The 271,577-nt window shown below is 41.4% G+C and overlaps 2 protein-coding genes across 4 annotated transcripts; one reads left to right on the forward strand and one right to left on the reverse strand.

Annotated features, from left to right (window-relative positions):
• The first annotated feature begins 30,944 nt into the window (after positions 1–30,944).
• On the forward strand, positions 30,945–115,782 carry B3gat2 (beta-1,3-glucuronyltransferase 2). The gene is made up of 4 exons (XM_021163020.2): positions 30,945–31,538; positions 83,438–83,582; positions 115,193–115,341; positions 115,421–115,782. The coding sequence occupies exons 1-4, from the start codon at positions 30,945–30,947 to the stop codon at positions 115,505–115,507; spliced, it is 975 nt and encodes a 324-aa protein (XP_021018679.1). The 3' UTR covers positions 115,508–115,782.
• Positions 115,783–115,931: 149 nt separating this feature from the next.
• Positions 115,932–192,238, reverse strand: Smap1 (small ArfGAP 1). 3 transcript variants are annotated; one of them, XM_021163031.3, is made up of 11 exons: positions 191,887–192,238; positions 157,353–157,486; positions 146,484–146,569; positions 145,092–145,167; positions 140,341–140,421; positions 134,492–134,572; positions 127,739–127,829; positions 124,246–124,373; positions 119,605–119,770; positions 118,543–118,850; positions 115,932–116,868 (listed from the first exon to the last, which is right to left on the reverse strand). In XM_021163031.3, exons 1-11 carry the CDS (start codon positions 192,002–192,004, stop codon positions 116,734–116,736), a joined length of 1,404 nt encoding a protein of 467 aa, XP_021018690.1. In that variant the 5' UTR covers positions 192,005–192,238; the 3' UTR covers positions 115,932–116,733. The 3 variants fall into 3 exon arrangements, with proteins under 3 accessions (XP_021018690.1, XP_085692196.1, XP_029331010.1); XM_085836070.1 differs by lacking the exon at positions 191,887–192,238 and adding an exon at positions 179,170–179,242; XM_029475150.2 differs by lacking the exon at positions 140,341–140,421.
• Positions 192,239–271,577: the final 79,339 nt, after the last annotated feature.

A 271,577-nucleotide genomic window follows, 5' to 3' on the forward strand; every position in this document is an offset into this window, starting at 1 on the left:
AATGACATCATGAAATTTGCAGGAAAAACCCATCTCAAAAATATTACCACAAAAATGTTCCTGTCTAAAGGAAACAATTAGCAACAAAGAATGGAGCAGAAACTGAAGGAAAGACCATCCATAGACTGCCCCACCTAGGGACCCATCCCTAAGTATGCAGACACCAAACCCAGACTACTGCTGATGCCAAGAAGTGCTTGCTGACAGGAGCCTGGTATGGCTGTCCTCTGAGAGGCTTTGCCAGAGCCTGACCAATAGAGATGTGGATGCTCCCAGCCAACCATTATACTGAGCACAGGGACCCCAATGGAGTAGTTAGGGAAAGGACTGAAGCTGAAGGGGTTTGCAACCCCATAGGAAGAACAACAATATCAACCACAGAGCTCCCAGACACTAAACCACCAACCAAAGAGTGCACATGGAGGGACCCATGGTTCCAGCTGCATCTGTAGCAGAGGATGGCCTTATCTGGCATCAATGGGAGGGGAGACCCTTGGTCCTGTGGAGACTTGGTGTCCTAGCATAAAAGAATGCTAGGGCAGTGAGGTGGGAGTAGGTAGGTAGGTAGGTAGGGAAACATCCTCATAGAAACAGAGGGGAGGAGGGTGGAATAGAAGGTTTGTGGAGGGGAAACCAGGAATGGGGATAACGTTTAACATTTGAAATGTAAACAAACAAAATACCAAGAAAAGAAAAGAAAAGAAAGGAAGGAAGAGAAAAGAAAAGAAGAGAAGAGAAAAGAATAGAAAAGAAAAGAAAAGAAAAGAAAAGAAAAGAAAAGAAAAGAAAAGAAAAGAAAAGAAAAGAAAAGAAAAGATTATCCTGAGTGAAGTAACACAGACCTAGAAAAACAAACATGGTTGCACCAGCTCCGGGCCACCTTGGGTGCAAACTCGGCAGACCCATGCATGTCACAGGCGCCCTAGCACGCCCAGGATCTTAGGGTCACTGGTGAGTGGAACACAACATCTGTTCCAAGCAAATCGTGACTGGCCTGTGACAGCAGGAGCAAGGACACAGGAGCCCTGCCTGACCAGTGGCTCATGTTCCTTCTGATCAATGCTGGTTTACCTTGGTTTTGAGCACACCAGACAGCCCCACGGTCCCCAGAGGAGACACCACTTCCAGGTGCTGTAACACACCCAGGATCTTAGGATTCCAGGATACCAGGATACCAGGAGCTTGGTCACACTCAGGGTCTCAGAGGAAGCTTGACTGCCAATAACTCTGACACACCCAGTATCTCAGGTTCACAGGATCATGGCATGGAATCAAAGGATCACAGAGAAAGCTGGACTATGTGGAGTCCTGAATCAACCGGGATTATAGAAAGGACAGGCTCCAGTCAGATATATTGAGGGCAGCAAGCACTGGAGATAATCACATGGCAGGAGGCAAACATAAGAACAGAAGCAACAGAAACCAAGGTTACTTGGCAGCATCAGAACCAAACTCTTCCACCATAGCAAGTCCTGGATACACCAAAACACCAGAAAAGGAAGATATGGATCTAAAGTCACTTCTCACGATGATGATGGAGGACTTTAACAAGGAAATAAATAACTTCCTTAAAGAAATACAGGAGAATACAGGCAAACAGCTAGAAGCCCTTAAGAGGAATCACAAAAATCCCTTAAAGAGTTACAGAAAAACACTACCAAACAGGTGAAAGAATTGAACAAAACCATCCAAGACCTACAAATGAAAGTAAGCAATAAAGAAATCACAAAGGGAGACAATTCTGGAGATAGAAATCCTAGGAAAGAAATCAGGAACCATAGATGTGAGCATCAGCAACAGAATACAAGAGATGGAACAGAGAATCTCAGGTGCAGAAGATTCCATAGAGAACATGAACACAACAATCAAAGAAAATGCAAAATGCAAAAAGATCCTAACTCAAAACAGCCAGGAAATCCAGAACACAATGAGAAGACCAAATCTAAGATTTTCAACTTAAAAGGCTAGTAAGAATCTTCAACAAAACTATAGAAGAAACCTTCCCAAACCTAAAGAAAGAGATGCCCATGAACATACAAGAAGCCTACAGCACTCCAAATAGACTGGACCAGAAAAGAAATTCCTCCTGACACATAATAATCAGAACAACAAATGCACTAAATAAAAATAGAATATTAAAAGCAGTAAGGGAAAAAGGACAAGTAACATATAAAGGCAGACCTATTAGAATTACACTAGACTTCTCACCAGAGACAATGAAAGCCAGAAGATCCTGGACAGATGTTATACAGACCCTAAGAGAACACAAATGTCAGCCCAGGCTACTATACCCAGCAAAACTCTCAATTACTATAGATGGGGAAACCAAAGTATTCCATGACAAAACCAAAGTCACACAATAACTACCCACGAGTCCAGCCCTTCAAAGGATAATAAAGGGAAAACTCCAGCACAAGGATGGAAATTATGCCCTAGAAAAAGCAAGAAAGTAATCCTTCAACAACCCTAAAAGAAGATAGCCACAAGAACAGAATCTCAACTCTAACAACAAAAATAACAGAAAGCAACAATTACTTTTCCTTAATACCTCTTAATATCAATGGACTCAATTCCCCAATAAAAAGACTTAGACTAACAGACTGGCTACTTAAACAGGACCCAAACTTTTGCTGCTTACAGGAAACCCACCTCAGTGACAAAGACAGACACTACCTCAGAGTAAAAGGCTGGAAAACAATTTTCCAAACAAATGGTCCGAAGAAACAAGCTGGAGTAGCCATTCTAATATCGAATAAAATCAACTTCCAACCCAAAGTTATCAAAAAAGACAAGGAGGGGCACTTGATACTCAACAAAGGTACAATCTTCTAAGATGAACTCCCAATTCTGAATATGCTCCAAATGCAAGGGCAGGCACATTCATTAAAGAAACTTTAGTAAAGCTCAAAGCACACATTGTACCTCTCACAATAATAGTGGGAGACTTCACACCCCACTCTCATCAATGGACAAATCCTGGAAACAGAAACTAAACAGAGAAACATGGAAACTAACAGATGTTAAGAAACAAGTGGATTTAACAGATATCTACAGAACATTTTATCCTAAAACAAAAGAATATACCTTCTTCTCAGCACCTCATGGCACTTTCTCCATATAAACCTGACCATATAATCAGTCACAAAACAGGCCTCAACACATTAAAAAATATTGAAATTATCCCATGCATCCTATCAGATCACTATGGACTGAGGCTGATCTTCAATAACGGCATAAAAAAAAGAAAACCAACATTCATATGGAAACTGAACAACACTCTACTCAATGATACCTTGGTCAAGGAAGAAATAAAGAAATAAATTAAAGACTTTTAGAGTTTAATGAAAATGAAGCCACAACATACCCAAACTTATGGGACACAATGAAAGCAGTCCTAAGAGGAAAACTCACAGCTCTGAGTGCCTCCAATAAGAACCTAGAGAAAGCACACACTAGCAGCACTACTAAAAGCTCTAGAACAAAAGGAAGCAAATTCACCCAAGAGAAGTAGACAGCAGGAAATAATCAAACTCAGGACTGAAATCAACCAAGTAGAAACAAAAAGAACTATACAAGGAATCAACCAATCCAGGAGCTGGGTTTTTGAGAAAATCAACAAGGTAGATAAACCCTTAGCCAGACAAATTAGAGGGCACAGGGACAGTATCCTCATTAAAAACATCAGAAATGAAAAGGGAGACATAACAACAGAACCTGAGGAAATCCAAAACATCAGCAGATCCTCCTACAAAAGTCTATACCCTACAAAACTGGAAAACCTGGACGAAATGAACAATTTTCTAGACAAATAGGTGCCAAAGTTAAATCAGGATCAGATTAACGATCTAAACAGCCCCATATTCCCTAAAAAAATAGAAGCAGTTATTTAAGGTCACCCAACCAAAGAAAGCCCAGGACCAGATGGGTTTAGTGCAGAGTTCTAGCAGACCTTCAAAGACGACCTAATTCCAATTCTCCTCAAACTATTTCCAAAATAGAAATTCATTCTTTGAAGGCACAATTATTCTGATACCCAAGCCACAGAAAGACTCAACAAAGACAGAGAACGTCAGACCAAATTCCCTTATGAATATCGATCCAAAAAATACTCAATAAAATTCTCGCTAACCGAATCCAAGAACACATCAAAATGATCATCCATCATGATCAAGTAGGCTTCATCCCAGGGATGCAGGGATGGTTTAATATACAGAAATCCATCAATGTAATCGACTATGTAAACAAACTCAAAGACAAAAACCACATGATCATCTCGTTAGATGCTGAGAAAGCATTTGACAAAATCCAACACCCATTCATGATAAAAGTCTTGGAAAGATCAAGAATTCAAGGCCCATACCTAAACATAATAAAAGCAATCTACAGCAAACCAGTAGCCAACTTCAAAGTAAATGGAGAGAACCTGGAAGCAATCCCACTAAAATCAGGGACTAGACAAGGCTACCCACTCTCTCCCTACCTATTCAACATAGTACTTGAAGTCCTAGCCAGAGCAATTCGACAACAAAAGGAGATCAAGGGGATACAAACTGGAAAGGAAGAAGTCAAAATAAAACTATTTGCAGATGATATGATAGTATATATAAGTTACCCTAAATATTCTACCAGAGAACTCCTAAACACGATAAACAGCTTCAGTGCAATAGCTAGATATAAAATTAACTCAAACAAATCAGTGGCCTTTCTCTACACAAAGGATAAACAGGCTGAGAAAGAAATTAGGGAAACAACACCCTTCACAGTAGTCACAAATAATATAAAATACCTTGGCATGACTCTAACTAAGGAAGTGAAAGATCTGTATGATAAGAACTTCAAGTCTCTGAAGAAAGAAATCAAAGAAGATCTCAGAAGATGGAAAGATCTCCCATGCTCATGGATTGGCAGGATTAATACAGTAAAAATGGCTATCTTGCCAAAAGCAATCTACAGATTCAATGCAATGCCCATCAAAATTCTGACTCAATTCTTCACCAAGTTAAAAAGGGCAGTTGTCAAATTCATCTGGAATAACAAATAACCTGGGATAACAAAAACTCTTCTCAACAATAAAAGAACCTCTGGCAGGATCACCATGCCTGACCTCAAGCTGTACTACAGAGTAATTGTGATAAAAACTGCATGGTACTGGTACAGCGACAGACAACTAGACCAATGGAATAGAATTGAAGACCCAGAAATGAACCCACACACCAATGGTCACTTGATCTTTGACAAGGAAGCTAAAACCATCCAGTGGAAAAAAGACAGCATTTTCAACAAATGGTGCTGGCACAACTGGTGGTTATCATATAGAAGAATTCTAATTGATCCATTCCTATCTCCTTGTACAAAACTCAAGTCTAAGTGGATCAAAGAACACCACATAAAACCAGAGACACTGAAACTTATAGAAGAAAAAGTAGGGGAAAACCTCAAAGATATGGGCACAGAGGAAAAATTCCTGAACAGAACAACAATGGCTTGTGCTGTAAGATCGAGAATCGACAAATGGGACCTCATAAAATTGCAAAGCTTCTGTAAGGTCAATAAAACAAAAAGGCCACCAACAGATTGGGAAAGGATCTTTACCAATCCTGAATCAATGGGGGACTAATATCCAATATATACAAAGAACTCAAGAAGCTGGACTCTAGAAATTCAAATAACCCTATTAAAAATGGGGTACAGCTAAACAAAGAATTCTCAACTGAGGAATACCGAATGGCTGAGAAGCACCTGAAAAGATGTTCAACATCCTTAATCATCAGGGAAGTACAAATCAAAACAACCCTGAGATTCCACCTCACACCAGTCAGAATGGCTAAGATAAAAAATCCAGGTGACAGCAGATGCTGGCGAGGATGTGGAGAAAGAGAAACACTCCTCCATTGCTGGTGGGATTGCAAGCTGGTACAACCACTCTGGAAATCAATCTGGCGGTTCCTCAGAAAATTGGACATAGTACTGGAAGATCCAGAAATACCTCTCCTGGGCATATACCAGAAGATGTTCCAACTTGTAATAAGGACACATGCTCCACTATGCTCATAACAGCCTTATTTATAATACCCATCTGGGAAAGAACCCAGATGTCCCTCAACAGAGGAATGGATGCAGAAAATGTGGTATTGAAAGAAAGATGAAATTTCAAGACCTGTAAGTCATATAAAGTACTCATAAATTGCTGGTTGTTTGTGAGCCTAGAGGCTGCCTGGGACTGAGAACAAAGTAAAACAAACCCGGGCATGCCCCGTAGTTAAAACAGGGCTATCTGAACTGAGTCAACAACTCACAGAACCCTGACACCCTAATCTGCACTTATTCTTTTGCTGATGTTTGAATAAGCCAATAGTGTGTCACTATGCTGAATTCCCCAACCCTAAGCCCTTTACCCCATAAAAACCCCTAGCTTTCAAGCCTTGGGGTCAAATCCACTGTCTCCTGCATGAGATATGTTTCAACCCTGAGCTCCGCCATTAAACTGCCTCATGTGTTTGCAGCAAGAAGGATTCTCGTGTTTCTTTGGGTGTGCTCTCTGTCTCCCAAGACTAGAGTGGGGGGTCCCTGAAAGGGGGTCTTACAGTATATTTACACAATGGAGTACTACTCAGCAATTAAAAACAATGAATTTATGAAATTCTTGGGCAAATGGATGGATCTGGAAGATATCATCCTGAGTGAGGTAACCCAATCACAAAAGAACACACATGATATGCACTCATTGATAAGTGGATATTAGCTCAGAAACTTAGAATACCCAAGATATAATTTGCAAAACACATGAAACTCAAGAAGAAGGAAGACCAAAGTGGGGATACTTCGTTCCTTCTTAGAATGGGGAACAAAATGCCCATGGAAGGAGTTACAGAGACAATGTTTGGAGCTGAGACAGAAGGAAGGACCATCCAGAGACTGCCCCACCTGGGGATCCATCCCATAAACAATCACCAAACCCAGACACTATTGCATATGCCAGAAAGATTTTGCTGACAGGACCCTGTTATAGCTGTCTCTTGTGAGGCTATGCCAGTGCCTGGGAAATACAGAAGTGGATGCTCACAGTCATCTATTGGATGGAACACAGGGTCCCTAATGAAGGAGTTAGAGAAGGTACCCAAGGAGCTAAAGGGGTCTGCAACCCTATAGGAGGAACAACAATATGAACTAACCAGTACCCCCTAGAACTTGTGTCTCTAGGTGCATATGTAGCAGAGGATGGCCTAGTCGGCCATCAATGGGAGGATAGGCCCTTGGTCTTGCAAAGATTATATGCCCCAGTAATGGGGAATGCCAGGGCCAAAAAGCAGGAGGGGAAGGGTATAGGAGACTTTTGGGATAGCATTTGAAATGTAAATGAAGAAAATATCTAATAAAAAATAAAATAAAACATAAGAATAAGGAAAAAAAGAAAAACAAACATGGTATTACAGACTTTTCAGCAGATATCAGTCATAAAGTACAGGATAACCATGGTACAACTACGGGTCCAAAGAAACTAAGTACCAAGTGAGAATGGTTGAATTTCACTGAGAAGAGAAAGTAGAACAGACATTGTGAGTAGGTAGAAGAAAGGCCTGGTTGGGTAGGGATGGGATCAGGAAGGATGAGGTGGGGAGGGGGGAGATAGAGGGAGATTGTTCTATGCATGACAACTGGAATGAAAAGGGGATGGACATCTTTGGGACAAGGTAGAAACTCCCAGTAGTCTATGAGGGTAACCCTAGCAATGAGGGATAGGGAGCCTGAGCCTGAAAAGGCCATCTCCTGTAACCAGCCAGGCAAGACTTCCAATGGAGGGATTAGACACCAACTCAGCCACAAAACATTTGACCTACAATTTTTCCTGTCTTCAAGATGTGCTGGGGTAAAGATGGAGAAGAAATTGGGGGAGAGGCCAGCCAATGACTGGTCCAGCTTGAGACCCATGCCATGAGAAAGAGCCCAACCCTTATACTATTATTGATATTGGGCTATACTTGAAGACAGGGGCCTAGCATAACTGTCGTCAGGGGACTTTACCCAGCAACTGATGGAAACAGTTGCAGAGACCCACAGCCAAACATTAGGTGGAGCTCGCAGAATCATGGGAAAGAGGGGAGGAAGAATTACAGGAGTCAGAGGAAACAAAGACCACAAGAAAATCTACATAATCACCTTATCTGGGCTCATAAAGGCTCACAGAGACTGAACTGCCAACCAGGGAGTATGCATGGGTCTACACCTTTTGCATATATGTAACAGTTGTGCAGCTAGGTCTTCAGGTAGGACTCCTAACAGCAGAAGCAGGGCCTGTCTCTGTCTACACTGCCTGCCTTTGGATCCCTTTCTCTTAACTGGTCTTCCTTGTCTCAATAGGAAAAGATACACCTAGTCTTACTACAACTTGATATGCCAAGTCTGGTTGATATTCATGGGAGGCCTCCACTTCTTTGAAGAGAAAAGGAGGAGGAGGAGTGGATATGGAAGGAGGATGGAGGGGAGCACTGAGAGGAGAGGAGCGAAGGGAAACCAGTTAGGATGTAAATTAATTATTTTTTTAAAGGAGAAAAAATGCCTTAGGGCCAACGAGAACTTCATTAGATCCCCAGACAGCACATAAAAATGCCTAGCACCATGGTGCACACTTGTAACGTGGCAGTGAGGAGACATGAGGATCATTGTGGCTCCACAGCAAGCCACCCTAGCCTTGGCAAGCACCAGACCAATAAGGGGGCCTTTCTCAAAGGAAGAAGACGGTGTTCTTGAGTAATGGCACCCAGACTCCACACATGTCTGTGCATGCGAGTGCATGTGCATGCCCAGAAATGCACACAAGTAAACATGGGCTCACAATTGAACACACACACATTTTTTAAAGCTTTGAAAAGGAGATTGATTATAGGAGTTGAGTTCTATTTTTAAGCTGTGTCACTGATGAGCTGGGTGCCTTGAACGCTAAAGCTCTCTGGCCTCAGTTTCCCTCTTTGGAAACCTGGGAGCTAAAGGATTAACATCTGCCATCCCACACATTGTATGGATGTAGTTTAGACTTGAGGATTTTTGTGTTGGGAATGGCCATGAAATGGTTTCTATTATCAGTTTCCTTTTAGGCTCTATGGTAATCTGTTTAGAAAATTGTAGAAGAATATGAACTGTTTGAGATGGGAGAATCCTAGAAGGATTTATCCTCTCTGGATGGAATTGTACCTATCTGTCAAACATATCTGGTTACTCTGAGTCAATTTTCATTCTTATACATATTTTGAGAGAGGGGAGAAGAATTTTTGTCTCGATGCAGGATCATGATAACAGCTAAGATTTCAGGTCAGTATGATAAGAAAAATAAGAATATATGTAATCTGTTCAAAACCAAAACCACACACACCAGGCAGAGTAGACTCACACCATCTCAGCTCTATCATTGTATCATAGGCTGTGATTATGTATTTTACATATACCTCATTAGCATGCAGATTTGGGGTTATAATTAGACTCACTTAATATGTTGGGGGATCTCCTAGTGCACAGCCTTACAAGACATGAATTCTTAAGATACAGAACTTCTGAGAGACACCAAGCTTTAGTTGGGTTCCCCCAGCTTTGCCCAGGCCTCTCTGTGTCTTTTCTTATAAAATACAGTTTTAGCAAAGAACCTACTAAGCGAGCATAGCAAACACTTCCCTGTGTCATTATGATCACCCTCAATTCTGATCCTCCACCATCCTCAGGGGATTTCTAGGTGCAGCCCTGTCTTGAGGCAGGATCTTATATATTGGATGAGGTAGAATCTACCCTGGCCCTGATGTTTCCTGCCCTAGGCTGCTCTTTGTTGCTGTTATAAACAACACAACCAAAAGCAACTTGGTGAGGAAATGGCTCATTTCATCTTATAGGTTACAGTCTGTCATCAAGAGAAGCCAGGGCAGGAACTCAAGGTAGGAGATAGAAGCAAAAAATGCTGCTCCTCTCCCTCCCCATCTCCCTCCCCCTCTCCCCATCTCCTTCTCCCTCCCAGTCTCCCCGTCTCCTCCTTCCCCCTTCGCCTCTCCCTCTCTCTCCCCTCCTTCTCTTCCTCTACTTCTCCCTGGTGTGTGTGTGTGTGTGTGTGTGTGTGTGTGTGTGTGTGTGTGTGTGTGTGTGTGGTATGTGTGTTGTTTGGTTTGGTTTTTAGACAACGACTTAATGTGAAGTCTTGGCTGACCAGGAACTTGCTTTGTTACCCAGCCATGGAGATCCACCTACCTCTGCCTTCTGACTGCCAGGATTACAAGGAACACACTACCATGCCTGGCTTCAGCTAGCTTCTTCCAAACATCTACCTATTGCCTCACTCCCTCTAGCTTGCCCAGCTAGCTTTTTTCATAGTGCCCCCAGTGGACTGGCTCCTCCTACATTAATTAACAATCAATAAAATCTCATGAGATGGCCCACAGGCCAATCTCATGGAGGCAATTCCTCAATTGAGATTCCCTCTTCCCAAGGGTGAGCTGACAACCTAAAGCACCTATCACATTTTCTCTTACCAGTTATCCAGCCACTGACCCAGCCTCCTCTGTGCCTATAAGTTCCTACTTGCCTGCCTATATTCAGAGTTTTCAATATCTCTCCCCCAACACCTCAAGAACCTTACTATAGTATTCATGAGACTAAATTTCATCACTATTTTTTTCTAGTTTGTTTTGTGCTCCAGTGCCAGGGATTGAACCCAGGACCTCATGCACATTAGACAAATAAATGGTTGATCACCAGGCTACATTCCCAGACTTGAGTAATGATCTGTAACAAGCAGACTGGGTAATTTTTAAGATATTCTTCCTGTCAGAACCCATACAACAGCAAAGGGTTTGGAAGGAAGTTGGAGGAAAATGGCAAATATATACAAAATGCTATAGTGAGGAGATGCTAAGGTTCTTAAACACGGCAAGCAAAAGCAAAGTTGAATAAAGAGTCTACTGGGGAGGAATGAGAAATCCAGCAATCTTTTATTCAGATCTGGGCTCTGGGATTTAGATCGGACTCTTGACAAAATGGTCCAGAGGGGTGGACAGAGCATTTCAAGACAGACGGACAGAGATTTGAGTCCTAGTCTATGTAGACTGAGTGGAGAAACAATTTCTTCGTGTGCAGTATCAGAGTCAGGAAGCCCAAGGTCACAGCACTGCTAGGTTTGCTATGTCTTTGTTTCTAAGACAACACCTTCTTTTTGCACCCTCAAGTTGCAGATCAGGAGGTGAGGGGGGGGGGAGTTATCCAGAGCTGAGCCTATGGGCAGAAGTGGAAGTAGGGCTAGGTAGCTTTTTAAATTGCTTTTATACGGTATTGATCCCATCGCAAGGGCAGATTCCTGGTGACTTAATTACCTCCCCAAATGCTTCATCCCTTATTGCTGCCACAGAGGAGACTGTAACAAAGGGAATTGAGGAGAGACACAGAAACTCCCACCTTAACAGAAAAGTGCACCAAGAGAACAGAGACCCAATATAACATGTTATTTATATACCCACACAATATAACATGTTACTTATACACCCACACAATATAACATGTTACTTATTCACCCACACAATTATAGTTATTGGAGAGTCACATGACTGCTATTTTAATGAACTCTTTTAAATAACATAATCATTTGCCTTAAAACTTGATAAAGGATTGATCCAAGCTTCAGTAATCATTCTAATCTTTATAGTAAGAACACAGGCTCAATTATGTAGTCATGGTTTCTAAGAACATCCAACTGTTGCAGCAGCTAAAACTTTCCAGTTCTCTCTTGAATGTCCATGAGAAATAGTCACAAGCCATTAAATTAATCCCTTTCCTGAATCATCACATTTCCACTTGGCAATTGCAAGCTGTACTGTGGTAATTTCTATGTTTAATACATATAGTGGCTACCTTCTCATAAAATAATCGATTCATACACAGAGGAATAAATTGGTTTTGCAGCCCAGAAGTAGAGCGCTAAACAAATGAAGTGAAATGAAATTTGATTATAATAAATCTAATATGGTAAATGGCACATTTAATAAAACCCATTCCTCTCCACAGATAAGGAATCCCTGATATAGATGTGTCAAGTAAAATGTTAATTACACCATGGGAAAATTACATAATAGCTCATCTTCAGTGGAAAAGATAGGAAGACTACATAATTACTTCATTGAAAAATTAAATAGTATTGTGGGTTTTTTAAATAAAGCCTAGAATCTTAATAAATTTTTAGCCTAGCTTTAAAAAAAAAGCATGTTATTTTTAAGTGCCATAATATGAAGTACTTTAAGTAGATGAAACAGGTCTAGCAGAACTACTTGAAATCGTATTTCCAAACTGCAATTCCAAAGTAAAATTTACTTATTCAAGAGACGTTCCAAGATGATCAAAACCATGTTGTTGCAGGTATCAGAAAGCTTATTGGAAAGATGAATTATTCTTCTACATTTTCATTGCAAAGCATTGTAAATTAAGATTAGAATTTGCATGTCAGAGTATTTGTGGAGATTTGATTCCTAAACTGCTCATTCTTAATCATTTGAGATGAATTTGGTACACAGGCATAATTGTTTTCCTGGAACTTTATTTTAGTTATTTATATCCTAGTCTTCTCCCACAATTATTTATAATAATTTAGAATGCTGTGTACAATATTGTAAGATGAAGTAAAAATTGATGAAGAAGTTCAGTTTCGTGGGTAAAGTGCTTGCCTGGGGACCTGAGTTCTGATCCCCAGAACCTAAATAAAAGCTGGATGCTATAGTACAAGCGTTTGTAATCCCAGTGTGAGGGCTGGAGAGATGGCTCAGTGGTTCAGAGCACTGACTGCTCTTCTAGAGGTCCTGAGTTCAGTTCCCAGCAACCATATGGTGGCTCACAACCATCTGTAATGATAGCTGATGCCCTCTTCTGCTGTGTCTGCAGACAGCTACAGTGTAATCCCAGTGTGCCTACGGAAATAGGAGGCAGAGATAGGATTTCTCCAGAACCTCAGGAGCCAGATAAGCTGACTTAGAACATCTCAAAGAGACCATGTTTCCAGCAGGAAGAAAGGCAAGGATTGACACTTGATGTTGTCCTCTGATCTCTGCACCCCAACCATGTATGTAAGTATACACACATATACGTACATACACACCCATGCACACATATGCACACACATACACACTCACACACACAAACACACTCACACACACAAACACACATACACATACATACTTGTGTACACACATATGCACACATACACACACACACATGCACACACAAATACACACATACTCAAACACATATATACAAACACACATACATACACACTCATCCACACATATGCATACAAACACTCACACACATATTCACACACAAATACACACATACTCATACACACATATACACACAATCATTCATACACACATATTACTCACATGTACATACACATACACATTAATGAGGTAAATGAAGTAAGTAGAAAGGGGAGAGGAAGTTATGTGAAGCCTGAGTAAGTCTGTACACACATGTAGCATGAGGTCCTCCATTCTTCACACTCTTACAGTGACTAGGCTCAATTTTGTTTCTGGGATTTCTTTTGTTTTTTTTTTAATATTTTTTATTACATCTTTTCCTCAATTACATTTCCAATGCTATCCCAAAAGTCCCCCATACCCTCCCCACCCCCCCCCCCCGCACTTCCCTACACACCCATTCCCATTTTTTGGCCCTGGCGTTCCCCTGTACTGGGGCATATAAAGTTTGCAAGTCCAATGGGCCTCTCTTTGCAGTGATGGCCAACTAGGCCATCTTTCCATACATATGCAGCTAGAGACAAGAGCTCCGGGGTACTGGTTAGTTCATAATGTTGTTCCACCCATAGGGTTGCGGATCCCTTCAGCTCCTTGGGTACTTCTCCAGCTCCTCCATTGGGGGCCCTGTGATCCATCCACTAGCTGACTGTGAGCATCCACTTCTGTGTTTGCCAGGCCCCGGCATAGTCTCACAAGAGACAGCTATATCTGGGTCCTTTCAGCAAAATCTTGCTAGTGTATGCAATGGTGTCAGTGTTTGGAAGCTGATTATGGGGTGGATCCCTGGATAGGGCAGTCTCTAGATGGTCCATCCTTTCGTCACAGCTCCAAACTTTGTCTCTGTAACTCCTTCCATGGGTGTTTTGTTCCCAATTCTAAGGAGGGGCATAGTGTCCACACTTCAGTCTTCATTCTTCTTGAATTTCATGTGTTTAGCAAACTGTATCTTATATCTTGAGTATCCTAAGTTTTGGGCTAATATCCACTTATCAGTGAGTACATATTGTGTGAGTTCCTTTGTGATTGTGTTACCTCACTCAGGATGATGCCCACCAGGTCCATCCATTTGCCTAGGAATTTCATAAATTCATTCTTTTAATAGCTGAGTAGTACTCCATTGTGTAAATGTACCACATTTTCTGTATCCATTCCTCTGTTGAGGGGCATCTGGGTTCTTTCCAGCTTCTGGCTATTATAAATAAGGCTGCTATGAACATAGTGGAGAATGTGTCCTTCTTACCGGTTGGGATATCTTCTGGATATATGCCCAGGAGAGGTATTGCTGGATCCTCTGGTAGTACTGTGTCCAATTTTCTAAGGAACCACCAGACTGATTTCCAGAGTGGTTGTACAAGCTTGCAATCCCACCAACAATGGAGGAGTGTTCCTCTTTCTCCACATCCTCGCCAGCATCTGCTGTCACCTGAATTTTTGATCTTAGCCATTCTGACTGGTGTGAGGTGGAATCTCAGGGTTGTTTTGATTTCCATTTCCCTGATGATTAAGGATGTTGAACATTTTTTCAGGTACTTCTCAGCCATTCAGTATTCCTCAGGTGAGAATTTTTTGTTCAGTTCTGAGCCCCATTTTTTAATGGGGTTATTTGATTTTCTGGAGTCCACCCTCTTGAGTTCTTTATATATATTGGATATTAGTCCCCTATCTGATTTAGGATAGGTAAAGATCCTTTCCCAATCTGTTGGTGGTCTTTTTGTCTTATTGACAGTGTCTTTTGCCTTACAGAAGCTTTGCAGTTTCATGAGGTCCCATTTGTTAATTCTGGATCTTACAGCACAAGCCATTGCTGTTCTATTCAGGAATCTTTCCCCTGTGCCCATATCTTCAAGGCTTTTCCCCACTTTCTCCTCTATAAGTTTCAGTGTCTCTGGTTTTATGTGAAGTTCCTTGATCCACTTAGATTTGACCTTAGTACAAGGAGATAGGAATGGATCGATTCCCATTCTTCTACATGATAACAACCAGTTGTGCCAGCGCCATTTGTTGAAAATCCTGTCTTTCTTCCACTGGATGGTTTTAGCTCCCTTGTCAAAGATCAAGTGACCATCGGTGTGTGGGTTCATTTCTGGGTCTTCAATTCTATTCCATTGGTCTACTTGTCTGTCACTATACCAGTACCATGCAGTTTTTTATCACAATTGCTCTGTAGTAAAGCTTTAGGTCAGGCATGGTGATTCCACCAGAGGTTCTTTTATCCTTGAGAAGAGTTTTTGCTACCCTAGGTTTTTTGTTATTCCAAATGAATTTGCAGATTTCTCTTTCTAATTCGTTGAAGAATTGAGTTGGAATTTTGTTGGGGATTGCATTGAATCTGTAGATTGCTTTTGGCAAGATAGCCATTTTTACAATGTTGATCCTGCCAATCCATGAGCATGAGAGATCTTTCCATCTTCTGAGATCTTCTTTAATTTCTTTCTTCAGAGACTTGAAGTTTTTATTATACAGATCTTTCACTTCCTTAGTTAGAGTCACGCCAAGATATTTTATATTATTTGTGACTATTGAGAAGGGTGTTGTTTCCCTAATTTCTTTCTCAGCCTGTTTATTCTTTGTGTGTTTCTGGGATTTCTAAGGAATTATTATGTAGAGTATGCTGTGCATCAAAGGGCTTAAGGGAGATCCTAACTTAGGAACCCCTAAGGGAGAACTGGATACAGCAGGATTTCTAGCCCCTCATGCTCTTCAGGCAGGAGATAGACTCTTCTTGAACTTGGAGAATGATTTGGGGGATGCTTCAACAGGTAGGGAGAAATGATGGTATGAGCTTTTCATAGCTGGGTCACAGAATATGATCCAGCTTCTATTTACCATTCTCTTACCCTCTCCTGGCCCTCTCTCCCTCTCCTTCTCTCTTTGCTCAGATTTGGAGCACAACCACTGTGTATAACACATCATATACACCACACACAGAAGCCATAGCTTGGAGCCTTTGCGTCTTCCAGATGAGCCTGCTAACACCACGGAACAGAGACAAGGTGCACACTGTTTCTCCTTGGAAATCCTGGAGCAGAGAATCCATGACCAAAATAAATGATCATTTCCCACAGAAAGTTTTAAGGTCATTTATCAGCACATGGAACAAACCTTGAGATAAAACAAACTGGCAGACAATCATCCCCGTGTTTGAGAGACTGGAGAAAATTTTCTCTCCTGGGCTCTAATAGAGAGTGACATGAAGAGTGTTCCTCACAATATCTGTACCGCAGCAGCACAGGACAGTTCTGGGGTCTCACCCTAGTGACATTTTGGAGAGACAGTTTGTAGTGGAGCAAAGGCAGAGAGGTGAAAGTAAACACAGGAAGGAGCAGGACTGCAGCTTATTATAACTCTCCTTGGACGGCCTGACACTGTGTAGGTTGTAGAAGCCAGAGGCCACTCTTAGGGCTAACTCAAGTGCTCTGACAGTGCGGGACGGGGAATGGGTAAAAGGCAACGTCTACTTGTTTTCAATTGCACTTCAAACGTGTACTTGTAAAATGTTTATTTTTTTTAAAAAAATTAATAGTGAAGGAGGTGGGGTTGGTAGCTCAGCAGTATAGAATGTCCTGTCATGCAGAGACCCCAGATTGGATCCCCAGTGCTAGGGAGAAAAACAAAACAAAACTGAGCTGAACTAAACTAAACTAAACTAAAATTAAAGTTAGTGAATGTTAATGATGGGGAATCTCTTTAATCCCAGCACCCAGGAGGCAGAGACAGGTAGATCTGTGTGAGTCTGAGGTCAACCTGCCTGACACGGCAAGTCTAACCCAGCCAGGGTTACACACTGAGACCTTGTCTCAAGAAAAACTATTGCAGTTTCCTCATACATGGGGAATTTATATTGTAGCCTTACAAATCTGAGTTGCATTTTGAGATTTTCCCTTTTACTGCCTTTAGTTTGAGTGGTGCTCCGTGCAGACATGGCTTTGGAGATGAATGTGACCTTTTTTTTTTCTTTCTGGTTCATAACTACCCCAAGCTCATCTTGGTAAGTGCTCCTCATTGCTCATGTAGCACAAACTTAATCACCATCATCCTCTATCCAAGTCTGAGAGCTGGGGTGGTGTGTGTGTGTGCATGTGCGTGTGTGTATTGTCTGAATGTGTGCATACATGTGTCTGCATGTGTGAGTGTGCACGTGGTGACTAGGGAGTGAGCATAGCAGGTGCCATTCTGATTGGTTGAAACCCCTGGTGCTTGTTCTATTTGAAGTAGCTAACAGTATCCAGTTTGTATAATTCTAGAGATTTATTGCATCACATATGATTTATAACATATACATCTGCGTGACCAAGACAGGAGTGTGTGGCTGCCTCCAGGGGTGGCCTAGCTTTCCTGGTGTTATGTATGAACTCTGTCTCTTTTGCTATCCTGCAGAGGCATCACTTCTTCCAGAATGTTTGATGTTCTTTCCTCTGACAAGTTTACTTTGTACAGCCAGATTAAGTTCAAGGTCTAGACTGGGAATCTGATTCAACCCGTTTTCTCCAACCGTGACTGGGGTAGGTGTCACATCTACTTAGAAAAACTGAAGTGGGTTCTGTAAGTTCTTCTACCAAAGAAGTGAACCCAAGGATGATATTGGATCTTCACATTTGTAACTGGTGTCTGATTCAACACATTTTCCCTAACCATAAACCTTCTAAAGTAGCAAGAATAAGGACGTCTGTAGTACTTACTTTATTTTATTTTGTTTTGTAGTATCGGATACTGAACCCATGGAGATATATATATATATATATATATATATATATATATATATATATATCCCATGTGTATATGATTTGAGGGCCAGCCACTTGGTATTGGATAACCAACTGATGTTCTTGTCCCTGCAGAGGACTGCTTCTCCTGCTCTCTGTATTCCCCTAATGCCCATGGTGCTTTGTCTGCAGTTGTGGGCTCACAAGGTTTCCCCCCCCTCTATGTCAGCATCTCCTCCGGTATCCTAAGTGCTCAGGTCTTGTTTAGGCCACCACTTGTCAACACACAAGTCATAATCAATGGCACTCGAGTGAGCTAGGAAAATAATATTGATTATGAGGATTATAGGAAAAATAAGACAGAAGTAGGAGAGTGGTCCAGGAGCAAATTCCTCAGACAGAATTCATGGGCATTCTGAGGCTGGGTGGGAGGGCTATACAACTAGGTCAAACAAGATGACCAGATGGAGCCCATCATACAAGATTAGGTGAATCATCTTCTCTCACTGAGGCCAGACTAGGCAGTCCTCTGCTGTTCCACAGGCCAGTTATCTCTAGAAACATCCTAACAAGCATGCCTAGAAACGTGTTTTAATAATCTCTCAGGCAACCCCTTCCCCAGTAAAGTTGCTGATCCAGATTTGCTGTCACATCTGTGAAAATTCTGGCACATAAATACGTGAATGCATGATTTCTACGCAGTTAATTCATACACTGTGGAAGCCATTCCTTGGGAAACACTGCCCTACTCCTCCTGATTCTTACCGTTATAAAAGGCAAAGTGGGAGGGGCCAGAGTGGGACCTTAATCTTCTGTCCGAAAATCCAGGCCTCTTCACCACTAATTTGCGCTTTTGCATTACAATGTCTACTTGATTATTTAAAAATGCAAGCAATCAGTCCTATTCGAATTGTCACCAATGCACTGCCTGTGGATGGACCAGAAGTGTACCTTTCAGGGTGATGATAACAATAATAGCAGTCAATTCTTACTGAATACTTTCTGTTATTGTTGTAAGGGTTGTCTATGTCTCCACTCATTTAATCACGAGTTCAAAAGCTGAAGAACTTACATTTACAGAGCAATTATCCATTCAACCAAAGGTAGTTGTGAAAATGGTAAAAGAAATGTTGGCTTTGGAATAAAAAGGAAAGAAGCATTATTTTTAACTTTGTAGGGTTGTGTTAAAGCATGTTTAGTGCATCAAACAGAAGCCATTCCGTGATAAATTTATAAAGCATCTCTTGGTTTAGGGGACAACAAGAGAAAATACTGTCTTTGTGTTCTAGGTTTTAGATAGGTGTCTAAGGAGTGGTTAGGTGTCCCGGGTGGGATCCTGATGCTGAGGTAGCACTGTTCCCTGGGCACCATGTTGCAACTTAAGAGTTTCCCTTGAGTCTCAAGCAATCTCTAAACACTACAGATGTGTCCTGGCCAGGCATTGTTCACACAGTTAGTTTGTGTGTTTCATTCTGACTAACTTCAAGTGAATCGAGTGCCCAGATCCTGCACATCAAGAGGACCTCACCCACAAGAGCCCTGAGACCCAGCCACTGGAGAGTAGACTAGAACATGCGCTTTGTTTGGGATGAGAGAGCTTTCACTTTGTGCTAGCTGAAGTATCGACTCAACAATGAGGCTGTGGTCTGTGAGTGATGACTTCACTGGCTTGCTTGTTTGCTATTTGAATAGATTTCTGAGGCGTTTCTCTTGAAAAGCAACTAGACTCAATTTCACACCCTGTAAATTATTTCTACTTTAAAATCACACTCTCTCACTAGGCTCCTTTGCCAACTAGGTCTCTATGGCTAAAAGATCTTCAGGAGGACTGACTATAAACCAGTGGGGCAGAGGAATAAGGAGGCCAACCCTCTCTTCAGAGAGATTCATCTTTCGCTTAGACACCAAACACATGCCCAGACCACATCACATTTAATTTGACTCTGGAGAACCAGAAACTGATCAATGCTGGCATTTCAATTGTCTAACTGAAGGTTAGGAGATGAATAGTGTGAAAACAATAAAAATAAACTAATTCAAGCCAGCAAATTAGCATATGAAGAAATCGAACTTTAAACACAGACCCTAGTTCTAGTTCTGATATTTTGGAGGCAAATTGCTGATATAATATGTATTTATGCTTATAAGACAATGAATTGAAAGTAATACACACACACACACACACACACACACACCACACTGGTCATAAGTATCAAGAAGAGCAAAGGATATTGAAAGTGTAATACCTGAACAAAGATGACACCAACAGACATGATAATGTAGACAGGGGGGGGGGGGCGGGGATTTATCACAGGAAAAGAACTAGAAGCAACTAAGGAATCCTGAGAGCAAGAGAAATAGTCTTCCCCAGGGAAGAGCATACAAATTGGTTATTCAATATCAAATGCTCTGCCCTGAAAACAAACATACATGCAAGTAACATTAGACAGATTTAGCAAGTTTTATTTTGTATGTATTTATGTATATACAAACATATTATATATGTGTCTGTATATATGTGCGTGTGTGTATATGTGCGTGTGTGTATATATATATATATATATATATATATATATATATATATACATATATATATATGCACACCATGAATTTGAAAAAGGAGATATACATAGAATGCCTTGGAGTGAGGAAAGGGAGGGGTAAATTATACGATTATATTATAAAATTTTAAAAATTATAATTAGAAAATGTTGAATACAGCCAGGAGTTGTGATACATACCTAGGCAGGGGCCAGCATGTCCTTCTGAGTTCTGGGAAAGCAAGCTCTACTAGCAAGTCCCCGGCCAGCCAGGGATATTCAGAGAGACCCTGTCTCAAAAAGAAAAGCATTTATGCAAACCCATCAGCCTGGAAAAATTCAAAGTGAATTTTCTATAGGAATTTGCAAGGGATTATCTGCACCTGTTCTTTTTATATATGAGAAAATGAGGTGCCAAAATATGAAACTCATTCAAAAGCAGGCCAGTGACTAGAACTTTCTCATCTCCACTTGATGCCCATTGGCTCCAAACAAAATTTTTGTTCTCAACACTGAAAAACCTACAAAAAGAGTCCATCCCAACAACCCTTGAAGACAAGCATCTTTATCTGGATAAACATAAACTGAAGAAGTAGGCTCTGGGTTTTTATGAAGTTTTCTTTTTCTTTTTCTTTTTCTTTTTCTTTTTCTTTTTTTTTTTTTTGGAAAGTAGAATAGTTTCTTTATAATTTAAAAAAAATCTTTTTTTATTAGACATTTTCTTTATATACATTTCAAATGCTATCCTGAAAGTCCCCTATAACCTCCCTCCGCCCAGCTCCCCTACCCACCCACTCCTGCTTCTTGGCCCTGGCCTTCCCCTGTACTGGGGATATAAAGTTTGCAATACCAACGGGCCTCTCTTCCCACTGATGGCCGACTAGGACATCTTCTGCTACATATGCACCTAGAGACATGAGCTCTGGAGGGACTGGTTAGTTCATCATGTTGTTCCACCTATAGGGTTGCAGATCCCTTTAGCTCCTTGGGTACTTTCTCTAGCTCTTCCATTGGGGACCCTGTGATCCATCCAATAGATGACTGTGAGCATCCACTTCTGTATTTGCCAGGCACTGGCATAGCCTCACAAAGACAGCTATACCAGGGTCCCTTCAGCAAAATCTTTCTGGCATATGCAATAGTGTCTGGGTTTGGTGGCTGATTATGGGATGGATCCCCGGGTGGGGCAGTCTCTCATACTTTGCTCCTTAAAACTTACCTTCAAGAGGAAAGAGTCTGAATTAAGAAGCTGTGCTTTTTGTTTTCAGCATGATAAGAAATGAATAAAACTCGCACGTGGCTCCTGCTGGCTTTCTTATGTAGATGCTGGGAAGCTGAATGCAGATCTGACGTTTGTGTAGAAAGTATTCTTACCCACTGAGCCATCTTCCCAGCAGCTCTGATCTGGCTGCAAAGATGTCTGAGCCATGTCTACCAATATGGCAGACTGTTGTCATTGATAGCACTTTCTATTGAAGTTTGCAATCTAAGCCTCGGGTGGAGCCATGTTGTGGGAGAAGCATATATAGCTAGATGATCCAACAAATATTTAGAAAGGGCTTACGGGGGAGGGAGGGACACAGAAATTATCTCAGTCACAAAAGACAATGTTCACCAATTGGGTTTTCTCTCATCAGCCCCCCCATCTAACCCCTTGCCTGTCTAGGCTCTCAGGCATCTCTTACAGATCAACACTACTAGTGCCTACGTCTTAAATTCTATCTCTCATTAGCATGATGATTCTGAGTTTCCTGATGCTCAAAGGTTAATGGTCACTCAGAGGCCAGAGGCGGGAGTCGATGGGAGGAGTCAAACTTCTTTAAAGACTAGCCTTGCAGAATGTGGGACCCCTCAAGGCTCCTTACTTGGAGGTCTCAGGGACAAATGGAGGTCTTAGAGACCTTCCTAATGGTGTGACCCTTTAATACAGTTCCTCATGTTGTGGTGAACCCCAACCAAAAATTTATGTTTACTGCCACTTCATAACTGTAATATTGCTACTGCTATGAATCATAATGTAAATATCTGGGCTTCCCGTTGGTCTTAGACGACCCCTGTGAAAAGGTCATTTGACAACATCTCCCCAAGATGTCACAACCCACAAGCTGAAAACCTGTTTTAGCGGGTTTTTGTCATTGCAACCAACTTCCCGACAATCAATTACTTGAGGGAGGAAGAATTATTTATTTTGATTCATTGTGAGGAAGGCTGGATTGCAAGACTATTTTATTCACTGGCTGATCACATTGTGTCTACAGTTGGGAACCAGAGAGAGATGGATGCCTGTGTTCAGCCCCCTTTCTTCTTTTGATTATTGTGGGGACTGTAGCACATGGAAGGTGTGCTATGGCATTCCTAGTAGCTCTTCCCTTCCCATCCTCAGCTCAGGAAAGTACTGTACTCCTCTGACAGTGTGACCTAGGTTACTCTAAATCCAGTCAGGTTGATAATGAAGATTAACCTTCACCAGAGAGAGAACCAGAGCAGGGCAGGAAGGCTGCAATGCCTCCTAGCGTCTTTGTAGTCAAGGAAATATGTCGCCTCTTTTGAATATTTTAATGGACCTTGACCTCTTGGGCTAGCTCTAGTTCTTTAGTTCTTGTTAGACTTTCATTCACAGCAGTAAAGACTAGGAAGAAAGTCATAAGGGTCATCTAATGTTCTGGTGTCTGCAGACCGAAAGAAAGACTTAGTGGTACATATCTTAGCTAGTTAGTTGAGGCTTCTCTTTAGAATTTAGAATATTGGGGAGGGGGGGGGCTGGAGAGATGGCTTGGTGATTAAGAGCAATGACTGCTCTTCCAGAGGTCCTGAGTTCAAATCCCAGCAACCACATGGTGGCTCACAACCATCTGTAATGAGATCTGATGCCCTCTTCTGGGGTGTCTGAAGTCAGCTACAGTGTACTTACATATAGTAAATAAATAAATCTTTTTTTTAAAAAAAAAGATTTATTTAAAAAAAAAGAATTTAGAAATCCAAAAGGTGGGGATATAAAAAGGTTAGAGAGCAGAAACCACCTTGTGGAAGGGCAAAGGACACTTGGTCTTAGGCAAAAGGCCAAGAAGCAGCAATTAGGAAGGGCAAGGTAGCTCTTTACGGAGGATTCCAAAGATGCAGCTTCACTTTGGGCCCTGGAATAAATAACTGAGTTTGCTACTCTGTTCTCCTTTATTTCTACATAACAGTCTATTTGTTTCTCTGCATTCTTGCCCACAGGTTACAGTGTAATCTCATATCATGTCTGAACTGTATTCATTTGCTAAGGCCAAGTTGACAGTTGAGGATAGCTGGAGAGAGAGAGTAATTTTGGGGGAATGTAGAGTGTCGACCCCTTGTTGGTTGTCCATGCTCCAGTAGATGACCCCATACCCAAGTACATAAAGTATTAATGAGACATAGTAAGAATTTAAAAAAAAAAAATAGAGGACGTGGAGCTGGAAGGGGAATGTGCAGGGGAATTTTTGGATTTAAAGGTTGTAGGGAATGTTATTATCATAAAACATTGTATATATGTCTGAAACTCTCAAATAAGATAATTTTAAAAACAAGGGCAGTGGGTCATTAGTATAACCTCAGTAAATGAGTTGTAGCATAAATAATCTATTTTTTATGCTTTGTAACTTTTTATTAGAAAACTTTGAAACATGCAAAAATAAGCCCCAACAAAAATAAGGAACCTGCGAAGTCTCATTTTCTAGTCTTAATAATCACCAACTCATGCTCAGTCTTCATTCATTCAACACTTGTGTTTTATGCGTTTGTGTTTATTTTATGCAAATAGATATCCGACATTAAAAATACTTCCACCTACATTGTTTCCTTTGATCCTTCTAACAGCTATAAAAAGTAGGTTATGCGATTTTTTTTACATAAGAATCTCTAATAAATTTCTGTTTAATGTACATGCCCATTTTAAAGACAGTAATGGGGGAGTGGAAGTTTAAATGACAGTATGTGGTTTTATCAGCATTTTATTGGGTTTTCATACATTTTATTAGTAAATGGAAAATGACAAATACTATCATGATGTATAGCTTTCTCTCTTCGTTCAAATAAAACTATTATTTTGTTTTTTAAGATAATTATTACTGTCAGGGCTGGAGAGGTGGAGCAGTAGTAAATCGTGCATTCTGCCTTCCCAGAGGACCATAGTTCAGTTCCCAGCACCCACATCAGCTCACAACCACTCGCAACTCCAGCTCCAAGGAATCCAACATTCTCTAGTTTCTGTGGGCATTTGCATTCATATGCACATACACACAACTTAAAGTGGTGAAAATAAATCTTTACAAGAAATATTGATTAATGTCAGTTCCAAGTTTTCTAGAGAATTAGGTAGCAATAACCTCTATCAGGGTTATTCTACACAAATGGGATTCTGGTAGGACTAAAGAGATGGCTTAGTATGTAACACTGATTGATATTCTATCAGAAAACCCAGGTTTGGTTCCCAGCACCCACACAATAAATCACAACCATTCCTACCTCTGGTCCCAGGATCTGATACCCTCTTCTGACCTTCAGGGGCACCAGGCATGTGGTATATAGGCATGCATATATGCAAGTTTCTCACTCACATGCATGCAAAAAAAAAAAATCTCAAAAAAAAAAAAGAGGCATTTTACTGAACAAACTACATTTTGTTCATAGCTGCAAATACCTGAAGTTGTAAGAAAGCATTCTAATCTCAAACAATTCTGGGATAAAATGATAAATTGTAAAGTATAATTTAAAAAAAAAAGAAAATTGTAAAATGATAAAGAATTCAGATTTATGAAAATAGACAAACGAGCCATTTAAAATACATTCTGAATGTCATGTTTCTGCCAGTTATCAAATAAAACTGGTGGCATCTCTGAAATTCGGGGCTAGAGTCACTTGACATAATTCTTTCACGTAGCTGTGTCTGATATTTGGAAAGAAAGCGTTCATATTCACGTGCTTGGTTAACGTGGTATCAACCCCTTCATATTAAACCATTGCTTACACATGAAGTAGCTCGGAGTTTATCAGTTGAGTGCACAACCACAGTATCATCATTTAGATATTTATAAACACGTAACTGTATAAGGGGTTTTTTTCCCCTTGATCTCTTTCTTGTTTGACTAAGAATACCAAGACTGTCTGTCCCCAGTGCCCACTTGAAGGTTGATTTAGTCACACTTGCAAAACCCCAGGCTTGAATGTCAAGAAGGATCAATTCACCACGGTGGGCTAATCACCCTGCAATCTTCGTGCTACAGAGCTGGCTACAGATCCCTCATCACAGCAAAGGCAAATGTTTAGTCGGGATGCATGCTTTTTGCCAACTCCCCAGATGAGATTATTTTTCACCTCTGTGTATTTGAGAACAAGCAAAGGCAGAGAGGCCAGCAATCCGAAGCTTCATTAGTACAGGAGAAGCAACACTCACTTTGCTACACAAATAATTAGAGAGATTAAATGAGAATAAACACTGAGAGGAACTGCCGAGGCTCTGAAGTTGGGTAATTATTTTAATTACTCTAGTGACTTCCACCAGCCTTCATTATCAGCCACAGATCAAATTGCAATTGTTTTATGTATGAATATCATGAGCATGAGCTATGTGGAAAGACACAATAGCTACCCAGGAATGGTAGCTACCCAGCACGACATTTTCTTAAAGCTATCTATAACGGTTTCGCTTCCAGGACCTGATAAGCCCTACATATTTTTTTTAAAGGTTTATTTTTCACGCACAGTGTTCTGCCTACATATATGCCTGTACCCCAGAAGAGGGCGCCAAGATCACATTACAAATGGTTGTGAGCCACCATGTTGGTTGCTGGGAATTGAACTCAAGACCTCTGGAAGAGCAATCAGTGCTCTTAACCACTGAGCCTATTGTCCAGCCCAAACCCTACATATTTTAAATACAAGTTTTATACTAGAAAGTGTTCAGGTCTGGGGTTGTCATAGTTAGGGTTTTCACTGCTGTGAACAGACACCATGATCAGAGCATCTCTTATAAAGGACACCATCTAATTGAGGCTGGAGTTCAGAGGTTCAGTCTGTTATCATCAAGGTGGGAAGCATGGCAGCATCCAGGCAGGCAAGGCACTGGAGAAGGAACTGAGATGGACACTCTTGATAACTTTGTCTCTTCGCTTAGATTTGATCATGAATGATTTGGGGGCCACGTTTTGAGTCACTGAATGTGAAACAGTATGGCACACCTAGCCATTTGAAATAAATGTCACTTGGAATCATGCTATCTTATTGCATATGTTTTATTTGGGATAAACCCATTTCTCCTTTCCACATCTCCCTATACCAACTTAGGAAGAGACCAGACCACACCACCTGGGATCTCATGGGGGGTCAACGATAGCCAGTCTTGCTCAGAAAATAAAGTTTCTTTTATACTTGTGACAATGATGATTGACAGAGATTTCCCCAGTTATGCCAATTCTTCTGGAAAATTATCTTGTGCCCAGTTTTATCTCCTCCCTTAGGGATTGTCTAACTTACCCTATTTAATCTTTTCAAAATCCCATGGAGTATATTATGTATTACTACCCCCATTTTCCAGATAAGGAAACTGAGTAGAGAGGACAAGGAGTGGGGGAGGGGTGCAGAGAGGGAAAGGAGTCAACTGGATAACAATGTATAATAATGTGTATAAAGAAAAATCCCACTACTTTGTATTACTGGCTTCTGTTGCTATGAGAAAGCATCCTGACCAAAGAAATTTATAGAGGAGACTATTGGAACTTATTATATTTCCAGAGGTTGTGGGTGGGGAGCAGCAGGGGGTATTCCTGAGCAGGAAGCTCTCACATCTCAACAGGCTACCAACCAGAGAAAGCAAACTATATGTTTCCTCTCAAAGCCCAACCCCAGGACACAGATGCTCCAGCCAGGCCACACCTCCTACATTTAAACAGGTACACCTAGAAGAGGCTTTCTCATTCAAAACACCATAGAATTCTAACTCAATAAATCAAAATATTTTTTAAAAAATTAAACAGACTTTCCGTGGCTCCCTGACTCGATTTATAAAAGTAGAAAGTGGCCTGACTAGCAACCAAATCCAGGAACCAGGGCAATCCCAAAGGGAGGAGATAAACGCAAGAGCTGGACTGTACTGAATAGTCTTGCTCCAACTTGACAAGCTAAAGTTATTTGGGACAAGGGAATCTCAAGAAAATGCCTTTATGAGATGGGACTGCAGGCAAACCTGTAGGGCATTTTCTTATTTAGTCATTGGTGGGAGGAGGGTAACAGCCCATTGTGGGTGGTACCAACTGTGGGGTCTGTAAGAAAGCAGGCTGAACAAGCTAGTAAGCACCCTTCCTTGGGCTCTGCATCACCTCCTGCATCCAGGTTCCTGCCCCTACTGGGTTTCTGTTCCAGTTCCCTTCAGTGATGGACTATAATATCAAAGTATACGCCCAATGAACCCTTTACTCCCCAGTCTGCTTTTTGATCTCAGTGTTTCATCACAGTGATAGTAGTCCTATCTAAGCCAAGAACATGGGGAAGGGAGTGTGGCAACAGTCCTTGAATGTCTTAGCCGTTTGAGATCAGTGATTCTGTATGCTAGCTAACATCCCAAGTTAGATTCCATGTTTGATGGTCAAAGTCTCTGACTAGCCCCATTCCTGGGGGAAACATAATTCAGACGGGGTTTTATAGGTGCAGACTACCAAAGACAACCATCCCACTGAGTTTCACCCCCAATATCTCTAGGCATCTCTCTTCAACTGAATTTGAGATGTCCAACAAAGTTGGGAAGGATTCATAACAACTTTGGGAAAGAGAAGGGGATTGGACACATTTGTGTGTTACTGTCTGGAGTTTAAGAAAAGTTTGTAGAGATTCCCCTCACTTCTCTTCCGCTTGGGATGCTGGCACGGCCATCACGATCTGAGGTAGAATACAGCAGGGAGTCTAATGGGATCACTGTTTTAGGATCTTGGCCTCACCACTTTGCACAACATTGGGCTCTGGGTGACACAGGAAAGGTGGGACTGAAGGCTAGGACTTAGTTGGTTTGTGGAGAAAGGGAGAATGTTTGAGAACTCACTCTTAGATTTCGGTATCTAAGTGTAACAAGGCCCCTAGTAGGCACCTAGACCTTAACACAACTGCCTCGGTGGAAGCACCGTTCAGGGTCTAAAGCTCAGCATGTAGACCGTACCACCTGCCAAAACTGAAACAAAGGCCCAATCCATCAAAGTCCATATAGTCACAGGAAGTCTCAAAATGCACTAACCTTGCTTTTTACCTTTTGTAGTTCCGATTCTGACGCACTGTTCTTGTTAACTGAAGTATGTCAACCCAGAACGTGGCTTTTGTTGTTTTGGTTTGGTTTTTTTGTTTTGTTTTGTTTTTTTGTTTGTTTGTTTTTTGTTTTGTTTTGTTTTTGGTGGTGTTGTTTGCTTAAACGCTCACCCTGAGAAAGCCTCAGCGCTACACTGGGATTCAAACACCCAATGTAGTCACCGGCTGGCTAATAAATGCTTTATATTTGCTTAAACCCAAGTCGGAGCAGTCTTCTCTAGTGACTACCCTACAACATAAAAGTGTAGTTGTGAAAATTCACAGGCGCGCAGTGCCAGAAACCGGACCCAAGATGCAGGACACAGCCACGTGAAGGTGGAGGATCTGCCCCAGCGTGCTGCTTGTTCCTCAGGAACATAGTCAAAGGGATTTTCATGAGACAGAGAATTTCAGGTTGCGGAGGAAAACAGAATCAGAAATGATTCATTGCGGATGGGGGGTGCTTTCCTCCGACTCCCTGGAATGTGCCCCACTTGGAATGTGAACAGCCTGAGGTTCGTCCGGCTAATAGATTCTCTATATATGAGAGTGTCTTCCAGGTATTTCCGCTTGTCATCCTCTGACCCACTTGATCTGATGGCATCACCTAGGAAGACCAGTCACTCACAGACAGGCTGTGCTGATGATGTGCAGTGAAGAGGCAGTGGGCTCTATCCAGGACGCCCACGTTCTATTTCCACTAACTCAGTTACCACTGACCTCAGGAAATTCCCTTACGTCTCCATCTTCTGCTCCTTCATCCAGAAAATGAAGGTGATTCCACCTCCAGAGCCTCCTTGAAAGGATTACAGGGATGGTCATGAGGGATAATTCCTGTGCCTGCAAACTGGGAAGGCTCCAACATGAACAAAAGCAAGTTACACGTACTCAGCCGGAGTTGTCAAAATGTCTCCCCCACAGATCCAACTGTGGCCGAGCAGTTGCGATTGATTCATTGGAATGGGCTGGCACACATGCCAGACACCTATGTGTGGCACCCCCTCCATCTCTGTGGGATTCTATTGATTTCTGCCTTTCAAGAGAAAGTGGTTCTCTTTGCTGAGGTTCTGTACACCAACCCTCAAGCTGGGCGCCAGGGAAGGACCGCTTTGTCCCCTCCCTCTTTCTCCTTCTGCCCTCTTTAGGTCTCGGGACTTGTCCGCACGTGAATGGGTTTCCTTGGCTGATCTCCAAAGACCCTGCAGCAGTTCAGAGAGCTGAACCCTGGGGCGTTCTGAAAACAGCACCCACCACCTCCACACACACACACACCCCAGGCAGAAGTCGCGCAACCCAGCAGAGATCATCCTCCCTCCCTCTGCCTCTGCCCGCAGGCAGCGCCTGGTGCCACCCGGCTCAGACCCCGCAGAGAGCCTTGGCCCTTCCCGCCTCCGCCCCGCAGCCCCTCTCCGCCAGTAGCAGCGCTGCTATCTTCCCACCGGAGCCCTAGGAGGACGCCGGAGTCTGCAGCGCCCCCGCCCCCTCGCTTTTTCTTTCTTTCCCTGCTTTGGGATCTTGCTGTCTGGAGCCGGGAGAGGTTCCGAGAAGGAGAGAGCGGCACAGGTTTCTGCCGCGGCGCTCGAACGGGAGCGTAGGGGCGCAGCATCCTCGGTGTCCACCCGGGATCGCAGCTGCACCGGCCGACATGTGACGAAGGAAAGCCCTCAGCATTACCAGCAACCGCCTTCAAAGGGGTCCCGGAACGCTCGCCCAGGCCAGCAGCTGGATCCTCTTAGCCCTCAGCGACACGGGACGGGAGCCGCAAGGTACAACGGCTGGTACGTTCCAGGCTCGCACTCGGGAAAAGAGCGCAGCGGGGACCGCCGCCTGGCTTGCACTCGGCACAACTCCGGGACCTGCGGAGTGCGGCTGGACCGTGTCCAGATTCCCGCCGACTTCATCCAGAGTGACCCAAGACCCTAGCCGGTCCTCCTGCACCCCCTGGAGTTCTAGCTTGCCCTGCATCTGCGCCGACCCCACAACGCCCAGGTCCCCGCAACGCCCCGGTCCGGAAGGAGAGCGCGCTTGCCGCTTCTCCCTGATTGCAGACGCCGCCGCTGTTCTAACTGCACACAGAGGTCCCCTACCCGGAGCCTAGTCCTTGCAGGGGGTGGTGTCCGAGACGCTGGGGAGCGCGCACTATGAAGTCCGCGCTGTGCAGCCGCTTCTTCATCCTCCTGCCCTGGATCCTGATTGTCATCATCATGTTGGACGTGGACCCCCGCAGGCCCGCGCCCCAACTCACTTCCCGTCCCTACTTCTCTCCCCATGCAGTGGGCTGCGGGGGCTCCCGAGTCCCGCTCCGACGGAGCATCCCCGGGCGTGACGCTGCCGAGAAGCGGAACGAGTCTCGGCCTCAGCTGCAGCCGGAGCCGCGCTTGCCCACCATCTATGCCATCACACCCACCTACAGTCGCCCGGTGCAGAAAGCCGAGCTCACCCGCCTGGCCAACACCTTCCGCCAGGTGGCGCAGTTGCACTGGATCCTGGTGGAGGACCGGGCGACGCGCAGCGAGCTGGTGAGCAGCTTCCTAGCTCGGGCCGGCCTGCCCAACACGCACCTGCATGTGCCCACGCCGCGGCGCTACAAGCGACCGTGGCTGCCGCGCGCCACCGAACAGCGCAACGCGGGCCTCGCCTGGCTGCGCCAGAGGCATCAGCATCAGAGCGCGCAACCCGGCGTGCTCTTCTTCGCCGACGATGACAACACGTACAGTCTGGAGCTCTTCCAGGAGGTAGTGGTCCAGCCCTGATGGGGGGTGTAGGGTGTGGGGGGACAAGGGGCGGTTGGGCTCCGAAGGTCCGCATGCCCTTTGTGCTTCCTGTACACTTTTGAGTTCTCAGTCCCTCCGAGCACGCATCCCGCACTCGGCGTGGAGCAGCTGAGGATGGGCAGTCCACAGCCTCTTCGGCTGGCTGCCGTGGGTGGAGAAGGGGTGTTGGTGGGTGGAGAAGTCTGCCCTTAGGTGTCTTGCCCTGTCCCAGATTGTGTTCAGTAAATAATAGTACAGATGATTTGCCCAACTGGATGACGCCCAAAGCTGGAGCTGGGCTTGATTTTCTTGAAGACTGGATCAGTGCCTACAGGTGATTCTGAGTGGAGACGAATGTGGGATAAAGGCGATACTAACAACTCAGCTTAGGGACCTGTATCTCTTCTAGTACAGCCAGCCCCCTGGTGTGAGATTGATCCTTGGTGCATGCACCTACGTGTATGAGGGAGGGTCTTCCTTCGGTCTTTACCTATCGCTTTGGCAAATGAATTAGAATTATTCTGCCCAGTCCTTAAGGCCCCGCCCCCACCCCTGCCCCAGGCATCACCCGAATGGCCTGCTGGGCCTTTCTCTGAGTGGAATTTATCAAGCCACTCTTGCTTGGCCTGAGTTCCTTGAGCGCTGCCCCACCCCCTGCTGCTGAAGTGGCCTGTGTTCCCTGGGAGGCCACCTGCATGCAGCCACAGGGATAGAGCCGGTGGCCTTTCTTGAGACTGTTTTGTGGTAATGTTGTAGGTCTGTAAGGGTTGGTGATTCTCTCTCTCTCTCTCTCTCTCTCTCTCTCTCTCTCTCTCTCTCTCTCTCTCTCTCTCTCCCTCTCCCTCCCTCCCTCTCTGCCTCCCTCCCTCCCTCTTTCCCTTCCTCCCCGCTTTCTCTCCCTCTCTCTTTTCCTCTTCCTCTCTCTCCCGCACTCCTCAACACTTAGTTACAGCTGAATAAAATCTTAATTTCTTTGCCCCGTGGGACTGTAGATCTCCACCTAAAATTCCTGGACATCCAGCCTCCCAAAGACTCCCTGGCCTCCCAGCTCCTCCATTACCCCCAGAAAACTGGACGTTTGGGAGATACTGTGTGAGCAGGATACTGAATTCATAAAACAACTGTGTGTCCAGCAATCAAATGCCCTAAGTGCTCCCCACCTAATGTCACCTAATGTCAGGTTGCGTTCCTAGCCTCAGGACAATGACTATACCCTTCCCATTTAAAAATTATTTGCCACCCTCCATTTCTACTCTCTCCTTGTATTAAAAAAAAAGCAATAATTGTTCTCTAGACTCTCATTCCACGGGACTTGCTGTTCACGTTTCCCCAGAGAAATAAGCTTGGTTTAGTGTATAGCATGGATTTTATTATACCCATGATTAGGGTTATCAAATGATTGCTTTAAAGCTGGACTTTTATTTTAAAGTTAAGTTGTTTCTTTGCTCTTTCCTCTAAAAGGAGGACTTGTGTTTTGAAACAGACCTTTAACTCTAAATGCTTGTTTATTTTTAAGCCAAGTCTTCTTTCTTGCCCAACTCTGAAATCGCTTTACCTATGACGTGTCATCTTGTTTAAGAAAAATAGTGCACATTGCTGCTAATTGACATTTGAGGGGGGCTAAGCTGGAAAAGAGGAAGGATTTCTTCTGTGCCAGCATTCAGCCTGTTGGCACGAGGCGTTAAAGGAGTAGAAAAGTTGGCACATGCAGGCAGGGAGACAATTCAGATACAGTCTCCTTTGAGACTCCCCCTGATGAAAGGAGGGCTTGTGTGAAGGGTATTAAAGAGCAGAAGGAAATTGGGGATTTTTTTTTTCCATTGACCTGTGGAGGGGGCTTGGGAAGGAGAGGAAAGAGTAGGGAGGGAAAAATATTGTATTGGCAATGAGAAAATAATTTTTTCAAAGAAAAAAAAAAGCAAGTGAAACTTTTAAGGCACAAACATTTCATACAATTGGAAATCGTGTACTACTAATAATAAATTTTTCAGACCCTGTGTAACTTTTTGTGAAGATACACAAAACACACAGCTGTGTATTGTCCTTTGTCACCGTAAGATGCAGGACACTCAGTCTTCAGAACCTCTCTCTCAGAAGCAGCTTAAGGCAAGGACCCTTCCTCATCGTGCCAGTTCCCGCCTCCCAGCTATAGAGACTCACAAATGTTCCCCCCTCCCAGCTATAGAGACTCACAAATTGGGCTTTCGTTGTTGTTAATGGGGTTGCATATCTCATTCTCCTTATTACAATCTCAACATGGCGCCCAATGTGCTTGATTAGTGGGCTTTATGCCTCCTCCTGTATGTTTTCTACAATTTCATGTTTATTTGCCTTTAAGTGCTTGATTTTATTGATGGGGTAACTCACTCTGCACCCCTTCTGGAATTAATGATTGGGGGTGGACTTCAGTCTAGACACTGTTCCCCTGGAGAGAAGAGAGAAACCCATAAACTACTCAGTGCTTCAGCTCCTGGGGTAGGGGGGAGAGACAAAGAGAGGCTACAGAGGCCTGTATCTCTGCCCTTTCTATTGACCACATGTACAAATTTGTTTTTAAGTAATTCATAGTATGTAAGGAAAGAATGTCTCAAAGCTGGCTCCATCTTTTGTTCATAGAGCTTCTAATCTCCAGAGCTGATGGTTAAAAAAAAAAATGCAAGATAAAAGGAAGAAAATGAAGCAGGTACAAATTAGCTCACTGAATATTGGCTTCAAATGAAGGAGAGTAAAAAAATGAAAGGCCTCCAAATTAAATTAAAGACGCAACAGGCAATCTGCATTCAATTATTCCTCTCTGGTAACTGGGATAGCATCTTTTTTTTTTTTTTCTCTTGTACAGCTAACTAATTTTCAGCTTTCCTTTTCAACTGCACCATGCTGCCAGGGAAAGCATGTTTGCACTGAACGAGAACCGAATCAATCTGCAAATGGAGCTGAGTGTGAGCTGAAGTCTGGGAAGCTGTCTACCCGAGAAGGAGGTAGCGGGGCCTTTGCAGGCTTCCGGCACCTCAGCTACTCCAGTCCTCTCAGTGGGCAGCAGTGGAGTTTTGCCCCTGATGGACCACTGGTAATCCTGCTTGCCTGTCTACATTGATTGAGCTTTCTGGGAAAGCTTATTTGCAAAGCATTTGGACAGCTTTAATAAAAGCCACAAGTACAGATAAATGGGACTTTATAGCTGGTCATATTTTCAATAGCGCTATTGACCAGATGTCTGTTCTTCAAGGCTTTCCCAAGCTTAAAGTGATTTTTTTTTTCAGCTGAAAGTGGTTTCACCTTTGCAAATCAATTGAATTGAAAGGATTTTTTGTTTTGGTTTGGTTTTGGTTTTTTTTTTTTTTTTTGGGGGGGGGGGGTTGTTGTTGTTTTTTGAAGAAGAAGAAGAAGAAGAAGAAGAAGAAGAAGAAGAAGAAGAAGAAGAAGAAGAAGAAGAAGAAGAAGAAGAAGAAGAAGAAGAAGAAGCACTTGCCAAGCAAAACCCCAAAACTTTAACCTTAACAAGATAAGACAGAAGGCATAAAAAAGAGAGTCAAGTGACACCCGAGTCAGAGTCAGCCAATGAGACAGTGTGGAAGGCTTTTGCAGAAAGCAGGGGATGAAAGGCCCCCTATTGGGATTTCATTCTGGATGCTGTTACCTATCTGTGTGCTGGGCAGGCAGGCAGAGCAGTGGCATTCTGTGGTCCTGCCGCTTTTCTAAAGCATTACCATCTCCCTTCTGCAAGCTGCTTAGAGGAGCCATAACTCAGTCAGACACTTGGGATTACAGTGCTCAGCAGCCCTTCCCAATAGGCGCCAATGCACCCTGAAAGCAGGCCTGACTTTCTCTCTTTCTTTCCCCTGACCTAGTGGCCTAGCTTAAGGGAACTCTCTGTAAAGAAGCCTAAGAGCTTCTCATAGGTGTAGCCTGGCAAGGCTGCCCCGAGCATATTCCGTGTATATTACGTCTTTCTCTCTAAGCCCATGGTAATAGGCCATAGGACTGATGAAACACGACTTTATTGTTTTACTTCTTAGTGACTGTAAAACTGCAGCCAGCTTTCTAGATGTTAGATCTATAGGTTTATCCTCATGCCCTCTGAATGAATATTATTACTTGAGTTATGGTTCTGCTTTGATAGTTTTCCTGAGACCCGTGGCTTCAATGTTTTAATGGGCCAGAAACAACAATTTGGGTTTAAAAGACATGACCGACCTGCCTCTTCCCATTGGGTTTTCCTATCCCTCTCCTCCTCTCTGCCTACTTTTCACTGACGAGTCTCTCATGAACAGGCATGAAGACATGCCCAGACTATCATTTGGTGTGACAGATGTGTATCTTCAAAACATTTAGGTTGTTGTTTGCTGCCTCCTGGATACTAGAGTAGGTGGCTCTGTTTTCTTCTGTCTGTTCCACTTGCTTCTAAATTACGAGCTGGTAAATTTTCTCTTGTGTGAACAGTAATAGAATAGTAATTGCTTTTAAGACATGCTGAAAAAGCAAATAGAACAAAAGCCGGACGGCCTCATTTAGCCACTGCGGGTGGTGTTCAAGGTGTGTGCTCGCGAGTGTCACGGGATTCAGCCCTGCTGAGCTATAGAGATTGAAGCAATTCTCATGCTAGGATATTCTGCAGGCTGGTAAGGAAACACATTATTGTATGTTTGATTCACAGGGCTAGTGGAGCATGAAATTTGGGTTTTGTGTGGTTCTCAGATCCTCTTCTAAAACATAAGTGAAAATGTTACAGCCGTCCATAGAATGCTTTTCCAATTTGCAGAAGCAAAACCATAATGGTTTTTTCAGTTGCACTTGAGATATATATATATATATATATATATATATATATATATATAGAGAGAGAGAGAGAGAGAGAGAGAGAGAGAGAGAGAGAGACAGAGACAGAGAGAGAGAGAGACAGAGAGAGAGACAGAGAGAGAGACAGAGAGAGAGACAGAGAGAGAGAGACAGAGAGAGAGAGCGCACAGTTTTAAATAAATGTCAAAAATATTTTCTAGACCAGTGGTTCTTAACCTTCCTAATGCTGTGACCCTCTAATACAGTTCTTCATGTTGTGGTGACCCTCAACCATAAAATTACTTCTGTTGCTACTTCATAAGTGTAATTTTGCTGCTATTATGACTTGAAATATAAATATCTATGTTTTCTAATGGTCTTAGATGATCCCTGTGAGAGGACCGTTTGACCACAAAGGGGCCTCAACCCACAGTTTGAGAACCACTGCTCTAAATAATTATGGAAGACTATGGCAAGCAAAATAAAAAATGGTGGAGCTCAGTCTCAACCACTATAATGCATCTCAAGGCTGATGGTGCCTGCTGAGCTAAATACCAGCACCCCCTACCTCTGTATTTGGATAGGAAAGCAGTCTTTTGATGAGGAAATTTAATGTCAATAAAAATTTGATGATGGTTCAGTGTTTTGCACCAGTTGTTATATACAGTATCCTCACTTTAAATAGAAGTACCCAAAGTATCTTGAAAAAGTCATATAGCTAGTAGATGCAGGGACAAGAACTTGAATCCAAGTGCCCAAGTCTAGCTCGAACAACTGGCTTCCCAGAAGTCCCCATTTAGCAAACACAGTTGTGTAAAACATGGAGCAGAAATCTCCTGAAGTGCTGGCTGGCCCCACTATTTTTGGTCTTCCTTCTTGACTGCAGCAACTCTTTTAATTTTGTGTTTTAAACTCTATGGATGTGGAGTATTGGGAACTAAATTCTGGCATTTTACCCCTGAGCTATAACTCCAACCCCACTGTTTATTTAAAATTGATAAGAATTGTAGACACATGTACAATAGGATGCCATTTTTTTATTTCATTTATATGAGTACACTGTAGCTGTCTTCAGACATACCAGAAGAGGACATCTGATCCCATTACAGATGGTTGTGAACCACCATGTAGTTGCTGGGAATTGAACTCAAGACCTCTGGAAGAGCAAGCAGCCAGTGCTCTTAACCACTGAGCCATCTCTCCAGCCCACAACATGATGTCTTAATATAGCATATACTTTATTAAAAGACCATAGGTGGTTAACTAGCAGTCACCTCATATATTCTTCATGGTGACTGCTTAAAATAATCTTTAATTTTAAAAACACATACGATTATTATCTGTATTTGCTATGTCGTCCTATGTATGCTCTGTATTTTATCAACTAACAGATTTTGCATACCTTAGCCAACAAATCCCTAGCCCTGCCTACCCTTGCCGTTTGATCTTGGAATGATTTCATACACTCCCTCACTGTCTCTGACTTGTAGACCATTTGATTTCGGAGATTGTTTTTTCGTGTCAGTTAAAAATTGCTACATTGGCATGTAAACTGTACTCATAATTTTTTAAAATTATGTGTTCCTGTGAGTATTGATTAAGAATCTCCAGAGCTGGGGAGGTGGTTCAGTCCATAAACCACTTGTCTTAGAAGCACAAGGGGCCTGAGTTTGGTCCCCACAATCCATGTTTTTAAAAAACAATACTAGGTGTGGGTATGGTATGCTTGTAGTCCCAGATCTAGGGGCTCACTGGCCAGCCAGCCTAGCCTATGAAAGAGCTTCAGGCCTGTGTGAGATGTTATCTTTCTGCAGATAAACATTAAGGTGTGTACATACCAGCCACTTGATCTCTTAGCCTTCTGTCTTCTCAGAATAGACAGTGTTAGATGCAACGACATTTCAGGGCACAGGGCTGGGTGATAATTAAACTGTTGATCGTTGATAATTGAGTTGAGCTGGATATGCGGATGGCAGATAGCTGCTGCTGTCCACTCTCCAGGGGACACACAGATGTATTTGTAGGGACTTTTAGTGAACAGCAGCATGCACCTGGTGTGGGCTGCTGATGGCCAGCTCGTTCAGAACCACCTTCTTGCTGGTAGGATTGTTCTTGTTCTTCTGGAATTAGGGCTATCCCTACATTAAAAGCAAAATTAATAAATCACTCAAAGGAACAAGGAAACCAGCAAAGAAGTAAACAAAAAAAATCAAGGGAAGAGAGAGAGAGAGAGAGAGAAGCTAGAACCTCAGAGATGGCTTTTCTGAAAGGGAGAAACCATGTTCTCCCCCAATGTCAGATTGTTTGGTCCTTTCCCACAAATAGCAAACTCAGTTGTTTTCTTTTTTTTCTTTTAATATCAACCTTCTCCATTAATAGAAAAAGAACTTTAAGTACTATGTAGAGTCCATTTGAACTGAAGACCATTATTGTTCCTTCAGCTCTGATGGTAGGGACACATCCAAAGAACTGAGGCAGTGTGCAGGTCAGTGACTGTGTCATTAGCATGGGCCTATGATACAGACTTATGTGACATCTTGATGTAAATCAAAGACACAGTGAGCATGAGCTTACCCACTACAGGGTAATCTGTCTTCTTGTCCTTTTTAAAGTGTCCTTCACTCTAACGTAACAATAAAAAAATCCAGTAAGTGGACAAGCCAGTAGTGTAGTCACCTAGTACCAGTGACAAGGGCACAGAATTGCATGTGTTGTTACAGAACTAAACTCTTATAGTGCCGGCTGCGTGGTCAGTTCATCTGTACCCATGTCACCACAGATGCATAACAGAATGGGCTATGCTGCCACACTCGGTGGACTCCAACGGGCAACGGATTTTCAACCCTGTTATGATTTCATAGGACTTCATCACAAATAAGGTCTGTGGGCTGACCAAATTGTATCTTCATCTCTCTAATGAAAACTGAAAGTGTTAGATGCTGGCCTTTCCCCCATCTATTGTGTCTGTAGATCCTATGTAACTGACCTTAAACACCATCACAATGTAACGCATATGATTTTAGTATCTACTGGAACACTGGACACCATACCCAGGGAAGGCTCTCCCTGGCATATGTGTCCAGACTAAGTGTGCTATGCTTGATGTGTGATGGGAGAAATGGGTGTGTCCTTAGTGGATTTGTTGGTGTGGCAAGTCGTTGAGAAAGTAATCCCTTATCTGAGAACTGAAGGATGAAGGACCTTGTGGGCGGTGGCATAGGAAGAACGAGCTATCTAGAGATGGAGCCACCTGTGTGAAGCTGAGGAGATGAGATGTGGAATACTCAAGAATCTGAAAGATGTCCCAGTGGGGTCCAGGGCTGGCATTGGGAGAGGTCGAGTAGACGATGGGGAGGATGCTTGTATATCCTACATGTTCAGGAGTGGCCCTGCTGTTTGGGACAAAATTGAGCATCTCTGCCCAAACCTGTCCTGCAAAGAAGTCTTCCATTGTCAATATTTGCAAGTGCTATTTAAATCACACCTGTTGTGTGCCTTTTCCTGGAAACTGCCATGTTTTTGTGTAAATCCATAAGCTAGAAAATACACACAGAGTGCAAAGGGCACATTTTGCTCTGTATTTAGCTTTTGCTTTGCATCTAGTAACAGAAATGCCCACTGGGAAAGTGAACTTTTTCCAACAGAGCTTGTCTAAGATAGGGAGCAAATTGATACATACATACACACATACATACCTACATACATTGTTTTATTGTTTACATATTTATACATATGACAAGTTGCTGTTACTTTTAATATAGGATCTTGGTATATAACTAAGGCTGATCTTCCCTACTGGTCTCCCTAGGACTGGGATTACATGTGTAAGCATCTACACCCAGCTGATAGGCAAGTATTTGTGTGTCTAATACAAACAGTATCGAGAAAGCAGTAACCTATGACTAGCTTTACCTTAAATAATATGATAGATGTGTTATGCCTGCTTCTCCAGCTGGAATACAAAGGTTGGGGTTTTCTTCTATTTACTTCTGTAACTCCAGTGTTTGGAGTCGTGCTAGCATGTAGCAAATGTTCATTAAATATTTACTGAATGAATTATTTGGAGATTTAGAAGCTGAAAGGATTTATTACTCCAGAAGAAATTTGATACCAGAAAACAGTCCTGCACCCCAAGTGGCATTCAGATAATCTTCTCGAAGTCTCTGTTAAGATTGAATTGAACCCCTTAAATAGTAACAAAAATTTTCATGCTACACCGGGAGGAGGTGAATGGGCACCCACGTGTTAGGGAGGCAGCCTTATTAACAGTTACGAAAGTAGGAGGTTTGTCAATGAAGCTAAAAGCCAGTGGAGTGCTGGGATTCCCCACCTGTAAGGCTGGGTGCAGGTAGGGAGCACGTGCTTTCTGGAATGCTTTGCCCCCACCTTCTCCCCGCTGCAGGTGTTGTGGCATGGAGAGTCACTGAAGAAAACTGCCTGTGCCCACGGGTTACATATTTTCGAGCACCAGCTCCTGATATCTGAACTGTGCTTCTTGATGCCTCCTGAAAGGAGACGAGGGTTCTTGGTCTATACCCAAGTGGAACTGCATTAGCCTGTCTCTTAATTACACCCTTGGGTGGTGCCAGAATAACTTTAGGGACGTGAATAAAATGAGGCTTTTATACCACAAAGGATTCTGGTGACCACTTCTTAGTTTCTCTAATAAAATAGTATTACTGAAATCAAGCTGGGGAGAAAAGAACCTATATCATCCTACATCCTTGCTATGAATGGCCCCCCATAGACTGGTGTGCTTGGATGCTTGGCTATTGGGAATGGCACTATTAGGAGGTGTGGCCTTGTGAGAGGAGTGTGTCACTGTGGAGGCAGGCTTTGAGGCTTTTTTTTTTTTTTTAACATATGTTCAAGCTCTGCCCAGTGTGATGCACAGTCCTCTCCTGCCACCTGTCAATCAAGTAGAACTCTCAGCTCCTTAAGCTCCATGCTCGTCTGGATGCTGCTGTGTTCCCTACCACGATGATAATAGACTGAATCTCTGAAACTAGAAGCCAACCCCCAATTAAATGTTGTTCTTCGTAAGTGCTGCCATGGTCATGGTGTCTCTTCACAGCAGTAAAACCCTAGCTAAGACAATCCTGTAGTCTGTCATCCAGGCAAGTCAGGGCAAGAGCTCAAAGCAGGAACCTGGAGATACTAACTGATACAGAGACCATGGAGGAACGATGCCGTTTTGGCTTGCTCCCCATAGCTTGCTCAGACTCCTTGCTTGCTTGCTTGCTTGCTTGCTTGCTTGCTTGCTTTCCTTCCTTCCTTCCTTCCTTCCTTCCTTCCTTCCTTCCTTCCTTCCTTCCTTCTTTCTTTCCTTCCTCCCTTCTTTCTTTCTTTCTTTCTTTTTTTTTTTTTCGTCTAGAGAATATTTTATTTCATATAATTCCCTTGGGAAGAAACATGAGTTTGTGGAATATTAGCCATCATCACAAGAATCATTTCTTTCAATCATGTCATTAGAGAAATTTTTTCCATACCAAAGATGCAAGTACATTAATTGGAAGGGTTTTTGTTGTTGTTGTTTTGTTTTGTTTTTTGTTTTTGTTTTGTTTTTTTGCTGTTTTAATGACAATTTCAAGAATACTTTCTATGTGTCCTGTAAAAGCATTTTGATGAAAAAAATGCAGAAAGCTTACTATGTATTGATCCTCAAACTAACCAGAAATTGATATGAGACTTCATATTATGACTATATATATACATATATATATACAAATATATATATAATTTACATGTTTTTCATGTAATATTTTTTTTGATTTTTAATATTTTTATTACATATTTTCCTCAATAACATTTCCAATGCTATCCCAAAAGTCCCCCATAGCGCCCCCCACTTCCCTACCCACCCATTCCCATTCTTTTGGCCCTGGCATTCCCCTATATTGGGGCATATAAAGTTTGCAAGTCCAATGGGCCTCTCTTTCCATTGATGGCCGACTAGGCCATCTTTCGATACATATGCAGCTAGAGACAAGAGCTCCGGGGTTCTGGTTAGTACATCATGTTGTTCCAACAATAGGGTTGCAGATCCCTTTAGCTCCTTGGGTACTTTCTCTAGCTTCTCCATTGGGAGCCCTGTGATACATCCAATAGCTGACTGTGAACATCCACTCCTGTGTTTGCTAGGCCCCGGCATCGTCTCACAAGAGACAGCTATATTTGGGTCCTTTCAGCAAAATCTTGCTAGTGTATGCAATGGTGTCAGCGTTTAGAAGCTGATTATGGGATGGATCCCTGGATACGGCAGTCTCTAAATGGTCCATCCTTTCATCACAGCTACTAACTTTGTCTCTGTAACTCCTTCCCTGGGTGTTTTGTTCCCAATTCTAAGAAGGTGCACAGTGTCCACACTTTGGTCTTCATTCTTCTTGAGTTTCATGCGTTTAGCAAATTGTATCTTATATCTTGGGTATCCTAAGTTTTGGGCTAATGTCCACTTATCAGTGAATACATATTGTGTGAGTTCTTTTGTGATTGTGTTATTTCACTCAAGATGATGCCCTCCAGGTCCATCCATTTGGCTAGGAATTTCATAAATTCATTCTTTTTAATAGCTGAGTAGTACTCCATTGTGTAAATGTACGATAATTTCTGTATCCATTCCTCTGTTGAGGGACATCTGGGTTCTTTCCAGCTTCTGGCTATTATAAATAGGGCTGCTATGAACATAGTGGAGCATGTGTCCTTTTTACCGGTTGGGACATCTTCTGGATATATGCCCAGGAGAGGTATTGCTGGATCCTCCAGTAGTACTATGTCCAATTTTCTGAGGAACCGCCAGACTGATTTCCAGAGTGGTTGTACAAGCTTGCAATCTTACCAACAATGGAGGAGTGTTCCTCTTTCTCCACATCCTCGCCAGCATCTGCTGTCACCTGAATTTTTGATCTTAGCCATTCTGACTGGTGTGAGGTGGAATCTCAGGGTTGTTTTGATTTGCATTTCCCTGATGATTAAGGATGTTGAACATTTTTTCAGGTGTTTCTCTGCCATTCGGTATTCCTCAGGTGAGAATTCTTTGTTCAGTTCTGAGCCCCATTTTTTAATGGGGTTATTTGACTTTCTGGAGTCCACCTTCTTGAGTTCTTTATATATATTGGATATTAGTCCCTTATCTGATTTAGGGTAGGTGAAGATCCTTTCCCAATCTGTTGGTGGTTTTTTTGTCTTATTGATGGTGTCTTTAGCCTTGCAGAAGCTTTGTAGTTTCATGAGGTCCCACTTGTCAATTCTCGATCTTACAGCACAAGCCATTCCTGTTCTATTCAGGAATTTTTCCCCTGTGCCCATATCTTCAAGGCTTTTCCCCACTTTCTCCTCTATAAGTTTCAGTGTCTCTGGTTTTATGTGAAGTTCCTTGATCCACTTAGACTTGACCTTAGTACAAGGAGATAGGAATGGATCGATTCGCATTCTTCTACATGTTAACAACCAGTTGTGCCAGCACCATTTGTTGAAAATGCTGTCTTTCTTCCACTGGATGTTTTTAGCTCCCTTGTCGAAGATCAAGTGACCATAGGTGTGTGGGCTCATTTCTGGGTCTTCAATTCTATTCCATTGGTCTATTTGTCTGTCACTATACCAGTACCATGCAGTTTTTATCACAATTGCTCTGTAGTAGAGCTTTAGGTCCAGCATGGTGATTCCACCAGAGGTTCTTTTATCCTTGAGAAGAGTTTTTGCTATCCTAGGTTTTTTGTTATTCCAGATGAATTTGCAGATTGCACTTTCTAATTCGTTGAAGAATTGATTTGGAATTTTGATGGGGATTGCATTGAATCTGTAGATTGCTTTTGGCAAGATAGCCATTTTTACAATGTTGATCCTGCCAATCCATGAGCATGGGAGATCTTTCCATCTTCTGAGATCTTCTATAATTTCTTTCTTCAGAGACTTGAAGTTTTTATTATACAGATCTTTCACTTCCTTAGTTAGAGTCACGCCAAGATATTTTATATTATTTGTGACTATTGAGAAGGGTGTTGTTTCCCTAATTTCTTTCTCAGCCTGTTTATTCTTTGTGTAGAGAAAGGCCATTGATTTGTTTGAGTTAATTTTATATCCAGCCACTTCACTGAAGCTGTTTATCAGGCTTAGGAGTTCTCTGGTGGAATTTTTAGGGTCACTTATATATACTATCATATCATCTGCAAAGAGTGATATTTTGACTTCATCTTTTCCAATTTGTATCCCTTTGATCTCCTTTTGTTGTCGAATTGCTCTGGCTAGGACTTCAAGTACAATGTTGAATAGGTATGGAGAAAGTGGACAGCCTTGTCTAGTCCCTGATTTTAGAGGGATTGCTTCAAGCTTCTCACCATTTACTTTGATGTTGGCTACTGGTTTGCTGTAGATTGCTTTTATCATGTTTAGGTATGGGCCGTGAATTCCTGATCTTTCCAAGACTTTTATCATGAATGGGTGTTGGATCTTGTCAAATGCTTTTTCCGCATCTAACGAGATGACCATGTGGTTTTTGTCTGTGAGTTTGTTTATATACTGGATTACGTTGATGGATTTCTGTATATTGAACCATCCCTGCATCCCTGGGATGAAACCTACTTGGTCAGGATGGATGATTGTTTTGATGTGTTCTTGGATTCGGTTAGCAAGAACTTTATTGAGGATTTTTGCATCAATATTCATAAGGGATATTGGTCTGAAGTTTTCTATCTTTGTTGGGTCTTTTTGTGGTTTAGGTATCAGAGTAATTGTGGCTTCATAGAATGAGTTGGGTAGAGTACCTTCTGTTTCTATTTTGTGGAATAGTTTGTGAAGAACTGGGATTAGATCTTCTTTGAAGGTCTGATAGAACTCTGCACTAAACCCATCTGGTCCTGGGCTTTTTTTAGTTGGGAGACTATTAATGACTGCTTCTATTTCTTTGGGGGATATAGGGCTGTTTAGATCATTAACCTGATCTTGATTCAACTTTGGTACCTGGTATCTGTCTAGGAACTTCTCCATTTCATCCAGGTTCTCCAGTTTTGTTGAGTATAGCCTTTGGTAGAAGGATCTGATGGTGTTTTGGATGTCTTCAGGATCTGTTGTTATGTCTCCTTTTTCATTTCTGATTTTGTTAATTAGGATGCTTTCCCTGTGCCCTCTAGTGAGTCTGGCTAAGGGTTTATCTATCTTGTTGATTTTCTCAAAGAACCAGCTCCTTGATTGGTTGATTCTTTGAATAGTTTTTCTTGTTTCCACTTGGTTGATTTCACCCCTGAGTTTGATTATTTCCTGCCGTCTACTCCTCTTGGGTGCATTTGCTTCCTTTTGTTCTAGTGCTTTTAGGTGTGTTGTCAAGCTGCTAATGTGTGCTCTCTCTAGTTTCCTTTTGGAGGCACTCAGAGCTATGAGTTTTCCTCTTAGAAATGCTTTCATTGCGTCCCATAAGTTTGGGTATGTTGTGGCTTCATTTTCATTGAACTCTAAAAAGTGCTTAATTTCTTTCTTTATTCCTTCCTTGACCAAGGTATCATTGAGAAGAGTGTTGTTCAGTTTCCACGTGAAGGTTGGCTTTCTATTATTTATTTTGTTATTGAAGATCAGCCTTAGTCCATGGTGATCTGATAGGATGCATGGGACAATTTCAATATTTTTGTATCTGTTGAGGCCTTTTTTGTGACCAATGATGTGGTCAATTTTGGAGAAGGTACCATGAGGTGCTGAGAAGAAGGTATATCCTTTTGTTTTAGGATAGAATGTTCTGTAGATATCTGCCAGATCCATTTGATTCATAATTTCTCTTAGTTTCTCTGTGTCCCTGTTTAGTTTCTGTTTCCATGATCTGTCCATTGGTGAAAGTGGTGTGTTGAAGTCTCCCACTATTATTGTATGAGGTGCAATGTGTGCTTTGAGATTTACTAAAGTTTCTTTAATGAATGTGGCTGCCTTTGTATTTGGAGCATAGATATTCAGGATTGATAGTTCCTCTTGGAGGATTTTACCTTTGATGAGTATGAAGTGTCCCTCCCTGTCTTTTTTAATGACTTTGGGTTGGAAGTCAATCTTATCAGATATTAGAATGGCTACTCCAGCTTGTTTCTTCATGCCATTTACTTGGAAAATTGTTTTCCAGCCTTTCATTCTGAGGTAGTGTCTATCCTTTTCTCTGAGATGAGTTTCCTGTAAGCAGCAAAATGTTGGGTCTTGTTTGTGTAGCCAGTTTGTTAGTCTATGTCTTTTTATCGGGGAGTTGAGTCCATTGATATTAAGAGATATTAAGGAAAAGTAATTGTTGTTTCCTGTTATTTTTGTTGTTAAAGTTGGCATTTTGTTCTTGTGGCTGTCTTCTTTTAGGTTTGTGGAGGGATTACCTTCTTGTTGTTTCTAGGGCGTGGTTCCTGTCCTTGTATTGGTTTTTTTCTGTTATTATCCTTTGAAGGGCTGGATTCGTGGAGAGATAATGTGTGAATTTGGTTTTGTCGTGGAATACTTTGGTTTCTCCATCTATGTTAATTGAGAGTTTGGCTGGGTATAGTAGCCTGGGCTGGAATTTGTGTTCTTTTAGTGTCTGTATAACATCCGTCCAGGATCTTCTGGCTTTCATAGTCTCTGGTGAAAAATCTGGTGTAATTCTGATAGGCTTGCCTTTATATGTTACTTGGCCTTTTTCTCTTACTGCTTTTAGTATTCTATCTTTATTTAGAGCATTTGTTGTTCTGATTATTATGTGTCGGGAGGTATTTCTTTTCTGGTCCAGTCTATTTGGAGTTCTGTAGGCTTCTTGTATGTTCATGGGCATCTCTTTCTTTAGATTTGGGAAGTTTTCTTCTATAATTTTGTTGAAGATGTTTGCTGGTCCTTTGAGTTGAAAATCTTCATTCTCATCCACTCCTATTATCTGTAGGTTTGGTCTTCTCATTGTGTCCTGTATTTCTTGGATGTTTTGAGTTAGGATCTTTTTGCATTTTACATTTTCCTTGATTGTTGTGCCGATGTTCTCTATGGAATCTTCTGCACCTGAGATTCTCTCTTCCATCTCTTGTATTCTGTTGCTGATGCTGGTATCTATGGTTCCAGATTTCTTTCCTAGGGTTTCTATCTCCAGTGTTGCCTCATTTTGGGTTTTCTTTATTGTGTCTACTTCCCTTTTTAGGTCTAGTATGGTTTTGTTCATTTCCATCATCTGTTTGGATGTGTTTTCCTGTTTTTCATTAAGGACTTCTACCTGTTTGATTATGTTATCCTGTTTTTCTTTAAGGATTTGTAACTCTTTAGCAGTGTTCTCCTGCAATTCTTTAAGGGATTTTTGTGTTTCCTCTTTATTGTCTTCTACCTGTTTACCAGTGTTCCTTTGTATTTCTTTAAGTGTGTTATTAAAGTCCTTCTTGAAGTCCTCTACCATCATCAGGAGATATGCTTTTAGATCCGTGTCTAGCTTTTCCGGTGTGTTGGGGTGCCCTGGACTGGGCGACGTGGGAGTGCTGGATTCTGATGATGGTGAGTGGTCTTGGTTTCTGTTAGTAAGATTATTACGTTTACCTTTCGCCATCTTGTAATCTCTGGGGTTAGTTGTTGTCGTTGTCACTGTTTAAAGATTGGAGCAGAAGCTGTGTTCCACTCACCAGCAGTCTCAAAATCCTGTGGCGGGGGTCGTGGGTAGCTGGCAGTACCCCGGTGCTGGTCCAGCCGGAAGAGGCCTGTGGTCCTACTCAGGCCGGTTTTCTGCTTCCCTAACTAATGCAGTCTCTGGTCCAGTGTGCAATTGGATTGGAGCAGAAGCTGTGCTCCACTCACCAGAAGTCTTAAGATCCTGTGGCGGGTGTTGTGGGTAGCTGGCGAGTGTCAGCCGACCCTGTGCCCCAGCTGCCCCAGTGCTTTTCTGACCGGAAGAGGCTTGTGGCCCTATGTAGGCCGGATTTCTCTCTCCCCAACCAGAGCAGTCTCAGGTCCCGCGTGATTGGACTGGAGCAAAAGCTGTGTTCCACTCACCAGCAGTCCCAAAATCCTGCGGCGGGGGTCGTGGGTAGCTGGCGGGTGTCAGGCAACTCTGCGCTCCAGCTACCCCGGCGCTGATCCGGCCGGATGAGGCCTGTGGCCCTACTCATGCCGGTTTCTGCTTCCCTAACTAATGCAGTCTCAGGTCCCGCGCGCAATTGGATTGGAGCAGAAGCTGTGCTCTACTCACCAGAAGTCTTAAGATCCTGTGGCGGGTGTTGTGGGTAGCTGGCGAGTGTCAGCCGACCCTGCGCCCCAGCTGCCCCGGTGCTTTTCTGACCAGAAGAGCTCTTTCTTTCTTGTTAGCTGGTCTCTCTCTCTCTCTCTCTCTCTCTCTCTCTCTCTCTCCCTCCCTCCCTCCCTCCCTCCCTCCCTCCCTCCCTCCCTCCCTCTCTCTCTCTCTCTCTCTCTCTCTCTCTCTCTCTCTCTCTCTCTCTCCCCTTGTTATTATGGCTTTCTCTCCAGAGAACATTTCATCTTTAAGACTTGACTCCTATAACAGGTATCAAAACCAGAAAATCTTAAGATTATTTTTCTTCTGTAGTGATAAGACTTATTTATAATGACTATGGGGGAAGGGAATCAATTACCAATAAGTGTTTAAGGATCAATTACCAATAAGTGTTTAAGGGGAGCATACCCAACGTATTACCATGAAGCCTTGGTCAGAAACTGTTTCCATCCTAAACAGGATTCATTTGGATCTTGTGGAGAAATGTATGTTTCTGTGCCTGGAAGCCATGTTGGTATCCACATGTGCCTCAGGGCTGTAAATAAAATTATATAGAGGCCTGAATACTTAAGTGAAACTCTGGGAGCACACAACAGCTGTGTTGGAGCACTTAGTTGGTAGACAAGCTTTCAGAGCACAGTTCAGCCTTCTTTCTTACACACTCCAAGACTCCGGGCTCAGTTGGTACCACCCACAATGGCCGGGCCCTCCCACATGGTAAATCAACAAAATGTAACATAGGCTTGCCCACAGGCCAGTCTGGTGGGGACATTTTTCAACTGAGATTCCCTCCTCCAAAACGACTTAGCTTGTGCCAAGTTAACATAAAACTCACCAGCACAGACAGTAAAGGGGCACCTGGGTTGAGACTCGAAGGGTGGATTTGGTTGGGTTAGGAGGGCTGAGGTAGCCGCTGAGGTGGCGTGAGAGCCTAAGACAAGCCCAGGATGTATAGCTTCCATTTGTTTCTGTGTATCCCTGGCATCTGCCATGGACCCAGGGCATACTCGCCGAATGACAGACAGCTTATGTCCTGCCTAGGTGAGAAAGAATAATATCTTAAAAAGAACAGATTCGTGGGGAGGAAGGGGGTTTATAACCCAACTGGTTAGAAACAGTTATTGGATATTTAAGTTCATTTCCTGGGATGTTGAGTATTTACTTTCTAGCCCCTGTAAGAGGAGGTGTTAAGATCCCCAGTGGCTGCCTTTGCTTGGAACCTATCCCCAGGAAGGTCTTAGACAGACACTGGACCTCTGGCCCCCCACAAAGCCTACAGGGAACCAGGGCTGGGTAGTAATGTGCTTTGCTTTTCCAAATATTATGTTACTCCTTCTCTCCTGCAGGAGTGAAGACCATAGGGGTGGCAGGAGATGGGAGGGAGGGGCTTGTCCATAGGTCTTCTAGAGGCTCCCAGGCCTGTGAATGCAAGTGACTGCCTCTCTCTTTCAGCCATCCCTAAATCCCTAAAGTCTCTGTGGCTAGAATGTGGCCATTGATGTGTAGTCCTCAATGTTGTCTGCCTGCAATAAGTTCCCAAAGAATTTTATAAACTTATATACCCCCTTGAACCTAATGATGTGATGTGATCAATGATGTGATTTCCAGAGTGTGATATACTGATATTGGTGTGTGTATTTATACAACTGAGTCTTCAAAACTATTACAGTGTGATACCCTAAACATTTACTTAGTACATAGCTTTAATACAATTTGGAATTATTTTTTGTGGGTTGAATACAATATAAGTTATGTTTCTCTTAGTCAGCCTCTTTGACCTGAAGAAGTCAAAATTATTTCTAAAATTAATTCGTAAAAAAAATATTTCTAAAGCTTTTTAATTCTTCAGCTTCACACTAAAAATCACATGGTGACCCCTGTGCAGCGATGTATTGATGGCTGGGTCTCTTTCAATTGGGTTGAATGAATAATTAGAAACCCCTTGTATCCCTGAAGGATTTATTACCCATTCATTAGCGACATCGACTTTCTTAATAAAGACAGCAATATTTCTAATTACTTTTGTCTGGTGCCGGAGAGGTTGTTATCTCAAGAGACAGTGCATTTAGTAGAATTGAAGGTGGGTGAGAATGTTGCCCTATTGTGAAGTTAAGACTGGGAGGAAGGGCATAGAACATGCCCAAATTCAGTGTGTCAGTCTGAAAGGAAACACTCAGAGGCCTGCTGATACCTGGGAGTTTGTCCGCTCCCCAGTGCCTGTATCTGCATGGACTGTCTGTGTCCATACTCAAGGACTGCACCCCAGTCCTTAAACCCTGATGGGCTGATAGAAAGACAGTAAATGAAGAAGTATATGTGGCCTGAAGCCCTGACTGACCTAGAAACTCTATTCCCACAACCTCAGAGGAAGCAGCTTATGTGCATGTTTGCTATGACATGCTATGTCTCACCCTGCTAGGTCAATGTGCGTGATGTTGCTTAATTAATTTTCATAGTGTCCCTGAGGTCAGGTTGATGTTTAATAAGCCCTAACATTTGGCTTTCTCACAGGGCTGATAGAGGGCTGGATGCTTGTGTGTAGCTGTGAAGTGAAGCATGCTGGTTAAAGAAATCCGTGAGGTGAGGTATACCAGGTAAACAGGATAACTTCCCTACTAGCTATTTGAGCATCTCCTCCCTAGAAATCAGGAACACTGGGAAGGCTGTAGAGAAGCTCCAGAAGATATCACAGAGCCACCTCGACGGATGATGTAGCCGAAGCAATCTGGACTCTCTCAGTGGCCCCCAGGGTGCTGCCCCACGGGTGCTGGAAATGAGCGCTTTGGTCCACCCGATCTGTGGACCTGTTGTTCGAAATAAACTTGGCATCGAGAGATGAAAATGCCAGTGCCATTTGTAAAGGTCAGATGACAGTTTGGGGATATTTCAGTTACTCTGCGGAGTTCCCAGCTGCCTCTGCTCGGACTGCGAGAATGTTCACGGAGTTTCTGCCTTCCCAGGGATGACAGTCTTGCCTTAGGGGGAGTTGTGCTGCACGAGCCATCAGAGCCAGGCTCTGAGACCCTGTCCCGGCTGCTTATTATACTCTGCTTTCTTTAGTGAGAATCTCTTTTGGTTTCATCAGTGAATTTAACTCCTCCCACTACTATTTCCTGCTGCTGGACAGAGCTCGTGCAGGTTTGTGTTTCTCATCCTCCGTTTTAGGGTTTAAGAAGCCAAAAACGTTAAGATGCTACATTAATATGCTTGTTTCTAACACGCATGATCTCTCTCCTGTGCGGATCCTAGCTTGTAACTTTATATACAGCATTTCCACGGGAGTGAAGAACATGTGTACGGACTGGGAAAGTAGAAGGAAATCCATGAGAGAGAGGAGAAAGATTCTTTAAGGGAGAGAGGTTATAGGACACAGGTGATGTGGAAGTAGAAAGAAGGACTCCTGGAGATGGAAACATTCAAGTGGGGAAGGGAATGGGAGGGGGAAGTCAATTGAAACTCATGATGTACAAGAGAGCCATGAGGAAGCCTGATGCTTAGTAAGTTAATCAAGATATTTTAAATGAAGTTTGAACAGAGATACACACAGGTGCATAAAATATCTCCCAGAAGTCACAGGTTATTAAACAAAAAATCTCAGTGCCAGCGCACCAGAAAATAGGTTGTTGGTCAGGAGGACCCCCAAAATAGGAGAGGCCATTGCCACTGTTGTTGGAGCACACTGGAATGGGGTGATAGCCTACTGCTGAAGACATTACATGGGTACGACCCGGCTGGCTAGCCATCGTACCAGAAGGTGCTGTGCAGGTTTTACCAGGAGGATAGCATAGCCATCAACAATCTCATTGACTGTGGATCCTACGTACAGTAATACCAACCAGCCAGGGCAGATATGGCTCCCACTCCAAGAGTGGTGTGGCTATTATAGGATAAACACCATTTTCAGATAGGATTCAATGCTCAACCCACAGGAGGATATTTATTTCTGATGCTGTAAACCTGGTCAACCAGGTGCAAGGAGGGAAGTTACTGCTGCCATCTTGGTAAATGGACATGATGTACCTGTCAACCTGCCTTCTAAATAACTGTGTCCCTGCCCCTAGATGAGTGATGTTGTCAGCTTTAGTCAGAAACATTTTTTCTCTTTGCAGTGGTCAGCAGAGAATGCAGAGACTCATAGCTCATCTCAGTACTGAGATAAATGACTTTTAAATACCCAGCCACAAATGGGACCACTTTATCATTCTTCCCACCAAGACGTAGGGACATCATGGAAGAAAGGTGAATGTAAGAGCCAGGGGAAGGAATGGGTGAGGTGTGGGATGCTACCTCAGCTACGGTACTCACACCCACAGCAGCTGTGAGCACTGCACAGGAGCCTCAAGGGATGGCTGACACCCTGACATGGAAGAACCCTGTGTCTTTTTCCCTCTAAACAACAAGCACAATGGGGAGAAAGAAAATTTGAAAATTTCTGTTATGATGGTTTTTAAATATATATTTACATTCTAATATGTTAAGTAAACACCCTTTTTTAAATACTGGGGGTTTTGTTGTTGTTGTTGTTGTTTTTTCTTTTTTTGTTTGTTTGGTTTGGTTTTTTTTGGGGGGGTTGGTTCTGTTTTTTGTTTGGTTGGTTAGTTGGTTTTTTGTTTTTGGTGTTGTTTTGCAGGGATTGTTGTTGTTTTAAGGAAGGTTGTTGTTGTTGTTTTGGTTTTTGGTTTTTCAAGACAGGGTTTTCTGTGTAGCCCTGGCTATCCTGGAACTCACTCAGTAGATCAGGTTGACCTCAAACACAGAGATCTACCTTCTTCTGCCTCCTGAGCTCTAGGATTAAAGGCATGTGCCACCAGCTCCCTAATATGTTAAAATGTATATCTATAATTACACATTTAACCAGGTGACCTCTAATATGCTATCTCTTTGAATTGAGCTTTTCTGAGTACTTCCTACGGGTGGTATCATATAATATTTAGCCTTTTGTTTCGGTAAATATGTGTCTTCGTAGTCCTCGATCTGGCAGGGGACTGTCATGATGATACTTCTTTACAAAGCTCTACTGCACACTGTTCATCAGTTCATTCACTGATGGATGCCTCAGCGATTTTCACATTTCTTGCTATTGTGAAACGTGCTTTCAGGATTTTACCATAGAATATTGGTCTGATCATTGGTTGTAAATACCTCCTAGAGTCCTGTTCTAAACTGTTTGGGAACAAAAATAAATTAGAAATGCTAACTGAAGCTTGCAACAGTTTTGTTGTTGTTGTTGTTGTAGTTGTTTTCATTTTTTGACTTTTTTATTGGTTATTTTATTTATTTACATTTTAAATGTTATTCCCCTTCCTGGATTCCCCTCCACAAATCCCCATCCCACCCCCCTTCCCCTGCTCTTATGAGGGTGCTCTTCTTCCCACCCACCCACTCCCACCACATGGCCCTAGCATCCCCCCTATGCTGAGGCATCGAGCCTCCATAGGACCAAAGGCCTCCCCTCCCAGTGATGCCAGATAAGGCCATCCTCTGCTACATATGGAGGCATCTCCATGGGTCCCTCCATGTGTACTCCTTGGTTGGTGATTTAGGCCTTGGGAGCTCTGTGGGATCTGGTTGGTTGATATTATTGTTCTTCCTATGGGGTTGCAAACCCCTTCGGCTCCTTCAGTCCTTTCTCTAACTCCTCCATTGGGGTCCCTGTGCTCAGTTTGATGGTTGGCTGTGAGCATCCTCATCTGTATGTGTCAGACTCTGGCAGAGCCTCTCAAGAGACAGCTATACCAGGCTCCTGTTGGCAAGCACTTCTTGGCATCAGCAATAGTGTCTGGGTTTGGTTTTTGTTGTTGTTGATGATGATTTTTGAGATTATAATTTAACTAAAATGTTTCTTCCATCCCTTTCCTCCCTCCAGTACACCCTTTTCCACTCTCCTTTAAACTCATGGACTCCTCTTTCATTAACTGTTGTTGTATTTGTATATGCATAAATATTCCCAAATATAACTTCTTAGGTCCACATAATATCCATTGTTCATGTGGTTCCAGTGATGACCTCTTGGCATGGAAGGACCGGCTCACGTGTTCTTCTCTGGGAAGGACCACCTCTTTCACTGCTAGCTTTGCTCAGGAGCCTGTAGCTCTGTGTGTAGGGTTGAGCCCTCACAGACCTTTTTCCATCCACTTTGACATGTTTGTTGGTGTCATCCTTACTCAGTCCCTGCTTAGGCAGCCATGTGGCAAGACAATATGGGTGTCACTTCTGACATTTCTAGGAGAGACAATCTCACAGCAAACTCTCTAATCCTCTGGCTCTTATGGTCTTTTCCCCTTCTCTTCCCCAGGGCTTCCTAAACCTTACATTTTAGAGTATTTTCTACATGAATCCACTGGGACTGTGCTCTACAAGTCTGCATTTTGATTGCATCTGTATTCTCAAAGTGGTCTCCATCTATTGCAAAAAAACAAAAACAAAACAAAAAAACAAACAAACCAACAAAACTTTCTTTAATGAAGGCTGAAGACTGTACTTATATGTGGGCTTAAGAATCCATGTTTATAAATTTTTGTTAGATTTTTTTTTTTTTGAGACAAGATCTCCCTATGTAGTCCTGGCTATCCTGGAATTCACAGTGTAGACCAGGCTGGCCTTGAACCCACAGAGATCCTCCTGCCTCTCCCTCCCAAGTGTTAGGATTAAAGTGCCAATGTATATATAATTTCTTACACTGCCACACTGTATTCCATAATGGCTCTAGCCTCTTCCATCCCCACAAGCAGAGAGGAGGTTGATGTGTCCTCACCCTAGACAACACTGGCTTTTGGATAAGTGTCAATCAAAACAGTAAGCCATAACAATCTCTTAATTTTGAAATTCATGTTTCCTTTTTTTGTGTGTGCTTCTATATCACACCTGATGGAGTCAGCACTAGTCTGCCACACAGTTTTCTTCCTAGAGCTGTTTATTTTTAGCTCTTGTTGATAAAGTAGGTTCTCCGGGTCCAGCTCTGTCCCTTTGTAAATGAATGCCTGTGTTTTCACAGCTCCATCAGTTGAAAAGACTCTTCCTTACTCTTTGCCTTATCTTGAAAATAACTGACTTTGTCAAAAGAAAAACCAAGCACTAAGTCACGTGTGTGCAGGTGTACTGTTTGTGCTCCTTGCACAGTTCTTATTCCTACAGCTTTGTAGTAAGCTTGTCTTGGGAAGGGCCAGCCCTACAATTTAGTTCTTTCTCAGGATTGTCCTTGTAGCTCAAAGAGGCTTATAATTCTTTATGAATTATTAATCTGTTTTTTTGAGTACACATTACGATTTTTCTCAGGGATCGCACTAGATTCATACCGACAACTTCGGGCAGAATTATGTTTTCACGTTATGAAGTCCCGTGAGCTATAAATGGGAGATGCCTTTCCATTTATGGTTTCTTTAATGTCTCTTAGTCATGTTTGTTTAGGTTTGGGGTTTTTTTGTTTTGTTTTCATTTTCTCCTCCCAATTCACTTCATTTATAAACATTCTATTATTGTTTATAGCACCTGGTGAGTTATGTTTGAGTTTGCCTCTCGGTCCAGTTATCTGAAAACTATAATCATATTTTGCTAATAGAACTGAAAACTTCAGAGACTGGAGAGATGACACAGTAGTGAAGAGTGATTGTGCTCTCCCAGAAGACATAAATTTGTAATTTACCCGCATAAATTATCAGCACCCACGAAGCTTTCATCCCTCTGTAGCTATAGCTCTAGAGTGTTCAATGCTCATTCCTGGCCTCTGCAGGGGCCTGCTCTCCAATGCAGGTACCTACACACAGAGATGCACAGAGATAAAAGTAAGTCTTGAGTTTTCCTTAAGAACTGAAACTTCTATGACGGAAGCATGTACACCATATGCAGATTATGATGTTGCACATCATAGACAAGTGGGAAGGCACCTTGCACACCGCCATCTTGCACTTTTGAAGGCAAGACATAAAGGGGCACATGTTTCACGGGGTCATCCAGAGCCATTCAGGGCTTCTGGACTCAGTTCTGAAGAACAAAGGCCTCTGGTAGGCAGGCCTGTCAATCACTTGATTCTCCGTGGTGTTCCTCTTTAGAGTGACCTCAGACAGCCTCCAGAGATTTAACTTTTAAGTATGGAAGCAGCGGGAAGGCCTCTATTCTAGACCTAGGTTTATAAAATTTATCTGCTACAAGGGTTTTTTTGTTGTTTTTTTTTTTTGAGAAATGTAAATATTTTTTATTAAACATTTTTAAGGGGTTTCAAGCCAGTGAGATGGCTGACCAGGTAAAAAGTGTTTACTGTCTAAACCTGACGGCCTGAGTTAATACCTGGAGCCAGTACTGGAAGAAAAAACTCAACTCCTAAATGTCATGTGATCACCATATGTACCCCATGGCACATTCATGCCTTCACGCACACACACATACACACATACACGCACGCACGCACACACACTACAATTATATGATAAATATGGTTGTTGTTATGTAAAAGCTGAGTATCATATCTGTAACCCCAGAGCTGCAGAGGGACAGAGGCAGCGGGATCACCAGGGTTCATTGGCCAGCCACCCTAGCCCTGTCAAGGAGCTCCTAATTCAATGAGAGACTTCAACTTAAAATATAAGGTGGAGAATAATGAAGGATGATAGCTGTTGCCCTCCATTGACCTTTAACTTCCACAAGTGAGTGCTCACTCAACCTGCTTGCTTACTCCCTCCACCAGAAAAGGGCTTCCCTGTTGCGCTGGTAACAGGTCCCAGTAGCTAAGCAGAGTGCTGCTGATGCTGGCAAATAATGCTAATTGCAGGGGCCACAAAAGACATCACACAGTTGTTTATGCACCAGGAGCCAGTGCTTTGCATAGTCTACCTCCTTTAATCCTCTAAACAGTCTCAGAGGTGCCATGACATCGCACCCAAAGGCCCAGTGACCCATGCCTTGGAGGCCCTTGGTCACTTGCCTCAGACCACTCCCTAGAAGAAGTGAGGAGCTGAGAATTGAATACTGGTGGTCACATTCACATGCAAGGTTTCTCACATGGTTTTTGTCTTTATTATCTAATTTGTTGGTATTCTTTATTTTTTCTTGTTTTTAGTTTAATTTGCTTTTCAATTTTTAGGTTTTTTTTAAATATCTTTTTTCTTTTATTTTTAAGATTGGTTTTTATTATTATATATATATATACATATATACCTATGTATATGTATATGTATATATATAGAGGGGGGTATGTACATATTTTAGGTTCCTAAAAAGGCAGGAAGAGTCTATCAGGTTAGAGTTATAGGCTATTGTGAGCCTCTTGACATGAGTGCTGGGAACTGAACTTGGGCCACTCTTAACCACTGAGTCAACTCTCCAGCCCCTTTTCTAACTTTACGAATACATGCTTACAGTTTTGTGTGTGTGTGTGTGTGTGTGTGTGTGTGTGTGTGTGTCTGTGTCTGTGTCTGTGTCTGTGTCTGTGTGTATGTTTTATAGGCACATTTCAGCAGCATTACACACTATTTAAATTTTAAATCTATTTTTAAAAATTAGAATATGATATGTTATAATGTCTTTGCACAGACATAGCATGTGCATGGCTAATATTCTCTCCTATAATTACCCTGTATTTCTCTCTCTCTCTCTCTTTTATTTGCCCTCAAAATAGTTCCTTCTAATTTTAAGTCTTCTATGTATATATTTTAATATCTCCACTCTACAAATGAAAGAAAATCCTCATGGATATCATTTGGTTTTTGGACTCTGGCTTGGTTCTCATAATACCTCCAGTGCCATCCATTTTCCTTCAGATGACATAATTTTGTCCACTTTATAACTGAATAAAATATATGATTTATCATATATCACACATGTAATACATGTGGTATGTATAATATGTATATATCCCATATAAAAAACATGTGTGTTTCCTAAAGGAAGTTAGCAACAGAAAGATTATACCTCAACATAATGGAAGCTTCATGCAGCAGACTTATAATCAGCATTGTGGTGAGTTTAGCGATATATAAACATTTCTATTTATATAAAAGACACTTTCCTCATCCACTCATCTTTTGATGGACATCTGGCTTGATGGAACATCTTGTAAATACTGATGTGATGGACATGGATGGGAAGGTTCTGTGGGATACAGATTTATGTTCCCCGGGGTGCATACTCAAGAGTGGTACAAGTAGATCACATGGTGTTTATCTTCTTTTTCCATATGTGTTCTTCATCCAACTTTATATATGCATTACATGTGTGCAGTGCCCATGGAGGTCGGAAAAGGTCATCAGACCACACATTGATCCATGTTCCCACCTTCCACCGGCAGTGTGACTGCCACAGTGCACACAGTGGTCCATGTTCCCACCGGCAGTGTGTGTGATTCCTTTCCTGCACTTCCTTGCCGTCATTTGCTGTCCTTTGCCTTGATGACGGCCACTCTGATGGAAACTCAATGTAGTTTTAATTTGCATTTCCCTGGTGTTTAAAGACAGTGACTTTCCTGTACTTTTGCCCACTTGTATGCTGTCTTCTGAAATCTGCTTGTTCCATTTATTTGACTGGATCTTTTTTTAAGCACCATATAGAGCAAGACTGCAGATGGTAGACACTGCTGTCTCATTCCTAATGTTGGAGTAAGTCCTTTCAGTTTTCACTAATGTCCTATAATGTATAATACAGTAATAATAGTAACCATTTATAATGTAGGTTATAAGTCCATTACATCAAGTCTCCATTGTGTTGAGGTACAGTCTTTATGGCTTAACTAGCTCCCTTTAGGAATTTTATGATGAAGAGATATTGAACTGTATTAGAGGCCTTTTCTGCACTTGCTAAGAAAGTATGCTTTCTGGCCCTGGCCATTGATATGCTGTTTTTTAATTGGATTCTTGCATGCCTAGAATGGAATCAATTTGCTTGTGGTAAGTGACCTGTATGGTTTTCTTGTGTCTTTGTCTGGTTTTAGTATCAGGATAAAGCTGGCTTATTTAACGAGCTCCTTAGCACTTTTTCTCTTTCTGTTTGATGGAGAAGTTTGAAGTGCATTGATGTATTTCTTCTTTAAAGGCACTGTGGAAGTCAATGACTTCTTCCTGTCCTTACCTTTCCCTTGCTAACGACCGTATTCTGCATCATTGCTCATAGATTTACATTGATAGATCTTGATTTAATTTTGATAGATCACGTGTGACTGGAAAATTTTATATATATATATATATATATATATATATATATATATATATATATATACATATACATATAGTTATAGTTATAAACACATACAATTTCTAGAATGTCGAGTGGCTTGTATAGGGTTTTTAAGTATTCTCTAATGTTTCTCTATATTTTACTTGTATCTACTGTATTTTTCTTCCATTCACCTGCTTGCTTGTGTCTCTCTGAAATCATCAATCATTTTGACTCCTAAGCTTTTGAATTCTATTTCTGGCATTAAGTATCTTTGGTTTCAGTTGCTGAGGAGTTTTCTCTTTTGGAGGAATCATGTCACATTGTCTGTTCATGTCTCTTATATTTCAATGTTACAACTGGTTCATGTGTTGGATTGAATGTTTCTCCTAGTTTTATGTCTCTTAGTTGGGGTTTTACTGCTATGAACAGACACCAGGACTAAGGCAAGTCTTATAAAGGGATACATTTAATTGGGGCTGGCTTACAGGTTCAGAGGTTCAGTCCATTATCATCAAGGTGGGAGCACGGCAGCTTCCAGTCAGGCATGGTACAGGAAGAGCTGAGAGTTCTACATCTTCATCTGAAGGCTGCTAGCAGAATACTGACTTCCAGGCAGTTAGGATGAGGGTCTTAAAGCCCACTCCCACAGTGACACACCTACTCCAACAAGGCCACACCTACTCCAACAGGGCCACACCTTCTAATAGTGCCACTCCCTGGGCTGAGCATATATAAACCATCAAAATATGGGAATATTCTGCTAATTAGCCTTTTTTTCTTGAGAGCTCAGTCATCAGTAATATAGAGGGGAAAGGTCGTAAGAGGAATATCACCAAACCCAACCTGAGTTAGAAATATATTAAATCTATTAAAATTGGAGATTATTTTCATCATCAGTGACCTTAAAATAAAATAAAAATAAAAATGTTATAAATGAAAGTATAATTTAGGGTAAAAGCTAAAATAATGACTGCAATAAATAAATGGGGCAGGGAGAGAAAAAAAGAAAAGAAGACATACACAAAGTTAATTTTTTTAAAATTAAACAGAAAAATATTTGAAATTGAGAGAGCAAATGGCCAAAGGTGGCATAAATCTGATTGCACAATAAAAATGAAATATATGAAAAAAATGGTTACAAATAAATAATAGAAAACAAAATAAAAGCTTTTTTTTAAAATAAATTTACAAACACACTAAACATACAATAAAACAAACATAAAGGATAAATAAGAAATTTAATGGGAATGTATGGATCAGTTCTTTCTGGGTCCTGTAAAACTGAAGTTTGCTGGGCTGAGGGAACAACGGGTTTGGAGTTTCTTGTTTTCCCCACTGTTGAGGCTGGTCCATCTGGATCAGTTGTCCCCTGAGACTACAGTCCACTTAAGAACCTCCTTCTTGTTCACCAGCACCCTCTGCTGGCCAGTCAGGGTCTTGCTCGCTCTGGAGACTTCCCCTATTGTGAACTTCATTGTCAACTTCGTGTGATTGGTTTTGAGTTGCCCAGGAGACACACCTCTGGGCAGGGCATTGAGGGTACTTCCAGATGTGCTTAACTTGCGGGACAAAATCCTGAGTGTGAGTGACCCGACTGCGTTGTGAGAAGCCGTCCAATGGACCCACACTCTCCAGCTGAGTCAAATAAAGCCTTCCTCCTCCCTGAAGTTGCTTTTAGTCAGATATTTGATCGTGGTATTGAGAACCATACTGATAGAACCTGTTAACCTGAAAGTCTGAGAGTCTCTCAAGTGTGTTTACAGGTAGGAGAGGGAACAGCCCCCATCCCCATGGTTTCCCGTTCTTGCCCAGTACTGAGCTCGCTGTGGTGTGGGGAAGACATGGAGGCGGAGTTCTACCTTAACCGAGCTTCAGAATTTTCTGTCCTGCTGAAGACCATGTGGCAGAGAGGCAGCTCCAGATCCTGTAGCCAACTAGAGCAGGCCACCGGGCCCTCCATCTCCCCAGGTGATACAGTTTGCTCCTTGCCACATAAGGCAGAGCCACCAAACCACCTTGCTGCTTACAACCAGAGTCCCCTTCAGGCTGAATTTCTCAACATGTCAATGTCCCACCTTCTCCCTCTCCACAGACAATTTGTGGGGCCATCTTCCACCCAGAGACTATAGCAGGGTACCCCAGGTTCTCTGACTTGTGAGTTGTCCTTGTTTTTAGGATTCCAGAGAAGTTCATAAAGTTCCCCCTGTCAAGATGTCCGCAGGATAGATGAGGTGTGGAACGCGATGAGGACTGCTTCTCCTAAACTGACTTGAACATAGGAGGCATCACAGTCACACTGAAGCCCCCAACTGGGCTTAGGGTTTGTAGGATCTGAGGCTTTTTCCAGTACCTCAGACTCCCAGTTCTCTTTGTACTGGGGTCTCCTGGCTTGCTGTGTGGGCGTGGCATTAGCTTCCTTTTTTTCAAAAGGGAACTGGTGTTAGCCGGTAGGCTGCTTCCAGTTTCTATAGCTGGCTTTTGCTTCACAAGGCTCTTCAGCTTGTCCAGTCACATCTTTCGTTGTGGGAGTCACATCCTTCTCTTTTGGGAATAGTCTATCATAGTTATCTTGATTCTTCTCATTCATGATGCCACCCAAGGGCAGCTTCTGATGTGCCATTTTATATATATGTGTGTGTGTGTGTGTGTGTGTGTGTGTGTGTGTGTGTGTGTGTGTTTGTACATTAGCAATATATTCATATATCCTATATACTACATATATACATTACCAATGTGTCTATACATTATAATACTGTCTCCATGTTTCTCTCTTCAAAATAGCCTTTCATTTCTTCTAAGTTACTCATACAGGTTTTCGTAATTTTACTAAGTAACTCAAAGTTTGTTAACATCTAAACACTGATGTGTTTGCTCTTGCTTTTGCTCTGCAGTTGATCTGTGGTGTGTGAGTCCTAGCTACTTGCACTCGGTTGAATATCACATTTGAGCTATATCCCAGCATGCTATGTGTTCTACGTGCACTTAGAGGAACATACACTGTGTATCTTTAGATGCAGTGTTCTGTGTATGTCTGTGAGGCTGAGTGATGCTCCGATGTTCCATTATCCCTCTGGTTTGTTTCCTCTATCAAGACAAAATGAATAGTCACGTTCTGACTGCGGGCATTAATTCTTCCTCCTTTTATGGCTCCAGTTTGTGCTTTCAAGTTCTTTGAATCTATGTTCTGGGTGCACATACATTCAGACTCGGTGCTTCTGCCTGATGGATTGACCTTCTTTCTCATTATAAAGTATCGGTGGTTTTCTTGTGATCTCTGTTTTGAAAGCTCCTTTGGTGATACATTGTATTAATATAGCCATAATAGCTTTCACCTGCTTGCTTGTCTGTTACTGCTTTTCTCATCCGTAAGATACTCAGACAAGTCGGCTGTAAATAGTACATAGTTAGTTCTTGTTTCTTTATCCAGTTTGCTTTTCTAATTCTCTCCTCCCAATTAAGAAGGTAATAATCTGTAAACAAACACTGATTTCAATAAACCCTGCCGGGAAGCTCAGATAGAGTAAACAGCCCCAGCATTCTCTGGTTGATAATTGGACTTTCTGCCTTGGATTTTCTTTCCACACACACACACACACACACACACACACACACACACACACACATATATATATATATATATATATATATATATATATATATTTCCCAAATACAGATGCATCATTCTAGCATTATAATGTAACTTTTAAAAATAAAATTTACTTTGAATTTATGTATATGTGTGTGGTGAGCATGTATGCTTGTGGACAGGTGGCCACAGACACCAGAAGAAGGTGTCAGAGCTCCTGGTGTAGGAGTCACAGAGAGCCGTGAGCCCTCTGGTGTGGTGATTGTGACCCAAACTCAGGCCCTCTGGAGGAGCAGTCCATACTCTTAACGGTTACTGAGCCATCCTTCCAGCCTTTGAAAGAGCTTTTGACTGAAGCCCTAATAACTCTATGTATCACTTCAGACAACACTTTACTAACCTAATCTATGCCTGTCACCTTAGAGACCCTTCCCATAATGAATCTTTTATTAATTTGTTATGTGATCTGAGGACAGTTTCTACCAGGATAAACCTGAGAACGTGTTTTCTTTCCTTTGGATTGCCAGGCTAGAGATGGAGAGTGTCATTCTTTCTAGTTCTGCCTGCTATAGCTCTGTTCTAGGCAAGCACTGTCCCTTGTTCTGTACTTATATCTATCCTTATTCTTGGGTATCTATCCTGATTCATGCACACCCTAACGAAACATACAGTGCTTTATATGCAGTGATTTAAAGGCAAATCATGCCATAATGGGCTGTTCCTATTTTTCCATGTTATGCCGTTTTGAAAGTCTGTTTATGTGGCCCTCTAGTATGCTGTTTTTAATAGTGAAAGTTCTTTCTCTCTCCCTCTCTTTCTCTCTCTCCCTCTCTCTCCCTCTCTCTCCCTCTCTCTTTCTCTCTCTTTCTCTCTCTTTCTCTCTCTTTCTCTCTCTGTCTCTCTTCCTCCTCTCCTCTCCTCCTCCTCTCCTCTCCTCTCCTCGTCTCTCTCCTCTCTCTCCTCTCTCTCCTCTCTCTCCTCTCTCTCCTCTCTCTCCTCTCTCTGTCTCTCTCTCTGTCTCTCTGTCTCTGTCTCTCTGTCTCTGTCTCTCTGTCTCTGTCTGTCTCTCTCTCTGTCTGTCTCTCTCTCTGTCTCTCTTTCTCTCTCTCTGTCTTTCTCTCTGTCTCTCTCTCTCTGTCTCTCTCTCTGTCTCTCTCTCTCTGTGTCTGTCTGTCTGTCTGTCTGTCTGTCTGTCTCTCTCTCTCTCTCTCTCTCTCTCTCTCTCTCTCTCTCTCTGTCTCTGTCTCTCTCTCCTCAAATTGGACCACTCATGAATGCTCCATTTATTTGGGAAATTAGAATTTGCCACAAGGTGCCTCTCTGTCTGTATTCAATACCACAGTACTCTAGTGGCTTACTAATCTGTGGAAAAAGTTAAACTCCAGTCCTGCTGTTCAAAGACCTGGCTTAGTAAATGGTCACTGCATTGGGAAGCTGCCTCTTCCTTGTGAATCAGGTACAAGAGAAAGACCTTCAGCTCCCAAAGTGCCCTCCCTGGGGACCGTGCCTGCCACCCCTGCCCTCGACCTTGCAGCAACGCATCCTTTTTTAGATGAGTTGAGCTGATTTTTGTAAATTCATGACATGTGCTCCCAACAGTCTAAAGCTTTTATGGTCTAGTCCCTAACTCATACCCCCAGACTAGCTCTGTTCAGGAAGCCACTGGCAGCAAGCCACCTTTTGGGCTTCGATATGAATAATACTATATATTGTTGAGACTTCTGATCTATATAAGTAACAGAAGTCTTGGGCTACAAATTATAAAACTCCAACTTGAATCCCCTTGAACAATAAGCATATGTTGCTACTGCATCTGAGGAATTACTAGGGTTTAGTATCTGCTGTAGGCAAACCCAGGAGCTCAGTAAATGTTTGATGCTTGGTCCCACATTCATTGGACTGAACAAAGAGAGGCAGGTGCCCCAGTACCTTCATCTTGTCAGCACATCATCTATAATGTGTGATTTGTAAAGCTGCCTAGCTTAGGCAGAAGGCAGATGTATCACTAGCAATATCAATAGTGATAAAGCTATTGTTGACGTGACTTATGGGTTCTTGTGCCCATGTTTAACTCATCTGACACTTTCCTATTGTACACTAAGATCAGGAGCAGTCTGTGAGGTAGGAGGAGGAGATGGGATGAAGAGGAAGCCATGTGGCAGGAAGTCTGTCACAAACTTGGCTGACTTTGAGCATGTTTTCTCATCTGGGTCCTGGACTCTTCCCGCTCTCTCTCTCTCTGCCATCTCACAATGTTAGCTGGGTCCTCGGACTGGTACACCCCTTGTTTGAGAGATGACTGCAGTAATCCCGGCCATCACAGCCAGATGTAGCAAAGTGCCAAGTGAAAAAGACCATCCTAAGGGATAAGGGAACCTTTCCCAAAGCCCTTTACGCATGCACTGACCAGAATGGCCAAAACCCAAACTAATCACTGACGATCTCGCTCTGTCACTGGGAGAAAGGCATCCATCCCTTCCTCAGTCATTTGGAGGATGCTCCCGTCGCCATGGGAATCAAACTGAAATCAGGACAATTAATAAAGGAAGAGGAGAGGTGTTGCGCAAGCGAGTCATCCTCCAGTCTCTGCCACAGCTAAAAGTTGCGCCACTCAGTTTCCAAAATAAAATTCATGATTTTTCTCCATTTGTTTCTTGTACTGGCCTCCCCTCCCCCTCTCTCCCCGTTTGCCCATACTGTGAAAGCCACTTTCTATTCTATTTGCATGCCTTCAGGAAAACTATTGATTTTCCATTCACCTCTGTTCAATTTTCTTTTATCTGTGTGTCTGTGTAAACTGCCTTAAATCCCTCGATGAGCAATATTAGATGTTAATTAAATACCAAGAAGAAAGCCAGAGGTAGAATGATCTTAAATGGGAAGAAGTGGGACTGGAAAATAAGAGAGCAAAGAATAGTGTTTCATTTCCGTGAGAGGAGCTGAACATTGCGTTGCCTGAGGATAAAACAGGATTCTGTGTTTTCTCCAAATTTCATTCAAGAGAGGACTTTGGGTAGGTTGGAGATGAGATTCATTATTGCACAGCATTTAAGAATCTTTGTGTACCACAGAGAACTCTACCTTCTCTTCTCTGAGAAGAGTAAGGGATGTGTAGCTGATTTTATATGAAGAAGCTGGCTAAAAACTGAATGAGAATCTCCTCACATAAGCTTGTAGTTTTCTGAAACATTAAATATAACATAACTATGTTGTTTTCCTTTTGTTTGATATCCACTTAAAGATTAACATAGTGATCGGTAATAGTTATATGAATCTTTTCAGGAAGCACCAAACAGTTCTCCCAAGCAGTTGTTTCTCTTGTTCTCTCCCGATACTGTCACAATAACTGTTCCACAACACATAATCGGTGTTTGGGTGACTCCCTACAACAGTTGCTACTTCCCTAGACACTCTGAGGAAAATGGAAATTTAAATACTTCACGATTTAAGGCTTGGTAAGTGTGATGTGCACCTCCGCCCCCTGCACTCACACCTGCAGTTTACTCTCCCAGGAGTCATCTCTATCGCTGTAGCTCCTTCATCCAGTGAGGTCACAGGGCTTTCAAGCAGCTTCTCATTCATGCGGCAATGCCAAGCCTGACAGGTCAAGGGAGTAGCTGCCAAATCTCTCGACGCAGAAGCTCATCTTCCTCATGCCGTGATTCACTGACCCATAGGGTGATACTCTGAGGCAATGGGAATTTTTACCCAGAACGGTTACTACAGCTGAATAGCTTGTAGCCATTGGCGGTACTCTACCCCCACCCACCCATCCCATGTGTTTCAGTCTATCCATCCTTGTCATTTCAAGGATTTTTAAGATTGTATGGGAGCCCCGTAGACCAACTCTGTCTTCAATGGCCTTTTCTGTTTTTAATCTTCAATTATTTTTTCCCCATTAAGCAAGGTCTTCTACACTCATCCTGGGCTCTTCCTGTGCCAGCCTGAGTCAGTCCGTTTTCACAGGATCCTGCTTTCTTTTGATAGGCATTTCTATTTATGAACCAATATCTGGGCCTTAAATAGCTATGGTGACTCAAGTAATCGTTTTCCTAGGTCTTGCTATCACAAGATCATGTTTAAGTCTACTACCTAGGCAAGCACAATGACTCAGTGGGTGAAGGTGTGTGCAGCCAGATCTGGCCATCTCAGTTTAATCCCCAGAACTTACATGATGGAAGGAGAGAACTGATTCTTGCAAATGCCCTCTGCCCTCCACATACACCCACCCCCGTCAAAATAAAAAAACCAAAAATGTAAAAAGCAACCTCCTACTTATTTTGCCTTTTTTTTTCAATTATATTCAGGACCACATACCTAAAATAAAACATATTAATTTTAAATGTATTGCTTGCTGTATTGTTGCAAATCTATGAACCACTAATGATAGGTTTATCATTTGACCCTCTGCAGTTCTCCCGCTTAAAATGTTTTATGTGCTTTTACTCCAGAAATGTAAATTTGTTCTAGAACATTGAATAAGTATGTAACGGCATCATTTGTTCCATTTCTTTTCTATATTTCCTATTATATATATATATATATATATATATATATATATGTGTGTGTGTGTGTGTGTGTGATATATATGTATACATATGTGTGTATATATATGTATATATATATATATATACATGTCATATATATGTATATATGCATGTATGTCTGAGATTGATCCATCCGTTCTTGAGGTAGGAGTGTGTGTGTGTGTGTGTGTGTGTGTGTGTGTGTGTGTGTGTGTGTGTGTGAGAGAGAGAGAGAGAGAGAGAGAAAGTGGTTTTATCTGTTTGTTGTTTCCCAGTTGGGGCTGTCATAAAGGAGCTGCTATGGCCATGACTTACAAGGTTCGTGACCACACATGCTTTTCATACCTTCCTTTCCTAGAGACGTGTCAGAGGGCCACTGGATTTTTTAAGTCTTCCCACGTTAGTCTTCCTTGTCAGTATGTAATAGTTTGGTTGTGGTTTCAGTTTGTACTTCTACAGTTAACTGATGGCAGCAGCAAGGGTCTCTTAGGTGGAAATTGGTTCTTTCTGTGCTTATTCAAATCTGTTTCCTCTTGTTGGTTTTTTTTTTCTTTTTTTCTTTTTTTTTTTAACTTGAGCTTGTTTCCTTTAAGCCCAGGCTCACTTTCAACTTTATTTTCCCTGCTTCAGACATCTGAGTACCTGAGTGCGGAGGTTACAGATGTGTGGCACAGGATTAGCTACCGGCTTTTAGCAAAGAGAAACTGAGTTGCTGAGCTGTGTGACAGCTCCTGAGCGAAGTGCTCTCTGCATAAATCTTATGACCTGATCCATCCTTGGCTTCCCATACAAAGCAACGACTCCACAGATTTGACCTATGACCTCCACAAGTCCATGCCGATTTGCACAAGCACATTAATGATGGTGACACATGAAGTCATTTAAAAATTTTTAACAATATCTTTCCAAAAATAGCAACTATTAATTTTGGTGAAACCCTTCATATTTACATTATGATTCATAATAGTATCAAAATTAAAGTTATAAAGTCAGGGACCATATTAAAGGGACAGCATTAGGAAGGTTGAGAACCACTGACCCAAATAATTTTTGCAGTTTCTAAGATCTCATGAATATTCTCCTATCCTTTTCTTTCATTAGTTTATAAACTGCATAAGTGTTAGCTTTTGTATTCTTGTCTATGTTCACCTTTTGAGGTAATTTTTATGAAGATGGAAATAAAAGGGTTCAAGCTCTTTTTCTTTCACTTCTTTTAATTAACAAAGAAAAACTGTGGGACTGGAGAGGAGGCTCAGCATTTAAGAGCATTAGCTGCCTTTGTAGAGGACCCTAAGTTCAGTTCCTAGCATCCCACAACTACATGCTAGTTCACAGCCATCTGTAACTCCAGTTCCAGGGGATCTACCTCTGTGGTCCAACCTGTACACACATGGGACACATATACACATGCAGCCTAAATACTCACAGATACAAAATAAATCTAAACTGAGATTTTATTTTTAGAAGACAATGTTGGAATCTTTTTGGTAGGTATGTGTGTATATGTCATGGAATGGCTAGATCAAGAATTAGCTCATGTATTAATGCATATTCCTTACTGTGGTAAGAACACTTAAAAACCTAGCAATTTTAAACATGTGTTTTTATCAACGGTAGTCACGATAATGAACAATGAGTCATTTGGCCTTACCTCTGGTTTCTAACTAAATTATTTTTCTTAGAACCAACATCTCTACAATCCCTTTCTGCCCCAGCCACTGGTTGCTACCTTCTTATTCTCTTCTTCTGTGTGCTTTTTGGTTGTTGTTGTTGTTGTTGTTGTTGTTTAATTCCACATATAAGTAAGATGATGGGCTATTTTTCTTTCTGAGCCCAAGTTCCTGCACCTGACATGGCTCTCCAGAGTTGTCAATGCCACAAATGATGAGGCCTATCTTATTTAGCCATCTTTTTATTTGTTATATATAGAGTCTCCTTTGGCAATTATTCACTGCTGGACACTTAAGTTGATTTCCTGTCTTGGTCATTGCAATTAATTCCACAGCAAACATGAGAATTGTTCTTGTATTTTGAAAATGTAATGTTTCTGCCTTGCTGAGGCTCCAATACTTGCATATGCTAAACAAGTATCCCTTGTGCTAATCTCCAGTCCTGTGAATTTTCTCAAAGACACCAATTTTCCATCCTGTGGATGTACACATAGCAGTGTGATTGCTGGGTAATAGTGGTTCTGATTTTAGGGGGTTTTTTGAGGCATCTCCACACTGTTTTCCATAATGGCTGTTCTGATTTGAGTTCCTGTTAACTGCCAGCAAGTTTCCTCTTTTCCTCCGTATCTATTTTTTTTTCCCAACACAGATGTCCATTTGTTCGTGTCTTAGATATTGAAAATCCTGTTCTTTCCCTTGCTCATCCTGCTGGCATTTCAAAGGTGAGCAGAGCTATTTCTAAATTCTCTGGTCTCCTCTGTTTGTTTGTATATTTTCCTTACACTAATTCCTCATTGATGTGATTACTGTGGCTTTCTACGAAGCAGAGTCTAGCGAGCGCCTAATATGTAGCCAGTGCCAGTGATTCACAGTGTAGCCACAGATTCACAACCTTAAGTATTTAGTATAATTAAGTCACACTGATCATGTCTAAGCAGTTTTAAAACTCAAAGGATTGAAATTTCTACATCTATTTTCATTTATCAGTGATGTTAATCATATCCCCTTCCCATATATTCCTCATGATTCATATTCTGGTTAATTTTGAATCCTGTGGTCAGCATCCACCTGAAGATATCCTTCAGGTGGAACCTTTAGATTGAGGTTGTGGTGCCTTGAGAAGCAAATCACAGGGCAGAGGACCGTTGCCATGACACTGTGTACTTTATTGTCCCACTGTTCCACAGTTGGTCATTAGGTTTCAGTTGGTGTGGGTTCACTTCAAGTTTTTATTTGGTTGATTGTTGAATGTCCCCCTTACCTTCTGGCATTCCAAGCAGCACCAGGATCATCTAGTGTAGTTCCCACTACAGGCCTGGAGTGAGCTGTGTTCTAGGAATTTGTGGTTCCTTCTATATTAGAATACCATAGAAACTACCCCACCTGTAAGGGCCCATCTCAGCATATCCTACAAAGGGCACATGAGATGAATGTGATTTATCAATGTTGATGTTGACTTTGATAATCTAGACAAGATAGGACTTAGCTCCTTCACTGTAGAGATAATGCCCTCTCCCCTCTTCCATTTGGACTCTTTGGAAGGACATTATTGGGCACAGCACACACTTAAGAAGTAGAGAGCTATGATCTACGTTCTTACATAAATCCTTATGTAAGATTTTACTATTCCTCTATTTTTCAGGTTAATGCAGATTTGTAGTTGTTTGGTTTACAGCTTCAGTTGTGATCTGTTTCTCTATGCATGCTATTGTAGCTTTGGCTAGTAAGATTTTCAGTATGCCTTTTATATGCCCCTACTCATAGGTAGGAGATTTAGCACTTGGTTTGCTTTGGTTTCTGAGCACTTCCCTGCTTTCTAGACTTACAAAATATCTCAGAGAAACCTGGCATATTTCTTACTGAGGCCTAAAACCAGCTATTTATTTACATCAGTCTGGTTCCTTTTATTGGAAGACAGTATAAGAACAAGATTTGTGTTCTAATTGTGCTCAAAGCTACCAGCATATCATTGCTTCTAAACGCTTCACTTCCAGCACAAGAAAATATGTGTGTACTCATTGGTGTACATCTGTGTCTATCACCATCTTCCTATAACCATGTCCATCCACATCAAACTACACAATGTTCAAAATGAAGTTGGCTGCTCTCCTCCATTATAGGTGGAACATTCGAGCCTCTATTTTAAATTCTCACTCCAGGGACTGAAGTCCCTAATGCCAACATCTGCCATCAATCATTCATGAAAAGTAGAAACACGGTGGTGAGATGTCCCTTTCAGAATTCCTACCATAGGCTTAGTGATTCTTGCTGTCCTTGCTTAAGGCTCAGCTCTTGCTGATGCCTTTGAAGAAGCCATTTCAGTCCATGGATCAGGCCAGACATTCTTCAATATTCCCTCATAACACCGTTTCCTTTATAACCTTAACCAGAAAAAAACATACATGACTAATTTTGCAAAGGATCATATACTTGCTTTCTCTCTCTTAGGACACTGGCTTTGTGAAAAGACCTTACATCCCTTGCTCAGAGCTAAGCATGCATTATGTACACATGTGGTAAACATTAAAGAGGTGTTGAAGACATAGACTTGTTCTTCTGCCCAGTGAGACAGGAAAAAGGCTGAGAATGCCATCTTAAGGACATTTCTGCTTTCTGGCATTTTTAGATCCTCAAAATAATTTTCTTATGCATCTCCAAAGTTCACAAAGTAGAAATGACACTATATGGAAGTTAAAAATAGGCACACACATGCATAAAGAGTCATAAAGTCATTCAGAGGACAAGATACCATGTGGGATGAATAGCACTGAGATAAGCAACAACTAGATCAAATGTTCCAGTCCCTGAGGGTGCCTGTGTTAGCCATTGCCTTGGGAGGGACCAAAATGTCACAGTTTAAAGCTACAGAAAGATAGATGCCTCATGATACAGGAGTTGGATATTGGTAAGAGCCAGGCATCATGGAGTGTATGGGTGGTGCCTTCCTCCTTCCCTAGAGGAGATGCTGATGTAATAAAAAGTGTCACTGGATTTTGTTTTGGTTTGGTTTGGTTTGGTTGGTTGGTTAGTTGGTTGGTTGGTTGGTTGGTTTACATTCCATTTGCCTAGAAATTGTTTTATTATATTAAGTTATATTACATTATATTATGTACTCAGATTCCTGTTGACAGAAAAGGAGGTAGATTCAGATGGAAAGGGAGATCAGGAGGAAGTAGGAGATGTAGAGAGAAAAGTGTCATTGGATTTGGTTTCGTTTGGTTTCGTTTGGTTTGGTTTGGTTTGGTTTGGTTTGGTTTGGTTGGTTGGTTGGTTTACATTCCATTTGCCTGTAATCAAAAGAAAACTCTAATCAAAGAAACTGTAATCAAAAAACCTAGATGTCCCTCAACAGAGGAATGGATACAGAAAATGTGGTACATTTACACAATGAAGTACTACTCAGCTATTAAAAACAATGAATTTAGCTGGGTGTGATGGTGCACGCCTTTAATCCCAACACTTGGGAGGCAGAGGCCGGTGGATTTCTGAGTTCGAGGCCAGCCTGGTCTACAGAGTGAGTTCCAGGATAGCCAGGGCGATACAGAGAAACCCTGTCTTGAAAAAAAAAACAAAAAAAAATGAATTTATGAAATTCTTGGGCAAATGGATGTATCTGGAAGATATCATCCTGAATGAGATAACCCAATCACAAAAGAAGTCGCTTGATATGCACTCACTAATAAGTGGATATAATAAGTGGATATTAGCCCAGAAACTTAGAATACCCAAGATACAATTTGCAAAACACAAGAAAATCAAGAAGGAAGACCAACGTGTGGATACTTCATTCCTCCTTAGAATAGGGAACAAAATACCCATGGAAGGAGTTACAGAGACAAAGTTTGGAGCTAAGACAAAAGGATGGACCATCCAGAGACTACCCCACCCGGGGATTCATCCCATAACCAGCCACCAAACATAGACACTATTGCACATGCCAGCAAGATTTTGCTGAAAGGACCCTGATGTAGTTGTCTTTTGTGAGGCTGTGCCAGTGCCTGGCAAGTACAGAAGTAGATGCTCACAGTCATCTATTGAGTGGAACACAGGGCCCCCAATGGAGGAGCTAGAGAAAGTACCCAAGGAGCTGAAGGGGTCTGCAACCCTATAGGAAGAACAACAATATGAACTAACCAGTACCCCCAGAGCTCGTGTCTCTAGCTGCATATGTAGCAGAAGATGGCCTAGTTGGCCATCACTGGGAAGAGAGGCCCCTTGGTCTTGCAAACTTTATATGCCCCAGTTCAGGGGAACACCAGGGCCAAAAGTGAGAGTGGGTGGGTTGGGGAGCAGGGCGGGGAAGGGTAAAGGGGAATTTTGGGATAGCATTTGAAATGCAAATGAAGAAAATATCTAATAAAAAATTAAAAAAGAAACTGTAATCAAAACATATTGTATGAAAAATTATTTTCAATAAAAGAAAAATTAAAAATTAATAAAAAATATTTTGGAGGTTATATTCATGTAACCTTTCTTATAGTAAATTGTTGCAATTGCTTAGGAAAAATAAATCTGTAACTCCTTCCATGGGTATTTTGTTCCCTATTCTAAGGAGTAATGAAGTATCCACACGTTGGTCTTCCTTCTTCTTGATTTTCTTGTGTTTTGCAAATTGTATCTTGGGTATTCTAAGTTTCTGGGCTAATATCCACTTATTAGTGAGTGCATATCAAAGCCATTGAGGGTGGGGGACTACTCTGGTCATACATTTAGCTGTTTAGCATTGCTGTTTAGACCTTGACCATTTAATTGAAAGCTTTGGCAGGAGGATTAGCTGACAGAGTAATACATTGGTATTAAGGAAATAGGAAGAGTGAGCCTTTGGGGGCCAGGCCAGTTCATATTAAAACTCCTCCCCTGCATGCTTTGCCTCAGTTTATACTGGGACTCAAATCAGGTGCCTGAAGGAGTGACTGTTATGTAAATGCTATTTTGCATTAGGAAAGTAACAAAACTTTAAAACATGGAGAATATTTTAGTTATTAGAGGGTACTACTTGTGGTAGTAACAGTTTTTACTACTAATGTTACTGTAACATTTCCCCCCTTCTGTGCCAAGTGCAGCCAGAGAATCCTTAAGGAACGTAGGCTGAGTGAAAGGACACAGAACAAAGGTTAGATCCCAGGAGGGAATGAAGAAGCCCCACAAATAGCTGTGCTATTTTCCTTTGAAATGTCCTGTGCTCTTTAGAAGACAGTGGTCCTGTATGCAGGGACTGCGTATCTGATTCTGTGACAGTGCCTTCGCCATTTCATCTCAAGGCACCGCCCGAATGCCAGGGCTTCTGGACACACTCAGCACTTTTAACTACTGAAATGTCAATCTCCTTGTAAAACAATTAGCATACATGCAAGCATCACCCTGCAGCATCACTGGCTTCCTATGGTCTGCCCATCACCTCAGAATTATCCTCTGCAAGAGTGAACCACCAGCTGGTGTTCACTCTGAGCTACTCCGAGGTCAGTCTATTCTGTGGGCTGAATCCTATGCATCTTTCATGGCCTAATTTAAATGAAAAGCCTACACAAAGACACCTTAAATCCCATGGCCATGCTTAATCATCCCCTTCTCAGCCATTCATTCAGTCTCTCTCTCTCTCTCTCTCTCTCTCTCTCTCTCTCTCTCTCTCTCTCTCTCTCTCTCTCTCCCTCTCCCTCTCCCTCTCCCTCTCCCTCTCCCTCTCCCTCTCCCTCTCCCTCTCCCTCTCCCTCTCCCTCTCCCTCTCCCTCTCCCTCCCCTCTCCCTCTCCCTCTCTACCTCTCTCTCTCTCTCTCTCTCTCTCTCTCTCTCTCTCTCTCTCTCTCTCTCTCTCTCTCTCTGTGTGTGTGTGTGTGTGTGTGTGTGTGTGTGTGTGTGTGTACAACATCACCCATGTAGAAGTCAGATCTTTCGAGTCTGCTCTCTTCTGCCACCTTGTAGGATCTGAGGATCAAACTCAGGTGGTCAGACCTGCACACATGCACCTCAAACCCACTGATCCTCTCACTGGCACCCCCAACAAACGTTTGTCCTCTGTTCTTGTCCTTCCCATTTGATTGTGACTCTCTTTTAAACACAGCTTGTTGGTTCTACATTGAAATGAGTACATGACACGTGCAGGCCTGTCAAACATTGTTTGGGATGTTAATGACAGAGCACAACTTTATGTACAATGAGGAGGACAAACAGAAGCTAAAGTGATGGCTTAGATATTAAGAGTGCATACAGCTCTTGTAGAACATCCAAGTTCAGTCCCCTCCCATATAGGGCTGCTTTCAGGGGCCTGAAACTTAAGTTCCAAAGAACCTGACTCCCTCTTCTGGACTTCACAGGCACCTGTACTCACATGCATATACCACAGAGAGAGAGAGAGAGAGAGAGAGAGAGAGAGAGAGAGAGAGAGAGAGAGAGAGAGAGAGAGAGAGAGCTGTAAAAGGAAATGGTAGCAGAACACGCAGGTCTATGCTTGGTGTCTTAAAGATATAAACCATTCTGATAATGAAAAATAACACATACGTACCAAATTGAACTGGGCTCTCTGTGTATTTGAAAGAGAAAGATATATTTGACCTATCTGAAGTATGTAAGGAGGAAGAGCTTGGACATGCAGTAAATTGGGGTAAGGGCTATATTGTGAAAACCTTGGTAATTGCTCTCTGTGTTTATTTGTTTGATTGTTTGTTTAAAGGTGCAGCTCTCACCAAACTGGTGTGTCAGTTCTATACTGGAGCAGTCAATGCTAAAGTTGACAGAATGTGAACTTCACATAGAAATGCAAAGGACACAGAACCGTGGAAAAACTTCAGAAGTGAAGGAAGCTGTCAGAGGACTGCCACCACATGGTGGCAAATTCACAGAGCTGTGACAGCACTCCAAAAGTCTGGCCTCAAAGTTAATACATGTACAGACAATGGATCCAAGTAGACTTTCTAGAAGCAAACCCACTCAGATGTGTACAACCAACTGTTTTTAGCAAAGGTTCAAAAGTGCTTCAGTTGTACCAGGTACATTTATAGCATATAGATGTCTATAGACAACAGAAAGGAAAAGCCTAATAAGGCATATTAAATCAGCTTTACAGACACTCTGACCTATATACAGGTCAGAAGTGGACCCTAGCCTATATGTGTGATTACTCCTGCTGCAGCAACTTAGAACTCAGTAGACCTTTAAAAAAATCATCATGAAAGTTGATATGAACTAGCACAGGGTAATTGTAAATGATTTAGTATAAAAGTAACAGAAACTATTAAAATAGTCATTTCCCATTCGAGGGAAAACAACATACTAAAACTACCTTTGCCTGGGATGCTTCCCACCCTTAAATCCGTTTAGAACAAGGTGGGTTGTGAACAATGAGTAGAGTTGGAATGATGGAAGATCTAATTACTTCACGCTCAGGGCACGACTTGCATCCCCATCGCGTTTGAAAAATCCTCCAGGCAACCCACTTCTCTTCCGAATAAAATTATTTCTCAGTTTACAATCATTTTTATTGTCACTTTTGATAATTTCTTTAAAATTAGCATGCATTAATAATGAGGATCATAATGACATTGTCAATCATGTGTATCTTTGTACTTCACTCCTAGTCACATATCATTATCCTTCCTTGTTTGCCACACCCTCCCACTGTTGCCCATGTGTCCCTGTTCTTTCTTGTCCTGTCATCCATATGTGTATGTATGTAGAAAGATAGATAGATGATAGATAGATAGATAGATAGATAGATAGATAGATAGATAGATAGATAGATAGATAGATAGATAGATAGAGCAAGCTATACACATATATGTATATATGTATGTATGTATGTATGTATGTATGTATATATTTTGTGGAGCATTCAGTTATGTATCTACATTAAGTTACTTTTCCCATTGCTTACATAGAATATAAGGCAAAGGCAACTTAATACAAGTAAGGGTTTGTTATGGTTCCTGGGGACAATAGAACAAAGCAGGGACATCATGGTAGCAAGAGCTTGAGGCAGCCGATCACACCGCATCCTCTCTCAGGGAGGAGAAGGAAATGAACACTTGGTTCAGCTGATTTGCTCCTTTTCTCTGGAGTCCTTCCCTACAGCACAGGGGAGGCACTGCCTACATTAGAGTGGTTCTTTCTGCTTCAATAATTCTTGTCAAAGTAACCCCAGAAATGTGTTTTAAAGGCAACCCTGATGAAGAACTAATAGGCTTGTTTCCTTGGCAGCTCTAGATAAAGGGTCCTCAAGATAAAGAGTCCTCAGCCTTCCTGATGGCAAGACCCTTTAATACAGCCCCTCATGGTGCAGTGCCCCCCCAACCATAAAATTATTTTATTGCTACTTCAAAGCTGCAATCTTGCTATTGTTATGGATTGTAAGGTAAATATCGGATAGGCGGCGTATCTAACATATGACCCCTGTAAAAGGGTCTTTCAACTCCCCAAAGGGGTCATGACTTTTGGTTGAGAACCACTGTCCTATATCCTGTCATATGAACAGTCAGGTGATTTTGCAAATACTGTCATTGTAGAGCAAGAGTTTGTTATGTCTTCTAGTTCTCTATAACTTCCCCAGATAGTCTATGGACCCCTCCCCTGAACACATCTTCTAACTCCTGCTTCTTCACAACCTATACAGGGACATTTACAGTCTTTACAATTGTTCTCTATACATGTGTTTTTAGTACACCTTTTAAATCCAGAGTTTACCTATGAGAAGAAAAAAACGAAACAAAACAAAACATGGCATTTGTAGTTCTGAGTCTGGCTCATTGAACTTGACAAGACGATCTCTGGTTTCACGTATTTTCTTGTGAATGGCATATAAGTTGTGTTCTTGATACCTCACATTTCTTTATCCATTCATCTGCTGATACACATCTGGACAGACAGCATTGTGAGTAGTGCTACAGTAGGTGTGGTCGGGCAAGTATGCAAGCAGTTTGTTGATGCCAGTCTCTTTGAGTATATGCCTAGGGACTGTATAGCTAGGTCAAAGGGTAGATACATTTTTTAATGTTTTTGAAGATTCTTCATTCTTATTTTTCCAGTATCTTGACTGATTTAAATTCTGAGCAATAGTATATTAGGGTTTTCTTTGTCCCCACCCCACATTTTTGCTAACATTTCCCCATTGTTTGTAGTCATTGTAACTATTGTGAGATGTAATCTCAGTGTAGATTTTTAATTTTATTTATTTATTTTGAGAAATTGTCATCTTTACAGTTCCTCATTACATTTTTGACAATAGATTAACAATGTAAGCTTTAAAAATGTATTATATGACATTGTCCAACCATTAACTGCCTTGTAAAATGTTTATTTATTTTCATGCGCATTGTGTTTTGCATGGATGTGTGTCTGTGTGAGGGAGCCAGATCCCATAGAAGTGGAGCTGCCATGTGGGTCCTGGGAATTGAAGCTGGATCTTCTGGAAGAGCAGCCAGTGTTCATAACTGCTGAGCCATCTCTTGGTATTCATGCCAATACCATGACATCTTTGTCTCTGTATTATAATTTGATATCTGATATTATGATACCAGCCATGTTTTTCCTTCTGATTAGGCTTGCTTTCGCTATCCAGAGTCTTCTGTGTCTATGAATTTAAGCATTGGGTAATTTGGCTCATTGGTGGGGTTGGTTTCGTTTTTTGTTTTTGTTTTTGTTTTCTCTATTCTTATAGAGAATGTGTGGCCTTAGCTAGTCTGAAACTCATTCTGTAAACCATATTGCCCTCCAACTCACAGAGATCCACCAGTATCTGCCCCCCATTCGCTGGGATCTAAGCCTACACCACCATGCCTGGCTTGCAGTCCAGTTGTGACTTTTCATTTCCCCCTGGCTAAGGATGTTAAATGTTTTTCTCATGTATTAATTGTTTCTGCTTTTGAGAACTTCCAGTTCTATTCATTTTCCCACTTATTGATTGGATGAATTGTTTTGGTGTTTAATTTTTTTAGGCCTTTACAGATATTAATCCCTTCTCAGATTTACAGTTGACAAAGATTTTTCTCCCATTCCGTAGGCTTTCTCTTAGTTCTACTGGAAGTGTCTTTCCAGTACAGAAGTTTTTAATTTCATCAGATCCAGTTTGTCAATCCTTGCCACTATTTCCTGAGTGTCTAGAGTCCTCCTCAGAAACTCTTTGCCTGTGCCTATATTGTGAAGTGTTTTCCCTAAATTCTAATCTAACAGTTCTTACGTTTCATTTTCTTGTATTAACAGCTTTGGCCTGTTTTGACCTTCAGTGCAGGGCAGAAGATGTAGACTTGGTGTCATTCTTTTGCATGTCCATATCCAGCACCGAGTCTTTCTTAATGGATTTTTATTATTTTTCAGTTACGTGTATGGATGTGGGGGGGGGGCAGCAGGATACACATGTGAATGCAGTTGCCCAGGGAGACCCAGAGATGTGGAATCTCCTTGAAGGTGAAGTCACATGCAGTTGTGATTCCACTCCTAACCCCTGAGACATCTCTCTAACCCCATTTCTTGAAGTAACACCTCTCTATTTTAATGTAGTTTCCATCTTTGTCAAATGTTGGTGGCTGAGGCTTGGTGAAATTTCTTCTGGGTACTTTTTCCATTTGTCCACATGCTTCACCTTGGTACCAATACCCTGCCATCCTTGTCTCTCTGCATTATAATCTGAGGTCAGGTATTATGACGCTGACCACATCTTTCCTTCTGGTTAGACTGCTTCCACTATCCAGAGCATTCTGTGCTTCCCTGTGAACTTTTGTTTTCTCTTCTCTGTTCCTATGAATAATGTTATTTGGATGGGAATCGTGTTGGGTCTGTAGACATACAGCTGTTGTCATGATGCTAACTCTACCAATCTGTGAGCAGTGAGAGTCTTTACCTCTCTCCAAGTTCTTCCTTCATAATCTTAAAGTTTTCATTACACAGGTTTCACCTGATAGACCTACTCTTTAATTTCTTTTTTAGGTTACTGTGGTGTCTTAGTTAGGTTTTCATTGCTGGGAACAGACACCATGACCAAGGCAGCTCTTATAAAGAACAACATTTGATTGGAGCTGGCTTACAGGTTCTGAGAGCCAGTTCATTATCAATCGAGGCAAGAGCATGGCCGCATCCAGACAGGCATGGCTCAGGAGGAGCTGAGAGTTCTTGATCTAAAACCAGACAGAAGACTGACAAGGCTCATCCCACAGTGACACACTTCCTCCAACAAGGACACACCTCCTAATAGTGCCACTCTCTGTTGGCCAAGCATTCAAACACTGGAGTCTATGGGGGTTAAACCTATTCAAACCGCTATAGTGAGAGTGATTGTGTCCTAATTTCTTTCTGAGCAAGTTCATTATTTCTATATAGAAAAGCTACTAATTTTTCTGTTGATTTTTGTGCTGGGTAGTTTTATGTCAAATTGACACAAGCTAAAGTTATCTGAGAAGAGGGAATCAAAAGTAAGAAAATGCTTCCATAAGATGGGGCTGAAGGCGAGCTTCCAGGGCATTATGATGATGACGATGGTGATGATGATGATGATGATGGTGATGATGATTCCCCAACTACAGGTCCCTTGTTGCTTGCTGTTTGTCATGGCCATTCGGTTCTAGTCAATAGTGGTTCCTTCCTCCTCTGTCTTCCTCTCCTCTTTTTTTTCTCCAACTTCCAGTCCCACCTTTTCCCTCCACTGCCCAATCACAGTCTCTATTCTTTTATTGACCAGTTAGATTGAGAATAAGGTTCACATGGCATTACTTTATGCGATCTGCTCATCAGGGGCAACCACATCTTGAGGAACCAGTATTTTGCATTAGAATACAAGCCGCATCAGATCAACCCACTACAGGTGTCCCTAGCTGGTGGCACTCTTTGGGAAAATTTAAAAACTTTAGGAGGTGGATCCTAACTGTAAGTTCCTGGGAGCTCCCTTGAGGTTTTACTACCCAGCCTTACTTCCTGCTCAAGTCTGCACACAATGTGACTGACCAACCTCCTGCTCATCCACCAGGCCTCCCCTGCCTGATGTCATTTATTTTTACTGTTATGATGGATTCTAACTTTCTGGACCTGTAAGCCAAGATAAAAGTAAGCCCTTTCTCTCTTAAGTCACTTTTGTCAATATATTTTATCATAGAAATGATAAAGGAACTAGATTATGTTATGAATGAAACAGTGTGGTGTTTTAGAGAATGTTTCATGGAATGCTGAGAGGAACATCTAGTGTGCACTCCAACAGAATATCTGGTCCATTTGATCTAGGGTATAATTAACTCCAAAGTTGGCTGTTTTCTGAATGACCTATTTGGTGATAGTTACTGAACCAGTGATTATTATTATGTCTGCCTCTTATGTGTAATAGTACTTGTGTTGCAGAATTGGATGTCAGTGGTTGATACCTGTATTTATAATTGTTATATATTTTATGGGTTATTCTTTCTTTGTCTCCTCTGACCAATTTTTCCTTCTAGTCTACTTCTTTGATATATTGTATGGCTTGGTTTTAATTGTCACCTTTCAGCTTGTCTTGTTTCCCTTTGTTTGGAATATAATTTTCCAACCTTTTGCTTTCAGTTTATCGTTATCTATGACACATTTTTTTGGGCTGTGTTGTTGTTGGTGGTGGTGGTGGTTGGTTGGTTGGTTGGTTTGTTGGTTTGGCTTGGTTTTTGTTTTGTTTCGCTTTTTGTTAGTTTGCTTTGTTTGGTTGGCTGGTTGGTTTTGGCTTTGGTTTTTTTTTCAACCAACCAAACTTCATCTCTTAGGGGGAAATGTTAAATGCATTTACATTAAGCTACTATCATTTACTGATTTGTGTAATAATGCTTTTAAGTTGGTTCAAATATAATTCCTTTACTTTCCCATATCCATCATAAATTTTTATAAAATTTGTGAAAGGACGATTAATTTCTTCTGGGTTTTCATTTGTTTCTCGTATTGTTCTCATGAAATTTATTATAACACAAGCTCTTGTTTGTGTTTCCTTCCTCTCTGCATATAATTCCCTTAAGTTTATTCTGGAGTATGTTGTCACCTTAGGTTGTTTATTTGTGCTTATCTTAGAAGGTCTTTATTTCCTCGTCACTTTTGAAAGATAACTTTGCTGGGTATAAAAATCTTAGTTGTCAGGGTTGTTTACTTTCAAGACTTGAAGTACATCCTTACATGCTTCTGTAGCAGTTAGGGCTTCTGCTCTGAGGCAAGAAGAATTTGCCCTTGTGAGTTGTCATTTTCCTCTTGCAAGTTTTAACATTGTTTCCTTGCTCTGAAATCTTTTTTTTTTTTTTTTTTTTTTTTTTTTTTTTTTTTTTTTTTGCACAGTTCTCACTATGTTACCCTGGTTAGCCTGGAACTCTTTACTTACACCAGGCTTGCCTTGAATACTGAGATCTGTCTGCCTCTGCCTCCCAGCCAAGGTATATGTCTATAGAAATGAAAAGTTTGGAGAAAGTCATTCTGAATGACCTCACTTACTGAACCATGAAATTTCCTAGGGAATAAAATGACTCACTTTAAAAAAACAAACAAACAAAAACAAAAACAAAAAACCAGGGAGTTAATTCTTTCTTAAATAGATTCAATCTGGAGACAAATGAGAAGCATTCAATATTACAGGTTGGCTTCAAATAAGTGATATTGGGGCACTGACACCTAGTTTGTTTGTTTGTTTGTTTGTTTGTTTCTTTCTTTCTTTCTTTCTTTCTTTCTTTCTTTCTTTCTTTCTTTCTTTCTTTCTAAAGACAGGGTCTATGGAGCTCTGATTATATAGACCTGGCCTCAAATATAGAGAGATCCACCTGCCTCTGCCTCTCAAGTGCTAGGACTAAAGGCATGCACTACTATGCCTTTGTTTCTCTTTAAGTCTTGGGCCCTCTGTATGAACAGTGAGGCTAAAGACACGGAGAAAGTCAAAATGACAGTGAACTGGGGACAGGGGGGGTGGAAGGGAAGTGGATATTCCCTTTGGAAACCTTAAAATTTTGAAACCATAGGAACTTCATTGTTTACATGGATCACTGCATATTAATAAAAGTTACTCTCATCTCTTTTCCCTTTTGTAGATGAGGACCACCCGCAAGGTTTCTGTCTGGCCTGTGGGACTAGTTGGTGGGCGACGCTATGAACGTCCGTTGGTAAAAAATGGCAAAGTTGTTGGCTGGTACACCGGATGGAGAGAAGACAGGCCTTTTGCCATTGACATGGCTGGTGAGCAGAATGCATGGGACATTTGTCCCTGTTGGATGGGGCCTAGAAGAAACTGGGAAAGACCAATTTGCATAAAACCCTTAAGTGTACCTCATTCATCAGAGGAAATATTAATATTCAAAATAGGTTATTTGATGGTTCAAGTTGAAGTTGATTTTAGAAGTGGTTAGAAAATACTCTCTACACTTTTGTCTAACAAAGTTTATACATCAGTATTGGGTTGGGCATATGGGGTTTAGAGATAATGGAACCATAGCTCCCACCTCTGTGTAGTCTATTAGCTAAAACCTTTTGGTGCCTCTGTCTAGGAAGATGATATATTAAATATGTCATGTCGAGTGACAATTTTGGTAATAAATTAAACTTGACAAGTCATTTTAATGTTTATTGATAAATTTAGTGGTTTACTAATATATTTAAAAGCTAAAACATAAAATTGGGTTCTGGTTTTCCATACATCCATTATTTTTTTAAGAGAACTATCTTTTAAAGTTTTCATTTCCTGACCAACCAACTGAATTGAATTAGACCCATGTGGACCACAAAGTTTTCAAACACTGCTTTGTCAAAAAGAGATTCATTTTCTGTGGGCTCTAGAAAGTGATGCTCTTGATTGCTGTGGAAGGATGGGATGTGAAACCTGAGGGTTAGAGGGAAAATGATTGCTACCATCTATAACTGACAAGGTGAAGAGAAAGCTTTCAGAATTGATTGCATCCATCACCAGCACTGTCTTGTCAGCTTGGGCTCTCTCACTTCTTTCATGTGTATTTCTCAACCACAGTCAGAGACTCTCTGCTCTGATGGTGAGAATACTATGCTCTAAACTGGACTTGCCACCCTTATTCTGAAACTATAAATCTTGAGGCAATAAGATTGTAAAAAATAGGAACAAAGTATCCACACTTTGGTCTTCCTTCTTCTTGAGTTTCATGTGTTTTGCAAATTGTATCCTGGGTATTCTAAGTTTCTGGGCTAATATCCACTTATCAGTGAGTGCATACCATGTGTGTTCTTTTGTGATTGGGTTACCTCACTCAGGATGATATCTTCCAAATACATCCATTTGCCTAAGAATTTCAAAAATTCATCATTTTTAATAGTTGAGTAGTACTCCATTGTGTAAATGTACCACATTTTCTGTATCCATTCCTCTGTTGAGGGACATCTGGGTTCTTTCCAGTTCTGGCTATTATAAATAAGGCTGCTAAGAACATAGTGGAGCATGTGTCCTTCTTACCAGTTGGGACATCTGGATATATGCCCAGGAGAGGTATTGCTGGATCTTCTGGTAGTACTATGTCCAGTTTTCTGAGGAACCGACAGACTGATTTCCAGAGTGGTTGTACCAGCTTGCAATCCCACCAGCAATGGAGGAATGTTCCTCTTCTCCACATCCCTGCCAGCATCTGCTGTCACCTGAATTTTTGATCTTAGCTATTCTGACTGGTGTGAGGTGGAAACTGAGGGTTGTTTTGATTTGCATTTCCCTGATGATTAAGGATGTTGTACATTTTTTCAGGTGCTTCTCAGCCCTTCAGTATTCCTCAGTTGAGAATTCTTTGTTTAGCTCTGTACCCCATTTTTTAATAGGGTTATTTGATTTTCTGAAGTCCAGCTTCTTGAGTTCTTTGAATATATTGAATATTAGTCCCTTATCTGATTTAGGATTGCTAAAGATCCTTTCCCAATCTGTAGGTGGCCTTTTTGTCTTATTGACAGTATCTTTTGCCTTACAGAAACTTTGCAATTTTATGAGGTTCCATTTGTTGATTCTCGATCTTACAGCATAAGCCATTGCTGTTCTGTTCAGGAGTTTTTCCCCTGTGCCCATATCTTAGTGTGGATACTTCCATTCCTTCTTAGAATGGGGAAAAAAATACCGATGGAAGGAGTTACAGAGACAAAGTTCGGAGCTAAGATGGAAGGAAGGACCATCCAGAGACTGCCCCACCCAGGGATCCATCCCATAAACAACTACCAAACCCAGACACTATTGCATGTGCCAGAAAGATTTTGCTGACAGGACCCTGATACAGCTATCTCTTGTGAGGCTCTGCCAGTGCCTGACAAATATAGAAGTGGATGCTCACAGTCATCTATTGGATGGAACACAGGGCCCCCAGTGAATGAGCTAGAGAAAGTACCCAAGGAGCTAAAGGGATCTGCAACCCAATAGGAGGAACAACAATATGAACTAACCAGTACACCCCAGAACTTGTGTCTCTAGGTGCATATGTAGCAGAGGATGGCCTAGTCGGCCATCAATGGGAGGATATGTCCTTGGTCTTGCAAAGATTATATGCCCCAGGACAGGGGAATGCCAGGCCAGGAAGTGGGAGTGGGTGGGTTGGGGAGCAGGGCAGGGGAGGGTATAGGGGACTTTCGGGATAACAGTTGAAATGTAAATGAAGAAAATAGCTAATAAAAAATCCGAAAAAAACAGATTGTAAAGAATACTAGAAGTTGAGAATGAAACACTCAATAGCTACCATGGTGTATCTATCTCAATGCATCATGGGAAAAGACAAATGAGTTTTGAGCCTCATTTTACAGACTACAAAAGAACATAGACTTGAGGATATTTGCCATGGTCTCTGGAACCTTGGCTAGTCTAGATCTCTTGTTCCTGCCCCATGGCCCAAATTCACTGTCCATATTTTTAGGTTTTAGTTTTTAAAGCCCCAGAGCTGTGCTGGCACCTCATTTAGCTGGAGCAGCTAAGAGGTAGGTTCTCTCCATGCATGGGAGAACCCATTGCTTCTTTTTTTTTTTAAATAAAAATGTTGAGAACTCTATCTATTTCATTCTCAACCTTCCTTTGCCCCCTCCAGCTCCTCCAGTGGCCCCCAATTCCTGACCTCTTTAATTATTACTCGTACATGTATATACATGTTTGTGTGTGTGTGTGTGTGTGTGTGTGTGTGTGTGTGTGTGTACATGTATATATAACCTACTGAGTGCCTTTAGCATTGCTCATATGTACATGTGTCCTAGGCTGAGCAGCTTCTCCATACAGTAATCTAATTCTCCCTCTCAGAAGCCAATGATTACCTGTGGGTGGGGCCACATGCAATTCTTTGTCCACATTAGCTTGTCAATGATGTTGTTCCTACATTGGCCTTGTTTAGTCAACTATGCTGTTGAGAGTTCATGGGTACACTTCCCCTGTCATGTCTAGGGAACACTAACTGCAGGCATCCTGGGTCTTTGGCTCTAATGCTCCTTTCACCTCCTCTTCTGCGATTCTCTTAGGTGTAGGGTTACACTGTAGTTGTATCATTTGGGGTTAGGCATCCCATAGTCAGTTATTGATCCTAGGGGTTTTTCCCATCCAGTCTCATCCATGGCTCTGAAAATTCAAGCCTAAAACATCATGAGTGTTTGAAAAACTAAACATCTTTTTTGACTATGATGTAAGCTAAAGCAGTCAACTTGGAGAAACCATGAAAAGTCCCTCCATTTCTCTGGAATGCAGTGTCCTCCTATGGTGAGAAAGGGGGTTACATGAGAGTCCCACTGCCTGCCTGTCCTAGTGCCACACCTTGGTAAACACAGAGAGAGGCTTACATGCTGGACAGCCAAGTGACAATTCACCACCACTGGGAGAGAAGACAGCTGACATACGGTCATTTGGTCCTGAACATCCATGAATCTTATCTCATGACCATCCCCAGACAGCTTCCAGGATGCACACTACCTTGCATGAGCAGTTTGGTGAGGGCAGCTTGGATAATTTCTAGCATTCGTTTCCAAATTTATTTTTCTGAAATACAAGGAAGACATGCAGGCTTATGCACTGGGGACTTTCATTGCAAGACCTGAGAGATATTTTCACTGCTAAAATTCTATGGAAATCTCTTCCTGTGACAGGACTACTGTTTGGACTTTTCTGCCCATTTCAGTACATTTCTAAACCACAATGAAGCATGCATATCATAAATTTGTCTGATCTAACTGTTGTTTTGGAATTCTTACTTAAAATAGGTATACGTTGTCACCTTCAAGAAAACTTCACTCCCCACTTAAATTTGCTATGTATCTTAGTTTTCAATAAATTATTGATATTTCTGGAAGCCTAAAAATGTGGGTAATCTTGTTGGCAAGATAATGAGTCTGGGTTTGAAGAAGTCTGCTCTCATTCTGAAACTTTAAAATGCTCATCTTGGTTTAGACTTTACTTGTACAGTCTCCATAGAAATGGGGAGAAGTGGGCATGTACCCAAAAGATTTTCTAACATATAACAAGGACACATGCTCCATTAGGTTCATAACAGCCTGATTTATAATAGTCAGAAGCTAGAAAGAACCCAGATGTCCCTCAACAGAGGAATGGATATAGAAAATGTGGTACATTCACACAATGGAGTACTACTCAACTATTAAAAATGATGAATTCATTAAATTCTTAGGCAAATGGATGGAAGTAGATAATATCATCCTGAGTGAGGTAACCCAATCACAAAAGAACACACATGGTGGTATGCACTCACTCTTAAGTGGATATTTGCCCAAAAGCTCCAAATACCCAAGATACAATTCACAGACCACAAGAAGCTCAAGAAGAAGGAAGACCAAAGTGTGGGTGCTTCTGTCCTTCTTAGGGAAACAAAATACTCACAGGAGCAAATATAGAGGAAAAGTATAGAACAGAGACTGAAGGAAAGGCCATCCAGAGACTGTCCCACCTGGCAATTCATCCCAGATACCAAACCCCAACACTATTGTGGATGTCAAGAAATGCTTGCTGACAGGAGCCTGATATAGCCGTCTCCTTAGAGGTTCTGCCAAAGCCTTTTAAATACAGAGGTGGATGCCCACAGCCATCCATTGGACTGAGCACAGGGTCCCTAGTGGAGGAGTTAGAGAAAGGACTGAAGGAGCTGAAAAGTTTTGCAACCCCATAGGAAGAACAACAATATCAACCAAGCAGACCCCCCCCCAGAGCTCCCAGAGATTAGGCCACCAACCAAGGAATACACATGGCTCCAGCTGCATATGTAGCAAAGGATGGCCTTGTCAGGCATCAGTGGAAGGAGAGGGCCTTGGTCCTATGAAAGCTCAATAGATGTCCCAATGTAGGGGAATTGAGGGTAAGGAAACAGAGGTGGGTGGATGGGTGGAGGAACACCCTCATAGAAGCAGGGGGAGGGGGAGGGGATAGGAAGTTTCTGGGAGGGAGGGAAACTGGGAAAGAAGATAACATTTGAAATGTAAATAAAGAAATTATCCAACAAAAAAAATGGGAAAAATAAAAAGAAACAGGGAGAAGAACTCTCAGGTCCTTAGGCCCATGAATTAGGTACTTTCTTCCTCATTTTCATGTTAGTATGGAGAGGGAGGGGAGAAAGAAAGGGAAGGGGAGAGTGAATGAATGAATGAATGAATGAATGGATGGATGGATGGATGAATATGAGAATGAATGAATGAATATGAGAATGATGAGAATGAATGAATGAATGAATATGAGAATGATGAGAATGAATGAATGAATATGAGAATGAATGAAATAATTAATTAATATGAGAATGATGGGAATGAATGAATGAATGAATGAATATGAGAATGAATGAATGGCTATGAGAATGGATGAATAAGTGTGCGTGAATGATAATCTCTAAAGTGGGAGAAGGAAGCCAGAAGCTGCATCCTGCAGAGAGCATGGTGTTCAGTGGCTCCATGGCAGTTGTTTATGACAATGTTTTGCACTTCGGGTACTTCGGGTATCTCTAGTATTTATCAGGCTGACTGAGAAGACATACAGCGCGTAATCACTGAGGACTATATTGCTGTTGCTCCTGAGCGTGGCCAGCAGCAGTGCTCAGAACCCAGCATGCTGGTGTTTTGGTGAAGCCACAGCATAGCCCAGCACTGAAGCTCCTGTAAATATCAGATATAGAGGAGAGATGCGCCTGCCTGCCTCGTGTCCTACATACAGCCTTCAGACTGTCTTCTGGTGTCGCATTGGACCTTCCTGATGCTGAAAATCTGTCAGATAACATAAGACACTGCTTTGAAGCTTTCCTGTGTGCGTGATGTTAGACAGAAGCAGACGTGGCATGATATTTTCTTGAAGGTGACACAGTATTACTATTTTAAAGGAAAGGATTTGCTCTATGGGACATTTTTAAAACTCTCTAATCATTACCCCTTAAGTTAATATCCCTATGAGATGGAGAGGAAGCGTTGCAGGAGGCCGACCTGTGGCTTGCTGTTGGCTTTGGGTATACACTGATCTGCCAAGACAATGGGAACCCTGGAGTATTCTACAGGGTTGTGCCTGAGGCTTCTATTCCCAGAATAACTCTGGCATCTGACAACTGACTCAAACAGGCAGTCCACGCAGCATTTTAGGTCTGCTCTGTGGGCAGGGAATTACTTTCAAGTGACAGCCTCATTTCGGCCACTTCTGCGGAAATGTCAGTAACAAACATTGCTTGAAAGAGCTGAGCTGAAGGTAATTTGAAGCCACTCCAGGGGATCCAGATTTGCTTAAATTCAGAACTTAATGCTGAGAGCCTTATATTGAATTATACATATATGTTATATTAAAGTGTCTATATTTCATTTTGATATTAAAATGTCTCCATAAAGTATATTTTGATCATGTTTATGTTGACTTTACATTACCTTAGCATTAACTCCAGGAAGCAGCAAGGTGGACATTGTACTCGGTTAATAACGGCATGAACAGTTTCTGGGTGAGTGTCTGACATGCAGTGGATACTCTCTTCTGATAAAAACACCAAACTGAATGTACCACATTTCTGATACTAATCAGCTAAGGCTGGTGCATATTCTATAAATTTGAGCGTTTCAGACAGACACACAAGCCCCACTTTGGGATTCCTAGACCAATTATGGCTTCTGAGACTCCATTGTACTGATGTGTTCATATACAAAACCAGAGGCCCGTTAAGTGATATCCCAGTCACTTTTGATGCTTTAGATATTTCATGACTGACACAAAATGAGATGTGATCATGAAGTGTTTCTCACATGTGGCTTTCCAGGTACATCTTCCTGATGCCTGAAAGTCCAACCGCCATGGGAACATGAAATCCCTGAGAAAGGACTCCTTCATTCAGGGAACATGTCCTTTCAGAGCTGGGGTTGTATCCTGGGAGACAGAACCAGGGAAAATGGTAGAGGAAAGAAGGGACAGAGAAATAGATTGTGCGTCTGGTTGTAAAATACCACAGGCGTCACAGGCTGTAGGTGATGCTGAATGCAGCGTCAGGAGCACGGGCAGTATGGAAGACAGGAGTACACAGGGGCGACACCCAGTAAGAACAAACTGTCATCAAAATGGAGGAAAGTTGGTTTCCAGTAGAGCAGACAGAATGTTTTATGTGAAGAGCATAGAGGTTTGGGGAGAGTAGGAACATCAAGGGTGTTGTGGGTATATGAAGCCAAAAGGCCTACAAGAAGAGGCTCCTGGGAGAGGTTAGGATAGAATGACTCCTGAGATTCCATCAACGCTAGGTGTGTTATTTGGGCAAGTTCTGGTTTTAGGAACTGGAGTTATTAGACACTAAACCTCTGTTCACAGTGTAGTTTCTGTTGACACAACTTTTTCTAACCATTAGGCTTCATCATCTAACCAAGTGGCAGGGCATTTAGTCTCTGGGGCCCATCCTAGACCTTTGGGGGAAGTGGGTTGATAATGGGTGTGGGACTGGAAGGGCCAAGGGTGACCAAGAGGTAAGAGAAAGGTGGTGTCAGTTTCAGAAGCCAGAGAGTATTATCTATTTCTCACCCCACCTCTATGTGTTCATCTCCCTCCCTCTCCCCCTCCCTCTCTCTCCCTCTTTCCCTCTCTTCTCTCTCTCTCTCAGGTGGCCATGGTAGAACATGCATGTAATCCTATTGTTTGGAAGATAGAGTCAGAAGGCTCAGGAGTTCAAGGTCAACTTTGACTATGTGGCAAGTTTGAGGCTGGTCTGACCTATGTCAAACACTGTCTCAGATAGTAGGGGGTGAGGGTATAGGAGGGACAGAAAGAGGGAAGGGAAAGTTTTGAAAGTTCCAATGGAAAGGAAATTAGGGTGGTAGACACAAGGATATGTGATGGACTAGTTCTCCTAGTTGAAAACTTTTACTTCTGGATGAAGGATGACATTAGTTAAAATAATAATAATTAATAATAATAATAATAGTGATCTAAGCAGACCTTCTGGAAAGCAGAAGGTCTGGCTGTCAAGGTGGGGGTGGGGGTCACCAGATGAGTGATAAAGTGTCATCTGTCCCTTGTCCACACCGATTGAGCAGCACACTCAGCATTTTAGACAGTTCATGACTGACGAAAACGTGATGAGACCATGAAGTGTTTCTCACATGTGACTTACCAAGAGTGTCTTCCTAGATGCTTGCAGTTCTCTGAATTCCCTGCCTGGAGTTCAGTGGTCACAAGTGTGTGAAAGCCAGGAAAAGGGGGCCTTGGTTTAGGGAGAATAGAGCTGTCTGAGATTATATCCAGGGGACAGTCACCTCACTTGGCCACAGAAGGGGTTGGGGGAGGAGCCAGGGAAGATTGAACCAGCAGAGAGGATAGACCAAGGAAGGGAGAGATCACAAGACCCAACTCAATTGGTAGCATGCAATAGGAAATATATTTGGGGCTAAATTTAGTGTACACAGAGCGTCTGTTTCATCAGATTCAGGACAGATGTGGTAGAAGAGGTGGCACTTGAGAGTGACCTTATTCTGCTGGCTTGGAGCAAACAGGGATCAGTCTCAATGGGATGCATCTTGGGAGCAACAGATGGGGAAAGGCAACAGGGGTCAAACCATGAGGACTTAGTGATGGTGCGGTACAATGCCCTGTGGTTAGTGGAGAGTCTGAAATGCTTCAAATAGGCAACTTGTGTTATTAGACATATATTTGCAGCCACATCAGCAGACACAGTGTGAACGTTGGCTGTGGCTGGGGGCTCTGCAGCTCTCTGGGTAGGAGAGAGATGAGGACAGGGTAGGAGGTAAGAGGTGAGAGGTGGCCTTCAATGCCCAGTCATCAGGGATATAACATTCTAAGGAGCCATTTCATTTTACTGTCATAAATCAGCAGACATGTAGATTGTAGCACTTTTTCTGTATGTGTCCCAGTGGTAACTGATGTGTTAAACTGAAGTTTGCTTTAGCTTTAACTGATGTGGTTTGTATTATCTTTTAAGTTGTAATGTTTTTATTGTTTGGGGTGGGGTTGTTTTGTTTGTTTGTTGAGATGTTTGTTTTGTACACCTTGGCTGAGAGCCATCTGGGATCAAATGGCCACCAAAGCCAGAGGAGCCATCACACCAAGACATTTACTTGCTTGCTGTGTAGAAATGGTTGCAAGAATATACGATGGCTTCCTTGTTCCTTTGGGGCCATTTGTCATCCAAGCATGCTGTTTTCCACGCATGAAAGCCCTGTAAGGTTTAGAAAGTCCCAGAATGTCCTCAGAGTGGCTTCATGTGTGTTGTGGTGTCTACTAGCCCAGGCTTTGGTCTTGGGTTGGTGTGATGTGGCTGTCACTGGAGTTGTGTGTGTGTGGTAGGGGATCTCTAGGAGAAAACTTCAGCTCAGAGCAGGGTAGCGGCAAAGCGTTCCTGTGATCGGCAGCCGGCTGCTCGTTTCTTGCCCATTTGCAGCTAAGATGCTCTATAGAGATGTTCACAGGGAACTTCAGCTCCCAGGGCACTTCAGTCATTGACTGTGTGGAGTAAAAATGGGTAACCAGCTCCATGCAACTGGGAGCTCACAATCAGGGAAACTCTCTCTGGTGCAGCTGGTGAGGGGGCAGGGCAAGGCAGTAGAGGAGGGGCAGGGAGCAGGTTCCAGCGTGCATGTACCACTTCAATTCCAGCTGCTCTGTTTATATAGTAGAAGATCAGAAGATCCCTCGAGATATTGATACAATAAACCATTTCTTCAAAACTAAGGATACGGGAAACCTATATTTTTCGTTATGTCTTTGAAATCCAGCCAACTCAATAATTACGCATTACTTGCTGAACATCTAGCAGGCATTCGTCAGTCCCTGTGTGCATTCTCACTTTTAATCCACTCAACAGTTTGCTACTTGTCTTCCTCATTTCAGCACACAGACCTAATACTTAGACGTGATCGGTAACTTGTATGGGGATTAAGCGATTAAGAGCTGGGAATTAGTTATGCCCATGTGGCTACAGAGGCAACCTTCCCACTTTGTTTCAAATCCCATATCTCTGCTTACAGCCATGGGACCCCAGTCTTTGATGTCTGGGCCTCCATCTTCTTTCTCTGCAGAGCAGAGAAAATGAAATTCTTAAGGTGTAACATACAAGCACCCAGCAGAACACTGTAAATACTCAAAGGCTGTAATGTGTCTTAACCAAGAAAGAATGTGACTCAGAGGTCAGCTGATTTTAGATGAATCCGGTTAGCGCTTTGATTAATACAGCAGTCGGATCCAGGCAGGCAGCCGTGGATAGGCGGGTCACTGACCTCCAGGTCCCACTTGGACATCAGCAGGCAGCACATGGTAAAGATCTAACCCAGAAACACAGTCTGCTTCCTGATCTATCGATGAGGGTCATAACCCCTGCCCTCTGGGTGATGGGAAGTTCAGATGAGAATGTGTGCTCAGATGTGCCTGCTGTTACGTGAATGTCGGGACCTATACCTGCATTTGGCTATTTCAATTCAGTCCAAAGTTGGTAACTCTAGAGCATGCAAACTCCACTTTAGACCTCATTTTTCTGCTGGCTGGTGGATCTTGCTCACTACCATTCTTGCTCAGCATGCAGGCTGGCACGCTGAGATAAATGTTGGCCCCAGCTTTTAGATGAAACACCCCAAGAAGAGAGTGATCAATGAGAGAAGAGAACCATAAAAGATCATTAAAGAGCTGTTCAGAAGCACGTATGTGTTCATTTTTATAATTTCCCAGCTGAGTGAGCCAACCAAGCAAAAGCACTCAAGCTTCCAAAAGCAAAGGCCATTTGTAACGTTTAGATCCATAAGATGTCTGTCTGATGCCCCTGCCCCTGTGAATGGTCGGTGGAATCCAGCTGCCTCTGTGATTGGTCGGTGGAATCCAGGCATACATTTGGTTGCTGGATGTACTCATAACCTGTGGGGAAAGAGTTAAAAGAATTATCCCTCTTTTCATTTTTTTTCTTTCTACTTGAGTCACAGAAAGAAATGTTGATCACTCCATCACCCTCATTTTACAGAGAACATCTGCAGATACAGCTCAGATCTGTTAAAGAGGTATAACAATTATTCATGTAAATAATTAGAATTAAGATTGTTCTCTCCGGTTAAACCAAGAGCTGGCACGGATGCCAGCTTTTCTTTGGAACATGGATTGGTTGCTGTGGCTACTATGCTTCTCTCTGCACTGGCTTAAGAAGTTAAATTTAGGCAGTGATCTCTTGGCTCCAAGACCACCCCGACACCCTGGTCCCTCATTCCAAGCACAGTAGCCACCACCAACTACCAGGGTTAGCCATTGCTGCCCTTTGTTATTGGATGGCCCGGTCATCGAGAGTGGCATGCGCTACCCTCAGCCCAAGGGTAGGATGTCTCCCTGCCTTCCTGTATTTGCCGGCCAATTTCTAGTTCCTTGTACAAGGCTCATCGTGGATGCAGTAATGGCTTTCTCTGGGTGATTTTTCCTGACCTTAGCCTCTGGAATCCTACACTTATTTATGTGTCCACAAGGTGGCGCACATGTCACTGTTCTCCTGACCTCAGCTAAGAAGGGCCCCAGCCTCTACTCCCTGTGTCTCCAGGTGAAGCTTCAGTTCCTGGAAGTAGCAGTTGAAGTGTTTACTGAATTCATTAATTTTAACTCTTCTCCCTTCTCCGCTTTAAGGAGTTTATCAAAATGAAGAGTTAATGCCCTGTTATTGGTTCTGAGACGACACTGCCATTGTTTCCTTACAAGGAAATTTAAACAGGAAAGATGCTGAGCTAGATTGCGGAACGCACCAAGCATGGTCTGGTCCACGGGTCCTCATTGGGCTACACATCAAAATCACCAATATGCTCGCCTCTCATTGGTTAGGGCAGGAGCCAGGTGCTGGTGTGGGAGCTGGTGTTCGTATTTTATTGTCTTGAGGTAGTTATGGGATGGCACCCGGGGTAAGAATAGGACGAATAGGTGACCGGGAGCTATAACTATGTTTCTCTCCTGTTATTCATAACTTGTTCTGGGGTTACAGCCTCACCTGATGCTGTCCAGGCCCTGCCCGAGCCATTCTGAGGGTGTCAGGCAGGAAGGCCTCATTACCAAGCCTGGGGTGCACAGTGGAGTTATTGATGCAAACCTCCCTTTACTGGACCAGCAAAAGGGGAACTGAGGCAATCTCCACTTAAGCTGTTGGCTTCTCAGTAATTAGGGTAACATGGCTCCTCTCCAGCGCCTGTCTCCATTAAGAATATATGAGGATCCATTTGAAATATGTATGATTTTTTTAATTGGCACAGAATTATGTGTATTTGTGGGGTAAGGTACCATATATGTCAAATGCATCACAGCTAAGTCAGAGTAATTAGCATATTCATCCCTTGGGAGATCATTTGTGGTGGGATGTGATGAATGAGATGACCCCCATAGTATAGTCTTGGGCATCTGAATGCTTGAATCTCCAGTTAGTTGCACTGTTTAGGGAAGAATTGGTGGTGAGGCTTTAGGGGAAGTGAGTCATTGACAGGCACATTTTGAAGTTTCAAAGCGACTGTGTAACAATCCCGGTGTCCCTCTGTGCTTCCTACATATAGCTTCCTACTCATGGTTTGAACTCTGAGCTGTTATGGTGCCACACCTACCACCTGCTCCCACAATTCCCTGCCATGGTGGATACTAATCCTTTGGGACCATAAGCCCAAGTAAACTCTTTCTTCTGTAGATGCCTTGGTGTTTTATCACAGTAATAAAAAAAAAAGTGCCTGTCTTAGTTAGGGTTTTACTGCTGTGAACAGACACCATGACCAAGGCAAGTCTTATAAAAAACAACATTTAATTGGGGCTGGCTTACAGGTTCAGAGGTTCAGTCCATTATCATCAAGGTGGGAGCATGGCAGTATCCAGGCAGGCATGGTGCAGCAGGAGCTGAGAGTTCTATGTCTTCATCCAAAGGCTGCTAGTGGAAGACTGACTTCTAGGCAATGAGGATGAGGATCTTATACCCACACCCACAGTGACACACCCATTCCAACCAGGCCACACCTATTCCAACAAGGCCACACCTCCAGATGGTGCCACTCCCTGGTCCGAGAATATACAAACCATCACATTCCACTCCCTGGTCCCCATAGACTTGTTCAAAAACATGAGTCTATGGGGGCCATACTTAAACATAGCATAATCAAAATGCATTTAGCCCAACTTTCAAAGTCCTCATAGTCTATAGCAGTTGCAACAATGTTAAAAGTCCAAAGTTCAAGGTCTCTTCTGAGATTCATTCAACTTAATTAACTGTAATCCTCAAAGGAAGGCAGGAAACCAGCTGGGCAAACTCCAAACTCTGCATCTCCATGGCTGATGTCAAAGCGGTCTTCAGATCTCCACTCCTTTTTCATCTTTGTTGACTGCAACAAACTGCTTTCTCCTGGGCTGGTTCCACTCCCTGTTAGCAGCTTTCCTCAGCGTGTATCCCATTGCTCTGGCATCTTTAACATCTTTGAGTCTCCAAGGCAATTTCAATGTTACAGCTTCTTGTTTCAGTGTCTGGGATTCCACTTGATCTTTTGTACTCCTCCTAAGGACTGGCATCACTTTTGCAGCTCTGCCCTCTGTAGCAGTCTAAGCTCAGGTTGATCCACTCCACTACGGCTGCTGTTCTTGGTGATCATCCCATGGTACTGACATCTCCAATACACTGGGGTGTTCCACTCCAACTAGGCTTCACCAATAGCCTCTCATAGGCTCTCTTCAGGGTGCCAAGCCTCAAATCCTTTGCATGACCCCTTCAATCCTGGGCCATCAACTACAGCTGAGGCTTCACCTTCTCCAATGGCCTTCCCGGGCTTCTCACAGTGCTAAGCCTCAGCTTCTCTCCATGATCCCTTCATTCCTTTATAAGCAGTACCACCTGAGTGACTCTTACACATTACCAAGTCCAGCCGCAGCATGAGGTACAACCTTGGGTATTACTGAAACATCTTCTTTGTGTCCCAGAAAACAATTTCCAGAAGATTTCACCTCAGTGATGCTGGTCTCTTCTTAATCACTGCTAATTCCTTAGCTCCAGCTAACCAGCATCAATTTTCCCAGTAGTTCCTTCCATTCTTAACTCTAGAGCCAGAGCCACATGGCTGAAGCTGCCGAGTTCTGCTGCTTACAGGAACTAGAACATGATCCCCTTGTACTATTACATTATTCTACATCCTTCACTGCCTAAGCTTGGCTATCCTGGTTCTTGCTCTGTAGATTGACCTTGAATGTAGAGATCAGCATGCTTGTCTCATGGGATTAAAGGTGTGTACCACCATGCCTGGATCTAATTTACCTGGGTAGGATCTTGCCCCAAGGTCCCACTCCCTTAATCTTTATCTCCTAGAACACAAGATTTTGCTCCATTTCACTTCCTGGTACTCCTTTAATACTCAAACCATATATTTTATATTTTTCCTTTCTAAGCTTGCTATGCTTGTTCAAACTTTTCTTCATAAGACTTAACCAGAGAACAAAGTCTCTGCTGGGCTTTTTTGAAACTTCTTTTGTCAATGCAATTAATCCAAGTCTCTTTACCTTAGCCTCAGGCAAACTTTTCAGACAAGGGCAAAAAGTAGCCACATTCTTCACCAAAATACCACAAAACCAGTCTTTATGCCACATTCTGAAATTCTTTTCCTTTGAAATCTCTTGGGCCAGGTCAACACAGTTCAAATTACTCCCAGCAACAAAGTCTTCCATATTCCTACTAGGATGACCCATTAAGCCCCATTTAAAGCATTCCACTGCTTTCCAAATCCAAAGTCCCAAAATCCACATTCTTTCAAATAAAAGCATGGTCAGGCCTATCACAGCAATACCCCACTCCTGGTACCAACTTCTGTCTTAGTTAGGGTTTTACTGCTGTGAACAGACACCATGACCAAGGCAAGTCTTATAAAAAACAACATTTAATTGGGGCTGGCTTACAGGTTCAGAGGTTCAGTCCATTATCATCAAAGTGGGAGCATGGCAGTATCCAGGCAGGCATGGTGCAGCAGGAGCTGAGAGTTCTATGTCTTCATCCAAAGGCTGCTAGTGGAAGACTGACTTCTAGGCAATGAGGATGAGGATCTTATACCCACACCCACAGTGACACACCCATTCCAACCAGGCCACACCTATTCCAACAAGGCCACACCTCCAGATGGTGCCACTCCCTGGTCTGAGAATATACAAACCATCACAGTGCCTAATATGGACAGGCAGACAGAATTTCCCTGGTGACTGTTAGCCAGAGTCCCCCTTCCTGTGCTGTACAATAGTAGAACTTACTCATCCCCACAGTAATTTTGTGACCATTAACCAACCTGCCTCCCCTCTCCTACATACACACACACACACACACACACACACACACATTTTTTTTTTTTTTTTTTTTTTGGTTTTTCGAGACAGGGTTTCTCTGTATAACCCTGGCTGTCCTGGAACTCACTTTGTAGACCAGGCTGGCCTCGAACTCAGAAATCTGCCTGCCTCTGCCTCCAGAGGCTGGGATTAAAGGCGTGCGCCACCACGCCAGGCTTCAGTGGGATTCTTGAGGCTGTGAAATCATAAAACAAGAGCTGGCAGCTATGGTGAAATGTCACTTAGAGACTGGACAAGGATGCCCCAAGGGTGCTGAGGATGCAACCCAAGGTCTCTGCACGCCAGCCGGGAAGCAAGGGATCTTGTACGTCAACAGCAGGAAGTCTGAACAGTCCCACATGAGGCGGCCTCGGCACAGTGGCTCCAGGCATATGGGGCTGCCAGGAAGGGTTCCCTACTCAAGAGTGGATGGAATGCTACCACTGGGGATTCTACAGAATGGCAGCCAAACAACAGAGAAAGCTGTGGGGTACAGAGACAACACTTAGTACAAATCCAATGAGTTCGGTGAGAGTTCGTGATCAGAAAATAAAACAGGTATGTGTGAGCAAGAAATCAAGAGAAATCGAATATTTTTTCCTTTGACACTGGCTCATCACCCAGTTTGAATTTGAGCTCTGACCCCTCTAGAAGGGAGGCATTGGTAAGTCCACTTCCCCTGCCAGGCTGTCTGCTGTACCACCACACTGGGTCCTGTCGCTTGTCGTCACCTCTTACACAGGCCAGGAGTAAGGTTACTGGTTCCGTGGCTCCTGTTTGTGTCCCAGTTGAACCGTTAGGTTCCTACTCCACACTTCAGTAGTGATTTCAGTAGCCTCTCGAGGTGAAGCAGGCCCATGGTCCCCACATCACCACAGGCTGACACATATACCATGTGACCTGCAACAAGGAATATGTCCCCCTCTCCAGATACCACCTCATTGTTCTTGAGACCTGCCAGCCACCATCAGATTTCCTCTCGGAGTGAGAACTGTAACCATAGTGTATGGTTACAGTCAAGAATGGCATTGATCACACCCCCACCCCACTTCCACCCTACCCCCACCCCGCCTCTGCCTTTCCTAGCATTTTGCCTTTGTATGTGTGCTTTTTGCTCAATGAATGAAAAAGCCCTGAGTTTAAAGCAATTGTGCCAAGATTTACAAACAAGAACATTCAGAATTTTATTGTAGGAGCCTGCCTCTCTGCAGGGGCAGTTATCAGACTGGTGTTAGATTTCTGAGATTCTTGTACATGTAGTATGGATTTGGCTGAAGAAGAGCCCAGAGTTCTGAGCGAGAAATGGACCCTAGACATGTGTATCCAGTAATACCTCACTTTCTCAAAGAAAAATTACCAAAAGTATGTTGTCGGGACATCCCAGGAGAAACTACGAGTCCACAGTGACTCCTGGTCTCTTCCCTGGGTACCTGGGTACCACCCACATATAGCCCCATTTCCCCCTCTGGGCATCTACAAACCATGTGGAGAGGCAGAGGTACAGCCCCAGGCAAGCAGAATCCGGTCTGATTTAGAGGGAGGGTGGAGCTTTGATGGGCTGGAGGGAGAAAGTCTTCCTCAGGAGTCTTAATCATATGTCTCTTTAATCGAAGCCCACTCCCATCACCTCCCCACCCTCCATGGCAATCTTTAATGAAGCAGCTCTCCGAGACAATTCTTGTTTGTATTGTTTTATTTGGTGATGTAACAGATACACTTTATTTGTGGTGAACCAGGGATTGTTATATACCTCTTATGAGAAGGGATACCCAGGAAGGGAAGGTCATTGGCTGAAAGCTCACGGCTATGTAGATATCTCATTAGTATGGAGAAGCACTCCCAATGTTAGGCCATGCGACTGAGTGCCCAGAGTCCTCAGAGGGTGTCGTCATGGTTACATGTTCCAGAGTAGGTAGAGGTGGGTAGGGGAAGGCTCCACTCCTGCCCATCTCAGTTCCCTGAGATTCCTGGGGTTGGAGCTCTTATGCCAGTCTAGTAGCATGGACCCACGTGCCCTACAAAAGTATAGTAAAGTCAATTAGAAGAAAGAACTAAATAGGAATGGGAGATGGCTTGCCTTAGGGTTCTAGTCATGACCACAGCAAGTCTTATTATAAAGGAAGGTATCTAATTGGAGATGGCTTACAATTTTAGAGGTCTAGTCCATTATCATCATGGTGGGTAGCATGGTGGCACATAGGCAGACATGGTGCAGGAGAGGTATCAGAGTTCTACATCCAGATGGGCAGGCAGAAGGAAGAGACAGTATGCCACTAAACCCGGCTTGAGCTTCTGAAACCTCAACACCCCCCCCCCATCACACTTCCTCCAACAAGGCCATACCTACTCCAACAAGGCCACTCCTGATGTGTCGTGGGGATGGGGCATTTTCATTCAAACCATCACATACTTAAACCCCGAAGAAGAGTGAGCAGTGAGGTCAGCAGCCCTTACCATTATGAATGATATCTATTAATAATTTAAAGCACTTGGTTGGAAGCTAAACTGTCACAAAGGCCATGTGCTGTAGCTTGACTGCTAGCTGATGGGCTCTGGGGAACTAACTGGATCACAAAGAGTCTGACTTCAGCTGCATGTTAATCCATGAGTGGTTTCATAACGTGACTCTTGGAAGCCAGGGAGACTAGAATAGGAGATCTAGTGAAAGGCACCGGGTCCCTGGGTGTGCCCCTGGAGGATTGCTTATCCTTGGCTCCTTCTTCTTTGCCCTCTCTGCTTCCAAACTTTATGAGGAAAACACTTTTGCTTCTACCACACATTGGCTGCCATGAAGTGAGGGTCAAGCAACCATGGGCCTTGAGCCTTCTGCAACCACAGAAATCCAATGGAAATCCCTCATTAAGTAGCTTTTCTTGGGTGTTTTTGTCAGAGCTGAAAAAAAAAAAAAAACCTGATGTTTAGTATACAGAAAGAGAAATGATACAAAAATCGAGTTTTGAATTAAAATTTGAGCACTTTAATAATGCCTGGTGTGGGGGCGCAGAAGGCAGTAAACACTGTGCGCTCTTCCAGAGAGAGATAGATTAGATGACTGCAGATTAAATTAAATTTGTGATAAGAAAGTAGAGTCAACTCTTGGTGCCATAAACATTTAATAATATAGTAAGGATTTTATAATAGAGTAGATTATGTTTTGTATTATTAGAGGAAGAAAAAAAGAAAAAGCCAAACTCATAAGAAGGGGAAGTTTTATAAAATTAGTTTAAGACAGAACAGCAATAAACGTGCAACGGCTGATTAGCACCAAGGTCAAGCACAGCAACAAAACTTGTTCTTCCCCAAGATTATTTTAAAATGTGAAATATATCTGTGTGTCCATGTGTGGGTATGTGCACTTGAGTGTAGCTCCCTGAGAAGGGAGTCCATGGTGCTTATGAGATGGGTTATGTGGGTCCTGGAAAACCAAACGAGTCCCTTACACAAGTGCTATCTATACATAAGAACTAAGCCATCTCTCCAGCCCCAGAACATGTTCTTATAAAAAGGTGCACTTATAAAAGGGTCACTGATGATCGATGGCCACCAGCCTATCACCAGGATGAACAAGAGACCATGTCTCCAAGGAAGGTAGCGAGGACAGCTAACAGTCTCCTCCAGCTTCCTAAGGTGCAGATGTGCACGACCCTCACCTCCATGTATACACGGTATGTATACACACTCCTAATTTAAAAAAAAAAAAAATTCTGGTACAAACTCAAAATGAGCATTAGGAATGAGTACACAGCGAACTAGACTAAAACTTTGAAGAGGCAGGCTAAGGAGCCAGAGAACTGTGGTGGCAGAGCTTAAGAAGCATCAAGCTGGTATCCTGAGTTCTACCTCAGCCAATCCAGAAACGACCATGAGACAAAGGCCCTGGGTGTTTACAGAAGCGCAGGATGAATGGCAGAATGTCTGCCCATGCTGCTCTTAGGTTTTGCCTCTGTGGTCCTGAGAGGGAGTCTTGATACCGCCAGTCCACAGAGTACAAGGGAATCACGGTGTAGGAGGGTTGTTTTGAGGCAGAAATTGAGAACTACGCATGCTCTTAAGGACAAAGGCCTTCAGGAGGCTTCTGGCATCTGGGTCAAACCTCCTGTGGCCAGATTAAGATAAAGCTTTGACTGTGGGATTCTGCATAAAGTAATGGGGGGCTGTAAGCGACGTCCTTAAAGAGGAAGAAAAGTGTTTTCACAGAGCAAACTGCAAGTTGGATGCCCAAGACTTGGGACAATGGGGGGCCCGTGGGAAATGTCCAGGGGGAGCCCTAGACCTACCTGACTAGGAGTGAGGTCTGTCTATGTTGTTCCTTTGCCTAGTGAGCAACAAGAAGTCTAAAATGCTTTCCAGGGCTGTGCAAGTCCCACAACCAGATCCCCTTTACTGTCTATGCTAGACACCCCAGCCTGTGTGCACCCATCTGTCTCTTCTCCCTGGAACACCTGGTGTAGCTGCCACACCTGCTGTCTTTGCGTTGTGGCCACAGAACTTTCCTAAAGCTGATTATCAGTCAAGGAGCCGCTAGTTCCTGCTGAAGAGCAGGAAAGGCTGTAGGAAAGGCAGTGTGCTCAAGGTGACCCGAAAACTGGGTCCCTCCCACCAGTCTCAAGCCTCCCAGCTTCCTCTGGGTGGATGGTGGGGAACTTCAATAGCTTGCAGACCCACCTCAGATTTCCCTCTCGGAGACCACCCTCATTGCCGTGATATCCTCGCCTCTCCTTGTTCTAGGTCCACAGGCTTTCACCTACTTCTGTAGCATTGACGACCTGACCCTATTTGTCTTGATTTTCCTAACTGGACTCGGACTTACCAGAGAGTTAGGACCATGTCTTACATAGTAGCATCATCAGCACTAAGACGAGCCAGCAATAGGTTTGGGAAAGGTCCTTGTTTTGAACTTGCTGTGCAGCCAAGTATAACCTGCTGGTGTGTGCCACGGTCCCTGTAAAGGTTTTCTGGAACAAATGAACAATGGCCCAATGAAACTGAAAACTGAAAGATGATGTATTTCATATAATCTTGGAAATGAGGAATTTACAGCTGGCCTGAGGAATAAGAGAGGTCTTTTATTCTGGTGGTTGGTTCTTCAGCTGTGGCGCTGTGTGCTACCTGCCTTAAGGGCTCACAAGAGTAAAAGAACCTTCTCCATTTCACATCTGAAGAGAATGTGGCACGCACGGTGCCCTGACAGCACTTCACCAAACCGTCTTTAAATAAGTGGGAAAGGAGAGATTTGAACCCGGGAGCATTGGGTTAAACATTTTCCCATAGTGACCGTCCTACACTGCTATTCCATTTCATTGAAGGAGGTCATTAGGAAACTTCTTGCAGCTTAGAATCAGAACCCAACAAGGCTCCCACTAAGCACTGGGAACGGACACACGTAACAGCTTTGTTACTGAACCCCTCAAGCAATGGCTTCACTGCTATTACCCAGGGTTAGAACAAGACACAAGTTCCTTTTTTTTCTGTTCTAGTAGAGTGGTGTAGCATGACCCAGTAAATAACGCCATGGAGAATGCAAATCTCTAATTTCTCCCAACTGAAACATACAGTTCACTTTTTGCTGCCAGTTAAAAATAACTACCAGAGCATGAAAACATGAAACAGCACCAGCATGCACCTCTGTGGTTGCATCTGCCCTTCAGAGGATGGAGCAGGTTGTGTCCCCAGTGGTCTCTGAACCAGCCAAGTCTCTTCACCTCTAAGCTTCAAAGACATTCTTACTCAGAAAACAGAGGTGAACATTTGCAGACTTCAGTTACTTGAGGCCATGTGATTCACACTGGGCTCTCAGGGCCAGGCTTTCTGTCCACAGTCGTCCTGACAGAGGCCGTGGATTGTGGTTTTGTTGTCTCCAGATTAGAGATTTAAATGATTTGCCCCTAAATAGCATTTCTCTTCTAAGCACTTTAGTTCCCCCAGCCCCACAGAGAACAATGACTGCTAAGATTTTATTTTATTTTATTTTATTTATTTTTTGAGTTTTAAGAAACTACACAGTAATTAAAGGTGCTGGAGAGGAATGGAGAGAGGCAGAGCAAGCCACAGCGCGCTTGAGCAGAGATCCATTAGTCTGCTCTAGGATCCTGACTGGGAACTTTATGCTCTTCAGCAGAAGAGAATGCGTCTAAATTGATGAGAAGTAATATGCCAGCAGCTCTGTCTGCTTGCCAGGCATGGCCGATTAGAAAGGAGCCTTTGTCATGGTGTGTTTTGTCTAGCAGAGGGGTGTGAATGGCCAGGCTTAGAACCATGGCAACGGGAAACAGGCAGAAGTTCTTGCTTTCTCAAAACTGGGTTAGTTGCTACCAGAGTGTAATGTCACAGGCAAGACCATCCCTCCTATGTCTCTTCCACGTGTGCCTGCTTGCCTTTTAACCTCCTGTGGCATGTTACGATGCTCCTGCCTTCATGGTGTCCTTGACTCTCAAGGCTAAGGAAACTCCAGTTGTTTACAAGTGAAGTCCTGGGTTTGTTATCACAACAGAAAAGCAGCTAGGTAGGAAGGGAAGTTAAATATCAATACGCATACCACAGGGAGTTTGTGAAATCCATGCCTATAAAAATTTCTAAATAACTAGATAAATAACTAAATAAATATCACATTTCTAAATAACCAGTTAGTCAAATAAGAAATAGTTTGTAAAATATTTTGAGATGAATGAAAATAGAATAGTAGCATCCTAGAACCTCACAGATGCAGCTAATAGAGTGGTTAAAGGTCTTTAAATGCCTGTGCAAAAAAAAAAATAATAACAATGTAACCTTATAGGATACCTGGAAAAGACGAAACCAAGGTAATTTGAAAATGATTAGAGACCTGATAAGTAAATGAATAAAATGAACCATATGCAGACTAGAAAAGCAAACCAGAAACTCACACTAAAGATCCTTCTGACATATAAACTAAGGGGCTTGGCTTGATAGGTAAGAACAGTTGCTATGTAGTGTGAGGGCATGCGTTGGAATCCCCAGCTCTCATGTAAAAGCTGAGCATGCTCATGTAACCAGCGCGGGGGAAGGACATAGGCAGAGCCCAGGAGCTTGCTTGCTGGCCAGCCTAGCGATCCTGCCCAGACTCTGGTGAGTGAGAGACCCTGTCTCAGGGAATTAGGTAGATGGCAGTGGGGGAAGACACCAGCGTCTTCTGACCTCTGCATGTGCACTCTTGTGGGAAGCACACACATGTACCCTGAGTTCACACACACACAGACACACACAGACACACACACACACTTTTCAATGGACTGCCCAGCAAGAACAGGTGATGCCTCATTAATAAAGTCAGGGATGCAAGAAATATAACCCATCAACTTTACAGAAACTTTGAAAAAAAATCAGAGAATTATGAAAAAAGGTATCTGAAATTAAGGAACCAAGGTGATAATAAATTCATGGTTAAACTAGTAAAATTGACTCAAGAAGAGGCAGAATCTGAGCCAATCCATAAATACACAGTGCGTAATTGGTAGTCAACAAACGTACAGCACACATGGCTTCTCCTGTGATTTCTATTAAATATCTAAAGAAAATTTAGTGATCCTTCACAAACATTTCCAAATTTCACAAAGAGAATTAGTTTTGAGCCATCTGGCAGACCAGTATCACTTTGATACCAAAGATGTAACAAAGCAATTATAAGTCTGTCTCCCTTTTAAATATACATACAAAAATTGTATATTATATGTGTATGTGTATAGACAGACATACAGAGAGACTGACAAACAAATACTAGCATCACTTTAACAATTTTTTGTCATGGCCATCCAACCATGATTATTTTGTATTATCCCTGGAATGTAAGCTCAGATACAACACTCAACATTGATATACCATGTGAATGAATATAAAAAAAGCCATATGATCTTGTTAATAGATGCAAAATTTAAAAAGCAGTTGACAAAATTCAAATATTCTGCATGATAAAAACACTAGGCAGGGGCTGGAGAGATAGCTCAGTAAGAGAATGAAAAAGCAGCATCCACACTGGGCGAAGCCAGGAAAGGAGAAAGTAAAACGCTATCAGGAGAAAATACCGGGGAACAGGTAAGCTTACCAATACTATGCGGTAGATAAGGGAGTACAAACGCCAGCTGGGCATGGGAGCCACCTTTAATCATAACACTTGGGAGTCTGAGACAGGCAGATCTCTGAGAATTTCAGGCCAGCCTAATCTATATAGCAAGCAAGTTCCACATTATGGCTACATAGTGATACCCTATCTCAAAAACTAAAAAACAACAGAAAAATCAGTTATAAACAGTGACAGTGAACGGTCAGAAAATGAGGCCGTTTCACTCTTATGTTCATTAACAGTTATGTCGGGAATAAAGTGCTGAAATGAAGTATAAGGCCCTTGTGTAATGGAAACTAAAGTGAAACAACGTGACTGAAAGGAAAGACCTCTCTAATGGATTAACAAAAGGAGTGCAGAGAAGACTGTGAGGTCCTTCACACTAAGTCACAGCTGTGGAATCATCTTCTCAAAGTTGTAGCTGTGCTTCTGGTAGAAATTGAGAGCCATCCAGTTCATAAAGAAAGGAGGTTGAGAACGGCTAAAACAACCTCTGGTAGCAGGGAGTCAGGGGAGGGGGGATACAAAGCTAGAGGAATTATACTTCCCAGTTTGAAACTGTATTTTATATCTTCAGTAGTAAAAACACTCTAGGGCAGTGATTCTCACCCTTGCAAATACTGCAACCCTTTAATACAGTTCCTCATGTTGTGGTGACCCCCCCGACACACACCATAAAATTATTTTGCTGCTACTTCATAACTGTAATTTGCTAGTTATGCATCCTAATGTAAATATCTGATATGCAGGATATCTGATATGTAGTCCCTGTGAAGGGTTATTTGAGACACGCCCCCCCCCTGCCCCCAAAGAGGTCATGCCAACACGTTGAGAACTGCTGCTCTGGAGGCAGGAGAGGTGGCTTAGTTCATAAAGTGCTTGCCCTTTGTGTGAGTGTTTGATCCTTAGCACAATGAAAACTGTAAGCTTGGTGGCATTCACTTTATAACCCCAGGGCTGGAGACAGATGTACCTCTGGTACTTGCTGGCAAGCCAGTCTGGTCTAATCACCAAGTTCCAGGTCCTCCAAACCTTGAGTCCTTGCCTTAGAAACAAGATGGGAGCTCTGAAGACCAACACTTGAGGTTGACCTCTGATCTCTGGCACATGAACATACATATATGCACCCACAAATATACATATGTGTGTATATATGTATATGTGCATGTGTGCATGTGCACTATACACCTATACATGTGTACTCACACACACACACACACACATGCACCTATACTTAGCATATGTTAAGTATATACATTAATGAAACATAATTGGCAACCACAGAAATTTTAGTTACAGGTCAAATGATTTTGCTAAAGAAACCAAGAAAGGTCAATGGCAAGGATTAGTTCTTTTAAAGATTAGCACTCAGACTTGGGGATGCCTAAACATACCATTTGTAGTAGCTTGAGTGAGAATGATGGCCCCAAGAAGCTCATCTATTTGAATGCTTGGTCACTAGGGCGTGGCACTATTTGAAAGGATTAGGATTAGGAGTTGTGGCCTTACTGGAGTGTGTCACTGAGCATGGACTGTGAGGTTTCAAAAGCCATACCAGGTCCAGTCTCTCTCTCTCTCTCTCTCTCTCTCCTTCCCCTCTCCCTCCCCCTCTCTCTTTCTCTGGTGCTCATGCACCTTGGCCTCTGGATCAGACTGTAGAACTCTCAGCTACTTTTCCAGTGCCATGTCTACCTGCATGCCACCATACTTCCTGTGATATGATAATGGACTAACCTCTGAAACTGTAAGCAAGCCCACAATTAAATGCTTTTTTAAAAAAATAAATAAGATTTGCCTTAGTCATGGTATCTCTTCATAGAAACAGAACAGTGACTAAGAAACCATTTTAATGGCTACACATGTGGTTTTACATTTTAACACATATTTTAACCAGGAGTAGTATTGAAATTCAAACATGCAATATTCCAAGAGGCAGTGTATGCTCTGACAGGAAGAGCTATGAGAGACAGATACTCCAGAGAGAAGTGGTACCACATATAACTTCCTTTTTCCAAAAAGTTCTGACTATAGTGTATGTATATGTCTATTTGTAAGCATGTGTGCATGTGTGTGTTTTATTTTGGATTTGAAATCATTTTTTTCTTAAGTGGATGGAGAGTGATTTTTGAAATTAATTGCTATTGGCAACATTGAAGGAAGATGTCTAGGGCCTGGAGAGATGGCTGAGTTCTTCAAGAAGACCCTGGTTTGATTTACAGTACCCACAAGATTCACAACCATCTGTAACTCCAGTTTCAAGGGATCCAATGTTATCTTCTAGTATCTGTAAGCACTAGGCATGCATGTTGTACATGCGCACAGATATACACGCAGGCAAAACACTTACACACAATTTTTTTTTTAAAAGAGCATGTCAAGCCTCCATTATCCCCAGGGGGTGATACAGAAAGCTAGTGTCTCGTGATGAGACTATGAAGGCCTTGTAGCCATGTCAGCTGCAGGAAGTAGGAGTATGCTTGATTTGCAGCACATAGATTATTTACTTTGCAGATTAAGAGAAGTGTGCATGCGAGTGGGTCAGGTACATGATGATGAGACCAAGTTGGTGGCTGTCCAGCAGGAGACATGGCAACTGCTACTGATGTTCCTGAGGGGGGAGGGGGGCTCTGCTTTATGGACTTTATGTCACCTCTTTTGTTAAAAGCAAATGGGGGTGTGCTTCTTCCCATGGCAGGCATCGCCACTGCACTGCTGACTAGTACACAGACAAGAGTAGCTATCTGAGTCTCATGAGAACCTACAGGAGTTTGAGTCAGCCTGCATCTTGAGGTAAAATATCAGTTGTTTTCTCTGTTCTAGTTTTTCTCCTCCTCTTCCTCCTTCAAATGCCCTTCAAGTTGAAAACTTCCCATTTGTAATTGGTTAACTGATATTCACTTCCAACCTGAGTCACAAAAAGATAATGGATTTTGTGAAAAAGAGTGTTGACCATCTATCAAGAGAGTTTTGCTTTTACATTCTCTAATAGTGAGATATTAGAGTCTAATATACAGTTGAGATCATGACAAGTCCCATCCTTGAGATTAGCATATGTGGCTGTGGTGTCCTGCCTTTTTCATGCTGGCACGGGCTTGTGGAAGCTTGAGGACGCTTTCTGCCATTCTTCATGAACTTTGCTTGCCGTTTTCTTGTAATGCTTTTGCATCGTTTAGGTGTCAGGGCAAGGCTGGCCTTCAGGATAATTTAAGGGACGGTTCCTTTTTTTTTATTAAAAGTAAAAATTAATGTAGCACTTTTATTAGTTCTTTACATGGTTACTGGGATTCACACTGAGGGTTGTCTGGCCCTAGAAAGTTGTAGTATTGGAAGGCAGCTGAACCATAAACTTCACTTCTTTGTTTGACTGTTCTAGGTTGTCCAAATCTATTTTAATCTGAGATGTCTGAAGCTCTGTCATAAAGCTAATACTTCTTGTTACTCCTGTCACTAGAACCCGTTCTCTGCATATTGGTGGTTTGTGCCTTCTACTTCTCGAGAACTTATGGATAGATGCTTATCTGTGTACTAGTGACTTTTCTGTTGCTGTCATTAAAACACCATGACTATAAGCAACTTATGGAAGAGTTTATTGGGTCTAACAATTCCAGAGGAACAGAAGTCCATTGTGGTGGGCAGGTGCAGCAGCAAACAGCAGGCTTGGTGGCAGTAGAAAGCCAAGAGCTCCTACTTTCAAGTCAGGAAACTACAAGTAGGATGTGGCTGTATACTTTCAAAGACCTGCCCCAGTGACATACTCCGTCCAGCAAGGCCAAACCTTCCCAAGCAGTGCCACCAACTGAGCCTATGGGAGCCATTTCTCATCATTATTCTTCTGCATTCTCTCTTCTTCCCTCTATCTGCTCTTACATTTAATAGTGCTTGGGTTTTATTTACATCTAGCGTATAAAAATGTGATCTCTCATCTTTCTAGTTTAGTGTTTAAAATATTTTGGAAAACATTTTTGCCATGCTTGCTGTAATGATAGATTGTGTGTGTGTGTGTGTGTGTGTGTGTGTGTGTGTGTGTGTGTGTGTGTGTGATCTCAGCTTCTTAAATGGCTAAGGCAGGAGGTCTCAAGCTAGCCCACTGGGGTAGCAGGACAACACAGTAAGAATGAAGGCTGGACATTTTTAGTCATCATTTCCTTCATATATTTTTATACCTTCCTCTCACCTTTCATTCTGATTCCCTAGTCTTCTTTTTATTGTGGTTTAGTAGTTTTATTACTTTCTCACTTCCCTTTCTCTGTAATTTACTCTTTGATCATTTTCATATATTTGAAGTTTATTTAATCTTTGGTACTGAACTTTTGAAGATCATCTTTGCTAACCTTTTTGTGTCTCAGATGCTAGTTCTACCCAGGATACTTACATCTTGTCGTTCTGTCACTCAGATGGCCTTGTCACTCTTCTCTCACAGCATGCCCACATCTCTTCAGCCTTCTTGAATATGAAACAATAATTCAGCCATGCATATCATTTCTGGATTTCTCTTTGCTGCAGTATTTATATTCCTGCTTCTTTGTATAGCAGGGAAGTTCTGGTTCTGCGACATTTTGGATTCTCAATTGTTGGGTAATGATTGATATGCATGTGTATGTATATGTAATATAAACACACAAACATAACATATACTGTATTATAGATATTCTTGAGCTCTTTCTGAGACATGACCAAGTTATTTGGAGGCACTCTATCCTTTCAAGGTTTGTTTTTTAAGTTTAGGCAGGAGCATCTGAGCTTTCAGAGCTAATCTGACCTGACACTAGCCAGTCACCATCCATGTTCCGTACAGAAGCTGCAGCTACCACTAGGCTGCTGTGCTCCTCCTGATGAGAACATGACCACTCCCGGGCTAAGTGAGTCAGGATAACTGATTCACCTCCTCCTTTCTACTTCTCTACATGGTCTGGGTACTTCTGTGGGCATCAGCTGATGACACTGAAGGCTTGAGAATCTATGCCCATTATCAGAGCTTTTTGCTCTACAAATTCTCACTATATAGCTTCCTCACACTGTTGTCATCCAAAGGAGACAGCAGAGTTTGGGGGTTCCTTGCCTGTGGGGTGGCCTCTTCAGAGCTCTGGCAGTTTGAGGCCTGACTCTCTTGGAGAGTCTATCATATGTGTTTCACCCCAAATGACTAAACACTCTTCTTGTTATTTAATCCTCTGTCTTTTGTTAAATAGTATTCTGCCTGTATGAACATACATGCTCCCAAGTGCATGCCAGGTGCCCACAGAAGTCAGACAGTGCCGAAAGCCTTGAGGTTACAGATGATTGTGACATATGACACAAGAGCTGGCAACTGGAAGAGGAGCACATGCTCTTAACCAGTGAGCCATCTCTTCTCCAACTGTCCTGTGGGTTGTTAGACTCTGATGCATTCAGCAAGCATGTAATCTACTGAGGCAAACCCTGTCCCTCTGCCTAGTGAGGATGTGCCCTCCCTTCCCACCCTCAGATGCTAAGGAAGACCTGTCTTCACAGCCAACAGTCCCTGTTCACTGGCATGGCACATTTCCCCCTAACTGACCCAGACAGAAAACCCTACTTCTATGGGTTTTGTAAGAATCCTAATACCTCGAAAGACCTTTAAAGCCAAATCCAGTAAGGATATAATGCTCGAGGCAAATACTTGCAACTGAAGAAAACCCAAGACACCCACAGCAGATTGGAAATCAATCGTCAGGAGCTAACATTGCTGCCTCTTTCCAAGAGACAGCACTTTAGCTCAGCATGCTATCTCATCAGGGCAGAGGATTTCTCCTGGAGCAACCCAGCTTGGCCCAGTTACCAGATGATGCCTGCTTGCTGTGGATGTGACCTGCTTCCTGAGCAGAGAACAGGCAGAACCCCCTGAAGTAGGCAAAGAACATCTGGATAATGTCCTCCCTCCTCCCTCTAGCCCCGTTTTTAGGAGCTAGGTTACTTATGAGCCCCTCCCTAAGGGCTCTGCTGTTCAGGTGCAGATCACTGCACAATGAGGACAAGAAGGCACCCAACAAAAACAATGGTAGCTTCAGGGCCAGCTGTGGCCTGTGCTTCATTTTGCCACATAGATCTATGCTATGATGAAATATTCCTGAACCAGGGGAATGGAGAAAATATTCATCTAATCTGAATCCTTCAGTGGCTGCAGACGGCGAGTTTAACATCTTAAGGGACAATGAAGGAAATCAGGTCTGAATGGTTTTATATTTTCAGAATTACCTCTGCATCATCTGGATCATTGTGTGTGCTATGAAAATAGGGATATAAAAAGCAGTGCCTTGGAGCCACATAAAGAATATTCCAGAAGCTCCAGTATGACTGAGAAGGGCAGACCTGCATTTAGATAAAGGATGAAGCACATGAAAAAAAGCAAGACATCATTAACATGAATGCGATCTGGTCTGATGCGAAAAGGCACTTTCTCAGCTTCAAGCTTGGGTTGTGTTGCTCAAGTCTTGGGCTGTAGCAGCTCTGCCTGTGGAAGACTTTAGACCCCTTACCAAAGTCCTATGACATACCTGTGGCCTGGCTCTGCCCACCAGAACGTTCACAGGCCCGTTACCTGTCGCCCAGGGTTCCTGCAGTGTGAATGGAGGCTGGTACTACCCACCCTTCTTGCTACTGTTTACATGGTGGCATATTTATTTACAGTCTTTTGCACAGTGCTCTGAAGTTGGTAGAATCTTTCTGTGTGCCATGGTTTCAGACTTCTCTTGCAGGTTAAGAAATGGCATTACAGAGTTAACAGAAGTGATTTAGCCAGTGTCCCAAATGCAAGGACCTAATGAAAAACAAGACTAGATGCTCCAAATAAATGTTGCTTACTAGAACACAAGGTGTCCTTCCACACAGCCTTAGCGGAGGGCACTGGAGTCTGGAGGCCACTTTATGGGTTATGTTGTCTGATTTTGCTTCACTCAGCACTTCCTAGAGTACTGTCTGTGCATAGCTAAGCATTAACTTCCTCCAAGAGGCAGCAGGATCCAGGGCACGTGACTGAGCAGCAGGACAACTGGAGGTGATGGGAGTGATGTGGTCTTCTCACAGCTCTTCTGTTACAGTCTGATGGTGTGACACTTCTTCAAAAAGTAGCATTCATCTGCTGCTAATGGAAGAGTAGACACACATTCCTACGAAGAAGTTCCTAGCTTGGCTCTCAACTCCCAAAGGGCCTGAGTCTACTGTCAAGAGCAAAGGTTCAGGCTTCAGATTTCTAAAATAGTCACACATGCAGTCGGCTGTTGAGTGCGTCAGGAGTGTATTACAGCAGATTAAACAGTGGTGATTCTGTCACAGAACCAATCACTGGAGGGAGCTCGCTTTCTGTCTTTGCATGCTGAAGGGTGAAATCACAGCCTCCTACATGGGAGACAAATGTTCTACCACTAAGCTAGATCATTTTGATTTTAAGCACTCCAATACAAAAACCAAACTTGTCAAATGACTCAATACTGCCTGGACTGATCTCTAAGCTCCCCACTTCATGCTTAAAGAGTGAAACCAAAACTTATACATTAAATACTTATACATTAATACTTGTAATACTTATACATTAATACTTGTAATACTTGTTTCACATGATCATCAGTACCTGTACTACCAAGGTTGTCAATGTCAAGTCGTTTGGAACAGCGCTGACCTTGATGATAAAGCACACATTAATGACATCAAAATCAGCTGGGAAGGCTAGGCCAGCACTGGACCACCACCAAGAGAGCTAATAGTTCTCCAACAGCATGGAGTGTTAAACGTGGAGCTGTGCTGACTCCACTGAGGCAGTTCCTGAAATATAATTATCACAGGCTTCAGATTTTGCGGCAGGTGTCTTCAGAGTGTCCAAACCATGGACTAATTTTCCTCAGAGACTGTATGCAGGCAACGCTCTTATTAAAGTGTCAATACCAAGATCTAACCACATAGCAGGCATTTGTACTTTTTGATGTGGCCACAATTACAAAGGGAAAAAGTATACCAATAATAACATCTTTCTCTTTACTTCATACAAAGGATTTGCTGTGAGTCTGCAAGTCATCTTGTCCAATCCGAAAGCTGTATTTAAGCGCCGTGGATCCCAGCCAGGGATGCAAGAATCTGACTTTCTAAAGCAGATAACGACAGTTGAAGAACTGGAACCAAAAGCTAGTAACTGCACCAAGGTACCTCTTCACCTCCCTCATGGGCTGACCCTCGGAATGCTGACACTGCAGCTGTTTAAATTATCCCCTTCCTCCGCAGGTTCTCGTGTGGCACACTCGGACAGAGAAGGTCAATCTAGCCAATGAGCCAAAGTACCACCTGGACACAGTGAACATTGAGGTGTAGCTGCCAGGACCAGCAGGTGAGGACAGGAAGTCTGGAGCGTGGGCTGCTGCCCATTCAGGTACTGTTCCTTTGCCTTCAGCCTTTCCTTACCGCCGATGGACGCCCGTTTCGACAGCTACCTGGATGCTACAAAATGTGTTGTCTTCATTTGTTCTGCATGTGTTTTCTGAACTGGAAGATTTTTGTACAGTGAAGCCACATGACACTGAAAAGGACAACAGAGTATCTCACACTGTTCCCTCCCTCCCTTCCTCCCTCCCACAAGCCATCTCAATACTGCTAGAATGACAGGTTTTAGAAGCTGATGAGGAGTATTCTGTCAATTAAATATTTCCAGTTAAATTCTTGGCTTCACAACATGAACTATTTGGAAAGCTGATGGCAGTGTACACTGTAGGAAATAAAACCCACAAATAAAAAGGTGTGTGGATTCATCTGTTTAATATAGGGAAATAACATTTTGTCAATACTAGGCACCATAAAATGTAAACACAATTACTGTCATAAACCTGGATATACCTTCAAGGATTAAAAGTGGCTTTGTTTTAGTTACCCTGTGTGCATATAGTGCAGAAAAAGGTCTTCATATTAGCACTATGTACATGAGAAGAGGCCCACATTACAAGAGGCAATGGAAATTTGAATTCTGAAACCTTCATTGAGTTTTACAGTAGCATCCAGGTTTATCTCCGTTCACTAACCACGTTCCCTGTTAAGCACATCATAACAACAGCACAGTGGAGTGAGTGATGAATAAAAGAATTTGATACACTAGAAAACAGTGCTCAGTGATACATTTACATTCTATTTATATGATTAAACATTTGATCATACAGTACCTTTCTACAGGATTACTGGCTAATTTGGGGGTGGGGTTTATACTGTTAGAGGTATTACTAACATGATAACTACTTCCCTTATATGCAAACGTTAGAGCTATAATTTTGCAAATAAAACTGATTATGCAAGTTAACTGAGCAGCTTCCCAGTGTGGCTTAGGACATCATGGGGAGTATGAGCAAAGCTGCCCTCCACACAGATGGTTTCTCAACCTGCTTTCACATCAAATTTAATCAGCACAGACCAACACGGTCAATCAGGTAATTCTTAATGTGAACAAATGGGGGAAAGAAAAAATACGTTATGTACATGAATAAATGGGAACTAGATGCCTTTGCAGCGAGGAATGTCAGGGTCGGTTCTGGCTGGAACTCTGTGACAGCTTCTTACTTCCACAGCTGTGTGCTCAGAGTCTGCCCCGACGAGCTTCCAGACCACCCTGCTGTCGTGCTGGGAGGCTGGCCAAAACCTGCACTCGCGTTTGCACTACTGAGGTTCATGGCAGCCATCTGCTGATTCATCTGTGAAACACAAAAGGCTTAGTTAACAAGGATGATTCTCTCTTTAGCTACAGCCAGACACTTCATCAGATGTGAAAATTAGTCCAGACACTGGATGTGGACCACACAGAAATCTTTCTACTGAAATCAAAGTTACTTTTTTCTTACCTTTTCCTGAGTTAGGCATTACTTATAAAGTAATCCATAATTAGTTCACTTTCTAGATTAACCACAACTGAAAACACATCAAAGTAATCTTTGAGTTTATATCTGAGACCATCACTCTTCTGTGACTCCAAGACTAAGACATTTTTGAAAGTAAAACATCTTAAAATTACCCTAACATTTACAAAATACTCATAATTCTCTATTAACATCCTAAATGACCTTAATATACTTCCTAAACATTAAAAAGGTCATATAGCATATGTTTTAGGTTTTATGTTATAATAACATAAACAGCTAAAATTAAATTTCAGTATATGCTATACAATAAACAACTACATGTAATTTTCTTTCAGGCTAAAATCCAGTGTATTTATCAGGCTCTTAGCACAGTAGTTCTCTCACTACCCAGTTTGGTGATGGAACAAGAGACGCAGGATTTACCTAAAATAGTTTCAAACCTATGTTCAACATTAACTGTGTTCTTTGTGCAGAATTTTTTTTCTTTTGAAAACCCAAGACATAATAACCACACATGTGTCTACAGACAGGTAGATTCCATCTTCCCTTCTGCTCACTCTTATAGCCTTGCTGTTCTTCACTGGCTCTCCTGTAATCTAGCCTGAGTCACGTGAGCCTGAGCATCCTGGTCACAGAAAAGCTGTTCCTAATATCTGACATCATTCCCAAGGTTTCCAATGCATAAGCAGTGTGTACGTATATACCTACAAACCGCAGCTGTCACAGCACAAAAGCACTTGTAAGATACACGGCGGCTCTGTGAATGTTAGTTAGCAGTCAATGTTCTAAGGGAAACTAGGGGTCCCAGTGGTCCTGGTTCCTGTAAGATGCTCGGTGGACAGTCATGCAGAAGTGGAAATGGGACCATGAGCCCTGAGTCAAAGCCTCTGATGTGGGGCGACAGCAGGAATGTTACTCTAAGCTAAGCCAGACAGACATGGAATTTATCAGTGAATACCTGAGGGAAGCAGGGTTTACATTCTCACCACGGGGATTCCTGAGCCAATGGATGTTCCTCATACATCAACAGGCAGGAACCACATGACAGAGGCAGCCTTGATCCCTCATAAAACTGTGCTTTAAAAATATGAAGCTGGATTTCTATCTCACTGATAAGATGCAAGCTATCAGTGAAGATACTCTGGTCCAAGTGAACTATGAAGAGATCCCACCCAGGAGCCAAGTAAGCATGGCTGGCACCAAGCCTGACAGGTCGGAGCTGAGGCATCTCTTAGATGCTGCCCAAGATAAGACTACTTCCAGCTAGTGCAGGCATGTTCACCACTACAACTTCATTTCAGTATGAAATGAGGAAAGGAAAGCCCTAACATTTATTTATAGAACAGTCTTAGTAAGGACAGTAACTAGTCATTTATCTATAAACACTTGGATCTGGCCAAACTTATCCCTTTCTTTTGTTCCATCATTGGAGTTCAAAACAAATAAAAGTCCCAAAATACAAATGTGGTTTCTTAGATGTTAAGGTGGTAGAAACTACAAGAGCCTTACCTGTGAGAGGTTCCACTGAGGCTGCTGGGCTTGTGGCAGGCCGAACTTACTCTGTGGTGCACCCATTTGTCCCACCATTCCTCCCTGAGGGCCAACAACATTCTGAGGAAGTGGCATCACTCCAGTCTGTGCGTTTCCCATGAACCCATTGTGCATGGGCATGCCCACCATCATGCCAGTATTCTGTCCCATCATATTTCCTATAAGACCAGGAGCTGCAGGCACTGGGACGCCCATGGAAGGAAAACCTTGAAATGCAGTCGGTGCTTGTGAGGTAAATGGTATATTTGTGGGTCCCATAAACACACCTGTATTGTAAGAACCATGAATAAAAAAAGAAAAGAACAGGTCAAGAAGAGGCTCTGTATATGGCTGCACTCCTCTCCAGAGAAAGGGGCAGACAACTCAAAACAACCCATGCCTCAACCTTCAGAGCTGTTACTCCAGGATGCAGACAGATGTGTCGTCTACTACACAGATGCACAGCCTAGAGGACATGCTGCTCTTGCTGACTGGTACCACTGCTCTCCCAAAACCCAACCAGGCAGGGAGAGCAGTGGTTCTTTGTTTTATGATGAGGTAGGTGGGTGGCCACACAGCTTCAGCCTATATATGAAATAAGCTTATTTTGGAACTAAGGGTCTGATGTATTAAAACTGAATAAATTATATGCTTATATTTCACTACAATGAAAGACAGTTCCAAGTTTTGCATAATTATACATATGTGTAGTTCTGACTGCTTAATTGTTTACCTGCAGAGGAAACAAGAGTTTACACAAAGTCAAATTTCATGTAAATCCAATCCAGTTAATTCCTGAACTCCTGTCTTATAAACTTGTAGAACAATATTAAATGATATGTGAACAACTTGTTATATCTCAAATGAATAAAGTTCTGTGAATCCTATATTGTTTAATTCTGATGCTTCATTCATTTCAGTTCTATAAACTGCAACAGAAGCATCCACTGGTACCATAGAAAACTGTAACTGAGGTCATTTCAGAGGATGTACTCTGCAACACCGTGTCATTGTCTGCAAGTGGAGCGCAACATCAATTACCAGGAGTGCTTTGCTGTGCTCCTGTACCATACAGAGATAAGATGGAGTCTTTGGAGAGTTGTTTCTTTGCTACTTCTTCTGACTTTGTAGTTTGCTCAGTAAACAGGTCCAGATCCCCAGATGTCACGGTAGACAGGGTAGCAGGTGCTGGTACGGAGGCAGTCCCCTGGGCAAAACACCAACAGAAACTTAATTTCTACAAAGGACAGCTTATCTAATACTAAAGTTCACATAAAACTATGAAATTGGTAGTATATAATAAGAGGAAAATGGTGACATCTCTTAAGATCATTTTCCAGCACACACACATGATCATCTAGAATGCAGAAGCAATGTCATGGCATAAGCTGTAGTGAAGACCAAGGAGCACGGAGCTCCTCCACAGCCACGCTAAGCCACCAGGAAAGAGCAGGTTTTGCTCATCATCCTGGAACACAGAGGGTATGACAACATGCAGGTCCAGTCTGAGGACCCCCCAGCACGTCTCTCAAGAACTAGCGACACTTGGAATAAAGAATGTTACATCTTGCAGAAGCGAAGGCTCTGTAATGGGAGATTAAAAGCTTGTATCTTTTCAAAAGCTATACCATACAATGTTTATACACCTATTCTAGAACTATTTTAGCAATACTAGAATGCATCTACTCCAGAAAATAAATACAGAAAACTGGCTACCTATATTCAGCCATAACTTTCATGCTATTCAGAGGCAAATCATACAAGTGATTTAGATAGTTAATATAAAACAAGTTTCCCATTAATCCTCTATACCTTACACAGAGACACTTTTACAAAACCACAACTGACATGCTTGCTCAATTATTGGCTTTAAATACTTAGTGGAAAAAAAGATTTCTGAAGTCTAGTAAATGCTGGCTCATACTCTTCTGAAACGACAGATGGAGGTGGGTAGCAAGCAGAAGCTAAGTCCAGTCATGGTCCTGGACACAACACCATGCAGTACACTACCCTCAAAGCACTTGATTCAGACCTACGTAGGTAGAACCATATTTTGACTCTCACTAACTGAGCAAGACTTGTAAAAAACATAGAAAAGGCTGTCTTATTTTGCAAAAATTCTAAAATATGTAAGAAATTAGACATGGGGGCTGGAGAGATGGCTCAGTGGTTAAGAGCACTGACTGCTCTTCCGAAGGTCCTGAGTTCAAATCCCAGCAACCACATGATGGCTCACAACCATTCGTAATGAGATCTGATGCCCTCTTCTGGTGTGTCTGAAGCAGCTACAGTGTACTTATATATATCAATAAATAAATCTTTAAAAAAGAAAATAAGACATGACAGACTACCAAACCTAACAGTGTCTTTTAATCCGACTATACTTTAGTTACTAATGAAGAAGCATAGCCCCCCCAGCGGCCAACAGAGTGGTCCCTGACCAGCTGGGCTGGACTGGATCGCTAATCCTCAGTCTTGGGATTTATATGTCGCCTGACTCTGTCCTACAAAATGAGGACAGGCTTCATTACCACGGGTGCTTTGTAATGGAATAAGTAACTACACAGTTATTAAGAGTGATAACAAAATGACATCACCATGTGGTCCTTCCAACACGTCGCTTCTATGCAACACCAGAATCTACTCAGCACCTTGGGTTTCATTCTTGATGAATGAGACATAATAAAAAAGCCCAAATGTTTAGGGAAATACTAATTTTGGTTTCATAGTAGAACAGTCTAAAGAACAGCCTTATGGTCTAAATATTATATAAATGAATTTGAACATCTACCTCAGCATAGACACTAGCTAGATGGCCAGCCTCAGTGGCATGCCTAGCAAGCACTTGAAGTCTGCTAGTCTACTGGTGGTGTGTGTGCTATCATTTCACCATCAGAGTGCCTATTGTTTTATAACTCAGGCTTTCTGGACTTTCCACAATACCAGGGCTGGTATCAGCACTTGTACATATTCATTCTCATATATTCATATTCTGTCTGTCTCCCCACTCCCTCCCTTCCTGTTGTATATAGATAGAAAAGGACTGCTGAACCGAGTTCCTCCCACCATCTACTGTACACTCTGGTCAGCTACTTCCAAGTCAATGGTAAACCCAAGCTGTTTTTATACATGGGTAAATCTCTGACTAAAATTTACATATGCCCAGAAAACAAAAGTCAAATAGTGTTCATAGTAATGCAGTATCTTGGTACTTAAACTCAATTACAGCTTAACTTCATATACTAAAAGCCCACCAGAATTAGCAACTTTCACCCTTTCAGGACTCATATGGATACATACATCTAAGTTATACTTTATTGGCAAAGGCAGCATTTTGAAAATATATTTGGATTTTAATCTTAGCATGTAGTTTGGATAATAGGTAATTCTTATCATAAATTATCTTACAGGGCTCTGTAATTACAGAGCCTACAACTGGCATAATTTTGGCTTATAAATAGTGTTCAAGAAAAGAATTAAGATATGATTTTTAAAATGAACCATGCTGGGACTGGAGAGACACATCAATGGTTAAGAGCATTTACTCTCAAGGCTCAAATCTAGAAGATCTCTTCTATTCTGTCCTTGTGCCTTAAGGCAGGAAAGTTCCCTCTTACAGAATAGTGGGGTTGGGTATTGTGCATTTATTGTTTGTTTTAGTTTGTTCTGAAATTGAAAGTATGTAGAATAAAAAGATGTAGGGAAAAAAGAGAGCATTTCCTGGAAGACCCATGTTAATTTCTCCAGCACCTACATGGCAGCTCACAACCTCCTCCAGTTCTGGGGGAAGTTCATGTTCTCTATCAGCCTCCTTGAGTGTGTGTGCGTGCAAACAAGGCTTCTTTAAAAAGGAAGAAAAGAAAAAACCTTACCATCCTATGAGTACCTAATCAGCAAACACAAGGCACAACAGTTTGTCTTTGTAGCTTGCCAACTGGCTAGAGCTTGATTAGCATTAAGGTTAGAGCTTGGGGCTTTCCAACTGGCTAGGCTGGCTGGCTAGCCAGTCAAGTTTCAGGAATCTACCTATCTCTCTACCACTCCCAGCACTGAGGTTATAGGCATACGCAGCTGTGGGTGCTGGGGATCAGAACTCATGACCTCATGTTTGCAGGTATCTCATGCTTGTATCTCCACAGTCCCCTCAGTCCCTGTTTTCACATGAAGGCCGTAAGGACTAAAAAGGACAGAGATACCCCTGAGCTAGCTACCTTTCCTGAAACACACTCTATTGCTATACTCAAAGTTGATGATGACTTTAGCCTAACTAATTCCCAAGAATTTTACTTGTTAAATTCAAGGCAAGTACACAATTACTTTAATAACAAAAATATGCATAATAAAACATTATTACTCTTCCTGACACATGGACAGTTATGAAAATCTTTACATCCACACAACTCAGATGTGGCTCCCCTTTTCTTTTTTTTTTTAATATATTTTATTACGTATTTTCCTCAATTACATTTCCAATGCTATCCCAAAAGTCCCCCATACCCTCTCCCCTCTCCCCCATTTCCCTACCCACCCATTCCCTTTTTTTTTTTTTTTTTTTTTTTTTTGCCCTGGCGTTCCCCTGTACTGGGGCATATAAAGTTTGTGTGTCCAATGGGCCTCTCTTTTCAGTGATGGCCGACTAGGCCATCTTTTAATACATATGCAGCTAGAGTCAAGAGCTCCGGGGTACTGGTTAGTTCATAATGTTGTACCACCTATAGGGTTGCAGGTCCCTTTAGCTCCTTGGGTACTTTCTCCAGCTCCTCCATTGGGGGTCCTGTGATCCATCCAATAGCTGACTGTGAGCATCCACTTCTGTGTTTACTAGGCCCCGGCATAGTCTCACAAGAGACAGCTATATCAGGGTCCTTTCAGCAAAATCTTGCTAGTGTATGCAATGGTGTCAGCATTTGGAAGCCGATTATGGGATGGATCCCTGGGTATGGTGGCTCCCCTTTTCATATAGAAAAGAAGTACTGCATCTCAAATGCTTTCCAGGAAACCAATTGGCTATCTGTAGTGTTCCAGTGTAATAGGCAGTGAGAGTGTTTGTAGCAGGCTTCCAAGTGACTTTAAACTGAACCTTGAAAGTTAATGTTTCATTTGAAGTAAACTATTTAATGTCACAAAAATAACTGAATTTCTTAACCATTAGTATTTAAAAAATCTTATTGCTGTATTCAATGGTTTTTATTTAATCATTCAAAAGTAGCAAGGTTCATTTTAAGACTAGCTTAAAATATATTTTACCTTCAGAAAAATACAAACATTTAATTTGCCAGAACTTATAGAATCAAATATATTAGCATCAACAATGTTATTAATTCAGGCTTGTGAATTAAGGTCAGATTGAAGGTTGCCTCACATACCCCCATACATATATTCTAAATTCTGTTGTTCTCATAAAATTTTAAGAATGGTAAAGTCTGCTTGTAGGGTCATAACAGACTCTACTGTAACCATCTCTACAGCTATATCACCAAAGTAGCTGAAAACTATAAATCAATAGAAATGGCTGTGTTTGAATAAAACTATCTGTTTAAACAAAATAAAATTGCAAGATTAGCTTGCTAAATGCTGGCCTAAAGAATAGGTTTTCAGCTCAGGGACAACAATTTCAAAGTTAAACTTCTGAAGCTTTTCAAGCAGTGGTGTCACCAAGAGAGAACACATTTTACTGCTTACCTGAGCTGGGGGCATGACAGTTGCAGGTAAAGGGTTAGAAATCATTGGTCCAAAAATGTCCAGATCATCACTCAGGGCTGGCACTGTGGCTGGGTTTCCATTGGTCACGGGTGCCTCAGCAGGACCATCTGAAAGGAATACACACTTCTGTCGATATAGAATCTCTTAATTACAGGAAACAGGGTGCTATTTTAAAATTTTATTTTTTAAAACTAAGAACAATTCAAAAGAAAACCCTGTGTTCCTTGCTGCTCTAGGACTGACCCCCATCCTAAAGAGAACACTTCGGTGTTGGTCTTCCCCAGAAGTAGACTTCTGGTTTCAGGCCTAACTCCAGCCGCTCCTGGACAAATGGGAGCACACGGCTCACAATAGCCTGAAGACGTACTTTTCAAAATCACTAATTGTTTTATCTACACCCATGCCACACACACATATCAATATGCCAGCTCCAGCGTCTCTCTATCCTAGACTTCTCACTATATGGTATTTTAATGGTAAGCTCTTGATATCATTCCCATAAATACTCCTTATTACTACACATACACAAAATTATTGAAAAAACAATTCTTAATAACCTCTTAATTGAAACATTTCAACCTCACACTTCAGTAAACACAAGCTCCCAATGGATTTTAAAACATGCTGTCTTTGCTCACCACCTTTGGCATGTCTCACAGAAATTATTGTTTCAATCTACTCTGAAGATCAGTTTATAATTTCCAGTATTTGAAAAGGACAGATAAAGATTCATTATTATGATCACACTGTCTAGATGTTTTTAAAGAATGTTTGCATGTTGTTGGTTTCTGTCCCATGAAACATGATATCTGTCTTCAGGTCCTAGGGTAGAGATGGAAGGCTGATCCTGAGGGCCTCCTCAGTGTGGATCATCTAGCTCAGTAGCTAAGTTTGTACGACTTAACTATGTCTTCTGATCCCTAGACTAGTGAGCTGTCTGACCTGTCTCGAAACCACATTTCTGCAAAAGCCATAGGGTCACTGGGATAGAATGTTGGGGAAAAAAACAGATAGTAACAGCAGGCTGTATGACCAATAATATATGAAAAATGTCATCTTGAAATGCATTATTTTATATGTTTGATATAATACTTAAAAACGCCACAGAATTACAACCATGCCTAACCACAAAGGATTACCTAAATTTTTCAAAATTAAGACTCAATCTTCAAATACTTAATAATTCCTTGCACTAAGTTAAAGAAGTAAATATTTGAAAGATCATTCAATACTGATTCTCTATCTTTCCATTCCACTGTCCTTATACAAAGTTCAGTGATGTATAGAGGAATACAGATGGATATGGTCATCAATAAACAAGCAGAAGGAAGGAAAAGCAACTAGGATATGATGAGTCCTCAATTAATAAACAATATTACAAAGTAGTAGAGGTTAAATACATTCTCCTGATCAAAGGACCACTATTGTATGTTCCTTACTGATGGAATAAAGGCTAAGATGTTGAAAATATAGTTATTAAAATTAAACATGGTAAATCATAATAAATCAGGATACATTGTACACACACTTAAAATTAAACTTTAGTCGGGTGTGGTAGCGCACGCCTTTAATCCCAGCACTCGGGAGGCAGAGGCAGGCGGATTTCTGAGTTCGAGGCCAGTCTGGTCTACAGAGTGAGTTCCAGGACAGCCAGGGCTATACAGAGAAACCCTGTCTCAAAAAAAATAAATGAATAAAAATAAAAATAAAAAAAAATTGAACTTTAGCATTAATCCATATTTCAAACCAAGTCCCCAGAAGCAACTGGATCCATCACATTTTTCTTCCTTTAATACTGCACCTCAATTTCCTGTCTGCATAACTGCAAATACCCCAGATTCCATTTCTCATGTTTACTAGTGTTCAACAAACTGCTGGTGCTCAATAAATACTAACTGCATTCAAATTTTACTTGAATAGCAGAATCATCAGGTGGTCACAATCTATTTACAGAGATAATGAAATAATGTCAAAGAGTAACATGAAATTTTACGCACTGCCAACCAAGTTTAAGGTGGGTAAGAAGGTGATAAGCTAACGGATGTTGTATTTTTCATTAGCATTTTTGACAGAGCACGAACATTCAAGCCTTTAGTACAACCTATCACAATGAACTGTCAAGTCCTATTCCTCAGTTACCTACTGAGCCAACAAAGCCCTAGCAGACTCAGCCACACTCTTAGTAGTAAGGTTCTTGAAGCTTTCTAAATGTGTGTGTTGTTCAAGGAATTGTTTTTTGTAGTCAAAAAGTCATTTAAAGTTTTTTCTTTAATAAAATGTTCTTTGTAATCCCTTCATATTAAAATATATTCCTTGCTTTATGGGATGAAATAAACCACAAGTGAATTAATTTGTAGGCTCAAATCACATGAACCACTTTAAGTTAGGATATTTGTTTACAAAATCGGTGTGATCTGCCTAAGAAATTGTCTTCTAAGTATTTCAGTTTACGCCCATACATTGCTGCTGCTGGTCAAGGAAGCTTCATTTTGCAGTGAGTGGTGATTAATACAGAAGCTCAACTGGTCAAGTCTGCGGCTAAGTGACTTCTGAATGTTCACTTATAAACAAGGTATCTAACTATGTCACCCACTCCAAGGCTCAGAAGTGAAAGAGTGTCAGAGGTAAAGGGATGATGTTGTAGAAAGCTGTCTTCCAGGAATGACACACCCAAGACACTCTTGAGCACTCAAGCAGCTGTCATTACCTACATGAGACGGAGCCTTTTTATCATGGAGCAGGAGGGGTTCATGAGGCCTGGGCCCTCTCTGAAGACTATGGGCATTCAATGGTTGATGTGTGAGAAAGAGAGACATTTTCTTCAGTGCTGAAGCCACTGGTGAGTTACACACATCTTAAAAACATCCTTCATCTATACTCCTGTAAAGAACTCTGGTTAAACTCGCTGACATTTGGACGGAAGGGACAAGGAAGGGCTAAGAGCAGTGGGAAGGAGGTCAGAGGTAAAGAATGGGGTGAATGCAGTCAGATGCTGTGTGTATGCAACCGTCATCACGAAACCACTAGCAACAATTTCTATATGCAAAACAATTAAATGCATTGCTTATGTCTATAAAATTTTATTAAAATTTGAATTTGCCAATGAGGTTATCCAGAATTATTTTACTAAAGGGACAGCAGAAATCGCGTTAATTTTTTTTTTAACCATAGGGTGGGGGTGGGGGGCTAAGCGAAAGGGAGTCAGGATTCAATCGTTACTTACATGTTGAAATGGCATGTCTACCAAGCCTCTCAAGATCATTCCCTTTCCTTTCTCCCCCTAAGGAATCCATTACTTGTATTTCAGTAAAGACAGAGCTGACACACACTGGCTTTCCTTATTAAAATGCCTTTTCTGAGAACTTGGCACTTATCAGACCCTCTCACACCGCCTCTTTGATACAATACTGAAGAACTAGACATCATGTTCATTTCAAGTAGGTTTCAGTTGTTTTGCATTTCCATCACTTACCAAGTCCTAGAAGATCAATAGTGGGCTCTGCAGCATTTTTTGGGCTGGTGCTTTTCTTAGGCTCAAGTTGTTGCTCTTCTTTCTTCTGCAGCTTTGAAGTAAATCATTGGATTCATTGATTAGTTTATTAAGCGAATATTTAAGTTCCACTTACACTTATGCATAATTTTCATGAAGTTAGTATAAGGAATCCTAAAGCATTTATTACTTTTTAAACAGGTAAGCATGGTCTTTGAACTTACAGTAGAAATTTCTATTCACTATTCAACGAGACCCTTGAATAGTGAATATAGAAATTCAACCTCTAAATGAAATTATTATGCCTTTCTTCCCCTTGGTACTTGGGGCTGCACCTATCATCTCATATGACAGGCCAAGGCTATCACTGAGCTCCACTTCCAACACTTCTCACTAAGTTGCCCAGGTAGACTTGCAGGCCTCCTGACTCAACTTCCCAAGTAGCAGAGACCACAGGAATGCATCACCAGGCCTAGATTTTTTTATATTTCTAATTATTTGATCATTTTGTTGGTATGTATGGGTTTGTGCATATCATAACATGTGTGGAGTTCAAAGGACTTAAAGCAACTTTGGGCCAGTTCTTTCCTTCTACCGTGAGGGTCTAGGAATAACTCAGGTCAGGCTTGTCAGCAAGTGTCTTCACTTACTAAGCCAGCAAGTTATACTTTTTTGTTGTTTTGGACACAGGGTTTCTCTGTGTAGTCCTGACTGTCCCGGAAGTTGATTGAGCCAGGAGGCCTGCAAGTTGAAGGTCTACCTGGGCAACTTAGTGAGACTTCAACTCAAAATAAAAAGTAAAGTAGGTGTTGGAAGTGTAGCTCAGTGATAGCCTTGGCCTGTCATATAAGATGATAGGTGCAGCTCCAAGTACGCTATAGACCAGGCTAGGCTAGTCTCAAACTCAGAGATTCCCCCCTGTCTCTACCTCCAGAGTGCTGGGCTAAAAGGTGGGCATCACCTCCACCAGGCAGCAAGTTACACTTTTGAAAAATTGGATCACGTATTATTTCTTAGCTACTATTCATACTTGTTAGTTGTTTGGAGAAGAAAAGGGAACTGGCCAGCATAAATGTTGTTAATGTATTCTGACTTCATCCCTCTTCATGTCACCATTACCCTGCTGACAGTTCACAGTCAGCTCAGAACTGGAAACAGTGATGTGGAAGCAGTGTACTTGAACATACTCAGCTTCTATAAACATCACACCGAGAATCTGCCTTCTCATAAGGCAGCCGCTCTCGACCTAGAGGGTCAAACAACTCTTTCACAGGGGCCACCTAAGACCATCAGAAAACACAGATACTTACATTTGTGACTCTAAACAGTAGAAAAGTATAGTTATGAAATAGCAATGAAACTAACTTTATGGTGTGGGGTCAGCACAACATGAGGAGTATATTAGAGGGTCTCAGTGAGGAAGGAAGGTTGAGAAGCACTTATTAGAAAAGCTGAATCAACCACGTGAGGTCAGGTTAGGCAGATCTACAATTTAACCAGCACATATTCCATTCAGATTAGTTTCATTTGCAGAAGCTTGACTGTCCAATCTTTCTGTAATTTACAGCCTAAAACTGAGTAAAAGCTTAGTTTCCAGTTGCCGTATTTTTGACATTTCCTGTTCATTTAAGTAACAGGTATAATAGCTGATTTTCAAAACTGAGGTAACAATGTTCTTTTGCTGGTTTTAAGTTGCTACAAACAGCAGCACACACCTAATCTGTAAGCTGCTGAATTTAACAAGCAGAAAGAGGGAGAATAAAAACTAACCATCTCTCTTGGATTCATCAGTGAAATGAGATCATAAGGCAATCTAGAGAGCTCCCAAACCAGAAGAGACACGCAGACACGGAGAACTACATGTATGAGAAAAGAAACCCACTCTCAAGGGGGAAATTTTGAACTGTAACTGACACATTGCTGGAGGCCAGTGTGGACATGTCTGTGAGGAATTCAGAAAGTGTATGTCAGGGCAGAGAACTGTTCACTCTTATGTTCCAAGAGCCTGTAACAGTCTATCACACACTGTATCAGGTATATCTATCACACACCATATGTATATGTTACATATTAGCTATGTCTTGACTTTTAGGAATAGGTATAAGTAAGAATTCCCTATGAATGAAGATCAATTTGTTTCGTTATAAAATTTTTTGACATGGTCTCAATATGTAGCACAGACTGGCCTCAAGTTCCTACTTCTGTATTCGGCTGCTGGCATTACCATGTATATTAAACCCAAGGAAAATTAAACTTTAATCATAATCACTGAGTTCTTCCAGACTGTAAAGTCCATACTCTTTTTATTATACCATGTAACCAAAATCAACCCTTACGTTTCTTTGACGCCGGGTATCTGTTCACAGCAGCCGCAAACAGTGACTAAGACAGTGAGGTAAGAGGAAACTCCTCCAAAGTGGAAAGGAAGAAGTCAACATATCACTCTTTGCAGATGATATGATAGTATATATAAGTGACCCTAAAAATTCCACCAGAGAACTCCTAAGCCTGATAAACAGCTTCAGTGAAGTAGCTGGATTTAAAATTAACTCAAACAAGTCAATGGCCTTTCTCTACACAAAGGATAAACGGGCTGAGAAAGAAATTAGGGAAACAACACCCTTCACAATAGTCACAAATAACATAAAATACCTTGGTGTAATTCTAACTAAGGAAGTGAAAGATCTGTATGATAAGAACTTCAAGTCTCTGAAGAAAGAAATTAAAGAAGATCTCAGAAGATGGAAAGATCTCCCATGCTCATGGATTGGCAGGATTAATATAGTAAAAATGGCTATCCTGCCGAAAGCAATCTACAGATTCAATGCAATCCCCATCAAAATTCCAACTCAATTCTTCACTGAGTTAGAAAGGGCAATTTGCAGATTCATCTGGAATAACAAAAAACCTAGGATAGCAAAAACACCTCTGGTGTAATCACCATGCCTGACCTAAAGCTCTACTACAGAGCAATTGTGATAACAACTGCATGGTACTGGTACAGCGACAGACAGGTAGATCAATGGAATAGAACTGAAGACCCAGAAATGAATCCACACTCCTATGATCACTTGATCTTTGACAAGAAAGCTAAAACCATCCAGTGGAAAAAAGACAGCATTTTCAACAAATGGTGCTGGCACAACTAGTGGTTATCATGTAGAAGAATGCGAATTGATCCATTCCTATCTCCTTGTACTAAGGTCAAATCTAAGTGGATCAAGGATCTTCACATAAAACCAGAGACACTGAAATTTATAGAGAAAGTGGGGAAAAGCCTCGAAGATATGGGCACAGGGGGAAAATTCCTAAACAGAACAGCAATGGCTTATGCTGTAAGATCAAAAATTGACAAATGGGACCTCATAAAATTGCAAAGCTTCTGTAAGGCAAAAGACACTGTCAATAAAACAAAAAAGCCACCAACAGATTGGGAAAGGATCTTTACCAATCCTAAATCTGATAGGGGGCTAATATCCAATATATACAAAGAGCTCAAGAAGCTGGACTCCAGAAATTCAAATAACCCCATTAAAAATGGGGTACAGAGCTAAACAAAGAATTCTCAACTGAGGAATACCAAAGGGCTGAGAAGCACCTGAAAAAATGTTCAACATCCTTAATCATCAGGGAAATGTCAATCAAAACAACCCTGAGATTCCATGTCATACCAGTCAGAATGGCTAAGATCAAAAATTCAGGTGACAGCAGATGCTGGCAAGGATGTGCAGAAAGAGGAACACTCCTCCATTGCTGGTGGGATTGCAAGCTTGTACAACCACTCTCGAAATCAGTCTGGGGGTTCCTCAGAAAATTGGACATAGTACTACTGGAAAATCCAGCAATACCTCTCCTGGGCATATACCCAGAAGATGTTCCAACTGGTAATAAGGACACATGCTCCACTATGTTCATAGCAGCCTTATTTATAATAGCCAGAAGCTGGAAAGAACCCAGATGTCCCTCAACAGAGGAGTGAATACAGAAAATGTGGTACATTTACATAATGGAGTTATGCAGCTATTAAAAACAATGAATTTATGAAATTCTTGGGCAAATGGATGGATGTGGAGGATATCATACTGAGTGAGGTAACCCAATCACAAAAGAAGTCACTTGATATGCACTCACTGATAAGTGGATATTAGCCCAGAAACTTAAAATACAATTTGCAAAACACAAGAAAATCAAGAAGAAGGAAGACCAACGTGTGGATACATCATTCCTCCTTAGAATAGGGAACAAAATACCCATGGAAGTATTACAGAGACAAAGTTTGGAGCTAAGACTTTGGACCATCCAGAGACTGCCCCGCCCAGGGATCCATCCCATAATCAGCCACCAAACCCAGACACTATTGCACATGCCAGCAAGATTTTGCTGAAAGGACCCTGATACAGCTATCTCTTGTGAGGCTATGCCAGTACCTGGCAAATACAGTAGTGGATGCTCACAGTCATCTATAGGATGGAACACAGGGCCCCCAATGGAGGAGCTAAAGAAAGCACCCAAGGAGCTGAAGGGGTCTGCAACCCTATAGGTGGAACAACAATATGTACTAATCAGTATCCCCAGAGCTGGTGTCTCTAGCTGCATATGTAGCAGAAGATGGCCTAGTTGGCCATCATTGGGAAGAGATACCCCCAGGTCTTGCAAACTTTTTATGCCTCAGTACAGGGGAATGCCAGGGCCAAGAAGGGGAGTGGGTGAGTAGGGAAGTGGGGGTGGGGGGGTGGGGGGTGGGGGTGGGAGGTGGTGGCAGTATAAGGAACTTTCAGGATAGCATTTGAAATGTAAATAAAGAAAATATCTAATTTAAAAACAAAAGAGTAAACTCCTCAGCAGCTGCCCTTTATAAAGATGGGTTCCACCAATTATTACATGTAACCTGAGCCAATTTTTTTCCGAATTTTCTATTTCTTTTTTTACATTAATGCAAATTAAATTTGCATAATGGCTATATTGAAGCTTCTCAACACACTAAGCACAATGAACAGCATTTAGTAGAAACTTCAGTGTTGAGTCTAGCCCTCACCTGTTCCCCCTCCTTTTTATTCCCCTTTGGATGTTAGCGAATACACTGTGCTTACAGTGGGTTACTGGTCATAGTTCATGCTGGCAAGGCAGGCTGCTCAGTGGATTCTCAGCTTAGTTATGACTTAACAGTGGTGTGACCAGGAATGAATTGCCCAGCCTGAATCTCTTAGGTTCATGCAGTGAGTGTAGAGAATAATCATATCAGAATAATAATCATATCAGCTCAAAATGACATTTGAGTGCAAACTGCCTTAGGCACTCAGTAAAGTTCTAGATGATTCCATTCTTCTCAACAACGTATCTAATTTAATTGTCAAGCCTTATACCTGCTGCACTACTCTTAACAGTAAGCTGTAACTCAGTAAAACTACTTTCTATCAAAGCACTCACTGAAAAGGTACTCCTCATTTTCTATTTAAGGCAATGTCTAATTTACAAAAGGATTGTACAGCTTGCATGCTTGCTGAGCAAAAGGCTTTCGTTCATTAAGTAGAAAATGAAAACTTTGCACATAAAGTAATTGGATTTCTTCCTTATTTTATTGCTTCACTTGCAATAAAACTTTAAAAGACTACAAAAACATTTCAGAAATTCCATGGGGGAAAAATGTTTCCAATTTACTACAAAGCCTGTATCAGAACCTAAAATAGGGTTTTCTTACCACAATGTGTGTGTGTGTGTGTGTGTGTGTGTGTGTGTGTGTGTGTATACACTCACTATCATTTAACCAAATATTAAAGAGCAATTACAACTTCAGCAGTTCCTTATGCTAGGCTTTGGGATACTTTACTATATAGTTATTTAACTATTACTGTCATCTCATATTGCTTTCTATAAGGCAATAACTTATTTTAGCCACTCAATGCTTTCTGGATTATACCATGTAAAATAGTAAAAACACATTAGACCATCTTCACTGTAAAAAAAAAAAAAAAGTGTTATCACAAGCTAATTATGTACTCATTTAAAGATAACCTTTCAAAGGCCCAGGTCAGGTGGTGGACATTTGAGAAGCAGGAGTCCTGGATACTTCATAGATATTCAATGCTCAAGACTAGTTTATATTATAACTCTATGAGAGTAGCGCTCATTCCAATCACTGACAGGAGACAGAAGCAGTAAATACTATACATGTAGTTTATGCTTCAATAAAGTTGATTTTTAAATTTTCAAAAGCTAAAATCAAGGCCGTATTAATCATTCCCTTTCCATGGTTCCACACATGTATGATGAAAAGTACTCAACACCAATGCACCATAATTAATTATACAGCCAGTTTCTTTACAAAAATGATGTTCTCCTTAACTCTAGCTTGTCTGTTCCAGTTTCCAAAACCGTCCCTCAATCCTGCATCTTCTTTCCACAATGAAATGACTCCTGCTTCAAGATCTAGCTCACAGATTATCAAGTACGAAATCCTTTCTGAGCTTTTAGGTCTGATTTCTTTATCTTGTCTTCGTCTACTGCAGTCTCACTGTGCATGGCATCACGGGGTCTCTCAGAAAATGTACACCCACATTTCTATCTGACTAGAAACATTTAAGAGCGTTCAGAAGGCTCTGCTCAGAATGGAGGATTAACTGTATAATTACTTGCTGAAAGGCTTATGTTTGGAATTTCATAAATATCCAGAAAGTCTTTAATATAGGCATACAATAAGACGGCAATCTTCGATTATGTTTTAAAAAGAAATGTTACCTTTTCAGTTGTTAGCGGTTTTGCAGGCTTTTCAGGCTCCTTTTCTCTCTTTTTCTCGTCCTTTTTTTTTTCCTTTTCTTTCTAAAACAAAGCCCAAAGTTTTCCTAAGTTTACATTTTAGAACTTTTAGAAGGTTTTAGTTCATTTTTGTCTTATTAGTTTAAATCATCATTTGAGAAAGACATGTATCAAGTGCTTCTATTGTCCTGAAATCTAAAAGTCAAAAGCAACTTCATTTTTTCATTGAGGTTATATGCTAAATGACAACACAAGATTACTTAAAACTTAAGGAAGGAGGCAATTGAAACTGAGGATTAAAAACTCAATTAAAACAAATCGAGGATTTGTTTTAAATGGTGAGAACTCCAGTCAGCAAATTCTCACGTTTATATCAGGCTGTATAACTATATATGTGTATATATATATATGTATATAGATAGAGAAGTGTGTGTGTGTGTATATATATACATATATATATATACACACACACATGCGCATACATGTATGTATGCATATGTGTGAATATATGTGTGTATATATGAAATATATATGTGTAAGAAGTAAACCAACTGATAGGACTTTTTTTTTTTTTTTTTTTTGGAGACAATGTGACAGTATATAGCTCTGGCTATCCTGGAACTCAATCTGTACACCAGACTGTCCTGGAACTCGAGAAATCTGCTAGTCTCTGCCTCCCAAGTGCTTGGATTAAAGGCATGCACCACATGTCCAACAGAACAGACTTTCACTGTGATATAGATAAGTAATATTATATCAGGAAAACACAAGAGTTAAAATACAAACTTATCTTAATTTCCAAAGTAACCTTCAGGCCGCTATCACAGTTTTATGTATTTATAAACAAATATAGAAAAATTCTCATTAAAAATAGTAAAGACAGTGCATATATACACACACACACACACACACACACACACACACATATATATATATATATATATACATACATACACATATGCAAATATACATATCCACAATACATATACATATATGGATAGAAAGAGAGGTTGATTTTAAAAGACAAGTACATAAACCAGTCAAGCAATCTACAGGGCAAATCCGTAGCTGCCTTCAAGTCTGCTGTGGCCTCTGTCAGTACTTACTGATTTTTCACGGCCAACTCAGTAGAGAGCAGTGCAGTTCCCAGGCTATGATGTAGACTAATAAAGCGCCAAAGGATGTATAACATTTACATGAAGCTCAAAAGTAACAAGAATACATTCTTTGGAAGTATGAACACCAGTATAAAGCTACAGAATAATAAAATAATCTAAAGCACATGCTTGCCCACAGAAAAACACAAACCTGACAGCAGCAATGGTGGGCAGGTCAGGTTGTTAACTAACTCTATGCACAAGGAGTAAAGCGACTGAAAGAAAGTCAGATGAGAGAGCCTGACATGATAACAACATTCAGTTTACACACTGATAGATAATAGCTATATAGTGATTGCTTATAAGTATTCATTAAAGTCAACATGAATTAATGTACATTTATTTTTTAAAGGTATGGAAACAGAATAGTGTAAACTATAAAGCAGACATCAATATGAGAAATTATATGCTCAGTACCTGTGGAGAAATATAACCAAAAAGAAAAAAACTTTGGTACTCATCCAAAATTTTAAAAAGTGGCAAGTTTATTTATGACACAATTAGCAATGCTTCAGCTATAAGCGAAAGAATAGCAGCAAAGTTATGCAGCAAGTCTCCTGCTCCCCTCCCTCTCCTTTCAGTGGCAAGCAGTGAGAGTCACAGTAAACCGGGGAGTGCACTTGTGTAGACCCCAACAGATAGTGTATGTGTAGCACAATGGAATGAATACAGGCTAAGCTTCCAGAACCTTGCCTCACTGTTTATTATCAACTAGGACTATAGAGTTAGTTAGAAAGAGTGAGCTTCAACTCAACTGCTTTGGTCAGACTAGTCTGTGAAAGCTTGTCTTGACTGAGTGGGAGAGCTTTGCCCCCCTCAGGCAAGACCTGGGTTACAAAAACAAGCTGAGTACAAACAAGCAGCATTCCTCCATTGTCCTGCTTGGATTTCCTGCTTAAGTTCCTCCTCCCACTTCCCTCAGTAATCAACTGTGACCTACAAGTGTAAACCAAAATCAACTCTTTCCTCCCCTAAATTGCTATTGGTCATGGTATTTATTATAGCAAGAGAAAAGCAAATTAGAACAATCTAAATAAAAAGTTTCTATTTAAGGCTCCATATAAGGCTGCAATTCTCTCAAGCCATCTGTTTCACTCATGCTTTTCAAGAACAAAATAAATGTAACATAAAGTTATACTTTCTGAATACCTAAAGTGCCAAAGGTCCGAAGCGATCTATTTCAACTACCATATATCAAACGGGTCTAGAACAAGCCATCTAGGAAGTAGGCTATTTCTCAGAATACTTTTTTATCTGCCCAACTACTTGGGAGTTCACAATAAAAATAAAGTATAAGCCTTTTGGGGTCAACTATATCTGACTGGACCAAAACCCAAACCAAACCTGCATTTCCAAAATACATCTATGCACACTTCCTTAGTGTCTAGTCATTACAAAACTATCTGAAACAACTATTGTCAATGCTGTCTTCTTACGTAATACTCTAAACACAGCAACTAATCAGTATCCCTTTGTGCTGATGGAGCACAGATGCCAAGCATTCCAGCATCACTGCTCACTGAGGTACAGTGGAGCATCAGTATTACCTTGTGTTAGTCCTTATATTTCAGCTAACAGTTACGGAACTTTTATGTGCTAGGCACTGTTGTGAACTCATTTCATCTTCACAAAAACTTTATGAAATAAGTAATTATCCCTACACCATAAGAAAAAGAAAACAAGCAAAAAGTCTTTTATAAATTATAAAACTTCTTCCAGATATAATTAGTAACGTTTAGTGAGAAAAGCTGCCCAATGTTAATAAGTAAAGGAAGCTGCTCCTTCAGCTCTCAGGGCTGTTAGTTATTTCTATGATTGGGATGTTTGTGGCCACTTCAGAATATGTATGTTCAATCCCCACCACTGTGAGACAGTACTAAGTTGAGGGCCTCTGGGAGGTGATTAAGTCACAAGAGTGGAACCCTTATGACTGGGATTAGTGTCCTTCTAAAAGAGGCCCCAGCTTGAGTCTTACCCATTTTCACCAAGTGAGATCACAGCAAGATGTCATTCTGTGAATAAGCAAGGGAGCCCACACTAAACACATGGCCTTGGTCTTGAACTTTACAGCCTCCAGAACTGTGAGAAATAGATTACTGTTGTTCATAAAGCTTCATGACATATGGTATTTTGATATAGCAACCCCTTCAGAAACAAAGATACTTTTCAAGGAAAACATCATAAATGGAGAAGGCTGGTATCTCAATCACCATGACTGGTGGGCATATATGAAAGCACCCAAAATAAATGTACTTAGTTACATTTAATAGGGACAAAGTACATGCCTTGACTTCGATTTATACTAGAATCTCAGCTAATGAAACAAAGCTGATTCCAGTTACAGAATGACCTGCCTGGGCTTAGAGGCAACATTAACAACTTGGGCTCTAAAATAGGATCATAGAGTTTGACCCAGAGATGATGCACATAAGGTTATGCACATAATCTTTTGATTAAAAGCTGAAAAAGAAGAGAGGAGGAAGAGGAGAGAAGAAAAAGAAAGAACAGGGAGGAAAGGAAAGAAAAGGAAGAAGGAAAGGAAAAAGGAAAGAAAGAGGAAAGAAGAAACAGATAAGAAGAAAAGGGGGAAAGGAGAGGAGAGGCCAGGGCAGGACAGGACAAGACACTCATTACAGGACAAGACAGAACAGGACAAGAGTCAAGCATGGTGGCACACACTGCACTCTCATGACTCAGGAGGAAGAGCAGAAGTTCAAGGTTACCTTGAACTACATTGAAACTTTGTCTCAAAATAAGGGAAGAGAAGGTGAAGGAAAAGAGGGAAGACAAGGAAAAGAACAGAGCCCCCCAAAACTTAGATTGAACATTCAAATTACCAAGAGCCTGTTCACCTTGAGCCCTGCACTGCAAGCTCTGGTAACTTACTATCCACATGGAAATGCCTTTGGCGGTTCAGCAAGCTATTTCGACTTTCTTTCTTATACCATTAGATCTCTGAGTTGTAAACTGCGTGTCCAAGGATCTCCTAGGCATCTGTAACCTCATACTTAACATGCCCAAGTCAGATCCTTTTCTCCAGTGTGCATCCCTATCTCACTGTGGGTCACCATCACATGGAGATGCTGATGTGGGGAATGGAAGCAAAGGCTTCCAAAGCACCGCACCTCCCGTTATTAAACACCACACAGTCCACCTCAAGACCTCCCAAAACTAACTCTTCTTCTCTCTGTCCCATTTTAGCAGATGTCTCTGTCAATCTATTCCTGGATTAAGCCTGGCTTTTAAGATTTTTATTCACTCATTACCACAAAATCCACTTCCCCAAGAGCCAGTAGAACAGTGTCTGCATATGAAAATCTGATCCTTTGCCTCTTTCTCCTCAACACTCATCGTTATGTACCACAGCCTTCAGATTAAGGCCAATCGCCTTCAGTGGATTCTTAAGGCCTTTCCCCCTACTCTCCCCCTTGCATTCCTATTTCCTTCAAACTATTCAACCTGAAAGTCCTGAAACACGGTACTCCAACCATACTTTCTCCACATGAAATACCTCCTGATCCTTAGAAATGGTGCCTATTCAGAATACAAAATGCATCGGAAGTTTATTTTCTATATTAGCGTGGCTAAGCTCTCTCAATCACAGCATACATACTGTGCATTACAACTGCTGTATGAGCTAACCTATTTACCCTCACTAGACTGTAAAGTCTGCAAGGCTACAGTTCCACCTTTGCGTCTCTCATGCCTAGCATGCCATTTGTCAAGGAGTAGACATAGGAAAAGGTAGAATCAAAGAAAACTAAAACTCTCAAATGTGTGCACACAAGACTTGAAGAATACAGACTGCTTGTACTTTACCCCCTTCACTCAGAACATACTCTAACAATCATCACTGACCATCCTAAATTCATTATCCCATATAGTACATATTTTTTTCTATGTAACAGTTGATAGTTCTTCAAGAAAAAAAAATATGACATTAGCTTTCAAATGCTTATAGCAACAATGCCATAGTCAGAAAAGGGTTTTTAACCAAAAACCTACAGATCAAAGAATTCAACAACAAGATGTCTTTTAAATTCCTAAGGTAGTTGTAGTGGCTATTCCTGGTTGTCATCTTGACTATATCTGGAATGAACTACAATCCAGAATTGGAAGGCTCACCAGTGACCCTAATCTAGAGGCTGGGAGACAGAAGTTTCTGATCTGGATCTTGGTATGGAGATCTTGAAGCAAAGTGGCTATGGATTCCAGAAGATTAAGACAGAGAGATCTCCTTGTTCAAGGTCATCTGGGATTAAAGGCGTGGTAGAGCATACCTCTAATCTGGGCTACACCTTCTGCTGGAGACCATATAAGGACATTGGAAGAAGGGAGTCTTGTTCTCGATCCTTCGCCTGCTTGCTGTGTGGGACTGAGTAACTGCTAGATCCTGACTAGTACAGTATTAATGGATAAAGCAATAGAGAAGTTACATAAAGACTACATATATTAACTTCTAAAGTCAGTCACTCTGAAGTTAAATATAGCCTGAAACCCTTTAATCATACCAACTGCACAGAACAAGATTGAGTAAATTAATGCATTTGGTGGTTTTTATCCTGGAGATCATTCAAAACATGAATTCTACTGGTGTTCCTAACTCAGCATTCTGAGGGGAAGTCCATCTAGCAATGAACAGTACCAATGCACATGCAGAAAACATTACTATACCTCTAATTTGTTTTTATCAACAGCAGCTTGCAGAGAAGGAGAGGATACCAAAGGCTGAAGAGGGGCATCAGAAGAGGAAATCTAGATGTGCAGATGCAAAGGGAAAAGGGAAAAAGAAGAGAAGGCAGTGATCAAAACCCACAGACATCAGAAAAGAAACAAGCACTCATGCATTTCTGATAAAAGTAGCTAAAAGAATGTTAACAAAGCAAAAATACTGTATCAAAAATAATTATGTCTTTAAAACAATGTCTATGTGAAATATTTAAAAAGACATAGTGGAGAATCATATCTATTTAAGGTAAATTTTTCTAAGCTATAAAATTTAAATTGTATTTACACAAGATCATAACAAAACCATCTGAAGTATAATTCTCTCTGATTTGCAGTCAAAGGTCACCACTGAAACTCTAGTAGTTTGAAGCATGAAAAAAGCTTTATGAAATGTAGGAGGAGAGTAAAATAATTTTTTGTTGTTGATAATAACTTTAAGAATGGAAAATAAAGGAGAAAAAATAATAAGTTAAAATTTTAACCTGATGTTTAAGAAAGCATAGGCAAAGAGTGGGAGAAAAGACTGGGTTAGTGTAACAGCTGAGTAGCAATAGTTATTACAAAGTAATTTAGTCACTGTAACAGCTAGTAGCCAGGGACTTACTACAAAGTAATTTATTCACTCCTCCTCATCCTGAAGATGGGCATGCAAACACAAGTCTTAGTGCTGCCCCCTGTTGGGTTTCTGAAGCACCGCGACACAATTCACCAGAAAGCTTTGCATACATCTTCCTAGCCAATAGATGATTAACAGAAGCATTCTCTTACTGCTCCCTTTTGCAAAAACATAACTGAATATGTTTACAACACACATGGCAGATCTTTGGAGCCATAAAGCAATGTCTCTATATTTCGCGGTCATACTGGTAGTGCCTATTGGGATTTGGAGGAGCTATTATAGATAGGCCATCATATAATGTCAAAGTAATACTCCAAGGTTCCAAGTCCTCCTTCAATCTGCTAGCTAATTATGACAGTAGTTCTTGAATCGCTTCTCAAGTTTGTTTCCTCCTTGCATAGTGTTGGATCTTGTGTAATTGAGTAAACTAGCCACTTAATTAATATTAAACCAAGCTCTACATAAAAGAAAATGCACATCACAGGTAAATATAGATATTCCATTAGGAGAATGTCAAACAAGCTAGGAATAGTGCCATACACCTTTAGTCCACAACATTCAGAGGCAGAGGCTGGTGGATCTTTGTGAATTCCAGGCCAGAACCGATACATAATGAGATGCCATCTAAAAGAAGAGAGAGGATTGGGTCAAACTGTACTTTAGAGCCTGACTTAAAGCTGGTGGGGAAAAAAAAAAGCTGGTGGTTCCTAGAGATATTTATAAAATTTCATGTAAATGTGGGATTAAAAACATAAGATCGCTTATTAGGTAACTTGTATCATAAAACTTCTTTGTACAAATTTGTAAAAAAGCAGAACATAACTATGAAAAGTGGGAGGGGCATTCAGAATATCCAGAAACAAAAGGAAAATTTATTATAAAAGTGACTGTTGTCCTCTTCAGGAGGTGTAAGAGAGGACAAAAGAAAGGCAAGTATGTTCTCTTGGAAGTTCTCAATCTCTCACAATCATCAACCCTCACCAGCTGCCCTACTGTAGAGAGCACTACTGTCACCTTTGAGTCCCCTTGACTTCCCCAGTCCAGTCTCTATACTAAGTTATTCTCATATGCAAACTTCATCTTCAGTAATGTGCACACATTACATAAGGACGAAGCCCAAACTCCTTACCCAGATCACACCTAGTGTGCTGTGCTTCTCTTCCTTCCTGCGCTGGCTACACCCTGTCAGTCACCTACAACACTGCTGCTCTCAACTACAATCTGACCCTACTGACTTGTGGGAGCCTTTGCTCTTTTGAGACTCCAGTTCAAATGCCCACTTGAGTAGTTCTTTCTTTCTGATCTCACATGGCTTTTTCTAGGAATCCCAAGTATTCACTGATTGCTCTTCACTGGTTGAATCTGGCCTTGAACTCACTCTATAGCAAGCAGACCCTGACCTTGGGATCCTTCTGCCTCAGGCTCTTGACTAAGATTCTAGGTCAGCATCACCAGGGCAGCCTACTGAAGGCATTCCTTATAAGAAGGCTCCACTAGAGCTCCTCTCATTCTCAGGATGGAGTCCAGTGGCTTGGTTCACAGCCATGCTGAGGCAGCGGCAGAGGTGCGACACTTTAAAAAACAATGGTGTTCACTGTGACTGTTTTGCTGCACTTTATTACTTTATATTTTGTCAAGTTTTTGGAATATGTTATTTAGAAAATCAAGAAGCAAATCATTACTTTGTTTTGAAATTGCCTTATGGATAACTCTTAAAATAAGAAAACAAATTAAAAGCAATAACATATCTTGACAACATTAACATCTGAAACAGAAAACATAATTTATAAAAAAAATAAGACATTAAAGCAAATTAGAGCCATTTGACATGGGAGTTACAGTCACATAAAACTCAGTAGTCAAGAAACAGAGCTCTTGTTCAGTACACCTCACAGAGCGGTACCCACACTATCCCACCTCTTTCAGCATGTAACTTACATATACGAACTCTTAACCTGTCTCATATTTTTAAAATCTGGTCTAGCCTCCACTTAGTATCCTAGAAGACTAGGATACTAAGTCTTCTTCTTTATCATTCATTTCTAGAATTTGCAAAGTAATTTCTGTGGCAGCATGGGTTATGGGTAAATAACTTCTGGATTTTCATTTCATTAGTAATACAAGCTCAGCAGTATATAATCTTTCACTTTAAAATGTTTTACTTCTAAGCCTACCAAAAAGTAGGAAAACATAGTATCCATGAGTGTACAAACATCATGAATAGTCATCACATGTTAACAACATGCCATGTTGGTTCTATCTTCACACTCATGCACACACACATGCAGACTGCCAGATTTCACTGAACTATTTGAAAATGAGTTACAAATATCATGACATTTAATCCTAAATAATATATTTTACATGTCTCCTATGAATAAAAAATTATTCTAACAAACCATATCTTATATCTAAAAAGGAAAAAACATTTTTCATCCAAAAATACAACCCTTACAAATTACTATATAATCAAAAACACAATTTCAAGCAAAAAGGTTTAAAATTTCACATTTCAGAATTTAATATAAAGTAGTATGTTTTATAAAATATTCTAAATACTTTACTATTTCATAAGAATACTCATTAAGTATATAATTACTCCACTTAGGGATGAAATGAGCCTTAAATTGAAGCACACTGTAAGTATCCTTTTCTCAATACTGTTGACTGATTTATCCTTCGATAGCTTTTGTCTCTTATGCCCACTGAAGGTATAGCTCGAAGGACTATCGTGTTACTTCAGTTCCAAACTCTCCAGGCATTTTAACACCTGGTTCCCTGTTGGTGGCTGCTTGGGGACACTTGGGAGGTGTGGTCATGAGATCTGGAAGTTTTGGGCATTTCCAGTGTGCTCCCTTTGCTTGCTTTCGAGTCTGAGATGTAAGCCCTCAGCTCGGCTTCAAGCTCCAGCTGTCATGCCTGCCTGCTGCCATACTTCCCTCCTGTGATGGACTCTATGTCACTGGAACTCAACAGCAAGCCCCAAATAAACCCTTTCTTCTATAAGTTTCCCTCGCCATGGTACTTCACTGCAGCAAAAGAAAAGTAACTAAACACGAATTAAAAGAAAAGGACAGTTTACATGCAAATCGAGATGAGAACGGATGTTTCAGAACTCCTATGATTAATGACTTCAAGAGATGAACTACTTTAAGGCTTGCTTATTAAACAAGGTATCAAACGCCAAAAGTTGATTTCAACAATAAAGGCAATTAGCTTTACATAATTAACTAAGAGGAGAAATTTTAATCAGAAATAAAATCTAAATAGAAGCAGTTGGTAAATATATTTGATTACTACAGTAAGGTAAAAACTACTAACGCATTGTTTGCTAATAATCAAGGGAAGTCTCCATTAATATACTATTGGGTTATTCATGTCTCAACAGACCTAACATAATCCAATGGGAAAACAGACTACAAATTTTCTTTATCATTCATTTCTAGAATTTGCAAAGTAATTTCTGATCCCCTCTCTTTTCCCCCCACAATTAGTAGCTTCGTCTTCTCTTTCATTACATAATTAATTCCTTTAATAAAAGGTCAATGTCTTAGGGTTTCCACTGCTGAGAAGAGACACCATGACCAAGGCAAGTCTTATAAAGGACAACATTTAATTGAGGCTGTCTTACAGGTTCAGAGGTTCAGTTCATTATCATCATGCTAGGAAGCATGGCAGTGTGCAGGCAGGCATAGTACTGGAGGAGCCAAGAGTTCTACATCTTGATCCAAAAGCAGTCAGTAGAAGACTATTTTCCAGGCAGCTAGGAGGAGGGACCCAAAGCCTACTGCAACAGTGACACACTTCCTCCAACTAGGCCATGCCTCCTAATGGTGCCACTCCCTGAGCCAAGCATATTCAAACCACCACAGTCAAATAAGCTGAACCTCTCCTGCTTACTAACAAGCCCACAGTCAAGCAAGCTGAACCACTACTACTTTATAAGCTCTCAACACTGGGACCAAAAACTCCCAATATTTAACCTGCTGCAACTAACATGTTTCATAATAAACAAATTGAACTGGATGTTTTGAAATCTACTTAACATCAACTGGTGAAAGATGAAGGTTTTACTTACATTTGTGATAGCTATTGCATTTTTATCATAGTATTTCTTCTTTTCATATTTATCTCTGATGAAAAACTCTACTGCTCTGAAGACAGATAACTTAAGGAAAAGTGGGTTCAGTCCCATGTCCGTTCCCTTTCATCCACTCCCCCGCCAATGGCGCACTCTAATCTCTGTTCCTCAGTCCTCACTTGCTCATCTATTCTGTGCATGCTCCTCAGCCACAGGAAATGTTCTTATTTCAGGAAAACTCATTCAAAACAAACACGCAAATCAGCCCAACTTTAAAAAAACAAAAAAACAGCATAATTGTTAATTCCCAAACTACCACTGCCAGCAACCACACTTTAGCTCAGGTTTGTTCTGCAGTAAGCTAGCTTACATACAGTACTCAGAACACACCAAACAAGGTGTGCTACATGCTGAACTGATTGTTTTAATTCCTCCCAAAACCCAGTTAATGTACTGGGTAAATGTAGTATAATGTAATGGCTATTTTCACATCCTAAATAAATTATCAATTCAGAATAATTAAGTGGCTGATTTTTCCTACCTTACCAGCTATACCATGAATGGGCAAAACTCAGAATTTCCTATGTTAAAATAGTGGCCAAATTTTCTCTTGCAAAGGCAAGGAATGCATGAGTTCAGTAGCTACAACTAAGGTTTCCACTTACAACCAGAAAGCTTTTCAGAATTATCTTAGTCAAAAATATTAAGAAAGAAAATTATGCCGGGCAGTGGTGGCGCACGCCTTTAATCCCAGCACTTGGGAGGCAGAGGCAGGCGGATTTCTGAGTTCGAGGCCAGCCTGGTCTACAAAGTGAGTTCCAGGACAGCCAGGGCTACACAGAGAAACCCTGTCTTGAGAAAAAAACAAAAAAAAACAAAAAACAAAAAAATAAATTAAAAACAAAAAAAAAGATACAAGGTCAAAGTTTATCTCTTTGATATTGTTTTATAAAAATAAAGGACTCAGGCAGGTGAAAGCATTAAGACTTTCCTAATTAACAGAAAACTATTTAGGAAACATTAAAATGCATTACAACATTTTTTTTTTTTTTCAATTCCAAGGAAATCACTTAAAGAAGGGCCACGCTGGTTTTGGTTGCTCTCTTTCCCATGAACTGCTTACAGCAAACCTGCTCAGAAAGTGGGCTCCATTCCCCACTCCTGGTCTCGATGAACATGTTCTCTAAGTAGCAAACCTGTAAGTTGGCACAGTTAGGACCTTACTCCTTACTTCCTGAGTACTGGTGGAATTATATGCACCCCTGTGCAGGTAATTTTCATTTTTAATTAATGATACTATAATACACTTCTTCCTCAATATCAACTTACATTAATGGTTAAAGTGTGCTAACTCAATTTACACAGACAGTGTACAAATGCAAAGGATACTGATCTGTCTGTGGCCTTCGAAAGTTCTCTGGAAGATTGGCTTCATAAAGTAGTCTTGCTTTAGTATTTCCCATATCTTGCATGCACTGTAATAAAAAAGATGGCAAGTCTTTTCATTATTCGCATAAACAAAAATAATTCTGGCACACACATACACAAATCCTGAGTAACAGTTACTATTCCCAACATATATTCTTCCCCTTAAGATAATAATTTAAATCCTAACTATAAAGTTAATTATTCAAGTTTCAAACAGAGGCATTATAATACTTCATCTTACAAACACTTGTGACTCCATGATTTCTTAAATGTTGTTTACTGTGAAAGCACCCCTACCTTTGTACTTATAACTTCTTAAAACTGAAATTCCTGACATTTTGTGGGCAGTTCTAATATTTACAAAAATGAAACACTTGAACAGTGCTGACATTTCCAGGACTAACAACTTGTGATCAAATTTACTACAGAGTTTATTCTAGAATTTTCCTAGTTTATAGTTAGAGAGATTACCATGGAAGCCTGATTTAAAAAGCGGGTGCTGCCTAGAATTCCACCCTAAGTGGACTAGCTGCTTTGGAATGATTACTCTCTCAAAGAGAATCTACTCAAAGCTTTCCCCCCAAAACACCACCCTTTACTTTAATGGCTCAATTCCACATAAAAGTATAGAACACTGCTATAGTGTTCCCCAGAAGTCCATTTGTGAAGGGCCTGCTTCCCAAAGTGGCATCACTGGGAGGCAATGGGACCTTTAAGTGGGAGTCATTAGGGCTCTCCTGACTCACAAAAGGACAGTTCACTTCACCATGCACTCCCACCATTGCCATTCACTGACCTCAGTACAGCCAAAAGCAATAAAGCCTAATCTTGGACTGGTGCCTTCAGAACTGTCACCTAAATAACATGTTTCTGTTACAAGTTAATCATTTCAGGTACCGTATACACAAGGCTAATAACAAACCTCTCTCCCAAAAAAATCTAAGATTTCAGGATCACAGATACAGAGAGAACCGTTGGGGAGACTAAGGTTTCTAAAAGTACAACAGAGAACAATGGAAGACAGAGCCATCAGGAGAGCCGCAGAGATGAAGATGAAATGTCAAACAGTGAGACAAGGAGGAGCTTTAAAAGACAGCTGTCCTTTGGAAGGAAGATGGCACGAACCAGCTGTCCTCAGAGTTTCAATATACCACACATTGGAACTGCAGAAAAAGCTCTGCTCTATAACTGACAAAAGAAAATACAGTATGAATGAAAGGTCACGCATTAGCCTCAGCTCTCTATGTGGGTGCATGTATTTTTACTTACGTGTGAATCATGTATGTATAAAGACACAGTTGCATTTTAAACTACCCTGAGATAGGTGTTACAGAAATTCTATACAACATAAAACTGAGATGGTAAGTAACAGGTCTAACTTTTTATAATTCAACTCCAAACAGAACCAACAAAAACCAGTAGTTTAATTTTTGGTTTTGTGCAATAAAACTAGGATTATTAACGTACATGGCTTACAAACACCAAACTCTGTTTCAGAGACTCGGTTCTCATTTTAGAGGTTAGGGCAGAGGCATAAAGAAGGCACAGGATTGTCTGCTCGGTCCATTTTTGAGTATGTTCTTTATTTGTTGTCTTGTTCTATCATGTTTAATATTTACTCGTGAAATAAATTTTATACTGATAAACACTGATAGAATCCCATAATTTTGGCTTCCAAAGCAGTAATATGTCCTTTTAAAAAAGTGTTAATGTGTCCATGTGTGCAGGCAAGCATCCGCCTGCCCACCTATGTGGAGGTCCATCAGCAGGCTCAGCAAGGGTCCTGACCCTCCGAGCCACCTTACTGGTCACAATACTTCCTTTGAGACTTAAAATTGGTATTGAGGCAGGCAAGTGAAGCAAAGGCTACCAATTTACCTCGTAATAAGTTTTCTTACCAATAACTAGATAATAATAGAAATCTATACACATTTAGCTAATTATCTTTCCGCCTTATGCCAGAAAATATAAGCACTCAAAATATCTACTAAGAATATTTCTTTCAGGATGAGAAGGAACACCCATCCTTCACATTTAACCTGAGCATCCTGCCACTTTGAACTAAGACAAGAAAAAAAGTATATCCTTTGAGGTTAGATTACACTTCTGAGGAAAGCTAAATCATATTGCTAAGAGTGATGAGTGACTTTCTCATTCACAGGTAATTACTGAAAATGTTTTCAAGCTACAGTGCTAACCAGAGAGGACTAAGCTTACAGTGAGATAATCTGAGGAACGGGATAGTCATACTCATCTCTACTTGCCCACTCAACAGTAAATCTCAACTATGTACGTCTAGCGGCTAGTTAGTCTTGACACAAACCATGCTAGTAATGATAGACTTGTTCTACTCAGTGCAAAGTTTTGAAGAAGCTAAAAACCTTGGCAGTATCATTTCTTAATAACGGGGACATTGTTCACTGTTCAAATGCAATATAGATACTGAAAAGATTAAAATGAATAAGGAATGATTCATAGACAATGGGTAAACTTTAAAAATTAATACATTAAAAATCAAATGTGAAAGATGTGTTTATTAATCATACAAAAATTAATCCTCTCCAAAAATTTGAAAATTTCATGACAACAGGCTGGGCATAGACATCCATGCTTTAATCTCAGCAGGTGGAGACAGAGGTAAGTCCATCTATCTCCAGTCAGTCAATGACTCTAAAACACCAAGTTCAGGAGATGTCTTAAAAAAAAAAACTGAAAGAACATACAGTGTGTGTGTGTGTGTGTGTGTGTGTGATGAGAATATGGCATATCTAATAGCAGTAAATAAGTAACCCTTAGATATTACTTTCTAAGTGGCTACATTTTATAAAAACCATACATACCTCAAACTTAATAGTTTAACCGGACTGGGGTCTGGTTAGATCTTTTGGTAAAGCATTTTTTAAAAAGATTAGCATCTTTGAAATAGTACTCATGATTATATGAGTATCATGGGAGTGGTAATAGTGAGCATAAAGGTGACACAGGAGATTTAAATGTGCTGAAGTTACTTCTCTTACTTGGATTAATAAATACCTAAGTATTTTTACATCAAAAAGCCTTTAGGAAACTATTCTAATTACAGAACATTAAGCTGCATTGCAACCATCACTTTTCCAAATCTGAATGAAGACTACATAGGAATGACTTCCAAGACACAGGTTTCAATTTATGCACAGTGCTGTCCTCTGAACTAAGAGCTGTCATCTGCATCAGAGCAGTTGCAACTCTTGCAAGAGACACCCCAGATCTGGCTTGTTGACTATGAGCATTCCCTAACAGAGAAAGAAAAGGAAGAGTCAGTAGATCTCTCTCACTCCCTCCATTACAATCCCCTATGCAGCTATAGGGGGAACTCACTATGCTGGGGTAAGACTTTCTACTTGTAGTATTTGGGGGACGCACCCAGGCTCCTGCAAGTAACTCTAGCCTGTACTCTTTATCAGTAAGTCCATTAAATACACTGGTTCCCCAAGCTAGACTTCGATGGACTCACACTGTTACATGAGTGACCTATTGGAATGCTGTTAAACAGGTTTTTGGGTACCCACCACGGGGTACCCAAAAATATCCCTAAGGAACTAATTTGTAGACAGAAGTCAATATAGTGTTTGTCCTTGGAGGATTTGATTGGAAATTGACACAAGGGAACTCTACAGTGAGAGATGTTTGCTCTGCCTCCACCAGGGCCAACACTGGTAAAGCTTGCCAAGCTCTGTGAATCATCATTCCAAGGACTGACTCAGAGAAGGCATGGCAGCAAGAGAAAGCTTGCTACTTTCTCCTTTTCTTCACAAAGGGATCCCAGTTCATCAAATGGTGCAAACCACATTTAGGGTGGGTCTTTACACTTCAATTAACCTAATTTATATAATCCCTCAAAAACTTGCCCAGAGTTTTGTTACCATGGTAATTCCTAATCCTAGTAAAGTTGGCAATCGAGATTAACCATTATAAATGAAATACTATTTTTGGCTAGTACTCTCCATTTTTTATTTTTTGTATTTTTTAAATTTTTTACATTCCAGATGTAATTTTTTATTCCCCGCCCTGTCTACCCTCTGACTGTTCCACATCCCATACCTCCTCCCCACTCCCCTGTCTCCACAAGAATATCTCATCGCCCACCTCCCACCCCGTACCCCACCTGACCTCTAAACTCCCTGAGGCCTCCAGTCTCTTGAGGGTTAGGTGCATCATTCCTGATTGAACCCAGACCTGCAGTCCTCTGCTGTATGTGTGTTGGGGGCCTCATATCAGCTGGTGTATGCTGCCTGGTTGGTGTTCCAGTATTTGTGAGATCTCTGGGTTCCAGGTTAATTGAGACTGCTGGTCCTCCTATAGGACTGCCCTTCTTCTCGGCCTCTTTCAGCCTTCCCTAATTCAACCACAGGGGTCAGCTGCTTCTGTCCATTGGTTGAGTGCAAATATCTGCATCTGACTCTTTCAGCTGCTTGTTGGGTCTTTTGGAAGGCAGTCATGATAGGTCCCTTTTTATGAGTGCTCCATAGCTTCAGTTACAGTGTCAGGCCTTGGGACATCCCCTTGAGCTGGATCCCACTTTGAGCCTGTCGCTGGACCTTCTTTTCCTCAGGCTTCTCTCCATTTCCATCCCTGTAATTCTTTCAGACAGGAACAATTATGGGTCAGAGATGTGACTATGGGATGGCAACCCCATCCCTCACTTGATGTCCAGTCTTCCTGTTGGAGGTGGGCTCTGTAAGTTCCTTTTCCCTACTGTCGGGCATTTTATCTAAGGTCTCTCCCATTGAGTCCTGAGAATTTCTCACCTCCCAGGTCTCTGGTGCATTCTGGAGGGTCCCCCCCAAGCTCCTATCTCACCAGGTTACCCGCTTCCATTTTTTTTTTCTGCTAGCCCTCAGGGCTTCAGTCCTTTTCCCTCACCCAGTACCAGATCAGGTTCCCCTCTCCCCACCAACTCCTGTCCACTTTCCCTCCCAGGTCCCTCCCCACCTCCCCACCTGTGATTGTTTTCTTCTCCCTCCCAAGTGAGGCTGAGGCATCCTCACTTGGGCCTTTCATCCTGGTGACCTTTTTGAGTTCTGTGGACTGTATCTTGGGTATTCTGCACTTTTTTTTGGGGGGGGGGGGAGGTTAATATCCACTTATTAGTGAGTACCATCATGCACGTTTTTTTTTGGGTCTGAATTACCTCACTCAGGATGACGTCTTCTAGTTCTACCCATTTGCCTGCAAAACTCAGGATGTCCCTGCTCTTAGTAGCTGAGTAGTATTCCACTGTGTAAATGAACATTTTCTATATCCATTCTTTTGTCATGGGACATCTCAGTTGCTTCTAGCTTCTGGCTATCACAAATAAGGCCGCTCTGAACATAGTGGGACACTTGCCCCTGTGGCATGGTGGGGCATCTTTTGAGTATATCCCCAAGAGTGGTATTGCTGAGTCTTCAGGTAAATCTATTTCCAATTTTCTGAGGAACCTCCAGATTGATTTCCAGAGTGAGTGTACCAGTTTGCAATCCCACCAGCAATAGAAGAGTGTTCCTCTTTCTCCACACCCTAGCTAACATGTGGTGTCTCATGAGATTTTGATCTTAGCCATTCTGATTGGTGTAAGGTGGATGGACTCTCAGGGTCGTTTTGATTTGCATTTCTATGATCACTAAGGACTTTGAACATTTCTTTAGGTTCTTCTCAGCCATTCGAGATTCCTCTGTTGTGAATTCTTGGTTTAGTTCTATACCCCATGTTTTGATTGGGTTGTTTGGTTTTTTGGTGGTTAGCTTCTTGAGTTCTTCATATATTTTGGATATTAGCCCTCTATAGGATGTGAAGTTAGTGAAGATTTTCCCCCAATTTGTCTTATTGACTATGTTCTTTGCCTTACAGAAGCTTTCCAGTTTCATGGGAGCCCATTTATGAATTTTTATTGGATATATTATTTATTTACATTTCAAATGTTATGCCCTTTCCTGGTTTCCCCCTTCCCAGGAACCCCCTAGTCAATTCCCCCTCCCCCTGCTTCTATGAGGGTGTTCTTATACCCACCCACCCACTCCCGCCTCCCTGCCCTCAATTTCCCTACACTGAGGCATCTATCAATTCTTGATCTTAGAGCATGAGCCACTAAAAAATTTAGGAAAATTTCCCCTGTGCCAATGAATTCAAGGCTCTTTCCCAATTTTTATTCTATTAGATTCAGTGCAACTGATTTTATGTTGAGGTCCCTTGATCCACTTGGACTTGAGCTTTGTGCAAGGTAACAAATATAGGTCTATTTTCATTTTTCTACATACAGACAGTCAGTTAGACCACACCATTTATTGAAGATGCCTTCTTTTGTCCATTGTATATTTTTGGAGTCTCTGTCAAAGATCAAGTGTCCATAAGTATGTGGTTTTATTTCTGGGTCTTCAATTCTATTCCATTGATCAACATGTCTGTCTCTGTACCAATACCATGCAGTTTTTATCACTATTGCTCTGTAGTAAAGCTTGAGGTCAGGGATGGTGACTCCCCCAGCTGTTCTTTTATTATTAAGAATTGTTTTCACTATCCTGGGTTTTTTCCCTTTCCAGATGAATTTGAGAATTGTGCTGGGATTTTGATGGGGATCGCATTGAATCTGTAGACTGCCTTTAGTAGGATAACCACTTTTACTATAGTAATTCTGCCAATCCATGAGCATGGGCATTTCTCCATTTTCTGAGATCTTCTTTGACTTCTTTCTTGAGAGACTTGAAGTTATTGTCATACAGGTCTTTACCCCAAGATATTTTATATTATTTGTGGCAATTATGAAGGGAGTTGTTTCCCTAATTTATTTCTTAGCCTGTTTATCATTTGTATAAAAGAAGGCTATGGATTTATTTGAGTTAATTTTATATCCAGCCACTTTCCTGAAGTTGTTCATCAGCTGGAGAAGTTCTCTGGTAGAATTTTTGGGTTCGCTTATATATACTATTATATCATCTACAAATAGTGATACCCTTATTTCTTCTTAGCCCCTTGATGTCTTTTTGTTGTCTTATTATTCTAGCTAGCACATCGAGTACTATATTGAATAGATATGGGGAGAGTGGGGCATCTTTGTCTTTTCCCCGATTTCAGTGGAATTGCTTAATGCATCTGTCCATTTAATTTGATATTGGCTGTTGGTTTGCAGTAAATTGCTTTAATTATGTTTAGATATGGGCCTTTAATTCCTGACATCTCCAATACTTTTAACACACATGGGTGTAGTATTTTGTCAAATGCTTATTCTGCATCTAAGGAGATGATCATATGATTTTTTTTCTTTGAGTTTGTTTATATAGTGGATAATACTCTCAGAAAGAAATTCATTATATTCAATTATATAGCACAATGGATCCTTGGTAGTAAATTTAGAAACCATTTCATAACAATAGATTATCACAAAGGAGTTAAATTGCTTACAATTTATTATAAGGTATTTCGAGGCAACAATGCTTAAGATTTTATATACTGGATAAATGGACCAAGTGTCAGATACTATACTAGCTCATGTTCCCCCTACAAACCTATTCTCCCTACAAAGGAGACAATATTACTCGTCTTACTCTATGAATGTAAACACTTATGCCTCTGAAAATCAAGTGCCCTAGGGAAATCATTCAGGTCTAACTTTGGCAACCCATTTTAATAACTTTTTCTACTGCCTTGCTGGAATCACTTGCCTTGAACTGTATTAAGATAAAATACAGATTGAACTTTATAGCCTGGAAACTCAGCATCATCAACAACTACTTACTTGTTTTTGTTTGATCATCTCAAAGCTATTTTTCAAGACAGTATTAATTTCTCTATCTGGCTTACAAGTACTCACAGGGCCCACCACAACATGCGGGCTGGCCCACCAGCTTATGTGACTGTTGTAAGGTAATGCCCTGATTATCAGCGGATTTCTGACAACATCCCAGCCTCACTTCTCGTCATGGCACAATGGGAAGAACAACTCTGTAGACTATGAGCCAGCAGTCACTGGTGACAGACAACTAAAAAGTCTTACAGTCCAAAATAGTTCTTATTTTAAAAAGTTAACAGGTAACATTAACTTTAAATTATTATTATGCCCTATATATATTAATGCTGGAAATTAACACAGTGGCAATTATTCCTTAACCAGCTTTTCCCCAAATAACCACACAGAGACCTTTTAATATTTCAAAGCCTTAGTTAGACCTTAGCTGAACAGACTCTCAACTAGATCATCTAAGTTAACCTGAACACCTAGCCCCATTCAGCCACGTAGCTAGCTATACGTTCTAGGCCTCTGATCAATCTGTCTCCCCCCATGTCTCCAAGCAAAAGGCCTTCTCCTTCCCAGAGTTCCTTTCTCCTTCTCAGAAGTTCTACCTTCTACTTCCTGCCCAGCTAATTGGCCATCAGATTTTGATTAAAAGCCAATCAGAGAATGCCCTAGATAGGTGAGGAAGAACAGAGACACAGTTTCACAGAGTACCTCAACATCATGTTCAAATATAAGTTCAAATATTGAATGTTATTTTTAAAATCCCTAACCCTTTAATAAGTCAGTACCTTGCCATGTACCTACTATTTATTTCACAACCAGTTAACTACAGTTCTGATTGGAAAGGTGACGCACGCCTTTAATCCCAGCACTTGGGAGGCAGAGGCAGGTGGATTTCTGAGTTCGAGGCCAGCCTGGTCTACAAAGTGAGTTCCAGGACAGCCAGGGCTACACAGAGAAACCCTGTCTCGAAAAAAACCAAAAAAAAAAAAAAAAAAAAAAAAAAAAAAAGAAAAGAAAAGTATGCTCTAAATTGTGCAGCTACCTGCCTCAAATAATCTGTTATTCAAATCTTCTCAATGGCCTTATTGAAAAGAAAAGTATTTCTAGAGAACTGGAGTACCTAATAAGTCTATATCTTGTCCTTAGTTTAAAATGAGCCATTTAAAAGTACACATACTTGTGACTTCAATGTTTTCTCCTCTATAAATCTTTACAAATACAACTTACACATTTTAATCTACTCACAATTCTCTTTTAAGAAAGATCATAACAGCCAGGCGTGGTGGCGCACGCCTTTAATCCCAGCACTCAGGAGGCAGAGGCAGGCGGATTTCTGAGTTTGAGGCCAGCCTGGTCTACAAAGTGAGTTCCAGGACAGCCAGGGCTATACAGAGAAACCCTGTCTTGGAAAAAAGAAAGAAAGAAAGAAAAGAAAGAAAAGAAAGAAAAGAAAGAAAAGAAAGAAAAGAAAGAAAAGAAAGAAAAGAAAGAAAGGAAGGAAGGAAGGAAGGAAGGAAGGAAGGAAGAAAGAAAGAAAGAAAGAAAGAAAGAAAGAAAGAAAGAAAGAAAGAAAGAAAGAAAGAAAGAGGAAGAAAGAAAGAAAGGAAGAAAGAAAGAAAGAAAGAGGAAGAAAGAAAAGAAAGAAAGAAAGAAAGAAAGAAAGAAAGAAAGAAAGAAAGAAAGATCATAACATCATTTAGTTATCACATCTGCTACACAGAAGTAAATAAGACCGTTAACTCATATGAATTGTTCAAAAGTTCTACTTCTCTCATCTAAATAGTATGGTTTCTCCTCTGGGATTTTAGAAATACTCAAAGGATAACATTTCCCTTGAATAGCTGGCCTTTACCAGCAATAACCTCAAAAGCTAATTTTAAGACAGAATTAAACCAATTCTACTTGACTTTATAGCCTAAAGACCTTTGGAAATTCTACTGTTATCTTAGTTTTCACCACATAAGTTTATTTTTTCTAATTCTGAGGTATGAATATTACTGAAGTCCAACAACATGCCCGTTGGTCCCCTGTATCTTTGAGCTCTGCATCTGTAGCATCTTAGCAAGTACAGACCAGGAATCAAAGTCAAACCACACGTTTATACTAAGCATATAAATACTAGTGTGTGTGTGTGTGTGTGTGTGTGTGTGTGTGTGTGTGTGTGTAGGGGGATGGAGAGAAAGTGACACAGACACTTTCTTTTCTTTCATTATTCCTTAAACAAAACAGTCTAACAACGACCTGCATGGAATCCACATAGACAATACTGTAAGAAACTAAGAATGATTTAAAGCACGGGCGAGAATGAGTATGGATGGATAGGTGCAATATTATCCCATCTATTGAAAGCATCTGAGCATCAGTGGATTTGGGTATCTACCAGGCATCCTAGAAATAATCTTTTGTGATACTAAAAGATGGCTATATAGGGATATATTCAGAATTTTTAATGGCAATTTCAAAGGGCATAATAATATAAATAAAAACCTAGGATTTTACTGTAAGTTATATAGTAAGACCAATAAAAGTAATTGTTTTTACATATGAATTAGAAAGTAAGATTTTAAAGATTTCTTACAATTATAAATTTTATCTATAATGAAGCTAACTAACTTTCCACAAACCAAAACTATCAGAGCAACCTTTTCTCACTGGACTGTAGTCATCCTTTCCCACTAGCCTGTCTGAACACCAACAACACTTCTCCCCAGAAGAGAAATCATTCAAGTCAATCTTCAAGCACGAGGTCATTTCCCCCTTTGTCTTTACCCAGACTTCCTCTGCTGGCAAGTAAAACTATGGGATTATACTGGCGAAGGTCTTCAACCAATTAAAACATTTTTAAATATTGTGAAATCAATACATCAGGGGAAAAAAAAAAGATTTAAAATTGACTACCACAGACTCAACGAGAATTTAACATCAGTGAATTAATAAGTGAAATAACATTCAAATCTTTTATTTAGCATATGCCATTTCAGCATGCATTTTAGTATATATCCTTAAACGTAAGGATTAAGTATTTTTTAATTATTTAAAATACATTTTTAATAATTCCTTGTTAAAGTAATGTTTACCTGTATCTGTTCTGGTGTCCATTGGTCTAGGTTGACTGACTTGACTCTGGATATATGAACCCCAAGATTTCTATGAATTCCAGCACATCTGATGCAAATAAATACACCAATATTCCAGGAAGCCCATCGGGGACCTAATTAAGGAAAGAAACAAGGAAAGTAAGGTATTTGCAATAAAGAAAACAAGACTGCCTCAACAAGCCTTATGCCCGATGATAAATCACAAAAGTATCGGATTTTAAAACATTTTAAAAGGAACATAGAGTATCAAACCGCTTATGATGTTGAAAATATATGGACATAATCCATATGACCTGGAAGCTTTTACACATGTCCTGGAGCAGAGGCAGGGCTTGGTGCTGAGAAATGAGGATGTGCTCAGAGAAGAATGTCAGGGACTGGAATGCAGGCCTGGAGGGCACTGGTTCCAAGACAAGTGTTTGTTTCACTAACACTTAACATGCACACAAAAACTGACGTTCTATAAATGGTATTTGTTTCTGTCATGGTCAAGAAATTCTAGAGAACACAGCAGAGACACTAAAATGAATATAAGAACATGACTCTATTATTCTTTCTACCTTGAATATCTTCTTTCCATTTGAAATTTTAAGTTTCACATATTGCTTGTAGAATTTTTAATTGGAAAAATTAAGTTTCTGGAAAGCTTCTGAAAAGTGTTTCTAGGCTTCTAAAAGTTACTTGAGCATGAAAAAAAAATAGCATCATAAAAGCTATATATAGGTACTAAGCTGTCAAAAAAACAAAACAAAATAAAACCTGTAAACTGTTTTAAGCATACACTGTCATCATTCTAGGAAAACCGCACTAAAGCCAGTCATTAGAAAATGGAAAAAATTGGTTTTAAGAAGTCAAGCAAATGAGTTTGGATAAGGTGAAGCTTAAAGGAGGTGTAAGACATGGAGCATTGGATGGGAGATGAGGGAAGGGAATATGTTGTGTAAAAAAATGAATTAAAAATAAAATAAATTAAAAAAGAAAATGGTAAAAATTAAGCACATCACAGATCCCTCTGCCACACAGAAAGGATTGAGGGGTGGTCCCTCCCTTCCTCCTTCCCTACATATTCTGCTTTAGGGTAGGAACTGGCATCTGTTAAAGGGACACATAGTTTGGATTTCACAGCTAATCCAGACACAGTTCTGCCTTCAGGTACCCCCGGCTGTTTCTCACAACAATTTATTAAATAACAATATATCATAGTTTGAAACTTAAACAGAAATCTAAAATAGGTAAAATAGAAAAATCGGTAGTTTAATTAAGCAATTAAGTTTAATTTAGCAGTTAAGTGTCAAACCAAGAAAGGTGAATGAGGTGCCCAGTATCTCTGCTTACTGTACATGTTTTACTGGATATTGTGACAATGCAGGCTCTAATTCTGCAGTTCTGGAACTAACACAAGAATTCTGCTTCCTCAGTAAGTCCCCAAGCTGCCCATGCTGCCATCCACTAACCACATTTTGAAAAGCAAAACTCTAGATTATTTTTAAGTCTTCAATTTAAACATTCAGCACACAGAATCACAGAGAGAACCCAAGCCACAGAAGCTTAGACTACACACCTACACACACACCTACACACACACACACACACATACCCTACACATATATTTATCTATCTAGGCAGGTCAGGGGACCCAACCTTCTGAAAGTGTATTTGGCACAGGGTTAAGTACTGTTAGACAAAGCTCACTGAAGAATGTTAATTTCATGTTAAATCTGTACTGTACGCATTCCTTAATGTTTTTCCTATTTAAATGACTGAAGTTATGGAGGCATGAATGTTGGGCTGGTTGATTCAAACCTGCCAAATCCTTTACCTTCCCTTTGGCAGCTGTGGAGAACAAAACCAAGTAACTATACCAGGTGGGGCAGAAATGGAGGTCAAAAATGAGCTGCCTCTGTGGTTCCAACAGTGGGACTCTGCATGATATTGCCTCCTCGACTGAAGGTGTACCCTGGTGGTAGCAAGCACAACTTCAGCTACATCACTGTGCAAAACTGTGGGAGCTTTCAATCAAGCAGCCATTTCTGGAGCCCTACATGGGAAATGTTAAGGCTGCTCAGTGAGCTTTTCCTCAATCCAATGCATGGAGGAGGCTTCATATGAGCAGAACACAGCCAGAGATTTCCTTCTAAGTACTGAGAAACACAACTGTGATGGGTGCCACTCAAACCATAAGAGACTTTGTTCTAGTCATAGCCACTCCACATACCTGGCAAAGGCCCTGGAGACGTCACTTTGGTCATGACCGTTTCGTATGACTACACCTATAGCCTCTCATGAGGATCCCCTCTCCTTCCACTCACAAACACTTCGACATCCACAACGGTCTTCAATCTGGTACACCCAGCAAATGACAGAAGACAGCTTAAGAGAATGGCAATGATTAAGATTTGTGCAAAGCTGTGACCAAGAACTGCTGAGGCGACGAGAGACGGCAAAGAGCAGAGGCAAAAGAAGGCACATTACTACAAGGAAAGAAGAGCTGCAAATCCTGACCACTGGAGAGTCCCAGAAAACCAGGCTTAGCAGTCCAGGCTGCCGAGAAGCAGCTAAGAGCAGAGGATCCACACAATCTAAGTTCAGAGCTGCAACTGCTGCTTTTGGCTACTGGATCACTGCCACTTACAGATTAGAGCTTTAACACCATATGAGTACAAGATCCTGGGGAAAGCTAAACTTAGGATTGCTAATACCAGGGGAACTTAGCTTTGCTTATTCATGATTTTCATCTGGGTAGAGTTACTTGCCTGGTAACAATGTGATGGAGTTTAACTCACAAATTAGGGACAATAAGCAATAACAAAAGAGCAATTATAACAATGTACTATAGGTAAAAGTAATGAAAATATAGTCACTGTCTCCTAATATCTACTTTAATATACTGTCCTGTCCCCTTCTTCATTTAATGATGTGAGGTGACACCTAAAGCTCTGAAGCACTAACAAATTCTCTCTGGCATATCCAAATTACCACCATCAATACATCTGTGCTTTCATGAAATTACGTAAAATAAATGTATTTAAAATAGAAGCACAATGAAAACAAATGACACAGATATTAAGTGACCAATGGACAGGTAGAGCATATATCATAAATACATTCAACAAAGTGATGAATCATAGGTAAATCATCACATTGTCCTAAGCAGTATGTAATATGTAGTATTTCTAAACCATAGTTGGCTACTGCAAATTGAAAGTGTGTGAGAAGACTAATGCATTGCCTAATTTGCTTTAATATATCAACTGTTTTAAGGGACTAATAACAATGATGCCAACAAGAATACAAATAAATGTGACTACCAGCAGAAATAACTGCAGGATTAGTGGCAGAAAATACAGTAACAAAAGAAAAGACCAAGATGCAAATTCCTAGATATTTTAGGCTTACTTGTAAAGCCCTGAAACTTTCAGATTTGCTGAATGCTTGAAGTGATAGTGACACAATGAACTATGAATATCCAGGGAGCAATTAAGAATATTGCTAGGGCTTGGAGAGATGTCCCAGTGGGTGTGGTTAGGAGCACTGTCACGGACTATCTGAAACTCCAGTTCCAGGGAATCCAACACCCTGTTCTGGTCTTCACAGGCTCCAGGCACAAAAGTGATGCACAAACAAAACAACCACAAATGAGTCAAAACCTTCAACATAGCAGACACCCTGAGTTTCATAGAAAGGTTATGTGGGAGATGGGCTGGAGTGCACTGCCACAGGAAGAGCCATTCTGAACAGAACACCAGTATGGGAGGCACTAAGACCTACAATTAAAAAGTGAGACCTTGGGGCTGGAGAGATGGCTCAGCAGTTACGAGCACTGACTGTTCTTCCAAAGGTCCTGATTTCAAATCCCAGCAACCACATACATCACATGGTGGCTCACAACCATATGTAATGAGATCTGATACCCCCTTCTGGTCTGAAGACAGCAACAGTATACTTACATACAATAAATAAATAAATAAATCTTAAAAAAAAAAAAAAAGGTGAGAGCTGATGAAGCAGAAGCTCTGCAGAGTATATACACATAGAAACAATGAGAACTGAGTCACTCAACAATACCCCAACTAGGTATCTTTTGCTACCAAGTAAAACCTCCAACATCAGAAATGGGTTAAATCTTGAGTCATTCACCAACTCCTACACAACATCACAGGCTATTGGACGCCCCCCATAACCTGATGGTAAGGCCCTATTGTTGAAGACAATACTTATATATGTTATCAAGTGCAGAGAAGTTGAGCTGGTGCCAAGCTAGAGGCTTGACCTCTGTTGCCTTCATCGTCTTTGAAAGTATTCTGCATGCTACAAACTCTGCAACCCACAACAGAAACCTGCTGCAAGATATACTTGTGCAATAATGGCACAAATGTGATGAAAGTAAGCACACAGGTCTGCAGAGGTTCAAGCCAGGTTGGTTCCTACCAGAGGGCAGGAAGTAGACACAGCTCCACACCTAACCAGAAAGCTATCTGCAACTTATACCTGCTGACAAACGGGGAAAATTCAGTTTTCTTAGTAGGGTATCACTGGGTACATGAACCACACTTGAGGGTAAGCCAACACAAAATGAATTCAGCATTATTTTGTAGACTTTTTGTCTCATTTTACTTAGTTTGGGCATTTTCTGCCTTATTGGTCTTTTGCTTGTACATTTTGATTTCCATATCTGTTGTTGTTGTTGCTGTTGTTGTTGAAGTTTGTGTGCATTCCTTGTTTTTTTGTTTGTTTGTTTGTTTGTCTACTTCTAAAGAGAGAAAAAAGAATAAAGCTACCTGGGTAGAGAGGCTGGGAGGATCTGTAAGAACTAAGGGGAGGGGAAGCAGGATCACTGTATTAAAAGGAAAAACCTTTCAGGGGTTGGAGAGATGGTTCAGTAGCTAGAGGCACCATGGCAGCTCACAGCCATCTGTAACTTCAGTTCCAGGGGAATCCAACATCATCTTCTGGCCTCTTGCCAGTACCAGGTGCACAAACATACATGAAGATAAAACACCCATTTACAGAAAATGAAAAAGAAAAAAAGAAAAAGCTTTCAATAATAAAGAAGTGGTACACAGACATGCTTACAGGCAAAATATTAACAGACATACCATACATACACACATACATACATACATACTTTTTTTAGAAGAATACATGACTAAAGTTCAGTGTGGAAAAATGTCTTCAATACAGCTGCAACTACAGAGCACAAAGAGCAGATCGTACAGAGAACTGAATACTGAATCATGGGGTGTGGGGGAAACAATGCAAAGCCAAGAGAGAGGCTTTAAGGAAAATATAATCAACTGTGTCCAATGTTGCAGAGCAGCCAAGTAGACTAGCACTAGAAAAGAACATCTGAATGTAACAACTAGTCATTCGAGCTGCCACAGATGTCCTCACACAGAGCAGGCAGCGTAAGAGGGGTTCTGTAAACTGTCAACACTACATAGAGTCAAGTGGGAAGCATGAACCTCAACTGAACAACAGCCTGGATCAGACTTGCCCATGGCTATGTCTGAGAGAGATTATCAAGATTATCTTGATTAATGATGTAAAAGGGCCTACCCCACTGTAGTTGACACCATCCCTAGACAAATGGGTCTGAGCTGTATAAGAAAGCAAGCTGAGCATGAGGCAGAGAGCAAGTTAGCAAATGGCACAACTCCGTGGTTTCTGCCTCTAACTTCTTGCCTTGAGTTCCTTCCCTAACTTCCCTCAATGATAGACTGTGACCTGGAAGTTTAAGTCAAACAGTTCTTCAAGTTGCTTTTGGTCATGGTACTTTATTGTAACAACAGGAAGCAAACTAGAACAGAGTAAATTCTTCCTTATGAGTCATCATCCCAGGCTCCCACGCCAACAGTTTCAGAGTACCTATTCCCTCCATATAGCTGTCATGGCCAGGCTGATCGTGATCTTTTCTAAATTTTCTTTTCCACAACTCCAAGTTAAATTATAGCTATAAAATTTAAATGAACCCTTGCTTTCCCTTGTACATGACTCCATTCGTATTCCAACCCAGTATGACAGAACAAGAATATTCTGCTTGTTGCCACAGGTAAGCTTCCTCCTCAGAACTATACTCCTCTGGGTTTCTGTTGGTTGGTTGGTTGGTTGGTTGGTTGGTTAGCTGGTCAGTTTTGTTTTCTGTCCTAAATATACATGCACCTCCATATAGCTCCCCCTCGGAGAGTGTGGAAAAACAGACACTTTCTCTTCTTTTTTTTTTTTTTTTTTGGTTAGTGCATCTCAAATTAAACAGTTTAATTTCTCACAGGGAAACCTCTTTATATGGCCAGTAACTGACATATAATTTTGTACAAATATAAAGTCAGGCAGGGAGGAGAGGATAGGAGAGAGGGAGGGAGGGAGAAAGAGAGAAAGAGAGAGAATATATAAACAAGGCCCAATTAACTTTTTGGCTAGCTTTTCTGAGAAACATTTATTTGGCATTAAGGACTTCATTTAGTGATCTCTGTATGCTGCATACCAAACACAGTATCTAATATGAAAATTAAGGCAGTCTTTAGTATACAATTAACAGATATAACTTTGAAACCTCTAAATTGCTGTTGTCAAATCACTAAAGAGGACTTTTCAAAAGAGGCCACACACTTACTCAATATGTAAGACATCTTTCAATACAAAAGGCGGGGGGGGGGGGGAGGACCAAAACATCAAATCATAAAAAAATCAACTCCCAATGCTATCCTTTACAAATGAAAGGGAAGGCCAGGCAAAATGGCTCAGCAGATAAAAAAGTTCCTGCCCCCATACCTAACAGCCTTAATTCAACCCCTGGGCCCCACATGATAAGAGAGAACTAAATCCCATGAGTTGTCTTCTGATCTCCACACAAACACCATAACATTCATGCACACATTAATAGACAAAGGTTAACAACAGGGTAACAGAAAATCCTTAAGTATTAATGAACTAAAGTCATAAAGATACAGAGCAGGGGAGATTTAGGACCAGGTGTGACAGGTTAGGCCTTTAATCTCAGCACTCAGGAGGCAAAAAGGCTGGTGGATCTCTGTGAGTTCCAGGCCAGCATGGTCTACATATTTTGTACCAGTCCAGCCAGAGCTACAGAATACGAGACCCTGTCTCAAAATTCAACAAGCTCTAGCTTCATGTGGTCCATGAGAAGCTCACTTTAGAATAATATAGGGGTGTAGCCTCCCCTCCCCCAGCCTTAATGGTTCCACTGTTTACACCTGGATGGAGCTTGCTGCTCAATCGTTCTGCCACGCCTACTGCTGGAGCCCCACACTTTGCTGTTCTGAAGCCATCACGTGTTCACCTGCAACCTTACTCTAAGATTATTTGGCAGGAATCGGGTCCCTCCCCCTCCTTCATAACTGAGTGTCAGAAATAAAAATTGAGCTTTGATCAGAATCTGCTTTGACTTAGCTACATTTCTTTCTCTCGTCGCCTAGTCCCTCTTCTCTTCCAGGTTTCCAAAATGCCTTTCCAGGCTCAAACCCAGACCTGTGATCTGCTGGCCAGACACAACATTTGGCGCCCAACGTGGGGCTGAGAAACGGCAAAGGATTTTTGGAAGAGGCACTGCTGGTTTGGAGCTCCATAGAAGAAGAAAATAATTAAAGGATAAAGGAAATTCATACCAGAGAAGGTCGGTATGGGCTAAGCTGAAACAGCATTAAACCCAAGCGCTGGTTCACTTAGGTTCAGCAGTGAAGTTTAACAGGAGCTGGGAACTGTAACAGGCGGTAGGCCATGGCTCACAGTAGCTACATTTTTAGGCGTGAGAAAAGAAAGGGTTTATTAAAAGGAAATTAATAATCAGGCAGATTGCATCATGAGGGAGGAAAATGTCCCAAAAAGCAGAGAGAAATTTCAGGAGTGCCATGCTTTGTTCTCTCTGGGCCGTATAGCAGAAGTAGTACTGTGTCCCCTTTTGTGTCTTGTCTAATGTCTGGTGCACCAATCTGTTCTCGTGTTCAATTCATGTATGTTTGTGTCCAGTCTGTATGAATGAATGTTCGATGTTTTATGTTGGATAATAAAGATGGTATAAAAAACTTTATCTGCAAAGCTGAGAGCTGCCATGTGCTTCAGCCAGGAAACAGACACATGGCAGGAGGGTCCCTGCTGGAAAAACTGTTCATTTTAGAAAAAAAGGGCAAGTGCACAGCCTCTTAGTTTCAGGGTAAAAAAAGCTGATAAACGGTTCATGACTAATGTGTTTGACAAATGGTAAAGTGCCTTTTATTCTATGATTGTAGCTACAAAAATTAATATTCTCTGATTGGTCTAAATGTAACTGCTTCATTTGGTTCCTTTTTTATTAATAATGTGCTCTGCATGTTTTCACATTCAACTCATAAGTTGTTGGTTAAGATTAATAATTGTTACATTGCTACAGATGGTTAGTGTTAAATTTGATAACTCAAGTTTAGAGTCCTTCTAACACGTGGCATAAGGCAGGCCAAGAGGCTGGGTCTCTAAAGATATTTCTAGTTTAGATAATAATTAATGTGGTTCCTATCCTAAATAGTAAAATTTAAGATAAGATTTAAAGCAATGCCTCTTTATTAAAGCATTAAAGTTTGCTTTAATAGATATTCATAGATATTCATAGATATTAATTGGCAGCCAAACTTCGTAATATGATAGTAATGCTTCTAATATTAATTTTAAAGATGATAAATTGTTTTAAACTTGGGTTTTGCTTTCCCAAGGTTGTAGATATTATCCTAACGTTGCACAAGAAACTTAAAATTATGGTTAATACTGCAAGTGTTCCATTGACTGCAGCTTGCAGTTTGATTACAAATTTAAGATTTTCTACTCACTCATATATTGTTAATTAAGATAATTATAAGAGTAATCATCTTTTGAAAGCGCTAATACAGCTCACTTCATACAAAACTGTGACAAAGTTATCTAGTTATGTTTGTCTTTGTGAATAGATTAGACCCTCAAACAATCAGTTTGGCTATAGTTGCTGCCTGGCAGGAAACTGCTGTACGGGCAATTTTTTCACAACACTAAAGTTGTGAAGAACGTTTTAACTGTAAGTCATCTTAAGAAAGAGTATCAAAAATTTGAGGCATAGACAGTTAAATTGTTCCTCTAGAATCGGTCCTTATTACAGGAGGGCCAAGATGTTCAGATTAAAAAGTATTTTACATTTAAGTCAATACAGGGCTCAAGGGAGCCCCAGAGCAACTTGTGGCCTTTCTTTTGTTTTGTAAACAGTGCCTGAGGAAGTTTTTCCCTGTGTTCAAGAAAATTTCTTTTTAACAGTGTTGCAGATCTATTCAGATGTTTAAAATAATGCTTAAATTCAAAGAGTTTTGCTTCTAGTGAACTGGTAATCACTAGAAAATTCTGCCTCTAGGCATGGCTAATGTAACTTTACATTATGTAAGAAACATTTTTATTGTTTCTGCGTCTATACAAGAAGCCAAGAGTTTTAATCTTTCAGTGTATATTGTCTCCTAAGTGGAAAGTATTTTATTAACTAATGCTTCTCAAGGGAAGTTTACTTTAAATCCTTGCTCTCACCCAAAAGATTCAGAGACAATATCCTTTTATTACTTAGGGTTTTAGTTTACTACAAAAGGTTTTACAAAAAATAAAGAATGCTTTTATAATTGTTATTAATTATATTCATGGTAATTAAATATTAGCTGTGCCCAAGACAATTCTTTGGCCAGAAAAAAAAATTATTGTAAAATCATTTTTCTCATCCTCCCAGCCGATTGTTGGCCCACGTGGGCCCAACTAGCTGCTGTGGGGCGGAGCTTGAACATATGGGCTTGAACTGAAGGAAATAAAAGCAGAGAAAATTAAAGAATCTCCATCATAAGTTATCTCTAGCGATAAGACCACATTATGACAAATGGATCAATTTAACACGAATATATAACCACTGTGAAAGAACACACACCATGTATCAGAGTACAAAGTATAAACACAAACACTGACGGATCAGACAGCAGAAACTAAAAGCAGCTTTCAATACCAAACAACAGCACATTTCACAGGATCAAAGTTCAGACCAAACGTGACAGACCTATTTAGAACTTCTCCCCTAAGAACAGAAAAATATACATTCTTTTCAGATGTATATAGAACATTTAAGGTTAGATCATATATTAAGCCACAAACCAATTTTTAACAAATTTAAGATGATCAAAATCAGACCAAATATCTTTCCTGCCATGTGGAATATAACAATCTAACTCAAAAGCTAGATGGGAAATGGGACCTCTTTTGGGATATACGGTTGGTTTAACATACGCAATGCAATAAATGTGATATATCACATTAAAAGATCAAATGATAAAAGTAGAGAATCATCCAAACTGATACAGAAAAACCCTTGGAAAAGCTCAACATCATTTCATAAGAAACTTTCAATGTAATAGGTATGGAAGGCACTTTCTCAACAAAGCCATCTATAAAAAGTCACAACAAACATAGTCTATGAGGGAAAACTGAAATCTGTCTACCATTTGACACAAGAAAGCCCACTCTCATTATTTTGGTTCAATACTGTACTGGAAATACTATTATATAAAGAAATCAGACAAGGGCCTGGTGTGGAATGCATTCTTTTAATACCATCATTCAGGAAGAAGAGGCAGGCAGATCTCTGTGAGTTCAAGGTCAGCCTGGTCTACAAACTGAGGACAACAAGGGCTGTTACACAGAGAAAGCCAGTCTCATTATCCTTTAGATGCCTATTGTTTTTTCTAATGAGAGACAGCAGAAAGGAGGTGGATCTGAATGGGATGGGAACAGGGCAGAGTAGGAGAGGAAATTATTTTTAGTAGTCAATAGAGACTAAAATTTGCATTATTTACCCAGTGGTACATTCTTTAGTCTTTATAAATATAGTTAAGAACCACAGGCCACTGAGACTTTATGCAGAGACCTTGGAACACACAGCTCTAAATGGGCCGTCTCTGTAGCTCTAAATGGGCCGTCTCTGTCAGATTCTTTCCCTCAGAGCCCTTAGAAGAGGAGGTGGGAGAGTGAAGAGGGAGAGGTCAGAGGACACCAGGCAAACGAGCCCTCTGAACCACCTGAGCGAATCTCATATGAATTCATGGAGACTGAAGTAGCAACAAGCGTACACGGGTCTACACCAGGCCCTCTGCATATATACTATTGATTTCAGTTTAGTGCTTTTATGGGACTCCTGAGTGTTTGAATCAGTGGGTCTCTGATTCTTTTGCTTTGTCTTGGGCTCTTTTCCTTCTGTTGGATTGACTTGTCCAACTTCGAAGTGATTGTTTTATCTTATACTTTACTTTGTTATGTTGTGTGTTATCTTTTAGAATCTGTTCTTTTCTAATGAAAGACTGAAAGGGAGTGGATCTAAAAGGGAGAGGAGGTATGGAAAATGGGGGGGTTAGAGGGAAGGCAAGCTGTAATCAGGATATAGTGTATAAAAATAATCTATTGTTAATAAAAGGGGGAAAGAATCATGGGCTAGTGGGGAGGGGAGAGGGTCTGGCTAAGACCTTACCCTGCTGTGAGAAGATAAGCCATGGTGGATACTAACAATCAAAACTAAGCCATTTGTCCCACCACAGTCACACCTAGGAATGAGGATACCAAGCTTACTCAAGTTTGCCTACCTTTCCTAACCGAGTGCCTCCAACCTGCCCCATTCAGTTCTTCTTATCTTAGCAGAAATAATAAACTGCCATACTTCTTATAATCAAAACGGACCCTGAACCAAGAACAGTTTCCCACTGAGGCCTCATCTTCTAAGACAGAGAAGGGATTGAATCACCAATCCAGAGTCTATAGCTATACAGCTCTATATAATTTACATAGACTCTCTGCAACTAAAAAAACTGAAATTTTAACTGTACTTCAACATTTCAAGTATACAAGTCCTGCAACAAAGCACAATATATACAGGCAATACTGTGGAGAGCTTTGGTACTACTTACAGAAATTCTGGCGAGTACTTGTCACTGGGCTCAAGGAAGTGGGCTCAGATAAGATTCACATTTGGGCTAATGCAAGGATCAAGGTGAACACAGACAAGAAACCTGTGACTTCCTCTTGTCTTGGCAATCCGGATAAGTGCCCAGACCCGGTGACTGGGGGGCTGGGGGAGGACTTTGCTTACTGCTTTGCTTGATTACTATCTGGTGTGATCTCTTTGTTCAGTGCCTTGTTTGATTACTCTGTCTTTGATCTGAGAACTGACCCTATTCTCTGCAAGTACCTAGAATGGTATAAGAGCTGAATGGGAAAAAATCAACCCACTTCAGCCTCAGCACTGGCTGGAGTCATGTTATACTGCTGTCTAATTGTCTTTTCTCTCCAGTCCTCACTCCTGCCATTGAGACCCTGTTGACTGACTGAGCTGGCTTGGTCAGAATACACAACACACACACACACATACACACACACACATTTTCCTCTACTTTGATGATAAGACTACCTGTTACTCAAACACTTCAACTAAAAGAATGTACCCTCCTTGGAGTTTACTCCAACTGTGTACAGTTCTATAAGATAGAAAGATGTTTCTTATACTGATATGAAAACGTCAACTGTTTAAAGGAGACAAAAATGAAGATGAGCCAGGGTTCTCCAGAGACAGTGTCATGTGGCAGGAGCCATGAATGTTGTGTGGCTCTGAACTGGAAGGTGGATGAGATAGTGATTGTAATGTTCCTGACTCCGCCCACCTGCTTAGTCATTCATTTATTCTGACTCCTGTAACAAGAAATGAATGTTCACTGTATGCCAGATGCAGTCTAGATGGATGATAGCGGTCTAGCAAAGAAACAGGTTATTCTGTTGTCATAAAATATACACTCCAATGAAGCAAACAGAGGGACAAATTAAATGTCTGTCTTTAGAGGGCTACAAAATTATTAACTTCCATCTTATAGTAGAAAAATAATTTTGTTAACATTAGTTTCTGAGTGTAATAACTGATATTTTTTAAAAGGTTCATATAACGAACACTGGAAAGTGTTAGCCAAAACATTCTGAAATGTAGAGTCTAAGTCTTTTTTACCAATAATAATTCACAAATATATGGCTAATACTAACACTGATAAATAAAAAGTTTAACAAATACAACTATAGAATAAATTGGCTTTTGTCTTTATTTTTAGTGCAAGAAATACAAAGGTGAAGAAAAAATTTGTATCACATTAAGAATAGTAAACTATAATTATGTAAGCAATGGGTTTCAAAACTGTAAAAGTGAATACGATACACAAAGCAATTTTAATAACATGATACAGAATATAACCAAATGTTTCCATCTGACTTGAAAAATCTGTGTTAGCAGTGCTTAAGAAAGTAAAATAAAACATATAAATGAACACATCATTAGAAATGTCCTCTACAAACTGATTTAGTCTCCAGAGCACAGGAAGATTAATACAATGGATAATTTGTATCATTTGGCCTGTAATGTCAAGATTTCACTGGAACATAGGAATAGTGGCAACATCGGTAAGGTAATTCTGTCATTTTCTCCAAGTTCCCTGAGAATTTCATGAGAACAAATGTTATAAATAAACCTAAATTTAACTATTATCTTCAAGGAACTTAAGAGACAGGCAAATTTCAGTAAAAAGAAAACATTTAAAATTTCTTTCCATGTCTGTTGCTACTAGGTCAAAACACTGAATACCATTTCAGTGTATATAAATACAATGAATTTATCAAAATGCCAAATACAATTTAAAAGGCAAACCAAATACAGAAAGCAGCATTCCTGAAGAGATTAGCTATCAAGAAATGGCATACAACCACTCTGGAAGTCAGTCTGTGGTTCCTCAGAAAACTGGACATAGTACTACCCAAAGATCCAGCAATATCTCTCCTGGGCATATACCCAGAAGATGTTCCAGCTTGTAACAAGGACACATGCTCCACTATGTTCATAGCAGCCTTGTTTATAATACCCAGAAGCTGGAAAGAACCAAGATGTCCCTCAACAGAGGAATGGATACAGAAAATGTGGTACATTTACACAATGGGATACTACTCAGCTATTAAAAACAATGGATCTGGAGGATATCATCCTGAGTGAGGTAACCCAATCACAAAAGAACGCACATGATATGCACTCACTGATATGTGGATATTAGCACAGAAACTTAGAATACCCAATACAATTTGCAAAACACAAGAAAATCAAGAAGAAGGAAGACCAACGTGTGAGTACTTCATTCCTCCTTAGAATAGGGAACAAAATACCCATGGAAGAAGTTACAGAGACAAAGTTTGGAGCTAAGACGAAAGGATGGACCATCCAGAGACTACCCCACCCGGGGATTCATCCCATAACCAGCCACCAAACGTAGACACTATTGCACATGCCAGCAAGATTTTGCTGAAAGGACCCTGATGTAGCTGTCTCTTGTGAGGCTATGCCAGTGCCTGGCAAATACAGAAGTGGATGCTCACAGTCATCTATTGAATGGAACACAGGGTCCCCAATGGAGGAGCTAGAGAAAGTACCCAAGGAGCTGAAGGGGTCTGCAACCCTATAGGAGGAAAAACAATATGAACTAACTAGTATCCCCAGAGCTCGTGTCTCTAGCTGCATATGTAGCAGAAGATGGCCTAGTCAGCCATCACTGGGAAGAGAGGCCGCTTGGTCTTGCAAACTTTATATGCCCCAGTACAGGGGAAGGCCAGGGCCAAGAAGTGGGAGTGGGTGGGTAGGGGAGCAGGGCAGAGGGAGGATATAGAGGACTTTCGGGATAGCATTTGAAATGTAAATAAAGAAAATATCTAATAAAAAAAAAAAAGAACAACAACAACAACAAAAAAAAAAACTAATTAAGAGCCTTACAATGAACTTAGTTTACTTCTAGGAAAAGTATCTAGGCTACAGCACAAAGATAAAACTTCGGCCAAATTGGGTTATATAACAAAACCTTGTCTCAAAATAAAAAAAAAAAAAAAAAAAAAATAGTATTTAGTTGTGTCCAGAACTGATAAAAAAATTATCAGTCATTAAATTCTATGGAGTGAAAAGAAGGCAATCAATGTGATTTATACTGGGGACAGAAGCAGGCAGGGTAAAGAGCATTACTATCACTGAGTTACTGGGTTGTAGGAAAGATTAAAACATGTTCAACAAGAGCCTATCTCCACTGGGTACATAAAGAACAAATCAGACTCTTAAATGATTCGAGTTCTAATGCCTGAGACTCCAAATACACTGGGCAGGATGGCACTGGAGAAATGTCCTGGATAGGTGATAAAGCAGGAATGAGCACATGAAATGCATCTGACAGCAGACTGATGAAAATACAAGTCCAAATGAGTATCACGAGCCAGATGTATCTCACACACATGTACTCGCGCCACACACACCTGTCATCTCAGTAATCAGTAGGCTGAGGGCATTTTGGGTTACATAACAAGTTTAGCCAGGAAAGGCTAGAGAGAAAGACCTCTCAAAAAGATAAATAAGTAAAAAGTAAAAAACTTTCAAATTAGCACTACGCATTTAACAAAACAGATAAAAACAGAAAAAAAAAAATCACATTAGTAGTTTGCAAGTTACTTCTGCATCTGTTAAAAAAAAATCTGACGTAGATGAGAGCAGAGTAAGGAGCTATCTCAGCTCACACATCCACATCCAGAGGGTTTGGTTCATAGTCACATGGAATGAGATGGAGCAGGGCATCACAGTCATGAGTGTATTGACAGAGGACAACTGCTCACATCGCAGAAGACAAGAGGAATGCTATAACTCCAGGACATACCCCCTAAGGCCTACTTCTTCCAGCTAGGCCCCACTTCCAACTTTCTAGAGCCTCTCAAACTAGTGCCAACTGGTCAGCCATTCAGATAGGAGCCTGTGGAGGGTATCTCAAGTTTAAACTGTAACAAATAGGAATATAAAATGATTACAAAAAAAATTAAAGGCAGTTTAGGTTTGCAATTACCATAAAAGTCAGCAAATTGTACTGTTGGACATTTATCACAGAAATGGAACTTGAGTTTGCTTCCTGTTGTTGTAATAAACACCATGGCTAAAAGATTCAGCTTACAAGTTACAGTCCACCTCAGAGAAAGGGCAGGGCAAGAACCAAGACAGAAGCTTGAAGCAGAAGTCATGGAGAACAAACACTGCTTACTGCTTTATTCTTCATGGCCTGCTTAGCTACAATTATCACTCAGTCCAGGACCACTTATCCAGGGATGACGAATCTCTCAGTGATCTGAGTTCTCCCGTATCAAGTAACAATCAAGCAAATGTCTCAAAGACACACCCCCAGACCCCACAGGCCCATCTGATGGAAGCAGCTCCTTAACTAAGATTCCTTCTTCCCAAGAGTGTCTAGGCTTGTATCAAGGTGACAAAAACTAAGCAGCACAGTGTGTCTGTTTGTGTGTGCATGTGTTTGCATGAGCCAGGCAACCTGAGTGCTGGGAACTGAAGACAAATTCTATTCAAGAGCAGTGCACACTCTTGGCAATTGAGCAATCTCTCTATTTTAAATGTTTAAACTACAATATTTTAAAATGAAATAAAAACACTGAAGTGGAAAAGAAACCCAAGGCTGCCGAAGGTAGGAATGTGGAAAAAAACCTGGGAGAAAGGTTTGTGTATTTATGAGAGGGTGACTAAGGTCCTTATGATGGTGTAACTCTTCCATATCTTCATATGAGACGCACACCTATGAAGCCACACACGTGAAAGAGCTGTACACAGATACATCTATGACATGTTCTATACATATATTACATGTTATACACACACATCTGAGTGTAATACGTAAACCTCAGTCACTGGTCAATGTCCTCCTGGCTGTGACAGCCCACAGTTTTATAAAGTGTCACCGTCACCAGAAACTGGATCAACTGTCTATGACTGTGTTAACCAACTGAATACAGACTATACAACACTCGCTCTATCGTAAAGGCTTACATTCTCTATGTCCTGACTCACACTTCTTTCCATTCCAAACCTACCAAAAAAAAAAAAAGGTAGCTTTTACCTCAACTATAATCACTAATTATTTTCTAGCTCAAATATCTGTAACAAAGAAGCCACATGCTAGAAATACTCAATACCTTATACTGAGAAAACTGTAATAGTTTAGCAGTAAATCCATGTAAGCTGAAGTAAACTGTGTGGTACCACAAAATTTTAACCATCTTCTATCCTACCAAAAATAAACCCCCAAAACAACAACAAAAAAATAACAAAAACCCTTTGGTTCATCATTATTTATGGAGAAAGTATTATATGTGAAAAGAATATATTTCAAATAAACCAATTCATTACTAGTTTAAGAACAGTGATTTCATGAAAATTATATAACCCTTATTTAAAATTTGAAACGGGAAAATGCTGGAGGCATAGTAAGAGCAATGGTAGGGAAGTAAAAAAGTCAGTCAGAAGTTCAAGGCCAGACTCAGCTATATGATCAGTTCATTATGGCCAGCCAGGGCCCCAATGAGACCCTGCCTTAATAAAATGAAAATATAAAAATTTTGCAGTTTAAATATCGATTAAGATTTCTGTGATATTAAATACAGGCTATACAGTCTGCATTGACAAAAATCACAGTTCTTGGCTAAACATAGCTATTAAATCTTGAAATGTAGCTAATGAAACAAACTGAATGTTTAAAATCAGTTAAGTAGGTAGATATAGATAGTAGCTTCCCCAGAGAAATTCACCACTACACACACACACACACACACACACACACACACACAGAGGCATGCGCACTCACGCTCGCACACACATGGCCACAATGCAGTAACAATCATCAGTATAGTAGGTGAGTACTTCTCAACCAGGGCACTACTTTAAACAGAACAACTTATTATGTAATTTATTATGCAAAAAGAACATACCCTTTTAAACAGGAAGGGTATTTTTACCTAATTCTATTTTATAATCACTCTTAAGTTACAAAATATTATTCCACTCAAAGGAATTACTAAAGTGATTTTGTTTAATTAGCAATAATACATTTTCGCCAGCAGAGGGCATACATTACACCACAATATACTGCACTTAAATGTTTAAGTTCTACTGTGGGAAATCAATCAATCAATCAATCAAACATTCACTTACACAAAAGGTATTGTGCTTTGTGCTAAAAATGAATGTATATTTTCTTAAAGGTATAGTGACAGTTGAATAATATCCCTAGAAACCTAGTTCTGTACATTTTAACTGTTTGTTCTAGTTAACTATCATCCCCAAAACAAAACCAAATATATAAAAGGTGAAACCATCTTTCAAGGGAGATATAGATAGATATAGATATAGATATAGATATAGATATAGATATAGATATAGATATAGATATAGATATAGATATAGATATAGATATATACACACACACATATATATACACATACAATAATTATTTCCTCAGCTCAAAAATAAATGACAAGGGCTGGTGAGATGGCTCAGTGGGTAAGAGCACCTGACTGCTCTTCCGAAGGTCCATAGTTCAAATCCCAGCAACCACATGGTGGCTCACAACCATCTGTAACGAAATCTGACTCTCTCTTCTGGAGTGTCTGAAGACAGCAACAGTGTACTTACATATAATAAATAAATAAATAATTTTTTAAAAATGACAAACCATTTTCTAGATAGAAAATTATCTAAATTCCAACACAAAATAAACATTTGTTTTTAAAAGTAAATAAACACAAGAAAATAAATGAAGCTGGGCGTGGTGGCGCACGCCTTTAATCCCAGCACTCGGGAGGCAGAGGCAGGCGGATTTCTGAGTTCGAGGCCAGCCTGGTCTACAAAGTGAGTGCCAGGACAGCCAGGGCTACACAGAGAAACCCTGTCTCGAAAAACCAAAAAAAAAAAAAAGAAAATAAATGAAATTTTGAAAAGGTGCTAAAACTGACAAAGGCATATTTAGTAGTTTGAGAAACAGTGCTTACATACCACCTGCCTCTAGCTTGTACATGCACCACTATGCTCATCTCAGAAAATAATTTTATATCAACTAAAAATTACAAAAATAAAATAAAATGAGCTCTTTTCATTTCCTTTATATCCTATTATATTTAATTTTCCTGAGAAGATTGCCTTTTCAATTTCCTTTTTTCTTGCGACTTCTGATTCAGATTTCTTCCGTGATTCTATTCCCTCCTTGCTAAAATGTGGCCATCCAGCCTCTAAGTCAGACAAGCATCTAGTTAGTCCAGTAGTTATGGCTCTGGCAAATTCATTTATGCTAATGACTCCCCAAAAGCAAGCAGCCTCGGTCTCTCCTCTCTCCTGAGGCAGGCCTGTCTCTGGAGGAATGCACATCTGTTCCCGGAACTCTCCCTTCCTGAACCAACTCTGCCCAACTCTCAGTAAGTTTGATCATATGCCTTGTCAAAAATCAACTTTTCAATTAAAAGCCCTCTCCCAAAATCTAATCAGTAACATTTCATGCTTACCCAACACTTTCTACACATACAGCCAGAATGTACTCTGCTAATGCCCTGCCTGTTTCAACTGGGGAGCAAGTATCCAAACATGCGCCTACTACTGGAGGGGGGTCTTCATTCAAACCACCACAGCCAGACTTCTGCTGCATAATCTCTAATCAATAATATCTATTCTAGAGAACAGAAAAACAATTTTTATTCTGTAAAATGATTACTTTTCTTGAACCTTCCATAAAGTATTCTTGCACACCCTAAGACATAACTCATAAATTAGATATAACTCATAAATGCTTCCTACCAAGTAATACTATGACTGTCTCTATAGTATAAAATGAGCATAATTACAAAGCCTTACTCTTCTACCAAAATCTTTACTAGACATTACTTCATAAGCTCCTCCATACCCTGTAATATAGGTTTCATCACAGATGTAATGAATGGCACTACAGTTCAGAGTTTAAACACGTGGGAAGAAAGGGAAAACGAAGAAAAGGCAGAAAAGAGAAGGGGAAAGGGAAGGGAAAGGAGAAGAAAAAAAAATCAATCAGAGCCAACAGCCAAGCAGTCAAGACTCTGTTCTCACCATCAAACTAACTGGCCCCTCAATTCTAACAGAGCCCTATCAATTCACTGCAGATGCTCAAAAAGGGATGTAAAGTTCCTAGAACCAAATGAAAATGAAGTCATAGTGTATCAGAGCCCTTGGTATAGCTTACACAGTTGTAAGAGGAAAGCTGATAGCTATCCACACGCAAAAGCAGTAAATAGCAAGAATAATTATCAGGAAATAAATTAATTAAATGGGGAGCTAACAGAACAATACACATCAATCAGTTAGAGAATACGTCCATGAGTTTATGTGTTTATGTGTGTCTTTCTTCCTGTAGGGCATGAAAGCAAAAAGATGACCCTCAAAGGGAGAAGCAAAGATAATGGGGAACATGAAAGCAGAAAAGAAAGCAGGGAAAGAAAGGGGCAGCTGTGATGAAGGAATTAATGAGAAAAAAAGGACAATGACATAAGGTGCGAAACGTAAAATAATGAAATCTATTACTTCCTATGTTAACTTTAAAACAATTTTAAAAACTTCAAGTGAGTAAGCAAGTACATTATAGCCTTTGTTTTTTCTTTGCCCCTTCAAGATGTTCTATCAACGTTTTGTAAAATTTCCCTCTAGACATACAAGGTTTACAAATACCTTTCCTTTTTGTTGTTATTGTTGTTTTTGTTTGGTTGGTTTTGGTTCTGTGTGGTGCTGAGGACTGAGTCCAAGTCTCTGCACACTAGGCAAACAGTGCTCTACCACTGAGCTAACTGTGCACCCCTAAGTACTTTTAAGTATGTTCTACACTGTTTACAAGTTTATTGAGTGAGCTAACCATTTGCTTTGGTAACACTGCAGCCATCATCAAAAAAGAATCAAATTTTGAAAGATTTTATATTATTGTCTGATTCATATTTTAACAAAATAACTAAACAGTTGTATAAAGTTAGGACGCATTCTAATACCTTTTTTTTTCAAATGATGCCATTTGAAATTTGACTAAGTTATCAACATCCAAAACTTACCTCCTTTAGTACTATGTACAATGAAAACTAAAAAAAACAAAATGGATCTAAAGAAAAGGAAAAGAATCTCAAAACTGAGTTATCATTTTTATGAAGGCTACCTGGAGCGTGTTACTCTGCATGTTACCTCACTACTGCACATTTTGGCAGGTCAGCAAGAGCAGGTTTATCTCTGTCTCATATGGAGAGACCAGACCAGACACCTCTAAGCTTCCTATAATGTCATAACTACAATATAGATCAGACACCAAACAATATTCCAAATATACCACTGCTTCCTATTCATAGCCTAAAATGAGGAGAATACAGGACTAGATGGCTAGAGCCTAGCATGCCCAGACTAATAAATGCTGTCTAGAATTTTATATTCTCTTGGTCTGACTGAGTAACCAAGACACAACTATGAAGCTTTCTCCCTCCCCCTGAAGGACAGCTCACAAGAGAACAGAAATGACCAATAAGTACACTCAACTTTTCTAACCATAAAACTATGGTGAAAATATTTAATAGCAAAATAATCATTTCTTCAATCAAATCAAAGAATCTTATTAAAAACATGAAAACCCAATAGCAGACTGGGAACAGGTCAGCCAGCTAGCATATTAATGAGGGGAATATTAGCTAGCCCCATCACTACAGTAAATATAGATCAAATAGTTTTAAATTTGATATACATGAACATACACTTTAGATTTTATTCACTGGAAATTTAAATATACACATAAAGATTTGCTATCATGAATATTTATAAGCTTAGATTTTTTTGTTTTTAGCAGTCAGGGACAGATTATTTTTAAATACCCTTAGAGTATTTAAAAATACTTACCAGTCGCAAATATTCAGTACAGAGAATAACCTTAAGTTTCCTACAGCTCAGTATTGGCCTTTTTCTCAGCAAATTACATCATCTCCTAATTGTTCCCTCATATTTCAGAACACTCGGACTCTATTCCCTCATAAGCTGGTTCATCTTGTTCATCTGATGATGGGGGAGGGGTTTCATTTTTAAATGGCTATCTAAGGAATCTTGTTCTGTCCAGGCCAAGCTGTGTGTGTTCCACTCATTGTGATGCAGCTGCTAAGGCAAATGCCACTGATAATTCTGCTGATCTGCTTATGGTCTATTGCACTGGACTTCTGGTGTGCCTTCCTCTGTACTTGGAAGATGGAAAACTAAAAACTCCATTTGGTTTCTTTATAGTTAAGAACCTTGTGCTGCAGAGACCACAGGGACAATCATGGAGTCAGCATGGGTCTGAACTAGGTCTCCTGCATATCTGTTATGGTTGTGTAGCTTGGTGGTCTTGTGGGACTACAAACAGTAGGAGAAGGGGCTGTCTCTGACTCTTTGCCTGTGTTTGGGACCCTTTTCCTCCTCCTGGGTTCCTTCATTCAGCCTTGATATAAGGATGTGTACCTAATTAGTCTTACTGAAACTTGTTATGCCACATTCTGTTTTTATCCCTGGGAGGCCTGTTCTTTTCTGAAGGGAAAAAGGAGTGGATCTGGGGTTGGGGGAGGGTAGTCTTAGAAGAGTGGAAGGAGGGAAACTTCAGTCATGAGAGAAGAATAAAAAGTAAAATTAAAAAAAGAACTCTATGGTGATTAGTTTATGTCAACTTGACCCAGGCTAGAGTCATCTGAGAAGAGGGAATCCCAACTAAGAAAATGCCTCCAAAAGGTCAGGCTATAAGACAATTCTGTAATTACTGATGGATGTGGGAGGGACCGGCCCATTGTGGGTGGCGCCACCCCTGGGTGGTGATCCTGGATGCTGTAAGAAAGCAGAGAAAGCCATAGGGAGGAAGCCAGAAAGCATCAAGTCCTCTGTGGCCTCTGAATCACCAGAAGCACAGTTTCTTGGGTCTCGTTGCCTACAGATGCATACCTATAGTCGTAGTCCAAAGACAGCCAAAATCCAGACACTAGCTGAGATTACAATGCGAGTGAACATAGGAGAAGATGCCCAAGGACTTACTCAAATGGGCCAAGACTCCCTTCTTCTCATTTAAAAAAAACCATCACTTGAGAGTTAGTTAAGACCACCCTGGTCTAGGTAAACAGAGTATGAGGAGAAGGAAGATGAGGAGGAGGAGGAGGAAGGAGAGAAAGAAGGCAAGAAAGGAGAGGAAAATGGAAGGGGGGGGGGGAGGCAAGGAAGGGTAAAACAAATGCCCAGTGAAAGCCCTAAGTAACAGTCTTGAGATCAGAATTCACCTAACTTACATACCCTCACTTTGCACAGCCATCAGTACTCATATTCTACATAATACTAGGTGTTCAGAAAGTATCTGTGAGCCGGACGTGATGGCACACCCTTTAGTCCCAGCACTCAGGAAGCAGAGGCAGGCGGATTTCTAAGTTCAAGGCCAGCCTGTCTATAAAGTGAGTTCCAGGACAGCCAGGGCTACACAGAAAAACCCTGTCTCGAAAAACCAAAAAAAAAAAAAAAAAAAAAAAAAAGCATCTGTGAAATGTGTTCACCAGGGTTTGATTATAACTCTCCTCCGCCCACACAGTACATGTTATAATCCATGGATGGTAATAGCATATTTGCATATAATTTACATACAGTCTCCAGCATCCTTCAAATTATCTCTAGATTACTTACGATCCACACATACAAAGTCATCTACGTGGTTATTAAGCTACATTGTCTATGAACTAATAATGAAAAAAGTCTACATGTTTAGCCCACACATACATTTTTTTTTTTTTGGGGGGGGGTTTTCGAGACAGGGTTTCTCTGTGTAGCCTTAGCTGTCCTGGCACTCACTTTGTAGACCAGGCTGGCCTCGAACTCAGAAATCCGCCTGCCTCTGCCTCCCAAGTGCTGGGATTAAAGGCGTGCGCCACCACGCCCGGCCACACATACATTTTTAAAAAGGAAAAAATAAATCTCTCATCTGCTGTTGGCTAGATCCATGGATCCAAAACCCACAGGTAAAGAAGGCAAGCTGTTCTTCTTTAAATAACCCGGAACGCATCCATAGCAGTGGTAAACCACAGAGGCTCTGGTATATTTTCAGGATACACTTTTGTTAAGTATCTTCTTTAAAGAGGATGACCGCAAAATAAAATCAGAAGAACATCTATCACTACATTTTAACATGGCCTACCAAACACTAGAGCACTTCCTGATACTTCTCTTGACACAGCTCCCAAAATGATTAGGACTTCCCATAAAGAGCCAACACGCTCACTCAGGAGGCAGAGGCAGGTGGATCTCTGAGTTCAAGTCCAGTCTGATCTACAGAGTGAGTTCCAAGACAGCCAGGGCTACACAGAGAAACCCTGTCTAGAAAAAACAAAAACATCAGTTCCTGAGCTAAGAGCATAGGTCGTGGTAAGACGCCCCTGGTTAACATGAGCAAAGCCCTAGATTCACTCTCCAGCAGGTCAGAAAAACCATGGCACAGTAAGAACTTGTTCCTTGGTTATGGTTCTAACTGGGACTGATAGCTTCGTCTATAAGACTTTTTGAATTAAAAGAATTTAGTAAATATTAGATAAGTTTATTCAACTTGACCACTATAATTTAGTGGTGTATTTGTATATTGTTATACCTGTGTTTTAAGCAAATTCACTTGAAATATTATATAAATATTGTATCCACAGGTACATTTTCTAGTACCTCAACTATTTTTTTATTTCATTTTTGTTAATGATTGATAAAAAGAATGACTGAAAATAAGTCTTTGGTAATGTGGTATGGGGGAAGAGGGTGCATACTCCAGTCTCATGAATCTCTGAGTCCTTCAGTGAGCTCTATGTCTGTCTCCTGACTGTGCATGTCACCAGTGCTTTGCTGGGTTTCTACCTCGCATCAGTGGTGAGATAAGAGAATACTGTTCGTTCCTCGGGACAATTAATTAACTTAGGTCCAGTTAAGTTTCTCCTAAAGAGAAATATTAAGAACTGAGTGTTCTGGTGTGCAGAACTTCTGAATGCCTCCTTTCCCTGCTTCAGCTGGAGGTAAGAGAAGTTTCTCCAATATTCCCTTTAAGAATCTGAGTTCCTGGAGGTAAACCTAAAACAATTTCAAAGCCTTCTTCTATGAAGGGGACCCTGAGAATGTTTAATTCTCATTACCTGGGTTTAATATAAAGAATAATTGCATTCTCCCTTTAAAGTATTTTCAGGGGTGCATACATATAAAATATCACTAATCTGCTGAGCCAAATATGATCCATATTTGGTATGAATTATAACTATAGTCTGAATGTGAATATACATGATCTACAAAACCTACAGCTCAGCTAGGTGGGGCTGATAATAAAAAAATCATTTTATACCATACTATATATGCTCACTTATTTAATATTCTGTTCTTTTCCAACTAGTGTCTGCTCTCAGGTATCTACCCCTGTACACTGTAGGTCTTCATTCATACCCTCCTTCTCTATCCAAGTCAGAAGTAAAACAGTCTGCTCTAAAATCTCAGTCCTCTGAAGGGCTTAGGAACAGCTAGTTTTTCAAAAACAGCCTCACTACTCAGCCACATTAGAGTTGAGACAACCATGAAACAAAAGGAAAACCTTTGATCCAATGCCCATTTGTCTATTAACAAAGCAATAATTCATTCTGGCAAAACAGCCATGAAAATTAAGAAACGTTTCCAAATCTATGGCAGAGAGATTCTTTGCACATACAACACATTACAAATTAATTCTGTTTTCCAAACTCCCTGCGTCACTGGCATGTTAGACAGGCCACAGCAAGTACATGATTGAGAAATGTATGATCTGCTTTCCAGAACAGACAAGGGTAAAAGTAACATCCAGCCTTCCAGCAGCAGCACACTAAGTCAGAAAGGAAGCTCAAAGATGCAGACTATGCTAAAGTAGCAGGTTGACCTCTTGTGTTTCCAATTTCTGGAAACTAGTGATTTCGAAGTCCTGGGACATCAGCCATTCAACTCACACCAAAAATGCTAGTAACAAAACCAAAAAGTTGTATAGCTCCATGGCTACTTGGAGTTGACAATACTCATTTACATATTCTGAGCAAAAATTCTTCAGATACTATGTTCCAGGTATGGCTTGCCTTTTTTTCTTTTGAAAACAAGATAACTGTTAATGTTAATGAAATTAAATGCTCACACTTTTATCTTTATAGAACATGTTTGTCATACTCAAAAAAGCTTTGCTTGCTGGGCAGTGGTGGCGCACGCCTTTAATTCCAGCACTTGGGAGGCAGAGAAAGGCAGATTTCTGAGTTCGACACAAGCCTGGTCTACAAAGTGAGTTACAGGACAGCCAGGGCTGTACAGAGAAACCCTGTCTCAAAAAAAAAAAAAAAAAAAAAAAAAAAAAAAAAAAAAAAAAAAAAAGAAGAAAAGAAAAGAAAACTATAACAAAAACAAAAAACAAAACCACTTTGCTTACCTCAAGGTTCTAGTGATTTTCTCTCATGTTACTTCTACAAGTTTTATAGTTTTAGGTCTCAAAGTTAGTTTTGTGATCCATTTTAATTTTTATTATGTTATAAAGCTCAAAGTGCATTCTGTTGGTACTATGTGAGAAGAGTGTCATTTCCCTACTGAGCCGCCTCGCTGTTCTTGTCACTGTAGTAAGGAGATCCCAGCAAGTATCTTTCCATATAATCACTTATCTACATCTATCCTTACAATGTCACAGCACTGACAACAGCCAGGAAGTCAGACCTCCTAGAATTTCCCTCTTTTCATAATACTTCTTGATATTTATGAGGAGGGTTCTTTGTATTTTGTTAGTTTTCTTAGAATCAACTCGTTAAATCCTAAACAATCAAAACTATGATTCTGACAAGGATAATCAGTGATAAGGACTGTCGTCCTTAAAACAAAGTTTTCTAGTCCGAGAACATGGCATATCTGTTCATTCTTTTGCAACACTCTCTTGTAAGTTCTTCGAGTACAAGCCTTGCGCACATTTTATTAAATTCATCCCTAAGTTTTTATACTTTATGCCACCGTCACAGAAATTTTTCAACTTCAAAATATTTGCTGCTAGCATATATGGTTTTCTGTACTCACTTTGACTCCTACAACTTGAATAAACTCAATTCTTGGTTTTAATGGTTCTTTTTAATAAATTCTTGGACTTTTCTACATAAATATGTGCAAAGATGGTGCAACAATTTTTCAATGCATACACTTTGTACGTGGTTTTAACTATTTCATCGCTGTCCTATGCCGTTTTAAATACACCTACAGCACCACCCCTTATAAAAACCTATGTTCAAAAGCGAGGCGTACGGTACACGGTTGTGACACAACAAGTAGGTGCACCAGGGCACACTTTAGATCTAAAATGTGCTCAGTTTCTTTTCCGATAATATCTCCAGTGTACACTACAAGTAATTTTCAGGAGCACAAATGCACCAACTAAACACATCAATGCTAAACTCTAATTCTTAAGAATTTTCTTATATCAGAAGATAAAACTATCCTGAATATGACTGTCCACAGAATTCTCCTCATTTTTTTTCATCTGGGGGGGGGGGGGTCTTTGAAATATGCACTTCACAAAAGATCAAGATGAGACATCTGAAGTTCTATCATCAATCACTTGGACCTCTTGTGAAACTTAGACCAAAAATTGCTTGAGTGGGTAGAGAACAAACTATGAAAGTTTGCTAGAAAGTCTGTAATTCTCTCTCCTTGCTGCACTCAAAAGCCTCACATTTACCATTCAACATATGTGAACATAATACTGGCACATGATTCAGATAGCTTAATAAAACGTGTAAATAAAATAAAACTTTAGATAGGTTCTGTAATATGGCAGCTAAATACTATGATAGTTAAACAGAGCTCTAGCTACGTCAAGCAGACAATATTAATACTGATAAATACACATGGCCTGGATATTAACCTGTAGATGCTTTCTTTTAAATGAAGAGTAAAAGGAGGTCTTGTAGGACCAGCAAGATGGCTCAGAGTAAAGGCGCCTACCAGCAAACCCAATGACCTGAATTCAACTCCAAGACCCACCCAGCGGAAAGAGGGAACCAACTTGGACAAGCTGTTCCCTGACCGCCACGTGTGTGCCGTGTGCGTGTGCACACACAACTTAATTACGAGAATACAAGTGGCAGGTAAAAGATCTTACCACAGATGCTGCCACCCTGAGCTTGTTACCTTAAAAGGCAGTTCTCACCAGATCTTGATTATTAGTTCCTGTGAGCATGAGTTGTTATAATAAAAACAAACCTATAGCCTCCCACTCTGTCTTCCTGTTTAGGTAATCTCACCCTACAAGCGACCACACATTTGATACAGACAAGGGGCCCTCCCCACAGCCTCTCAAACCTTGTGCTCTTTCCTTTATAGTAGCAAACCTCAATTGTTTAGTAATAGCAGCAGAAAAACTAATATTGTTCAGAAAACACTGACCTGTCCTACCAGCAAAACTGTATCTGTTATGGCAACTCTTTACAGTGGTCAGGACACGGGGCAGTCAACTTCTCTCATAATTACAACTTAAATAACACACCCTCTAAATTTCTTTGATCTTCCTTGAGAAAACTAAAAACTAAGGAAGAAAACAATGGCTGGATTCTACCCAGCAAAAGATCACTGGTAGTGTTACCATTAGCAGTAAGGAAAACAAGTTTGAATCCGTGCCTTACATAGTCAGAATAGCAAACGTTTTCCAGTCCTAGTGACAACTAGAGTTCAGGTGTTTTAAAGGTCGGTAACATTTATATTGGGGGTTGGGAAGGGTTCTAATTCTTCAGGGATCCTGTGTGTGTGTGTGTGTGTGTGTGAGAGAGAGAGAGAGAGAGAGAGAGAGAGAGAGAGAGAGAGAGAGAGAGAGAGAGAGAGAGAGAGAGAGAGAGAGAGAGAGAGAATGCGTAAAGAGTGTGTGAATGAAGCCGGGCGTGGTGGCGCACGCCTTTAATCCCAGCACTCGGGAGGCAGAGGCAGGCGGATTTCTGAGTTCGAGGCCAGCCTGGTCTACAAAGTGAGTTCCAGGACAGCCAGGGCTATACAGAGAAACCCTGTCTCTAAAAACCAAAAAAAAAAAAAAAAAAAAAAGAGTGTGTGAATGAGAAAATGTGTGTGGGTGAGAGTATGTGTACGTGTAACTGAATGTGAGAAAGTATGTGTATCTGTGTGAGAGAGAATGAGGGTATGTGTGTAAAAGCATGCATGCACATTTTGCAGAGAAACTACCGGCAATTCTCCACTGATGAAGTCAAGTAATAAAAGAATATTGCAAATAATCTTTAAGGACAAAAAGTTCGAAGGAAAAAAATATAGTTCAAGTTTTAGAACAGTATGTCAGAGAGAGGCTAATGATTTCCACTGGTCAGCTTTCCAGCTCCGATACCCAAGATCTAACATGGTTATCAATCAGACAAAGCTGCAAGCCTGAGAATGACAGATCCACAAAGACCAAGGGTCAGTATTTGAGGAAACTTTCAGATTTACAACTTTTTTAAATGAAGTATATATTAAAAAAAAAAAAAACAAAAACCAGAAATAGTATAATAATCTGTTTTTGTTTTAATACCACCTGTGGGGATATGGGGCTGCTTCGGAGCAGCTGACTATGATTTGCCTCATGCTCTAGCAGAGGCATGGTTTGCTGGCTGTAATTCTGGGAACTTCTCAGAGGGTATGTAAAATGCTAGGACCCCAAGCGGCAGAGTTGGTGGTTGGTGATGTGTCGTGGTGTGTTAATAACTGCTCAAAGAAGAAACAAGAAAGAAATTAGATTCAGAGATTTCTTTCTCTCCTATCAAGTGATAGGGGGTGAAGTGGGGAGAGGGTTAACAGTGGGAAAAAGGAAGAACCCACAAAGTAGAAAGGCCAACTACAAGCAAAGAAGAAACAATAAATAAATTAGATTCAGGGATCTTTGTATCCCCTCCCCACCCCCAATCCTTTCTCTCCTATCTAGTGATAGGGATAAACCCAGGAGAGGGAGACAAAGGGTGAGACAAAAGAAAACACCACAAATAAGCCAAGACCAGCTACAGACCTCTGTGCTTATAAATTAATTCTGTAAGCATAAACATCAGCTCCTCAGGGTAAACGTTACTTTTCAGTAAAAGTTCTTTTACAAGTTTTCTCTAACCCCTTCCTTGGCTAGCTCTTGGAGCTGGCTCTTACAACCAAATATGCTCAGCTCTTTCTACTCTCTGGCCCAAAAGGCAAGGTGTCTTTACATATTAGAGTCAGCCCACTGTAAGCACGTGGAAAGCACAAGTGCAGCATGAGCCACCCCACTACAGTAGAAACTACTGACAAAACCATCTAATCGTGTCTCCATCTTCCCACCTAGTCACCAACTGAGGGAGTGAAAGACAACTACGGCAGTCAGGCAATGACAACCCTGGCATGCTGTGGTCAGAGTCCAGAAATGACTCCTGAGTTTTAACTTCCTGCAGGTTTTTCACTGATCCCTTAAACCCCTAACAAAAACTGGACACAGTGGCTCTGTAGCTACACCCTGCTCTACATCCTGATTCCTACACTGGCAGACATTACATGAGGCACAATCCTCTTACCCTTGGACTCTGATTACTAGTAATAATCACCTCACTCAGCGACTCCCATACCATCTCAACCAAATCTGGTCATTTTCAAAGACAGCTCACCAAAATAAAATGCCCATATAGAAAGCACTTCTACCTTCTATATATCACACCCTGGGTGTATACAGCAGTGTAGTCTAATTCTTGCTCTAGTTAGTGAAAGGTCACTGTATCTTCAACTCACAAGTCTCCTGTGATTCACAGGGCTCCCCAAACGCCACTCCCTTTTACGATGTACTTACTCTCATTCACACTCTCGTTCACACTCCCTGCCTCTGACTGTTCATTCTTACCCTCATTCATACAATCAAAAGGTATCTGCTGAGTTCCATTTTCCTACCAAACTCATTCACTGTGCTTTAAGGCTGAGGAAGCTACTCTGAGCAACATAAACAAGACTTCTCCTTCAAAGCTGTAATTCAATAGAAATATGGAGTGCCCAACCATTACTTCAGCAATGTTCTAATTATAAGTGTGGTAAGATTTAAAACAATGTCGCAAGTGTACAAATGAAAGTAAACTTCGTCTGGGAAGATGACGGGAAACTAGAAATGACATTTAAGCAAAATGTAAAGATGAGCAAAAGCTGAAACAACAGAAGCCAGAAGGCTCATACGTAGGACTAGCACAAAGGCTTTGAGAATCATCAGAGCTGGTGAGCAAGGGTCAAGGCCCAGGGAAAGGGCTAGAAAGAGAGAGAAGGTTGTTTCTTATAGCCGCTACTGTTACACTTAGCGTACTGTTTCAGAATCACTCATTCTGAATATTGCCGCGTTCAGTCTCCATTAGACATACTCCTTTCAGTCTTATAAAAGTTTCTCTACCAAAACCTAATCCAGTTCTTAACTGTCCTCAAGACCTGTGGAAAAAAGAAGTGTTTGAATTAAGAAAGCAGCATACCCTTTGAATACTACAAAGTCTGAACAAAATTAACTCCAGGGTTCAAAACCTTGAGTCTCTGACTGCCCTAAAACTTACTGAGCAAGAAAATCATTTCATTCCAATTTTTACATATTTTAAAAAAAATCAAAGCCAGTATTACTTATGAATGAAGCTTTAAATTCTGAAAAGTAAATTTAAGATGGCAAATGTAAAATGACTCCACATCCTCACTACCCATCCTGCCACCAATTAGTAATCATGAGAACTGCTTTCAACTCCTACAGAGTCTCAGTGATAGCCGGAGTCGGGCAGCTCCATCTGGCAGTTCCTGCTCTCCAGTTGTACAATGTATTGAAGAACAGGGTCAAGAGCAGGAGCCAAGACCTGTGCCATCATGTCCTCCTTCCTTGCTAATACTGTCAGTACCAGACATACAAGCTAATGACTAAGAAAATGTCAAAATCCAACTGGCACTCCTCTGCTAACTCTACTCAGGTAACAGATGATAAACTAAGCTTTCTTTTAGGTCCATGTTCTCAAAGAATAATGGGAAACTTTTTTTAAAGTGAGAAAACAGAACTTCACCACTTACATTTATTATGGTTACTGACATATATAACAATAGCTTCAAAGTCATACAAAAAGCCAAGAAGGATTTTACTCTAAGAATATATCAAAATGGGCTCGTCCATACCAAAGCACAAAAACTTTACAAGAAGTGTATAAAGTTATATAGTGTGTAGTATGCATACTCAGGAAGGAAAGATAGGAAAATCACAAGACTGAGGCTAACCAGGATAACAAACCCATCTCAAAAAAGAGGAGGGATGTAACAGTGGAAAAATGCTTGCCTCCTACATAGAAATCAATGGTATTTGATCCCACAGTATACACAAATTCATCTTACACATACATACATACACACACACACACACACACACACACCCCATAAATCATAAGTAAAATGTGAAATGGTCATACCAGTGAATATTTCCTTAAGTATCAAAATAAAACAATAAAATAATTTACAACCATTATTCTAGATTTGGCTGAAACTCATAATCTTTCTAAGTCACTGACAACAGAGCCCATGGCCTTCAAGTGGAGCCCTTGAGCTACTGATACTAGACTATCCCACTTTTCCCACTTCTCAAGAAAAGAGAAAATTCATAATTAAGTGACTAAACAAGAGCAAAATAAAAAGCTATTCATTCCACACACATGGATTGGTTTCAGCGGTTACACAAAAGTGATCAAAACAAATGTTGCCTACTGTTCAGAAGTAAAACTTCTTTACCCAATTAAAGAAGAACGTAATTGCTTTCTTTCCATCTCCCAAAAACAGAAAAGAAAAAAAAAAAAAAAAACCCAAAGGTTAACACATTTAGTGAAAATCTGAAAATCTGATTGCAGTAGCCCTTTGGAGAAAGAAATTTCAATCTTTTGAGTTACTTCTATTCATGAAAGGAAATTATTGGCTTACATAATTCTTTTACAAATGTGTATGAGTCTTCATGTCTCTGTGCCATCTGCATGCCTGGTGGCTACAGGGGCCAGCAGAGGGCATGGGACCTGCTGTTCCTGGAGTTACAGAGTGAGCTGCTATGTGGCACGGGAGCAGTCCGTGTTCTGACCCTAGACCATCTCTGCAGCCCTGGATGCTCTTTAGCCACAGCTTCCCAGACCAGAGTCTTAACTGTGTTAGGACTCAAGGTGATAAAACATAAACTAACTCTGGCCCTTTTTCCTTTCCTTAGCTTCTAAGAACCTATTTTTTTTTTTTTTGAGTGTTTTACAAGTAAAAAGAGAGTGACTGAGCTTCAATATAAAACACTATTTCCTAATAACATGCAGAACCAAGTACCAAGCAAGCAAATAAATATTACTACAAAAATAAGGCATGTCTTTTCTTTTAAATGCCTTGCCTAATGATTACATGGGATAACCTCACAGTCAAGTTACTATAATGCTGTAAAGTGCTTCATAAAAATCCCAATTGAAGTGTGTACATGTGATTTCAGCCAGTAAGGAAGTAGCTGTTATGACAGAGAGATACTGATGTTATGAGACTCAATTTATTCACATACCACCCAGCCTACTGCAATGGATTCTTTTGCTCAGTGTTGAGAAAAAACAGTAAAAACTCTAGAAAAGTACGTTAAATAATGCAGAAATCTTAATCCTCATTCACAATGGCTGTCTCTGCTCCGAGCAACTACCTATTTCCCAGAGAAGAATCAAATGTACATTTTCCTAACTACATAGAAGTAAGATTTTTAAATCTACATTACTCTCCATGATATTACTTACATTAGAAATAAACCACATCTCCAAACAAAAAGTATCAGCTAAAAATAGTTTATCTATTTCAAAGGCTCAAGCAGAAACCTCCACCTGAACTAAAAATAGTGGGGTTTTTTTTCTTCTTCTTCTTCTCTGTACCTTTAAAATGCACCTTCCACATTTATGAAGTGGACAGACCAGAGTCCACAAATTCGCCAATGGGTCGTCTGGGGGAATCTAACGACTAAACTCTTCATGAACATAACACACTTTCCTTAGGACACTATAACATCCAGAATAAGAGAGTGTGTGTGAGTGTGAGTGTGTGTGTGTGTGTGTGTGTGTGTGTGTTATACATAGTATACACAAATAATGAAAACCCTATCTCGATTATGTTATGCAGTGACATCTCAAACCACCCCAAAACACTGTTCTTTTTCAGAAACAGAAGTAAACGCCCTGTGCAAGAGCTGTCAGGTGGGCAGGCAGGTAGGGCTCCATCTGGGACACCGCACCACTGGGGAAAGGGAGGACGACGCGATCTCTTGGGAGGAAGGGAGGGTCGCCAAGAGGACAGGGACCTAAGGCGACTCCACCCACGGAGTCGCTGAGGCTGAGGCAGGAGGGCTCCCACAGCCCTATCAGCACCGCCCAGCCGGCAGCCCGAGGCGGTGGCAGCGTCGCGACGCCGGCTCCGAGCCGGAGGCTGAGGCCGCGACCTCCGTGCGAGCCGAGAGCCAGAGGCCGCCCGCCCTCCCGTGAGAGCCGGCGCGGACGAGACGCCGCGGAGGGTGGGAAGGTCACAGCCGCAGGAGGCCCCGGCCGAGCGGCCACCAAGCCCGCGCGCTACCTTTGGCCTCGCAGTCGGCGCAGTACTTGTTGTCCTCCTCCCTCAGCAGTTTGGACAGGATGAGCTGGTGCTGCTCGTTCAGCTTCTGAGCCTTCTCCCGACAGGAGCGGGTCGCCATGTCGGCGGCGGGGCGGCGGGCCCGGACGCGGGCGAGCGGACGGGCGGACAGGCGGACGGCACTGGCGAGGCCGGGCGGGCGAGGACACCTGGCGCCGCTGGGGCCGCGGACGGACTCGGCCCAGGAAGCGGCGGCGGCGGCGGTGGTGGCGACGGCGGCTGGAACCGGAGGAGGGGCGGCGGCGGCGGAGCCAGCGCCGACGTGTCCCGCCTCCTCGCCGGGCCCGCCGCACGCTCCGCCCGAGCCGGCGAGGGGCGGGGCGGGAAGAGCCGCCGCTTCCGGGAGGACGCAGCGCTGGGCTCTGCGCATGCGCCCAGCTGCCCGCGTGCTGGGAGGCTCCCAAGGTGATTCCAGAGAAGCGTCTGACGCTCCCCGGGGCGAGGTTCCCCACTCTTGACACCTGATCGTCGCTTGAAGCCTCTAGAGACCTGAAAGTGGAAGAATTTCTTTTTTACCGGAAAGCGACTTTCACTTGTTTCCCAGTCTTTGCATTTGTGTGCACAGCACTGGAAATGTCCAAATTATAGTTATAAGGGGTAGATGCATCCCATGCGTGTGCATCGGGAGTTTGGAAACGGTATACTAGAAGCGGCTGGAATGAAATAGGGCTAAAAGTGTCTTACGTTTTAGAGGGAAATAGACATGTTTTGGGGGTTAATGTTTATTGAGTGGCTACTCTGTGTAATAAACCCTACCTCCCTCAAAAATATTGATAATCTCAGATACAGGAAAATGAGGCAAAACAGTCAAGTCACTTGGCCATGCTACAAGTGGAAGAGTTAAAACCAGGCAATATACCCCGCCTAGGAAGAGGGGAAGTGATCAAAAAGTGAATTATTAAAGGGATGTCACTTTAAGAAATTGTGTGCTGCTAGGATCCCTTCCCTGGGAGAAACTTAAGTCTGTTCCTTCTCGTAAGATCCCAAAGACAAACTTAGGTGTAATTCCAACAAAGTTCACCCAGGAGAACCAATGAGCTTATTAAGCTTAAAGAGTAACTGGTAAGGGGTATGGATAGGAGCATAGATGACCTTAAAATAGCCACACTGGAAGGTCTGCACATAGCAGGGTCCTTAGGAACATAACATGGAATTCCCTCCCTCCATCTTCCCCCAGGTATATCCTCTAGGCCCTCCCTCAGACCAGATACAAGCATGGCAGAACCACATACAACAGTGACTGAATAGTGTGGTAGGGGTTCCCTTCCATAAGTCTCCCTATACCCTCCCTATGATGGAACATAGTCAACAGACCCAGCTGTGATGGTCCTTCGCAAGAAGGCCAAGCACAAGGCTCCTGAAAACTGACAGTGTGTTTCAGAAGATGTTCCTACATAACACAATGTAAACAACATTCTTCCCTGCAAGGAAAGACAGTTTTAAAAAGGAAGATGTTCTCAATGATAGCCCATCAGGTTTACTAAGGTTGAACTCAGTGAAACAGTTGGAGTGATTCGGCTTGCTGTGTAGTAAGTATGAGCAGTACTATGTGTGAGCCTTATGTAAGTAGAATAAACATAGCCCTGGCCTGTGGTAGGAGAGATGCTAAGAATGGCAGGAAGCAGGATTCTCTGTGATGCGCTCTACCTATCCCTCTTGGGCTTAAGATTCCAAAGACATAAAAGTGGATCATGGCAGGGAAGCATTGGCAGAGAGCAGAAGACACAGTCACTGGAGCAGAAGCTGGAGGCTATCTTGGAAGCAGAGCATGCTGGGAACACAGAAAGGCTTTACAACTCAAACCTTACACATGTGACATACTGCCTCGGCAAGGCCATGCCTCCTAAACTTACCCAAACAGTGTCACTAACTAGGGACCAATTATGCAAACATCTCAGCCTATGGGAGATATTCTCATCAAACCACCACATTATGACAACAAGATGAGCCAGGAAACACAGGAAATAGATAGATAGATAGATAGATAGATAGATAGATAGATAGATAGGTAGATAGATAGATAGATAGATCTCCCTTTAGAAACAAAAGTTATTAATTCCTTAAGAATTTCATACATACGATGCATTTTTATTGTATCTCCCACCACATACTCCTCCTCTATAACCCTGTCTCAACCTAGTGTCCTCTGATCTGAGGTGTGTGTGTGTGTGTGTGTGTGTGTGTGTGTGTGTGTTGAGGTTTTGAGGTTTGTTTTGAGGTCACTAGATTTTTTTTTTTTTTTTTTTGCACTGCCCACATATTCATGGCTGTGGTGCTCTCCACTAGAACAGTGGTTCTTAACCTTCCTAGTACTGCATGCAACCCTTGAATATATTTCCTCATGTTGTGATGACCCCCCCACGCATAAAATTATTTTTGTTGCTACTTTATAACTATAATTTTGCTACTGTTATGAGTCATAATGTAAATGTGGTGGTTTGAATATGTTTAGCCCAGGGAGGTGTGGCCTTGGTGGAGGAAGTTTGTCACTATTGTAGTAGGCTTTGACCCTTTTCCTAGTTGCCTGGAAGTCAGTCTTCTACTGACTGCTTTTGGATCAAGATGTAGAACTCTTGGCTCCTTCTCCAGCACCATGTCTGCCTGGACACTGCCATGATTCCTGCCATGATGATAATGGACTGACCCTCCAAACCTGAAAGCCAGCCCCAATTAAACGTTGTCCCTTATAAGGTTTCTTTGGTCACAATTTGTGACAGGAATTTTCCTGTCAAATCACACTAACAGGAGTGTGATTCAGAAGGCCTATGATTGTACAGGGGAAAGAGAGGCAGAAAGAAGAGTTGCAGAGACAGAGAGCTTCTTGGGAAAGAAAAAAGGCCAAGATAGAATCAGATAGACAAGAAGAAGAACCTGAACCAGCATGGCTTTAATCAGCCACTGGTAGTTATGATATCATAAAGGATAGAATAGTTGGGATAATTTGTTTAATCTAGGTGGGCAGTTTTTATCATTATCAATTGGTTCTGAAATTACTGTATTGACATCTTATGAGTTGAGAATTTATTGATACATAAATCTGACTTGTTAATTGTAAGCTTCCAGGGTTTTTATTTACTGGGTTACTGAAATGTGGGACCGTCAACTACCGGGGTTTATGGCAGAGAGGGAACTAATGGCTCCAGAGACAAGCAAACCAGAGCTGGGTACACAGTGGTCGATCCCTGCAGGGGCTAGCTAGAAATGGAGCTGGCAGGCAGTAGCAGGGGAACCTTGTGGGTCTTTTATAATATTTCCCGCAACAGGTGGTGAACCAACATGTTGGTTGGTGCCTCTTCTCAGCAATGGAAACCCTACCTAAGACAGTCTGGGTAAGGGCAGGGAACTATCCAGCTTGAACAAGTTTTCGGTACATGTACAATAAGGCAAACCATGACTCTACCTGAACTTTTAGGAAGACTCTCTTATTTAACATCTTAAGCCAATGCATAATTGGGCATGCATATTATCATAATTGGTTGTATTATGGGAAGTGGCATGTGCAGTGAGCAAAAGCCTACATAAACTTTATCCTTAGTAACAAAATCCTCTTCCTCTTGAACCCCATAAAAAAAAAAAAAAAAGTCCAAATACTAACTGGAGCCCTTGAGGCTCCTCCTTCATGTGGCCCACTATTCTCATGCACTGTATCCTAATCGTATTTCTATTGTTTTGCTTTAAGTGTCCTTGCTACTTTTTCAATTTTGTATAGGATTTTATTTCATTCTTGAATACGAGGCCAGGATCCTGGAAAGACCCATCCCAGAGCCTAACAACCTGTCACAGAGATGCTCTGCACATCCAGAAATCAAAGCAGAAGCTGCACAGTTCTGAGAAATAACCAGGAGGACCTGGGAGTTTGTCTCAGTAAACAGAATGAAAACTAACTCAAGTTCCTAAGGAGGGAAATATCGAGGAAGAGATATATACACATGAAAAAAATAAATAAATAAAAACTGTCAGGTAGCTTGGGAAACATAGAGGAGCCACAGGGGTGCCACATAGGGAGGAATGAGAGATAAGGTTGGATAGATCAAGTCTGGTAATATTAGGGACGGCCTAGGAAGCCAGATAAAATAGTCCTATCTCAACACAGTTGGCAGTTGGTTCTTCAGTTTAGATAATAAATAAAAAGGAAAGTTAGTCTAGCACTAACCAGGTACAAAATACTATTTTTAAGGTTTCTCTGCCCTCTAAAAACTCTGCCTAGCACTTTAAGTATTTAGAAGGCAGAAGACCTTCCAAAATTCACCACCAGTGAATAACCCATATGAGCAAGCCAGCTTAGTCAGTCAACAGGTTCTCTAGCACAAGAGTGAGGATAAAAAAGAAAAAAAGACAGACAACACTGTATCATGACCCCAGCCAGTTCTGAGGCAGATTTATTTTTTCCAAAATTGCTTTTATACCATTTTCATTACATGCGAGTAATAAGGTCAGTTCTAGGTTAAGAAACAAGCAAGACAATAAACTCATATAGGTAAGGAACAAGCAAGGCAATAAACAAAGTCCCAAGAATACTGTTTCTAAGGGCTAATCAGGATTACCTGAGCCCACTTCCCTGTCCTAGCCCAAAGTAATATTCTTACCTGAAGCCTACTTCTTTGTTCTACCCTAAAATTAGATTCCTGCCTGAGCTTACTTCCTTGTCCTGTCCCAATGTCAGATTCCTGCCAAGCGGGCCCCAAAAGCTCTCCACACCCATAGGATAGACTGAAGGGGCCAATGATATAAAATCCATAGTGTGTACACAATGCTAAATGTTCTTGTAGCTACATATAAAAGTGGGAAAAAGAAACATGATATTCAGGTTTTCATTTTAACAGCACATCCTAACATCAATGTGTCCATTTCAGCATGTGGAAACTATAAAAATAATTATAGGGATGTTTTAATTCTGGTTTTCACATTGTCATCAAGGTACAGTGTATACTGTGTGTTTTTTACACTGACAGTTTATTCTTATGTGATATGAGCAAACTTCAAATACTCAAGTGAAATAATGGGGACCTTATTGAAAAATGTTTCTCTGGGTTGTCAATCTAGAAGCCACTGAATTCAAGTTGATTGTATTAAGGTTGGAGTAGGAAGAAAGGAAGACAATGATACAAAGCATTGGGGATGAGGGGGCGGTGACAACATTGCTCTCATATACCAATATTTGTTGGTTTCTACCCCAATGATAACCAAAAGCTTACTATCTATAGTCGGTTGATTGTGAGGGTTTTGTTTGCCTGTTTTTGTTTGGGGGTTGTCTTGTTTGTTTTTTATTTGTTCATTTGTTGTTGTTGTTATGGGTGGGTGGGTAGGTGGGTGGGTAGGTGTTTTTTTGGATTTTCAAAACAGGGACGCTCTGTGTAGCTCTGGCTATCCTAGAACTCTGCTTTGTAGACTATGCTGGCTTCAAATTCACAGAGACCCACCTGCTTCTGCTTCCTGACTGCCAGGATTAAAAGCATGTATCCACCACACATAGCTGCTTACTATCTACTTGAATAAAAACATATGAATACAAAAAGTTTTATGTTTATATCTGCAGCAACTATAAGATATAGAGCAAAAGGACCTCAATGTTTGTGATGGTTTGTATATGCTTGGCACAAGGAGTGACACTATTTGGAGGTGTGGCCTTGTTGGAGTAAGTATGGCCTTTGTAGAGTAGGTGTGTCACTGTGGGTATGGGCTTTAAGACCCTCATCCTAGCTGCCTGGAAGCTAGTATTCTGCTAGCAGTCTTCAGATGAAGATGTAGAACTCTCAGTTCCTCCTGCACCATACCTGCCTGGATGCTGCCATGCTCCCACCTTGATGATAATGGACTGAACCTCTGAACCTCTAAGCCAGCCCCAGTTAAATGTTGTCCTTATGAGAGTTGCCTTGGTTATTGTATCTGTGTGCAGCAGTAAAACCCTAACTGAGACAATGTTATATGATGAAAATTCAGCAAGGCTTCACAGAGGAGATGGTGCTTAAACTTGATTTGAGCCGGTGTAGAAATGCAAGTGATTGAAGATGGAAAAGAAAAAATGTGATGACTGTTTTAACAACGTACACAGAATTATTAAAGCAGAAGATTATATGAAAGGCACGACCATAGGAGGCTACAGGGATCTGGAATGTATTCAGTGAAGGAAACAGGAGTCATGGCACAAAAAGTAGATTCAAAGCAAGGCATTGAGACGTTGAGATAAGCTACAGCATTGGAATTCCAGGGGCATGAGAGACAATAGGTACTTTTACCAGGTAAAATGGCTTTGTACTCAGCGATAGTAAAAGCTTTGCACTCAGTGATACAGTGGCAATATGAAGAACTTGACTGGGGAAATCTGTTCATATCAGAGGAACAGATGATAGGACTGCTATAATAATAGTCCAGAGAAGAGATGGCGAAGGCCTATTTTAAGGAGATAGCATAGGATTCGAGAGAGAGAGACAGAATCAAATGATGTTTTAAAATTAGAAGCAGAAAAATTTGGCAGCTGACTCTATCTGGGGGGTGAGAGGAAGGAGGTGAGAATAACACCAAGACTTCTAAGTTGGGAGACAGGTACAATAGTGATGCCATTAACCCAGATCAAGAAGAGAAAGGGCAAGTCTTTCAGTTTTGCAACAAGGTAGCTGAGCTGGGGGTGGGGGTCTGGCCCTTCTGGCGCTCTGCCCATTCACCATCCAACTGCCTGTCAGTCACCATCCTATAACAAGCTATGTCCTTCACTAAGGACTTCCTGGTCAACAACATGGCCACCATTATTTCAAGGCCTGGACACCAGCCTAGCAGATACAATACACCTAACTGGTGTACTGCAGGTCACAAGCTAGAGGAATAGAGAGCCATCAGAGATACCCAAGGATTGGGTGTCCTGTTTTCTGAAGGGGCTACCTGACCAAAATGATGTCACTCCTCTACACAGCCTTCAAAGAGAAGTACCTAAGTTGTTGAGTTGTTGTTGTTGTTGTTGTTGTTGTTTTGCTTTTGGATTTAAAAGATTCATCACCAGGCTGTTGAGAGGTGAGAGGTCTTAGCAGGAAATGGCGTGTGCCATCAAATCTGACAAGTTGAGTTTGATCCCCAGAACCCAGAGGATGGAAGGAGAGTCAACTTCCACAAGTTATCCTTGATCTCCACATCTATGTTATAGCGCTCCCTACCCATGTGGTAGCCTGTGCTCCTACGGCATGTACACTCACTCACACACACACACACACAAATAAATAATAGTTTTTACAGATGCATTAAAGAGACCTCTCTTCTTCTTCCCTTTGCTACCTTGCATCTTACTCCTGACTCAATTCCTCCAAATGTCATCTCACAAAACTTTCAAAATCAAATGATTCCTAGCCAAGAAATAAAACAAAAATCATCCCATTTTCCCCACAGATTCAAATTGAAACTCTTAATAAAATCAGATACAAGACCACGCTCAGTCTGGAGGGGTTCACACAGAATGGAACAACTGACGTCATATGCTGAGTCATGGCCATCCAGATGCCGAGTGAGTCCAACAGTCTTACCAGATGGAGCCGAAAGTCTTTACCCGTGATGAATTGGTCATGTTTAAATTGGGAATCTGACTTGTTTTGTTTTTGTTTGTTTGTTTTTTAACTTGCTCTAAATCGATTAAATTGGTTGTTTGGGTAATAAATACATAGATGGTTATGAAAAAGAAAAGTAATTATGCCAGAGAGGACTGCTATTTGTGGTTCCTAACAAACTGTACAGAATACTTTTTGGTGTATGATCAAATACCCGTATGCACTTCTTTGTGGAAAGAGTGAAATATATATATTATATTTTATTTGTTTGCATTGTGCACATGCACATGTGCATGTGTGTGCTTGCTGTGCTATAAATGTAGAGGTCAAAGAGCAGCCTTTGAACATTGGTTCTCTCCTTCTATCATGTGGGTATCAAGAATAAAGTTCAGGTCATTAGGCTTGGTGGCACGTGACTCTACCCACTGAGCCATCTCACTGGTCCAAGAGCAAAGATGATATTGAAGATGAACCACACCCCTTCTGAATGGATTCAGAAATACATTCTTTCCCAATACTTGTTATGAAGCAAGTGCCAGTTTACACAAGGATTCACAGCATTCCACTGCTCAGCACAGGAGAAGGAATTTCTCAAATTCCTAATTCCTCATCCTTTTAGCACAGCAACAGAGACATAGACACTTGTTTAGTGGTCATACTTGCTACAAGAAGCCAGCAGAGTAGAGCCAATCCTTTAGTCACTGTTATGCTGCTTTGGAGAGCAGAAAAGCTATATCTTCATATGTCTCTAAAGGCAAAGGCCTGATACAATGATGGAAGGGTGGCTTGTCCTCAAGTCTGACCACAGAAACTCTTGCTTTCTAGACTTTACTCTCCTAAGTAGTTTGTTAAATTATAATTAAGTAGCTGTGACAGCTTTTTTAAAAATTGTCCCTTCTCATCCTGTATGTTCCCCAACCCACTGTCTTTACAGAAGAGTTGCCTACCCTTCACATTCACAGTCAGCAATATATTCCTGAGTTCCTTCAACATTCCAAGTAGTGTGGTACTATGTCCAGAAGGGAAACACATGATGAATAGGAAGGAGACAGTAGTGCATACCAATAATATCACTCAAGGGGTGGGTGATACATTTTATCTCATATATATTATAATATGCATCTCAAATATATTTATTTTATTATATATATTTGAGACAAGGTCTTACTGTGTAGCTCTAGCCGATCTGGAATATTCTCTCTCTCTCTCTCTCTCTCTCTCTCTCTCTCTCTCTCTCTCTCTCTCTCTTTCTCTCTCTCTCTCTCTCACACACACACACACACACACACACACACACACACTAAACAAACAAATAAGCTAATAACCCACAAGAGCTACTAAACTAAACAGTTATAAACTTATCCCTTTCTACTATGATAGCTGATGGACTATTTTACACAAAGACCAGCTTACCTAGGGTTTTCAATACAGTGCTGATACACACGGAAGCCTTTAACAAATATCTGCTGAGAGAATGAGTGAATGAATGAATAAGTGAGATTGAATGTTGTTGCCTATATATAAAAACATTTAGCTTCCAGAAGTGAAACTAAGAAACATAACTCAACACACACACACACACACACACACACACAGAATTTTCTGGAATAAGCACTCTGACAACAATGAGAGTGGAAGAGAGATGTCACCAGTGGAACTAAGCCAGGACAGCTCTTGAACGTTCAGTGTAGATTCTCATTTTATACTCTAAAACCATAGGGCAGTGCTGGCAAGCAAGCAGAATTTTACAGAAGCAGACTTTGCAGTCAGCAGGTTGCTAAGGGCAATGACCCAATGTTTCAGCCATTCCTCCAGGTCATTCTGTTCCAGGCAGCAAGTAATGTCATGCTTGGCAAACAGACAGTGCAAACAGTGCTTTAAGGAAATCACTAGATAAATCAAAAAATCAGTATCTAATAATTGATCTTTTCTACTGTATTCAAATACATATAGTCTCAAATATATTTATTTTTAATCTCATATATTTTGTCTCAAATATGTTTATTTTATCTTATACATACTTATCTCACATATATTATAATGTATATGTCTTAAATATATTTATTTTTATCATACATATTCAAGACAGGGTCTTAGTATATAGCCCTAGCTGACCTGGAATTCCTTATATAGACCATGCTGGCCTCAAACTCATAGAGATCCTCCTGCATCTGCCTCTTAAGCACTAGAATTAAAGGCACACACCACCATGCCCAGCTGAACCATACCTTTTAAAACAACGTTTAAAAAAATATAATCTAACATACGCAGTTCTGTTTCATAAATCCAATTTGTGGCTCTTCTTTTTAGGTTTCTTATATTAATTAATTAATGTGTGTGTCTATACTCACTTGTGTTCCGTGCTGTGGGTGTAGAGACCAGAGGAGAGCCCGTGAGAGTTGATCCTCTCCATCCACCCTGTGGGCTCTGGGGTTTGAACTCAGATCATCAGGCGACCAGCTGATCCATCTTCCTCTCCTTCTTTATATCACTAATTCCCTTCCAATCCTGATCAAAACACCATATTTTATTTGGTCTATCAGTCTCTCCCCTCCTTTAATAATATATTTCACAGAATCTGCATTTCAGTTTAGATGAATAAATTCTAAGTATTGATAAATGTACTGTCAACCTCGAAATTGAAAGTGGCTCTAACAGCAAATCCTAAAGACTGAGTGCACTCTGCCCTCACAGATCTTATCTGAGCAGGACTCTACCTTCAACAAGCTCGGCTGCTGGAGGAAAGACTCAGCTATTTCATTTTATGTAGAGAGGAGATATAAATCTAAGCTAAAAGATACATGTACAATGGGTGTATTGGGCGGATCTGCCTGGAATCTGCCCCTGCTTATTACAGAGGTGATGCCTCTGTTTTACTTTGAACCATTATTCCTCTTTCAGGAATGACTGACAGCCTCCACCCTTAGAGTACACGTGGTCACTCAGATACTTTTCTTTTGAAAGCTGAGGCTCAGGGAAAGACCATCATGGAGGTTACTCATTCGCATAGCAGCATAGTTCTTCTGTCCTGATCCCAGACACCCCAGCCTCTGTCCTTTCTAAAAACTGGCTGGTTGGCTTTCCCTTAGATTCTTTAACTGTTAGACAAATGTAAGGAGGTTGCCCATCGCTGATAATGAGCACCCATCTGAATGTTTGCAGCCTTGCAACATGAATACATGGAAGCTACACGCCAGTTGGATCACATCAAGTGGTGAGGCTGTGGGAGATTAGATCATTAAGGCAGCACCATCATGAATGTAAGGGTTAGGGCCTTATGCAAGGGGCCCCAAACTCCTGCCAAGATTGCACAGAGAGAAGAGTAACTGTAAGTATCTCTCCTGTGTGTGTGTGTGTGTGTGTGTGTGTGTGAGAGAGAGAGAGAGAGAGAGAGAGAGAGAGAGAGAGAGAGAGAGAGAGAGGGGAGGTGTGGCCTTGTTAGAGTGGATGTGTGACAATGGGGATGGGCTTAAATACCCTCAGCCTAGCTGCCTGGAAGCCAGTATTCAGTTAGCAGCCTTCAGATGAAGATAGAACTCTCAGCTCTGCCTGCACCATGCCTGCCTGGATGCTGCCATGTTCACACCTTGATGATAATTGACTGAATGTCTGAACCTGTAAGCCAGCCCCAATTAAATGTTGTCCTTTTAAGAGTTGCCTTGGTCATGGTGTCTGTTCACAGCAGTAAAATCCTAACTAAGACAGTCCTGAACAGATGAAGCCATGAAAGCCTCTTTTTTCTAGTCTTTTAAAGAATCCTTTAAAGAATTGCTGTGATGAGACATTTTACTACACACATGGCATTTTCTCCTGGTGTCACATTTTACTTTCTTACCAAAATTATCATCTTCACAACTATCAACTAAAAGTCACCATATACTAGCAGGAAGGAAGAAGGGAGCTGATATAGATGTGTTTAAAACTGCTGGTTTAATTTTTTAATTTTTTTTTTTTTTTTTCGAGACAGGGTTTCTCTGTGTAGCCCTGGCTGTCCTGGCACTCACTTTGTAGACCAGGCTGGCCTCGAACTCAGAAATCCGCCTGCCTCTGCCTCCCGAGTGCTGGGACTAAAGGCGTGCGCCACCACGCCCGGCATTAAAACTGCTGGTTTAAAATCAAAATTATTTGTTTGAAATGCATCCCTTATCACCTTAGGAAAGGCAAAGATTTCTTAGGACAGAAGAAGTACTGGCCATAGAAGAAAAAATATATATCTTTAAATTTCAAGTTTCCTCCTCCTGAAAACTAAGTGAAAATATAATCCAAGTGTGGTGGCTCAGACCTTTAATCCCAGCACTTGGTAGCTAGAGGCAGGCAGAGCACTGTTTAAGACCATTGTCTGGTACATAATGAGTTTGAGGTCAGCCTACCCTAAGTGAAGCCCTTAAAAAAAAAGAAAAAGAAAAAAGAAAAAGGCAAACTAGATTTAGAGAACATAGAGGTTTGAGTGGCAAACCCCCCATCCCCAGGCTTGTATGTTTGAATACTAGGGTCCTAGTTGGTGAACTGTCTGGGAAGGTGAGGCCCTGTTGGATTAAGAGGTATGTCATAGGGACAGACCTTGACATTTCAGAGGTCTCCCCTTGTTCTAAGTGTCCTCTCAGTTGCCACATGTTCCTGCCAACAAGCCATCTTGGACTTCACCCTCCAAAAGCGTAAGACTAACTAAATGCTTTCTTTAATAAGTTGCCTTCGTCATGATGTTTTGCCACAGCAAAAGAAAAGTAACTAAGGCAGTGACCATATCTGGAATACATGACAAAGACAAAACATTGGGTGAGAATTGTGTAAGGAATTCAAAAGACAGTAAGAAATAAGCCATAAAATGGTAAGATCCAGGGACAACACAAAAGAGATATATGAGCCACCAATACGCCCACTATTAATCATTGGGGAAATATAAGTAAAAACTGCAGTGTGGTTTCACCTTCAACCTGCTCTGATGACTAAATCTTTTAAAAGATTGGCAATATTAATATTAAGTTGGTAGACAACCAAAAGTCACATTGCCAGCAGAAACATGGAATTGTGTAAGCATGTGAAAAAACAAATTGCAAATAAGCATCTGTATTTCAGCAATTCTACTCCAAGAGAAATGAAAATAACGTGCACGGAAGATTTGTATAAGACCATAAGAGCTTTACTATACTAGCTGTTAGCTTAGCCACACGCTTCAGCTCCATCCACTTTCCAACTTCCAAATCTTCTCACAGCTCTGGCCCACCCCAGATTCAGTCTCCACTTGAGCCTCCGCCCCTGGAGGCAGCTTCATTATGTGAGGACCAAGGGCTCCTTTCCATGCCAGCTGCAAGAAGCATCAAGAGTCCACATAGGAGAACCTCGGATACCTGGGAAGAGGAGAAGCCCCAGGTTGAGCCCTTGTGAGCATGCCCGGAGGCTTGGATTTCCATTAGGTTCCTGGAAGGAGTGGCTATTTCAGTCCAAGCTTCAAAGATTAGAGGGTTTTCAAAAATTGCTTTTGGGGAATATGCAGCTTTTATAGAGGTGCCAGACGTTAAGGGGGGGTCTGAATCTTTCCCAGCCTGCAGAGTGGCTGCTTTCTCCTTCTCTTTTCTGTCCTACTCATTCCAGCAGCCAGATTACCCACAACGCCCTCCTCCCACTCAGCCTTTGATGAGCCTAGAGAGGTGGGAGACTTAAAGGGACAATCCTTTCTGCTCCTCAGTCCGCCTCTTCCTTACTTGCTTAAAACTAAGAGCACCCCAGGGAGGCAATGGGAAGCCAAAGGCAGGGTGGGGAACGGGTTTAGACAGGGGGAAAGGAGTAAGCCCTCCTGCTGGCCCTGTCTCTGCAAGATTTCAATGAATTAGCAAGTCTAGGGCCTGCCCTGTGATGGGGCAGGTCAGGAAGGGGATGGGATTAACATCCTCCACACTAGTCCCCTTGTGGCTATTGTGGGGAATAACCCTGGTTTTGGTTTTGGGTTTGGGTTTTTTGTTTTTGTGTGTGTTTTGGGTTTTTGGTTTTTTTTTCTTTGTTCACATTTCAAATGTTATCCCCTTTCCTGGTTTCCCCTCCGAACCCCCACTATCCCATCTCCCATCCCCCTGCTTCTATGAGAGTGCTCCCCCTCCCACCCATCCACTCCTGCTTCCCCACCCTGGCATTCCCCTACACTGGGGCATCTAGCCTTCACAGGATCAAGGGCCTCTCCTCACTTACTACAACAACTCATCACCACGGTCATCCTGTAGTGTTCTCAGCATCTCCGGTGACTAATCAGGTTCCTGCTACACCTCTCATTAGAGGGAAGAAGGCGACCATGAGAAGTATCTTTGAAAACCATCTCTGTGATCAGACGCTCTAATGGAAGGGGAGATGAGAACATATTCTCTAGCTATCTCACCAAAAGCTAGGGAGAGACAGACTACACATCTCTCATCACCAAATGAATCTTCCAGTACAAAGAATGGATTATACCAATCAAGTTGTTGGCCAAAGAGGCTCTTTGGGAACCTCCAAACAACCCAGGTGCATTAGTTAGGGTTCCTCTAGAGAATCCTAACTACAACCAGCCAGCCAGCTATCTATCTATCTATCTATCTATCTATCTATCTATCTTTGTTTATTTATTTATTAATAGACAGATATAGGATGTATGAGCTTATAGGCTGTGGTCCAACTTGGCTGCATGCTAGGAGGACCCAATAATCTAGTAGTTGTTCAGTTGACAGGGCTGAATGTCTTAGCTGGCCTTCAGTATATGCCAGAATCTGGAAGGAGTAGGCAGTGAAGGAATGGACTTACCGTGAGAGTAAGAACAAGCAAAGAGTAGAGGGGACTTTCAGAGAGGAAACTAGGAAAGGGGATAACATTTGAAATGTAAATGAAGAAAATATCTAGTAAAAAAAAAATTAAATGCACTCAAAAAAAAAAAAAGAACAAGCAAAGAAAGCAACCTTCTTCCGTGTCTTTTTTTTTTTTTTTTTTTTTTTTTGGTTTTTCGAGACAGGGTTTCTCTGTGTAGCCCTGGCTATCCTGGAACTCACTCTATAGACCAGGCTGGCCTCGAACTCAGAAATCCGCCTGCCTCTGCCTCCCAAGTGCTGGGATTAAAGGCGTGCGCCACCACGCCCGGCTTTCCGTGTCTTTTATAGAGGCTTGCAGCAGAACGTGTGGCTAGATTAATAGTGAAGTGGGTTTTGAAGCTGGAGAGATTGCTCAGTGGTTAAAAGCCTGGGGGTACCAGGCGAGGTGGTGCACGCCTTTAATCCCAGCACTCAGGAGGAGGAGGAGGCAGGTGGATTTCTGAGTTTAAGGCTAGCCTGGTCTACAGAGTGAGTTCCAGGACAGCCAGGGCTACACAGAGAAACGAGAAACCCTGTCTCGAAAAACAAACAAACAAACAAACAAACAAAAAGCCTGGGCTGCTGTTCCAAATTCGCAACAACCGCGTGTCAGCTCACAACGTCCACAGCTCCAGTTCCCAGAGGTCCAACACCCTCTCACTGGCATTCATGAAAGCAAAATGCAAATGCACATAAAATAAAAATAAGAAATGTGGTTTTCCCACTTCAAATGATTTAAGAAAAAAGTCCCTCCCAGGTGTGCCCTGTAGCAGAAAATCTCCAACCCAAATATGCCCCGGGGAAATGAAAACACACTCAGTTAATATGAATACATGCTGTGTGCCTAGATTGGGCAGGTCTACCGCGACACTACCATCTTTCCCATCTTATGAGACCCCTTAGAACTTGCAGTTTCTCCAGGCCATGTGCTTCTGCTCTGCTTTTCTTCTTCTTCCTTCTCCTCCTCTGCATTCTCTCCCTCTAACATTTTCTCCTTCTTTTCTCTCCACCTTCTGCTCCACGGCTCCACCTTCCCTTTTATCTGCCTAATCTTTAGCTCTCCTTTATTTTACAAATTAAGGTAGGAAGCAGGTTTACAGAAAAATCACCTGAGGGCTGACTCAGTCCTTGTTCGAAGCCGGAATTAACATCAAATATAATTAGCCTCAGGGCTATCTACAACAATGCCCAATCATTTAGTTTTAGTTAATTCCAGATATAGTCAGGTTGACAAGGGAAATAGCCATCACACTAGCCAAAGCCTGGAAATAACATAAGCATTGCATGCAGCAAACAAAAGAAAATATACTGTATGATTCCAATTATCACAACTAATATATGGCTGTAGAAATCAAACCTATAATTGGCTGCTGTGACCAGGATGGAGAATGACTAGACACTCTGTATTTGGGGAGGCTTTCTGAGTGTTTGTATATTCGTGTGTGTGTGTGTGTGTGTGTGTGTGTGTGTGTGCGTGTTCACATGTGCACACATACATATGTGTTGCTAGAGATCACACCCAAGGCTCTGTGCAAACTAGATGAGCACTCTACCATTGAACTACATACTTAGCCCCAGCTATTGAAGAAGTTTTTACCTATGTAGCCCAAGATGGCCTTGAACTTGCTAAATTGCCCAAGGTGGCCTAAAATACTTGATCCTCCTGGTTGGGAGTCCAGGCATGTGTCCTCAGGCCTGGTCTCATCAAGAATCTTATCTGTATCTTATTTGGAGTGGTAATTTGCATCAACGTTTACACCATTGTTTATCTCCTTTACCTGTTCCCCCCAGGCCATGTGCATTCTGTTGTGATAAATAATGCTTCAGTAGCAAAGGCCTTGAGGAGCATGATTCGAAATGGACGCCTGGGGAAAGCAAGCATAGCTTCCCTCATTCTTATACATTATTCTTTTGTTCTGATTTAATTTGATTTTAGACAAGTGCTCATTATACACCTATGCCTGGCTTGCAACTCACTAGGTAGACCAGGCTATCCTCAGACTCAAGTGATCTCTTGGCCTCTACCTCCTGGGATTAAACCTGCACTACCAGCCAGGCGTGGTGGCGCACGCCTTTAATCCCAGCACTCGGGAGGCAGAGGCAGGCAGATTTCTGAGTTCGAGGCCAGCCTGGTCTACAAAGTGAGTGCCAGGACAGCCAGGGCTACACAGAGAAACCCTGTCTCGAAAAACCAAAAAAAAAAAAAAAAAAAAAAAAAAAAAAAAAAAAAAAAACCTGCACTACCCAACCTGGACTTTATTCATTATTTTTGATTCTGTACTAAGTTTTCCTCTTGGTTCTTAGACATTTACTCTGCGTTTCTGGGTATTCCCTTATGCATCTTAACTCTCTTTCTCTGAGCCTTGCTAGAAGCCTCTCTTCTAAATGTGATACATATCTATGGTGGAATACTACCTAGTCCTGAAAAATGGGGTGGGGGGACTATCATTTATTGTTGTATGAATCAAACTGGAGAACACTATGACAAAAGAAATAAGCTAGGCACAGTAAGACAATGCCACATTTGGAGAGAGAATCATGGTTTCCTTAAAAACCCAGTTATGTTATATGAGTATGTTTTTGTTTTAATCCCAGGTGTAGGATATGGGCTAGTTTAGATTGTCCACAGCCACAAACTATGAATGTCTCATGCTCTAGGAGGGATGTGATTTTTTTTAATTAAATATTTACTTTATTTACATTTCAAATATTGTCCCCTTTCCTGATTTCCCCTCTGAAGACCCCCTATTCTCTCCCCCTCCCCCTGCTCACCAACCCACCCACACCCACTTCCTGGCTCTGGCATTCTCCTACATTGGGGCATAGATTCTTCACAGGACCAAGGGCCTCTCCTCCCATTGATGACCGACTAGGCCATCCTCTGCTACATATGCAGCTGGAGCCATGAGTCCCACCATGTGTACTCTTTGGTTAGTGGTTTAGTCCCTGGGAGCTCTGGGGGTACTGGTTAGTTCATATTGTTGTTCCTCCTTTGGGGCTGCAAACCCTTTCAGCTCCTTGGGTACTTACTCTGGCTCCTTCATTGGGGGTCCTGTGCTCAGTCCAATGGATGGCTTGTGAGCATCTACCTCTGTATTTTTCAGACACTGGTGGAGCCTCTCAGGAGACAGCTATATCAGGCTCCTGTCAGCAAGCTCTTGTTGGCATCCTCAATAGTGTCTGGGTTTGGTGGTTGTTTATGGGTTGGATCCCCAGGTGGGACAGTCTCTGGATAGTCATTCCTTCAGTCTCTGCTCCACACTTTGTCTCTGTAACTCCTTCCATGGGTATTTTGTTCCCCTTCTAAGAAGGATCAAAGCATCCACACTTTGGTCTTCCTTCTTCTTGAGTTTCATGTAGTTTATGAACTGTATCTTGGGTATTCTGAGCTTCTGGGCTAATACCCACTTATCAGTGTGTATACACCAAGTGTGTTCTTTTGTGATTGGGTTACCTCACTCAGGATGATATTTTCTAGTTCTATCTATTTGCCTAAGTATTTCATAAGTTCATTATTTTAAATAGCTGAGTAGTAGTCCATTGTGTAAATGTAGAGGGGTGTGATTTTTGCCAGCTGCAGACAGTGTATGTTTGGAATTCTGGGAACTCTGGAGAGGGTATAAATGGGAGAGCATGGAAAGGGCCCGTGGCAGCTGCTGGTGATTCCTGCTGCTGCTTTGCTATTGTTGTTTTGCTGCTTTGCTGAATTGCTGGTTGGGGAGATCCTGACGATGAAGATTGGACTTGCCCCAAGAATCATGATGCCCCGAATCAGCAGGAAGTAGTCTAAAGAGGTCTACACCTCCTTTACCCTCTAACCTTCTTTCTCTCCTACCTAGTGTTGAGAGTAGGCAGAAGAGATTGAGATGAAGATGGGTGGTAGATATAAGAACCCAATAAAGTAGCCCAAGAAGTATTTGTACATGGAGAAAAGAACTGTAGTCAGGAGGGACCAGGAAGCGTATATGGAGGGGCAGGAGGGAGAAAGGTCAGATAAAGATATCCAAATAAGTTAGGGAGAAACAGTCCCAATCTTCTGCATAGCAGCAACAACTGTTTTCAAGAATTCATACCACGTTCTATAAAGAACTAGAAGAAAGGGGCTTAAAGCTTCCTCGGCCAATAAAGTGGTAGAAAAGTAAGGAGGTGGCTATACTAATTTCCCTTATTTGATCCTTATAGATAGTACGCATGTATTGAAGGGCCATTCTTCATTCCAGAAATGTGTACAATTATTACGTGTCCGTGAAAAGAGATAACAGGGCTGGAGAGATGGCTCAGCAGTTAAGAGCACTGACTGTTCTTCCAGAGGTCCTGAGTTCAAATCCCAGCGACCACATGGTGACTCACTGGCAGCTCCTTATCAGCAAGTCCAGGAGAGAAGAAAGAGGTGCCAGTCCTGCTGGGGTCTCTCTGGAATGGGATGAAGAGTGTCGATGGCCCAAAAGAAACACACCCAGCCTGGAGTCTTGTCAAAGCAGAAACTCAACTCGATGGCATCGGCCTCTTATAAGTTCAGAACATAGGGAGGGGGATTTTGTGTGGGATAAGATGACATAGGAGGCGGGGAAGGGTGACAGAGGGTATGGAGTGATTGACAGGGTCAGTGGCAAAGCTCTACATCAGCAACAGCAGGGCCAAACAGGTCTTGCTGAGTCACCCTAATACAGAAGTGACTGAGACAAGTCTCAAAACTCAAGCCAGGCTTAGGCTTTCCCACAAGGCTGCAGAAATTCGAGCCAGGCTTGGGTTTGTCCTCAAGACCCAAATCAGAGCCGGGTGTGGTGGCGCACGCCTTTAATCCCAGCACTCGGGAGGCAGAGGCAGGCAGATTTCTGAGTTCGAAGCCAGCCTGGTGTACAAAGTGAGTTCCAGGACAGCCAGGGCTATAAAGAGAAATCCTGTCTCAAAAAAAAAAAAAAAAAAAAAGACCCAAATCAGAGCCAAAATGGGGCCCAACAGCTCACAACCATCCATAAGGAGGTCTGACACACTCTTCTGGTGTGTCTGAAGACAGCTACAGTGTACTTACATATAATAAATAAACACATCTTTTTTTAAAAGAAAGAAAAGAGATAAAACAATACACATAATTATCATGAATGTAAAAGCTTCTCTTGGCTACCTTGTTACTACAGTTATTGGTGCTGAGCTCTCGGCTCATCCTTTGTGTCGTCCTTGTGCACACACTTACCACACTCTACTGTTCTAGATTTCACTTTTACCCTCTGATATATTAGCATAATTTTGTACAAGCCCAAAGCCACAGGCGCCCAGCAATTTTGATGGGCACTCTCCGCAGGCTCCAAAAATCCTTGCCATAGTGGGGTTTTCCTGACACCCTTTATAAGCTTCCTATCACTTCTCATGCCATAGTTTTCCATCTGTCAGCTCTCATTCCAATCTTACCTTGGTACTTCATCCTAGCAACTCTATCTGCTTTGCAGAGTAGGTTCCAAATGAGCATTTCCCTTCACTCCATAGTTATCTTGCTTTGGTCCCTCCAGAGCAGAGAGGGCAAGCTGTCCTGCCTCCTCAACCAACAATTCCTGAGACATGGCTGTCACCACAGGTCCCTCACGAATGTTCAATGGCCTTCAGACCTCTTGTGTAAGCTGCTAGAGCATGGCATTATGTAGGAGTCTGTCTTGGCTAGACACATGCTTATAATCCCAGTATTTGAGAAGCTAAGGCAGGAGGGTGACTGCAATTTAGTTCTACATAGCAAGCTCCAGGCCAGCTAGGGTTACATAATAAGACCCCATCTCAACAAACAGGAGGAAAAATAGGCAGACAAGAAAGCCACTCTGCAAACCCAAGCTCAACTACCTCCTAGCTCCCAGGAAGTGGTCCAGCCAGTGGACCGCTTCTTTAAATCTATATCATATAATAGATATCTGAGAAGTTACCTTTTAAAATAGTTTTAGCTCATCAGCTCCTTCCAGCTGGATAGACCATTGTTTGGAACATTCCTTGACCCTCACTAACCTAATGACATTTTCTCAGGCCCTACAGATGTCATTTCAAAGGGCATGACCATCAACTATCAGCCAGGAAGAAAAAGAAGCCTACAAGGTCATAAGTACTCAAGATGCTAGCAGATAAAGGGCTTGAGTCTCCTTTCTTATATTAACTCACTCATTCATTCATTCATTCATTTATTAATTCAAGGAAAATATTTTGATCATAGACCTTTGCCTAGCCAAGGAAGATGTATTAGATGATAATAGATGGCATAGTGTGCTAGTCTTGTGTAGGTGACCACTCGTGTACATGCCATGATACAGAAGACCACCCTGCACAATAGTCAGAAGTGAAAAAGACGCATTTCTGTCCCGAAGTCCATTACAGTCTAAAGAAGAAGACAAACAACAAGGAGTCACAGAAGCAATGGTCTGAAGCAGTGTGTTAATACTGTGAGGACATACGAGGGAAGACATAGCCCTAATCAAAGAACCTCTTCTATGAGGAAAGACTCAACTGAGCTTACCATGTGCTCAGAAGTGGGCTGAAATCATTTCATGTTCACATTCAAAGAATTAACTTATATAACTAGGATGAAAATACCAAAGGCTTCATGGTACAAGATGAGGTTGAAGAAGTGGGCAAGGGCCAAACCACACAGAGCTTTGTTCCCTTAAAAGCCAACTACTTAGCTCTCTTGTCAGGCAAGCACATGTGGCAAGCAATCTGAGCTGTGACCCTTCCGGATCCACTACAATATTCACACTGGCTCACACTTACCCCAGTTCAATAATAATTCACAGCCAAAACCTAGATGTACCCAGGTATTCTGAGTAGGTAACTGTTCTCAGACAAGAAGTTCCTTTAACAGGAATGTTGGCTCAGAGCCCTGGTGACCCAGCCAATGTGTTCTTAGAACTTCTGTGGCAACCTGAGCCTCTTCCTGTCTAATCTGCCTTCCTCTTCCCTAAAGTTGTATGGGAGTCTGACACTCACCTACATTCTCCACCTCCCACTCATTCTCAACAGGTGCACATCCTGAGACACACCTTTAACAGCTAATCCCAATTTAGCAGCTGTTTCTCAAGGAACTTGAACTAACAGTTTGTCACCTATGATTGAAAATTTTTTGCCCTTAACTTAAGAGTAACCAGAAGTTGTATATTTAAAACTCTGGACTGACATCAACAGATTTATGGTTTGAGGAAGAACAAAACAATTTATTGGCACCGGTGTGGAGAACAGATTGGATGTAGGCAAGGGTGGATGCAGGGGACCAGCTAATTCTCTCTGGCAGAGTCTGGATGAGATGATGACGGTTAGATCAGGGTAACATTGATGGAGATGGTAGGAAGTGGGTGATCTTGAGAAGTAGCTGGGGAAATAAAGCCAACAAGACACAGTAGTGGACTATGGCAGCAATAAAATAGAAGTTTATCACCATGGAAACAAGCCCGGACTTGCTCACACAACAAAGGCAGTAACTCCAAACAACAAACCCCCAGTGCTCTAAAGTGGTGTGGCCAAGGTCAAAATCAATGCAGTGGTTAATTATATAAAAGCAGAGCTTGGGAGAAAAGATGTATTGAAGTCAAGTAGAACAACAACCCACACAAAGGCTGGGAATATAAGCTCAGTGGTAGAACACTTGACTAGTGTGCATGAGTGAAGTCGTAGATTTAATTCCCAACATAAATAAATAAATAAATAATGTGGTAGCATATACCTATCATCTTAATATGTGGAAAGCAGAACAGGAGGGTCACTCCAAATGCAAGGCTATCTTAGTTAAGTTTTTACTGCTGTGAGCAGACACCATGACCAAGGCAAGTCTTATATAAAGGACAATATTTAACTGGGGCTGGTTTACAGGTTCAGAGGTTCAATCCATTATCATCAAGGTAGGAACATGGCAACATCTAGGCAGGCATGGTGCAGGAAGGAACTGAGAGTTCTACCTCTTCTTCTGAAGGCTGCTAGTGGAAGACTGGATTCCATGCAGCTAGGATGAGGGTCTTAAAGCTCACACTCACAGTAACACACCTACCCTATCGGTGCCACACCTTCTAATAGTGCCACTCCTTGGGCCGAGCATATACAAACAAAGGCCAGCTTTGTTTACTTAGTGAGTTCCAGTCCATCCAGGTCTGGAACATTCTGTCTGGAGTATAGCAGCACTCTGGCTCAGAAACAAAACCACCACCACCACCAACAACAACAACATCCCATTCAGTGACTATCCACTTAGAACACTATACTAGCTCCTTATTTCGTTCAGGATCAAGCTAACATCTTACCACACACAGCATTCTTTCCTAAACTTTATTCTTTTAATGATCTCTATCTGTGATTCCTTCTCCATCCCCATGCCTAGATCTGGCCAATTTTATACATTTTAAGGCTCATTCCACCTTTCCTTAAAGATTATTCAGTTAGTAAGTTAGAGTGTGTGTGTGTGTGTGTGTGTGTGTGTGTGTGTACATGCCACATGTGTGCAAGTCCAAGGAAGCCAGAGAGAGTGTTGGATCCTTCAGAGCTGGAGTTGTGTGCAGTTGTACACCACCTGACATGGACTCTGGAATCCAAACTCGGATCCACTGGAAGAGCAGCAATCATTCTTAACTGCTGATCCATCTCTCCAGCCCCCTCATCTCTGGTATCCATACTTCAATCTCCCTTCCTAGAATATCACCTTCTGCCCTCTTCCATAGCCCACGGAAACATCAACATCTAAACAAGCAAATCTCAGATTCTCCATGGCGACCCCTCTGATTGCTTCAGCTGTCATTCTTCTTTATAAATTCTTATTTACCATACAGTTTTTAGCTGTATTGTGCATAGGTTTTGTTTTTACTAGTGGCTGGTGGGTGCCACGCAGGAGCTACAGTGGACAAATGAGCTCCCTGGAGACAGCTCACTGTCTTGCTCAGCTACAATAGAAAGGCGTGGCCCCAGAGATGCTTCCAGGATTGCTTCTTTGCTACTGATATGCTTTATCATGCTTGTCATTGTCATACTCCTCATTGATTTGGCCTGATGTGAGTGGACACCGGGAGATCCTTACTGCCTATAGCATGGTGAGATTAGTTCCTGGCTGATAGCCCATTCTGTTGGGCAAGTTTCCTGCAGATCAATGTGAAGATGGGAAATTTCTTGAGATAATACTGTTTAGATTAATTCATGCTTTTATAGAATTCCTGATTTGATTTAAGTAGTTTTAGGAAATTAGTCTGACTTTAATAATTTTGGGAGGTTAGGGTAGTTGATAGAAAGTTTAAAGTTAGAATCAAGAATTGAGTGATCTCCTTCCTCGTACACTGGCAAGAGTTGCACGAGTTAAAGAAAGGAGTCAGTGAGCATTCATGCATTGCAAGCATGTGATTGTAGCAGCAAGAAAAATATGCTTGGGACAAAAGACCAAAGAAAGCATTCACTCTAGGTAGGGCCTGAGTTCCTTGATTTTGTGATGTAGGGATGCGATAACAGGTTTTTGGTGAGCATCATGGAATAGAAAGGTTATGAATAAAAAATAAATAATTCTGAGAATAATAACAGAGAACAAATAATTAGGCCAGTCTAGCTGACTGGGACATCAATAATAAGATGTAAGGCAGCTAACCTGCTCCTTAGTAAGTATAGGCTGTGGTCAAGCAAGCATGGGCAGAAACTTGCTGCTATAGCTTTGGCCTGCTTAAACTTTGTTCATCTATGACAAGAGAATTATGGCTGAGGGGTTACAGTGAGCTTGTGGAAAGTAAGATAGACAGTCTTGTTTACTTAGATATAAGTTTCAAAAAAGAAATACGTAACCAATAATCCTGTTGTAATTTCCTCTCCTGTGATGATTTTAATCTGTTTTTGAAGAATATGTCTTTGTGGTGACTGTTTCCTGAAAATATGTAACTTGTATCTGTGTGAGGTAATTTTCCTTCTAAATAGAAAAACTTTGTCTTCAGGGATATAAAAGGGATTAAAAGAAAAAAAAAGTGCTGGAGCCTGCTTTTGCTTCAACCACTGAGTGTGTGTGTGTGTGTGTGTGTGTGTGATTTTTCTCCCTTTCCTTTCTCTAATAGCTGCCACAGACAGCAGACCCTTTCAGTTGCTATCTGGACCAACTCCCATCAGCCCCTCTTAGTGCTGACCCCCAGCTGCTGCTTTCAGCATGGACCCCCATTGCTGATGCCACACCTTGACGTGTGACTTAGTTTACCCTGTGGTGTCAAAACTGGTCTTTGACAATTGGCTTTCCATATACTTCACTTTCTAGAACTAACATGCAAATTCCTAGAAGAAAGGAATTGGGTCAATTGTCTCATGCTTTATGGAATAAAAATATGAGCAGTGTTCTTAAGAATTTTATGCTCTACAGAGGAGATCACCTCCCAGTTAAACAGGTGACTATAATTGCATGTAGGCATTATTTCCAGCTCAAGGGCAGAGTTCTATGAAAGAACAGTGAATGGGCTCCCAATTCATAGTTGTTATCTTTGGGGGTTGTTTGTCTGCATTTGTTTTTCAGGGAGACAGGGGTGTGGCTAGTAATCTGCCCTGCAGACTAAAAGTTCAGTAATGAGTAATCGTAGCCAAAGAAAAAGAGAGCATGAAGAAGGAGTTGGAGTTGAAAGAATGTAGAAAAGATGAAACAGACATGCCGATTCTTGAGCCACAAATATCGAGCTAAAAACCACTGGCTCACTAGCTGTAGACAGTGAGGGAAGAGCAGTAGCAAAGCTGGAGGCTCCGGTCTTCAACCCTGAAAACGCTTTCTATGGTCTGTGTAGTCCCTGAAAATGTTGTGATTAATTCAGGAAATCATTCTCACGCTCCTCTGTGGTTTTAAGAGGTAGAACCTCGGGCTGGAAAGATAAAGCGCTTGCCTTGCAAGCATAGGACCTGGCTTTGATCTCCAGAACCCATGTGGACATACACGGCATGGTGGCACGTTTTGCAATCTCAGACCTGTGGAGGCAAAGACAGTCAACTCCCTCGGGCTTGCTGGCTAGCTTTAAGCTAATGAAAGAATGTCTTAAAAAGCAAGTTTAGACAACTCCTGAGGAATGACACCCAAGATTGTCCTCTGACCACCCCCCCCACACACACACACTAAACAGAGCCTTTGAATAAGTGATTAAGACATGAACACTGTGTCCTTCTACAAGGAACCACACATGAGGATCACATGCTATCTAGATACCAAAGCTGCTGGCACTTTCATTTTGAATTTTCTAATCTACAGAGTATAAGGGTTTCTCTGGTTTATAAGTTACCCAGTCTAAAGTTTTTTCATGATAGCAGACCATAGGAACGCTTTCCTTTGTCTTACACAGGGTCCTTTTGTCGAAGATAAAGATTTGGCCTAGTTTCAGAAGACCAATTGCAAGTCAAGATGGAGCCAGAGATGTCGGAAGGGGTCATTTCCAATGATCTCTTGTCATCTCTGTTGGACTCTTAAAGGGAAGGCTTGTGAAGGGACAATAGCCTCAGGCTCAACTTAGAAAAATTAATAAGGACACCTGTACAAACTGCAGGTCAGGGTTGTCATTATCTCTTGCCTCTACTTGAAAGAAAATCACAAAATCATGTAATTTTAGACCATGATTAGGATAGACTCATTCTTTAAAAATGAATTAATAATAATAATGATAATAATAATAACAAAAATATAAATAGCTGGGCCTTTTTTTCTGTGCAGTGGTCATCTTCTAAAACCATAGTTAGTGAAAAGTAATTTTACAGGCAAGGCAACAAACAACAAACAAGTGCTTCTCTACATGTGATTTTTAAAAATAAAAATAGCAATGTTTCCCAATCAGCTGACAATAGTAATTAGTCCTTTCTTAAATCTCATAAATGGCTAGTCAACTTCATTTTAGAAAAGGCCAGCTGTTTTGTAGAAGGCTCCTGGGAAGAAAAAGGCAGAGAGTAACTTTAGTCTACCAAGCTGTTTCCTCACAGGCTCCTGGCGAGACAGCATTCATCGCAGTGATGCAGCTAACGTAGAATTTTCTTTAGACATAGCTGAAGCTCTAATCAGCCAGATCCTGCCGTGGGAGCAAATTAGTTCCAAATATAAGGCTGGCATTTTGTAAAGTGCATTAACTCCAAGTCAGCTGACCACAAAATAAAGAGCCTAGAACAGCCACTAATGCTTGTACTGAATCAAACAGGGCAAGAGAAATGGCAGGCTGCAGTGGCCATTTGGGAATTTCTAAATGGACTCCCAAGTGGCCTGTTTACATTTAAAGAGTTTCCAGGTGACTAAAAAAAGCTCTATTATGTCAGTAAGAGAGCCTTAACCTATTTCCACCTGGAGTTCCTCCTTCTATGATCCATTCAGCTGATTGTTGGGTAGCTGAGCTTTTGTCTCACTTTCCTCACTAAGAAATGATCAGGCATTTTCCACTGGAAGGCCGGATAATGGAAATGAGGTTCATAAAGGCACCACTCCCCCCCCCCCCCCCCCCGCCCGGGGAGATCAACTTCACTGAGTCCTTTTCACCTTTCACTGACTGTGAATAATAGTGTTTATATACACTGATCCTAGAAATTGCATTGGAAATGGATCAGCCTTTGTGTATGTATAAAAAAAAAAAAAAGAGATCTAGGCAGACAACTTGAAAACATTACATTTAGTTTGACTTCAGAAATATTTCCACTGAAAAGGTGTTCAAGTGAGACTCTTGATGCAATATATATTAAACTGCAAGACAGAAACAACCTAAATGCCCAACAATGACTCAGTGGATGAGTTACCTTGGACAGGGCCACAAAATAAGCTATCATATTAGTGTTGGGATAAAACTGATGAAGAATCTTTATAGCATGGATTATGTGGTCATATTTATATTCTGACCTTCAGTTCCTACTACTTCTGCAATATTGCTTATAGCAATTACTCATTGTGGCAGTTTGAGTAGGAACGGCCCCCTAAGCTCATAGATTTGAATGCTTGGTCATTAGGGAGTGGCACTATTTGAGAGGGATTAGGAGGTGTGGCCTTGTGGAAGGAAGTGTGCCGCTGGGGGTGGGCCTTGGGGTTTCAAATGCTCAGGCCCAGTCTCTCTTTGTGCTGCCTGCCAATCCAGATATATAACTCTCAGCTACGTCTCCAGCACCATGTCTGCCTGTGTGTCCAATGTGTCCCACCATGGCAATCATGGACTGAACCTCTGAACCTGTGAGCAAACCCCAATTAAATGCTTTCCTTTGTGAGAGTTGCTGTGGTCATGGTGTCTCTTCCCAGCAATAGAACACAGCGTAAGATCCTCATATAATGCACTTTACAATTTATACTAATAAAAACGGCTTATGTAGGCTATCGTATGGAAGATACCTTAAAATCCTCAAAGTGCAGCATTATTTCTCAGATTCTCCACATACCATTTAACTCTTTAAAATATTCCCTCACGCCAACACTCAGAATTTCTTCACTATATCAGGCTCATCTCCTTCAGTTCTCACACACCATATTCAACTATGTAATTTGCAGTGCTCGGGGGAAATGGACAATACATGAGTATTAAAGGCAAGCAAAAAAAAAAGTGCAGTTATATGTGATACTATACACAAATTTTCCTTTTTAACTATTCCATTACTTACCTTAGGAATAATAGTGATACATGAAACAAAACATTGTTGTGTGGTAGACTTTTCCTGGGGAGACACAATATCCTCATATACTCACTCCAGATAGGAGGGCTATTAAAGAGTTAAGTCTGGATATCACCAAAGTCTAGATGCCAGTTTTATTGGTGTTATTTACAGGAATATGGGTGAGGGGTTACTTATAAGACAGCCGAATCACCAAAGCTTACCCCAGCATGAGGAAGTGCTCACCCAAGCTGGAAATCTGGAGTACACTGCCTGCAGGCCGCTCAGAAGGTTGGAAAGATCCTTTCTAGGGGATTCTGTTGGTCAGAGCCTCTTCCAAGCAGCTCAGCTGTCTTTGTTGCTTCTGGGCAGTTTAGCTGGTCTTTGCCTCTTCCAGGTGACTGGGCTTGTCTGAGAGTGGCTCTCAGCAGTCTTTACCATTTACTGTTGGAGGAGCAAAGGGTTGACTGAATCTAGTCTGTTTCAGGAACTTCCTGAAGCGATTTGACTTTATTTAATAAAAACATTTTAACTTATTCATTAACTGGATTAGTTTCAGTTTCATTTAGTAAAAGAACACTTTATTTCTATACTGCATTAATTATAAGGTTTTTTTTTTTTTTTTGAACCAGAGGTGATGGCTCATTATCTATTACCCCAGCACTCAGCCTTCCTGAGCTACAGAGGAGACTGTTTCTCAAACAAAAACTTCTGACTCACTTTCCTTCCAGTTCACTTATTAAGTTACTGAAATGTTCACTTTTAGAAGCTTTATTTTTAATGAAGATGACTGGAAATAATGTCACTTGTTCCTTCTAAATGGAAAATTGCAAGCTATTTTTAAGCAACTGAGTTCTGAAATGGATCTTTCTGCTGATGTAACTTTTATTGAAACTGTTGATTGATATTAAGAATATATTTTTGGCTATAAAAACATTGAGATAAATTACAGATAGACTGAGCTGGAGAGATGGATCTACAGGTGAAGGCACTCACTGGCATGCTTGATCCTCTGAACCCACAAAGTGGAAGGAGAAAACTGACTCCTGTAAGGTATCATCTGACCTCTACACATGCACACTCACACACACACACACACACACACACACACATACATATACACACACATAATACACAGAATGTACACACATACTACACAGATACACATACATATACTTACTACACATACATACACTACATAGAACACATACACTTAGAGATACACATCACTCATACAAACACTACACAGATACACTACACAGACACACTACACATACATACACTACACAGAACACACACATTCATAGAGACTCCACAGACACACTACACAAAATACACAAATACACCAAACAGGACACACACACACATACATGCACTCATACACACACTACATAGATACACTACAGAGAACACAGACGTTATACAGACACACTACACATACATACACAACACAAAATTCACACACAGAGATACAACCACACTCATATACACACTACATAGACACACAACACAGTATACACATGCATACTATACACATACAGGCACATACACATATACACTACACATATGTACACAGAACACATACACACAGAAATGCACAATACTACAGACACACTACACAGAACACATATACATGCTACACACACGCACACACACACACACACACACACACACACGTTTCTAAAACTGTGAGAGGCTCCCATTAGGCCTGACAACCTGAGTTCCATCCCAGGTACCCATATGATAGAAAGAGAAAACCAATTCTCATAAGGATACACACATATGGACACAGACACACAAATAAATGTAATTTTTAAAACCTTGTTTTAACTGTAGAAAGTAAGTTTCCAGGTTGTTTAATTTGTTTGCATGAGTAAGTCTGAGGTATTTTGTTATGGCAGCTTGAGGAGCTAAAACAATCTGTATCTTACTTGAAGATAACTCTCTTGTCTTGAAATCCCCTCCCTTAAGTACCAGCTGGCTTTCAATGTATCATTTTACTCTTCCATGATTGTGTGTTCTTTTGCTTAGAAAGCTTCCCCTATCTTCTTCTTCTCTTAAACGTGCTCAAGGTTTCTAAAATGGTGTGGCACAAGGCATTGATGCACAAGGTATTAGGCACTGATCTTTGGAGCCATTAGGGGAGATTTGAGGTGGTCCACAACAGTCAAAGATGGGAAGATTTTCTACTGGACTGGATGTGGGTTATGAGACAGGGAGGAGTCAAGATGACTACAAATTCTGAAATCTGGAAGGTGAAGTTGCCTTCAATCTTGAATTAGGGAATGTTGACTAGGATGGGGTTGGAAGGCCAGAGACAGTGTCAGTCTGTGTCTTAGGTAGGGTTTTACTGCTATGAACAGACACCATGACCAAGGCAACTCTTAAAAGGGCAACTTTTAACTGGAGCTGGCTTATGGGCTCAGAGGTTCAGTCCATTATCATCAAGGAAGGAGCTTGGCAGCATCCAGTCAGACATGGGACTGGAGGAGCTGAGAGTACTACATCTTCATCCAAAGGCAGGCAAGAGAAGACTATCGTCCAGGCAGCTAGGCTGAGGGTCTTAAAGACCATGCCCACAGTGACACACTTCCTCCAACAAAGCCACACCTCCTAATGGTGCCACTTCCTGGGCCACACATATTCAAACTGTCACAGTCTGGAACAGAGAGGATTTGAGGTGAGAGTTGAATGAGGCTGATGACTAAGTTGGATCCCCAGGACCCATATGGTAGAAGGAGAGAACCAATTGTTCGTGCTCAGGGATAACTGGGGGGAGGGTGGCAAGCTTACATAGCGTCACTTGGGTCTACATACAGATTCTTTCGAACTTGGAGGCAACCAGGCCTTGGGGGACCAGTATTTAGCATTATGATACATAGCAAAAGACCAAAACGCAGCAGGATGCTAGAGTGGGTAAGCTAGAGAGATGGAGGAGACATTTGTCAAAGTCCAGGGCTTACAGATGAACTTATGATGGACGTTCATGTGATGAGGTTTAGGTCTCACTGGGAGCTGGTGGCAGTAATGACAGTTGAAAGAGGAGGACTCAAGACTAGCAAGCTGGAACCCTGTCGCGCACACTGGAATCACGGCATTTTAGCCAAAGCACAATTTTTGGAAAGACAGTGATCCAGATCCAAGAGTGTGGCGATACCATTCTCCCACTTTTCATGGTGACAGTTTTCACACATTCGCCTCTTTCTTCGCACCTTCAGCACAGTCTCTCCCTTTGCTCCCCACAGATGTCGTGCTTCTTTGTGACAAGTAGAATTCCCCTAAGAAAATTAAATCAGTTTAATTAGGAACCCCGAATGCACTCACAAGCTGTAGCTGCCCAGTTGCTGGCATCCCTCCCACGTTCTCTACCATCCCTTCCGCTTAGCAGAAAGGACCTTTGCCCTGCCCAGTGCTCCTGACCCAAGTCTTTGGATCACATCTTTCCCTCCTGATCCTTACTCTGGTTGTGATTTTGTTCAGTTCCCTGACAAGAGCTAGAGTGCCAGTGCATTCTTTGTCGCCTGGACCAATGAGGGTAATGGGTCGTGTGTGCTGGGATCCTGCCTGTGATCTGCTGCATACTAAGCCTATACTCTGCCACTGAGCTACCTCCTCACCCACACAGTTACATTTTAACCAATCTCCCAGGTTTTTATCACTCCTCTTCCGTGATGCTTTCCCACAGACGCGCCCTCTCTATCAGGCAGAGTGACTGTTCAACATACACACAACTCTTTGTAGACCACAATAAAACTGTTTGTCACATGCACATACTCACGTGCGCGAGATGATTCTCATTTCCTGCCCTAAACCTTCCATCATTTGCAAGGCCAACGTGGCCCAACTTTGATTCCCTCGCCCCTGCCTTGGACCTTATCTCCTCGTGAAGACCCCTTAGCACAGCGTTAGCTCATACCAGCCTGTTCGCTGCTCCTCTTATCCCAGCACCTTCCCAATATTCCACTCTGCATGGCTCTTTCCCCTCTGACCTTCTGTGCTTTGTTCTCTCTTGTCGTCCACCTTCAGGCACTTCAAAGGTGTCCTCTTTCAAAATAAAGCCCAAGTCACTGCAAATTATCTCTACCCCTTATTGTTCACCATAGCATTTAGTGTTACCACATCTAATTTTGTATGTGCACAGGCCTGTTTGTTGTGATCTTAAGATACATATTCCATTGCTCACGTTTTCTTCGATAGTTCCTGATACCCTTGATTCCCTACCACCCAAGAAAACTATAGACTTTCTCTTGCCCAAGATAGTCATAGAGAGTCTCTAGAGATGGATGGCCCAGTGGTTAAGAGCACTTGCTGTTCTTGCAGAGGACCCCCGTTTAGTCTCCAGACGTACATGATAGCTCACAAACATCCAGACCCCAGTTCCAGGGATCCAGTGCCTTCTTCTGGCCTCTGCTGGCACATGGTTCACATATGGACATGCAGGCAAAATACTCATACAAATCAAGTAAATTAAAATTAAAACGATGAGTCATACACACTAATCAAGTACCTTTCAATCTTGATGATGACCATAAAACAACTCCCTGAGCCTTTGCCAAAACAATTCAGTTGTTAACTAAAGATCAAAAAGCCTCTGGCTCAGTAGTTGTGGGGTTTCACAGAGCGGAAGGAAGGAAGGAAGGAAGGAAGGAAGGAAGGAAGGAAGGAAGGAAGGAAGGAAGGAAGGAAAGAAACTCCTGGTCTACCTTTGCCATTCCAGATGGTCCTGCAGCATATTCTGCAGGAAGGAATGTAGCTCAGAGGCCAGAAAGAATGCTAAAACAGGCCTCACAGAGGTCCCCCGACAGTTAGCAATATTCTCTACTAATGTTAACTCACGGCCTTCTTTTGCAATCATATCTGTACACAGTTGTCCATGATTCCATCTTGCCTATGCACTGAAGCCCTCATAAAAGACAGCTGAGCACTGGGAAGTTCCATGTAGCTTCCCATGTATGTCCCAGATATCCATTATAATGAACCAGGAAGCAGAGATGTTTCTATGAGTTTTATGAGAGACTCAAGCGCGTAACTGTCCTAGATGGCTTTTCTGTGACTGCAATAAAAGATTTTGACCAAAAGCAAGTTGGAAGAGAAAGGATTTTGTTTTTTGTTTGACTCTGGCATGTTGTGTTTGTTTGTTTTGGGCTTAAAAGTTCGCCACCAAGGGCAACCAATGCAGGAACTCCAGGCTAGAGGCAGGAACTGACAGAGGAATCATGGGGGAAATGATGCATATTGCTTGGCTTCCTTGCTTTCATCTACTTTGTACCTGCAGTCCAGGCGCATGGCTTAGGGATTAGTACTACCCACAGTGGACTGAGCCTCTTTCTATCAACTAAGACAACTAAATTCCTCAAGTAAGGCTCTCTACCCATGTGATTCTAATTTGTAGTAAGCTGAAATTTAAACCAATCATCACATCCATCAAACCAAATGAGAGGATTGTGGGGAGTCCTGATTATTATAGTTGGTACGACATCAACACAGCAAAACAATGTAGGGGTTATGACTGGCATCTGAGGTGTGTGGGGAGCAGTCTTGGGACCTGACACTAACTCCAACCAGACACCATCAGAACTGGGGAGGATTAAAGGACTCCCTGCTTCCTGGTGAAGGAACCCTTTCCTTTTGAGGGCATGGAAGCCTCCCTGGTTGATTGTTGTAAGAACAGAGGAAAAGCATGCATTGTGTCATTCCCAATAAGCTTATTTATCCTCAGAGTTAAATATAATCCCCAGCACAACACAGAGTGTGCTTTCTTTCCTACATTCTGACCTATTTCTCTGTTATAAATAGTTGCTAAATAACAGTTATTAAAAACTGGGCCTGGTGGCACCCTGTAATCCCAGCATTCAGTGGGTGGAGACTGGAGGATCAGAAGCTTAAGGTTGGATTTTGGGTCTCTGGAGCCCACATAAATGCTGGATAGGTGTGTCAGCCAGTCTGTAATTCTAGCCTCAGAATGTAGAGACAGGGCATCTCCCGAGCAAGCTGGCAATAAGAAGACTGGCCACAGCATTGGTGTGATTTAGCTTAAAGACCTAGCCTCTGTGAATAAGATAGAAGAGCAATAGAAGATGAATTTTGTATCAACCTCAGACTTCACACACTTGCACATACACAAGTGCACCCACGCACATGCCAAACACACATGTATGCCACACATGTAAAAATGGGAAAAGAAAAGGCAGCTACTGAATAAATAGCTGATTATTAAATATTTATTGAAAGAATACTTGAATGGGAGAAGAACACACACACAGCTGTAGTCCTTGGTCTTCAGAGCTTGCATGACATGAAGTGACTGTTACTCTGAGATAATGGTAAGATGAAGTGAATACAGACACTTCATAATCCTGCCTAAGAACAGACAAGGGTGGACTGTGCTAGAGCTTCCATGTAAAGAGCTTGGTGCGCTTGCATGAGTCCCTGGTTCTCACCACTACCACCATAAAGGAAGAGGAAGAAAGGAAGAAGAGAGGAGGAGAGAGGAAGACTGGGAAGAAAGGAGAAAGGAAGAGAATGATACAGGACAAGAACAGAGTTAATGTATTACCCATAAAATACCAAATGTTTCTCCTGAACATAATGGCATGAGGTTTGACTCTTTCCAAATTACAACTCTAGCCTGTCCTTCCTTTGAACAAAAACACTATAGATATTCAATTAAGAACTACCTGCTTGCTTTTTGTCAGTAGCCGACAGGGACCAAACCCCCTTTCCTTCTTCCTTCATCTCTCTCTTAGAACATTTTTAACCAAGGTGTGAATTCTTGCACATCTTCTAACTAACTCCCTCTTACATAGAGACCCCATGATTCTCCAGGGTACACGGTTCCCTTCAATCACAACGAGTAATACACCCACTTTAGTGATGGATTTCGGTGACATTAGCATAGCGAATGCATCAACTGATCTTTGAGTTAGAAATATGCATGATCCTTTATATGTTTCTGCACTTCTATATATTCTATAAAAAGCAAGAATTAAAGTCTCATTTTCATCTCATAAGGCAAAATTAATTTATTCCACCTCTAAAAGTCCTTGTAGTTTTAAACAGTCACAACAGTATTCAAATGTTCAAAGTCTCTTTGAGCCTGGACCCGCAGGGGCTCCCAGGGTCCAAAGAACAACTGACTTAGATAATCTTAATAACTAATGTGAGCCTCTATTAAAAAAAATCCATACTTCCAATAGACAATAGCACAGAGAAAATATTGCATTTGCAAAGGGAAGCATGAGTAGTGCAAAGAAGTATTAGACCAAAGCAAATGAAAACCCAGGAGGGAAAACCCTGAACTTGAAAGCTCTGCGCCCAAAATCTGGGCCTTATACAGGAATCACGTGATCTCCCAAGAGCTTAAGCAGCCCCATCCTCCAGCCTTTCCACCCGTAACACACACAGTCCTTTCCTAGACCAGCTCTACTCTATGAGCTTTCTTCAGAAAGATGTCCAGTGGTCCTAGCAATTTCAGTCTTTATGGCCTGTTAGGGAATCTGTCCTCTGAGAGGCTCCATTCAACAGCTGACTGAAACAGATGCAGAGATTCACAGCCAAACATTTATCAGAGCTTGGGGGAAGGGTTGAGGGATCTGGAAGGGATAGGAACTCCACAGGAAGACTAACAAAATCAAGTAACCTGGACCCTTGGGGACTGAACCATCAACCAAAGAGCAAGCAGTGGACCCCAAGAGCAGCTTGGTCTTCATGTGGGTCCCCCCACCCCACCCCCAGGCCCCTGTCAGAGCTGTCTCTGACTCTTGCTTGCCTGTGTATCCTATTCCCCTAACTGAGCTGCCCTGTTTGGACTTTCTGGGAGAGGATGCTCCAAGTCTTGCAGAGACTTGGGGGAGCGATACTGGGCGGGGAGGGGGGTGGGAGGTGGGGCTCCTCCTCCTTAGAGGTGAAGGGGCAGAGGGATAGGGAAGGAGCTGTGTGAGGTGGGGACAGGAAGAAGCTAAGATTGGGATGCAAAGTGAGTAAATAAATAAATTAATGAAAACAAAAAAATAAAGCAATAATGAGAGAGAGAAAAAGAGAATTTGGGAAGATAAAATTCCAATGCAGGCAATGGTAAGAGTGCTTGTCCAGTGTGTATACAGCCCTGGGTTCCACCCTGGGAACTGCAAAGACTTTTATTGGTAATGGATGAAACAGGGTAGCGCTAAAGCCCGCAGGGGAGGCTTTTCAAGTGAAGCTAGACGAATCATCCCTGGAAACTTCAGAAGACTTGGGTTTTAGAACTGCCTGTTACTTCCATCAAATGAGGAGAGATGTGTGTGGCTGAAAAGACAATGGCTTGCCACTCTGTGTTAGGGCTGCTGGGGCCCACAGTCTAACCGCTCTAGCACAGCAGGAGAGAAGAGCTCTGATTGCCCAGAGTTACTCCAGCCTTCGCACGGGGCAGGGCAGGACACAGCATGGACTGGGAATTCGGAGAGGAAACACAGTCACATGCTCACCGCCAACCCAGGCAGAGATGATGTGGACCTTCACTGCTTAGTATATTGGAAAGTTTTTCACGTAGACTGTTGGAGGGAAGTCTAGAGCCTCCTAGCGCCCCCCTTCTCGGGACAGCTTGCAGTATTGTCACAATCACCTCTGGGTCCTTCACTAAACCTATATTCCGGACTAGGATATTGTACTGACTCGTTTTGTGTGTCAACTTGACACAGGCTGGAGTTATCACAGAAAAAGGAGCTTCAGTTGGGGAAATGCCTCCATGAGATCCAGCTGTAAGGCATTTTCTCAATTAGTGATCATGGGGGGAGATCCCCTTGTGGGTGGGACCATCTCTGGGCTGGTAGTCTGGGGTTCTATAAGAGAGCAGGCTGAGTAAGCCAGGGGAGGCAAGCGAGTAAGGAACATCCCTCCATGTTCTCTGCATCAGCTCCTGCTTTTTGACCTACTTGAGTTCCAGTCCTGACTTCCTTTAGTGATGAACAGCAATGTGGAAGTGTAAGCTGAATAAACCCTTTCCTCCCCAACTGCTTCTTGGTCATAATGTTTGTTCAGGAATAGACAGATATTACAACAAAAATGCAACTTCTCCTGAAATCACTACCAGCTATTGATGAGACTGGACTCCCCCTTAACAAACTTGAGGAGTTTTGGAACAATCTAGCTCCCTAATCACAAATGTATTTATTAAGAGCAGAGCAGGGGGTCAATGGATGTGTGTAGTTCCTGAGAGGTTGAGGGAGCAGCAGGAAGGTCACTGAGAGGCATTCCTGTCTTTCAACCCAAGCCTTAGCCATATTCTCCTCCTCACCCATAAGCCATATAGAGATGTCCAGAAGGAAGTCCTGGCCATCTCTATGCCCCCTTTTCCACCTGGAAACTCAGATGTGGTGACTCCAGCGCCAGCCTGCAGCAGTCACATAATGGCATAAAGGAAGGAATATGAAGAAGCAACCAATATACCAAGGATAGCAGAGCCAAACACAGATAGGTCCTGTGTCTTTTCACCTACTGCCATTTGATTCTGACTGTCCCATATATGAAAATGTAAATAACTAAGTAGATTGATAGAATTTTCCAGCAAGCTACTAGATCACACAAGATGTATCCCCAATTATTATAAACCCTAAATTATTTAAAATACAAAATCGCTATTTTAAAAAAACCAAAAGAATATATATTTTTTTAATTTAAAAAAATTCTTAGAGTAATATATTTTAAGTTCTAGCCCAATACACAGATTTTTGTTGTCTCTACTGTTGAATTCTCCAGTGAGGTAGTCACTGCCTTTGTATGACCATTTACTTTCAAATTGTAATTATTTATTTATTTTTTTTTAAACTTTTCTTGGCTTTTGACTTAGAATAGAGCACATTTTTTTTTAAAGATTTATTTATTTATTATATGTAAGTACACTGTAGCTGTCTTCAGACACTCCAGAAGAGGGCACCAGATCTCATTACGGATGGTTGTGAGCCATCATGTGGTTGCTGGGAGTTGAACTCTGGACCTTCGGAAGAGCAGTCGGGTGCTCTTACCCACTGAGCCATCTCACCAGCCCCAAATTGTAATTATTTAAAGTAACTCAGTTTCAAGATCAGACTACTCACATTTCCAAGGCATTTTGCCCCTTGTAAGGTTAGTGGCTCCTGTAGTATTAGGATCCAGCACATACGCTTTTCTACACGTGGTCCTAGGTGCTCCTTGGAGGATCCTAATAGATGCTTACAATAATAGGGAAATTATTATTATTATTATTATTATTATTATTATTATTTTTTTTTTTTTGGTTTTTCGGGACAGGGTTTCTCTGTATAGCCCTGGCTGTCCTGGAACTCACTTTGTAGACCAGGCTGGCCTCGAACTCAGAAATCCGCCTGCCTCTGCCTTCCGAGTGCTGGGATTAAAGGCGTGCGCCACCACGCCCGGCTGGGAAATTATTTTTTAAGAAAGCATATCTTATTAGACTATCTTATTTATTTAATAAATATATTTATATAAATTTATATAAATATTTATATATTATTTATTAGACCTTTAATTTTTATTTCTTATTTTTTTTTTATTTTATTTTATTTTTTTTATTTTATTTTTTTTTTTTTAATATTTTTATTACATATTTTCCTCAATTACATTTCCAATACTATCCCAAAAGTCCCCCATAGCGCCCCCCACTTCCCTACCCACCCATTCCCATTCTTTTGGCCCTGGCATTCCCCTATATTGGGGCATATAAAGTTTGCAAGTCCAATGGGCCTCTCTTTCCATTGATGGCCGACTAGGCCATCTTTCGATACATATGCAGCTAGAGACAAGAGCTCCAGGGTTCTGGTTAGTACATCATGTTGTTCCAACAATAGGGTTGCAGATCCCTTTAGCTCCTTGGGTACTTTCTCTAGCTTCTCCATTGGGAGCCCTGTGATACATCCAATAGCTGACTGTGAACATCCACTCCTGTGTTTGCTAGGCCCCGGCATCGTCTCACAAGAGACAGCTATATTTGGGTCCTTTCAGCAAGATCTTACTAGTGTATGCAATGGTGTCAGCGTTTAGAAGCTGATTATGGGACGGATCCCTGGATACAGCAGTCTCTAAATGGTCCATCCTTTCATCACAGCTACGAACTTTGTCTCTGTAACTCCTTCCCTGGGTGTTTTGTTCCCAATTCTAAGAAGGTGCACAATGTCCACACTTTGGTCTTCATTCTTCTTGAGTTTCATGCGTTTATCAAATTGTATCTTATATCTTGGGTATCCTAAGTTTTGGGCTAATATCCACTTATCAATGAATACATATTGTGTGAGATCTTTTGTGATTGTGTTACTTCACTCAAGATGACGCCCTCCAGGTCCATCCATTTGGCTAGGAATTTCATAAATTCATTCTTTTTAATAGCTGAGTAGTACTCCATTGTGTAAATGTACCATAATTTCTGTATCCATTCCTCTGTTGAGGGACATCTGGGTTCTTTCCAGCTTCTGGCTATTATAAATAGGGCTGCTATGAACATAGTGGAGCATGTGTCCTTTTTACCGGTTGGGACATCTTCTGGATATATGCCCAGGAGAGGTATTGCTGGATCCTCCGGTAGTACTATGTCCAATTTTCTGAGGAACCGCCAGACTGATTTCCAGAGTGGTTGTACAAGCTTGCAATCCCACCAACAATGGAGGAGTGTTCCACTTTCTCCACATCCTCGCCAGCATCTGCTGTCACCTGAATTTTTGATCTTAGCCATTCTGACTGGTGTGAGGTGGAATCTCAGGGTTGTTTTGATTTGCATTTCCCTGATGATTAAGGATGTTGAACATTTTTTCAGGTGCTTCTCTGCCATTCGGTATTCCTCAGGTGAGAATTCTTTGTTCAGTTCTGAGCCCCATTTTTTAATGGGGTTATTTGACTTTCTGGAGTCCACCTTCTTGAGTTCTTTATATATATTGGATATTAGTCCCTTATCTGATTTAGGATAGGTGAAGATCCTTTCCCAATCTGTTGGTGGTTTTTTTGTCTTATTGATGGTGTCTTTAGCCTTGCAGAAGCTTTGTAGTTTCATGAGGTCCCACTTGTCAATTCTCGATCTTACAGCACAAGCCATTACTGTTCTATTCAGGAATTTTTCCCCTGTGCCCATATCTTCAAGGCTTTTCCCCACTTTCTCCTCTATAAGTTTCAGTGTCTCTGGTTTTATGTGAAGTTCCTTGATCCACTTAGACTTGACCTTAGTACAAGGAGATAGGAATGGATCGATTCGCATTCTTCTACATGTTAACAACCAGTTGTGCCAGCACCATTTGTTGAAAATGCTGTCTTTCTTCCACTGGATGTTTTTAGCTCCCTTGTCGAAGATCAAGTGACCATAGGTGTGTGGGTTCATTTCTGGGTCTTCAATTCTATTCCATTGGTCTATTTGTCTGTCACTATACCAGTACCATGCAGTTTTTATCACAATTGCTCTGTAGTAGAGCTTTAGGTCCGGCATGGTGATTCCACCAGAGGTTCTTTTATCCTTGAGAAGAGTTTTTGCTATCCTAGGTTTTTTGTTATTCCAGATGAATTTGCAGATTGCACTTTCTAATTCGTTGAAGAATTGAGTTGGAATTTTGATGGGGATTGCATTGAATCTGTAGATTGCTTTTGGCAAGATAGCCATTTTTACAATGTTGATCCTGCCAATCCATGAGCATGGGAGATATTTCCATCTTCTGAGATCTTCTATAATTTCTTTCTTCAGAGACTTGAAGTTTTTATCATACAGATCTTTCACTTCCTTAGTTAGAGTCACGCCAAGATATTTTATATTATTTGTGACTATTGAGAAGGGTGTTGTTTCCCTAATTTCTTTCTCAGCCTGTTTATTCTTTGTGTAGAGAAAGGCCATTGATTTGTTTGAGTTAATTTTATATCCAGCTACTTCACCGAAGCTGTTTATCAGGCTTAGGAGTTCTCTGGTGGAATTTTTAGGGTCACTTATATATACTATCATATCATCTGCAAAAAGTGATATTTTGACTTCATCTTTTCCAATTTGTATCCCTTTGATCTCCTTTTGTTGTCGAATTGCTCTGGCTAGGACTTCAAGTACAATGTTGAATAGGTATGGAGAAAGTGGACAGCCTTGTCTAGTCCCTGATTTTAGAGGGATTGCTTCAAGCTTCTCACCATTTACTTTGATGTTGGCTACTGGTTTGCTGTAGATTGCTTTTATCATGTTTAGGTATGGGCCTTGAATTCCTGATCTTTCCAAGACTTTTATCATGAATGGGTGTTGGATCTTGTCAAATGCTTTTTCCGCATCTAAGGAGATGACCATGTGGTTTTTGTCTTTGAGTTTGTTTATATACTGGATTACGTTGATGGATTTCCGTATATTGAACCATCCCTGCATCCCTGGGATGAAACCTACTTGGTCAGGATGGATGATTGTTTTGATGTGTTCTTGGATTCGGTTAGCAAGAACTTTATTGAGGATTTTTGCATCAATATTCATAAGGGATATTGGTCTGAAGTTTTCTATCTTTGTTGGGTCTTTTTGTGGTTTAGGTATCAGAGTAATTGTGGCTTCATAGAATGAGTTGGGTAGAGTACCTTCTGTTTCTATTTTGTGGAATAGTTTGTGAAGAACTGGGATTAGATCTTCTTTGAAGGTCTGATAGAACTCTGCACTAAACCCATCTGGTCCTGGGCTTTTTTTAGTTGGGAGACTATTAATGATTGCTTCTATTTCTTTGGGGGATATAGGGCTGTTTAGATCATTAACCTGATCTTGATTCAGCTTTGGTACCTGGTATCTGTCTAGGAACTTGTCCATTTCATCCAGGTTCTCCAGTTTTGTTGAGTATAGCCTTTGGTAGAAGGATCTGATGGTGTTTTGGATGTCTTTAGGATCTGTTGTTATGTCTCCTTTTTCATTTCTGATTTTGTTAATTAGGATGCTTTCCCTGTGCCCTCTAGTGAGTCTGGCTAAGGGTTTATCTATCTTGTTGATTTTCTCAAAGAACCAGCTCCTTGATTGGTTGATTCTTTGAATAGTTTTTCTTGTTTCCACTTGGTTGATTTCACCCCTGAGTTTGATTATTTCCTGCCGTCTACTCCTCTTGGGTGAATTTGCTTCCTTTTGTTCTAGTGCTTTTAGGTGTGTTGTCAAGCTGCTAATGTGTGCTCTCTCTAGTTTCCTTTTGGAGGCACTCAGAGCTATGAGTTTTCCTCTTAAAAATGCTTTCATTGCGTCCCATAAGTTTGGGTATGTTGTGGCTTCATTTTCATTGAACTCTAAAAAGTCCTTAATTTCTTTCTTTATTCCTTCCTTGACCAAGGTATCATTGAGAAGAGTGTTGTTCAGTTTCCACGTGAAGGTTGGCTTTCTATTATTTATTTTGTTATTGAAGATCAGCCTTAGTCCATGGTGATCTGATAGGATGCATGGGACAATTTCAATATTTTTATATCTGTTGAGGCCTGTTTTGTGACCAATTATGTGGTCAATTTTGGAGAAGGTACCATGAGGTGCTGAGAAGAAGGTATATCCTTTTGTTTTAGGATAGAATGTTCTGTAGATATCTGCCAGATCCATTTGATTCATAATTTCTGTTAGTTTCACTGTGTCCCTGTTTAGTTTCTGTTTCCATGATCTGTCCATTGGTGAAAGTGGTGTGTTGAAGTCTCCCACTATTATTGTATGAGGTGCAATGTGTGCTTTGAGCTTTACTAAAGTTTCTTTAATGAATGTGGCTGCCTTTGTATTTGGAGCATAGATATTCAGGATTGATAGTTCCTCTTGGAAGATTTTACCTTTGATGAGTATGAAGTGTCCCTCCCTGTCTTTTTTAATGACTTTGGGTTGGAAGTCAATCTTATCAGATATTAGAATGGCTACTCCAGCTTGTTTCTTCATGCCATTTGCTTGGAAAATTGTTTTCCAGCCTTTCATTCTGAGGTAGTGTCTATCCTTTTCTCTGAGATGAGTTTCCTGTAAGCAGCAAAATGTTGGGTCTTGCTTGTGTAGCCAGTTTGTTAGTCTATGTCTTTTTATCGGGGAGTTGAGTCCATTGATATTAAGAGATATTAAGGAAAAGTAATTGTTGTTTCCTGTTATTTTTGTTGTTAAAGTTGGCATTCTGTTCTTGTGGCTGTCTTCTTTTAGGTTTGTTGAGGGATTACCTTCTTGTTGTTTCTAGGGCGTGGTTCCTGTCCTTGTATTGTTTTTTTTCTGTTATTATCCTTTGAAGGGCTGGATTCGTGGAGAGATAATGTGTGAATTTGGTTTTGTCGTGGAATACTTTGGTTTCTCCATCTATGTTAATTGAGAGTTTGGCTGGGTATAGTAGCCTGGGCTGGAATTTGTGTTCTTTTAGTGTCTGTATAACATCCGTCCAGGATCTTCTGGCTTTCATAGTCTCTGGTGAAAAGTCTGGTGTAATTCTGATAGGCTTGCCTTTATATGTTACTTGGCCTTTTTCTCTTACTGCTTTTAGTATTCTATCTTTATTTAGAGCATTTGTTGCTCTGATTATTATGTGTCGGGAGGTATTTCTTTTCTGGTCCAGTCTATTTGGAGTTCTGTAGGCTTCTTGTATGTTCATGGGCATCTCTTTCTTTAGATTTGGGAAGTTTTCTTCTATAATTTTGTTGAAGATGTTTGCTGGTCCTTTGAGTTGAAAATCTTCATTCTCATCCACTCCTATTATCCGTAGGTTTGGTCTTCTCATTATGTCCTGTATTTCTTGGATGTTTTGAGTTAGGATCTTTTTGCATTTTACATTTTCCTTGATTGTTGTGCCGATGTTCTCTATGGAGTCTTCTGCACCTGAGATTCTCTCTTCCATCTCTTGTATTCTGTTGCTGATGCTCGTATCTATGGTTCCAGATTTCTTTCCTAGGGTTTCTATCTCCAGTGTTGCCTCATTTTGGGTTTTCTTTATTGTGTCTACTTCCCTTTTTAGGTCTAGTATGGTTTTGTTCATTTCCATCATCTGTTTGGATGTGTTTTCCTGTTTTTCTGTAAGGACTTCTACCTGTTTGATTATGTTATCATGTTTTTCTTTAAGGATTTGTAACTCTTTAGCAGTGTTCTCCTGCAATTCTTTAAGGGATTTTTGTGCTTCCTCTTTATTGTCTTCTGCCTTTTTATCAGTGTTCTCCTGCATTTCTTTAAGTGTGTTATTAAAGTCCTTCTTGAAGTCCTCTATCATCATCAGGAGATATGCTTTTAAATCCGTGTCTAGCTTTTCCGGTGTGTTGGGGTGCCCTGGACTGGGCGAAGTGGGGGTGCTGGGTTCTGATGATGGTGAGTGGTCTTGGTTCCTGTTAGTAAGATTATTACGTTTACCTTTCGCCATCTGGTAATCTCTGGGGTTAGTTGTTATCGTTGTCACTATTTAAAGATTGGAGCAGAAGCTGTGTTCCACTCACCAGCAGTCTCTAAATCCTGCGGCGGGGGTCGTGGGTAGCTGACGGTACCCCGGTGCTGGTCCAGCCGGAAGAGGCCTGTGGTCCTACTCAGGCCGTTTTTTTGCTTCCCTAACTAATGCAGTCTCTGGTCCCGCGTGCAATTGGATTGGAGCAGAAGCTGTGTTCCACTCTCCAGAAGTCTTAAGATCCTGTGGTGGGTGTTGTGGGTAGCTGGTGAGTGTCAGCTGACCCTGCGCCCCAGCTGCCCAGGTGCTTTTCTGACCGGAAGAGGGTTGTGGCCCTATGTAGGCCGGATTTCTCTCTCCCCAACCAGAGCAGTCTCAGGTCCCGCGTGATTGGACTGGAGCAGAAGCTGTGTTCCACTCACCAGCAGTCCCAAAATCCTGCGGCGGGGGTCTTGGGTAGCTGGCGGGTGTCAGGCAACCCTGCGCTCCCGCTACCCTGGCGCTGATCCGGCCGGGTGAGGCCTGTGGCCCTACTCAGGCTGGTTTCTGCTTCCCTAACTAATGCAGTCTCAGGTCCCGCGCAATTGGATTGGAGCAGAAGCTGTGTTCCACTCACCAGCAGTCCCAAAATCCTGCGGCGGGGGTCGTGGGTAGCTGGCGGGTGTCAGGCAACCCTGCGCTCCCGCTACCCCGGCGCTGATCCAGGCGGATGAGGCCTGTGGTCCTACTCAGGCCGGTTTCTGCTTCCCTAACTAATGCAGTCTCAGGTCCCGCGCAATTGGATTGGAGCAGAAGCTGTGCTCCACTCACCAGAAGTCTTAAGATCCTGTGGCGGGTGTTGTGGGTAGCTGGCGAGTGTCAGCAGACCCTGCGCCCCAGCTGCCCAGGTGCTTTTCTGACCGGAAGAGGGTTGTGGCCCTATGTAGGCCGGATTTCTCTCTCCCCAACCCGAGCAGTCTCAGGTCCCGCGTGATTGGACTGGAGCAGAAGCTGTGTTCCACTCACCAGCAGTCCCAAAATCCTGCGGCGGGGGTCGTGGGTAGCTGGCGGGTGTCAGGCAACCCTGCGCTCCCGCTACCCCGGCGCTGATCCAGCCGGATGAGGCCTGTGGTCCTACTCAGGCCGGTTTCTGCTTCCCTAACTAATGCCTAATTTTTATTTCTTATTATTTGTATCTGTGGTGTATGTATGTGCTCATGTTCATGTGCATATATGTGTGCATGTAAGTGTGTGTGCATGTGTACAGAGGCCAGAGGCTGAAATTAAATGTCTTCCTTTCTACCTTATTTTTTGAGGTCTGGTCTCACTGAAACCCGAGCTCCCCAGTTGCACTATACTGGCTGGCCAGAGAACTACAGGGGTACCGCCATCTCTACCCTGCCCACCCCTCAAGCTGGGGCTATAGAACTGAAGCACTCCTGACTTTTTACCTGGGTACTGGGGAGCTAAATCATCCTGACATAGCAAGCACCTTACTGAGTGAACCCTCTCCTCTGCCAACAGCCCATTCTTATTCTGTTTGCCAGAACATACTTTTAGCTAACTTAGCCCATAACACAAGTCGCTCAGGCTTCCTTTGTTTTGTTTTGTTCTTTGAGATAAGGTCTCACTGTTTAGTACTGTTTTGGCTGGAATTTGCTTTGTAGAATAGACCGACCTTGAACTCACAGAAATTCTCCTGCCTCTGTCTCTGTCTAAGCTGGCCTAGAACTCACAGAAATCTACCTGCCTCGCCTCTGCCTCTGCCTCTGCCTCTGCCTCTCTGCCTCTGCCTCTGCCTCTGCCTCTGCCTCTGCCCCTGCCCCTGCCTCTGCCTAGCTGGAATTAAAGACATGAACCCCTAGGGCTTGCTTTTTTCTTTCCTTCTTTTCTATTCTTTTTTTTTTTCTTTCTCCTGGTGCTGGAGGTTGAACCTACAGCCTTCTGCAGTCAAGAAAGATGCCCTACCAAGTTATACTGCTGGCCCCATCCTATGATTCCAGCTTCAACGATGAACATAAAAGGTCACATGCTCTTTAGCTTGGTGGGCTATTTTCAGACTATTGCCTTGTCCCACTTTTGTGTGACTTCCTTCCCCTCCACTTCCCCTCACTGAGGTTCTTTCTGCCCATGGTCCCTTTTCATCTCCTTCTTGATTATGTTTTCCTAAACGGAATCCTTTATCTCAACTGTTCCAATCAGTAGAGAGTAGAACTCACCTATCCTTTTCCTGTGCTCTGAGAACCATTTCCTTCCATGGAAACCTGCTTTGTTTGTCTAAGTGTTTGTTGTGTTGTGCACATTAAACTCATAGTCCAATGGTATCTCACTTTCTTAAGACGAATTGTGTTCTAGTGAAGTTTCCCTGAGCTTGTCTCAGCCAACTTTGTGGAGATTTTTGTGTCTTTTGCTGGTATTGTAATGCTAAATGCTGGCCCCCAAGATCTGGAGTCTGCACTTAGCTTCTGAGAACCTGCCTCTAGTTAATTCTAATTGGTAAATAAAGATGCCAGCATCCAATAGCTGAGGAGAAGAGAGAGAGTAGTGGTTTCCTGCTCTTGACTAGGAAGGAATAGAAAAGAGAAAGCCAAGCAGCCTTGGAAGAAGAACGTGCAGGAGGGAGAAGAGCTGCCTTGTAAAGGGGCTAAGAGAAAGGGGCCAGAGAGCTGCTCAAGTGGGTCAAGAGCAGTCAAGATGGAACACAGAAATTTATAGGTAGTAACTTGGGAGTTCTGGGTAAGAAGTGGATTCTAACAGCATAGAGGTTAGGCAGCTGCCCAGCTATTGTGCTGCTTAAGGCATATTAAAATATAAAGACTGTGTGTGTCTTTCACCTGAGAACATAAACCATTGAGGTGAGTAGTAACCTCGAGCTAGAATTTTTTAAAATATTCATTCTATAAAACTTTCTTCTTTCTTCTTTTCTTCTTCTTTTCTTCTTCTTTTCTTCTTCTTCTTCTTCTTCTCCTCCTCCTCCTCCTCCTCTTCCCCCTCCTCCTCCTCCCTCTTCTTCTTCTTCTTCTTCTTCTTCTTCTTCTTCTTCTTCTTCTTCTTCTTCTTCTTCTTCTTCTTCTTCTTCTTCTTCTTCTCCTCCTCCTCCTCCCCCTCCTCCTCCTCCCTCTTCTTCTTCTTCTTCTTCTTCTTCTTCTTCTTCTTCTTCTTCTTCTTCTTCTTCTTCTTCTTCTTCTTCTTCTTCTTCTTCTCCTCCTCCTCCTCCTCCTCCTCCTCCTCCCCCTCCTCCTCCTCCCTCTTCTTCTTCTTCTTCTTCTTCTTCTTCTTCTTCTTCTTCTTCTTCTTCTTCTTCTTCTTCTTCTTCTTCTTCTTCTTCTTCTTCTCCTCCTCCTCCTCCTCCTCCTCCTCCCCCTCCTCCTCCTCCTCCCCCTTCTTCTTCTTCTTCTTCTTCTTCTTCTTCTTCTTCTTCTTCTTCTTCTTCTTCTTCTTCTTCTCCTTCTCCTTCTCCTTCTCCTTCTCCTTCTCCTTCTCCTTCTCCTTCTTCTTCTTCTTCTTCTTGACAGACTCTTACCTTGTAGTTTTAGCTGGCATGGAACTCAGTATGTAGATCAGGCTGGCCTCAAACTGCCTGGAGTGTTCAGATTAAAGGTGTGTCCCACCACACCCAGGTAAAGAACATTTAAAAAAAAAACTTCTGTGTAATGCCTTTATTGTTACTAAGACTGTGTTTTGTACTTCTGGAAAAAATGAGTAAGGAGCAGGTGAAAAGGAAAAGATACCTCCCTCTGCAGAGAGGTAAAAGACGTAATAAAGAAATAATATCTTGCAATTTATTATTAAACCTGTTTCATGGAACTATTAAATTGGATAGAAAATAGAAACAAGGAAAACAGTAACCTTTGGCATAAAATGGAGGTGAAATTACTAACTGGAAATAGCCTGACAATAAAGTACTCATTTTAATAAGTGACTGTTAAACCGTTCTTAGGTTAGTGTCTGTGATGAGTTGTTAAGTGGCACATCTTTGCTGTATCAGTAGCTCTCTAATGGTCCATGTTTTAGTTGCTCTGTGCAGAGCCTTACATAGGACTGCTATCTGCAAACTGCACAGGAACACACAAGTACTTCCTGCACCTGAATGAGGCTCCAGAATGCTAGCTCTGCTCCATCCACAGGTTTTACCCCATTGTGGGTAAACATCTCCTTTCTGTTCCAATCCCCTGTGCAAAGGGGTGTTCCTAATCGTGAACCGTGTTTACCAAACTTCCATTTGAATAGATCGGTATCATTTGTGTTTTAGAAATAATGATGTTTTAAATGTTCAAAAATAAAATTAGGGGCTGGTGAGATGGCTCAGTGGGTAAGAGCACCCGACTGCTCTTCTGAAGGTCCAGAGTTCAAATCCCAGCAACCACATGGTGGCTCACAACCACCTGAAATGAGATCTGACGCCCTCTTCTGGTGTGTCTGAAGACAGCTACAGTGTACTTATATATAATAAATAAATAAAACTTAAAAAAAAAACCTTAAAAAATAAAATTAAAGGTGAAAAAAAGTGAGAATGTTGGGGAGACATAAAACTGGACAGAGGAGAAACGAATAAACCCATGTCATGGTTACGACTGTCAATTTGAGAGAACCCCAGATTAACTAGAGGACATAGGAGAAAGCCCTCCAGGAATGCCTGGGGAGGATCCAGGTTAGGTTAGCTTTGGGGTGTGCTCGGGAGGATTATCTATACTGCATTAATTGAGGGTGAAAAATCCACTATTCCAGAAAAATATGAACGTTGAAACTACAAAAGAAAGGTGACCTAATTTAAGCAGGCTTTGAACGCGCTGCTTTATATACTTTCAGTGGAAGAAAAAAAATTAAGAAATATCAATAAATCTTGGATCCTATAATCAGTTACTTCATTTTCCTGTCTTTCCTGCAGGAATCTCTGCCACCACCAAGGGCAGCCCAGTAACGATCTTCAGGCGATAAGGGAATAGTTGAGTTCAACAGGACTCACTCGCTGGTGTTGGTGCAGACTTTGAGAGCCTGACCTAAGGTAGTTTATTGTAGGCATAGTTTCAGTACAGAACAATTTAGAAAAAACATTTCCTGGTGTGACACAATCTCATACTCACAAGGAGACATAATCACATGAGAACTCTTCTCAAAGGTGCATCTCACTTCTTCCACGAAGATGGTTTCTAAAAATAGGCTACCTGTGTTATCTTTAGGGCAGTGTCAGGGGCTGGGGGCCTGATGTGGTCTTGGCATGGATATCAGTCACCTAGACTATTAGCCCCCTGCAGTCCTGCTGGTGGGAACGTGAGGGAGGTAGATATGGCCTGGCCTCACCAATAGTGCAGGGGTCATCTGGATTAGAGCCACCCCCATTCCTGGCTTTCTGGGTAGAAAACAGGTTATACCTCTCTTCCATAGAAGAGCTAGCCTTGCATATTTACCATTCCTGCTTTCTCTAGGCCTTATCTGTGAACATAAGGATATTTGCGTTCTGTTTATTCTGTCCCTTCTAATTTTTAAAAGAAAAGCTGGTGGCTGTAATAGAGGGCAAGGTTGAATGCACTGCCTCCATAGGCAGTCTAATTAATATAGGCCAAGCACAAGAGAATTATAAGGATAGGAAACAGAGGGCCAAGGAAAGGGGAAAACCATCTTCACCATGACACCCATTTCAAGGTCACTTGAGAGACTTTCTCTTTCTCTTTATGAAAGTTAATCTGACCATCAACAGTATAAGAAAAAAGTCTGACCCATTAAAGCAACACATGCTAGGAAATTGTTCACAGCCAAGAGATGTTTGAAGGGAAATAATCTACAGTGGCCTCATTTTGGAAAACTATGGTCTTCAATTCATCCACCTCTTGACTGACTTCTGCTGGCATTTTTGTTGTTGTTGTTGTAATGTTACAGTTTTACTAATCATACGGATCATCTTACAGACTTCTCTTTGTATTCCAATAACCATCCCTGGGACTGGCAATAAAAAAAAAAAGGCCTAAAAACAACCCTCAGAATGGCAAAATATCATACTGTCTCCTATTACAGGTATGTCATTCATTCCCCCTGACAAAAACACATTTGAATTCTGCACTGACAAGCTGAGAATTAACATGTAACACCGCCAGTGGACATGACAGCACAGCTTTTAGGGTCACCAGTATAGTGCCCTTGTTTTTTCCCCATAGTCTCAGCTTGATGAGTTAATGCCTCCATGTCTTTCTCCCCAAATTATCAGTTTACTCTTGGGATGTCTCCTCTTGATGGGTTTGTTGTCTACCTTCAAACATTTCATTTGGCTGGTGGTCTCTGGGATGGTGTCCTGGGTGGGTGATTCAGAGCAGGAGCCACCTGGGATTTTGTTTATTTTCTAATAGATATAAGCATTGCCTTACTTTGATGTTAGAAGAACACAGGGCCCTTTCCACTGATTACTTTCTAGATCTTTCCATTTAGCATATACTTTAAGTTGTGTCTCTTTTAAGGAAAAATGCTTTCGGGGCAACAGAAAAAGAGAGTCCTTAAAGGGACAGGCAGAGAGAGCTATTTGACAAAGTCAAGTTTCCAATATGACACATGGTATTTTTCTGTAGCCTCCTGGGCCGCATGCCATGCCTGGGGCTGTGCTCTGGGTAGATAGGGAGATAGGGTGTGCCTGTGGTGAATTCCAGCACAGATCTCTACATTCCTGACAGCAGACAGCCCTAGTTCCAGATGTCAAGCAGATGTGAGAAACGCTCACTAATTACACACCAGAAGCCTGAAATAAAAACGATGCTTTTACTAGAAGTTATGCACATGGCCAGCCTGCTCTAGCCTCCTGCCTCATCAGTCTGAATATTTATCACACCAAGGGCAAGCACAAGAGTAAGAGACAAACAGCATCCATGTAATTAACAGTGGCTGTTAACTTTTAAGTCTTCTGTCATGGGCATGCAATACACATGTCTGCAGACACTAGAAGTATCATATTTCCTGTGATCTGTCTGATATGGGTGCTGGGAACTGAACCGGGGTCCTTGGGAAGAAGATCCAGCGCGCTTAACCTGGTCATTCACTTTTTTTTTTTTTTCCCGAGACAGGGTTTCTCTGTGTAGCCCTGGCTGTTCTGGAACTCACTTTGTAGACCAGGCTGGCCTTGAACTCAGAAATCCGCCTGCCTCTGCCTCTGCCTCCTGAGTGCTGGGATTAAAGGTGTGTGCTACAACGGCGGCTCTGGTCATTCACTTTTAAAGCCTGGAAGCTATGGCTAGAAGATTTGGGACCTTTAAAATTCAGGAAAATTTTAATTTTGAGCTCAAAAAGACTCTTCTACTAGTTATCAGGATATTCAGGAGTACCTGAGAAATAACCTAAAAAATATTTTTTTTTAACCTATAAAATAATCTATAAAAAAAAAAAAGTCTTAGAAAGGGCTGGAGAGATGACTCAGTGATTAAGAGCACTGACAGCAGGTCCTGAGTTCAATTCCCAGCAACCACAGGGTGGCTCACAACCATCTGTAAAGGAATCTGATGTCCTCTCTGGTGTGTCTGGAAACAGATGCAGTGTACTCATATAAATAAAATAAATTTAAAACAAAACTCAGAAAATGATTACATTCTTTTGATGCAAGTATGAAAAAAATAAGTATCCAGCTGATAATGTAAATAAAACAATGTGGACAATGTCAAAGGAGAACAGTTTTGAGGAGAGGCCCTTGGTCTGGCAAAGATCATATGCCCCAGGGCAGGGGAATGCCAGGGCCAGGAAGCAGGAGTGAGTGGGTTGGGGAGCAGGGCAGGGGGAGGGTATAGGGGACTATCAGGATAGCATTTGAAATGTAAATGAAGAAAATATCTAATAAAAAAGAAAAAGAAAAGAAACAAAAACCAAAACAAAACAAAAGTAGAATTGTTTTCCTGTAGGAAGAACTCGCTGGAAGGCTCTGATGTAACATATTTATTTAGGCTGCACCAAAATTTAGGTGGAATTTGCAAGATAATCATTTTTTGTAATTTTTATTGATTTTTTTGTGAGTTTCACATCATGCACCCCAGTCCTGCTCATCTCCCTGTCCCCTCATATCTGCCCTTCACCTTTGCAACCCCCTCTCCCCAGGTAAAACACACAAGCAAGCAAACGAACAACAAAACCAAAGCATAGAAAAGATTTCATTCTGGAAGCTGTAGTGTGTCACGGTGTGTCCCATAGTATACCCCACTGGCCACACATCTTCATTTGCAATGTTCATCGATAAGTGCCGTTGGTCTGGTTCAAGGTCTCTGGCTTCTATGACACCGTCAGTATTGGGTCCTACCAGGACTCCTCCCGGTTATCCTGTTGTTGCCCGGGGTGTCATAGCTATCCCCAGCTTTGGAACAGTGGGGCTGTTTCATGTGTCTTAACAGTAAGCAGGTGATATAGATTTTGGGGTGGACCAATTCTGAGCCTGAGCTGGCTCTCCCTTATCCACACTACCAGGGTGAGCTCTCTAGTACTGCTCTGGTTAGACTATTCAATGCTGCCATCAGCCCGAGGTAGGGTCAGCTCTCCTGCTTTCATGCCCAGTGGGCTAGATCATCCCACATTCTTGCCTCTAGAGCCAGCTCTTGTGGTACCCAGTCAGGGTTCGGGACTCACTCTCCCAAGTGCTGCATCCTATGAGGGATGACTGGGCCAGCTCTTCCAATTTCACACTCTCAGAGCTGGCTCACGTGTGCCTTCCTCATCAGAGCTAGCTCCACTGTACTGCCCAGGTGAAGTTCCCTTCTGAGTGCTACAGTCAGCGAGGGGCGGATACAGATCACCTGCTCTCCATGACCCCTAAGGAGGTCAGGTGCGGGGGGGGGGGGGGGCACATCACCCTGTACTTGCACCACTTCCTGGCAGCAGAATGGCAGGGACAGCTCTTCTGAATTCTACGCCCCCCCCCCCCCCTACACACACACACACCACATCAGCTTTGCTGTGCTATCTAGGAAAGGTTCAGGGCCAGCTCTCCCAAGCGCTGCTGCTGGTGAGAGGCAGAGGGAGCTCTCTGGAGCTCAGGACCCTATGGGTAGCTTTCCCGACTGCTGGAAGGGGAGGGGGTGGGGGTTGGGAGCATCATCTTTGCACCAGTGCCACCCCACAGAAGATGAGTGGCAGAGTCAGTTCTCCTACAATCACGGAATGGGGCTGGTTTACCCACACCCCAGCCACCAGTATCAGCTTTACTGTGCTACCGCTAGTGAGAGATGGGATCAGCTCATCCACTGAGGGGTGGGGTCAGTTATGCATAGTCCCTGGACATCCATGTGGACCCCTGCTGAGCCCCCAACCAGGGGCATCCCAGTGTTCTCTATGGTGATATGAGCCAGGGACACTGGCCCCTGCCACTGCATGGTCACTCAGACATGGCCCGCAGTTGCAGCTTTGGCTGGACCTCACCACCGGCCCAGGTGGCAGAGCTGGCCACTCATAACAGACTACTCTCCACCCTCTGGTCCAGTTCCATGTCTTCATAATCTTCAAGCTGCTCCGATTCTCTTTCTTTGCCACTGCAGGCTGGCCACGAGACTGGCAGGCCCCTGGGTGACATCCTCCATCCATGCTATATTGGCATGATCGCAAGTGTCCTGACTGTGCCTTGTGCTGGAGGGCAGGTCTGTGGGTGACATGTCAGTCCACAGAGCTCTGTCTGTCTTCCTCCTCTAGCACTGTGATGCCTGGATTTGATTTAATTCTATTTTTATGCGTCCTAGGTATAAGACAGCTTTGGCCACCAAGCCAGGCATTAAGCTAGGATGAACAAAGGACAGCCATCAGCTCTGCCCATGACTGATGTCAGAACAACACCACAAACAAGGTGCCATTGCAAAGAGAGGCCAAAATAATCTAACTTATACTGATTACATTTCTGGTTTATTTCCTTCCAGGCTCCAAGGGAATTTGAGAATCATGTAATTATGTTTGCATTCCTTTGCCACCATATTATCCAGAAGAAATATTCTTAAAAACTTTCTTGATTCCAACTTACTCTTATTTTTCTTCTCAAATCCATCCCAGGTTTGCTTACAATGTTATTTTTAATTTTTTGTTATGTTGTACAATAATACTGATGTTTTAAAAGATGAGATTATTTTTTTGTTGGCCAGTGGTAGTCCCAGCACTTGGGAGGCAGAGGCAGGTGGATTTCTGAGTTTGAGGCCAGCCTGGTCTATAGCCTGAGTTCCAGGACAGCCAGGACTACACAGAGAAACCCTGTCTCAAAAATCTCCCCCCCCCCCACAAAAAGAAGCTTTTTAGTAATCATGAATACAAAGGAATCTGCATGGGGTTTGGGCTCTCACTGCCTGAAAGACCTGAAATTACAGAGCCTCCATTTTTGATGTAAAGGACAAGATAAAATTCTTTATTTCGCTAATATTGCAAACACACCGTTGGATGGACTTGCAATCTGACCAGAAGTTAGCAGAGAAACTTCTATGGTCTCAGTAACAGCCAACTCAGTACAATCGTGTGGAGCAGCTTTGGAGTAGCTGCCTACCAATAACAGCCACAGCTGCTCCTGGCTTATGCTCCTAGGCAGGCCCCTTCCTGATTGTATTCTGTAGAGACAGAGGTACCAGTGTAGGAGGAAATGTGTGGCCATCTTGCCTCTACATAAATGCTGGGGCCTGCATAGCCACAAAGGCAGTTCCCTACAGGAGGACCTAATTAAAGACTGTCTGAGAGATCAAAAATTGTTGATACCATCAGCAATGCCAGCCAATTGAGAATTGTTGTTTAGAAGAGATGCTTTCTTGGGACCAGTGGGGTGTGGGTGGAGGGTATTAAAGGAGCTTACAGCAGCATTCAGATGAGCTTGCTGCAGTGTTTCTCACCTGCTCCCAGAGTCTGTGTTGTTGATCCTGTGCCACCTCAGCTCCAACCCTCAAGGGCAGGTAGGGTCCCTAGCTAGTATTCCAAGGTATGGGCAACAGTACCAGCAGTTTGGTATCACTGTAATGTTCCAATAGGATTGGCTTACTGTTATTATTATTATTATTCCTTTGTTTTTAAAGCAAGGAAACTGTCTTAGTTAGTGTTTTACTGCTATAAACAGATACCAAGACTAAAGCAACTCTTATAAGAGCAACATTTAGTTGGGTGCTACACACACTCCAGTGTAGTCTGCTTTACAGGCCATTCTAGAAGCCTGGAAGCACTCATGAGGCAAAGAGTTTCATGGAAACTCACTTCCTGGAACCTTGGCATTCTCATAACCCGTATACTCATACCCTATCCCCGCATTAGTCTGATGTATGGATCCACATGCTCTCTTTTAGTATTGTTTTATTATAAGTGCCTTTTCAGATTGAATTCTGACTAGGTAAGCCTCCACCAGTGTTCCACTGTCCTAGAAAATGCTTGAAGCTGACAAACTTGGAATTCAGTGAGAAGGTTACCTACTCAGTAACATTCAAATTTACTTCTAGTAGAGATGGTGAAACTAACTAGGCATTACAAAGTACGGAGCTGGAATAGCTCAGGGCTAGTCTGCAGAGTGATTACTTAGGGCAGTAGCCATCTTACCCAAACAAGGGAATACACAATGGCCTAACTAATAGGTGGGTTTACCATGTAAGAGTTAGGGAATCCCACCGAGACAGGGATCTTCTCTACAGCCAGGTATAGCAGGCTACATTGCATATTAGAAGCAAGTTGGTGAATTCTTCTGACAAATGGAGATTCTCCACAGATACTTAAAAGAACAGTTATACTCATACAAGAATTTACCAAGGCCTAGGAAATGGGTGGGGTGGGGGGGAGTTGTGGTAGTGCATTATTCATGAGAAGGTCTGCTAGAGCAGAACCCCCTGGTGCTAGCTTTCACAATGCTCAAAGGAGTAGCACAAATTGTGACTAGAGTGTGAAATCCATAGCTGTCATTAGCTGACCCTAAGCAGAGCTGTTTCATCTTTCCTGTAAATATTACCTGGTTCCTATAAGTCCTTTTGAAGTCATTCCTTTGTTTTGTGTCAGGTAACTTCAATGTACTTTGCCTGCTGTGACATCCTACCCCTTTTATTTTCTGTATTATATAAGACGGGTGTTCACTTTGTGACAATACATTCAGATTCTACACACTCTCCTGGGTTGCATCTGTCTGTCATTCATTCACCGACTCCTTGTCCATATGTAACCAGAGACCCGTTCTACGCAGACAAGGGACCAAGAGGGTCTGCAGCAGTTGGGGCTGGCTTACAGGTTCAGAGGTTCAGTCCATTATCATCAAGGCAGAAGGGATCAGGGTTGCATTTCAGGCAGGCATGGTGTAGGAGGAGCTGAGCTTTCTACATCTTCATCTGAAGGCTGCTAACAGAATACTGACTTCAAGGAAACAAAACGGGAGACTTAGAACCCATACCCACAGTGACATACCTGCTCCAACAGGGCCACACTTTCTAATCCTGCCACTCCCTGGGCATACACAAACCATCCCAGAAACTCACCTGAGGAAGAACACTAAAATCTTCTTTCATTTCTGTCTCCAGGCTACTCATACCCAATCATTCCTGACTCTGTTTACTAGACTCCATCCTCGAGGACCCCGTTCCAAATATTCCCTCCCATCACTCCCTTTCCCCATTTACAGCCCTTCTGCAACATCCCTCTCCTCTCACGGTATGCCAGGTCCCACTCAGCGCATCCCTATCCTAATATGTGCTAATATGTACATGGGGTCAGTTACACCAGTCAGTGGCTGAGAAATAACTAATAAGAGCTGGCCGATTACAGCAAACTCATGCTGCTGAGCTTTAGAACTCGGAGAGGGCACAGCTTTTTTTTTTTTTTTTTTTTTTTTTTTTTTTTTTTTTGTGGAACACGAGGTTTATATAAAACATGAGCTCCTTGTCCTTCTGAACAGCCATCTGAAAAAAAGTTTTAAAACAGCCCTCTTTACAGGATTTTTTGATGTGATTTTAGACAATTCCCATGAGGTATCTTCAAAGGATCTTAAGCATGGTGATTCTCTATAGACTCTGAGTATCATGCTGATGCAACCTGCCAGTTAGTCTCTGTGGAACAAATAATCTCCCTGCATTTTGTTTTGTGGCACTATTAGTTCTATAGGTTCTTTACCAGTAAGCGGTTTAATATGTATCCTTCTCACCATCATTATGTCTCTAATTTCTTGTAAATAAGGAGTTGCTCTCATCACCCTGGAGAATATGGCATGCATACATTTCTATAATACCATTACCTCATCGTTGATGTATAATTCCAGTCAGTGAGGAGTAAGGAAGGATAAGTGATTGGTAAGGAAGTAATGGAGGACTTCTATGAGCTAGAGTTTTATCAGCATCACTATTTAATAGCTCATAACCCACTCTGCTTCACATGTTATATTTCCTATAACTTTTAACCTGAGAGTCTCCAGAAAGCAGCTTGAAGGGCAGAGCCAAGTCCTTAACAGCAATATGCAGATAAAAGTGAACCAAATTGACATGGCCCAAAGTTTTAAATTTTGCTCTTTTAATTTATTTACCATCAAGTGATCATTTTAGTATTGCTGAGATGAGCAAAAGAGATGGTTATCTATATAATTTAATCAGGAAATTTAAGCAACACTGGCTTAGGTGCTTTCTGCCCTAGGTGCAATTGTTCCTGTATTTGAAGTTAGGCCTAGTTTAGTTTTTTTCCCATAAAGGGACCATCGATCAACCTATATTGAGTCATTCCTGATGTAACACACACATACACATACATATACACAATCATACACACACACACACACACACACACACACACACACACGTCTGGCAGCCACTCCCTACTCCCCATCCCCTGGAACTCGGCTGTTTCGCCACTCTAAGCCTGGTTTGGGGTGAAGGGAAGCCAGACTGGCTGTGGAGTCCACTAGGCTGCCCTGCTGAGTTCAGCACAACATTGATTCTCTCCACTGCTCAACCACCACTTTTCTTTTCTGAGAAGATCCAAGCAATACTTTAATGTATTCGGCTTGGCAGGGATTTTATTCTCCTCCTTATTGTGGGCTCTGTTTACATTAGTTCCTATGCATTTCCGGTGATTAACGTCTTTGATTAACGTCTTTGATGATCCTTGTTCAGGAAACTAAGGGTAGCATTTTACAGTAACTTGTACAAAGTTGCAGACCTGTTGCTCAGAATATTTTGCTCCTTCGGATCTTAAGAGGTATCTCAGTGATTGTATAAATGCTTTGTCTCAGAGGACTAATTAGAATCCATTATGACTTCTACTCTCTCAGTTATGGCCCCAAACCCTGGATGAGAGGGCTGAATCCAGGGTCTTTAGAAATGCCATGGTCAGGGGGATAATTAGATCCACATGAGGCAGGAAGGAAATCCAGGTCAACATGGCTCAGTAGCTGGTGTTCAAACTTCTAGAGTCTAATACTGGACATTTTATTTGAGCCATATTTAAGTACAGTACAATTTGGAAAAGGGTTTCCTCATATAACATGATCTCATACACACAAGGATGCATAATTACATGTCACTTCTTCAATGAAGATGGATTCTAAAAGTAGGCTACATGTGTTATCCTGAGGGCCTAGGTGAGGATCTGGTATGGACGGACTCCATCATACGGAGAGCACAGAGGTCACGTAGGCTATTATCTATCTTTGGTCCTGCTTGTGGGAGCCTGGGGGAACCTCTGGCCATGAAGATAGTACAGAAGTCATCCAGACTATTGGCCATCTCTAGACCTACTGTACAAGCTGGGAAGAAGTAGGTATGTCTTACAGACAGTGTAGGGGTCACCTATACTATTAGCCACCTCATTTCTAGTCTTCTGGGTGGAAAACAGGTTATACATCTCTTCCATTGAAAAGACAGTCTTCTGTGTTTATGAATCTTGGTTTTCCTAGTTGTTACAGGATATTTGATCACACTGTGAACCCTGAGATTGTGTTAAAAAAAAAAACCTGTTTCTAGTTGTGGTGTGGCTTGCTCAGGCCTAGCACCTTTAATCTAAGAGCTTTCTGTTTATACTAAACAGGATTAAATACAGTCAACCATTGGTCAAGAGGCAGAGCAAGCAACCACTTGACAGGAAGTGAACATAGAAAAAGACCATAGAGAGTAAAAGAAAATCAGGAAGACTGACAGAGAGATGCATAGGAAGTTGAAAGGAGGGACATTCAGTGCGAGGGTTTTTTGAGACCTTGAAGAAAAGGAAAGTTCCTTTCGGGACATTGTCTGAGGAGGAAGGTCAGCTGAATGCTTCCTCTGCCTCTCTGAGCAAGCAAGCTTTCACCTAGCATCTGTCTCCCCTGTTGTTATCGATGAAATCAAATGTTTTGAGATTTTGTTAAAAACAACACCTAGTATTTATCTGTGAGGACAAAGACCTCTGTGCTTCCAACCAGAAGGCCAGTTAGAAAAGAAACAAAGAAGATGCCCACATCAGGAGTTCCACCTGACAGAGATTTTTCAACATTAATGAGTGGATACATCCCTGAAGAACAGAGCATAGCATTTGTGGAAATTATTGATTTTCAAACAAATAACAGGAAATAACCCCCTAGTCAAATGAAATCTGACACAAACGACCACACATAACAATCCCAGTTTCTTAACTATTTTATAAAATATCTACTTTTACACAATAGCTTTTAGTAACATGTCAGACAAGTGTTCTTTCAATTTACCATGAGAAGATGCACATGGGACCCATGACACTATTTAAATAGTTACTGTCTATAAGTGTTCTTCTTAAATGAAGAAGGTGGATTGGAGCTGCAGAGATAGAGAGACCCATTACTGAAACTTCATACAGAATGCTACTCTCCAAGCCTATAGTCAGGCTCATTGCCACTTATAAGGATTGTACTTATTTATTTTTTTCTATTCTTTAAGATTTTGTTGTTAAGTGTGTGTGTGTGTGTGTGTGTGTGTGTGTGTGTGTGTGTGTGTTGGCTCATCTGGAGCTGGTACTACAGGCAGTTGTGTACCATCCAACATGGGAACTGAACTTAGGTCCTCTGCAAAAGACATATGTGCTCTTAACTACTGAGCCATCTCTCCAGTCCCTACCACTTAACTAGTACTTGAAGGAAAATACTTGTACTTAAGCCCTTTAACACTGAACAAATTCAAAACAAATCCAGATTCATCTCAGTGCAGAAAAGAGCAACCTAGCCTCCCAGAAGCCACCTAGGAAAGGCAAGTGAGGTTCCTGGTGATGGTCCACATTTTTTTGTTTGTTTGTTGGTTGGTTTTTGTTTTTGTAGTTGTTGTTTGTTTGTTTGTTGTTTTTTTGTTGTTGTTGTTTTTTGTTTTTGCATGGCTCCGATGGGTGTACTCTAGAGAGGTACAGCCCCAGAGACTTTGTCTCAGGATTGTTTCTTGTTGTTGATAAGCCTTTCCTGCCAATATTACATAGCCTAACGATGCCTGAGTATCGGCCCACCCTATTGGGCAAATGTCCTACAGATCAACATGAAGATGAACTTTCATGAATTAATGCTGTTTTTTTTTTTCTTTAACTCTCAACCCCCGAATTAATGCTGTTTTGATGAATTAATGACTTTGTAGTATTCCTGATTTGATTCCAATAATTTTAGGAAGAAAGTTTAATGAGATGGTTTTAGTTGTTTTGCCAGGAAGATATAAATAAAGTTAAAATCAAGACTAGGAAGCGCACCCTCCTCATAGAATAGTAAGTAAAGGCTGCATAAGAAAAACTACAAAAAGCTTTCATAAATTACTCTAAGAAGAGAAGTAGGCTTAGAAAAGATTTGTGATCAAGGAAAAAACTTTCATTCTAGGCCAGGTCCAAGGATGGAGCCACAGATGTGCACCATGATAAAGCAAGGCCATGTGAAACTGTTGCTTAGAACTTATACTGAGCTTATAGAATGAAGCACTGCTTTGGACTTACTATCAACATCCTTCTGGAACTCCCCTTTTGTGAAACTTTATCTATGAGGTAATTTTATAAAGAGCTTATGTCTAAGAAGGTATGAAAGAGGCTTGAGAAGAAATAAAGTATGGCTCTTGGGGCTTTGCCCCATCCACCAAATGTATATCTGTGACTCAGGGGCTCTGCATCATCTACCAAATATATGTATATATATAGATAGATAGATATATTTATACACACACATATGTGTGTATAAATATATATATATATATATATATATATATAGATAGATAGATAGATAGATAGATAGATAGATAGATAATGTCTATGTCTATATGTCTGTCTATAGTACATACATACTACTTATGTAGAGATATGTGTATGCATATAAGTATGCATATGCATTTGTGAAATTGATGAAACAGATGGTTAGGCCGACCAGAGTGAGTGAGTGTGTGTGTGTGTGTGTGTGTGTGTGTGTGTCTGCCTGACTCTCTTCTTTTCTTCCTTCTCTCTCCTCTCTGGCTCACAAAGAGTTAAGGAACTCTGAGCCTCTCTTCTGGCCAGTAAGGAGCCCTTGAGCCAGAAAGAGCCCAGATAACTAAGCCTTTTTGTTTTTTCTTAATCCCCTGCCTCTATCAGCAGGAGTTAAACTGCCAGAAACCGGCAGCTTTTGGCCATGCAACTGCCACTGACTCCATACCCCCTTTAGATGTCTTCCTGAAAGCCAGGATAGCCCTTGGCACTAGCGCTTCTGGACAGTGCTAGATGCCATTGACCAGGTGCAGCTTCCATCAAGGAGGACATGTATCTCAATAAGTTGTCCTTAAGGATCCGACTGGACTCCACAGAACAGAGAAAATGCTGCCAGGTGTGGTAAAGCTCTCAAGATTCTCCAGGGACATTCCACCACCTACAGTGCAGCCCAAGCATCCCCCTACTGCACCATCAGTAAGGACTGAGGGACAAAGAGCTCTCTGAGGGTCCGCACCCACCTCAGAGATCCTGAAGGACAGTGCTGCCAGAGTTGCCCCTCTGGAATGAAGAAAATCTGTTCTCCAGATCAAAGAGTGATGAAGTGTCAGATGGACTGCAACTGATGGATAAGCCTTTGGGGCATCACCAAAGGGACTAAAGTCTCCACCACTACATGGCATCAGACGTCTTCCCTGCTGAAATGGCTCCTGGTCTGTAGGAATTGAGCAGAGAAGTCAGGAATGGTGCATGACTTACAGCTGATTCTCAAGCACCTTACAGGTTAACAGCAGTTAATTCCCGAACAGAGGCAAGCACTGATTTCCTTCCACTCTGGATAGACCTAGAATTTATAAAGCGTGAGCTGAGCCCCGTTCTGACTTCAGAAGAAGTTACAGAGAGGGTGAGGCCTTTCTATTCCTGTTGCTTTTCCTTCTTTTCCAGAGAAGCCTGGAGCCTGCCAGTAAGAATCTGATGGTGATGCTACCATCTGCCAGCTGGTGCCTCTGCGGTCTGTGACTCCAGAAGCTCTGGTTACCACGTCCCCCCCTCATGGCAGAAGCTCTAAAGACTCCCCAAATATAGCCACTCCTTCTGCCAGAATCTTCATTCCCAACCTCCTCCAACCACAGGTCCTCAGAGTAGGCACTGAAACTGGAACAGATTCACTTCAGCTTCTGTATGCTTTGGTTGTTATTATAAAGTATATTCTCATTACTGTGCATATATGCCATGGCAATTTATATTTTGCATATCTTTTATAGATATGGTCAATTTTTAAACTATTTAGCATGTTAATCATAGTTGTTCATAATCTATGTCTGACTGTTAGACTGTTGAAGTAAGTGTGAGTCAATTCTGGTTGTTATCTTTACTGGGCCTTATTACCTTGGGTCATGGTCATCTTTGCCAGTCATTGCTTTAGGAATATTATTTGTAGGAGCTCTATGAGGGTGAACATGTCACTTCAGTGGAGCCTCTTCTTTGCTTCTGTGGGTATATGAAGGAACCAGTCATTGGCAAACCACATCATACTAGTTCATGACTGAAAGTTGAATAGCACCTGCTGTATTCTTCCTGATCTCTAATATTTGACACATGGACCCATCAAATTGGCATAAAAGGAGCTCCTTTAAACCCCCAAAGGACCTAGTTTCTACAACAAATTATTTCATTCTCCTTCAAGGTTTCTCACCTAGCACAGATATTAGGTACTACTCAGGGTTTCCATTCCTGTGAAGAGACACCAGGACCATCTTCAGTTCAGATGTTTAGTCCATTATTGCTATGGTGTGAATCATGGTAGCACACAGGCAGACACGGTACTGGAGGAGCTGAGAGTTATACATTAGGAAATGCATACATCAGAAAGAGAGAGTGACACTGGGCCTAGCTTTAGCTTCTCAAGCCCAAAAGCCCACTCCCATTTTGCCCAATAAGTCCACCTCTTAATAGAGCCTCTTCCTCTGAGTCTATGGGGGCCATTTTCATTCAAACCACCACAGGCACTGGCAAAGCTTCAGGGAAAATGGACTCTGCTTTTCTCCCACTTCTTACTCAAGCTGTTCTCCAGGACATTGACAGAGCTGTCTCTGGGACAGCTCTACCTGTGGGGCTTATGTCTGTTACTTTTTTACCTGAAGGAGTTCTTGTTTCTTTGTTCTTTTGAGTGGATAAGTTGTGGGGGGGTCAAAAATCCCCAAACAAATTTCATCTGATTAACACCACTGTAGACACAGCTATGTAACTCCAAAATGGAACTGGGAACCAACCCTCTCACAGGAAAAGCAATGAATGCTCCAACAAGATCCTCAGGCTCCATCCGTAAATGCAATCCCCTTAAAAGTTAAAGAGCTTATTTCTCACTGGTCATTTACTCTTCATGCTGTCTCAGGGACAAAAGAAAAGGAAAAAAAAAATTGAAAAATGAAAATGAAAAAAATCAACTTCTAAATCATCAACTTAAAAATAAAGTTATTTGAAGCAGAGATGACCACATATATTTATACCTTTTAGGCTTGTCCTACCTCATGCTTTATTTTAGTTAGTTGATTATCTGTCAGTCTGTCTGTCCATGTATCTATCCATCTACTTTTTGACCACTGTGTTTCGTGTTACCCTAGGACTTTGGGCTATCTAGCCTCTGGTTCTTGGTTTCCCAAGCAGTGTCATGTATGGGTTCCTTATGGAGTGGACCTTAAGGCAAATCAGACATTGGTTAGCTACTCTTTTTTTTTTTTATTAGGTATTTTCCTCAATTACATTTCCAATGCTATCCAAAAAGTCCCCAATACACCCCCCCCCAATCCCCCACACACCCACTCCCACCCCTTGGCCCTGGCATTCCCCTGTACTGGGGCATATAAAGTTGGCAAGTCCAATGGGCCTCTCTTTCCAGTGATGGCCGACTAGGCCATCTTTTGATACAAATGCAGCTAGAGTCAAGAGCTCTGAGGTACTGGTTAGTTCATAATAATGTTCCACCTATGGGGTTGCAGTTCCCTTTAGCTCCTTGGGTACTTTCTCTAGCTCCTCATATGGGGGCCCTGGGATCCATCCAATAGATGACTGTGAGCATCCACTTCTGTGTTTGCTAGGCCCCGGCATTGTCTCACAAGAGACAGCTATATCTGGGTCCTTTCAGCAAAATCTTGCTAGTGTATGCAATGGTGTCAGCGTTTGGAAGCTGATTATGGGATGGATCCCTGGATATGGCAGTCTTTAGATGGTCCATCCTTTCTTCACAGCTCCAAACTTTATCTCTGTAACTCTTTCCATGGGTGTTTTGTTCCCAATTCCAAGAAGGGGCACAGTGTCCACACTTTGGTCTTCATTCTTCTTGAGTTTCATGCGTTTAACAAATTGTATCTTATATCTTGGGTATCCTAAGTTTTTGGGCTAATATCCACTTATCAGTGAGTACATATTGTGTGAGTTCCTTTGTGAATATGTTACCTCACTCAGGATGATGCCCTCCAGATCCATCCATTTGCCTAGGAATTTCATAAATTCATTCCTTTTAATAGCTGAGTAGTACTCCATTGTGTAAATGTACCACATTTTCTGTATCCATTCCTCTGTTGAGGGGCATCTGGGGTCTTTCTAGCTTCTGGCTATTATAAATAAGGGTGCTATGAACATAGTGGAGCATGTGTCCTTCTTACTGGTTGGAACATCTTCTGGATATATGCCCAGGAGAGGTATTGCTGGATCCTCTGGTAGTATTATGTCCAATTTTCTGAGGAACCACCAAACTGATTTCCAGAGTGGTTGTACCAGCTTGCAATCCCACCAACAATGAAGGAGTGTTCCTCTTTCTCCACATCCTCGCCAGCATCTGCTGTCACCTGAATTTTTGATCTTAGCCATTCTGACTGGTGTGAGGTGGAATCTCAGGGTTGTTTTGAGTTGCATTTCCCTGATGATTAAGGATGTTGAACATTTTTCAGGTGCTTCCCTGCCATTCGGTATTCCTTAGGTGAGAATTCTTTGTTCAGTTCTGAGCCCCATTTTTTAACGGGGTTATTTGATTTTCTGGAGTCCACCTTCTTGAGTTCCTTATATATATTGGATATTAGTCCCCTATCTGATTTAGGATAGGTAAAGATCCTTTCCCAATCTGTTGGTGGTCTTTTTGTCTTATTGACGGTGTCTTTTGCCTTGCAGAAGCTTTGCAACTTTATGAGGTCCCATTTATCGATTCTCGATCTTACAGCACAAGCCTTTGCTGTTCTATTCAGGAATTTTTCCCCTGTACCCATATCTTCGAGGCTTTTCCCTACTTTCTCCTCTATAAGTTTCAGTGTCTCTGGTTTTATGTGGAGTTCCTTAATCCACTTAGATTTGACCTTGGTACAGGAGATAGGAATGGATCAATTCGCATTCTTCTACATGATAACCGCCAGTTGTGCCAGCACCATTTGTTGAAAATGCTATCTTTTTTCCACTGGATGGTTTTTGCTCCCTTGTCAAAGATCAAGTGACCATAGGTATGTGGGTTGATCTCAGGGTCTTCAATTCTGTTCCATTGGTCTACTTGTCTGTCGTTATACCAGTATCATACAGTTTTTATCACAATTGCTCTGTAGTACAGTTTTAGGTCAGGCATGGTGATTCCACCAGAGGTTCTTTTATCCTTGAGAAGAGTTTTTGCTATCCTAGGTTTTTTGTTGTTCCAGATGAATTTGCAGATTGCCCTTTCTAATTCGTTGAAGAATTGAGTTGGAATTTTGATGGGGATTGCATTGAATCTGTAGATTGCTTTTGGTAAGATAGCCACTTTTACAATTTTGATCCTGCCAATCCATGAGCATGGGAGGTCTTTCCATCTTCTGAGATTTTCTTTAATTTATTTCTTCAGGGACTTGAAGTTCTTGTCATACAGATCTTTCACTACCTTAGTTAGAGTCACGCCAAGGTATTTTATATTGTTTGTGACTATTGAGAAGGGTGTTGTTTCCCTAATTTCCTTCTCTGCCTGTTTATCCTTTGTGTACAGAAAGGCCATTGACTTGCTTGAGTTAATTTTATATCCAGCTACTTCACCGAAGCTATTTATCAGGCTTAGGAGTTCTCTGGTGAAATTTTTAGGGTCACTTATGTATACTATCATATCATCTGCAAAAAGCGATATTTTGACTTCTTCTTTTCCGATTTGTATCCCCTTGATATCCTTTTGTTGTCTAATTGCTCTGGCTAGGACTTCAAGTACAATGTTCAATAGGTAGGGAGAGAGTGGACAGCCTTGTCTAGTCCCTGATTTTAGAGGGATTGCTTCAAGCTTCTCACCATTTACTTTGATGTTGGCTACTGGATTGCTGTAGATTGCTTTTATCATGGTTAGGTATGGGCCTTGAATTCCTGATCTTTCCAAGACTTTTATCATGAATGGGTGTTGGATTTTGTCAAATGATTTTTCAGCATCTAACGAGATGATCATGTGGGTTTTGTCTTTGAGTTTGTTTATATAATGGATTACATTGATGGATTTTCATATATTGAACCATCCTTGCATCCCTGGGATGAAACCTACTTGGTCAGGATGGATGATTGTTTTGATGTGTTCTTGAATTCGGTTACCGAGAACTTTATTGAGGATTTTTGCATCAATATTCATAAGGGAAATTGGTCTAAAGTTCTCAATATTTGTTGGGTCTTTATGTGGTTTAGGTATCAGAGTAATTGTGGCTTCATAGAATGAGTTGGGTAGAGTACCTTCTGATTCTATTTTGTGGAATAGTTTGTGAAGAACTGGGATTAGATCTTCTTTGAAGGTTTGATAGAACTCTGCACTAAACCCATCTGGTCCAGGGCTTTTCTTGGTTGGGAGACTATTAATGACTGCTTCTATTTCTTTGGGGGATATAGGGCTGTTTAGATCATTAACCTGATCTTGATTTAACTTTGGTACCTGGTATCTGTCTAGAAACTTGTCCATTTCATCCAGGTTCTCCAGTTTTGTTGAGTATAGCCTTTTGTAGAAGGATCTGATGGTGTTTTGGATTTCTTCAGGGTCTGTTGTTATGTCTCCCTTTTCATTTCTGATTTTGTTAATTAGAATACTTTCCCTATGCCCTCTAGTGAGTCTGGCTAAGGGTTTATCTATCTTGTTGATTTTCTCAAAGAACCAGCTCCTTGATTGGTTGATTCTTTGAATTGTTCTTCTTGTTTCCACTTGGTTGATTTCACCCCTGAGTTTGATTATTTCTTGCCGTCTACTCCTCTTGGGTGAATTTGCTTCCTTTCGTTCTAGAGCTTTTAGGTGTGTTGTCAAGCTGCTAATGTGTGCTCTCTCTAGTTTCTTTTTGGAGGCACTCAGAGCTATGAGTTTTCCTCTTAGAAATGCTTTCAATGTGTCCCATAAGTTTGGGTATGTTGTGGCTTCATTTTCATTAAACTCCAGAAAGTCCTTAATTTCTTTCTTTATTCCTTCCTTGACCAAGGTATCATTGAGAAGAGTGTTGTTCAGTTTCCACGTGAAGGTTGGCTTTCTATTATTTAGTTATTGAAGATCAGCCTTAGTCCATGGTGATCTGATAGGATGCATGGGACAATTTCAATATTTTTATATCTGTTGAGACCTGCTTTGTGACCAATTATGTGGTCAATTTTGGAGAAGGTACCATGAGGTGCTGAGAAGAAGGTATATCCTTTTGTTTTAGGATAGAATGTTCTGTAGATATCTGCCAGATCCATTTGATTCATAATTTCTCTTAGTTTCACTGTGTCCCTGTTTAGTTTCTGTTTCCATGATCTGTCCATTGGTGAAAGTGGTGTGTTGAAGTCTCCCACTATTATTGTGTGAGGTTCAATGTGTGCTTTGAGCTTTACTAAAGTATCTTTAATGAATGTGGCTGCCCTTGTATTCGGAGCATAGATATTCAGAATTGATAGTTCCTCTTGGAGAATTTTACCTTTGATGAGAATGAAGTGCCCTTCCTTGTCTTTTTTGATGACTTTGGGTTGGAAGTCAATCTTATCAGATATTATAATGGCTACTCCAGCTTGTTTCTTCCTACCATTTGCTTGGAAAATTGTTTTCCAGCCTTTCATTCTGAGGTAGTGTCTATCTTTTTCTCTGAGATGAGTTTCCTGTAAGCAGCAAAATGTTGGGTCCTGTTTCTGTAGCCAGCCTGTTAGTCTATGTCTTTTTATTGGGGAGTTGAGTCCATTGATATTAAAAGATATTAGGGAGAAGTAATTGTTGCTTCCTTTTATTTTTGTTGTTAGAATTGGTGTTCTGTTCTTGTGGCTGTCTTCTTTTAGGTTTGTTGAGGGATTACCTTCTTGCTTTTTCTAGGACGTGGTTTCCGTCCTTGTATTGGTTTTTTTCTGTTATTATCCTTTGAAGGGCTGGATTCGTGGAAAGATAATGTGTGAATTTGGTTTTGTCGTGGAATACTTTGGTTTCTCCATCTATGATAATTGAGAGTTTGGCTGGGTATAGTAGCCTGGGCTGGAAATTGTGTTCTCTTAGTTTCTGTATAACATCTGTCCAGGCCCTTCTGGTTTTCATAGTCTCTGGTGAAAAATCCGGTGTAATTCTGATAGGCTTGCCTTTATATGTTACTTGACCTTTTTCCCTTACTGCTTTTAGTATTCTATCTTTATTTAGTGCATTTGTTGTTCTGATTATTATGTGTCGGAAGGAATTTCTTTTCTGGTCCAGTCTATTTGAAGTTCTGTAAGCTTCTTGTATGTTCATGGGCATCTCTTTCTTTAGGTTTGGGAAGTTTTCTTCTATAATTTTGTTGAAGATATTTGCTGGTCCTTTGAGTTGAAAATCTTCATTCTCATCTACTCCTATTATCCGTAGGTTTGGTCTTCTCATTTTGTCCTGGATTTCCTGGATGTTTTGAGTTAGGATCTTTTTGGATTTTGTATTTTCTTTGATTGTCGTGTCGATGTTCTCTATGGAGTCTTTTGCACCTGAGATTCTCTCTTCCATCTCTTGTATTCTGTTGCTGATGCTCGCATCTATGGTTCCAGATTTCTTTCCTAGGGTTTCTATCTTCAGCGTTTCCTCAATTTGGGTTTTCTTCATTGTCTCTACTTCCCTTTTTAGGTCTTGGATGGTTTTATTCAATTCCATCACTTGTTTGGTCTGGTTTTCCTGCAATTCTTTAAGGGATTTTTGTGCTTCCTCTTTAATGTCTTCTACCTGTTTAGCAGTGTTCTCCTGAAATTCTTTAAGGGATTTTTGTGCTTCCTCTTTAATGTCTTCTACCTGTTTAGCAGTGTTCTCCTGCAATTCTTTAAGGGATTTTTTGTGCTTCCTCTTTAATGTCTTCTACCTGTTTAGCAGTGTTCTCCTGCAATTCTTTAAGGGATTTTTGTACTTCCTCTTTAATGTCTTCTACCTGTTTAGCAGTGTTGTCCTGTATTTCTTTAAGTGTGTTATTAAAGTCCTTCTTGATGTCCTCTACCATCGTCATGAGATATGCTTTTAGATCCGGGTCTAGCTTCTCCGGTGTGTTGGGGTGCCCTGGACTTGGTGAAGTGGGAGTGCTGGGTTCTGATGATGGTGAGTGGTCTTGGTTTCTGTTAGTAAGATCATTATGTTTACCTTTCGCCATCTGGTAATCTCTGGGGTTAGTTGTTATCGTTGTCACTGTTTAAAGATTGGAGCAGACGCTGTGTTCCACTCACCAGAAGTCTTAAGATCCTGTGGCGGGTGTCGTGGGTAGCTGGCGGGTGTCAGCTGACCCTGTGCCCTAGCTACCCCGGTGCTGGTCTAACCGGAAGAGGCTTGTGGCCCTACTCAGGCCGGTTTTCTGCCTCCCCAACCAAAGGAGTTTCAGGTCCCGTGTGATTGGACTGGAGCAGAAGCTGTGTTCCACTCACCAGAAGTCTCAAGATCCTGTGGCGGGTGTCGTGGGTAGCTGGTGGGTGTCAGCTGACCCCACGCCCCAGCCACCCGGGTGCTGGTCAGACAGAAAGAGGCCTGTGGCCCCACTCAGGCCGGCTTTCTGCTTCCCTAACTAAAGCAGTCTCGGTTAGCTACTCTTAGAAGTTCTGGGGCACCAACTGCCGTTGCCCTGGCATATTTTGCATACAGGACAGATTGTATGTCAAAAGTTTTGTGCCTTGGGTTATGTCCACTTTTTTTTTTTTTTTTTTTTTTTTTTAGTAGCCTGCAGAGTACATTTTCATACCAAAGGCACCAGAATGTAGGGGGGAAGGCCCCATGCAGGCACCAGCTCCACTTCGCAGTGTTCAATGAGTCCTGTGGAGTTGTCCTCCCCAGTCAGTTTACAGAGAGAAACCCTTTGTATTAGTTTAGCCTCTTGTTTGGGGGTTTCCATGGGGACCTCTTGAACAAAAACTAATTGAATACAACCCAGAGCCACCACTGGAAGCCCTACTTGGTTACAAGAGCTGGCCAGTTAAGACTCTGTATCCTCTTCCACTAGGAGTCCTCAGGGTAGCTTTTCTAGATTCTAGCCTCTCCACTGCACCACCCTCCAAATGCTCCCTAATTCTAACTCTCTCTCCCTGGGTTGTCTCCCTCTATCCCATTTCTACCCCACACTGGATCCTTTCGGCTTCCCTCCCCAGTCACCCCAGCCCACCCCTAAAATCTATTCTATTTCCCTTCCCAGAAAGACCTATACATCCTCCCGTTAGACCCGTATTTACCTAACCTTTGTGTTGTATATGTTGTAGCTTAATTATTGTTTACTTAGTGGCTAATATCCACTTATAAGTTAATATAAACCATATTTGTCTTTCTGAGTTTGTATTACCTAACTTGGTATGATTTTTTTTCTAGTTCCATCCATTTGCCTGTAACTTTCATGATATAAGTTTGTAAACAGCTAAGTAACCCTGTGTTGTGTAAATGTACCACATTTTCTTTTTCTATTCTTCTATTGAAGAACATCTAGGTTATTTTCTAGATTAAAAAACAACAACAACAACAACGACCCACAATGAACATGACTGAGCAAGTGCCCTTATGGTAGGAAGTATCCTTTGGGTATATGCCCAAGAGTAGTATAACTGGGTCTTGAAGTCGATTGATTCCTAATTTTCTGAGGAAACCTCATATTGATTTCCATACTGGCTGTACAAGTTTGCACTCCCACCAACAATGGAAGAGTGTTCCCCTTGTAAAATATCTTCACCAGCGTGAACTGTCACTTGTTTAATTGATCTTAGCCATTCTGACAGGGGTAAGATGATTCTCAGAGTTGTTTTGATTTTCATTGCTCTGATGGCTAAAGAATGTTGTTGAACATTTCTTTAAATGTTTCTCAGCCCTTTGAGATTCCTTTATTGAGAATTCTGTTTAGATTGGTACCCCTTTTCTTAATTGGATTATTTGGGTTTTTTTTTTTTTTTTGGTATCTCATTTTCTGAGTTCTTTAAATATTTTGGATATTAGGAACAAGACAAGGTTGTACATTCTCTCCATAGATACTCAATATAGTACTTGAAGTTTTAGCTATAGCAACGAGACAACTAAAGGAGACAAAGATGATTGTATCTATTGGATGTGGAGTTGGTAAAAAAATCTTTTATTGTTCTTTTATTTATGCGTTCTTTTATTATTCTTTTATTGTTCAGGATCAATTTAGCTCTCCTGAGTGTTCTGTTTTTCCTATGAAGTTGAGAATTGTCCTTTCCAGCTCTGTAAAAAACTGTGTTGGAGTTTTCATGGGAATTGCAATGAACCTGTAGATTGCTTTTGGTAGAATGTCCATGGAATATCATTTCATCTTCTCATATCTTCTTCAATTTCTTTCTTTAAAAAATATCACACAAGACTCTCCCTTGCTTGCTTAGAGTTACCCCAAGATATTTTATATTATAATATAAAGATATTTTATATTATTTGAGGCTATTATACAGAGGATGATGACTGATTTTATTTATTTATTTATTTATTTATTTATTTATTTATTTATTTATAGTTAATCTTGAATCCAACCACTTACTGAAAGTGTTTGTGAGCTGTAGGAGATCCTTGGTGGAATTTTTAGGGTCACTTGGGTATACTATCATATCTTCTGTAAATAACTATACTTTGATTTCTGTCTTTCCAATTTGTATCCCCTTGATCTCCTTTAGTTATCTTATTGCTCTAGAAGGAACTTCAAGTACTATGTTGAACGGATAAGGAGAGAGCCTTTTCTTGTTTCTGATTTTAATGGAGTTGCTTTGAGTTTCTCTTTGTTTAATTTGATGTTTGCTACAGGCTTGCTGTAAGTTGTCTTTATTCTATTTAGGTATGCTCCTTGTATCCTTAATATCTTCAAGACTTCTACCATAAAGGAGTTTTGAATTTTCAAAGGATTTTTCTGCATCTATGAAATGATCATATGCTTTTTTTTTTTATATCTTTCAGTTTGTTTATATGGTGAATTGCATTTACTGACTTTTGGATATTGAACCATCCCTGTATCTTCTGACTGAAGCCTGCTTGATCACAGTGAATGATCTTTTTGGTGTGTTCTTGGATTTGTTTCGTAAGTATTTTATTAACTATTTTTGCTTCTGTGCTCATAAGGGAAATTGGTCTATAGTTCTCTTTCTTTGTTGAGTCTTTATGTGGTTTAGGCATCAGGGTAACTGTGGTCTCATAAAATGAACTGGTCAATGTTCCTTCTGTTTTCCTTTTGTGTAATGATCTGAGGAGTATTGGCACTAACTCTTCTTTGAAAGTCTGATTGAATCCTGTGTTAAAACCATCTGGCACTGGGATTATTTATTTATTTATTTTGGCTGGGAGACTTTTAATGACTGCCTCTATTTCACCAGGGATTATTGCTTATCTGATCTTGATTTAACTTTGTTATGTTGCACCTATTGGGAACATTATCCATTTCTTTTAGATTTTCCAATTTGGTGGGATACAGGTTTTTGAAGTACATCCTTATGATTCTTTGGAATTCCTCAGTGTTTGTTGTTATGTACCCCCTTTTGTTTCTGATTTTGTAAATTTGGATATTCTATCTTCCTCCTTTAGATAGTTTGGGTAAGGGATTGCCTCTCTTTTTGATATTCTCATGAACCAACTCTTTGTTTCATTGAATCTTGGTATTGTTCTCCTTTTTACTATTCCGTGGATTCCATCTCTCAGTTTCATTATTACTTGCTATCTACACCTCTTCATTGTGCTTACTTCTTCTTTTTTTTCCTTCCCTAGAGCAGTGGTTCTCAGCCTTCCTAATGCTGTGACCCTTTAATACAGTTTCTCATGTTGTGGTGACCCCTAACTATGAAATTATCTTGTTGCTACTTTATAACTGTAATTTTGATACTGTGATGAGTCCCAATGTAAATATCTGCTATGCAGAATATCTGCTATGTAACCCCTAAGGGGTCTCAACCCACAAAGGAGTAGTTGCTACATTAATGATGTTAACTCAGAAGCTAGAACCAATCCCAGCACACTTACTGAAGCAGGTAGATCGCTGTATGAGAAAGCAAATTGGCTTGCCAAAAATCTTTGGAATAGGGGCTAATAATTCACTTCTAAGGCTAAAAAGATATGCACTTCTTGGGGCTGGAGCAATGGCTCAGCAGTTAAGCGCACTGGCTGCTTTTCCAGAGGACAGAGGTTTGATTCTCAGCACACACATGGGAGCTCACCGCTGTTTGTAATTTCATTCTTGGGGAATCTGGTGCTCATTTTTGGAGTCTGAGGGCATACGGTACACAGACATACCTGCAAATCAAATAAATACCCATACACATAAAACTACAACTAAATTAACGAACAGATGGGTGAGTGGAAAGAAGATGCATACTTATTTACCTTTGTTCACATTCTGTTATGCACTGAATTGGCTGTATGCATAGAAAAATATTTTATTACTGATATAATGCAGTACACCCATAAAACAAATTCAAATCAGAAACCTACTTTGTCTTCTAAATAACTGGCATGTTAACTTCAGTTTCAAGAGATGCCATTGATACAAAGTTTAAGAGCCCTGACTTGGTGAGGCAGAAACGTAACCTCTGGCCTCACAGCTAATGAGCAGAGCGTGGCTTCATCCATCTGATCTTTGTGTCTCTGTATGTGGTTGACTCAGTTGAATGATGCTTTCGATATCTAAAGCCCATAATTAAGATCTGGTAGTTATGACCCTGAAATAAATACCATGAACCTACTGCACCTTCCCATCATATGCCTCATCACTCAGGAAACAAGCCTGTTCCACTCTAGTTCTGGCCTAGGAGAGTGCTACTCTTAATTCTTCAACAGCAGAACCTAGATGCCACCCTTGAGCCCCCACATTCCTCCCTTCCATATGATTCCATACATAGCTGGGAATTCACTGGGTTCAGGTAACTCCAGGGTGTTGGGTTGCAACTAAGAATCCCAAACTCTTCTCTGAGTGAATGGTGATAGCTTAAGACAACAAAGCTTCAGCTCAACCAGTCAGAAATCACCATCTGGAGATATGTCACTCTTTGGTGAATACACTATTATAAGAGTTTTCTTTTGTGCACCATCCATGGACCCCTGAACCATTGAAGTTTTGTACTCACTGATTCATGAATCATGTCTGTGCAAGTTCTGTCTCTAAAATGGTAACGCTCTGAGGTCCATCTATTAGCACATGTTAATAGGTTGTGGTTGATAAAGCTGGGGGTAAATGAGTCAGTGAACCACAGTCATTTTCCCTGGACTTCTTATGAGTATTTCCAGATACTAGATTGCTCAGTGCCTGAGGAATATGCAACACACACATACACACACACACACTTTCACACACACACACATGCACGTGCACACTAACATATATTTCTTTTGGCCATGATGATACTTGATTGATGCTGTCTTAGGGTTACCATTATTGTTGTGAAGAAACACAATGACCGAAGGCAACTTGTGCGGGATAGGCTTCTTTTTTGGATTATATATCCTGAGTCACAGTCCACTGAGGGAGGCCAAGACAGGAACTCAAACAGGGAAGGACCTGGAGGCAAGAACTGATGCAAAGGCCATGGAGGGGTGCTGCTTACTGGCTTGCTCCCCAAGGCTTGCTCAGTCTGCTTTCTTACAGAATTCAGGACCACAGCCCAGGGGTGGCACTGCCCACAATGGACTAGGTACTCCCCATTAATCACTAATTAAGAAAACGCCCTACAGGCTTATCTGCAGCCTCATATTAGGAAGGTATTTTCTCAATTGAGGTCTACCCCTCTCTGATGACTCTAGCTTGATAAAACTAGTCAGCACAATTGCTAAGGCTGATTAATGGCTTTGTATTTGAGGTGGCTACAAAGGTTAACATCCTACAGCCTTATCTATTTGTTTTAAGGGGAATTTTTTTTGAAAAAAATTAAAATAAAAGTGGTTTGACAATATTTTATTGATAATTAGTTATATCATCAAAATGTATATAACATTTATAGATATAGTTTGCCTATTTTTCCTTATTTCTTGGACTTTTTCCTCTGTGCATCTGTGTCAAGATGGCTTGATGACAGAGCAGTATACACAGGTTTCCATTTGGGATCTAAGTAGGAGGTTGCTATTTATGGAACTTAAAAACTGTAGACAGATTTTAGCTTTAAAACTGAGGAAAATCATAGTGCTGATATCAAATGAATTTGAGCAGAAATGGAGCATTTTAAAAAGTTTTTTTTTTTTTTTTTTGTATAACTGACAAGAAAAAATACCCAGTTTTCCCTGGCCATAGTCCCTTAGGGACTTACTTACAAAGAGTGTTTTTTTTTTCTAGCCCTCCCTTACCTCCTATGGAGACCAACAAGGAAATAACTTCTATCCAAAAATTGTAATGGTGGGGGGGAGGGAGGTGGGAAGACTGCTCAGTGGTTAAGAATGCACTTGTGATACCATCATGAGGACCGGAGTTCAGATCCCAAGAAGCCCACATATATGTCAGGTAAGGGTGGTAATCTACTTATTAATCTAGCTCTTAAAGGCAGAGACACAGAAATACTCAGGAACTACCTTAGTAAGGGGTCTCAACTGCTTTGACAGCCCCTCTAGCCCACTGTCCAAGGGCAGGGGAGAAAAAATGGTAAATAGGACAAGGGGATGTGGACCTGTTTACATCTTCCTTGGGGTTCCTTGGGGCCATTCCAATTTCTGTTTGTCAGGATACCAGCAGTCCAATTCAATAGTGTCAGGATTCCAACAGTCCAGTTCAAAAGTCTCACCAAACAGGAATCAGCAGTTAGGGGAGGTGGGGAGATGATGATCCAGCAGAAACTGCCAGGCCTCTGCTAAATCTGCACAAGTCAGCGGGAGAGAGACAGTGACCAGGACCAGCTGGGATGCCAGGAGAAGTTCTCTACCATGCCTCTCTCAACGAAGTGAAGATCAACAAAGATGCGAGACCAAGGAAATGTTGCATGGCTAGCTATGGAAGTGCCCTGCCACTGTCTCCTGAGTCCTATTTATACTCTCTCCAAACATCATGTGTCCTCCCACAAGCCAGAAAAGTCAGCCAGCAGTTAAAAGTGCTTGTTAATCTTTCAGAGATCCTGGGTTTAGTTCTCAGCACCCAACTTACCCAGCTTGCAACTGGCTGTAACTCCAGTTTCAGGAGATGATGCCCTCTTCTGGCCTCTGTGGGTACCAGGTACAAGAATGATGCACATAGACAGACAGACAGACAGACAGACAGACAGACAAACACCCACATACATAAAATAATATCTTAAATAAGTGGGGTCAGCTTCAGACAGTGTGATATTCTTGGCTTACTTACAGAAAATGTAGGCGAATGTTTTGTGACAATTTATGTTCTTAGAACAATATAGAGTCCAGTTAGTCCAATTAGAGATCCCTCCAGGTCTCCTCCAGAGCCTTTTACTTCCCTCATACAGGGCATTCGCCAGACCTAGTCCACCCTCCTCTTCCTAGACTATTGCCTATATCTGTATATGTATGTGTTGGTTCATTCGAGACAGAGTCTTATGACATCATCCAGGCTATTCCCATACTCAAAGGCTCAAGCAATCCTGTGTTCTCTGTCTCCTGAGCAGCAGGGACTACAGGTACACATCATGTGACCTGACTCCAGGTAGTACTTACCTTTTCATATTGGTGTTAAAAATCTCAGGAGACCCCGGATCAATGAGATGGCTCTGTGGTTAAAGACACTGCAGGTAAGCCAGGCGACCTGACTGGTGGGTGGGAAGAAACTATTTCTGCAATTTGTCCTCTGACCTCCACATGGGATGCATGCCTTTTCACATCCCCCTTCCCAGAGACTAATAATTCTAAAAAGATTCTGAGTCATATTTTGAAAAGCACTTACTAGACAAAATAATTTCATTAGTAAATTTGCAAAAAAGGAATTAAGACAACACATGTGTAGGGCAATTTAAAAGTTTTAAAGTACTGATATTTCTAAATCAAAGCAACTGGCAATATAGATGTCCTTTTGAGTGAAAAGATTATCTGATATTACGGACAGGCCCAATGGCTCAGCTCTGAGATGCCAACTTCAGGTATAGGATATCAGGGCTGGGTGACAGTTTCTGGGAACCACAGTAGGGAAAGGAAACAAACTTACCTTTCTAGGTGGTGATGGAGACTCGGGCTGTGGGGAGATGAAGGAAGTTTAGCCCAGTAGACTTACCAATTTGTACAAAACCATAATGGTAAATAAGTAGGCATTGGCTCACAGACATGGGAGGCTACATAGGGAAGGAATTCACTCTGAAGTAATAGGTAGTAGGACTCCATTTATTTTAACTCAGAATGTCATGAGCCTGGCCATTTTTCAGAGGGAATTTTGTATACACACACACACACACACACATACACAGGTTAGAATGTGGTGGATGCTAGGTAGAACACAGCACTTAAAAGCTAACCCGAATATTTATCTAGAGACTCAAGGTCAAGGCTGCAGTGATAGCAACTTGAATTAGTTTTCATTTTTTGCATGGGAAGTTAACATCACACAGCAAGATAAGTTAATGTTTCCACAAGCAAAATGGAACCAAGCTGCTCTTCCAGGCCTCACCTGGCTGAAATCAAAGTGTTGGATGGGCTGTGACCCTAGCCAAGGCTTAGAATCCTTTACAACCTTAAAGAGGTCGGTAGCCACGGCAGGGGCAGAGGGAAGCACAACTCCAGCTTGTCGTTGGCAGCTCCCCGAGGAGTTCTTGTCATCTTTTAGGCATCTGAACCCAGAGAAATCAAGATTAATCACTTCTCCACACAAAATAATTTCAAGACCAACCAGTATGAGGTAGAGTTGGAGTTTATCTTTATTTTTAAAGATTTATTTATTATTATATGTAAGTACACTGTAGCTGTCTTCAGACACTCCAGAAGAGGGAGTCAGATCTCCTTATGAGATGGTTGTGAGCCCACCATGTGGTTGCTGGGATTTGAACTCAGGATCTTTGGAAGAACAGTCAGTGTACTTAACCGCTGAGCCATCTCACCAGCCTGAGTTAGAGTTTATTAAAGACATTAGTAAAAGAACATGCTTTCAGATTTGTTGTTACAAGTTCAATAATAGGTACTATTATATTCTGGCCCTTGGTTAGCATAGCAACAGATTTCAAAATAAATAAAATAGCTGGGCATAACTTAGTTCAATGGAAGTAGTAAATAAGAAAAGATACCCAGGTTTATGTCTTAAACCTAAAACATCGGCTTATGACTGTATTGAGGTCCTGCAAGGAACCTGAAATTACCCAAATTGTGCTTTTGCTACAAATAGCCACATGCTTTGTGCTACATTTTCTATTATAAACTGTTCTTTGTAATTTACGGATGTTAATTTGGGTTCTCTAAGAAACAGATGGCAAGACAGGATGAAAACTGAGTTTTATTGGGGAAAACATCTGTGAACTATCCAGATTGGGGGGGGGGGTTAGTTGTAAGGTCTCTGTGATGTCCAGGGTCAGCAAGTGATGACTGATCAGTGGGAAGGAGGGGAGAAGGCAGCTCAGCCCATCAAACTCAGTAGCCGGTGTTGACTCAAACTTCCGAGTCTGACCCCGAGTCGCTTATTTTACGCATATTTAAGCCCAGCAAATTTTGAAGATTTTTTTTCTGGTGATAATGAATTCAATCCTGTGTGCCCAATAAAGCATGCAGAAACCTCTTTGAGGAACAAAGTAAGCTAAATAAGAATCAGACATGACGACAGGGAAACGCTTTGTAAAGTCCATCTGACAGCTTAAAGATAGGTTCTACAGAT

This window comes from Mus caroli, unplaced genomic scaffold (genome assembly GCF_978045245.1).
Source record: "Mus caroli unplaced genomic scaffold, Mus_caroli_1 scaffold_1, whole genome shotgun sequence".
Taxonomy (NCBI): Eukaryota; Metazoa; Chordata; class Mammalia; order Rodentia; family Muridae; genus Mus; species Mus caroli.

Bases quoted from the DNA above. Each gene is read 5' to 3' on its own strand.
- B3gat2 (XM_021163020.2), top strand. From the start codon at position 30,945: ATGAAGTCCGCGCTGTGCAGCCGCTTCTTCATCCTCCTGCCCTGGATC. The intron at 31,539-83,437 runs GTAGTGGTCCAG...TCCCTTTTGTAG, and splicing joins GTCTGGAGCTCTTCCAGGAG to ATGAGGACCACCCGCAAGGT. The intron at 83,583-115,192 runs GTGAGCAGAATG...CTTCATACAAAG, and splicing joins TTTTGCCATTGACATGGCTG to GATTTGCTGTGAGTCTGCAA.
- Smap1 (XM_021163031.3), bottom strand. From the start codon at position 192,004: ATGGCGACCCGCTCCTGTCGGGAGAAGGCTCAGAAGCTGAACGAGCAG. The intron at 118,851-119,604 runs GTAATTGATGTT...CTTACAATACAG, and splicing joins AGCACAGCAAAGCACTCCTG to GTGTGTTTATGGGACCCACA. The intron at 116,869-118,542 runs GTAAGGCTCTTG...TGTGTTTCACAG, and splicing joins CTCAGTGGAACCTCTCACAG to ATGAATCAGCAGATGGCTGC.